We start from the raw sequence: 242,780 nt of genomic DNA, 5'->3' as shown, positions 1-242,780 counted from the left end.
ATTTTTTATGATTTCATATTTTTTTTATTTATTAATAAATAGTTACCTTTATTTTATTGTATAGAAAGAAAAATGTTTTTTTTATAACTATAAGTTTTTGTATTTTTTTTTATTTTGTTCAGATGCTTGTAAAATGGAGTATCATTTGATTACTCGCAAAAGGCCGCGAGATTACGAAGCACACCGTAAGTACTATAACTAACTGGCATGAAATTTGCAATGTGATTGAACTTCCTTTTTTTATAACAAGTTTTAATAAAAACTTAAAAATTCAGAGCTATTTAGAAACGTAATTTTTTTTATTATTTTAAGTTATTGTTTTAAATTAATTACCTATGCAGTTTTATTATTACCTAGTAGTAGTATATACATATATATTTATTTCATTTCTTTGTTAAAAATTAAATTAAGGTAATTTTGGGTATTTTATAAATATGTATGTATTCTTTTCTTCTTTTAGACGTTGCTCCTGTTGATTTTGAAATTTCAGTTTTGTCAATATCAATCGATCGACCCATACTTCTCATCATACCGTTGCGCTTTCACGACTAAACCACTTTACATCATCATATTTTGTAAATATATTTAGTTCATTTTCTGAGGTCAAACATGCCATTGTTATTATACATACATACATAAAGTCATATCTATATCTCTTGCGGGGTAGATAGAGGGTAGACTGATAGGCCACGTTCAGCTGTATGGGTTAATTGTGGAATTATAAATTAGGACTCAAATGGTGACAGGTCGCTAGCCCATACAAGAGAAATCTCAAGTTCATAAGTCTATTCCTTAGTCGACTTAACGACATCCGTGGGAAATATATGGAGTAGTTCTATTCTAAAGTTCCTGAAACCACATGGAAACATAGGCTTCTTATTTTATGTAAATATTATTATAATAAGGTAAATATTTATAACACACGTAAAAAATTAATGAAAAGGGAATACGATACTGATCATGATTTTAATCAAGTTATTTAAATCAGTTTCAGATTCAAGTATGGAAGAGTTTGAGCATCCAAACGCCAATAAGCCCTCGCCCCCTGGGCATACCGCCTCGGCTGTCAAATTTGACAGGTTTGACGGCCAAAAAGGCGGGAATTCGAAGAGAAATAACGCGGCGGTACGTTCTTGCTTATTTTTGGACCGTTCATAATGAAACGTAAAAAAATATTCAAAAGAACAGATAGCGCACTTATTTTCGGTGTTGTGATTGTTAATTCGTTCTTCGTACTAATGAAAAAATACAATTTTGTAATGATCTTTGTTCTTTCACGCAAAACTACTGAACGGATTTACGTGAGCCGTAGGTACAGCTTAGTTATAGGAATAAAAAAATATTAAAATTTATAGAGATTCAAAGTGGAAGAATTCGCGGGCAACAGCTGTAAGACAATATAATTACTTTTCTTCTTATGGAGTATAATTTAGTAGAGAACATTGATCTTTTGGTTGAAAGTATTTAAGTGTTTAATGAAGAGTCAAAGATAACAAGATTTTATTTTCATTTACAGAAATCCCAAGGAAAACGTCGTAAAATTAATATAAACGACGAAACACGAACTATTACCAAAGACAAAAGACAAACAGAAAGTGAACGGCCGATTGGCCAAATCTTTGTCTACGAAAACATGGCGTCCAAAATACCTACTAAAATTATAATAGGGAATGTAAATGCTGATGTCAAGAAAACTATTAAATTCAAATAAATTTATGACAGTGCAATTAAAAAAGTTTTTTTTTATTTCTCAACGTCCTGGTATCCCATAATATATGGAATATCCATATAAACATATGGAGCCAATATGCCAAATTTCTAATATCTGGACCTACCGATTCGGACTATGCATTGATTTGTCATCCTTTTTAAAAGTTTTAGTACATAGGTACTTAGTTCTTTTTTCTAAAACTCTCATGGAGACGGGAAAATCTATGACATTAGTATAACGCAGGCGGAGCTCTGAGAAAAGGCTAGTTTATATTTTCAACACCAAAAAAAGGAAAAAGTTCCAAACAGCGACACGTTTATTATTCAAATTCTAAGGGTTCGAAATAAAAAAAAATATATAGTATATTGCACAGGAAAAGCAATATTTATGCAAAATATTTCGTTTCCCGCGGAAATAGGGAATATCCTGGGTATTTGTGTAACGGAAACAGGCAAAATGGGTTCTAGGTGTCTCATGTAAAAGGATTTTTACGACTTCAAGATGTGAAATTGATTTAAAGAACCTTTTTTATCTTAAATAACGGGAAATAATACTAGTAAAATATGTTTTTCACAAAATTGTTAGCAGTAAGTAAGTATGTAAACTTATAAATTTTAATATTATTTATAAGACGTAGGTGTAAGTAGGTACCGCATTCATCCATAATGAAATTGTATTTAAAGTATGTAGATAAATTGACTAAAAAAACGTATTTTTTTGTATTTTTTAGACTAAATTACATTCTCCATTATTAAAAAAAATATTAAAATTTAAAAGTACTAAAACACGATTAATAAAAAAGAAATACCTAACAAAACTTCTTAATTGGATGTTCTTACAATGTCATGACCGGCGAAAAATGTAAAAGCCCTTATACTTAAATGAAGTGGGACACTGACAGGGCGTATTGATGGCTATTGTTGTAGTCTAATAAATGACCCTTTCAAGCCAATTCAGTCAATTGACCCACTTTCTGTTGTTTTGGAAGAAATCTTTTTTTTTTTTAGTCTTTGATACTTCCCTTTACGCTACATTCGAAGCTGATCTTTGATAACCAGATTTTTTTTCTTGTTTGCTAACCAGTCACCAAAATGGAATTTAACTTATATTAATGATATTTAGTTCACGAGTAGAATATTCACGTTATTTCCACGGGAACGAATACCCAGGGCGCTTTTATACTTTTTACAATATTCTGAAAAAAAAGTCAAATAACCTACTACTTATAAGAATGTGTATTACTATACACAACTGCGAATTTTTGTTACTCTGTCGTTAGGTGCTTTAGTCGCCCTCTACGATATCAACTAGCAGATTTTATACCCACTTTTAGGCTGTATACACTTTAAGTTTCATATTTGATAAGATAAAGAGTACCGAAGGGCTTGCATTAAAAGATTGATGAATGTGGATGAAGCAAAAGAAGTATGCAGGAATCGAGGCAATTGGAAAGATGAAGTCTTTGTCTAAAACTTCGGAAATGAAACGTTTTATATGTACCTACATATATATAATCTATCCGTATTTCATTTAAAAGTCAAACATCTATAACTTTGAATTTGGAACGTCAAGATCCTTTTGAAAACTTCCATATTAGTCCGCCATTTTTATTTCGATTTGCTTCTAGAGAGTTCTAAACTGCCCGGGGTAATGGAGAGCTAAAAAGTCCAGGACTGAATGGACAGACATACACCCCCTACATAGATCTTATTAGTACTAGATCTGTAGGTAATTTAACGATTAAAGTACTTTAAAAAAGCGGTTGTACCTTTCGGAGTAATGTACATTACCTACATACATTCTAAGATTTAAAAGTTATTAGAGCCTTTTAATTATTGGCTTTATCTATGCCTTTTTGAGTGCTAATCGATGCTCTTACAGTGAGGAAAAACAAAATCTCGATTATTAGCTTTCCTGCGGGAATTTCGGGAAATCCTTTTTAAGTGCATCTTTAAAACTACAAATTTCTTATCTCTAGACTCAGCGATTCATTTGGACTGGGTGTTCCCCTCTTAGTTTATATCTTCAGTGTTTTATTTTAATAGATAGATGGATCTCTTCCAATAGCTGTGTCTATCCCGTAAGGCATAAATGTATGTATGATCTCTTCCAGACTTTACTCACTCTTTGGCACGACAGTGTTACTTATACATCCAGTGATAAATGCCATATTGGCTTGCACTATTTAACCTGGCATATAGTCCTTTTGAATGCAGTCAACTTTGCATTCGAGTTGACGACAAATAGGTTGAAAAGTTTTGATTTTCCTTTGACATTTTACCGTATTGAGTGGCACTTCAGTTCTGCACAACTTCATAAAAATAAATCATGTGTTTGCAGAGTTATTTATAAAAGGGAATGGTGAGTGACTTTTTATTAAACATACATACATCAGTCGCGTTTATATCCCTTGCGGGGTAGACAGAGCCAACAATCTTGAAAAGACTGATAGGCCACGTTCAGCTGTTTGGCTTTATGATGGAATTGAGATTCAAATAGTGACAGGTTGCTAGCCCATCGCCTAAAAGAAGAATCCCAAGTTTAAAGTCTATCCCTTAGTCGCCTTTTACGACATCCATTGGAACGAGATGGAGTGGTCTTATTCTTTTTTTATTGGTGCCGGGAACCACACGGCACTTTTTATTAAACAAAAAACATATGGGCGAGGTTTCTCTGCAAAGGTTGCGGAGATCAGACGGGAGTTGGTTCATGTAAAAACCTGAATTACCCAATACATGAGCAACCCGGGCTCCTCTCCAGAGAGGTGTGATGTTACTAACGCTAGGAGGAAGAATTTGACTTACATTCTATCAACGGACGAAACCACTGAACGTATTTTGTTACAAACTAGCTATCCGAAACTGCGGACATTAACTGCAATTCCCACGAGAATGGAACCGCGGACAAAGGCTAGTTTTTAATACTTTTTCTAAAATTGTGTCCCAAGTGTGACTGTTAGCGGTTAATTCTATGACGTTGTTTATATAAGACGCTTTATTTGTTTGTATTGGACGATACAATGAGTTTTCATGAAATGGTCACTGCTCGTACTTAAACAAGTGACGCGTAAGTAGGGTTGCCATTATTTTAAAGGACGCCTGACCAAAAAATAATAATAAACCCAGTGTGTTGAGTTTTTTCCATAACACTCTACCATACACCTCACGTCTTTATCTCTTACAAGGTTGACAGTACCATTACTCGGAATAACAACGAAGTAACACAAACTAATAATAAAAACCAACAAGAAAGAAAATATTACCTAAACCGCATTTGTTGCCTTCGAAAAAATACATACATACACATAAAATCACGCCTCTTACCCACAGGGTTAGACAGAGACCACACATGTTCACTTGCCATGTTGCAACAACATTTTTCGCCTCATTTTACCACATTCATAAATCTCTTCATGGAAGCTCGGCGGTTTCTGAAAGCTTTTCACCAGCAAGTCCCCAATTTTCGGGAATTTAGACTGGCAACCCTGCACGGAAGCCATCTTGCCGAGACGTGCTGGGAATAGAACAAACTACAATAAATTAACTTCAGTTAATTAAAGAACGCTTTAAGATAATATTGTATTTACTTTTAGAATCCTAAGTATCAAAAATTTTACACAAAAAAAAACTTATTTTTAACTTTACGTCTTTACTCTGCCAAAATTTGTGAAACTCAGACCAGTAAATTTTGAATTTATTCGTTACAGTTCCAGTTTATTAAGCCTTTCCCTTTTTTATTAGTGTGGATAATTGAATGTTCCTTGCTAGTCTGGTCAAAGTAAAAACATTACGTATGGCGGCTGCTTATCTCTCCGCGCAAATTTTAAATTCAATCAATGAAAAAGTTCCCTGACTGAGGATTCTTCTAGCAACGGGCTAGCATCTCTCTATCTAAATCTAAATTCCGTCAATCTGCCATCGAATAAAAATGTCCGTTCAGTTTTTGCGAGCTTTTTTGGCTCTGCCAATCCTGTGAGAGTTGAAGATGTATGTATGCAGCACTTACGTTGTACAAGGAAATAACTTTCTTAAAAGAGAACCGCATCCAATCGATATCCTCCTTTTTTAAGTCGGTTACATTACTTAAACCTTCTCCTAAGTGGAACAAACACACTACAGAAAAACACATCAAAATCGGACCAGCGAAACGCGAAATAATCGCGTACCAACTGAAATCCCCCTTTTTTTTAAGTCGTGCGAAAATACTCTTAACTCTTTAAACATTGAACTGTTAAAAGGATTTAAATCCGACAGCGGCCATGTGTCACGGCTTACCGTGACGTCAGACGCAGCGTGACGTCACTCTCCGATGTCCAACATTCGTAATGTTCCGAGCCAATAGTTGCAGTGATGTGTTGCACGCCGCATTGCACCGAAAAACTGTATAGTCGAACTGTCAAAGTCAATGATGTCTATTTGCCAAACAGGCTATGACTGTACGTACGCATATAAGTCAGATTTCTAATATAAATGTATATATATAATCTGTGTAATTTGTCCTGTATATATATACAGGACAAATTACACAGATTGAGTTAGCCTCGAAGTAAGTTCGTGACTTGTGTTACGAGATACTAACTCAAAGATGCTATATTTTATAATAAATACTTATATAAGTGGATAAACTTCCAAGACCCAGGCCAATCAGAAAAAGTTCTTTTCTCATCATGCCCTGACCGGGATTCGAGCCCGGGACCTTCGGTGTCACAGACAAGCGTACTACCGAGGCCGTCAAAAATAATATTCTACATAATATATATGATGAGGAGCGATGATTTAGCTCGACCGCCACCAAAGGGAAGATCTTCCGCCAGGCTAGGTGTGTCACCTGAGGAACCGCGCGACAAACGATGTCGAATCGGAGGCTGTATTTATGCTGCAATCCGTGAAATCTTTGCAATCGCGATTTAGACTTTTCGCTGTTTTTTATTTTTGTTTTTGTGACTTGTGGTGTAGAGATGTCGTGTATATATTTCGGTTCCATGTTTTACCTTTCACTGCCCAAAGGTTGGCTGGAAGCGATTGCTTTGCGATAAGTTTATTTATTATCAGACGATTGCTTTCCCGGAGATTTGATTACAAACGTTATCAACAGTTCTGTAAAATCGTGATTAAATCAGCAATTAATTATCAACTACAACAAATTAAAAACGAGATCTATATAAGTCGATGTCAAAATAATTACATTTATCCTTCGTTAGACCCGGTTGCGTCCATAACTCTCTAGAGAGGAGCCCGGGGCCGTCTGCGACCAGGATTCTGGATTGGGTTAATGAGGTTATCACATGAAGCCACTCCCGTCAGACCTCCACACCCTTGACAGGGGAATCTGACCCGTATTGGATTGATGCGTGTGGTTCCCGGCACAAACACAAAACAAAAAAGGATAAGACCACTCCATCTCTTTCCCATGGATGTCGTAAAAGGCGGCTAAGGGATAGGCTTATAAAATTGCGATCCTTTTTTTAGGCGATGGGCTAGCAACTGTATGTATGATCACGATTATCTCCGAAAGTACTGAACCGATTTACTTAAAACTCTCATCAGTTGCTTTGTTATAACTCAGAAAAACATTTAAAGTTTGTTTCATCAAAATCGGTTCCCTAAAAAAAAAGTTATCGACATTTGAATGAAATCAAGGCATGAGTTTGCCTGCAAATAAGTTACGACATATATATGAGTATACGACAGCATTATAACATATAAATATAAGTGAAAGGCGACTAAGGGATAGGCTTACAAACTTGGTATTCTTTTATAGGCGATGGGCGAGCAAACTATCACTATTTGAATCTCAATTCTATCAATAAGCCAAATAGCTGAACGTAGCCATTCAGTCTTTTCAAGCCTGTTGACTCTGTCTACCCCGCAAGGGATATAGACGTGACCATATGTATGTAGTCTACTTTAATTTCGAAACCACCGCAGCGGCTTCGATGGTCCGGTGGTTAGCGCGTGAGACTGTGAAGTTGGCGGTCCAAGTTCGAGCCCCATCAAAAACAAGATATTTATTTTTATTAAAAATATTTGTTTTTGTGTTGTTTGAGTGTTTTATTTAAAAAAACTGAAAATCAAAATACTACATATAATAAAACAGTACAAAATATTTTGTCTGTACATTTAATATTTTGACTAAAACGAATTTTTTTTACATTCTTTGTCTGTCTGTCTGTATGACTGACTGTATGATTAAGATTCAACTCGAAATTTACGCGGACGAAGTCGCGGGCAACAGCTAGTATATAATAAAGTATTTATAAACAAACAAACAAACACAAAGTCACATTATCCGCTGGCTATGCATATTACAAGCGAAGCCATGGCGCCCGCTAGTTTAAAATAATCGTACCTACAACTATTATTTATTTTTACATTTATTAATAAGTTTTACATTTATTCATTTATTTTTTAATGTAGACAATGTGCATTCGTCCACGATTTAGATTTAAAAGATCTATATTTGTAAATTCACGTCCGATGGAAATGCTGCAGTGTAGTTTGTTCCACCGATTCTTCTACACATGCGCTTTAGAAGTAGTTAGATTTAAGTGATGTGACGTCAATTAGTGATACCTTGTATCCAATTTTGAAAATTAATCTATTCTACTACAAAAGGAAAGGAATGAGATACCAACATCTCTTCTGCTTAAACTGGTTTTTAATTGACATTTTCCACGACGCCACACTCATGTAACCAAATCTAAACGGTGGTATTTTTAGATACAGGTGGTGTGATGAAAATTGGCACCCTGATGCAGTAGACTGCTTCATTGGTGGTGTCATCTACCACCCTAAACTCCATGGCGAGTTGAGTACCCTGAAAGACATAAGAATAGGTCTAAAAAGGATGGCAGTAGAAGTCTAAGGACAAAATGTCATGCCGCCTCCATCGGGCGAAGATATAAGAAAAAGACCATACATATATACATACATATAATCACGTCTATATCCCTTGTGGGGTAGACAGAGCCAACAGTCTTGTAAAGACTGATAGGCCACGTTCAGCTATATGGCTTTAAGATAGAATTGAGATTCAAATAGTGACAGGTTGCTAACCCATCGCCTAAAAAAGAATCCCAAGTTTGTAAGCCCATCCCTTAGTTGCCTTTTACGACATCCATGGGAAAGATTATTTTTTTTAATTGGTGCCGGGTACCACACGGCACATGTCTGTCTGTCTTGGTTTTTAAATGTCGAAATCACTCTTTTCAATCTGCTTCAAACATTGCTCCTAAATATATACTCGTATGTATAAACTTACCTACAAAACAGTACTCTTTCTCCTTCTCTTTTTCAAAAACAAAAAGGGGAAATTAGAATGGAATATGGTCTTACCACTGGCAAAAAAGGCTCTATAAATATCTTGAGAGTGTGTTCAACAACATCTCTTTTAGAGAGGGGACAGGTGCGGGGGGTCAAAAAGTTGCAGGTATCGGCTTTATCTCCCAGCTCGTACGAGATTGGAATAGTGATTGAACCAACTGTGATGTACCCCGTAGCTTCAGTTCTCATAGATCGTATAGAATGAGCTGGAAAGAAAACAGCTTAAATATACATACATACATAAAATCAAGCCTCCTTCCCGGAGGAGTAGGCAGAGACTACCTCTTTCCACTTACTACGATCTCTGCATACCTACTTCCTTCGCCTCATCCACATTCATAACTCTCTTCATGCAAGCTCGGCGGTTTCGGGTACTTTTGATCTTAAATATACCATTCTCCTTTAATTCAATCTCTTTATATGGTCACGTCTATATCCCTTGCGGCGTAGACAGAGCCAACAGTCTTGAAAAGACTGAATGGCCACGTTCAGCTTTTTGGCTTAATGATAGAATTGAGATTCAAATAGTGACAGGTTGCTAGCCCATCGCCTAAAAAAGAATCCCAAGTTTGTAAGCCTATCCCTTAGTCGCCTTTTGCGACATCCATGGGAAAGAAATGGAGTGGTCCTATTCTTTTTTGTATTGGTGCCAGGAACCACACGGTACACGGATATTATTACGAGTATCACAATTACGATCATCGAATTATTTGTAGCATTTTACTCTACATAACAAACTCGTTTCCATTCCATTTCTATGAAGAAATCCTGACACCTGCTGATTATCAATAGATAACTAAATTAGGTATGACTCAACAAAATAAACAGGATGCGCCTAACTAATTCCCTGTACTATTAAACGAGCAATATACGTATATATATTTGTACTCGTGTTCAGCTTTAATGATTTCGTTGAAATTAGAAATATATAGGTGAGTACATGCGTAAAAAATTAATTTAGTTGGGTACTATATCTTGGAAAATTAGGATTTTTCCCATATTTTTACTCAAAATTATTTTCTCATATAATATGGTCGCTAGGGATTGATAATTTCGGCGCACGCGGGCAAAATATCTTACATTAAAAAATCAGCTTTCTACACTCAATAGTTTTGACTGTACTGTTCGTCAATTAGTCAGTTAGTAAGATAAGAGTTTAAATAATACTGTAGTTAGTATATTCCTCCCTAAACCGGACATAACATCCTGTATATTAGGTAGGTAACATATATATATTTAACACAGTTTGGCAGAAAATAGTACAGATTCAAAAATGTTGTATTTAGTGGTGTTGTTTTGTGGACTATTTGCAGTCAGCCGAGGGCAGTCTACGGAGGTATCGGCATGTAAGTCGATTTTATTTCTTTGGAAATTTCCACTTTCTTTCCACTTTCCGTGTGACTTCCGGCACCAATAGAAAAAAGAATAGGATCACTCAAAGGCGACTTTATAATAAACTTGGGATACTTCTTAAGTTTATTATAAAGTCTTAGTTAAGTTTATTATAAGAAGCGTGTAGGCCTTCTGACCGAAACAATGTTTTTTTTTTTTAAGATTTACTTAAACTTAGCTTGTTGGTAATTTATATATTACCTACAAATGTCTAGATATACCGGGCTGCACTCTTCTTGGTAAAAAAGAGAATGTTATTTAAAAAAAGTATTTTAAAGGAATTCCTATTGGGTCATCAATACAAACAAGAAATACTCAAGCAAGATAAAAGTACCTACTTGATGAAATTGTGGTATTACTACGACTGGCTTTTGGTAAACATTATTTTCAAATTAGGCATCTTTTTCCATATTATGATGGCTGACATATTTATAACATAACTTACTGAAATATATACATATTTACCGACATACATACTTACATATAATCACGTCTATATCCCTTGCGGGGTAGACAGAACCAACAATATTGAAAAGACTGATAAGCCACGTCCAGCTGTTTGGCTTAATGATAGATTTGAGATTCAAATAGAGACAGGTTGCTAGCCCATCGCCTAAAAGAAGAACCCCAAGTTAATAAGCCTATCCTTTAGTCGCCTTTTACGACATAAACGGTCCTATTCTTATTTTTTATTGGTGCCGGGAACTACCTACCTGGTTTTTGAATAAATGTTCATTCATTCATTTATTTTTGACGGCTTCTGTGGCGCAGCGGTAGTGCGCTGGTCTGTGACACCGGAGGTCCCGGGTTCGATTCTCGGCCAGGACATGATGAGAAACGAACTTTCCCTGATTGGCCTGGGTCTTGGATAAACATCTATTCTGTATAAGTATTTATTATAAAATATAGTACCGTTGAGTTAGTATCTCGTAACACAAGTCTCGAACTTACTTCGAGGCTAACTCAATCTGTGTAATTTGTCCCGTATAATATTTATTTGTCCCGTATATATTTATTTATTATTACCTGTATTTTCAGGCACTTCGAACATCGGCTCGCTTCCCTTAAATACGTACATCGAAGGCTGCATCACTCCACCCTGCAGTCTGCCGCAACTGGAGGATGCGGTCTTGCACATCGTCTTCAGAGCTCGTGAGATATCTCTACAAACATGACATTCATGTCAGAATACCATCCACATTGCGAAGTGCCGTGTGGTTCCCGGCACCAATACAAAAAAGAATGGGACCACTCCATCTCTTTCCCATGGATGTCGTAAAAGGCGACTAAGGGATAGGCTTACATACTTGGGATTCTTTTTTAGGCGATGGGCTAGCAACCTGTCACTATTTGAAACTTTACTCAAACCCACACCCATGTTCTACTCTTACTGCTCGAAGGTACTATAGAATAGAATAGATTTATGTTCAAAATTGCATACAAGGTATCACTTATTGACGTCACATCACTGAAATCTAATCATAACTACTACCGCTTCCAAAGCGCATGTGTAGAAGAAGCGGCGGAACAAACTACACTGAAACATTTTCATCGGACGTCAATTTACAAATATAGATCTCTTAAAAGTACATCCACGTGCACCAAATTAATACATTTAAGTACTTACCTTACCTTTATATAAATGATTACAGCTCGCACCATGCGTTCCATGAGAACGCTAGCCACAGCCTACCTCTTCGGGATCGTTCCCTACAACTACGACCTTGGGGAGAACGCCATCACCTGCAACTTCCTGAACAACAGCTACTGTCCAGTGCTGGAGGGAGAGGTCTTGCAGTACACGCTGAAGATGACAGTGGAGTCATTCATGCCTGTGGTAAGACATACATACATATGATCGCGTCTTTATCCCTTACGGGGTAGACAGAGCCAACAGTCTTGAAAAGACTGATAGGCCACGTTCAGCTGTTTGACTTAATGATAGAATTGAGATTCAAATAGTGACGGGTTGCTAGCCCATCGCCTAAAAGAAGAATCCCTAGTTTGTAAGCCTATACCTTAGTACCTGTGGTAAGACGGTTTTACTAATCAGCTAGATTAATTACAAACGTTTAGTAATGGTTCTTGCCTCTCACACCGGAGGTCCCGGGTTCGAATCCCGGCCAATGCATGATGAGAAACGAACTCTCTCTGATTGGCCTGTGTCTTGAATGTTTATCTATACATACATATAATGACGTCTATATTCCTTGCGGAATAGACGGAGCCAACAGTCTTGAAAAAACTGATAGGTCGGTCGGTCAGCTATTTGGCTTAATTATAAAATTGAGTTTGCTAGCCCATCGCCCACAAGAAGAATCCCAAATTTATTATCCTACCCCTTTGTCGCCTTTTACAACATCCATAAGTAAATTATATAGTGGTACTTTTCTTTATTGCCGGGAACCAGCACTTGTCATACTTATATGTATATTAATTTAATTGTTGACATGATTCCAGGGTACGGCTGCCCCCATAGAGTTCCGGGTGGTGGGGGAGACCAACAATGACGCCGTCTTCTGCATCAGGGTCCCCATTGTCGTCACAGCACCACTCAACAACTGATCACTTAGTTCTTTCTTTTTAATAAGAACTAACTCTTGTTGGTGGAGTTCAGTAGAGCGCCCTACTTACCAGCAAATAAAAGAATAATTAAATAGAAAAGAAATTTTAACTTACTTATATTAAGGAAATTGAAAATATGCATAATAATTAAGATATACCTACATAAACTTAAGTGTCATCATTTTTGTTATTTGATTATCGACTTTGATTGATAGACTCTTACAAAAACTTTCGACGTCACTAATATATATTAAGTATATAAATTATATGTAGGTATGGGAGTAACCTACAAATCAGGTTTTTACATAAAACGTGTAAACTTCGTAAGCGTACATGGGAAACTAACCCATATTAGATCATGGTTACAATATCCAGTTGTCAGGATATGCAGGTTTCCTCATAATGTTTTCAACGTAAGAGAATCGGTTAACACCTAACGTAGGTACCTAACTTAGAAACATTCTGATAAAAATCAGAACGTAAAAACCAGGTGACAGTTTAAATCACCATGCCACCTATAAAAACAAATCAAATTAAGTAAAATCAGATTACTGTAACACCTGCATATAATCTACAGATAACGATTATAAAGTCAACCAAATATCATCATAATTATACAAATTGTCAGTCAGTAGTTCATTCAGATTCAGACATGTTGCGTTTTCTGGTGTTGTTTTGTGTCCTGTTTGTGGGCATCCAGGGCCAGTCTACGCAAGTCTCGGCATGTAAGTACTTACCTGATTCTTTGGGAACCCAATCACTACTCACTGCCTATTTTTTTAAATATGTAATAGATTTGATTTGCCGTGTGGTTCCCGGCACCATTACAAAAAAGAATAGGACCACTCCATCCCTTTCCCACGGATGTCGTAAAAGGCGACTAAGGGATAGTTTATAAAACTTGGGATTCCTCTTTTAGGCGATGGGCTAGCAACCTGTCACTATTTGAATCTCAATTCTATCACTAAGCCAAACAGCTGAGCGTGGCCTATCAGTCTTTTCAAGACTAGTGGCTCTGTCTACCCCGCTAGGGATATAGACGTGATCATATGTATGTATAGATTTGAGTGCGTTTGACCTCAATCTACGTGGTGGTGGTGGAGCAAGATAGACATAAAATGACGAAGGCAAGCTCAAATAGTGCCTATCCACTCTTGCCTTGAAAATCCCCAAGTGGTATGTATCGAGAAAGAGATGTGGAAGGTAATTCCAAATCACACCTATTATGAGGTCCACCTATTTTCTCTGTCTGTACGTATGTGCTAATCTCGGAAAGTTGTGGACAGATATTGTTGCTGTTTGAAATGTTGGAAAGAGGGTTTTCTAAGGAAGGAATACATCTATAACATTAATAGAATATTTGTTCTTAAAGCTATAAATGCTACCCGTACGAAGCCGGGGCGTGTCGCTAGTTTCAATATAATTAATGGCAATTCTTTCTCTCGCATAAAGCATGTTGATAGATTCACATCACACGCCTTCTCTCTTATACAGTAGTGGCTTATCACATATAGCTTAGGATTTATTTCTAAAGAGTTCAAAACGTATCACAAGTTTTGTTCTCATATGTGTAGGTAAGTGCTTGTGCGAATTTTCATTCTGATGACTGACATGATCTTACGAACGTAAGAAAGCGGACCCCATGCCCGAAGCATAGTGACGGAGGGAGTCACAAAGGGCATGCAAAATTTAATAAAATGATAACAAACAGAAGAAAAAAGACATATTTTTTTCACATTTATATTATATCTAGATACAAACATCTCCATCTCTTTCCCATGGATATCCTATCAGTCTTTTTAAGTTTGTTGGCTCTGTATACCCCGTAAGAGATAAAGACGTGATTATATGTATGTAATAAATACTTTTTTGTCAGGCACTTCAAACATCGGCTCGCTCCCCCTGAACGCGTACATCGAAGGCTGCATCACACCCCCGTGTAACCTGCCGCAGCTGGAAGACGTGGTGATGCACATAGTATTTAGAGCACGTAAGATATTTTAATATGTAGTCATGACTTTCTGATATAAGACCCTAGATTTCATAAACAAACGAGGGAGACGATCATGTTTGGGCGGACATTCGATCAAAAGTCTATGCCCAGCTTTATCCAGACGCCTGAAAACGCTAATCATGGGACTATAGTGACACTGACGAAATAGGGTCAGTTTTACCAAAATGCAATCTTTCATCACGTCGGGGTCACCAATGTAGAAGGACTGTGATGCCTCTAATTTATGTTTTATTTCACAACCTACTAACAAAATAAAACTGAAAAAGATATATAGACCGGACTATATGTGTAGCGAAAGCGATGATAAACAGAAGCAATGATTAAGGCTCGACCGCCACCAAAGCGAAGATCTTCCGCCAGGCTCGGTGTTATGCCTGGGGAACCGCGGCTCCGACGAGGTTGTATACATGCTCCAATCCGTGAAATCTTTGCTTGCGCGATTTGCCCTTTGCTGTGATTGACTGATAGTGACGCGTGATTGGCTTTTGTGACTTGTGGCGTAGAGATGTCACCACATCTATGTTACTAATGTTATAAAGCTAAACAGTTTGTTTGTTTGTTTAAACGCGCTAATCTCAGAAACTGCTGGCTCGAATTGAAAAATTATTTTTGTGTTGAATACACCATTTATCGAGGAAGGCTTTTGGCTATATAACATCACACTGCAACTATTAGGAGCGAAGAAATAATGGAAAATATGAAATAAACGGGGAAAGTTATTCATCCTTGAGGGCTTCAATGATGCCCAAAATAACTATTCCATGCGGACGAAGTCGCGGGCACAGCTCTTAAGTTACAATTGTAAATCAATGTTTGCAGCTCGCACCATGCGAACGATGAGGACCTTGGCCACTGCCTATCTCTCGGGGGGCATCATCACCCTCCCAGTTCCCTACGACCTTGGGGAGAACGCCATCACCTGCAACTTCCTGAACAACAGCTACTGTCCAGTGCTGGAGGGAGAGGTCTTGCAGTACACGCTGAAGATGAGAGTGGAGTCATTCATGCCTGTGGTAAGACAGTTTTACTTAATCCAGTTTTATTTAGGTAGTTAGGTACTGATGATAAGGCGGCAATTTGTATTTAACGTCATTAACGGACTTTAAAAAAAAGCGTGTTCTCAATTCGATCGTATTTTAGTTAGTTTTAGTTCACTATTAATCTATTTGAAGCGTACAAACTTGCATGATGCTTATTAATGTGGACTTAGCAAAAGTATGCAAGAATCGTAGAAAGTGGAAAGATGTTGTTTCTGCTCAGCTTTTTCTCGACGTGATTTTTTGTATGTAAAAGAACGACTGCGTTCTTTTACTGAAAAAGCTGACTTGCACTTGCCAATGTATTGCCCTTCAGAAGGGTGGGTGGGAGAACTTTTTGTGTATGCCAGTTTTTAATTAGAACCAAACCTGACACATAGAAAAAGCCGCAGTCAAATCAGAGCAGTAGCTTTCGCGTGATGCGAGTTCAAACATACAGACAGATAGACGTTCTAAAATCACATTTTTGGCTTCTATTCATCTTATATAGATACCCCATTCAAATAATTTTTTTGCTAATTTCTTTCAAATAAAAACATCGGTCAGTTACTGTTTTATTATACATATGTTTGGCTTTTTTTAGGTTTTCATTTAATAATTTACGTGATTGCAGGGTACGGCTGCCCCCATAGAGTTCCGGGTGGTGGGAGAAACCAACAGCGACGCCGTCTTCTGCATCAGGGTCCCCATTGTCGTGACAGCACCACTGAACGCTTAATTTATTTTAATGTTATATGTTTCAAATATTTAAAAATGCATATCGCTTTTTTTTAATTTCTTGGTTGTGCCCAGTTTCACCATCTTATCTTAGTACAATTGATATTTTTTAATTATTTTTGCGTTTTGCATATTCTGCCATCTTAGGACTTTACATTAAAACATCATCTAATTTACATAAGTATTATAATTTTATACCACATTCAAGTAAAAACCGTTTTGATAATAAATTTAGTTTAGTTTTTGTTTACCTCAACTGTTTGTAAGTATACCAATTTTTTTTTTTCTTAGTATAAAGGTAATTAGTAGGAAATACTTTATTTTGAATCTTAAACCGAATCTCAAATTACTTGAACTGATCAAATCCACAAATCCCAATAAATATCTACATATTTGAAATTCATTTCCGAGATTGATCCCATAGTGCCAAACTTCAGGAACAGTGTATTTCACGTGCCAAACAAATTTGCGAGTTTCAGAGTGGTTAGCAAACAGAGCTCGCATGCTGGCTGCAAACAATGTATGAAGTTTCAAACGAATTCCAATTTCTAAATTAATTTCATTGCATTTTATAAACCGACGCAAAACACTGAATTACGTTTAGCGGATCCTTGAATAAGTATACTCTACAGATAGCTTGCATAATGGAATAAATAAAAAAAAACAGCTTCCATAGTAGGTAGTATCATCTGACAGTGCCGCGTCATCATAGCGTCTGCCAGGTTACTTCTCTTCTCGTGCAGATTGTAAAAGCCAATCAAGGGTCATTTGGCTTCTTTTTGACGATGAGCTATCAACTCAAGTAACGAAATCACTCAATTCCCTCATTAAGCCTTAATTATTTTACTAGGTGTTCTTATTTTACTTGAATTTGCAGTAGGAACATTGTTGTGATAATTCTTTTTAATTTCTTTGTTATCCGAATGCTTTTCTGGCAAAATTAGGTCACAAAAAAAACAAATTCTTCAACTGAGCTGAAATCAGATATTTATTCAACTTTCAATATTAATAAGAATCTTTGAAAATTTCGGAGTCTTATTCCAATATTAAAACGAAGCACATAAAATTTGACGTTCCACACTTCAGCCAATCACAACACACTATTCACTCACTTCCTGACGCCTGATTGGCTCCGAAACAGCCAAAACTTGGAACGTCAAATTTAAAATTACCCAATTGGTCGAAGAGCAAACGTAATACTTTACAAAAAAAAATAGGTACATTTATTTTAGTTTACAACAAATGTAACAACTAAAAATGGTGACATGTGGATAGCGCGCATTATTTTTTATAAACATTGTATGATGAAGAGGTATTACAAGATAAATCACATTTACACAAATATTGAATTAGGGTTTAAATTACCTTCATAGATCTAGAGGAACTGAATATTGGTTTATATGGTCTTGCACTATCAACTATCTCGATTGATTCATAGAATAATGACAAAACGCAGCAACATATATACTAACTAGAAAAATACAAATGCCTCGAGGTGAATTGATATCACTAACATAACCTAATATCAAAACTAGAAACTTATATAAGAATGTTTTGAAATCACAGATTATCACGTCCAAGTTTAATTATCATATTTCTTGTCACAGACACCTATAGGCTTTAGAAAATAAAACTCTAGGTTCAACGAAACAGGATTAAAGTAAAAAAAAATGTCTTGATCTTGAAATTGACAAAAATAATATTTCCTACGTTCAAATTATTCTCAAAATCACGTAAATAAACCGATTTCAGTAACAAAATTTCTATCTCACTTTTAAACTAAAACAATATTTTTATCGAAAAACCTATATAATAACTAGCAGACAGCTAAACTTGGACTAATTAAATACCTATTAAATTACACAAATAATTCACAGTTCTTGATCAACATTCACTGTTTAATGTCTTTCACGAGCACAACAGGATTGATTTTTAATATTTCACTCAATTTCTTAACCGTAAACGGCATCATAGTATTACAGAAGGGCATTAGTGTTGTAACATTTTCAAACGAGTCCAAGGGAGGCGGTTTGGTTCCGTAGAAAGAGTACTCCTCATCTTCAGAGATGTATAGGAGAGGTAGTTTCGTTGTAGACTTTTTGGCGACAGTCTGCATCGGCAATTTGGTCGTGGACTTCCTGGCTACCTTCTTAGGAGGAGGAGCGTCGTCGTCGTTGATATTTATAGTCTCAGACGGCAACCGCGGAATCCTCTTGAAAGTCGGTGTCGTGGTCTCGCCATTAGTCGGGTGGTAAACTATCTGGAAAACGAAGTAATTCCTTGGCTTATCCGGGTGAGCGGAGGCGTAATGCTCTTCCATCGACTCTGCATCTTTCCTGAACGTTTGACAGACTTTGCAGTTCACTACGATGTCGCCGTGTTTGACGAAGACCACAGGCGTATCGCCGTGAGAGTGAGTCGTCGCATTTTCAGCGGTGAAAGTGCTTTGGCAGAGTAAACAGAACCTCCATTCGCCCGTGTTTTTCCGTCTCACGCGAACCTTTATATCCTTGACGATCGGCCGGCCTTTCGGCAGGGGTGTGGCCTTGATCTTTTTAACCTCGTGAGGATGGACAGTTTCGAGGTGAGCGGAGACGTTCGCTCGGTAGCCCGTGTACTCGCAGTACCCGCAGACGTTAGGGTACAATCCGTAATGGCGGTACACGTGGTCTTTGACCACCTTCAGGTGTTTGGACTGGTACGGGCAGTGCGGACAAACCGACATCTTGCCGACTTTATGCGGTGCGAATGTTTCGTCTATAATCAGCTTTTCGTCATCGCTGTGGGGTTCCGGAGAGTTCCTGGGGGACGGAGGTACGGATATTGGTCTCGAGGTAGACGTTTCAGGAATGGGTACTTTTTCTTCGTAGCGGACGACGAGTAGGGAATCCTCTGGGTCACTTGGGGAATTCTTGTTCGGAGAAAAGTGTAGGTTTTCATTAACAGCCGCTTTCATGCCTAGTTTTTGGACCTGTACGACGGCCGCGACCCAGGAGGAACGCATATCTGGGTCTCGTGGGGCTTCAGTGGGGCGCGCTGACATCCCAGCGTGGATCTTGCAGTGGAACTGAGCCTCGTGGTAGGTTTGGAACTTCTCCGGGCAATGACTACAGCTCCATCTGAAAATCATTTATGGCAATTTCAGTTTTACACATATGCAGTAGCAAAAGTTCATTTACACATACAAATTCATATGACTTCCTATATTATATGTCTTATGAACTCTTTCTATGTGTAATTCTTTTGCCAACAGTGGGAGAAACAGCTAGCCAGTTATTTTGTTAATAATTAATACTGCCAGCATACATTGGGCATTATAAACCAGTTGTAATAAATACTATTTATAAAATTAGTAATAATTTAATTATAAACCTGTCAGCATTTGTAAGCTCAAGCAGTAGTAATAACCTTAAACACAGCGATAAAAACTATACAAAGCAAAAGCATATAGAAATATGATATTTCATAAGTAATTAAAATAAGATAAAAATTTTTTGGTGACAAATAATGAAAATAAAGCAATCTTTCTACATTTAAGCTATTTGAACGATAATATTATCATGCATACATATATACATTGTCTAAAAAAATTTACAACTAACCGTATTTTATTCAATTCAGTCTCCAAATGTTCTTTCACAGCGTCCTCATTTTTCGACCTGTAAATGCATTTCGGACAGCAAAACTGTTTATTATTTGCCACACCAAACTGCCCAAACGCTTGTTCTAGCACCTTCATGCTGAATTTCAATCTTGGCCCATCATCTTGCGGCGTTTCAACTTGCTTAATCGCTACTCCATCGGATCTATTTGTTAGACAATCAACATTTTTCACAGTGATGTTTTTCTTTTGCGTTTCAATAGCGGTTCTGACCCACGCGCCCCGTACTTGGGGGTCACGTAGCGCCTCTCTGGGTCTCGCCCATTGGCCCTCGTGTGTCCCCCTGCAGTGTGTGAGGGCCTCGTGGTAAGTTTGGAAGTTGTCTGAACAATGGCTGCAACACCACCTAAAAATATTAAGATTATTACGTGATTTTATGTATGTATGTATGTATTAAGATTATTACATGTGGTAAAGGAAAGTCGCTTCCCGCGTCTTTCCATATGTCTGTATGTATGTATGCTTAAATCTTTTAAAGTACATAACCGATTTTGATTCAGTTTTCGAAATATTTTATATTAAGTAGATAGTGATTTAAGAGAAAGGTTTATATGTATAAACGCTACCCGTGCGATGCCGGGGCCAATCTCTAGTTGCAACTATTTATATATTAAAATTGTATTAATAACATACAAAAAATATATTAAAAGGGGCATTCGCGTTTGGTGGCACGAAGGCCAAATATGTCACGCTGTTGCAAGAAATGCGACACCTATTTTTATAGACCTTAACTAAATAACCACTTAATAGAATACATTCCAATACCGCAAATTTCTTAGTGTTTATATTAAACATACATTGATGGCGCTAGTTTATGCAGTTTTCTAAATGTCATGCTTACGACTTTAACATGCCAGCACGCTATTTTGTCTTCAAAAATTAATAAGCCACAATTAAGTAGAAGCATAAACATATGCATATATATTGAATCTCACCGTATTTTAGTCAATTCCATTTCCAAATGTTCCCTCATCAGGTCTTCCTTTTCAGTCTTGAAAGCACATTTGGGACAGCAAAACTCCTTGCTATTACCCGCGCCGAACGTCCCAAAAGCCTCTTCCAATTCCTGACCATTAAAATTAATTTTGGGAGTTTCTACCGGCTTCTCTGGTACTTTCTGCGGCGCGTTCAATCCTGAGGGGCCTGGCGTTTGTACTTTTTGTACGAGTAAGTTGTGTTTGTTCCTCTCGATTATTGTTGTTTGGTGCCTGAGAAGCTCGGCCACCCATCTCTCAATGTTCTCGTCCACCGGCAGGTTTATTGGCAACGGCTCCTGAATCCTGCCGCGGTGCTCTGTGGCGATGTGGTCGTGGAGACCGTTCTTGTGGAACGCCTTGTATGAGCATATGCTACAGCGCCATCTAGAAATAAATTTGAACATTAACTAGTATAAAGAATACTGTCCACTTTGTTATTTCAGCTAATATTTAAAAAGCTAAAGCATATGTTCAGCTAATATCATTCCGAATTTAAGTAGCTTCAACATAAATTAGGTTAATTTATTAATTTTTATTAGTTTTTATGGAACCTCACTGACTGACAGATTAGGTCACTAATCCTGAAGAATACAATGAAATACATGTAGCACTATAGATTTATTGTTAATTTATTATTAAAATGTCATATCTTTAATATATATTTAATTTTTACCATTAAGTGCTTTGCTATTTATAGAATAATACAGGTATTAAACGGGCAGTGGTATACCAACCTTTACTTGAAAATTAATACCTGTATCATTTATAAATAGTTTAATGCAACGCGAAAGTTTAAAATAACCTCAAGTTTTTATTTCAAGTATAAGTAGCAATAATACTCAGTGCCGTGTGGTTCCCGGCACTATTACAAAAAAGAATAGGACCACTCCATCTCTTTCCCATGGATGTCGTAAAAGGCGACTAAGGGATAGGCTTATAAACTTAGGATTCCTCTTTTAGGCGATGGGCTAGCAACCTGTCACTATTTGAATCTCGGTTCTATCATTAAGCCAAATAGCTGAACGTGGCCATTCAGTCTTTTCAAGACTGTTGGCTCTGTCTACCCCGCAAGGGATATAGACGTGATCATATGTATGTATGTATGTATACTCACTTCCTGTACTGCAGTTCCTCGTACAAATGTGACTGCATAGCCTCTTTTGTGTCCTCCGTCACCACACTACACAGCGAGCACTTATATCTCAGTCCGTTAGGCTCACAAAACTCTCCAAACTTCCTACACAGATCCTCCATACTCAGTTCACCATCGGGACACCTCTCTTCAACTTCTTTCTTCACGATATTGAGATCCACAGGCATAGTTGTTGTCACAGTCAACGGAGCATCAGATTTAGCAGCCAACCCCTCAGAAGCCTCTGTTTTGACTACCGGATCTTCAGTTATGCCCATCTTTTGACGTTGCTTCATCCATTTTGGAGTGCCATCCTCATCAGGGACAGATCCTTCTCGATAATAAAAGTAGAATATCTCCTCTGGTCGCCCTGGATGGGAATTTGTCTGATGTTTTACCACATTCTCCAGAGTCGAGGTCCGGAACGGGCAATAGGCACATTTGAACTGCATTTTGGATTGGTGATTTTTGGAGCAGTGCTCGGCGACTTCCGGTCTCAACATGCTCTTGAATTGACAGAGGCCGCATTGCCAAGGCTTCAGATCCATGGTGGGGGCGCTCCCGGAAGTGGCCAGCACTACGGGCCCAGTTGCCTCCTCCCTCACGACCATAACCTGCCCATTCCCTTTATGCGCATCATTAATATGCTTCTCGACAACTTGCTTCCTAAAATAATAATAAGTGCACGAAGAACACGCGTATAATGACGTGTCGTGCATTTTCAGATGCATTATAATCCTTCCCGCTATCAAAGGTTTCGATTTGTCCAAATGCTGATACGGGGGGCAATGTACGCAGCGGTAGTCTGTCGTTCCAGAATGCAAGGTCTCCCAATGGCATCTCAGCATCGCTTCGTCGACAGAAGTGTATGAACAATCCTTCGCCCCACACGTGTACCGCTGTCTCTCAGGCACGTATTTAGGATACCTGGCCGCGGCTTCCGGAGGGATCTGCGATATCAAGGGTCCAACCTCTTTCGTCTTCTCTTTAGCTAAGGAACTGGACGCCAAGTTCACCATCTTATCGAAATGCATCTCATTGGTTTCCAAGTGCGGCACTGGATTCACAGGCGCCGTTTGTGGCACGGGCTGCTGTTCAGCGTGCAATTGCAAGTGACGCACCATGTTTAAGCGGACTTTAGTGTTGAACTCGCAAAGTGTGCAATAGACCAAGTCGTCCAGTATCGGATTGATAGGTAGTTGTTCTATATCCTGCGGGCCGTAGCGTTTCATTTGCTTCGCTTGGGGCGCCTGGACGTTACTCATGGACAGTTTTCGTTTGGGGGCCGATCGAGCAGGGCCCGCGGTAGCCGTATCTTTTTGGACGACATGCTGGTTCTTCCCAGGGCCACGTGTGACTGTAATTTTATTGACCTTGTGGGCCCATTTCATGTGGGACTTGGCGCTTTTCAGAGAATGATTTTCGCGGTTGCAATATGAGCACACGTATTTCATACAATGGTCTGCGATATAGTGTTGTACTAGCGCCTCCCTGTTTTGCGTCATCTTGTGGCAATGAGGGCAGGCCATAGCCCACTCCGGGTTGTAGCACTTCAGAATGTGTAGTTTTAGACCGGTGTCAGTCTTGTAGCACACCAAGCATTTGGGGCATTTGAAGACTTGTTCATCGTTTATTGTGTTGTCAGTTTTGGATTTGTCCTCATCACCGTCCTTTGAGATATCAATGACATTGGCAGACTCGCTTCTGTCTGATGATATTTCTTCATCACTATCGAGGCATACAACTTCATCTGATACTTTGGAGGGTGTAGCTTCAACTGGTTCAGCTTTGGGTACAGGTGTGGGTTGTTCAGTTATGTGTGGAGTGGATGTTCTGGGCGGAGTTTGGTTTGGTGTCGGCATTGGTGAATTCACTGTCATTTCATGAGTTTCTACCGGTTCTGCCGCTGGTTCGTCTGGTTTCTCGGTAGAGGCGGTTATACTTTCAAACATGAGTTTGGTCTGCCCGATCAGCTTCTGAAGATCTATGGAGCGCTCGGCCTCCTTGACGGGGTTCTCTGGCAAGGAGCTGCAGGTCACGTGCTCCACGCCGATGCTGCTGCGGTTGAACGACGCCAGCGGAAGCACTCGCATCTCAGATGATCCATCCTAAAAAGTAATTTAAATTATTAAATAAAATAAAAGTACTACAAGCATAGAGACAATTTCACGGCTAGAGTAGGTAGATAAACATCCTTTCCAGCGTCCGTGACACGCCCGACAACGTTTTCATCGCGCGTGCCTTACTACGGGGGCTACTAGAGATGTGACGGTGTAACCAGGAATTTGGAACTAACAGGTCAGGTGGAAAAGTAATTCTCTTCTGAATTAGTGCATTTAGGATGTGACAAAAGGAAAAAAATAAACAATTGAAAATAAGGTAGATGAAGCAAATAATAGAACTGCGGTTGCACGATGCCGATAGATCAGAAAAAGGAAATCTTAAGACTTTCAGCAAATGACTCTACGCTATAAAATTATGATGAAAGCATGGCTGAGAAGATGATACATACATACATACATATGATCATGTCTATATCCCTAGCGGGGTAGACAGAGCCACCAGTCTTGAAAAGACTGATAGGCCACGCTCAGCTGTTTGGCTTAGTGATAGAACTGAGATTCAAATAGCTAATTGCTAGCCCATCGCCTAAAAGAGGAATCCCAAGTTTATAAGCCTATCCCTTAGTCGCCTTTTACGACATCCGTGGGAAAGAGATGGAGTGGTCCTATTCTTTTTTTGTAATGGTGCCGGGAACCACACGGCACGAGAGAAGATGATGATGAATGTCCCGTATTCACCTTATTAGTGATGATCCTAAGATAAGCCTGCGGCTGCTGTGCCGGGTGTCTGGTGGCCGCGTGCGCCAACAGGTCAGCCTCGGAGTCGGCGCCGTGGACGCACCACGTACACTGGTACAGGTTCAAATCGTGAGACTTCATGTGCTGGATGAGATCGGCCGCGGAGGGCAGTGTTTGGGAACATATCTGGAAATAAAATTTATTTATTTTTACTTTTTGCCCTCGGGGTCGGTTCTCCTAATTTGACTGCGCCGTGACTAAGGATGTCGGGATTAATTTTATTTTTATTATATGTTTATGTAATGTATGTGACGTCAATAAGTGATACCTTGTATCCAATTTTGAAAATAAATCTATTCTATTCTATTCTGTAAAGGGTCAGGTCAAAAGTACCCGAAACCGCCGAGCTTGCATAAAGAGAGTTATGAATGTGTATGAAACGAAGGAAGTATGCAGAGATCGTGGCAAGTGGAAAGAGGTAGTCTCTGCCTACCCCTCCGGGAAAGAGGCGTGATTTTATGTATGCATGTTGAAGTATATTATGAGTGTTTAAGTTTATGTATGTTATTTATGTATGTTATGAGTGTTTATTTTGTATGCAAACAGTTACTGAGGTACTACCTTAGTTGTGCAGGCTTGTTTTGTTATGCAATAAACAAGCGATACTCAAAACTCAATCATTTATTGCAAACCATAAAGTTGACATGATGTTGTGAATTATATAAAAAAAACATATTTATGGACCCTGGCGGGCACAGCAATTTGGATAGATAAGAGGAGGTCGCACTGTCGATGATGACTTATAAACCTGTATCTAAGCTTTTAAACCTTGTGTACCTGTAGTAGTTGGCTCTGTCTACCCCGCAAGGATTTAGACGTGATTATTTGTATGTATCTATATCTATGAAATTTAGGTAAATTTGAATTAAAAATAAAGAAATACGTACGTAACATGAGTGTATAAGCCCCGCGTGGCGAGCCTGAAGATGATCGCAAAACTTGCGGGCGGTGTAAGTTTTGAACTTGCAACGAGGCCCTTGGTCGTATTCCACTGAAAAAGAAAAAAAAATCATGACACCCCGCGTTGAATACGCCTTTTTTTATCGCGCGTTACACTATCGTTGTTTCGCTTTTTATTATGACGTGAAACGAGAAACGATACTGTATGCAACGATGGCTTATAATGCAAAACACTGGATATTTTGCTTTAATCGGAATAAGTAAAAGCTAGTTTGTCCACTATCTTTTTAACCGACGAAGTTGTCTGTTTCTTCAAGAGTGTGTCATTCATAAGATCTTATGTAGGTAGTTAGGCACCTACATATATTTAACTGGATAAGTCCTTCTCATAAAAACAGGCTGAATCCAATAATAGAGGAGCAAAGAATTTGTTGTTATATTTTCACCATAGTACGTACATATATATTACCACGTCTATATCCCTTGCAGGGTAGATAGAGCCAACAACCGTATAAAGACCGAAATGTCACATTCAGCTGTATGGCTTTATTATAATGGAATTGAGATTCAAATAGTGACACAGTTGCTGGCCCATCACTTACAAGAATCCCAAGTTTTTAAGCCTATCCCTTAGTAGCGTTTTACGACGTCCATAGGAAAAAGTTGGAGTGATCCTTTACTTTAGCGCTGGGAACCACACGGCACTTTCTTTTCACCGGTGAAAATTTTTCCCAAACCTTTCAATTTCTTTCAAGAATGCATTTTATTTCCATGACTCTTGAAATCCTCCTTCAAGTCAAGCAACTATTAAATCTTTGAATTTTATCTAAGTGCTAACTGCCAAATAGCACTTATACATACAAATACATATTATACCAATAATAAAAACCAATTATTATTGGTATAATATAAAATAATAACAAAACTATAAACACACTCACCATGATTACAAACATAGTACTGCACAACAACTTCTCTAGACAACATCTTTGCTGTGTCCTTTTCCGGTATCGTGGCATTGTTAGCTATGTACACCTTCACTTGTTTCCCCACGTGAGCCGTGTTCGAATGCGCCACTACCAACTGCGCAGCCGCAGCTCGATAGAAACAATGGCCGCATGAAAACGGACAGCTCGCATGCTTAAAAACATGAACCACCAGATCTATTGCATTGCCAGAACAGTCGAAGTCACAATAAGAACAGCACAAGGCGTTCTCACCACCAATCTTCTGATGAGTCAAAGCGTGCGAAAGCGCCATGTCAGCAGAATCTGTGGCGAAAGAACAATAACTGCCGGCGCATTTGAACACCCTTACTAACTTCTCCTTCCTCAACATAGCCTCTTGCACCACTGGGTGCTTTTGTTTCATCACTTTGATTTGCGACGCCTCGTAATTGTGGAACTCATCAATTTGTAACTCTGGCTCGGGTACGGGAGGATCTGCTTGATTCGCTTCTTCCTCTGGAGGACCAGAAAATTCCGCGGCAGGCGCAGGTGTAGCACCTAGACTAACTACACTCTCTATCTTCGGTAATATTAGACCTCCTTCATCTGCGTCGATATTTGTTAACTGAGATAACGGCCGAACGTTAATGTAAGGTCTGGCTGTCGGAGGGGCTGGAGTTTCATCTGGTTTCTCAGATTCTTCCACTGAATTTTCCGGTTCAGGCTCCTTCTCTAGTTCTGGGAAGTCATCCATATGTTTATCCAAGTAATGTTGTAGACAATCTTTAAACAAGTGTAAACCTTGGGGCACCACAATAACTTTACACATAAAGCAATATCCATCCCAATTTTCCGAATGCCTTGTTTGTACGTGCCTTTTTAATGAAATCAACAAAGGTGTCTTATAATGAACACCCTTCATTTTATTAATACAACAAACAAACTCTTTGTTTCCTGTATCTGTGTAGGTAACTTTGAAATGTGAATAAGGAAAAATATCACTGGCAGCAGGATTGTCTTCTGCCTGATTACATGGGAGAGTTTCACCCTCAATTCCTGGAGTAGATTCTGGCGAATCATTTATATTATGTTCAACCATAAAGTGTGATAAACAGTCTTGAATTAAGTATTCGCCTTGTGGTTTCACGAATTCTTTGCAGTCAACACAATATCCATCCCATTTCCCTTTATGAGCACTTATTTGTAACTTCAAATTGTCCAGGGTAGGGCTCTGATAATAATCATGCCCTTCAATATAGCATATATACTGTTTTATTTCAGTTTCAGAGCAAGTCATATTGAAGCGTATATCTGAAACTATATTCTCAAATTGTCGACTGTTATCCAAATGATTTTCATGGAAATGTGTTATAAAATCTTTGAATATATATTTACCTCGAGTGGTTATAAAATCTTTGCAGTCAAAGCAATATCCATCCCATTTCTGATCTTTATGCTTAATAGTTACATGTGTTCTAAGAGCTTTTATAGAGCTGCACGTATAACGACAGTCCAGCCCGTTTATGAAGCATGTTAGTACCAGCCTTGTTCCACCGTCTGCGTATTTAACTTCAAAATGCGATCGAGTGATGCCTTCAGGAACGGCCACTTCGCCGGATTGATTTAAGATGGCAGAGTTTACTTCGATAGACCCACAGTAAGTAGCCTCTGCCCGATTTTGTTCCTCCACGTCATCTCTTTCAACTTTTACAGGCATCTGAGAAGCAAACGCTGAAGTCGCTTTATTACTACTTTCACTAGCAGTATCATCACTCTCAAATGTAATTTTTGATTGTAATTTTGATTTATTCTCAGAAGACAACTTCCTTTTTTCTTTTTTCTCGATAAAATCGTTTTCATTCTTTATTGCTTCAGGTTCAGTGACGAAACTGAGAGACTCTGTAGCATCACTGCGATCATCGCTCATTTCAGCCATACTTTGATTGGATCGCGAACTTCTTAGCACGCGAGGCTTATCAGTTCCCGGCACACTTGTACGTTTGGATAGTAAATTTATAATTTTTCTAGACATGATTGCTAAATTTATCGTGTAAACTTCAGTTTGCTCGTCATTGTGACGCACAATGACATGCGTTTTAAGATTCTCAAGAGAAATTTGAGTAAAATTACATTTACCACAGATATATCCAATGAGTTGTCCCTTAATGTCTTTGGGGGGTGGTGGGATGTCCAAATTGAATGGGCACCTAGTAATATTTACACATTCTGAACAAATTTGTTTGTATTCTCCGGTATGCATGCTAACTACATGCCAAAAGAAAGATTCTAATGCTGCTTTTCTTTTCCCAAATTCCTTGTAGCAGAACCTGCAGACATATTTATCAGTAGGTATTTTACTTATAGCCTGGAAATTGATTTCTTCACACTGTTCAATAGCTTCTTCTGCTACGTCTGGGCTCAGTCGTGATAAAGGAATTTCAGTATGAGGATGTTCTTTTTTATAATGGGCTACAATTTCTTCACCAGTATACTCACACAAACGACAAGAATACGAAAAAACATTCTTCATGTAACAATAATTTCTATCTATAAAACAATTGAAGTCAGGTATAGTGATTTGCGTAGTTTCATTAATTGGTTGGATTTTTGTGACTGTTTCTACTTTTTGATCGGTTTTTCTCTTTTTATTCTTTGGCTTTATAACACCAGATTTCCATGAACTTCTTTTACGTTTGGGCTTCTTTTTCAATTCTGATAGGGGTTTCAATTCAGACAATGCTTCGGAACTTCCGAAACTAGTTAGAGAAGTCAACGATTCACTTTCAGAGTCTGAACTTTCTTGACCACTACCTTCGCTCATCTTACTAGTAGTTGATTCATTTATGGAATCTGTCTCAAAATCATAGGGATCTATATCACCCGTTGTCTTAACAGATTTTGTCTTCGATTTAGGTCCTGGTTTATATTTTGGAATAGTTTTCTGTTTCTCTGATTTTTCATCAGCATTACCGGAATTATCAATGCGTACTTTTGATTTCGGCCCTGGTTTTTTTCTAGCTATTATTCCTGTTACTTTTTTGCCTGCTTTGGTTTCTGTAGCTTCTTCAATTGTTTCATTTTTGTTTATCTTCTCGATAACAACAACCGGTTCCGTATCGTTTTTACTAAAAGTATCTTTTTGTCGGTTTTCATCTACAAGTTTAGCTAGACGGCACATTCGAATTCCTGTAACATTGAGGACATCATCACTAATAAACATCTCCTTTATATCTTCTTGCAACTTAAGTAGTTCCCGCGACACTTTCTTTCTAGTTTGGACAGATTTTTGTACATCAGATCTAGTCACGCGTTTTTCATCACCAGACACCTTGTCTAAAGAGTTGGAATGTCGTTTTTTGGTAATTTTACCTTTTTTGGTCGGACATTTTTTCACAGTTTTATTTTTTTTCGTTACTCTAACACTGCCTGATTTTGATTCTTCAATTTCAACATTATTAATGCTTCCCGTTTCATTTATATCATTGCCTGCTCTGTTATCTTCACTTTCTATAGGAGAGTCTTTAGTCAAGTTTTGTGTACATTCCCTGGATTCCGTGTCATCATTTTTTGTGCATTCCATTTCTCTTCCATCGCAGGATTCTTGGTCTATGCCCATTGTAGAGTCTTGTGCCAAATCGTTTCTAATATCTTCCTCGTCAGATACTATTTCACTTATTTTTTCTAGTTTCTTTTTGATTTTCTCATTTTCTTGATCGCCTAACATACTAAGTAACTCTTTTAGTTTTGATTTACTCTGCAATATCGACAATATATTACCAAGTGGATCTGATATGGTTGATCCTTCTTTATGTGAACTAGATTCGGGATAATTTGATGACAAAGAGGCTGAAGTATCGCTTGATGAAACTTCGGTATGAACTTCATCAGTACTGTCAGGCAAACTACCGACACGAACAGTTTCTTTTTGAATATCATCTGTATTTGTACTATCAGGAGTTGTAGACCTAGCATTTCGCTGGTCACTATTATGTAACTCGTTGGCGCTTAATCCTTTTTCAGTAGTGGAGACTACAGTGCCAGTTTTTTCTCTAAAAATCTGGTTATTCTCGTTCGTTTTAGAAGTATTTATGGCCACATCTTGATCATCAATTAATTTATTTTTAACATTACCTGTTTTTTCATGAATAGGTACTTGAGTGTCCTTTGGTTCGGTTTCGTTGATGTCTTTGTCAATAAAACCAGATTTTTCATCAATTAAAACTTTTGAATCTATTGTAATATTTGTGAGTATTTCTTCATTTTCATTAAGCTGTTTCGTTAAGTTGACTTCTCTTGATATTTCCAGACCTATAGCGACCTGTTCTTCAGTAGTTTCATTAGTAACAGTAGCATCACTGCTAATTTTGCTATTATCATCTTTTCCAATGAACTTGTTTATTTCGTGCGAAGCAGAATCATCTGTTTCTTTAGAAACTTCAGTTGCCGTTTGAGGAGTTATATTTTCTAACATATTTACAAGAGTTATTTCATTAGAAAATTTACCAGTACTTTGACTCATATGTTTGGATGACTTTAAATCTTTGTCCAAACCTGCTATCAAAGAATTAATGTTGTCAATAACTGGATCAGATACAATATTATCGGAAAATAATTCCATATCATCAATTCCAAAACTACTGTCGAATGAATTATCCCCCTGGTCCTTTTGACTCGCCACTTTTTCTGTTGATGGAACCCCATCTTTATGAATCGACTCTTCTTTTTCTGTAAGTGATTTATGAGCCTGGTCTTTATTGCTCACAACTTTATTTTCTGATAAAAATTTACAAGGCTGATCTTTATTACTTAACACATCTTTTTCAATCGATTTTGATTGTGGTTCTTCTATTACACTTGTGTTCTGTCTGTCATTGTTCTTAACTGATTCTTCCGATTCAGAATCGGAATCTTTTATCCGCCTCCTTGATCTACGCGGTTTAGCTTTAATATCATCACTGGAAATATTCGCCTCTTCATTATTTTCAGCTCTTTTACTAGAGTTTCTTCCTTTTTTATCAGGTGCTACATCACTAGGTTTTACTTTTTCCTCCCGCATGCTTATTTTTCCACATTTCACTTCCTTATCTTTCTTCTTTATCTCATCAGTCTTTTCTCCTTTAACAAATGTTTTCTCTTGTTTACTTCGTACTGTGTCAGATTTTTCTGTTGTTTGTGTTACGTGTTTTATTTCTTCAGCTCGTTTTATTTTTGGAATCTTATAGTTCTTTACTCCATACCCAGATCCTAAAATGGTGCCACTAGCAATATTATCATTTGAATATATTATCCCATATTTTTTCTGATCACGAGCGTCATTCTTATATCTGTCTTCTTTTTGTTTTATTCTCGGATCTCGGTTAAAAACACGATTTAATCTGGGATCTCTGTTATTTTTTCTGGGCGAATATTGTGATTTGGTTTCATGAGTATTTCTTGGCCTAAAGTCTTTATTATTAGATTTTGATACGCGAGGACTACTTCTATCTGATGTCTTTCTAGACAGCAAATCTTTCTTTTTAATCTCAATATTTTCTTTGGATCTATAAGATTCAAAATCAGCTTTGATTTCACTAAAACTTTTAGATTCTCTTGTGTCTCTTACTACGCTTCGAGCTCTTCTAAACCTATCAGTATTTTTTTCTGCATTATCTAAAGAATCGGATGGATGTAACGATATCCGCCCTACACTAATTTCGCGCACGAATGTTCTACCTACGCTCGATGCTCGAGTTTTTCTATCAAATAATTGATTGAATATACTTTTTTCTTTAATATTTTTCATGAAATTTTGGAAAGTAGAGTCTATACTTGTATCAATGGTAAAAGAACGACCAGCTTGTGGTTTTACCGACAGCGTATTTGTTGTTCTGGCAGCATTGTCTCTTTGAGTTCTGTCAACATTCCGAGCAACGGAATGTGATCGACCTTGTCTATCTTCAAAAGAATTTGTTCGTCCGACACTTCTTTCACGTTGATAAGGCGATCGTGAATCAACTTCACTTAATCGGCCTTGTCTATCATTGTGATAATATTCACCCAGTTTGCGATTTCTGGTATTATATTGATCTTGGTCATTTCTTGAGCGATTATAACTTCCATCATGCCTTGCTCCTCTTTCTTCGTTATAAGGACGACTGCTTTGGTCCTTATAGTAATTATTAGATCTATCATTTCTACCAAGGCTTTGCTCTTTAATATTTCTATAATTATCCAAACTATATGGTTTTCTATTGACATCATGTTTATTAACATTATATGATGGCTGGAATGAAGACTGATCCTTGAAGTATCTATGAGTCCTATCATCGTTAAGAGTATGGCTATCGTATTCATTACTTTTTTGAAGTCTCGGATCTACTCGTCCGAACGGGTGGATAGGTGTCATGGGCATTTCTGACCGCCCAAAAGAATGAGTTGGTGTTGTTGGACATTCCGATCGACCAAAGGAATGACTAGGGGTAGTAGGACAGTCAGATCTACCAAAAGGATGACTGGGAGTCCTTGGACATTCCGACCTACTATAGGAATGACCGGAGTCTGATATTCCAAAGTGATGATTAGGCATGGGTGGACAATCCTTCCTCCCGAATGGATGGCTGGGAGTCGGAGGACATTCGGATCGAAAGTGGTGACTAGGCGTAGGTGGACAGTCGGATCTTCCAAAAGGATGACTTGGCGTAGGTGGGCAGTCAGATCGGCCAAAAGAGTGACTGGGTGTAGGTGGACAATCAGATCTACCAAACGGATGACTCGGCGTCAATGAAGCGTCGGATCTTCCAAATGTAGGAATCTGAGAATCCAATTTGTTTCCTGTGTAATCATCTCGATCGATTTTATTATAAGGATAAAGATCCCGTGAATCACTGTATCTATTATATTGTTGGCCTTCTTTATTATCTTTACACTCTCTTTCAGTAGCTGGTTCCCATCGGGAATCCCGTGAATTAACTTTTTCAAATTTTTCCCAGGGTAACCTCTGTGTATCTTCAGCGTAATCAACTGTATCGTATAATGAAGCATATACATGCTTTCTTCCTGGTTGATCGTCAATTTCAAATGATCTAGAATTTGGTGTCACAATTGGCGTCATACTAGGTGCTCGAATAGGAGTCATGTTCGGCATTGATGTGGGGGTCATTACCTGCGCCAAATTAGGAGTCATATTTGGACTGGGCGTAAGGGTTGGAATTAAACCAGGTACTATAGGCAAAGTAGAAGTGATATTAGGATAACCAAGCAAAGATGATCCAGATATAACTGACTGACTGAATGACTCGTTACGGACATTCGTGGGGGCAGAATCTTTTTTCAATCGAGGATCAGATGGTCTATTTATATCCATTTTAGTAATATTTTGTTTTGCACTGAAAAGCGTTTCCGGAGTAAGAGCATCTTTAACTGGTGGAATGGTGGATGCTACAGGAGAAACTAAAGGCAACAATGTTCTCATATCAACGTCTGCTTTTGAGCTTTCTATCGCATTTTTAATGGGTTCAATCGGTATTATTACAGGTGTGTTCATTTCTATTTTGCTAGACTCTTTGTCATCCGGAGATTTAGGAGCAAGATCAACGCCTTCATCCTCATCAGACTTATTGAGATCATCAAATATATCGTCATCATCAGAGCTTAGATCATTACTTAAAGCAAACTTAAATCTCTCGCATTCTTTTTCGGTTAATTTTAAACTTTGTTTTTTGCTCTGATCGTCTTTAGAAGATGATTGTGTAGTAAACAGCGGCTTCGTCACTGATTTTGCGGATGACTTTTGTTTGTAATTTTCAATAGATATTCTTTTTTTTGGGCCTATTTCCTGCGTATTTGCAACTTTAGTAAGTTTGGGTTGATGCAATGCGGGAGTAACCTGATCAGAGACAGGAATCGCAATACTGTCACTTAAAATTTCGTTTTTAAGAGCTTGCAATATATCAATTTCTGACACTGCACTTTCCTGGGATTTGTTTGGAACAACAGCTGGTTCGTTCAACAGAGGTATTTGTACATCATCACACGCTTGTTTGGGCAAATCTATAATATCTTTGGTTGTATTCTCAAGTAATGTTTTCTTTTCATGTAAAGATTCCCCTGATTTTTTTTCATTACTTAAACTTTTTTTATCGTCTTTACAGATTTTAACGGAAGAACATTTAACTTCTTTAGAATCAGGTTCATGTTCATTCAAAGGTTTATAGAAATTGGGTTTGAATTGCATATTATCTTTATTTTTCTTTACTTCGGTTTTATTATCTACTTCTAACATAATAGTTTCTTTTTTCTCGTTACTTTCACTGCTATTGGCCAGTACTGCTTTTTCTACCTTTTCAGATATTTGTAAGGTTTGATCATCTAGCAATTCTGAAGCTTTTGGAGCAATCTCTTCATCAAGATTAATTGCTAAGTCTTTTAATTGAATTCGTTCTGCATCATCTTCCTTTTTAGCTGTTATACTTTTAGTTTCCAACTCGTTATTACAATCAAATATTTCCAGTTCCGATACATCACTAAGATCAGAAACCAAACTTTTCTTATCTGAAATATTTGGAGTATCAGTACCAGCAGTATCATTCTCAGAATTAATTACTAGACGGATTTGTATTTTACGTGGTTTTTGTTCTTGTTTATTCGAAGCTTTTGTCTTTTCTGATGCATTATGATCTTTGTCTAAAATGACTAGGCTGCCGTAGATATTCTCAATGGCTTCACTTTCACTGTCAGACAATTCTCCTTCTTCCACTTCTTCTTTCTTTTTTTGTGATTTTTTCTTTTTCTTTTTCCTAGAGGAATTTAAGATCAAATCCGATATGTCTTCTTTGGCACCTGTATGTTTTAGTTCTCCCAAAATCTGTGATCTGAGTTCTCTTAATGTAGCTATATCTACATCATTATCACTACAATTGATAATCCTGGAAAATATATCCGACGTGTTTAATGAATCTAAACTTTCTTCAGGAACTTTAAGTGTTATATTTAGATTAGATTTAGAAGAATTTCTCTGTTTAGATTGTTTCCTATCTTTTCTATGATGTGTCGGCGATTGCCTCCTTGGAGATCTACGACTGAAAAGTGGTTTTTCTGGCGACATATCACTTTGTTTTGACCAGCGCTGAGAGCTTGGTTCAGGAGAAACTAAAACGCGTGTATAGTTTCTTTTAGGCTGAGAAATTTCTGATGATGGTATCTGCGTAGAACCTGTTATATTTGGTCTTCTCTGAAACAAAGCCGGCTCTTTAGCACCAGCCGTACTAGTTTCTTGCGCGTCATTTGCTCTAGCAATTTCTGGTAATGTATCAGGCAAATTAGCTTGCATTTTTGTAACTATCTTTAGCTTATTACGAACTACGTCCAAATCAGGCTCTTCTTTGATTGTGACCACTTGACTACTGGGCACCTTGAGATCTATACCAGGCAAAGTATCTCTCTGAAGACAAATAAAAATAAATACTTAGTACAGACAGAAAACTTCATCAGTGATTCATACAAGACTTGCATGGTTACATTCGGGTATTTACCTGTTCAACTTTGGCATATAAGTTTACTAATACTTGTTCACATTTTAATAAATTCTCCATTTTCATCCTGTAAAAAAAACAATGGTTTTAATAATGGATAGCGGATAGCTACCGTTAAAAAACGTCGCCTCAGTTTGATCGCAAAATGATCTTAGTGTTCTTTTCTATGAGGCCAGTGAGCCTGCTGTATCTTAGAGGAGTCAAAAGGTATTAATGATCTAGGTAAAACTGTATTAATGAAGTACCTAAGTGTATTTGTTTCTACACTCCAATGTTCATAAGATAAATAATTCTTTAAATAAAAGCCTTCGCGATCAAAAAATATACCTTTTCTTCTTATCAAGCAACAAGTCTCTTAGAGACCTGATCTTATCGAGTTGAGCTTGTCGAGGATTTGTAGACCCCGACGTGTTCTCCAGTCTTTTTATCATACTCTCCAAAAACGGAACATAGTTCTTCATCTCCTCGAACTTCCGATCGTATTCGGAAGCCATTTTGAAGTCTATAAAACAAAGAAAATAAGACTTGAATTTATCATAGGTATAAAGCCTAATACGATAGTTTATTTAATAAAACTTCAAATTTAGTTATTAATACATATGTACTTAAATAATCACGCCTTTTTCCCAGAGGTACCCCTCTGAGCAGCAGATACTACATCTTTCCACTTATCACGATCTCTACATCTACATACCTACTACTGCTCGAAACCGGCAAGCTTGCATGAAGTGAGTTATGGATGTGGATGGATGAAGCGATTAAACTTATTCTTTATATTCATCATTAAATTGCCTCGTGGCCTATTAATGTTCAATTTGCCTATTTGATATTTTAATTGCCTTTTTGAATTGATCAAAGAAAAATATAAATTTTATTATCATTTATCGTTATCGTTATTAAGAGCGGACTGCATTTTTTTTTTGCGCAATTTGCTACATTTATCAATAACGTGGTTTCAATGTTGCTATTTTACTAACTTTATCTCTACCACTATCGGGCGCGCACGAATGTGAAATCGTACAAATAACTTCAAAATTTCAACGAGTTCTTGCTACTTCGCTCTTATTTCTTCAATTTCATGTATATTTTGAAAAATAATAAGGTTTTATATTATTTGACTGGGTCATTAAAAAATATTTCACTGTTATGAGTACAAACTCTAACATCATTGACGAAAAACATAAACGATTTATGAAATGTTTAATTGGGGCCATTTTTCGCTAAACGCTTCGGATTTACAATAAGCATCTTCCGTCTGACTTCCGTACAGTTATCTCAATGTGAAGTTATTTTTACATTGTAATCCTTCATGGTATAAGCATCTCTTAGTATTGCAGCTAATTAACAAACTCAAATGTTTCAGTTATGTTAATTAGCTGGTCATCAGTCATTGATACATGACCGCGGTGGGATTCGAAACTTGAATAGGATACGCTATTTTAGTCCGAGAACTATTCGACCACCGAAGCTCTGAATTATTAAAATATATTTATCTTGAGAAGGCATTTACAAGTTATTACAAGTACCGGTCAATGTAATACCAGGAATAGAGTACATATACAGACTCCATGATAACACATCGTTTCACTGTAATAATTGCAGTCACTTTTACAATGATTTTTTTAAATTAATCCGGTAATAGTTTCAACTAGTTCAAGCTTTTATAGTTGCGAAAAAAAAGTGTATGCCACCTGGCTCTCTTCCCGCGCATATAGCAAAAGTCAATTGAGGGAAAAGCTTATAATCGTCAGATCCTTCTTTATACGCAACCTGTCACTTCTAAGGGCGCTTTCAATTAGGGTAATGCGTTTGTTGTCGAACGTCTGCCGCACGCTTAACGCGCCGCTGGTTACATGTCGCTGTCGGGCCACTGCGGTACGGTTGCAGTCCGACACCAAACGTCTAAATTGAAAGCGTATTTTACAGCCGTGCGTTTTTATCCTAGTGATTTGACATCAGTCTAGCCATGGACTCTGACGAAGAAACATAACTGTTAGTGCTCTTGTTGTAAATCATCAAAGATAAGCAAAAACGACGCCCACGTAAAAGAGCGGCACCGATTTCGTCCTGTACCGGCGCCGCACTGTTGCCGCACCGAGCGTTTTGTATGAAAAAAGAGAATCGTGCGTGCGACGCACCGCTTCGGCACCGTACCGGTCCGACACGAAACGCATAAATTGAAAGCGCCCTAAATCTCAATTAAGCATCCATCTATGTATATACTCATGGCTGGTGCTTGTTTTGACAAACTCTTTCCACGTGATACTTGTGCAGCTGGGTTGACTTTACTGACTAGTCAAATAGTTAGCGGTTTCTCAGTCATTTAGTTCAAAATACTCTAATTTTAAGACGAATCAAATAAAACTAAAATTGAGACTTCACGCCTGTCCACGAAATTCCAATATACACACGCGATTCGTCTTCGAATCGGTTTGATTTTTTTTTTTTTTTGACTTGAGTAAAATATCTACTCGTGTGCAATCGCGCTATATCCGCCTCCCTCAAAAACGAGTTAAAATGAAGTAAAACAGGTACGACAAGAATATCGTCGAAATATGAACATTGATATACCTATTCAGGATTGATAGAAAATTTAACGAAAAAATCTCATTATCAATGGAAAAAACCGTAATAGGTATGTACCATCAACAAAATACGGAACTCTTTTCGTTATTACTCCGGATATAATTTACTTACCTACAAAGTTATCAACCAATTAACTAGTTCGGAGTTTTATGCACGTTCAAATATTGTAAAATTTACAAGAGATGAAAATCCATTTAGTGCATAAGTCATATAAGGCCTATAACAATTACTGCAGTTTCGTTAACACGCTACTATTAACCTTTGCAAGTATTTATTAATATACACGCAAAAAAAATCTGTTGAATACCCATTGGCATAAAAAAAGATACCAAGGGCTCTCTCTCTCTCTTAGGTATGCAAAGTAGCGATCACGTCTTAGAACCTTTTCTTAACACAAATAGGTAGCTTAGTACAAACTTAAAAGTTTAACGTTTTCACATAGCACTTTTGAGATGTTCAGGCCACTGAGCAGATAGGTACATAATCTTTTTACGAACAAAATAATTATTCAGAAATGTTTAGGCCATCACCCTTTTTTACCACACTGATGATGTTGACGAAGTTTTACAATTATAAACCCTCGTAATATTCGAACACGATGTAGGTATCACACGATTGCGTAAAACTTAACGTTACAGAAAAATCTGCGTTTAGTGTTGCTCACTCGAAATTTTGAAAACTACTACTAACTACTAACAATACGCGTAGATTTAAATATAAGATAAATATGATGTTTATCTTGATGATATAATACCTAAAAACGAATATTATGTGGAAATAATGACAACTATAGATCGCGCGAGTGTTTTTGTTGAATGTTGTAACTAAAGGTCCAGTAAAGTAAAATTAAATGAATTTATTAGTTATAATAATATGGTGTTATAATATGCAATACATATCTAGCTTTGACTGTACAATAGTATTTTATTAACTTCAAAACAAATATTCCTATATTTTCATCTAATTCTGACCACAGCAGATTACGGTAGTGGCGCATATATGCGCCACAGCAGCTGAGAGGTTAAACTAAAATATTAAGACTTAAAATGTTTCTTCTTGTCCTACCAACATTGTGTATATATTTCGAAAAAAAAAAACATTTTAGCCATTACCACATTCACCTTACCTATATATAAAATATAGTACACATTTTATTTAAAAAGACCTACCTTCCACACACCGTAATAAATAGTACCGAAAAAATCAAGAATTTCACTCAAATCTCCAATCATTACCCACATGAACTAGCTAAGTAGGTAGGTAAGCAGGACATATTTCACGTTACCTATAAACTTATATTCTAAACCCTGATGCCTAAAGTACTATAATTTGATATTACAAATACTTTAATGCAAGCTAATCAATACACTCGTACTTATTATTAAACAGCAATTCTTAAAAATAATTTAATTTTTTCACATAACACCACGTCCTTGCACTCTCAACCACTCGCTTCGCATGACTACAAAACAAAATGGCGGCGACTAGCGTGGACGGATGTATTGCCGATGTATAACTTCCACGATGGCACACGAGCGCTCGGGGAAACAAAGTGGCGAGATTTGGAACTAATATCGATAATTGAATAATTTTATTTATGAAGTCAGACGTATTTTTATAGGAAAAAAGCATTACTAAGCGTTAAAAATATTGAAATTATTTTTAATAAATGTAAACCCCATAGTTTTATAAAATTATCTGTGTAAAATTAATAAAAATGCGTTAAATTGTGCATCGCGGTCATTTCAATTTCATTATTGAAAAAGAGGGGAGAAACTAGAAAGGAAGCGGTAAGGAAGACGAAGTAAGCAAAAATTAAATATGTAGAAACCTAAATACCTACTCCAAATATTGAATTAGTTACTTAGGTACAAGATTTTTTTCTACTATTTACAGGACCACTAAATTTGGTACTTATTTATCGTAATAACAATTAGATACATAATTATACTGCCTAGCTAGGTACCTACCTAACTTATTTAGATATATTATTACATATACAAGTACCTATGTACCTACTTATTATTATTTCTATTCTAGGTAATTTCTAAGTGCCTACTTAATAAATACCTATGTATTGTAAATAATAAATACCTAGTAGACTAACTAAGGTAGTCAGATTATCATAGGTACCTCGTAGGTTAATTCTTATAACATGGTTATGCAACAAAATTTAATTACGTAAGTAGGTAGGTAGGTATATTATTTTCCATACCTTATCAACTTCATTTTATATGGGTGGACATCCAAAAGTTCTTGTATTATGAATTACATTTGTATCCCCTTGAGCAGCAATGGAGTAATGAAAAATATATCATTGTTAATTTCGAAGATGATAATAACTAGGTTTATTGAAACATTTAAAGTCGATTAGGTACCCTAAGTAGGTTTTATATTTTAGGTGACTTGCATTATAGGTCCAAGCCATAATGGAAAATTCCATTCACCACTCACGAAAGATAATGCTACGTTGTTGTTTAATTGGCGACATTAGTAGGTCTCTATGTAGATAGGTACATAACCTTTCAAATACCCAGGTATATACTCGACGTCTTATAAGTACCTAAGTTGTATGGCTATACCTGTAAGTGCCTATATAGGTAGGCAAAAATGAAATTAAATAACGAATCTTTGTGGCTTTCTGCGTAGTTACAAGACCATAACAACTCCAATATTTCACCAGATTGCAGCTGTGGCTTTTTCAACCAAAGACAGACGCCATCATGCATAAACCTACGCAATGCCTCGAATTCCAATCGTCTTACATTTAGTTACGATTGATGGTCACATGTAGTTATTCAATTTCACTAACCTCACACACGAATTGAATAAAATTCTAATCACGGTCACTTTGCTTTAGGTAACGTTAGATGCAAGTACATTTTTCTTTGTATGTTAAGCGTCCCTGTTCAGTTCAATAATGGCGTGGATTCTTCACTTGTCGGGTTCTGGCGGGGGGGACCGTCGCCGTTCGCTGTACGAGCGAAATGTGCAGCTAGAATAGGATGTCGGGTGGCCAACGCCCCACCGCGCACCGGGCCTGCTCCGCCAGACCAATCCAAGAATCATTCGTCCGACAGCGGCTGCTGCCGTCGCACGGTGTATCAATTTTAATAGTAATTTCTGTGCCCAAGAAACTACGCCTCGCGTTCCACGAATCCTTTGTTCAAAGCTGACTGTTCTCGATCATTCGCGTGTTTATTTTTTTGTGACGTAGCGCCCAGTCTCTTGTTTCGGTATTCCAGCCAGTAGCATCTCGTTACGAAACAAAGAGGCTCATCAAACATGACGAAAAAATCAACTATGTAGTCTTGTCAAAAGTGTCAATTGTACATCGCATCAACATCTTATCAGTTTAGTGTATTTCGGTCGCGGTGATTTACGGTATAATACATTGTGCTAGTCCAGCAAGAAACCAGATTAATGTTCAAAATTTATAAATTTATAGGTAACAGAAACCGTAGATACGTTTTATACCATATATTGTTAATGTGTAACTTTTAGTCCCGTTCTTGCAAAAAATATATCCTTTTGGCGGCCCATCATTTCATCAACAGATAGGTACCTATTAAGTAATTTAGACCTACTTATGTAGTTAGGTCAGTCTCCAGACTAAGAATTTCTTACCTATTTTTATAAGACATTACAGTATAAAAAATGGATATGGCATTCAGGGCATTTGTTAATCACCAATTTCAATGCGATATCTCCGAAGTCCGGGGAGAAATTATATAGATTACCAGATTATACTAAGACATCAAGAGTGCATGGAACATTTTAAATCTAATGTTTATCCAAAACGCAGTAGTTAGGATAAGAACAGTTCATAAGTTGTTCTAATCTATTTTTATATATGAAAATGAGTAATTTATGACGTTTTAAAGCAGAATAGAGACTAAATCTTTGTTGAAATTTTGCATAGGCATTTAAATAAACATAGGCTATCAACTAAGGAACAAATCATTCATATAAACCATTTTTATTTGATAGTATGTTTGTACGTTTACTTTCTAATCCAACTCAAGGAAGGACAACCCGAAGAAAGATGAAAACTAAAAAACAATCACCATGCCTATATAATTCTAAAGGAATTGTTGACCTTTTCGTATTTAAAAAAGGTTAAAATTTCACTCACAAAAAATCAAATAAGGACATCCTTTAAAATTAACTACCCATATGTATACCAAACATTTCATAGAACCAAAAAATTCGAACGTTTGAAGTTGGTTAAATCAATTCTAAAATAAATTATTTTTAGCATGATAGCAGCATATTAGCATTTTAAAAACAGCATGATTTTCAATCAACCTCCGAGGATCTTTTTTCAGATCCTTTCATTTAATATTATTTAATAGGTTTCCTATATGTAACGTGTCCTAAGTTATATGTGCCTAATTCTAAAGTGCGTAAAAATACTTACAGTATTTTTTGAGAAAATCGCGAGTATATGGGTGGAATACAGAAACTCTTTCTTTAAGCCAGTTAAATATATTTTATATCTATTCCCAACCTATTACCTCATGTCTGGTACGTAAGTTTCTTTTAAACCAAATTACTTTTTATTTTAAACTGCTGAACTGAAATTGACGAAAGTGACTCACAGATACATAGCTCTAGATGTAATCACAGATAAAATGTTCACGCGGTCAAAATTTCGGACAACAGCTTATATTGTAGTTAACATATTTGTGAGTACCTAAGGTAGGTATTTTGTATTGTATTAGTTTGCAATTTTAAGTTGGCATAAAGGTGCGCTCACAATGCAATCCGACTAAGTACCAAAGAAATCGAAATAATATTATAAACTGTTACTGCGTAAGACTTAATAAAAGGCGCTTTGATAACTGAAAAAAAATAGAGACGCGAAAGTACGAGATTTAATAAAAGTAAGCAAAACCGAAGATAAAACGATATCTTTAATGGCCATAATACTAGTTTCATAAAATTGTTATTTCTTGTTTTGTAACCCACATTTAAGAAGTTATAGGTGATTTGTTTTCACTATGTTTTATTGATTTGAGACAAAAAAGAAGAAAGACAATAAGGAAAAAAAGGATCTAAGATGTTAAACATTTCTCAGCCCTCCACAAACTTTGTTAATTTTAATAATAAATGTCGTCATTCAACATAATTAACACTTACGAAAATTAAACTAATTAAAAAAAACCACATGTAACCACACCCTTAGACTGGTATGTGTGATTGACCATATTTATTAACCTACTGTCTTATTTAAAAAAATGCACACACAACATTACATACTGTGACACCTTTATATTTATATGTCTGTGTGTGACATTGAATAAACAGCTCAAAAATAAATGTTGTTTTAATAAAACCTGCTGTAGGTAAATATACTGGTGTAGTCCAATCTCAATCGACTAGACATTCCGGTAATAAGACCTAACGTTTCGTGGGGCATTTCTTTAGGTAGTTAGGTACTGAAATAAAGGTTAACAATTTTGATCCCTAACTACCCAAGGCGGTGGGCTATGAACTTGTCTCTATTTGAATCGCACCTAACAACTGAACGTAATCTGTCAGTCTTTCAAGACTGCTGGCTCTGTCTGCCCCGCAAGGGTGATTATTTTTTTTTCTTACGTATGTAACTGTTAACAAAACTTTGAAATGTATTTAACTGCATTAGTACACAACAAACCTTTGTGGTTTTAACCTAATGCATTATGTGTACCATTGTAATTGTTGTTTTTTTTTGTAATGATAATAAATAAAAAAAATATGTATGTATGTACTGCTGAAGTCATTTTGTTTAAAAATAAGTACATTTCTAAGTTATACTACGGTTTAAAAAAATAAGTAATAAATTCGTAATGTAATCTATTAATTCATTTTGCTTCCCTCAGGGGTATTTATTTTAAAATGTATTTTGCTACAAAAACACGCGTTAAGATTGTTTACTAAAGTTCTTTATTTTCAGTACGCTTACTTGAAAGGAATGGACTATATAGATTATTCGCCTAATAATGAAATAAGTATTCAAGCTGAGCTAAATCCCTTAATCAAAACAGGTCTTCAAGTAAGCAGACGCTTCATATACAATGAAAAAGTCAGCATTCATTTTCATAAAATCACGTCTACATCCCTTGCGGGGTAGACAGAGCCAGCAGTCTTGAAAAACTGACACATTCAGCTGTTAGGTTTAATAATGAAAAATAATGAAAGGTTGCTATTCCTTAATCGCCTTTAATTACATCCATGGGAAAGGCATGGAGTGGTCTTATTTCTTTTTATATTGGTGCGGGGAACCACACGGCAAGGGAAAGTCAGTCATTACATAGAATAACGCCGGATCATGGATGTCTTTGATTAGGTAAGTATGTGTGTAAAGTGCCTGGGCTTCACAAAAGGGCACAAGGGTTCTGTCATACGAGAATTTCTACCTTTACATATATAGGGAGGAAGAATAAGGTGCATAACAATACGACGCGACTGTGATGCTTATTTTTATAAAACGCAACTTGTGCCATTGAATTTGCCCTTGCGAATTTCACAAAAATAACCTACTAAATTACGAATTTCTTGGTTGAAGAATCTAAGGCAATGGTACAAAAATGCGCGATCCCAGTTTGAAGTATCTAACTGTCTTCATAAAAGCACCATTAGCATTTATGAGCAATGACCTTGTGTCCAATTATCACAGAGAGAAAATATTCTAAATGGACACCTTCGATCAACTGTATCAATAATATAAAGCTAGGTATCATAGTTATAAATAATGAGAACAAGCCCACGAAGAATCTGAAACTCAAAATATTATTTACTTTATCATCTGCTGATATCATTCTCTGCACATGATACCTAACTAAATTAAACGGTAATACACCACTGTAACACCGCGTCCATGTGTTATTTTCGTTCGAAATTATTGATCTTTGGCCGTGGCGAGCGAGACGTGGCTGCGCTAACTGCGCATGCTCGCAGCCGGACTATATAACGCGATGTCACGCTACCAGCGCCAGAAAGCAAGATAATTTGTTCGGTTCACGACGTGATCTTTGCATTCCATTTATTTAAAACAAGGCGTATGTTTAATAACGACTTTCTAGTTCAATATTACGCCTTATTAAGTTACACTTAGTGTGCTTCTTCTATGAACACGATAAATCATCATAATTTTTTGTTCTAATAGGTTTGAACTGCAAACAGCTGATGAGCTAAAACATCTATTTACAGATTCTTCTGGTGTCACGGAAAATAACAAGAAAACTATGGCAATTATATGGCAATGGCGATAATAAATCTATTTTAGGTAACTAGGTTTCTTTATTTTAACGTGTTACACAATAACTAGAGTGTTATTTATACTCGTAGTTCTATGCTTTGCCAACCAACCAAGAATATCTATTATACTAGCTGTTATCAAGTCCGCCCTTGATACGATAACCACGGGCGATAACGATAGTTGGATAATGACTTCGACTGTAATGCGACTATAAAACAAAATAATACTTATGGCAACCATCAGAATACCACAGATAAATTAAGTAGGTAGGTATGCAACTATACTTAGCCTTAAGAGGCTAGCTCTTATCAGTAAAAGGGAAGTGGAGCGTCCATCGTCTACTTCCTCCTCGCGTCAATCCCGGTCACATCCTCATCGCTTTGGAGAGATCCCTGAGCTGGAGATACGCCTTTGACCATGGATCCTGGATTTGGTAAAATCATGTTTTCACTCGAAGCGATCTCTGCATCATGGTTACACATCTCTGAATGTGCAGGTTTCCTCGCGATTTTTTATCTCACCCTAAAAGTATCGGCTGATATCCCAACTAACATACGAGTACATAAGTGGAGCGTCAACCATTATTTCTTTACACGAGAAACTTCGGTCTTTAACCTACCTTATTTACTCCTCTCACTTTCTCCCATCACTGCGTATCCCCGGCGATATTCTACTCTAGCCCGTGATCACAGAGATAATTTTACTGTGTGTGCAGTGTTACTCTAAAAATTAGCGTAAAATAAAGGAATACTTTTACATGTTTTTTTTATATTGCTTAGAAATAACTATTAATTTATTACCACTATAATGTAAGACTACATAAAACAATACAAAAGTATAATATATGCCCTTTAAAATCATCAGATCTTGGCGTGACTATTAAGGGAATAATTCGAGAGTATCCTTTCAAAAACGGAAAAGCGTAAAAATATTTAACACTTGGCTGATCACTTTATGGAAACGTACAAAAATAAAAATCACGTGGAGAAACATTCAGGAAGTGGAAATAAATATTCTAGAAAACTAAGAAAGAAATATATTGTACTTAACGTGTAATCAAAGATTACTAACTCCAGTCTGATTTGACCCAGACATTATCCTCACCTACTAACTTTATTTAAAGGGGATTCAGACAGAGGAGTTAATGGGGGTCTGGCTGGGGGGTCTGGAATCCAGACCTCCCAATATGCATGTTGTTCATCCAGACTCTGGATGAACAACTTGCATATTGCGCCTTTTAGAATCTGCATTGAAAATAATAAAATTTTAAAGTCGTAGGTACAATAATGCAAAGGTTGTGCAAAGCAAAAATGCTAGTGCAAAGAATAAAACAAAGGAGAACTTTCAAATTTTCTTTAATCAATAATTTAAAGCTTACAGGAGACACATTCTTGTCGTTTTACGAGTACGCGGCCGCGCCCTCCCGATCCGAAACGCAACGCACTCAGGAGCGGCGCCTCGCTCAGGGGCCCGAGTCTCCCAAACCACATTCTCAAATTTTTAATAAGTGACCTGCGACGTAAGAGACTTTGACCCCAAGAAGAATTCCTTACGCGGAGATCGGCTGCATCAGATGCGCCGCCGCGCCGACGTACAACCTGCGCGCCAACCCTACGCGGGCTTTCCTGTTACTTATGATCTGGTCTACTCAATTTTCGAATTAAAGGGAGCTATGACGAGTATTGCTTGCTTTGTATTGAGCCGATACAGCGATGGACGGTCGGAACCCTACGCTATTGTCCGCTGGTGATGCTACCAAATTATAATTGACTTGGCCGCAGTCCGGCTTAAAAACCCGGCCCGCACGGGGGCGATCGTAAAATCCATTAAAAAAATATATTCAGGAATCCCAAACACAAATGGATAAAGTCTGACACTTGTGCTAATTCCAAAATGGTCGTTCGAAAAAATTACGCGATTGAAAACTAAAAAGGTCAACATAAAATGTCTATATCCTAACGATGAGTGTATAGACACATGACAAAATGACAAATATCTCTCATGCTTTATTATTTTTCTTCAACGTAAATATTCCCTTCTCACGAAAATGACGTAGTAACAAAAAATGCTTACAAACACAACCAATAGACGTACACATGCATACTATTCTCTCCATTCACTCACACATGCATTCTTCTGCTATCAATATCAACCGTCCGACTTGGGAAGGCCTTAGACGTGGTTAAGTCAGGGATCGTTGTATGTTTTTTTATTTTTACAGGATTATAAAGGGGCCGCGTTTCCAGCGCTTGCCATAAGTTAACTATGTATACATATCTTATTCATCTCGGGAGAAGTTCTTTTAATTTTGATTAAACAATGTTTATTGCAAAATATCTAGGTTTTAATAAGAAACATCGAACATTAATATTTTTAACCTTATTTATTTTCATGTTGCATGGATCCCAAGATGAATATTGTCCAATCCGAAGTCAGAATAACAAAGGGAGCTGACGGAACGGGACAAATAATACAGTTACAAAATGCTTTTGGCTCTAAAACCTACTTCATCATACAAAGAAATACATCAAAAAGTGTCCAGCCATCAGCTTCTACCTTAAACGTCACTAAATTAGTGCGACCACGCAAGTTGCGTTCGTAAATTTAACATAGAAGGCGGTTTTGAAGTCTTTTTATGCTATGTGCTTTCGCCTCGGTAATATTTAATTTTAATGCTAAAATGTTTATTGACGAAAGACCTGAGTATTTCTTTTTTCATGTTGAATATTTTACGAACACAACCAGAAAAACCAAGTCGCAATTATAAATAAGTCCTCAATAGTTCACTGGATTTATATTTTAATCGGGACTTTAAGTAGCATTTCTTTAATTTTTTCCACCGTTAACAATTTAGGGTAGCCTTTCAAAAGTTATTTTGTCAAGAAATTTGGTTAGAAAAGAACAATTATTTTGGAATGAAATTATTCATTTTAAATAATAGTAAAGCATGCAAACACAACAAAATACAATATTTCATTTTATTTTTTTTTAAATTTGTCATACAAGAATTTTAAAAAATAAATTCATTTTATTCATCACTCAAGATTTTTTAAAGAAAATCGTCATACACTAAAACTATGAATTGTGTCCAAAGAAGTGCATCACAATACCACACATAACATATCAAAAAAATAAATACATTTAATAATGAAAAGTACAATTGATTTATTTGCGATTTTATTTAAAATATTGTATCTTTGTAGTGTGAGACATGCCTTATTTAACTTGAGCGGTGCGTTTGATGTTCCTTATACCAAAAAGTTTCGACAATGATGAGATGCATTCAAATCTTTTCACTATTCCCTTTCTGTTTCATTGGACATGCACAAAAAAGGTATTTCAATAAGAAATACATGAAATAATTGTCGAAAACTTAATGTGACACAGCTCAGTTAATCTCTATGACATATCCCAAATAGGATAGTATTTCATCTGATTTTAGAATTTAGTAAACAAAAGTAAAAAGGCCAATTTTATTTTGATACAAATAGGGATGATTTTTATTACTAACTTTCGATGTGAGAAAGCGGTACAGAGTCATCAGTATGTTTGGAACATTTGATGATGATTTTGTCATAAGTCTTATGCCACCGAATGTGAGAAGAATGTTACAAAGTTGAATACTTCCTTAACTTGGTTATAGAAGTCATTATAAATTTCAATACCGTTTTCATTGATCAGATATCATAAACAACACTGGTATTTAGTCCTATGGACCTTAAGTTCCACTCATGAGTGCACTCTGAAGTTTTGTGTAATCCAATAAACTCACTGTACAATTCTGTTATTTACATAATTACAAATTGGAATGACTGGGATCAAATATTTCAAGTCTTACTTCATAGTTGAACTAAAAACCTTGGACTCTGCCTGATAAAACTCTATAGACCAAATAACTAACCAAGGTGTATAACCCACTATAGTAGAATCGTTAGTCGGTATCCAGGGTTCTCTTAAAAATGGCCAATTAGTAAGCGCCTAGTACAAACACTTGGTAAGCATCCAGCCTAGTGTGAGCCTTTATAAGACAGTGTGGTCACTTACTTATGAAAACTCGCTATAAATGAGAAAAATGATAATTATCACAATAAATTTTGATTTAAATGTGCTGAGTATATTATTATTGTGAGTTTTTTAATACTCTACATGATTATCACTCAATATGGAAAACAATATTTTCAGATAGGATTGTAGCGATGGAAAGCATTCATCATATATACGAAAACAAATTAGATTTAATCTTTAAAAGCTTTTATTGTAATTATACTGTTGATGTGCCTGTTCATAATTAATAAATAAATGAGTGTGTATCTGATGGAAGATGATAAACTATCAATATAGAATGACCTTTGTTATTTACTTCAAAAATTTTATTCAACTACGTGCAGGAGGACCCAAAATATTTGATCGTTAACCGGACCAGTGTCAATTCACAATTTGTAAATCTCTCTTTCGAAAATGCTAATTGCTTGAGATCTCTTTACTATGATAAAACTGGTTCATATTTTTTTTCATACAACACTGTAAAAAGGTGACACTTGCAACAGATGATGTTTTTTTTTCTTTTTTAATCCAGGTACAATTTCTAGTGGATTGTTTATTTTTTATTCCTTTTTAAGTGTTTGATATGAGTATTATTATGCACTGCATATATTTAACATGTTTTAAATGATGAACAACAATAAATACTATGTTCACAGGTCATCACAGAAAATATACGTTCCTTTCATTGATAGTGAAGTATGTTATTATTCTCCCTGCTGCATAAGTAAATTTTCAAAATATTTTATTACCAGAAATCTTCGAAAGAGTGATGTACCCATGCAGCTTCTCAAACCAATAATTTCACATTTGCAAATGCCACCAAACACACCATATAACAATCACAGAGTAAACCATTGTCCAAGCTTCGTACAATAGCGTTAGTATTAAATTCAACAATTAAATAGTTCAAAGTAGTTTTAATTGCAGCTCAATTTTATTTTTAAACCGGAGCTTTAGCCTCGCTGACTCGATTCGATATGACATCATAAACAAAAATTTCTACTAAAACTGCAATTTATCCATTGTTTTCGCTAATCTCTCATCGCTCAACGATCGAACAAACCTATTCACTTAAAACAGTTTTATCCCATCGAATCATGAACCCGTGAACATTAACGCGATTGTACAAACTTCAAAACATCGTACTGCCGCAGAACAACACTAGTCATCCCCACCACTGCACTGCACTTCACTTGACACACAAACACACTCGGCGTTCAGTTGCGCACGGGCGGCGCCGGCGAGTGGTGGTGCCGCTCGAGGTCCTCCAGCGACAGCGCGTTGGGCACGTGCACCGAGGGCAGCTTGCCGGCGGAGGCCCGCGCCAGCAGCTCCGGGGAGAACCACCGCGCGAGTTGGTTGTCGCCGCCGCCCACGCCGGCTCCTCCGGCGCCCATTTCTACAAATTATATTTAACGTTAAGATTTATAATTATATGTTTAGTGTCTGGCCTAGCTTGTAATTAATGGAAGACTTTACACAATGTTGCCACTTTTTTTTTTATTTCATTGGAAGACATGTTTACAGCTGAACGTGGCCTTTGAGTCTATTCGTGACTGTTGGCTCTGTCTGCCCCGCAAGGAATACAGACGTGACTATGTTTGTGAATACTATTAAAATGTAAAACTCACCATTTAGGGACCTCTGATGCGACTGGACAAGGAGTTGGTGCAACGTGGTGCCTCCGGCCATGCCGCGCATGTTGTTCATGTTGTTGTACTGAAACAAATACAAATTTCAAAATTTATTGTCTTTTGGCTCTGTCTACCCCGCAAGGGATATAGACCTGATCATATGAATGAATTTGTTTTTTTTTTAATATAAAACTTACCGAATTAGGTACTTGTTGTCTCTGTTGAGGATGTGTAGGGAACGGACGAACACCACCCACCATTTGCTGTGGATTTTTTTTATTCAGATTAAAAAATTTAATATTTACAGTTAATTTAATTTATACATATACAGTTATAAATTCCGTAGTCATAAAAAGAAAAGACAATTGATGTCACCGAGGTCATATCGGAGTGACCTTTTGTCCTCTTCAGAGATTTGACTGACATATCGAGTCACGCACAGCCCATAAAAAGGCGAAATTTTACCATACAAATCATAAAAACTAAGGCATCGGTCAAGTAATATAAATAAAAATTATCTTTACAATACTGTGGAACTTTATTTATTCAAACAAAAATGTTTTTATACAATTCTAAACACACAATACGCCACTTTGAGAGAGCTTTAAAAAACGGAAACAGTGTTCCCAATACATACTTAAAATTACATTGCCTATTTAATAACTATTATCAACAGAGTGTTATTGGGAAATCCAACTAGAGCAAAACCCGCGGTAAAAAGCTATATTACATATCGCTGTAGATTTTATTGCGAGTTATACTCGATCAAAAGCGTCGAGCAAGTTAACGCGAATTTGTATAGAATTGCATTAGTGCTATCGTGTCACCACTAGGTGGCGCTGTTTAAATCACATACAAATTCGCGATCGCTTGCGCAACTAGAAATAAACTAGCACTAACGCCAAGAAATTATGATTATTATTCATCTAAGCACGCACTGCATATAGAAATTGTCTAAAAATTCCCACTGGAGTGAAACACGGGGGTGAAAGCTAGTATAGAATTGAGATTCAAATAGTGACAGGTTGCTAGCCCATCGCCTAAAAGAAGATTCCCAAGTTTATAAGCCTACCCCTTAGTCGCCGTTTACGTCATCCATGGCTAATAGATGGAGTGGTCCTATTCTTTTTCTATTGGTGCCGGGAACCATACGGCATAATAGAAGTGTTTTCTATATTAATATTGACAGTGGTATGACGCAGTAGTTACCTGCTGCTGGTTGAGATACTGCGGCTGGTAGTCCGGTGTGGAGGGGTAGCCCATCGGTGGAGCGCCGCTTTGGTTGCCCTGCGACATTCATTTTTTATTATAATTTTAAACAACAACAACAGAACGAACAACAGCTTTCAATAGGCCCAACAATCATATACCTATATTGTTTTGTTACATTGTCACAAAAATTGGTAACCAAAGAATATGTAATCACAGAATGAATTTAAAAAACTTATTATTTTTTTTATCAAATTTCGGTCCAATCGGTCAGTTTTATTTAAGTAGGTATTAGTTAAAAACAAAAATTCAAAAATACATTTTTTTTTTATAATATTCGTATGGATTGGAATATTTTTTCAATTAAATATTTTGGTGACGTAGTTTTTGAAATCATCCAACAATATGAAAATCATAATGATCATTAATAATCCAGAATCATGGGCACAGTTCAAAATCGAAAGGATGCTGATGAGTTGAAAATCACCTTGGTGAAATGAATTCAGTCCAATATCGCTGAAAATCATAGTAGAAAAAAGTTAGAATACTCGTACCATAGTTACCTTGACAAAGTTATGTACATTAGTTTGGAAACCAACTGATGTTCTTACGGTGAGGGAAAACATCGTGAGGAGACCTGCACATTCAGGCAACTGGATGTGTAACCATGATCTGCAATACGGGTTAGGATTACCTGCAAAGGTTGCGGATGGCAGATGGGAGTCGCTTCGTGTAAAAACCTGACTCATCCAATCCAGGATCCATGGTCAAAGGCCTCGGGGCTCCGCTACAGAGTGATGAGGATTCAACCGGGCCTGAAGCCAGGACAAAGAAGTTACCTTGACAATGGGCCTGCCTTGAGGCACTTTATGCGCCCATTGCTGCTGTTGCTTCGGAAGCGGCGCTTCGCATTCCTTCTCAGCCGTCATCTTACGAAGCACCTGTCATATGAATAGAATTGTCAGCAACATCAACTTAAATCATTTATTATGAACCGCCTTAAGCTAATCTTCCTAATATCCAGTTTTCTTTATATAACCAGTTCGCGTTAATACCTGGGGTATTTATTCATACATACATATAGTCACGACTATATCCCTCGCGGGTTAGACAGAGCCAACAATCTTGAAAATCCTGATAGTCCACGTTCAGCTGTTTAGCTTAACTATATGTATGTAGAATTGAGATTCAAATACTGACAGGTTGCTAGCCCATCACCTAAAAAGAATCCCTAGTTTAAAAGCCTATCCCTTAGTCACCTCTTATGAAACCATGGAAAAAAGATGGAGGTCCTACTCTTTTTTTCTATTCATGCCGGAAATCGCACGGCACTGCAGTATTTATAAATCACTACATAGTATAAAACAAAGTCGCTATTTTAGTCTGTTTGTCTGTATGCTTAAATCTTTAAAATAACGCAACGTATTTTGATGCGGTTTTTTGTAACAGGTAGAGTGATTCAAGAGGAAGGTTTTTATGTATAATAACATTTATAATTTTGCACCCGTGCGAAGCCGGGGCGGGTCGCTAGTATTAAAATAAAACTACAAAAGTCTCACCGAGGTGGGTGTGAAGGAGATGGGCGTGGGCTGCTTGCTCTGCATCTCGTGCCGCCGGCGGTAGTTCTCCTTCTGCTCCTCCAGCTTCTTTTTGATGAGCGCGCCCTGCATTATGGACTGCGTGTGCGCAACTAGCTCGCGGGGCGACGGGATCCGCCCGGGTACACCTGGCCGGGGAATGGAATAATGTGAATAATAATAATAATGGAATAAATGAAAGTGAATAGTTTATATACGGTGCTCGCTTTTAGGATTAACGCAGTTCCTAGTTGGAATATTAACCACGGATAATTTATATAACTGCATGACCACACACGGCCTTTCGCGAAACCAGTTTTAGTCGTTGATGCAAATTTTTTCGTTTACTGAAACGCGTTTAACGCACATATATGAGAATTTACATTGATAGAATAGCACTTAAAAAAAAAAACATATTAAAGAAAAGCCGTATTATCAGCAGACCTATAATCTGTGGACCATACCCATAATCTATCTATGGATCACTCAAACACAAGACGAATGAAGAAACGCAGACGGTATTAACGCCACTAAGAAAACCCAGAAAACATTTGTATGCCTTGGAAGCATATAAAACCAAGAAGATTTTACTTCATTGGTCTACAAGATCACACACATCTTATTGCAAATAAAAAACATACATATGGTCACGTCTATATCCCTTGCGGGGTAGACAGAGCCAACAGTCTGGAAAAGACTGAATTGGCCACGTTCAGCTATTTGGCTTAATGATAGAATTGAGATTGGAATAGTGGCAGGTTGCTAGCCTATCGCCTAAAAAAGAATCGCAAGTTTGTGAGTGGTTCTATTCTTTTTTTTTTGTATTGGTGCCGGGAACCACACGGCACTGCCGGGAACCACACGGCACACACACACAAATTAAAAATCTTCTAATATTACTATGTACTTTGTATGTACAGTTACCTGGATGATGTACCGCTAATGTGTTAGGACTTGTCGCCATAATGGGCGACACACAAAACGCTGCGTCCAGACAAACGAAGGCACGTTACAGATACAACATTATACCATACATAGAATCACGTCTATATCCCTTGCGGGGTAGACAGAGCCCACAGTTTGGAAAAGACTATTAGGCCACGTTCAGCTATTTGGCTTAATGATAGAATTGAGATTCGAAAAGTGACAGGTTGCCAGCCCATCGCCTAAAAAAGAATCCCAAGTTTGCAAGCCTATCCCTTAGTCGCCTTTTACGACATCCATGTAAAGTGATGGAGTGGTCTTATTCTTTTTTGTATTGGTGCCGAGAACCACACGGCACTCATCAAAAACTATCATGAAAAACTATCATCAAAGTACATTTATGACATTTAGGACCAAAATGCGAGAGCTAACAACACAAGGTAATCATTATAAGTAGAGATTGTCTAAGCTGAAGTGACGCGCCCCACCTTCGTATTTACGCACACAAGCAAATATCAAATATGGACGCAATACACCTAAACATCAATCGTTCATTTGCCGGTTAGGCACAAACTGTTTTTCTCAAATTTGTTGAATTTTGTTGCCCAACTAGTTTAGTTGAACTTAAACGTTCGAGAGGAGAGGACGTTTTGTTTCATACAATATGACGTCGCTGCTCCATAGAGCGAGCGTGGTCGGATTTATCGCCCGACAAGTCGACCGTATTGTTCACGTGCAGATCGTAGTTCACTGAACAATCGACGCTACCACACAGATGAAGTGTCGTCATTAATATTTGCACTCACACATCTAAATAAACTAATTAAGTAGTGGGGCGCGTCACTTCAGCTTAGACAATCTCTATATATATATATATATAATCACCTGGATGCGGTAAAGGCGAGAGTCGGAGCGGCTGATGATGCGGAGGCACCACCAGGTGGGGCGCCGCGCCCACGCCCGGCGGCAGCGGGGAGCTCGCCAGTTGCTGTAAACATAAACAATTATTAATTACATACATAGAATACACGTCTATATCCCTTGCGGGATAGACAGAGCCAACAGTCTCGAAAAGACTGATAGGCCACGTTTTGGCTTTAAGACAGAATTGAGTTTCAAATAGTGACGACTTGCTTGCCCATCGCCTAAAAGAAGAATCCCAGGTTTATAGTTTAGTTTAGTCGCCTTTTACGAGATCCATGTGAAAGAGATCCTATTCTTTTATCTATTGATGCCGGGAACCACACGGCACAATTATAAATTAAACAATAAATATGTAGGGATCATGGTTAGCTATCTCTCTCTCTCTCGGGCTACCTACAGCCATTCTAAAATGGAGTCAATTAGTTCTAATACCTGTCTCTGCTGCTGCTGCTGATGTATCCTGAGGATGGTCTGCAGCACCTCCCTGTGCCTGCTCTGCAGCCCCGGGTTGCCGAGCTGCTGGATCAGATGCTGAACAGTTATCTCGCCAGCTTTCAGACCTGCAAGTGAGTAATTAATTTATAATACAATCGAGTATTGGCTTATATACTTGGGATTCTTCTTTTAGGCGATGGACTAGCAACCTGTTACTATTTGAATCTCAATTCTAACATTAAGCCAAACAGCTGATAGTGGCCTGTCGGTCTTTCAAGACTGCTGGCTCTTTCTATTCTATTCTATTCTATTCTACATATAATCACGTCTATAACCCTTGCGGAGTAGACAGATACAACGGTTTTGGAAAGACTGAAACGCCATGTTCAGATGATTTTGCACAATGATGGCATGAAGATTCAAATAGTGAAAAAAAGAATTCTAAGTTTATTTGCCTTTCCCTTAGTTGTCTTTTACGACATCCATGGTAAAAACTTACAGAGTGGTCCCATTCTAAAGTGCCAAGAACCACATGGCATAGTAAGGTGCCCGGCAAAAACACAGCAAGTAATGTGTGTAATTTAAATTCCACCTCAGCCGAGTAACTAATTTCGAAATTACGTACATTAGTTTGAATACTATCCGATGCTCTTACGGCAAGCTAAAACATCTAAAATTAACCTGCAATAATAGGCAACTGGATGTGTAACCATGATCCAATATGAATTAGTTTCGTTTTTGCAAAGGTTGCAGAGGTGAGACGAGATCTAATCCAGGGTCCATGGTCACAGGCATACCCCGGGCTCCTCTCCAGTGTGGTGAGGATGCAACCATGACTTAAACCAGGAGGAACATAGAAAGGAATAATAGAAATAGCTACAACACAAACTGACCGTGAACAATGGCCTGCGCCTCGGGCCTCTGCAGCAGTTCCCTGTCAGCGCTGTGGATGCCCATGTCAACTGATTGTTGTTGTTGTTGCTGCTGCTGTTGTTGTTGTTGTTGCTGTTGTTGCTGCTGCTGTTGTTGCTGACGCTGTTGACAAAGTGAGAGTGTTAATTTTTAAAGAATCTTGCCAAAGCGTGACGACTGAAGAATCAAAATTTCTTCCATTTTTTTTTAAAATAAATACATATAATATCTGTATAGATTTTACAGATTGAGTCAGCCTCGAATATATTTTATAATATTTATAAAAATAAACTGGCCGGGATTCAAACCCGGGGCCTACTGTGTCACAGACAAGCGCACTACCGCTGCGCCAATGCATAAGCCTCCCTTTTCTCCTTCCCATTATTGTAATTTGGGGATTATTAATGGTAAAAACTGCACTAGGTAAATGTCTCTAATTCCCTAACGACAGCCATGAGAAAGGGTTTCAGTGGTACTATCTACATAGACAGCCTCTTCAACTGCACCCATACATTAGTGTTATTACCTACACGGCTCCTTACTCCTAGCTTTAATCCCGGTCGCATCCTCACGACTCTGGAGATGGGGCCGGGGTAGTATGCCTTTGACCATGGATCCTGGATTGGGTGAGTCAGGTTGATTGTTACCGACACTCCATTACCCAGAAAACATAAAAGTCTAGCAATGGGCTAGCAAACTGTCACTATTTGAATTTCATCCCCATTAATTAAGCCATACAGCTGAATGTGGCCTTTCAGTCTTTCCAAGACTCGGCATTGTCCATACATACATATGGTCACGTCTATATCCCTTGTGGGATAAACAGAGCCAACAGTTAAAAAGAATGATAGAATTGAGATTCAAACAGTGACAGGTTGCTATTGGCACTGTCCATCCCGTGTATGTGATGGAGACGTGACAACATGGTGTGAAGCCGTTCACCTGGACCTGCAGGAGCTTGTAAAGGAGCTCCGACGGGATCTGCGGCTGCTGTTGAGACTTCTGCTGTTGTTCCACACTCTTGTTCAACATCTGTAATGGTGTTATGAAAAATTAATGATTTGGGACGTTCCGTTCTGTGAAGGTTTCGATGGTCAGACGGTGTCGTATGTTTTTCAAGAACGTGACACTGCAAGGGTCTCAGTAAACACCGCGAGTTACTATCCAGAGATGACAACTCAAATGGGAATAACTTCAATTTGAAATGGCTTTCGTGTAATTACCTGATTGGGTATGAATTGATTTATTTGTGTATATATATATATTGATTTGAGTTTTATATATATATATATATATATATATATATATATATATATATATATATATATATATATATAAAACTCAAATATATATATATATATATATATATATTTATATATTTGAGTAATAAATATATATATATATTTGAGTTATATATATATATATATATATATATATATATATATATATTTGAGTTTATATATATATATATATATATATATATATATATATATATATATATATATATATATATATATATATATATATATATATATATATATAAAACTCAAATCAATATATATATATATATATATATATATAACTCAAATCAATATATATATATATATATATACACAATAATATATTTTTCCTATTGCACCCTGGAACCACACAACACGGAAAAAAGAGACCACTCCATCTCTTTTTGTTTATTATATTTATATACACAGAAAAAAGAGACCACTCCATCTCTTTTTGTTTATTATATTTATTTATTTATTAAGGTACACATACCGACAGATTACAAAATGGCATTATTATCCTTAGGAAATCTATATATATTGAACAAGTAAAATATCCAAATTCCTAATTCTCAATGTGGTAAAAAGCGATTATAGTATAAACTTGGGACCCTTCGTCTACAACCTAGCTTCACACTATGTGTGTGGACACGGGACAGATGAACAGTATACTGGCGAACAGTATACCTGCATGATGCTGAGCGGCTGCGGCGGCGGCCTGGGCTGGTCGGCGGGGACCGCGTGCCCGCCCGACACCTGCGCCAGCTGAAACAACGGGTATAAAGCTGTTCACTCTCAACTATTTATTTATTTAAAACTTTATTGAACAAAAAAAAATTGTACAAAGTGCGGACTAAATGCCGCATTGTCTACCAGAAAAACTACATATATCACTACATAGTATAAAACAAAGTCGCTATTTTAGTCTGTTTGTCTGTATGCTTAAATCTTTAAAATTACGCAACGGATTTTGATGCGGTTTTTTGTAACAGGTAGAGTGATTCAAGAGGAAGGTTTTTATGTATAATAACATTTATAATTTTGCACCCGTGCGAGGCCGGGGCGGGTCGCTAGTGGAGAATAAGAGCGGAAATGAAGACAAGAAAGAGGGAATAAATCATGAGGAAACCTGTACATTCAGTACATTATGTAAATTAATGATCTACGAGGATCCTCTGTGAAGGTTTCGGAGGTGAGATGGGAGTCGCGTCGTGTAAAAACCTGAGTCAAATGATCAGGTATACCCCGGACTCCTCTCCAGCTCCTCTTTAGAAAGGTGAGGATGCAACCGGGACTAAAATCAGGAGGAAGAAGATAGGTATATGTAAAATAACAAGAACCGGACGATTATAAAATTCCTAGGAAATTTATAAATTTTCGTAAGATTCTAAACGAGAGACGAATTGTATTATCTTACGTCTACATTTTCGCAAATTTATCAATTTGCGACCTCACGTGGTAAATTGATAATCTTACGGATAATCCATTTGTAAGGTTCTAAACGGTTCGACTAATTACAGACGAGCTTTTAATTTTTACGCTTTCAAAAATGCGGCACATAACACACAGCTCTCTGATTGATCCATGTTAACATTGGCAGTTTTTGTATCCTTCAATATGGATTTATTTATTTATTTTGACGCAATTGGCGGACTTAATGCCAGAAGCATTAGCTACCAGTCAACCAAAACTAAATAAATATATGTATTTATACCTACCACAAAATATATCTACTTTGATAAAGATAAGTAATAAAATAACACTATTTTATACAGTAGCAACATTAAAAACTTAACAAAAACACACGAGCAACCGATTTGTTTACACTCCATAGCGACCAATGGCAGAGGAGAAGAAAGGGACACGTGACTTATTCAACCAATCAGAGCGCACATGTCGTTTGGTTATCGCTTAGTGACAGCCCATAATGAAGAACCTATTATAATATTTAAATGCAAAGGTAAGGTAAAAGGGACAGGTCAAAAGTACCCGAAACCGCCGAGCTTGCATGAAGAGTTATGAATGTGGATGAAGCGAAGGAAATATGCAGAGATCGTGGCAAGTGGAAAGAGGTAGTCTCTGCCTACCTCTCCGGGAAAAAGGCTTGATTTTATGTATGTATGTATTATAATATTTAAATAAATATATAACTCACCAGTCGCTTAAAAGCAGACAGATCGTGTTCGTGTGTCGGCGGCGCGTGCTGCGGCCTCAGTCGGGCCTCGAGCTCTTCCAAGCTGTGGATTTTCCCGCCCATGGCGTTGCCACTCGCGTTAGATCCGGCAGAGGGCGCTGTGTGGAGAAAATATACAATTATGATTGAAAAAAATAATGGTCAAGTGCGTGTCGGGGCACGCGCTTTGTAGGTAGTAATGGCGAATGCCAAATTTGAGTTTATAGTCACAAATTTCTTGAAAAAAAAACAAATAAAAATTATTCATTATAATGGGACATTTCAACATAACTTGATTCTTTTGGTTTTTCGCAACATTGGTTGACGTCAAATAAATCATTTAATACTTAAGTTTACTGCCCCTTCAAAAGCGTCAGTTCAAAGGAAGCGGCAACAAACTGCACTGCATAATTTTTCTTTAACATCGTCAACTTTATCCAAACTTAGAATAGAAAAGTTAGTTTAGTAAGGAGGTTCCTGCGCCAATCTCAAGCCAGATGTTTTTATCATTCAGGTTTTTTTTCTTGATAATGCTGGTCAATCAGTCTGGCGACTAAAGCAGATTTGTTGTAAGTAAAATTATTGAAATCATTCAGATAATCCGCAGTTCTATAACATATATAACACCCCTGTACATTATCACTACATAGTATAAAACAAAGTCGCTATTTTAGTCTGTTTGTCTGTATGCTTAAATCTTTAAAATTACGCAACGGATTTTGATGCGGTTTTTTGTAACAGGTAGAGTGATTCAAGAGGAAGGTTTTTATGTATAATAACATTTATAATTTTGCACCCGTGCGAAGCCGGGGCGGGTCGCTATCGCTAGTAACATATATAACATTCTGTAGAGGGTTCAGTCCAGCAGCAGAGTTTAATATGCTGTTAAGGTATATGTATATATGTATGTGTGTATGTGCTGACCGTCGTGCTGTCGCAGCAGCTGCAGCAGCGAGGGCGGGCGCGCGGGCGAGATCGGCGCGAACGCGTGCGGCGGCGAGCGGGGCGCGCTCTCCGCCTCTGACAACCAAAATCATTATTTCCGTTAAAAAAATTCAATAATTATGTGACCAGACGAACGTGAATGAACATCAAGTGCTATTATTTCCATTCAAAAATTCAATAATTATGTGAACAGATGAAAATCAAGTGCTGAACAGATGCTCACACGGTGAAGGAAAACATCGCGATGAAACCTTCACATTCACACAACTGAATGGATCTGCGAATAATTTCCAAATGTCGGTAAATACCTGGCTAGGTATATTTGAAATTTATTTTAATAGATAAATAATTTGACGAGAATTCTTATTTTTATAATGAACTATGTCATATTACATGTAAATTTTGTTTAAATTATTGCAATAAAAATATAACAAACAAACATGATCTTCGTCTTAATCTTCCCCAAGTGAAAAACGAAAAAATCAACTTGTATTCTATCTACTTTAGTTCTTATTCAAAAGAATTCACAACCACTTTCTCCCCAAGACATATTTGGACAAATAAATTAATAGTAGGCGGCCATTCAGTCTTTCAGGCTCTGTACCTCGCAAATGATAAAGACATGATAATTATAACATAACATAAAATCACGCCTCTTTCCCAGAGCAGTAGGCAGAGACTACATCTTTCCACTTGCCACGATCTCTGCATACTTCCTGATGTATATAATATAATAATTATGATATTTGTGTATGTGCCGTGTGGTTCCCGGCACCAATACAAAAAATAATAGGACCACTCCATCTCTTTCCCATGGATGTCGTAAAAGGCGACTAAGGGATAGGCTTACCAACTTGGGATTCTTTTTTAGGCGATGGGCTAGCAACCTCACTATTTGAATCTCATTCAAAGCCAAATAGCTGACCGTGGCCGTTCAGTCTTTTCAAGACTGTTGGCTCTGTCTACCCCGCAAGGGATATAGACGTGACCATATGTATGTATGTGTATAACTCACCGTCCATAATATTATGCAACAGCCTCTCGTAATGTCTGCCCTCGTTGGTGGGGCTCTCGCGGCGGAACCAGCGGCTGAAGCGGCTGCCTCGCTCCGACTCACCGCTCCCGTTCTGAAACAATATATTTTGACATAAAAAAAAAAACCGGCCAAGAGCGAGCCGGACTCGGCTTACAATTGACAACATCTTAATCAATTTCTCAATGTTATTATAGAGAATAGGATCACTTGATTTATTTCCCATGAATGTCGTAAGCGACGATTAAGGGTAAAGGCACATTCATCTGGTACAAACTTGCATGCTAGTCTGTCAGCGAAAAGGCCGGCGACTTCTTCGGCTCAACATCTGGGGATTCTTCATTTATGGGCATTTATATGCTATGGGCATCCAACGACCTGATGATATCTAAATGTGGCTGGTAAGGCTTATCTAGCTTTCGTGGTCTTTATCATGCGCCCCCTACTGCCTCACTAGGGTCACTTCTCGATCCTGGGATGGAAACTTGGCCAGCAACTGACTGGTCACTCGTCACACCTAAACTCTTGAAATGTGACTGTGGTGAAATGCTTGCAATCCCATGATGTCCTCAAAATGACAAGAAGGGCGCATTGAGGGGTTTTAGTGGGTAGGCTGGTACATTACGTGCCAGGAGTCCCACACTCTCCTGATTGAAGACCCGGGGGGGCTACCCGTCAACTCCGATAAAAAAAAAGACTAGCTTAACGTAGCCTTACAATCTTACTGAAACTCTCAGCTCTGTCTACCCTGTGTGGGATAGAGACGACAGACTATACTCACCGTGAGCACGTCAGGAATGGTGTCGAATTTGAGGAAGTCGTCCAAATTGAAGTCTTGCTGATCACCAGTCACGCCCTCTTCCGGCTTATTCTCGACAACGGCCTCTTTCTCCTGTCAAACCGAATTACAATAGCTCAATCTATATATATAAAACTCTTCCGTTACTGAGTGACTGACTGACAGACAACGCACAGTCGAAACTACTAGTCGTAGACAGCTGAAATTTGGAATGTAGGTTCCTTAGGATATGTAGGGGAGCACTAAGAAAGGATTTTTGGAAATTCAACCCCCAAGGGGGGGAAAAGGGGTAAAAACGTTTCTATGAAAAATCTTATTCCTTGGGTTTATAAACTTGAAACTTGGCATGAACACGTACATAGGCAAGTAAATATGTTTGACATTATAAGTTTTTTCAAACTACCCTCCAATCGTGATTTAGGGGGTGCGATTGGGTGACTGATTTATTAACGCACAGCCGAAACCGCTCGGTATAGGAGTCTGAGATTTTGAACAGAGGTTCCTTTAGTAACATAAGTGAGCACTAAGAAGGGATTTTTGAAATGTCAACCCCCAAGGGGGGAAACGGGATAAACTAAGCCGGGGCTGCGGGAAAGTTCTAACGAGATACCGTGGCCCCGGAACGCAAAGGGCAACTGAAGGAACGAGGTGGGTTTTAGTCAGTAAAAGTCTGACACTCCCTTCCGTTCCACCCAGAGCGGGAGAGGTCATTTGATGATTTCCCATCCTTAAAAAAAAAGACTTTGTATGACAACTTTCAGTCGTCTCTTTAACATACATAATAACATACATAATTATGTACATACATGCATAACATTAATAACATCACGCCTTTAAATCCCTATTTTGTGTTAACACTACCCATACAAACAGCTAAAAGGAAACAAGTGAAGAGACGAAATTTGTCCGCATCCATTTTCACCTAAATTCTTAACGTTAATGAGATTTACTTTTTATTATCAGGTCAACCTAATAGCCTCACATGTACGTATAACTTCGTAAGAATTTTCTTTCAACTCCTAACCGTTGAGGAGTTGTACCTTCCATCATCAGCTCATTCACATGGGATGATGACTATCAGACTATATTTGTTTACACATGTAATCGATAAACTCCGAAGCTACTGAATCGATTTCAAACATTTACCATTAGAAAGCTACATCATCCCTGAGTAACACAGGCTATATTTAATTCCAGTTGTAACAAGATTTCAGCCTGTGGAAGAAAAAGCCCTGTCGAGATCATTAAAAAACGCTATATATAACCGAATTACACGTGGGCGAAGCCGCGGGCGGAAAGCTAGTCATACTATAATATTTTAAATGCGAAAGTGTTCATGAATTATATTAAGTTTTTTATTCTTTTAACAGGGATAACCGGGTATTATAAACGCCAATGAAAATACTTTACAACTTGACTCTTTGTTAGCCTTGTTCATTTTGGTCTAGATATTTATCTCAAGCCAAGTTATTACACAAATAGAAATTTAAATTGCCGTGTGTTGTCCGGCACTTTAGAATAGAACCGCTCCATCTTTCTTTTCCATGGATGTCGTAAAAGGTGACTCAGGAATATTATTGTACACTTGGGATTCCTCTTGCAGGCGATGGGCTAGCAACCTGTCACTATTTGAATTTGAATTCCAACATAAAGCCTTATAATAATAAAGCTGAACTTGGCATTTTATTCTTTTAAAGACTGTTGGCTCTGTCTACCCCGCAAAGTATAGGCATGACGTGTAAAATATTACTTAGCATAAAACAGGACAAATACTGACAAGACATTTTTAATAAATCATGAAGAGGCTTAAATGGCAGGTATCCGCGGCCGTAAAAGAGCAAAAAAAAAAAAACAAAAGCAACTCACGTTGTTGTCCGCCGCCGGCGCAGTGCTGCCGCTGGCGTTACTGTTGCTGGACGTCTCCGGCGACGAGGTGTCCGCCCGGGCCCGGGACCCATTCCATTTCTGTAATCAAAATATTTAATGTAATGTTCTACTCGCGGTCAGGTCGATATGGGCCTTTCACATCACACCAATGTATTAGGGTTCTTTTCCATACATATGTCCCATTACAATGAATAAAATTTTTCGACTAATATAGACCAGTCTATATCTATGTATGTATATATCGTCGGGGATAGTGCAAATCCGCGAATCTACCATACGTAAAAGGTGCGTATCTGCAATAGATCCAGTTTTACAGGGGAAGGTTAAAACTTAATAACTTTATTAATTCAATTATGTAATTTTAAGCTCATTTTTACGTAAAAAGTAATTAGTAATGTGTTCTATCTCTTGGTCGAAATGAACTCGTTTCAAGTCGGTGGCAGCCTAACAAGATTTTGCGTGAATTGCCCGCGAAAACTTAAAAAAAAAAAAGAAGAAAATGCTGCAGTGCAGTTTGTTACCGCTTCTTCTGCACTGACGCTTTGGAAGCGGCAGTAAACTTAGTTTTAAAGTAATTTATTTGACGTCAACCAATGTTGTTAAACCATACGTTTTGACAATTATTAAGCGATATATAGTATCCTATAGTAATGAATAAAAATTTTGAATTTGAATACGCGGAATTATCTAATGCTAGTTACGCGGATTTGAACTAACCCCGACGATATGTAACTTATTTTTTTAAAATATACCTCTTCTTTGGCGGGCGGCTGGCTGGCCTTCTTGGTGGGTTCGTCGAAGCCGCGCAGCTCTATCGTCTCCAGCTGAGATGTGGGCCCTCCACTAAACCTGAACATGACAATAATTACATACATACATACATACATATGGTCACGTCTATATCCCTTGCGGGGTAGACAGAGCCAACAGTCTTGAAAAGACTGAATGGCCACGTTCAGCTATTTGGCTTAATGATAGAACCGAGATTCAAATAGTGACAGGTTGCTAGCCCATCGCCTAAAAGAGGAATCCTAAGTTTATAAGCCTATCCCTTAGTCGCCTTTTACGACATCCATGGGAAAGAGATGGAGTGGTCCTATTCTTTTTTGTAATAGTGCCGGGAACCACACGGCAATAATTAACTTATTCATATAGATTTCTATTAAGGTAAGTTAATCTATATTAACACCATCATCTCATTCGCCAAAAATAAAACGTCAATGAGATTATTTATATAAAATGATTACCCATCGATAAAAACATGAAAATAATATTATCCTCCTTTTTGAAGTCGATTAAATTTCTTAAACCTTCTCCTAAGTGTAACAAACACATTCTCGACAACAGCATCAAAATCGGTTCAGCGATATGCGATACAAACGCGGACAAAGCTACACACATACAGGTCCACCTGAGAACCACCATTGTTTTTTTGAAGGCGGTTAAAAAAATACATACATACATATAGTCACGTCTATATCCCTTGCGGCGTAGACAGAGCCAACAGACTCGCAAAGACTGATACGGCAACGTTCAACTTTTTGGCTTGATGATAGAATTGAGATACAAATAGTGTGACAATAAAAAAATAGTTCAAACAATACAATCGTTAAAACTTAATTATGACTTACCATTCGGGTTCATCTTCTTTCTCAAATCGACGTTGAGAGAAGCGACCACCAGATCTGCGGTTGTCCTCTCTGTAATGAAAACCAGAATAAAATTTACATATACATACATATGGTCACGTCTATATCCCTTGTGGGGAAGACAGAGCCAACAGTCTTGAAAAGACTGATCGGCCACGTTCAGCTATTTGGCTTATCGATAGTATAAAAATTAAAATAAAATTTACACTGTTATAAATATTTCGTTCAATCAGACAGTGTATTAGAAAATTTGTGCTAAATCTTCGGATTGTGTCATTTAATTATTTTTTTTCTCACCATATGAATAGCGGTTAGCGTAATTTAGAAAAAGGACCATTACTTTATGGTCGTGTATAGATTCAAACCCGGATTCATTTCAACCACATACGAGTACGAATCTGATGACTTAACCAGTATGCCATCGATGCTCCGAGAGCATCTTAAATCATTTGTTTGTTTAAAAAAAACCTCAAAAATTACAGAACCAACACAACACACATACATAAAGTCACGTCTTTATTACTTACGGGGTAGACAGAGCTCGAAAGGTCACGTTCCAGCTGTATGGCTTAACGATAGTGACAGTTTGCAAACCCGTCGCATTTAAATGATAAATCGTAAGTTCATAAGCTGTTCCTTTCGTTGTTTTTCACGACATCCATCGGTAAGATATAGAGCGATTCAATTCTTGAATACAGAAAACCACACGGCACAAAATAAATAACATGGCTACAGTCGAATATTACCACGGGAGCTGAGCGCCCAGCAAATGTATGTCTACCATGGCTATTCTCCAAAATATCCACGTGAGGGGAATCCCTTAGTGTATGTCTACACTAACCTGTCTCGGCCCTTCTCGTTGTTGAATCTATCGTCCCTCTCCCTCTTGATGTCAGAGGAGTAGGAGTCTCGGCTGAACGAGCGGCGGTCGTATCTGGAATTTAAATAAATAAAATTATTACATATCTATATAATTATAAGACCTTGATTTCGATAATAGTCTAAATAGAAAATATTATTGCGAATCTCCTCTTTATAGATACACTAGCTTTCCGCCCGCGGCTTCGCCCACGTGTAATTCGGTTATATATAGCGTTATTTAATGATCTCGACAGGGCTTTTTCTTCCACAGGCTGAAATCTTGTTACAACTGGAATTAAATATAGCCTGTGTTACTCAGGGATGATGTAGCCTCGTGATAGTTAATAGAAAATAAAATTCGGGTGTTTTATTTATGCATACCGATTACGCCAAGATTTATGGACCGATTTACGTGATTCTTTTTTTGTTCGGTAGAGTATACTTTCAAGTTGGTCCCGTTGTTACCTAGTCAGGATCTGATGATGGTATTCCAGGGAAATCAAGGGCAAACCTCAAATTTACAGGCAATTACGTTTTTGACAATTTCATAGATCTGTTTAAGTATTTGCGTCTGATAGTCATCATCCCATGTGAATGAGCTGATGATGGAAGGTACAACTCCTCAACGGTTAGGAGTTGAAAGAAAATTCTTACGAAGTTATACGTACATGTGAGGCTATTAGGTTGACTTGATAATAAAAAGTAAATCTCATTAACGTTAAGAATTTAGGTGAAAATGGATGCGGGCAAATTTCGTCTCTTCACTTGTTTCCTTTTAGCTGTTTGTATGGGTAGTGTTAACACAAAATAGGGATTTAAAGGCGTGATGTTATTAATGTTATGCATGTATGTACATAATTATGTATGTTATTATGTATGTTAAAGAGACGACTGAAAGTTGTCATACAAAGTCTTTTTTTTAAGGATGGGAAATCATCAAATGACCTCTCCCGCTTTGGGTGGAACGGAAGGGAGTGTCAGACTTTTACTGACTAAAACCCACCTCGTTCCTTCAGTTGCCCTTTGCGTTCCGGGGCCACGGTATCTCGTTAGAACTTTCCCGCAGCCCCGGCTCAGTTTATCCCGTTTCCCCCCCTTGGGGGTTGACATTTCAAAAATCCCTTCTTAGTGCTCACTTATGTTACTAAAGGAACCTCTGTTCAAAATCTCAGACTCCTATACCGAGCGGTTTCGGCTGTGCGTTAATAAATCAGTCACCCAATCGCACCCCCTAAATCACGATTGGAGGGTAGTTTGAAAAAACTTATAATGTCAAACATATTTACTTGCCTATGTACGTGTTCATGCCAAGTTTCAAGTTTATAAACCCAAGGAATAAGATTTTTCATAGAAACGTTTTTACCCCTTTTCCCCCCCTTGGGGGTTGAATTTCCAAAAATCCTTTCTTAGTGCTCCCCTACATATCCCAAGGAACCTACATTCCAAATTTCAGCTGTCTACGACCAGTAGTTTCGACTGTGCGTTGTCTGTCAGTCAGTCACTCAGTAACGGAAGAGTTTTATATATATAGATATGCTTTATTATGTATCTATAAAGAGGAGATTCGCAATAATATTTTCTATTTAGACTATTGTCGAAATCAAGGTCTTATAAATACAGTAAGTATATTTTAACATTGTTAAGTCAGTTTGTTAGTTATTTGTTTATAAATATTTATTATTGAGTGTTCAAAGATTGATAATCATTTTTTTTTCTGTATAATTGTTTTGTATCTATTATTTGGATCTGTATTTGTAATGGTATGTCTATGATCTCTCTAAATTAAGTACCAGTCTCACTCACTGACATGAATAATTGAGTATGCTGGCCTTAGGACAAAATTTCACATATTCTATGTAAAATTACATAAAATATTTGAAGCGCTCGCACCGAGTATTCTCGGCACTAAAATTTATATCTTATGCAAATATGCAATACAAGCTGTGTCCGCGACTTCGTCCGCGTGGAAAAGTTATTTTGGGCATCATTGAAGCCCTCAAGGATGAATAATTTACCCCGTATTTTTTTCACATTTTCCATTCCTCCTAATACTTGCACCGTGATGTTATATAGCCTAAAGCCTTACTCGATAAATGGTCTATTCAATACAAAAAAAAATTTCAATTCGAACCATTAGTTCCTGAGATGAGCGCTTTCAAACAAACAAACAAACTCTTCAGCTTTATAACATTAGTATAGATGCCACCGTGCTAACTTGTATAAAAAAATGGGCACATTTCTTTTTGTTGTAGAGCCAAAAGCACTCTTGTGCTTTTGGGATGGTGATCTTCATCGTGCCGTGTGGTTCCCGGCACCAATAGAAAAAAAGAATAGGACCACTCCATCTCTATCCCATGGATGTCGCAAAAGGCGACTAAGGGCTAGGCTTACAAACTTGGGATTCATCTTTTAGGCGATGGGCTAGCAACCTGTCACTATTTGAATCTCAATTCTATCTTAAAGCCAAATAGCTGAACGTGGCCTATCAGTCTTTACAAGACTGTTGGCTCTGTCTACCCCACAAGGGATATAGACGTGATAATATGTATGTACGTATGTATCTTCAACGTGTCGCGTCAGTGAGTCAGTCGAATCTAGCGGCGTCACCTGTCGTTGGCGGGGCGGGCGTCGCCGCCGCGGCTGTGCGGCGGGCGGTAGGGCTCCGCGCGGTAGTCGCGCTCGTCGCCCCACGAGTCGGCCGGCACGTCGCGCACCATGATGCGGCCGGAGCCGATGCGGCGGCCGGCGCCCGCTGACAATATTTATTTATTTATTAAACATAACAGAATACAACTAAGTGCTTAGAATAAGATAAACACATGTATATATAAAATCTTAAATCTTTTTCATAGTAAACATGTTAAGAATACAGTTTGTGTGTGCTTTCCCGCAGTCTATGTCTTACCCATTGGCTCGTAAAAGGTGACTAATGGATAGGCTTATAAACATGGGATTCCTCGTGTGCGCAATGGGCTAGCATAATTTGGATCTCAATTCAATCATTTCGCCATAAGGTGAACGTGACCTTTGGGTGTTTTTAAGACTGTTGGTTCTGTTCAACCCGCAAGGAATATAGACGTGGTAATATGTATGTACGTATGAAATTAATTCCTTTCACAAATTAATATGTAACTTAAAGAAATAAATAAAATTTATTAACAAACAAATAAGAATGGATTTTTCTTTTACAATTTTAATAACAAAAATGTCAGCAGACTATACAACGTTCCGTTAAAATCTTCACACGAACATCACCTTTGATCTGCATTTTTTAGTACAAACAATTTTATTTTTGATCTAGGCTTTAGGGTGTAATGAATCTGCATTAATACAGAACAGTTAGAGCCAAAAGCCATTAAAATGTCCGCCTGGGCGGGCTGAAGATATTTCGGTAAAATTACCATTGATACATACATAAACACAATCACGTCTATATCCCTTGCGGGGTAGACAGATTCAATAGTTTTGAAAGACTGACAGGCCACGTTTAGCTTAAAGATAAAATTGAGATTCAAATAGTGACAGGTTGCAAGCCCATCGCCTAAAAGAAAAATCCTAAGTTTATAAGCCTATCCCTTAGTCGCCTTTTACGACATCCATGGGAACGAGATGGAGTGGTGGTACTATATTTTTCTTTTTTAATCGTGCCGGGAACCACACGGCAAAGCCAGTCAGCCAGAGACGAAGCTCTTTCTGTGCAGGTTTAAAGAAAAAAAAAAAGAGTAAAAATTGACATTACCCTGGTCGGTCTTGGCGGCGGGCGCGGCGGCGGCGGGCGCGGCGGCCAGCGGGGACTCGGGCCGCGTGCGCGCCACGTGCGGGGGCGCGGGGGGCGCCGCCGCCGTCGGCGCGCCGCAGCCCGACGTGAACGACCTGCGATATGTCAAATTTATTGGACGCCATTAATTTTCTCAACTATTTTGTTAAAGTATTTTTCACTTTTTATCTCTCTAAAATTACAACTTTGGGTCTCTTATCTCGATCGCACCCTAAGCCGTACATACCATCGCGCCTGTTTTCCAATGGGGTAGGCAGAGACTGTGGATTCTCGCTTGCTACGATCCTTTCTCGCTTAATCCACGCTCATTACTCTTTTCATGCATATTTGACGATTACGGGTATTCCTAACATCTCCCCTTTTTCAAGACATTCGAAATTTGGTCCTAGGAAGTTCGACCTTAAGCAATACCTACTCTCTTTAACACCCGTATCATCATTACACGTGTATAATGTTTATAAATAGACTGACTGTGATAAAATAAATGATAAATAATATTGAACTGAAGAACGTAAAGGGATGGTCTGATCTGACACCGAAGAAAAAACATAATGAGTGCATTTCTTGTCTACGCATTTTGTAAAAGAAAATGTAAAGCTATATATTATAGCTTAACTTATCACTATCTTTGAACCTCATCTCTTTAAGACACCCAGTTAAATAATAGCCTTCAAGTACATACTGTGACCATTAGTCCCATCTCCCTCATAAGAGATACTGTAGGTACATACCTGCGTTGCGGAGACAGCACGATGCCGACGCCGCCCGCGCCGGTCTCGCTCTCCTTGCGCACGCGCTCCCGCGGGTCCGCCGACCGCCGCTCGCGGTCGCGCCCGTACACGCCCTGGCCAAACAAGTTTCACGTTCAGAAAACTACATTATTACATTTTGTATAAATAAATACTTAATACTTCTATCAACTACTACTACAGTGTTAACAAAATTAACGAATTTCGAACAAGGTAAATATTGTATTTATGTCAATTTGTTAGCCTTTTTAGAACTCTTACATGTTTTAAATCGTGGAACTTCAGAACAGAAAATTTCATGAAACATTATTTTAAGACTTTTCCGTTGAAATAATCAACTAAATATGTTTTCGAATAAAGCCGATCAATAATATACAATCTCACCTTATGGTTTTCGTTAGGGGCGTCCCCTCTCGCACCTCGGTCGTCTTCGTTCGGCGAATCGGAACGTCTCTTCAGCACGCTGAAACAAATTCACATAGATTATATTTCATTTAAAAAGCTTAATAGTGTTCGTAAATAATATTACAAATGAAGTAATTAACAAAAATTAAGAAAAAAGTTAACGCATTTTGAAACGATGGAAATTAAACTAAATGAAGTAGTATGCATCCAATGGATTCAATGCCACTGTACCAAGGTTGTTAGGGGAGGTAAATCGTGTAAGTGGCAATTTATTGGGCCAATAACGTCTGAAATAAAAGCGCCTTGAATCATCCTCCCTTTATTGGATATCAAACTCACAAGGCCAAGTCTTCGCAGGCCACTAACCCGTTCTTGAACCCTTCTTGGCGCGAGATAAGTTGCGCAGGGGCATCAGCTGGTACCGAGTAAAGGTGAGAGGTCTGCTAGTAGGACTCACTTATAGAAGGCTCCTACCTAAAGTTACTAAGAGCTATTGATGTACTCACAGGGCCAAAGCTTCGCAGCCGACGAACGCGTTCTCGAGCCCCTTCTTGACGAGCGGCGAGTTGCGCAGGCGCATCAGCTCGTCCCGCGTGTAGGTGAGCGGTCGGCGGGCGGGGCCCATCGCGAGCACAGCCGGGTCGCCGCCCCCGCTCGCCGATATGGACTCATCGTGACCTGGAGACGAAGGAAATGTATTGTGAAATTGCTGTCTAAATGAAATTTGTACTAGTTACGCTCTTCCTGAGAAGAAAACCCCCGTATGGTAAGTGAGGGTGTAACCGACGAGTGACAGCCGTCTGAGCAACGTGATTCTGATGATCGCTTTCCGAACCCAGATTGTGTTAGTGGCTGTTTGACCACCATATCCAGAAGTAAGCAACAAAGGCAAAGTTCAGGAGTTTGATCATTTCTTTTATTGGGTCTGCTTAATGTTTTCTACACGACTTTTTAGTTCTAACGAAAAAGATGAATAATACATAAAGTCCTGAATTTAGAGATATACATTGTTTTGTGTTATGGGTCGCACCCTACGGTTGAAGAGAGAAACCAATATCTACACTCACAGAATACAGAAATCTCGAAATAATCTCTGTCTCCTGTGATACACACTTGTATGTTTCGAAACTAATAAACCTGGCCAATAATAATAAATATAAATAAAACAAAGTTCAATACACCTGCAAAGTTCAAGCAACGTGTTAAAAACCACAGATAATCTTGTCAGTCAACGGTTTTTAATGCTCCGGTCACAAACTCTCAACATAATACGGTTCGTGGCATCATTTGCAATTAAGATTGATGTTTTTTAAACATTTCACTTCTTACCGCCCCGGTAAAATAATTGGGAGTTGGCTGTAAATTATGAGTTGGTAAATTATAACTAGATATATACCTATAATAAACAATATCCATAAAACCATCTTAATTTCGTGGTGTTATTTCCTCAACATAGTTTCGTTTAGGTTTTGTTTTAAAAATTTTATGTATTTTAACAACTGGCGACCCGCCTCGGCTTCACACGGGTGCATTGCTGATGTTATATACCTACCGACATATAAACCTTAAATTACTCGTACGTTTTAAAAGAGCCCGCAACAAAATACGTTAGGTAGTTATAAAGATTCAAGCATAAATAGATATAGGTAGATTCATCCTCCTATCGATATTTACCAAAAGTTCCGATACATCTATCTCATATGATGTCCCCAGCTGTGAACTTTTAGTTCAGCCTTTAGCTCATCCCAAAGATGGCAACTTGACATAACAATTGTATGCACCAACGTGCAATTATCGAGTAAACACGAGCGATAGCATCGTGTAGCAGGAGCCGCGACGAAAATAGACATTCTTTGCATAACCAAGGCCGTGCCGAGCTTCAAACGACACTTACTATCAAAACAATGTTGACAAAATTTTATGACTGTTTCGTTTGTAATTTTTCACCTCGATATATTTGCAAAAACATGAAGATTCAAAGTTTTTGATTGTATAGGTACTCAAAAATAACACAAGTCATGTTGATATTAAAAGGGCCGCGATAAAGACCGGTAGATATTTTTACTATAAAATAAAAAGTTGATATAAAGTCAAACATAGTTCGATTGATTATTTAAAAGATAATTCGTCTTCTCATGCCTGATTATAACAGAAGATATTAGAAGCCTTTCAGGTCACTCAAAAACAATTTATAAATACAGATTTTTTTAGCTACAAATTTTTTTAAAAAAATCCAAAGATAAAGAATGACGTCACTCACGCCACGAAACACGCTTGACCCTTTTCGAGGGCGGGCCCGCGTGGACCCTCGGCGGCAGCTGCGCCGGCACCTTCCTCAGAGCACTCTGATACCGCATCAGAAACGCATGCACAGCGCACTTCACCGGCGAAGAAATTCCCACAACTTTTTCCAAAGAAGCAAGCTTCGCGCTCCTCCTGGCACGTCTCAAGGCAGATCCCTTCCCTGATCTACGTCTCCTTCTCTTCTTTTTCGTTACGTCAACTACAGGCGCAACCTCCTTGCTGACCATAATGCAAAAATCAACGACACGACAAAATGGCGGCGAAATATTAACCTAACTTAAAACTAACCTATATTTAAATACAATTAAAATTTAAAATTGGAATATAAATAACGATTATTAAAAACTAGGGGTGTCAGAGAGACAATCGTACACAGTTTTTACGTAATACGGCAGACCAGCCCTGAGCTACGTAGAAACGGATGCAAGCTAATTAGAGTTAATTAACGCGATCGCGAGGAAGTGCAGCGTACGGATCAATCTCAAAGACTGAAGGTCGCCGTAGCGTGTTTGTCGTTTGAACGTACAACTACCCTCAAGTATTCCAATTTTATTAATATGCGGTTTGCAAACCTACCCTCGTTATGGAAAATTGCGAATCGCCGTTGATTTAACATTGCGAATGTAATAATAATAATTTAATGAATAAAAAACTGAAATTTGTTAATCACATGTTTGTTATTTACAGTATCGACTTAATGCTACCTTTAATATTATAAATCAATATCCATACATACATACGCACAAACTTTCGTAAAGTTTCGCACTAGATAACGATGAACTTTAGTTGTAGCTGAAGAACCAAATAAACATACTTAGGGTACCTCTATTCCGAAGTACCCGCGGGATTGATTGTTACGTTATGATATCCACGCGGACAAAGTCGCGGGCGGCCTCTATCTAAATAATAATGTCAATCATTTGTTTGTATTTGACATTCAATTTCCAATTTCGAATGTGGGTTACAGTTTTTAGTCCTAAACTCACAAACACATCCACAAAAGAACGTGAATGCGAGGCATTATAATCATTTTAAACTTGGTAATTTGCTACGTAACACGGCCAAGTGCAGAGACGAACGGCCAGACGGCTAGGCGTCAGGTGCATTGTGCATGTGCAATATATATTGCATAGATATCTACCTACTATTGGAATCAATACGCACGTACACACACACAATATCTATACTAATATCTAGTACATACCTAGTCAAGGGAAAGGCTAATAAACTAAGTATTATTTTCGGCAATAGGCTTTATTTCGTCATCGTCACATATTATAAAGCTGAAGAGTTTGTTTGAACGCGCTAATCTCAGGAAATACTGGTTCGAATTTAAAAATTCTTTTTGCGTTTATCGTTTAAATTTTAAATAGACCATTTATCGAGGAAGGCTTTTAGGCTATATAACATCACGCTGCAACTATAAGGAGCAAAGAAATAATGGAATATGTAAAAAAAGAGATTATTTTTTTGAAATTAACGTACATACAATCTCGTCTTTATCTCTTACGGGGTAGTCAAAGCCAACAGTCTCGCTAAGACCTAAAGGCAACGTTTAGCTGTATACCTAGATGTTATTAAGATTCAAATAGTGACAGGTTGCTTACCCATCGCCTAAAAGAAGAATGCCTAGTTTATTAGCCTATTCCCTAGTCGCCTCTTACGATAGGAAAGATGCGGAAAGGGCACGGAATATAGGCAAACTATTAGAATTGATACTAAAATGAAAATGTTGATGATTCCCGGCACCTATAGAAAAAAGAATAGGACATCTCTTTTTCGTGGACTTCACGTAAAAGGCGACTAAGGGATAGGCTTATAAACTTGGGATCCCTATTCTATCATTAAGCCAAACAGCTAAACGTGGCCTATCAGTATTTTCAAGACAGTTGACTCTGTCTACCCGGTAAGGGATACAGACCTAAACTATACATAATGTTTAATCTCTGAAAATAAAACGTGTTAAAGTTTACCTTCGCTCGTTCAACGTTACTCAACAGCCATTTGCGATACAAGAATACATTATGAATGAATAGTATACCTATAGTACTCGTGAATTAAATCAACGGACGCATTACAACCCCAGTTCCGACAATACAATGGCCACAAGGGCGGGTGACCCTTGACCTTCATTCCCCCGCGGCGCTGCACCCGAGCGCGCTTGCACAGGGCCCAAGGGCTGGGCTGCGAGGGTAAGTTAAGACTCATATGGACCAGTTACATTATTTAAAGGTTATAATTATGACGCAATCAATTTCGGTGTGCCGTGTGGTTCCCGGCACCAATACAAATAAGAATAGGACCACTACTCCATCTGTTTCCCTTGGATGTCGTAAAAGGCGACTAAGGGATAGGCTTTACAAACTTGCCAAGGCCCAAGAGCTGGGCTGCGAGGGTAAGTTAAGACTCATATGGACCAGTTACATTATTTAAAGGTTATAATTATGACGCAATCAATTTCGGTGTGCCGTGTGGTTCCCGGCACCAATACAAAAAAAATTGGACCACTCCATCCATCTCCATCTTTCCCGTGGATGTCGTAAAAGGCGACTAAGGGATAGGCTAGGATAGGCTTTGCAAACTTGGGATTCTTTTTTTAGGCGACGGGTTAGCAACCTGTCACTATTTGAATCTCAATTCTATCATTAAGCCAAATAGCTGAACGTGGCCATTCAGTCTTTTCAAGACTGTTGTTGGCTCTGTCTACCCCGCAAGGGATATAGACGTGAACATATGTATGTATCAATTTTGGCAATGAAATTAATGAGAGCGACGGTGGTGGTAGAAACAGTAAGGTGCCCGGATAAAATGTGTGATGCGCATAAAGGCACAGCTTCAAATCCCACCTCAGTATTGAACAATGACTATTTTCGAAGTTATGTACATTAGCTCGAGTACTAACTGATAATCTTAAGGTGAGGGAAATCATCGTGACGGGAACCTGTTTACATTCAGGCAACTGGATGTGTAACCACGATCCAAGTGGTTGCCGGCCCTTTAAAAAGGACCACTCCATCTCTTTCGCATGCATATCGTTAAAGGAAACAGGCTGCATATTAATTTTTTACAGCTTTATACCATGGCGGAGTTCAGACAGACGGGAGTCGTTTCGTGTAAAAACCTGACTTACTCAATCATTATCAAAAGGTGCTCCTCTCCAGAGGTAAGAATGTAAACGGAATTTTCGGCAGGAGGTAGAAGTAAACCTTACTTTATTGACTCACATGTGAAAAATATGAACATGGTCATTTATGTTTCTGAATCACTTCATAGTATAAAACAAAGTCGCTATTTTAGTCTGTTTGTCTGTATGCTTAAATCTTTAAAATTACGCAACGGATTTTGATACGGTTTTTTGTAACAGGTACAGTTATTCAAGAGGAAGGTTTTTATGTATAATAACAATTATAATTTTGCACCCGTGCGAAGCCGGGGCGGGTCGCTAGTAAAGTATATAGAAGTGGTAACCACAATCATACAGAACTCATGCAAAGTTGCAGGGTTTCTTACGCTTTCGACGCGAATAATCCGTAATGTGGATCGCCTTATAAGAGGGTAAGTACTCCTATTATTACGTCATATTCATACATAAACATACATTACATAATCTGTGACGATATTCCTTGATTATAAGGATAAACAATAAAATCTAAGTGTTTATGTTTACAGGTGAAGATAAGTGAGGCCGATATTGGAATTTTTAATGATATGTAGACTCATAGTTGTTTGACAGATTTGAAAGAGTCTGAAAGTGGATTAAGGATGAATGAATTACTCGTCAAATGTCTGCTCTATGCCGACGATCAGGTTATACTGGCGTCATCAGCGGAGGAGTTACAGGAGATGGTAAACTGTATGCATGAAGCTTTAAAAGAGAAAGGAATGAAAGTGAACGTAAGTAAAACTAAAACACTGGTTTTTGAAATGGAGAAAGAAATGACAGCATGTAATATTTTGATTGGAGGAGAAAAAGTTGAGCAAGTGAAAGAGTTTGTATATCTAGGATCAAAGTTTACATCAGATGGCAAGTGTGACAGTGATATTGAAAGGAGAGTGAACGCGGGGAACATGGTGAATGGAGCTTTGCATGCTTTTATGAGCAGTCAGAAACTATCCAAAAAGGCTCGACTGGCTGTGCACAGGGGCGTGTTGGTCCCGACATTAATGTATGGGAGTGAAAGTTGGGTATGGCAAAAGAAGCACGAAAGCAGAATAAATGCAGTGGAAATGAGAGCGTTAAGGAGTATGTTGGGTGTGAAATTGAGTGACCGGATAAGGAACAGCGTGATAAGGGAATGTTGTGATGTGAAAGAAGATGTAGTTACAGGAATAGAAAAGGGTATGTTGAGATGGTTCGGTCATGTGGAGAGGATGAATGAAAACAGGTTGACTAAGCAGATATACAAGGAGAGTGTGGAGGGAAAGGTCGGGGTGGGAAGACCTAGACGAACATATCTTGATCAAATTAAGGACGTCCTGGTGAAGGGTCAGGTCAAAAGTGCCCGAAACCGCCGAGCTTGCATGAAGAGAGTTATGAATGTGGATGAAGCAAAGGAAGTATGCAGGGATCGTGGCAAGTGGAAAGAGGTAGTCTCTGCCTACCCCTCCGGGAAAGAGGCGTGAGTTTATGTATGTATGTATGTAGACTCATATGTTAATGATGATGATGATGATTCAGAATGTATCTGCTTTTCTTGCCACTGTGTTAACTTGACGTGTTTAAACAATTTTTTGCAAAAAAAAAAACATTTAACTGTAATATTACAAAACTAGCGACCCACCCCGGCTTCGCACGGGTGCAAAATTCGGAAAAAATTATACATAAAAACCTTCCTGTTGAATCACTCTACCTGTTACAAAAAACCGCATCAAAATCCGTTGCGTAATTTTAAATATTTAAGCATACAGACAAACAGACTAAAATAGCGACTTTGTTTTATACTATATAGTGACATAACACTAGCTTCACAGAAACTGTTTCTTCACCTTTTTCAAAATATGCAAATATTGTAATACTAATAAAAAAAGACATTCTCAAAGTAGTCCTCAAAAATTATTACTTAATACATACTAAGGTACTTAAAGATTGAGTTTCTTTTATTATTTCTTACTTTGGAATGAGAAACTAAATTTGGGCTGTGTTTTTTTTATTTAATACTATATAATTTATAGGTACCTATTCATACATATTTACAATACACAGACAGGGACAAACAGGCACAAACAGGCACACATAAATACATGTCTTTTTTGCATTGGGGCTTAAGCTAAGACGACTCTCCTTCAAATCATCAATATTCTCTATCAGTGCGCTTTCATTTGAGTACATTCGCCAACATTCAGTCTTCCTTCACCACATTCAACTCCCACAACTTTTAAATGGCTCAACCAATTATGATCAAACATGTCTAAGAACACTTGAATGTAAATCACCTTCACTTCAATACAAAAAAAAACTAAATTGAAATAGCTTCATCCGTTTGTGAGCTATGATGACACAGCCAGACAGACACATTAAACTAATAACAGACCTCTTTTTCCTTTGTGGGTTAAAAACAAAATAAACATGGACAAGGTTTACTACACAATATTGTCATTTAATTTAACATGACAATTTTAAAAATCTAAATGGGAAGACTGTCTCTGTTTATTATATATTTATGTATGTTTATGATTTATAATTGTTTTAATTGAGTAAGTACCTATATCTGTTCTGATATTTTTTTTAACATTTGACACCTGCATGACTCAATGGTTCACTAGTAGATTATACTAATTTTGCTATACAAAATTTTTTATTGTGTACTGTGTTTGTGCAATAAAAATTCACAATACATAAAATCACATCTATATCCTTGCCGGGTAGACAGATCCAACAATCTTGAAAATACTGAAAGTCCACATTCAACTGTACAGCTTAATTATGGAATTGACATTCAAATAGAGAACTATTGCTAGCCCGTCACTCACAAGAAAAATCCAAAGTCTTTTTGCCTTTGCCTTAGTCGCTTTTTACGACATCCACGGGAAAGATATATTGTCAAAGAAAATAGGGATGAGCGACACCTGTCTGACCTCAGGGAAACCAATGTGGAATTAGTTTATGGTTATACATTAAGTTGCTTGCATGAGAGCTTTGTGGCCTTCAAAATTATTAAAATATTAAAAGACACCTCAAAAGTCAACAAATAAACAGTAATATAGCACTGGTTAAATAGTTAACCTATATTGTAACCATATTCAAGGAATAAATGATTATGATTTATGAACTACCTTTTGCCTCATCATGACTGCTTAGCTTCTCATTACCTACCCCTTTAGCATGGTACACGTGACGCTGTTATTATCCCACGAAAATCTATCACTGTTTCGCTTCTTAGAATGTTGTGAAACAGAACAGAGATAACTTTTGGTGCTACAAAAATGTTGTTGCGTGCTATGCTACAGTGGTTGGAGAATCTAAAGAACTAGCTGTTGTCTGTGACTTCATATGCTATAAAAGATCAATCTTTCATCCTGTTTTTTAACCCCTGTTTTAATTTTGTTAAGTCTATGTTCTTTTTTTGAGGCCAATTCCAATTTTCATCAAAATTGTTTCACTGTTTTAGGCATGAAAGCATAACAGACAGACAGGCAAGAGCTACTTTCACATTTATAATTTTGTAGGCAAGTAGGGATAATAGAGGTTTTGGTTAGCTGAAAATGTATATAACATACAAAGGGTCTATTTACACACTGAACTTTAAAGCTTACAGCTAATAAAGCTGCTTTATTTAGAAAGAGAAAGATAATTGATATCTCTTTTTCTAATAAGATTTATTTTTCAGTTAGACATGAAAGATCTTCATGTGCAATTGAAAATATATACCTTTAAGTAAAAAGCAGATTTTTTAAGTAGTAAGAAGCAGTTTGAACCGAGGATTTTGTATCTTCTCTTCTTGTCATTCTAATGATATCCAAAAAAAATTTATGTAAGTCTTTTATAGTTTTATACATACATACATTCACGCCTATACCCCTCGCGACATAGACAGGGCCAACAGTCTTGAAAAAACTGAAAGGCCACATTCAGCTGTATGGCTTTGATGCAATTGAGATAATGGAATATGAAAATTGAAAATGATACTATTTTAGATTTTAATTTCATAGTATTTGTTTTTACCAAAGAATTTGATAGGCTTATGAAACGTAAACATAAGTGTGTAGAAGAATATCAGACCAAAACAGTTAGGTAGGTTGGTAATGATTACACTGCAACACTTGTGACCTACATATTGAACTTATGCTATGCAGGTTTTTACTACACGTTAAAAGACAGACGTATTGTAAATAGCTAATTTCAAGCTATGGATTACAATAAGATAAAGATAATTGTAAACAAGACATGATTACAAAAAGCATTGAAATATGACGTTTACTGGTGAGGCTCTTACAAGAATTAATTTCGATCAAGAACAGTTGAAGTAGAAGAAAATGCACTTACCTTCAATAATAGAGCCATCCTTCAGGCTATCGTCGCTAGGTTTCTCTTTCAAAGACGATAATAAGTTCACAGCTGACATAGCTAGCAAAACTCGCAGATCAAGCACACAATTTTTTCAGTCTTCTCTCAATATATTAACTTTGTTAAAACTCTAAAATATCTTTACAATATTTACAAATGTGTTCAGGAAATTATTCTATCACCTAAGTATTGTTTATATCACAGACTTTTCGTTTTTCAATACGGATCAAAACGTCCACGCACGAAAATACAATAATTACAGGACTCAAGGTATAATAAACTTATTTACACATTAAAAACTATCGTTTATCATCTAAATTTAACAAATACGCTCTAGCGGTCACAAGATACTCATAACTAAAAGAATTTATCAGTTTTCGATGCAAAAATATATAAAACGTCCGCCATATGCTTTTGAGCGTATATGATACGACCAAGATCAATACACACTACGATGGGAAAAGTTGCATGGAAAATAACGAGAACGTGATGGTCTACTTAAACGAGTGGGATAATAATCAGTTGCCATTTTTAGTTTTTTTTTTTCTATTGGAAATAGGCGTTCTTTGTGCTAAATTGATAGCTGTACAAAATAAAAACGATCAAAAAAGTTTTGGGAAAGGTTCGTAAATGTTGTATTTAAAATTTCAGAATTTATTAATTAACAATGAGTATTCATTAATTTATTCATTTATTTTAAAATTGCTTTTAAATAATAGTCAAACAATGTTATGGAAATAAGAAAGTAAACTAAACGCATATCGCAAACAAGAAGAATACGTACAAAATTAGGCACCATTCACACTACCAGCATTTTGCTTTCGCTCCAACTGGAAGCTGTCGACGAAACAAATTACAGATATCGGCGCAGCAGACTACGGCTGCAACCCATCGAGCAAAGCTGCTTAATACAATGATGCATATTGAGGACGGAACATTGCAAGCACAGGTTGTTATCTAAAGGTTGTTGCGTCGACAGCTTCTAGTTGGCTGATCGACAGATAATTAATTATTGTACGTGTAAATAGTGCCTTATTAGAAAATGTTGGATCGCCGCCGCCCATCTGCAGCCACACTGCCACACGGGCCTTATGCTCTGTACATGTTTGTAGTAGGTTATATGTTAAAATCTTTCCTTAAAAAACGCTCAAAATGCCTTCAAGAGGTTTTGGGAAAATACAATGTTTTTCTGTTTCTCAAAGAATTACGAAAACTACTAATTAAGAATACCTTAGTCTGAGATAATTAAAAAACAAATGCTGTCAATGTCAAAGTCAAAAAATAGAAATAGCATGCGATAGGGATGTCGATTTTTTCGAATTATATCGATTTGAATCGTATACCAATGTATCGATTTACAAAAATGTCGACGTTTACAAGATCAATTTCTAAAAAATATTTTTGCATTATTAAATTTGAATTTTGATTTGCATTTATAAAGTTAATATAAATCTGAGAAATAAGGTAGATTACATAATAACTGATCGCTTTCTAGTAAAATCAGTTTTTCAATTTAGGTAATTAATTCGTTAATAATAATCTATTTTTATAAGAATATTACAATTTCTGAACTGTACTAATAATAAATATACCTAACTAGTTAAATAATAAAAACTAATATTAATTATTTAATAACGTATCTTGATCAAATTAAGGACGTCCTGGTAAAGGGTTATGAATGTGGATGAAGCGAAGGAAGTATGCAGAGATCGTGGCAAGTGGAAAGAGGTAGTCTCTGCCTACCCCTCCGGGAAAAAGGCGTGATTTTATGTATGTATGTATTAATTATTCAATAATAAAAAAAGATATTCTAAACTACAATCAAAAAAAAAAAATTTTTTTAATTTTGGCCCCTAGGAAGGGTTCCCATCGCGCAGGCAGCATTCCCGCGCTGTATTGCAATAGCAATATGCTGCGCAAGAAAGCTACCCGCGCGAGGGTCACCTGTTGAAGGTATCATTTTATTCATTCATTTATAAAATCACGTTTATATCCCTTGCGAGGTAGACAGAGCCAGCAGTCTTGAAGACAGACAGGCCACGTTCAGCTATTAGGCATAATGAAAGAATTGAGATTAAAATAGAGACAGATTGCTAGTCTATCGCTTGTAAGAAGAATCCCAAGTTTATAAGCCTTTTAAGACATCCATTGGAACAAGATGGAGTGGTCTTATTCTTTTTTAATATTGGTGCCGGCAACCACATGGCATCGAATGACAATTTAAAATATTGATTTATTTGAGCTTGAAAATCGATTCTTTGATTAATCGATATCAGTTCGCCATCCTTAGCCTACAGCAGACGACAGACAGATGGAGATACAGATGCTTTGCTAGATATTGTTGAATTAAAATATTATTAATTTTTTCATCATTGCAAACAACTTAACTAGCTAAAATGTCGTTGAAGTGGACTGGTAGTCACAGTGAATCTGGTATATTGCGCAAAAGTGAATTTAAAGAGAAGAAAGAAGACCTTTTCGTGTTCGGCTACTCCTGCAAATTGTTTCGGGACGACGAAAAAGCGCTGCACATTGACCAAGGAAAGCACCTCATTCCGTGGATGGGGGATGAAACGTTGAAAATCGACAGGTTCGAACTGTTTTTTACTATAAGATTGCTACTTGTGGCGCTAAAAGTTATAAACCTTATGTAAATGGTCAGAAAATACTAAATTTTGGAAGATATTAAGATTTTCGCAGAGGAATGTTTATGGAGTGGCTGACTGGAGGATCCACGGCTGAGGACGGCTTGAACACCGGTTATTGATACGGTGATAATCTTCGGTGGTATGTATTACTTGGAACGGTAATCTTGAATATTGAGTATACTCAGTGATCATACTAACAATCACGATTCTATTTCAATTTCAAGGTTGAATACCCGAAAAATCATAGAAATATTGAAAATATTTTATTCAAATCAATAAATGCTTTTAGATGCAAAGAACCTTGACATTAAAATAGCAATGGAGTTAAATGTGATTGTTAATTAAAGACATATTTAAATTTTTATGTTTTTAAACTTATCTAATCTTTGAATAAATTATGTTTTTTAGCCAGACAACTCTGGCAAATGTTAATGAAATTGTAATATACATTTCATAATAAACAAGTAACTTTTATAAACAGTTTCCAACAAATAGTGGATCTATAAATTAACGGTGATGAGGCTATTAGCTTGTCTCTTACATACTCTTTAAGTGTCCTTTGAATATTGAAATGAATATAAGTGAAATTATAAAATAGATTTTTAAGGAATAATTTTATTGATGAAACTGCCAATATAGTTGTGTTAAAAGACTTATTATCTAAACAGGTATGACGCACGGGGTGCCCTTCACGACCTGTCGGCACTGGAGGCGCCCTCAGGTGGCTATGACTGGCGCATCGAGCTCACACGAGCAGAGCTCGATGTGGAACAGCTGTGTGACGAGGAGAGGTACAGGGCTTTACATACAGATGAAGATGAAGAGGAAATGTACAAAGGTTAATCATAATGCCATCTTGTTATAAATTTAGTTTATTATAAATTTTTCATTTGTATGAAGGCAGAATAAATATGATTTTATCTCTCCATTTCTATTGCAATCTATGAGTACGGACATTTTGCAAAATTTGTTACTTATGCGGATTTTCTGTGAGCCCATGACAGTGACATCTCTTCCTCTAAAGGTCAGAGAAGATTTGTTGGTACTCTCCTTTTAAACCTGCGAATGGGAATATGTTGTTGTCCATAAAATGAGTTGCAAGTATATATGGGCGAAGCTGAAGTCGATCCTTGTATATTTCAACATATCATGGTGCATCCACTATCATTCTTAACATTTTGGATTGCAATATTTCCATGTTTGAATTGGCTACTAGGTGTCAGGAGTCCCACACTCCCAGTGAAGACCAGACTGGGAGTTGTCCGTATAAGAATTGTCCGATTTTGTGTTGGAGTTTGTATATAATATGCTCCAATCCATGAAATCTTTGCTAGCGCGATTAAGACTCTTCGCTGTTTTTGACTGATAGCGTCGCGTGATTTTGTTTTTGTGTTTCGTGGAGTATAAATGCTGCCACAAGAGTAGGCAAAGCTCTCTAAATTCTCTTATTCCATCCTGCAGAAGAGGAGCTGAAGCGTCTACACGCGGCGGGCTACGGACAGGTGGGCTTCAACTACGACACGCCACAGGCGCCGCAGCAGCCGCCGCCGGTGGAGCCCGACGAGCCGTTTGTTCCAACACCAACGTATAAAGCTCTCTTTTCTACGGACATTGTTATGGTGAGTTGTCTTCGGTTTGTCTGTCATGTCATCTCTTTGGGCAAGTTTTACCATAAAAGATTTTACAAGATAAGATTATAATTTTTTAACTATAAATAAAGGTTAGACCTAGATGTCAGGTCAGAAGAAACTGATTAACTATGGATTAACTATATGCTTTTAATTATCAACTAATTACGTTTAACTCACTCCACAGCCAACATCAGAAAAACAGAACGCCATAATAGAGAAGACGGCCAAGTTCATCGCGTCCCAGGGCGCTCAGATGGAGATCCTCATCAAGACCAAACAGACGGACAACCCGCAGTTCAAGTTCCTGAACCGGGACTCCGTTCTACATCCGTATTATACCGCGCTGACAGCGCTGGTGAAAGCTGGCAAGTGGCCAGAGAAGATACCTGAACAAGTGGAGGGTAAGAACTCTTTTAACTACCATATTTTTAGATCTGTAATACATACATACATACATAAAATCACGCCTCTTTCCCGGAGGGGTAGGCAGAGACTACCTCTTTCCACTTGCCACGATCTCTGCATACTTCCTTCGCTTCATCCACATTCATAACTCTCTTCATACAAGCTCGGCGGTTTCGGGTACTTTTGACCTGACCCTTTACCAGGACGTCCTTAATTTGATCAAGATCTGTAATTTCGTTATTTAATTCGATGTGACGTCGTGCCGCTTCGGTCTCCCCTCCCTCTTCACAGCCCGGGAGCCCTATAAACAAGCGCGCTCGCACCTCGGCTCTTCACCTTTTGACTGTCAGCGTTCACTTAGTTAAGTAGCTGACTGTCCTTTGGCGGCTACTTGCTGGATATCGTGTCTTTAACTAAACCCACAACCTCTTTTAACTTGTAAATCTAGTTAAAGTTAATCTTTATATAATGGGACAAAATTACACTGATTGTGTTAGCCTCGAAGTAAGTTCGAAATTTGTGTTACGAGATACTAACTCAACGATACTATATTTTATAATGAATACTTATATAGATAAACATCCAAGACCCAGGCCAATCAGAAAAAGTTCTTTTCTCATCATGTTCTCATCATCATCAAACCCGGGACCTCCGGTGTCACAGACAAGCGTACTACCGCTGAGCCACAGAGGCCGTCAAACTCTTTTGACAGATGGTGTGCGGTGATAAATTATAATTAAAATAACTGTATATGGTGCCTTGGTTGGAAAAGCTAATAGTATAAATATTATTTGTTACAGAAAAACCGCCTGAGCCCGACGAGTATTTACATCCCAGCTTGGCGTCCACTATTATCGAATCCGTAAGTGTTTTAACAACTGTATCTGACTTTTTCATAACAGTGACGTTTCATGAGAGTAACAATTTTTTCATAATTAGCTGTGGACTGACGAGAGATATAAAATTATACTTTATACATGTTGTCAGCGTGATGTTATATAGCCCAAAGCCTTCCTCGATAAATGGTCTACATATTCGACGCAAAAAAAATTTTTCAATTCTAACCAGTAGTTCCTGAGATTAGCGCGTTCAAACAAACAAACAGGCTCTTCAGCTTTATACATAATATTAGTATAGATAATGTATATAAATAAACACATTTCAGGCGCCATCAATCCCCAGCATCCACTACAAGCCGTCCGCGGACTGCGACTACACGATGCTGATCTCCAAGATGCGCGGCGAGGGCGGCCTGGACTCGGTGTACAGCCCCGAGCGGGCGCCGGGCGAGGAGGCGCCGCCGGGCACGCAGCCGCTGCCGCCGCGCCGCGCCGCCATGATCGCCCGCCCGCCCGTCATGTACGCCAGGGCGGATAGCGGTCAGTTGCTGATCTTATGAGATTTCGGTTTCGGTTTCGGTTTCGGTTTCGGTTTCGGTTTCGGTTCCGGTTTCGGTTTCGGTTCCGGTTTCTGTTTTGGTTTCGGTTCCGGTTTCGGTTCCGGTTCCGGTTTCTGTTTTGGTTTCGGTTTCGGTTCCGGTTTCGGTTTCGAGTTCGATTTCGATTTCAATTTCAATACCTAATATACAAAAAGTCACGCGTCTGTAGCGGGAGCGATGATTTGGCTCGACCAAAGGGAAGATCTTCCACCAGGTTAGGTGTGATGCCTGCCTTCTTATTATGCTGTGTTATTCCCAGCACCAATACAAAGATGAGTAGGACCACTCCATCACTTTCCCATGGATGTTGTAAAAGGCGATTAAGGGATAGGCTTATAAACTTGGCACTCTTTTTTTAGGCAATAGACAAGCAAACCTGTCACTATTTGTATCTCAAAATCTATCACAAAACCACTCAGTCTTTTCCAGACTCTTGGCTCTGTCTACCCCACAAGGGATACAGACGTGACTATATAACCCTAACTTATTCACAATATCATGTTTCAGTGCCTCAGACGGAGCCCCCACCGGCCGTTCCGTCTCAACAGGAACAATACGCCGCTTACCTCGCTCAATGTAAAGCGTTGCAGGTTTTAAGACAAGAGAACAATATCAAACCACCAACAAAGGTGGAGTCAACCGGTTTGAGTCTCATGAAGAATTATAATACGGACTCTGAAACTGATGATTCTGGTGAGTGTAATATATATATAATATTGTTAATATTGTTATTAATAATGGGATTATTATAGTTATAATTTAATCCAATTTGTAAAGCTTTCAATTTCTACGATGGAAGAACAATGTCAGACTAACTTCTGAGACTAAAATCTGAGATACGCACTTGAAACTGATGATTTTGATTACTTAGATTATTTAGATTAGACTTATTTAGATTATTTTCCAAACTAATTTTTACTTGTAAACTCTTTATTGCACATAAAAATTAAATCAAACAATTCTTGGAATGAAAAAAAAATGTGTACAATGGCGGATATATTCCAATTGGTATTTCTTCCAGTCAACCAAACTAGAAGAGGATTATCCCAAATAAAAAAGGATGCCATTGAATCACAAATATAATTTATAATTAATTAAATTATATTAGTAATTCATTTAATATAATTTATAATTTAATTAAGGGCGTCCTGGTAAAGGGTCAGGTCAAGAGTACCCGAAACCGCCGAGCTTGCATGAGTTATGAATGTGGATGTAGCGAAGGAAGTATGCAGAGATCGTGGCAAGTGGAGGCGTCTCTGCTTACCCCTCCGGGAATGAGGCGTGATTTTATGTAATGTTATGTTATAATTTACTTTTGCCGTGCCGTGTGGTTCCCGGCATCAATACAAAAAAGCATAGGACCACTCCATCTCTTTCCCATGGATGTCGTAAAAGGCGACTAAGGGATAGGCTTACAAACTTGGCATTCTTTTTTAGGCCATGGGCCAGCAACCTGTCACTAGTTGAATCTCAATTCTATCATTAAGCCAAATAGCTGAACGTGGCCATTCAGTCTTTCAAGACTGTTTGCTCTGTCTACCCCGCAAGGGATATAGACGTGACCATATGTATGTATGTATGTATGTATGTATGAATGTAATTTACTTTTCATAGATACCGACGAAACATCTTCAACGGACAGCAAAGAGCAAGTCGCGATACCGCCGGAAGAGATCAAAGTGGTCATAGAAAAAATGGCCGCGTACGTAGCGAGGAACGGGGATGAGTTCGCGGAGATAGTGCGGGCAAAAAACGACCCTAGGTTCACGTTCTTAGAGCTCGATAACGTGTACCACCCGTATTATAAACGGTTGATGCAGGAGAAGAGGGGAGTGACCGCTAATGGGAGGGAGAAGTCGAAGAGGTCTGGTGGTGAGTATTTTTGTTTTAATATATTTTTAAATATATTAGTTTAAATATATTTTTGTGTGCCGTGTGGTTCCTGGCACCAATGTAAAATAAGAATAGGACCACTCCATCTTTTTCCTATGGATGTCGTAAAAAGTGACTAAGGGATAGGCTTATAAACTTAGGATACTTCTTTTAGGCGATGGCCGAGCAACCTGTCATTATTTGATTCTGAATTCAATAATTTAGCCTAACAGGTGAACATGGCCTATAGTCTTTCAGTAGTGCTTACTTTTCAGAGTTTCAGGAATATAGACGTGATAATATTAATGAATGAATGAATATATATTTTTAATATCATTGGGTACGCTTGTTAAAAGGTCATAAATTAATTTTCCACACACATCACATTCCAAAATTTATCTTCATATTTCAGCACTGCTATCTTTCTCCATAAAAAAGATGAAAGGGCCAGACCCGATACTGCCCAAACCAGCTTTGCCCTACGAATCCAGCTCAGACGAGGATCCGGACAAGCAGACAGACAAACAGGAAGACAAGGAACCGGCTAAAAGTACCGCGCCCCCCACTTTCCCTGTACAAAACATGCCCCCAGTCGTCGTTTACAAAATGGAAGGGGCTGTTAATAACGATCTGCCTATCGTGAAAACGATTGACGCAAAAGTTGTACACCCAGCGCCTGTAGTAAAAGAAGTGGAGAAAAAAGGAGATAGAGTAGAAGAAACACCTAAAATTGAGAATCATGTGCCTATTGTTGAAGTCAAATTACAGCAGACTGAAGAAAAGGAGAAAGTGGTTGAGGTAGAGAAGGTGGTACTAGAAGAGAAGAAAGAAGTGGAGATTAAGAATAAAGAGAGGTGTCCAAAGAAGGAGAAGAGGAAACATAAAGACAGAAAGAGGGAGTATAGATCTAAATCTGAGAGTAGAGAAGTTAGGAAGGAAAGGCGGAGTGCGGAAAGAGAAGAGAGGAGAGAAAGGAAAAGGGAGAAAGGGGAGAGAGAAAAAAGACATAATAAAAATAACAGAGATGACTTGGAAAATGAGATAATATCTTTGGATGACAATTCTGATGATCTGGTCGACTTGACTGGTGATTTGTCAGATTCTAAAGGTGAGCAAATCTTTTTAATTTTAAAGTAAATTGTTATTGCGTTCAATATACAGGCTGATAACTTAAATCCACGTTACCTATACAAATAAAAACACATGTGTAAAAGCTGTTCTTTAGTGCCGTGTGATTCCCGACACCATAGAATAAGACCACTCCATCATCCCATAAATGTCGTAAAATGCGTCAAAGGGATAGGCTAATAAACTGGGATTCTTTTTGTAGGTGATGGGCTAGCAATTTATCATTGTTTGAATCTCAATTCTATTATAAAGCTATACAGATAAACGTGGCCATCCGGTTTTTTCAAGATTGTTAGCTTTGTTTACCTCGCAAGAGATATAGACGTAGTAATATGTCTATATATACATACATATAATCACGCTTATATCTTACTTACGGCCTCTGTGGCTCAGCGGTAGTACGCTTGTCTGTGACACCGGAGGTCCCGGGTTCGAATCCCGGCCAGGGCATGATGAGAAAAGAACTTTTTCTGATTGGCGTGGGTCTTGGATGTTTATCTATCTAAGTATTTATTATAAAATATAGTATCGTTGAGTTAGTATCTCTTAACACAAGTCTCGAACTTACTTCGAGGCTAACTCAATCAGTGTAATTTGTCCCGTATATATTTATTTATAGGGATAGGCTTGTAAACTTGGGATTCCTCTTTTAGGCGATGGGCTAGCAACCTGTTACTATTTGAATCTCAATTCTATCATTAAGCCAAATAACTGAACGTGGCCATTCAGTCTTTTCAAGACTGTTGGCTCTGTCTACCCCGCTAGGGATATAGACGTGACCATATGTATGTATGTATGTATATTTATTTATTATTATTTATTTCCATATATGTATATGTGTTAAAAAATGCTAAATTAGTATACCTATTCGTACATAGCGAACTCGTATTAATAAATATTTTTGCATGAATGCTAAAGATGATACCGGTTCCAGGCGACACGGAGAGCGACCGCGCCAAGCAGCAGCAGCGGCGGCGGCGGGCGGCGGAGTTCCTCAGGAGGGTGGGGGTGGAGCCCGGCGCCGCGCTCGCCATCCCAGCCAACTCGCTCGCCAGCGCCATGGTGAGATCATTTATACGGCACGAGTCAACATACATACATACGGTCACGTCTATATCCCTTGCGGGGTGGACAGAGCTGAACAGTGTTGAAAAGACTGAATGGCCACGTTCAGCTGTTTGGCTTAACGATAGAATTGAGATTCAACTAGTGACAGGTTGCTAGCCCATCGCCTAAAAAAATGCCAAGTTTATAAGCCTATCCCTTAGTCGCCTTTTACGACATCCATGGGAAAGAGATGGAGTGGTCCTATTCTTTTATCTATTGGTGCCGGGAACCACACGTATTTATTTAAAAAAAATTAAATCAAACAATTCTTTATTCCAATTGGTATTTCCTCCAGTCAACCAAACTGAAAGACGAATATCCCAAATAAAAAAGGCAGCGTAGGTAAAAAGCATTGAGGATGCCATTAAATCACAAATATAATTTCCCGCCAACTCCCTCGCCAGCGCCATGGTGAGATCATATGTATTTATATGGCACTGTGGGCAACCTTCTTCGTATATTATACGCCATAGCAACGGTTGCCATAGTTTTGTTAGTTTGAAAATAATGAGATTGTATTTATTGTAAAATGTTTGTACATTGTTTGAAAATACTATACTTAATACATACATACATACATACGGTCACGTCTGTATCCCTTGCGGGGTAGACAGAGCTGAACAGTGTTGAAAAGACTGAATGGCCATGTTCAGCTGTTTGGCTTAATGATAGCTTTGAGATTCATATAAAGTGACAGGTGTTGAAAAGACTGAATGGCCACGTTCAGCTGCTTGGCTTAATGATACAATCTGGGTTATGTTTCGTGTGTTTTCCCGGCACCAATAGAAAAAAAAAGAATACGACCACTCCATCTCTTTCCCATGGATGTCGTAAAAAGCGACTGTCTGTCGTCTGTCTGTATGTAAAAGCTAATCTTAAAAATGTGTGGACGGATTTAGGTCCTGTTTGAAATTTTGAAAAGAGGGTTTCCCGAGGAAGGTTTATATGTAAGTACCTATAAACGATGCCCATGCGCATCCATGGCGGGTCGCTTGTAAATTAATAATTTAATTTATTTCACACAGGTGGACACATTAGAATCTATTCGTAAGAAAAAAGCCGACGAAGAGGAGAAGAGACGGCGCCGCGACAAGAGACGACGTCGGGAGAGATACGGTGAGAACAGTGTTAAAAAAAATTCTATAAAGATACTGGAAAACTATATTGTGTCGTGTGGTTCCTGGCACCAATAAAAAAGATTAGGACCACTCCGTCTCGTTCCCATGGATGTCGTACAAGGCGGCTAAGGGATAGACTTATAAACCCGGGATTCTTTTAGGCCATAGGCTAGCAACCTGTCACTATTTGAATCTCATTTCTATCAATAAGCCAAACATCTGGCCACATTCATGTGTTTGGCTTAATGATAGAATTGAAATTCAAATAGTGACAAGTTGTTAGCGCATCGCCTAAAAGAAGAATTCCAAGCATTCAAAAGCCTATCCCTTAATCGCCTTTTACGACATCTATGGGAAAGAGCTAGAATGGTCCTATTGTCTTTTCTATTCGTCCCGATAACCACACTTTTTCACGTAATTTAAATTTAAATAAAATAAATAAACTTGTATCTAATATGTTTGTCAAAAAGCTATAAACATAAACTACCTAAGCACATAACACCCTTGAGACTAGCGTCCCTTACAAAGAACCCAGAATCCCTTTCCAAAAAAGCAGAACGAAACGCTCTTCAATACGGACACTCTCACCAAAAGGCTGCCGGCACTTCGCCCAAACAAATCGACCACTGATATAAGAGAAGATGAAAAAACTCTTGAAGTATTAGTCGCTTACTCTAGCTAGTCTTTTGATTTTACTCTCTAAGTGTACAACTAAAATGAATTAGTATTTGAATATTTCAAAACAACGACATTTTTCCTTTTTTTTTTTTCAGATTACGAAGAAGGTGCAGATAAGTCTCACAGAAAAAGCAAACGGAGAAAGTACAAGTAGGTTTTATTTTATACATAGCTTTTTTTGCGTGTCCTATAAAATTAGACGGCACTATTATATATACAAACATATAGTCACGTCTATATCCCTTGCGGGGTATACAGAGCCAACAGTCTTGCAGAGACTGAAAACCACTTTTTATTTATTTATTTAAACTTCATTGCACTAAATACAAATGTATAGCACAATCTACCAGTCAACCATTGGGTCTGACAGATAACTTTATGTGGGGTCAATGATTAATCATAAAAATTTAATAATCAATGATCGTTAAGGATGTAATCTTTAAAACTTTATCTAATTAACATTTATTTTTTTTCTTTTCAGTACGTCCGAGGAAGAAGAATCTGACATTGATGGGTAAATATTTTTTTAATTATTCATGTTGATAGTTTGTGATCGACATAACGGATATGTCGATCACAAACTATATGATGTTCAATATCACCCAGCTTATTTATATATTATTATATTATGTTATATTTTAATGAATATTATCTACAGTGTCTTGAAACTTCCATCAAGAGTCCTCCAAACTGCCCAAAAAGCAGTTTGAAGAGACTTTATTCTGACAATAATATTGATTCAACAGTAAAAAGAAGAGAAAGAAGAAGGACAAAAAGCACAAGACGAAGAAGAGGAGACGTCGCGACGTCGAACAGGAGGAAGAGGACCACCCCCTGAACATTGACCTCACCACCACGCTGAAGGAGCTGCGAACAGCCTCGCCCACCAAGCAACTTGAGCTGGTAGGTGGTTTTGAAACACTAGGTCTTTAGGACCATTCAGGACTTAGAATGGCCGTGACTGACTGAGGATACAAGAGTCGTGACAAGGAAAGAGCTTTTGTAAGTTACGAGTTAATCACGACATTAGAACCTATTTTTGAAGTCCGCAGCTTTAGACTCAAGTCACCAGTTTAGAGACCGTTGACTGATTGACTCAACAAGAGTACGAGGATCTTGGTGCAGGTTGGTTATTTTGGAAGGATACGACTTTTGAATCCATCTTACTAGCTTAAAGAGGCCGTTGACTGACTGACTCATCAAGGGGAAGAAGACTACCCCTGAACATAGACCTCACCACCACGCTGAAGGAACTTCGTACCACCTCGCTGACCAAGCAACTTGAACTGGTACCTATGTTATTTTGGGAGACTTCTTGAGACTTTGGACCCGCGACCCTTGGTAATAGCTTATAAGACTACGGCTTGCTTAGAGCCTACTTTAAAGACATTGACCCACGAAATTAGCTTAGCTTGACTGACTTAGCTTGAATGACTGACACAAAAGGAAGAAGACCACCTATTGAACATAGACATCACCACCACACTGAAGGAACTGGGAACAGCCTCGCCCAGCAAGTAGCTTGAAGTGGTACGTTATTTTGTTTAAAGCTTATTATTATTACTACAGCTTTGAAGACACGATTCCTCCCACCGTAGCTTTGTACGCGCGAAGCTGTTTTTACATACATACAAACATATGGTCACGTCTATATCCCTTGTGGGGTAGACAGAGCCAACAGTCTTGAAAATACTGATAGGCCACGCTCAGCTATTTGGCTTAATGATAGAATTGAGATTCAAATAGTGACAGGTTGCTAGCCCATCGCCCAAAAAGGAATCCCAAGTTTGTAAGCCTATCCCTTAGTCCCCCTTACGACATCCATGGGAAAGAGATGGAGTGGTCCTATTCTTTTTTGTACTGGTGCCGGGAACCACACGGCTGTTTTTATCGCGCGAATAACTATGGCTCTCCCGTTACACGTCATAATTAAAAGCGTGTAGTGTACCTGACTCACCCAATCCAGGCGCACCCTGGGCTCGTCTTCAGAGTGGTGAGGATCTAACCGAGACTAACGCCTGCTACAAGCAGATGTTCTACCTACTGATTTTATATAATTCCACCAGGACACTGAGGAGACCCAGTTCAGCATGAAGCAAGACTCCTCATCGTCTGATGAAGAAGAGAAGCCGAAGAAGAAGGAGAGGGAGTACAGCGAGGGGGAGTGGTCGAGCGACAGCGAACAGGACTCTGAGTCTGAGCAGAGCAAGGTTGATTAGGTTAGTTGAGAGATGTGATATTTATGTACGAACAACCTTTAACCCGCAGCTTCGAATGCGCGAATTTAGCGCCAATATCTAGTTTTAAATTACTAATAGCTAGTTTTAAATTACTTCAAATATTAGGACATTTCACTCTCATTTTTTCTTATATGTCCAAATTATATTGATATAAGATTTATCTATTCGTCTCATAGCTTCTTCGTTCCGTCAGGATTAATTCCCCTTAGCCGCCTTTACGACATCTATCGAGACTTATAAAAAGGCCGTTAACAATCCTGAATTTTGTTCCAGCGTCCGTTGGTACCAGACGAGCAAAACAAAAAACATAACCGTGGATGTCTCGACAGATTTTCCGTGCTCCTATTTTATTCTGTGGTATTTATTATATAATATAGATAAAAAAAAAATACCGAATAAAAAAAAATGTATTTCTCCTTTATGGAGAAGACAGAGCCAGCGGTCTCGGAAAGACTCGAAGGCCACGTTCCTCTGAATAAATAAATTGTGATTTAAACCAATAAAGATTATTTTATTTATTACAAGTGTAATGAAATGTAGAAAAGACATGAAACGTGTAATTTTTTTGTGGCAATTCTGAAACAATGTAGGTACAATTAGAACTCAATAATATTCTGTGACAACAGTGCAACAATGTTACGTTCTGATAAGAAAATACATAAAGTATTGAAAAGTCTTTTTTTATTGTTAATAACTAAATAAAATATTTCTTTTATATAAGATAATATTTCTGCTGTAACATTTGGCAAAAGGAAGACAGATTTTGAAATGAAAGGAAATGTTTAACACTTAAATGTTTCTTTACTTCAAATAAAGAATTTATTATTTAAATAGTAATAATGGATAAGCGTTTATTTTCTAAGATTAGTGTTTATGTTGGCTTTCTATCAAAGCTGTAAGGGTTTATTTGTTATAGCGTAACGTGAAAAAAAAATAGAGAGATTAACAGTACTACCAACTAGTACTAATACTTATGTTTATGAACAATGACATTGTAACGTCACCTTTTCCGCTGAATAAAGATTTTTCGTTCTTTCTTTCTTACCACTTATGAAAGTCGCCTCGGCATTATTCGACGGCGCAGAATAGCGCATCCTATCGCCGAATCAAATCGAATAATAAATCAATAAAACAACAACCTTATTGTAAGTGCATTAAGCTTAAAATCCAAAAACAAAATGTCTCCTGCTATCTCGCTCTTATAATAGTAGTACAACGGTTCAAATAGCGCGCTCTGATTGGCTCAACAGTTCAAATAATTTCATTTCAAAATGCAATTTTTTTTATTTTTTAATATCGTTTTTTATATGAATTGGCAAAATAAAATTAAGCGTTTGTAATCATAAATTCACATTAGCAAAAAAATGACTCGCTTAGTACCTATACATAACGTGTCAGCTGGGTCTATGTCCGTGTACGGAACCCTCCCTTTTACTCGGCCCATGATAGAAAGCCGCCATTAACGTTGTTGATTAGAACCAATTTATATGATAAACTTACTTGTATATATTTGTAATTAAATATTGTGAAATTTTATACAGTTTGTTTTTATTTTATAATGTTTTACCTCAGTTTTAACTAACTTCATATTTTCTTAATAAGTATGATCCAATATAAATTAGGTTGACTGACTAAAAACTTGACTAACCCAACCCATGATCATGGTCAGAGCCAGACTCGAGACTCGTCTCCAAAAAGGAGTTGGAATTAACACCAGAAGGATGTGACCTAAGTTAATGAAGTTATTATTTTAACTTAATATTGTTACTACAAATTTCATTTAGCAAACATCTTATCATTGACAGTCCCCCAAGATGCATCTAACATCAGCAATATAAGACGTAATAAAGATAAGATAAGACGACTTTACTAGCTTAAGTCGGATTTACCAACGCCGAGATGAAATAGCAGCGGTTCTTTTGACTGATCCACAAGTATGGAATATTTCATCTTGTCCTCCCAACAAATGAGTATTAGATATTGATAAATTATCGAATTGATAAATATGTCATCACAATAAGCCAAATGGTAATCCGATGTTGAGGTATTTCCATATATTTTTTCCGTTTTAGGACTCCCTTGTACGCTCATGGTTTTATACAACGTTCTTACTAGTCCACTTTTTATTTTCGTTAATACATCGAAATCTAATGTTTGAATTGGAAAAATATAAGTGAAAATATAACGGTGGTAAAGCGTCGAGAAAATGGATGTAACTTTAAAATATTACTTAATAATTAAATAGTCCTAATTTAAATGATCTTTAACTAGCTGTGCCCGCGACTTCGTCCGCGTGGAATAGTTATTTTGGGCATCATTGAAGCCCTCAAGGATAAATAAATTTCCTCGTTTTTTTCACATATTCCATTATTTCTTTGCTCCTTATAGTTGCAGCCTGATGTTGGAGCCTTCCTCGATTAATGGTCTATTCAACACAAAAATAATTTTTCAATTCGAACTAGTAGTTCCTGAGATTAGCGCGTTAAAACAAACAAACTCTTCAGCTTTATAATAGTAGTATAGATTTGCTTATTAACCTTCAAGGTTCCTCTGTGGATTTGATGTTTAGTGACGATTTTCAGAATCGCCACAAAGAGTCATTCATTTCATATCAAATTCGAAAGTCCAACTGTAATCTTTAATCGGAGGACCCACTTAATGACTAAGGGTGGTCTATCAAATCTTTGTTAGACAAGACCTCTCACTTCCGATGTCGGATAATCACTGCCATAGAGTAATAAAAATTACAGAATGGACGTTGAACAAACGCCGTTCTTAGATTTTGGGATAAAAAGTGCAAAACAGTGTTGGGAAATCTGCAAATTCATGATGTGTAATTATTATCTAATCAGGTTAAATTTTCCTCATACTAATAAGGTCAAATATATCAGACGACCTACGAACGTGCAACAAATTGTGCACTATACGTTGTATTGTATTGAAACCAGTTTATTTAGTTAAATTATGTGACCTTTTCTTCCCATTCTTAGGTTAGGTCATAAGTTGATCCGGTATTATAGATAGATAGATCAAACTCTTTATTGCACCATAAGAGTAAAACATACAAAACAACACAAAACAGATAGAGATGGTACAAAGGCGGACTTATCGCTAATGCAATCTCTTTCAGTCAACCTTTGGTATATACCCAGGGAGTGTGCTACTATCGTGACAAACTTCCGGCTTATGAGAACAGTGCAAAAGAAGCTTAGCATATTATCTAATGAGCTCACCAAAAACGCATAACTAAGTCATTTTATGCAAGAGGCATTTATGGAGTAGAGGCATCAAAGCTGAATAGCGGGCTCAACAGCTACCAAAGGGAAGATCTTCCGCAAGGCTAAGGTCCGAGGGAAAGCGGAGATGCGAGGAGACGAGATGACATGAGTTTTGAATAACCAATCACATTTCGTTATTTCTACAAGTAGAAGAAAATGTTGCAGTGCAGTGTGTTACCGCTTCTTCTGCACTGACGCTTTGGAAGCGGCAGTAAATTTAGTTTTAAGTAATTTATTTGACGTAAACCAATGTTGTGAGACCTAAAGATATGACAATTATTAAGTGATGTTGAAATGTCCCATGATAATGAATAAAAAAAAAATGATATTTACATATCTTCGGTTGGGGTCTAAGCGTGATACCGGGGAACTGCAACAGGAATGTTATGTCGAAGGTTGGATGTCGCTACATGGGTACCGAAATTATTGACTTGTACAAATCATTCCGAATCTGTGATGGTTTCATCTCAGATAAAAACAAACTTAATCGCTAAGTAGGTACTCATCATATCGTTATCTGAATTAAGGCATTATATCCGAGATGGCAGCTTTATATAAATTAGCATAGCACTACTTGCAATGTTGTTGTCGGTTCAGAGAGGATTGCGAAATGGCTACTGAAGTGGTGAGTATTGTTTATTGTATTATAAGTTTTAATCTTCTTTTATTTTTTAATTGTGAAACTTCGTTGCTAAAACGATTTGTAAGTACAAAAGGCAGACTTAATGCTGAAAAGGTAATACCTACTAATTAAGCAATGGATCACAAAACTGAAAAAATAAATGTATTCATTTTTACTTTTCGACTACTAATAACAAAAGTGAGATTTTACGAATAGTTTACTTACCTACTTAAAAATATTTGTGTTTTGTTAGGGATACATTTTAAAACTACGGTTGGCACAGAGATATATTTTAATGTTCGGGAAAACCCCGACAGCAAAGCAATTTTACAAATGTATTCTATACAGTTAACATAAGACATATTATCACGTCTTTATCCCTTTGCGGGGTAGACCTAACCAAAAATCTTGAAAAGACTGAATTGATGATGAAATTGAGATACAAATAGTGACAGTTTTCTAGCCCATCGCCTACATTAGGAATCCCAAATGTATTATCCTAACTCTAGTTAATTTACTAAATAAAACAAAATATAATAACTAAATCTGCTCAAACAGAAAAACCCCGTCTCCATGATAGACCCCTCGCAGCTTCTGCGTCCAGAGCCGACGTTCAACGACAAACCAATTGATGCCTTCAGGGACTACTCCGTGGACGATAGCGACCCCATCAAGGAGCGTGTGCGCAGGACTTACTACCTCATGCATACCAATGTCACTGTGGATCTTGTCAACCGTGAGTTAAACCAGTTATTTGATTTTATTTTACTAGTTATTCATTGGTCTTCTGAATTTTAATGGTGTAATTTCAAGACTGCATAAAGTGTTTTGGTATAGTAATCGTTTCGTATTAAATATTTATGTTTGTAGTTTGTTAAACAACGATTAGTTTTTAGGGAGGCTAAAACGTTTTGCGAACTTAAATGTATCTACCTATGTCCAAAATGTACATACATACAGAAAATCACGCCTTTTTCCCGGAGAGGTAGGCATAGACTACATCTTTCCACTTGCGGATCGACTTTTCACTTTCGATTAAAATGTACCGTATGTATGTAAATTTTTTTAAAATGTACCATGCTTTATTTAAAAATATATATTTTATTTTATTTAAAACTTAAAAATTTACCGTTTCCTTATTCTGGATAACATTATTCATGGTCTTCCCTATCAATTTCTCTTCAGATTTAGGGTAATTTTAAAAACAACCAACAAGTGCCGTGTGATTCCCGATACCGATATAAAAAATAACAAGACACTCCATCTCTTTCCCACGGATGTCCTTTCACTCCTATTCACTTCATGGTGAGATAACCTCGACTGCCAATACGTTCTTTGAATACCGACCAAGATGACGACAATTTTTACGTAGATGCCTAAAGAAAATCTTTTGTATCAGAAATAAAGCCAAAGAACCACTTCAAACAAATTCTAGCCAATTGGCACTTCCAGTGGTTTGCTAAAAATAACCACCATTCAATTTGTTTCCACGTGGATGCACCAATGAAGAAATTGAAGTCACGAGACCGTGCTCATAAACACTATAGACCTTGATTTGAAAACTTCCGAATACGAAGCGAGACGACGAAGACACAAAAAAAAAGTAAACTTAGTTATAAAGTCTTAGTTGTATTTTTTTTGCATTTGGTTGGAATATCAGCCGATGCTTAATTATAAAAAAATATCGTAAGAAAGTCGCACATTCTACAGCTAAATGGGAGATATGGATCTAATATGGCTTAGGGTTAATATGGCTGCAGAAGTTCCGAAGGTCAGACTGGAGTCGCCTGACTTACCCAATCCAAGATCATGGTCATAGCGTCAATCCAGAGACGAGATGGTGCCAAAGGGACTGATGTCAGGAGGAAAATGTGCTTATACGCCATAGTCCAGCTAGAGTCTTTCTATTATAGAGGTAATCTGACGACAGACTCTGACTAAAATCAAACGGCTAAGAGTTCATTCGGGGATTCCCAGCTCTGTGAAGTGAGGTCCCACTAGATAAATAAACAGTTTTAATTTTCCCAGCATTGCATTTCTTAGATAATTATAATTTCCCAAGGGCACGTGACCACCACCACGAGGTTTGGACATTAATTTAATCAATTCACAACAGGTTCTTTGATGAAAACAGATGCCTACTGTTTAATTGATTTATTTTGACTCCAATTATATACCTACCATACCTACCTATTTCGAGAACAGATGAGTATTGTAACATTGTATTTTAGTGAGATTGGCTGCTGTTTGGTACAGCACGTGCAGGCGACGTTATCTTTTTCACTGAAGGTCCATTCATTCGCGTTTAGGCGACCTTCACTGGTAATAGTAAGGTATAATTATTACTACTAGTGTTGTCACGAATATCCTCTTGAACATTCGCGAATACCAATGCGGAAATCTACAACCGACATTGGCGAATTCGAATATACATTTCATCACTAATTACTACATCTGACTCATTATCATCTCAAATTTAAGAGCTAACTCTTGTCGGTCACTACATCTGTCTAAGATAACGAAATTCGCCCCTTAGCAATACGCAGGTATATCTGCCCATTGGGCTCAGATAACAAAGTTTATAGCCAATAAATAAATGCAAAACCTAATGAAAGTCAGTACTGCACCTTATAACAAGGCAGCAGTTTGGTTTCACTACCACCCAGCACGTCACCGTCCAATCCATTTGCATTATTTGCTCGCTTTTCCCATGGGCGCATAATGGTAACAAAACGAAAAAGGTAAAAAAGTACGACAAATGAGACTTAAGTACATTCTAAATTCAATTAAATCCCAACAGAGAAGCGAGAGAAATGGTTAAAATTCAACCATTTCAAATCAACGATCAAAGACGCCCTGATCAAGCTGAACGACCTGGTGGACGAGTCAGACCCCGACACCGACCTGCCCAACATCGTGCACGCCTTCCAGACCGCCGAGAGGATCCGCCAGGACCACCCCGACGACGACTGGTTCCATCTCACTGGACTTATTCATGACTTGGGGAAGGTACGCTTATGTATTTAAGGTTACTTAGTTTCTAGAACAATGATGGCTTATGATTTATGTGCTATTCCGCACCCATAAGAAATTACTAACTCACCTTCTTGTTGGCCTAATTGGCCTCCTGATGTGGTTGTTATACCTTTGTTGAGTCACAAACTCCGAGACGCCCCTTTGTTAGAGTTCTTGATTTTCTTTGTGTCCTATTAGCGGGAAATCAATTCTTAGTGTTGGATAAATATATTTGTCATTATGATAAGAGCTGGTTTGAAATATTATCTATGGTGGAAACAGTCAATAAGAAGTCCCTTCAAATAACCAGAATACGGAGAAATTGTCATGACATATTAAGGTCCCTTCTTGCAACACAAAGTATTGCTTTTTATTAAGGTCAAACAAGTTGAAAATAGCAAATTATCGCAAGTTTATGTAGCCACATGGAAAATCACCATAATAACACTTATCTAAAAACCGCAAACAATTGCCCCTTCTGATAACCCTGCCTGACCATCTTGCCATAGGTTTGATACCTCCCATTCGCAAATAAAAATTTGTAAATGTCTTTTTGCCATGCGATTCCTGCTCGGCTATTTAGGATTAAGGTTATTATCTATACGCATCTTGAGATAAAAAAATCAACATCTGATTATACATACAGTCAGGACAATAAGGATTCAGCCATTTTGAAAAAATAACTACCGTGACCCAAACACTCACACAAAAATTAAAACCATTCACATGTGGTAATTATAATACTTATTACAAACAGACACATGTATTGAATTTATTCGTAAGTAGCTAAATATTACGCATTTAACTACTGTTTATAAAAACAGCTCCACTGTTTTATTGTAACAATCTTTAAACTGGCCAAGCTAGAATCGCATCTGGATATTCTGGTTCCGTCAAAAGATATTCTGCTGCATTAAAAAAAAATAAGGTCTGTTTCAAACTGAAATGATTTGATACTGTTTTGAAGACTGGTGTAAATCTTTACTACGCTATGTATAACTATGAAAGAATAAAATATAATGTACACATTAATTTACAAATTGTACAGTCTGTGCATATAGTGCGGATCGCAGAATCGTTTTTTTTTGTATTTCGGAACCCCTAAAATGATGATTACAAATTACGCCATTAATGTCGGTTTTTATCTTTATTAAATAGTAAACATTGCATAAAATAATTCAACAATTACATAAACGTAGGAATATGGAAAGGTTACCTACCTTACGTTTGTTATTGCTCTTCAAAGCTCTGTATTGATTGTATTTTTTGCCGGTAACCAGAATACTATCAATCCTTAGATCCTTATTTCACCTAAAAAGTTCACCAAGGCGGCGGTATTAGCATAAAATTTTCAGAAAAAAATAACAAAAAAATTTTTCCTGTGTAACCCACACTTTTTTCTTTCTTTGGTACGAGTTACGTTCGCAGGGCGTTTGACAAACCGTTGACAGTTGGTAGGCCGCATTTAAAAACTTTATCAAAATTTTTAAAATACACATACCTATTACATGCGTGCTTCTTCACCAGAAAGAAGAGTAGGCAGCGTCTATGTCTTTCAAATAGCCATGATCTCTGCTAACTTGTGTTTCATCCACATTCAATCATCTTTTCACGTACTCTCGCCGGTTTAGAGTGGGTAATCTTGACACAAACTTTGACCACAACGTCCCTGATTTGATCAAGATACTTTCTTCTAGGAGTTTGCATTCGACGATTTAATTTTATATAGCTTTGTTACATACGTCCATATAATAACGTCTTTACATCTTTATAGACAGAGCCAACAGTCTTAAAAAGACTGTAAGGCTACCTTCAGTTGTATAGCTTGATAATGAAATTGAGAATGAAATATGAGAGGTTGCTAACCCATCGCCTTAAAGAAGAATCACAAGGTTATATTAACTTTAATCGATTGACTTTTACAATCCTTACGGGATTGATTTATTTGATGTCCACCAATGTTGTGATACCAAAAGATATTGTGATATTGAATTGTCCCATAATAATTAATAAAAGTTTTGAAAATTTGAATTTGGGAGAGAAGTTTTGTTATTATATCCTGCTTCCATTCAGGTGATGGCCTTTTACGATGAGCCGCAGTGGTGCGTGGTGGGAGACACCTTCCCCGTGGGCTGCAAGTGGGCTGACTCCATCGTGTACGGCCCTGACAGCTTCAAAGACAACCCTGATACTTACAACCCTAAATACAAGTAAGAATTTGCATCATTGGTCACAGTAAAATATCTCATTCTGATTCCTGTGGTTGAGAATACAGCATCCGGCGTAACAGTTGATCCTAGAATTTGACATTTCTTGGCTGCACAGTATAAATTTACGCAATGTCCATAGAGTAGAATTTGGTGCAACTTACGTGGTGGACACTTTACCTTATATGTATGTTTAATGGTCTGTTTCTCTTATAGCTAGGTATGTTTGCAATTAAACAAGTAAAAAGAAATGCAGTTTTACACTTTCTGTCTTATATGCGTGTTTTCAATTTTACCCTCAGGAATAGTCCGTCACTTCACATTAACTATGAATAAAATAAACCCAAATGGTTTTGTTTATGTTAATTATGGTAATTTCACCATACAGCTGAAAGTGGCCGTGACCGAACGTTTAAGATTATTGACTCTGCCTACCCCGCAAGGGACATAGACCGGTCAAGATGGAAATAAAGATAAATGTAAGAAAGCGGACCGGGAAGCAGTATGGTGGGGTCTTCGATGAACTAACCACATGATTGAAGGTCGAAGGGTGCACTTAGTTGAGAGCATTGATAAGAGAGTGAAAGAGAGAGAACAAATTCCGCTAACTTAATCAATCCCCAATAAAATGAAGCTAAAATAGTAACATTTCCTAATTTAGACTATCATTCTAATGTGATTCTTATAAAATTCTTATTCACCATCATTTTCATTTGATGCATGCTTTTCCACAGCACAAAATACGGCATGTACTCTCCCCGGTGCGGCCTGGATAATCTGCTGATGTCGTGGAGTCACGACGAGTATCTCTACCAGTTTCTCAAGCACAACAACTCCAAGATCCCGGAGAAGGGCCTCTACATGATCAGGTTATCCATCTGTCGCCCTTGGCTTAGCGTCGCGATTTATTCTTTTATTCTAACATACATATGGTCACGTCTATGTCCCTTGCGGGGTAGACAGAGCCAACAGTCTTGAGAAGACTGAATGGCCACGTTCAGCTATTTGGCTTAATGATTGAATTGAGATTCAAATAGTGACAGGTTGCTAGCCCATCGCCTTAAAAAGAATCCCAAGTTTGTAAGCCTATCCCTTAGTCGCCTTTTACGAGATCCATGGGAAAGAGATGGAGTGGTCCTATTATTTTTTTGTATTGGTGCCGGGAACCACACGACGCTTATTTTATTCTAAGTTTTTTGTTATACAATAAGTTATTTATTAATATTAATTTCCATGCTGGTCTGGTAGCACAGAAAAACATACATACATAATATTGAAGTTGTAGTAGAAATAATTTTATTTTGTAACTGATTTTTCCTCAGATTCCACTCGTTCTACCCGTGGCACGCGGGGGGTGACTACCGGCACCTCACCAATGATAAGGACAAGCAGATCCTGGACTGGGTGCTGGAATTCAAGTATGTATTTGTTGAAAATAGAAAAATAAAAGTCGCTGTGGCGTAAAGAAAACTGTAACCTTTTTTTAGCACCTTCTGCAGTATAATAAAATAATTACGGAGTTGTCGCGTACATTTTTTTTACATTGTACATCGTTATTACAAAATGTCAATTCTAACTTAAAGCCAAATAGCTGAGCGTGGCCTATCAGTCTTTTCAAGACTGTTGGCTCTGTCTACCCCGCAAGGGATATAAACGTGATTATATGTATGTATGCACAAAATGTTGAATGTTTTCATTTTTTTTATTTTATCTTATTCAATAAATATGGCATTTTTCTACATAGATAGCATTATTTCTAAAAACAACACATTTCTAGAAGTATCTATCTTCGGGTGTTACCAGTTGCGCCTTCCTTTTTCCGCATACTTTGACCGGTTTTCTGCATCCTCGGTTTAAAGAGATTCTTCAGTGTTCAACCAAGATCCTTTTTGTTCTCAGCAAATACGATTTGTACACGAAGAGCGAGCAGGTCCCTGACATCGAAGCCCTGTGGCCCTACTACGAAGGACTTATAGAAAAGTATATACCTGGCGTCTGCGAGTTTTGAAATACGTACATATTATGCGAAAATATACGACCTATAAGTTTAGTTTTATATTGTTTTATGTGAATATATATTCAAAATATATGATACTCTTGCTGCAATTATTTTTTTTGCCCCAACTTGATTGATGGACTCGCTATACTCGGTTAACTAAGTCGTTCGCATCGAACTAGCGAAAACTTATACAAAATTGTGAATATCTCAAAAACTACATGACCGATTTTGATGCCCTACGATCTTAAAAATTCTATTGACAGAACCTACATAAATTTTAGATTTCATCAAAATCAGGCCAACGGTTCGAAAGTTTTCGGTTTACAAACATACCTACATACAAAAAATGCATTTTCGCGCCAAGTTCTTTCGGTCATTAAATACGAAATACGTATAAGACAATCCTGCATTGTTCTTAAAATGCTCTAGTTTCCCATTATTATATGTCTTATTGCTGATTTATATTTTTAATGATAATTTTTTAATAAAGAAGTCAAGTATGAGAAAATGGTACTTATTTCAATACTTAAAATATGCACATGAATTTTGGATGGAGAAATATTCCCAGATGAGACGAAAGAAAGAACCGAATATGTACACCAAATAAAAAAATAAACAAATTAGGTTTTAATCTAAACGATCGTCATGTTTGCTATTTGTCAGCGATAACCTCTGTACTGCGAACTTTATCAGTGGTCAGTATACATTTAAGATCTGGCGTCTGCGCGCGATTGCTAGTTTACATCTAAATTGTAAGGGGGACCAACGAATACAAGACAACATGAAGATTTTAGTAGTGAGTATTTTGTTTTGTACGTTGTAAAAAAAACTTTTATATTTATCAACTCTACAAAAAAATTGCGGAAACAGAAATTTTCTTTTTACCATCCCATAAAAATACAGATGCTACTTCGTATATTAAAAAAAAAAAACTCTCCCTTTTCAGCGCCAAAGTCTGATATATCAGACGTTTAAGTTTCGTGCCCTCGCCGCCAAAGTCTGATATATCAGTCAAATAAATCTTACCAATTTAGCTGTATTTTTTCTTATCTTTATAGTACCTGACGACATATGCATAACATTTTTAGACAGTTCATACTTTAGTTAATCAAAAATAACAATTTCACGATTTATTATAATGTTATTTGAATAATAAATTATCAAAAACAAAACCATGTTTATCAGAGATTCTGACTTTTTTTTTTATTTGAACCCTCAGCGCCAATGTCTTATATATCAGACATTAGTGATGTTACATTACAATGTTACTACTTAAACCAGAAATCTGGAACTCTCAAAAGAAACGTCTAAGAAATTAAAAATATTACAGGTTTTTGTTTTGGCCATAAAACTTTTTAGTGTGTCGTAATTTTACCAAGTTTTAGCACAGAAAATGCATTTATTTTCAAATGATGTTTTGCATCGAACTCAGTAAATTGCATGGTATGTCACAACACTATAGCGACACGATCATGCATCTGTCTCGTACGCCAACGACTGATATATAAGACGCGGAAGTGACGTCAGAGGCGTTAGATGTTTCTAGAACTATTTATTTCGTGCTGTACAATGAGGGTAGGAGGTATCGATAAATTATGGAAGTACCCTGTCATGTTATTTTCTGGGTTATCATCTCTGCGTTGCTGTGTAGATTTATTATAATTGCAAATTAATATTTATTGAAATATGACCACTGCAAAGGAGTTGATTAGGATTTACCTTTAGCCATGGCAATTGTAAGTAAAACAAAATTGAGACGACGAAACGAAAAATTACACTTTCAGATGATTCAAGTTAGTCATGTAGGGTAGGTAAAATTTTTACAACATTCAATCGGTTTTTGTCTTTAAAATAAAAATAACCTGATTGAAGGATTTTTAAATAATAATAATACGATCATCAATATTAGTAAAATAATAATTGTCTCCATCATTTAATTAATTAAATCAATAAGTTAAAAGTATATCTTTCGTAAGGTATCGAAGTTTATGACCGGAAGTTGACACATCACTAACACTCGTTAAAAATTCATATTAAGCGTACGCCACTGTCTGATTTATCAGACACGTAGTGATGCAATTAATTATCATGATTACTTGTGCGTTTTTTCGCTGTATTAATACGCCACTGAGATTTCAATACATTTTAAAATGTTTCAAGGAGTAACAATAATAAAATAAAACCCATGAACTTAAAATATAACTGTTTTATAATGATTTATTTAATACAAATTAATAATATCGATACTCAATATTGTCAACACTAGTAAATCAACCACGTTTATTGCCGTGGCGTGTGGTGAACGTTTTTGACGAAAACTCTTGGCGTGGAAAGGGTTGACAGGTTCAACTATTTGAATCTCAATTCCATCACTAAGTCATACAGCGGAGCTGAAAGTGGCCTTTCAATCTTTTCAAAACTAAATTATAGAGATGTGATTATGTATGAATAATAAAACAATTCTGTTTATTTAGAAAACTAATAATCTTTTTTAAGTTTTTTTTTATTAACTTCTATACTAATCTCTTTTCTCAAGTGCGCAAAAATTCAAATCAAGCTGACTATGGTAGATTTGAATACAACACTGAATCGGTCTTAATCAAATTTTGGATAAATACAATATCTAGTGTGGACTACATACGGAAAGAGACAGTTGTTTTCTACAATCACGAACAATAATCATCTAAAATAAGTTCATATAATTCTTTACTTGTTTATCTACGTCAAAAGATTTATCAATAGGTATAAAGATTTTTATGTAACAACAATTAAATAATACACGTTATCCTACATTGTTATGTAATGTAATAAATTTTGTTGTAACAACTCCGAGCTGACCTCGAACTTCATTTGAGATACATGAATGTCGTTAAGTCATTAAATAGTATAATTAAGTAATAGTAATAGTGTAATTAAGTAAATTACACTTGTACATATTCAAAACGCACTGTTATTATTTGAACCAATGCGGTTATAATACCGTTGAAAATTAACTAGGTATTTCTATTTTTTTATTGCTAAAAACTTGGGATTCTTCTTTTAGACGATGGGCTAGCAACCTGTCGCTATTTAAATTTCAATTCTATTATTGGGCCCAAATAGCTAAACGTGGTCTATCAGTCTTTTCAAGAACGTTGGCTTTGTCTACCCCGCAAGACATATATACATGATTTGATTATGTGTAGGTATGTATGTATTTACGCACAAAAACACAATACTTTAAAGGCATTGAGTTTTTGTATGGTGAAGTTTTATTTGTATTCCTATGGGCGCTGAATTTATCATCGTGAACCATTCTATCTATAGCAATTTTTATGCAAATGGCTGCATTCTATAACCAAAAATTTAATTAAATCTTCGCGTTCTGGCTTAAAACATTACGCATACCTACTATAAAACAGAGAAACGATACTGTCATCCCTAGTGTAACTAGGTAACTTTTTTTAAGTAAGTAGTCTAATAAAACTCATTCCCTACACAATATTTCTGCAGGAATCCCCCGTGTCTATGCTGGACCCCTCTCTGCTCCTCCGGCCAGAGAAGTCCTTCAACGGGAAGCCTATAGATGCCTTCAGGGATTACTCCGTTGATGACACCGACCCCATCAAGGAGAGGGTCAAGAGGACCTACTATGACATGCACACCAATATGACCGTGGATTTCGTTAAAGGTAAATAAAATAGCCGTGTGGTTCCCGGCACCAATACATAAAAGAATAGGACCACTCCATCTCTTTCTTATGGATGTCGTAAAAGGCGACTTAGGGATAGGCTTACAAACTTGGGATTCTTTTTAAGGCGATGGGCTAGCAACCTGTCACTATTTGAATCTCAATTCTATCATTAAGCCAAATAGCTGAACGTGGCCATTCAGTCTTTTCAAGATTGTTGGCTCTGTCTACCCCGCAAGGGAAATAGACGTGACGATATGTATATATGTATGTATGTAAATAAAATTATGAGTTAAAATGATTTTAAAAATTTTAATGATATTATCTAAATCGTTGGTGGTCGAATCGGTAGGTGCTCTGTTAAAATGCACGATGCGCATAACGATAACGTTACGATATCGTTTTATCAAATGACACATACATACTACCCCAGTCTATATCCCTTGTGGGGTAGACAGAGCCAACAGTCTTGAAAAGACTGATCGGTCACGTTCAGCTATTTGGCTTATTGATAGTATTGAGATCTTTCTCCAAATAGTGACAGGTTGCTAGCCCATCGCCTAAAAAAAGAATCCCAAGTTTGTAAGCCTATTCCTTAGTCGCCTTTTACGACATCCATGGGAAACAGATGGAGAGGTCCTATTCTTTTTTGTATTGGTGCCGGGAACCACACGGCATATCAAATGACGTTAAAGTGTTACTAACAGTAATGTGGTGTGTGTTCACTCTTTTTCAGGCAAAATGGAAAAGTGGTTAAAATTCAACCATTTCAAATCAACGATCAAAGACGCCCTGATCAAGCTGAACGACCTGGTGGACGAGTCAGACCCCGACACCGACCTGCCCAACATCGTGCACGCCTTCCAGACCGCCGAGAGGATCCGCCAGGACCACCCCGACGAGGACTGGTTCCATCTCACTGGACTTATACACGACTTAGGAAAGGTATGAGTATCTTACACGAAAGCCAAAAATTAAAGGATAGGCTTACATACTTGAGATTCTTTTTAGGCGATGGGCTAGCAACCTGTCATTATTTGAATCTCAATTCTATCCTAAAGCCAAATAGCTGAACGTGGCCTATCAGTCTTTACAAGACTGTTGGCTCTGTCTACCCCGCAAGGGATATAGACGTGATTGTATGTATGTATGTATGTAAGCCAAAAATTGTTGGATAGGGCTACCATCCACTGGGCGGTCTTACGATCTTATAAGGTGTCGAAAAGATACAGGATATTACAACTTTTTTATACCGTCAACTTTGGTGGAGGACTGTGTAGTGTACTCTGCATAGTTCTCATGCGGGTTCATACTTCGGGGTCAGTTGGGAGTCTTTACACGCAAGCTTCTCAGGAGGCCGAGATGAAGGTCTGACAAACGGGAAAGGGTCATTCTAAAAAAATAATCAATCATGCATGACATGGAAGCGATCGAAATAATTTATTTACCTCAAATCGTTACAATGTGACGTCTTCCTATGAAGTTGTTTGATGAAAAACTTTTGTTCAGTACAGTGCTCGTTGACTTGGGAATCATTCATATTTTTGTCCAAGGTGATGGCCTTCTACAACGAGCCGCAGTGGTGCGTGGTGGGAGACACCTTCCCCGTGGGCTGCAAGTGGGGGGAATCCATCGTCTACGGACCAGCCAGCTTTGTAGACAACCCTGATACTTACAACCCTAAATACAAGTAAGAAGACATTAAGAACATTACTTTTCCTGTTATAAGTTCGTTTTGAAGAAAAAGAGACAAATTGGTAAAATTTATGGTCGGGGGAACTGTACCTACCAATTAGGACCATCTTAATTAAGAGCTCTTATAACTGCGTCGTTCCTGGTCGAATAGTCATTTATCTCTTTGTACAGATGTCGAACTTAACTGCTGAATTTTGGTCAAGAAGTGACCACACTTCTTGACCAAAATTCAGCTAAGTTATCATTTAACTTTGAATAACTGACAATAGCTGAGAGGTTTTTGTTTTGTTTGTTTGGTTGCAGCACCGACTGCGGAATGTACGAGCCTAAATGTGGATTGGAAAACCTGATGATGTCCTGGGGCCATGACGAGTACCTCTACAGGTTCCTGCTCCACAACAAGGCGAAGATACCACAGAGAGGCCTTTACATGATCAGGTGAGAATCATTTATGACACTAATTGAAGACAGTTAAGAGGATTTCGTTAAAATCTGTAAATACTATTACTGCCGGATTAATAATTGATTTAATGGCCGTAATATTTGGTTGACGAAACAAATAATTATTAGGCAAATACATACAAAACTTCACGCCTCTTTCACGAAGTTTTCGGCAGAGCGGAATAACATCTATCCGCTTGTGCATAATTCGACCCAAATAGTTTCTCATGTGTAAAATGGACTAGTTATTGATGTTCTACTAAGAGCTCACACATACCGGACCACCCAGGTACTGGGAGACTGCGTTTCTCACCTTCCTTTTCAATAAATGTTTTTTTTTGCGTGTGAGAACACGCATTCAGGAAAGAGATTTCCTCAACTTTGTGCTATTTTCTTTTTCCTCCTAGCTTTCCGTGTCACAAATGGTAATAATTTGCTTATATTGCAGATATCATTCCTTCTACCCGTGGCACGCCGGCGGCGATTACAACCACTTGCTCAAAGATAGTGACGAGGAAATCAAGAAAGACGTCTTAGAATTTAAGTAAGTCTTTCATAATGAAGTAATTTTTAAGACACCATAGCCAGTCTTGTTGGTCAGATGTAAAACATCATCTTGGCTACTAATTTCGATAAATCAAAATTAGTCTGTAACTACAAATCTTCCACCACTTCATATTTTTTGTATTCATATTGTAGGGGGCGATTAAAAAAAATTGTTTGTTTCAAAATTTTAAACAAAAAACAATGCTCATGAAAAATATATTTTTAGATAAATTAATCGGGAGTTCGCTATAATAAAAATGAAAAAACTTATAGAGTAGGAAAAACTAAAAGCTTGAAATTTTCAAAGCAACCTAGAAATTATTACATTTAATTTTTCAGCAAATACGATCTTTACACGAAGAGCGCCGGCATCCCCGACGTGGAGGCTCTGTGGCCCTACTACGAGGCCCTGATCGACAAGTACATCCCGGGAGAACTCGAATTCTAAACATTATGAAACTACGAAAAATTTGACCGAACATGGGTTATTCTTCACTATCGTCGTAAAGTTTGTTCATCATGAGATTTAATAAAACTTGCATCTAGATAAAGATCTATAAAATAGTAATAAATAACTGTTGCACAAAAATATATATATGTATATATATATATATATTATTTCTTATTTTATATTTCTTAAAATATAATTTTGTTGGTTAAATTGTCTAAAAACCACAGAATTTATAAGTAGATATGTTAAGATTGATTATTCACATAATTACAAATAAATTTCTCGTTGGTTTATTTAATTATTTATATTTAAATGAAGATAAATGCACCGAGCAAGTCGGTTACAAAATGTGATAAGATTTATTTATAATGTAACTAATAATTTGATAAGTCGTAGCAATATAAAATGAAGATGGTTTTTTCACCTACTACATGTGTACCAAAGAAATGAATTATTCTTAGGATATGATACATGTAAATATAAGACTAAGCTATTGATATTTTTATTACTATATTTTTTACTGTTATAGGTATATTTTGTAAAATAAAAATATTTATAATAATAAGTTCTGTTTTGAAATATGATTTCATTTTCGTAAGTTTCAAACCTGCTAGTTTTTTCAGAGGATATACAATAAAACACAATTAATATTATAATAATTCAGGAACTTTATTTAAGCTATATTTACAAAAAATACAATCTCTCAAAATAGACAATAATTAATCTACAAAGACAGCATAACAACTGAGTCAAAAATATAACGAATGGCCCAAAACATCTATTAGGTATCAAGTCCCATGTACAAATATCATATATCACCGTTACAAACACATCAACGCCATGCCACATACAACCTTTCGAGTAAAAAAATAAAAACTAATTTTAAAGAATGTTTGAAAATCAGAATCAACAAAGAATAAAATGAATACGGAGGGAAATAGCTACCTACCCTCTAGTGTTATAAAATTAATTCCGCAATATTCATTCATATATTAGGAGTAAAACTCCTAAAACTAATACTTCAAGCGACTTATATAAGTTATACCAAAATACTTATGTACTGAAAAAAAAAAACACTGTCTCTGCAAGTTGATCTAAAACATGTAGACTGCAATTTTTTATGTGACATGGCTTATTTTGGGCTTACAAGAATAACTCATTTGAAAACCAATCAAATTTTTCTAAACGCAATGTTTTAGCAAAATATTTTGCGTAACAAAATATTGCCGTAAATTGAAATCATTCAATCACATTGTCGTTCAGTCATTCATTCATTTCAGTCATTCAGTAGTGTTATAATGGAATAAATATTCTTGTTAAGGTGACGTCTTACATCTAAGGAATAAATTGTTACAAGATGGATGTTGAAATATTTATTAATAGTGGGTCTTTAAAATATACTTACCCAAGTTCTGAATTTAATGAGAAGGTCAATAACCTTAATAACCTCGTATCAATGGAAGATCAAACAGACTAGCATATCATAATATTTATATTTAGTTTTAAATTTAAACAGGTCCGATTGTCTATATCCACTCTACTGCCACCTAATCCTCAATTTGGGTGTAAACTTTAATTTGAAATGAACGAGTTCAATTTCCACATATTCTAAACGTTCACCACACCAACAAACTTATAGTAGGAGCAACACAACACATATTGGACGTCTTTAGCGTAAGTCACATCATAAAAACCAGTTCGTTTTGACACTAGTACCATTGTACAGTTCCATAAACTCTGTTAACTAAACACCTTACTGGAATGATTTTGATGAATTTCGAGCCACTTTCTCTATCTCTTTCATGTTTTTTTCGGTAAATGCTGTATAATTTGACGCTATATAGGAAAGATTATTTTGCTGGTAATGAAGTCTGAAGGTATTTTGAAAATTGTTTAACCATAGTAATAGAAATAGAATTTTTCTTCAAGAATGGTGATGACTATTAAAGTAAACATTTTTCAGATAGCTTAGCGATGAACACTTTTAAACTTTGAACAAATTAGAACACACCATTAGTTCAAAAGTTTAAAGTAGCGACTAGACTAATCAACTTTAAAAGTACTTTTTTTTAAACTTCCATTAGGTATATAAAAATAGATAGATACTTATTAATGCGTCAAGTTTTCTGGAGATTATATGAGCAGCTACACTCGCAGACAAAATTCGACTTTACAGTACTGTCAATAAGGTTTACATTGCTTAGCAGTAGATACACAAAGTACAAGTACAATACATATATAAGTAATACGAGTAACATAAGCTATATGTCGCAAGGCCTGGACATTTAAGGCATATTCATTTTTTATCTAACCAAACGTCGATCAGCATTACCTACCTTAAATATTTTAATTATATAAAAAAAAAAAAATTTTTTGGACTTATTTAATTGTCTTTTTATGTTTTACTTCCCGAAAAATCAATATTTTGAAATTTTTTTAGAAGTTTCAGGAAGATATAGTTTAACAAAAGAATTTTTTTAAATATTCGGGTAGGCAACACCAAACGACGCTCATCCCGCTACTTATCTACAATATCAGTCTTTTATATGGAAAGACAGTATATTTTAAGGAGATTTCACAATATATGGTAAAGATTTAATTATTATATTATATTTATGTTTGCAATAATATAATTTTTATTATAAATCAGTTTTCAAGATCCTGCCCCCGTAACATGGCCCGCGCGACGCCGTATTTATCGCGCGAATAACTATTGCTGTCCCGTTGTATTTCATAATAAAAAGCGAAACAGCGATAGTTTTTCGCGCGATAAACGCATGTACCTAACTACAAGGGCAGGCTTTGTAAACAAAAAATTCGACACCAGATTTCGAAAAAAATCATAAATTATGCAATGTTGTTTATTTCTCTTATATTTTTTTTTTTAAGTTAACACCGAAATTGCATTGATTCATAAATGTTTACCATAATATTGGGAATAACCCATCAATTCCTTACCGCCCTAACTGACACTACAAGGCCGAACAAAGGCAATCATTTCATCCCAAGTCTACAAATATCACTTGCCTACAGCATTTAGGAATGTTATACATTTTAGTAGGTAGGTATGCATTGTATATTGCAAAGTTTACACATTTTCCAAAATAGTTCCCATTAGTATCTATGGGAAAAATATTCAAAAATATAGAGTATATTACATGGTAGAGTTCATCGTGATTCAATTCACTTAATCACAACTGTTTATTTTCGTCTCCATTTCCCGAATAATATGGAGGTGGACGGGCCTTTCTGCGATGAGATATTAAGTTAGAAATATTACCTAAAATATAGGTTGTACATTTTTTTTTATGTAACACCATTTGCTTTTTCTTAGTGGCGCATTTTTAATATCACATAATAGAAAAATTACCTTCAAATCATTGCTCCAGTCATAAAAAATGTACAGAGCCGGATTTTGGAGGCATTATTAGTATTTTCAAGAATAAAATAGAAAATAAATTAAGATATCAATATGATGGAATCGTCACTTCGTTTCCCTGGACCTAAAATCGTGACCCCATTTCATTTTCAAAATCTTAACGGAAAATTGATCTTTTGTCTAAGATGATAATTGTTTGATCCCTCCATATTTCCAAATCCGGCCCTGCCTAACTGGATGCGTTCTGTTATATTTTGTGTTTTAGAACTTAGAATCGAGTATAACCGAGTTAGAACTCGGAATCGAATAATATGTTCCGAGTTAATTCTCAAAATCGCCTCATAAAATCGAGTTTAGGTCTCACAGCCTCGACTAAGATACAATCAAGATCGGTCTCAGAATCGAGTTAAGTCTCGAAGTGCTTGTAGATGCTGGTGACGTATGCCATGACTTGCTGCCAGTCGGGCCGCTCCTGCTGGATCATGTCTTGGATGTTCTGAAATAATACATTTATGTTTTCAACAACTGTAAGTTAAAACTGAAGAAGTTAAAACTGAAGAGATTTTGTGGAAAATCAAGAAAGGGTGCGCTATTAAAGAAAGCGAACGCTCTAGCAGCACACTCTGAACATGATTCGGCGACGATAATCGGAAGGTTGGTATAGTCCTGGAAGGTGGTGATATAAGGTGGGAGCTTAGTAGATAATACCTTGGAATACTGACCAGCGTGGTGGGGATGCCCACGGACTCTGCCGCGACGAAGGCTACAGAGAAGTCAGTTTGTCGGAGAAGTTGATTCACGCGTCGCGGAAGTACGAGTGAAAGAGAGCGCATAGTGCCATTCCATCGTCCTATCATGAGCTGGGTGTAATACAATTATACCTACTGACCAGTTTAGTAGAATTAATCGGACATCTGCAAGATATGATTCGGGCGACCATTCGGCGATGGCATGCCCACGCGCAACGCAGAACTTGTATCGTCAGCTCCCCCTTGAATAGGTTGTGAGCAATACAAAACTAAAGTTATTTCATAGGGGTTTTGAACTTTCGCGTTGCATTACACTATTTATAAATAATACAGGTATTAAACGCGAACGTAAGGTACTTTTATTTCACCGAGCGACTAACCACAGATCATTGTAAAATGATACAAAACGTCCGAGATAAAATAAAGGTGCGTCACGTGCGCGTTAAAACTTGCATTATTTATAAATCTTATTTTGTAGCGAGGCAAGAAAACAGTGCAGTCTGTGAAGGCACTCTCGTGATGAGCAAGGCTAACTAAAAGACGGCCTCTGGCGCAGCGGTAGTGCGCTTGTCTGTTACACCAGAGGTCCCGGGTTCGAATCCCGGCCAAGGGCATGATGAGAAACGAACATACGAACTTTCTTTGATTGGACTGCGTCTTGGATGTTTATCTATATAAGTATTTATTATAAAATATAGTATCGTTGAGTAAGTATCTCGTTACACAAGTTTCGAACTTACTACGAGGCTAACTCAATCTGTGTAATTTGTCCCGTATAAAAAAAAAAGATTGGCAGAGCTATGTGTGTGGTGGTGGTGGTGATGGTGGGTTAGCTAGGAATACTGACCAGCGTGGTGGGGATGCCCACGGACTCTGCCGCGGCGAAGGCTACGGAGAAGTTAGTGCGCTTGTCGTGTGGCGACAGCGAGCCGTAGCTGATGCGCGCCTCGCCGAGATAGGAATGCAGGAGAGCGCACAGTGCCATGCCGTCGTTCCACGATGAACTGGAAATTATTTGAGATGCATTGAATCATGTCTATATCCCTTGCGGGGTAGACAGAGTCAATAGCTGTTTGGCTTGATGATAGAATTGAGATTTAAATAGTGACTTTGATAGCCCATCGCCGAATAGATGAAGCCCAAGTTTATTAGTCTCTCCCTTTGTCGCCTTTTACGACATTCATAATAACGAAGTAGAGAGGTCCAATACTAAAGTGTCGGAGACAACCTAGCACTTTCATATAAATTCACACCTTTGTATCACCCACAACGAGCCACTTTGCAAGATTCATGTTTGGCAAGTGTAAATTTTTATTAAGGAAGAAGGATAGTCACTATAATTCCAATTGTATATATACCTAGGTATATATAGATAGGTAGGTAGATAGGTATCTTAACTAAGTTGGTCACATAAATACCTTTAAAAACTCACCTAAAATTGGTAATGTCTATGTTGTTGTACCCCAGGGTCTTCTGTTGGCACCACTTCAGTAACGCGTTACGTTTGGACCCGCCGTTTTTCTGCAGCGCGTTCAGGGGATCCTTTCTTTCACCTGTCATAAAATAAACAAGTTTTCGTAATAAATTTTCAAACGTTTAACAAACATTTTACATAATTAACAAATCAATGATGATATAATTAACAGATTAACAAAAGAATTAATAATTTTTATATAATTTTTGGTTACTACATTTTGCATGCAGTAAGTTTGGAGCTTCAAAGCCAAAGATGTTCTTAAGTGCGAATAATTAAATGTGCAATATGAATTGGCTGTCTCATATAATGATAACGTTATTCTTGATGTCCTACCGCTCTGAATGCATTAGAAATGATAAAATACTCGTACGCACATTCTGCAACAAAATTGTGGGGAATTAATCACTTCATTGCTTTGGGTCACTCACTTTTATCACCATAGTTGTTCCTCCTCACGAAAAAGTGCATGACCCTTGCTGGAGCGTAGTCGCGGCCCTATACCACTATTTTATGGCAAATATCACTCACATATATATCTCCATAGCTTTTCAGTCATGCAAAGACTCGATGGCCTTCTCAGCAGCTTCGCTAAATTCCTATACTTGGTAGTTTTGAAACACTGTAACTAAATTTTGGGGCAAAAATCACTCACATATATCCCCATAGCTGTTCCTTCGCACGATAGACTCGATGGTCTTCTGCTGCAGCGTCGCTAAAGTCCTATACTCGGTAGTTTCAAAACACTGTAACTAAATTTTGGGGCAGCAATCACTAATTTTTGGGGCAAAATTCACTCACATATATCCCCATAGCTGTTCCTTCGCACGAAAGACTCGATGGCCTTCTGCTGCAGCGTCGCCAAGGCCCGCTGCTCGTCGGGAATGTTGGAGCCCGAGGTCGGCGGCGGCGACTCTGCCCCAGCGTTAGACACGTCAACGCAAGCAAATGACGGCTTTGTGCCAGATGGGGTTACACCTTTACCATGGGTTAGTCACCGGAATAGCGTTTATAATGTGTTTTAAGCACTTGTTTTTAGTAAGATAATCGAGCAACCATCTTGATGTAGTCTCGTTTTTATCAAGATGGTGGTTTGTCAGAACTAGTTAAATACTTTTGAATTCAATTTATTAAGTGAAAAGTACATGAATTGTGGCACACACGCTAGCATTCAACTTGATTTTATTTGGTGTCAATGGATAAATATTTAAGAGGATGATTATATTTTTCATACTTATACATACAACTAAACGCAATGTTTTTTTTTAAATATATCAGTTTGAAGAAACGTGACCTGGCACAAAACCGTCTGAAATGGCAACATATAGCAGATAAATCTTATATATTGTTGTATCTGTAGTAAATATTTCTATATAACATTTTAACTTCAAAAACATGGCAATTTTTTGGCAACTATTCACCGCAAGCAATCTCGAAATTAAATACACATGAAGTTATATTGTTCCCAATAAATTTTTTTACGACTGCTTTTTAAATTGATTATATTGATTGACTCATTAGTACTAATATAAAAAATTGATACTAAAATCAGACACATTAAAGTTTATAACAACTTTATTACAGTACATGGTGAATACAAAGCTATTGCCTTTTTGACCAGAGGAGGCTATTGTTTTTTTTTCTACATTAAATAAGTTACCTACACATGTAAAATTGGAAGTCAGTTAATCTTAGGTTCCAGAGATTTTCTCGAGCCTCTAAATAGTTTTATATGACGTGTAACATCTTAATATCAAAAGTAACATGCCAACGGGCGTTTTAAATACACTTCAGTTATTTTAAGTGAAATTACTAAAACAGATTAAAGAGGGTAGATAGATGTTACACATTTTATACCACTGACGTGATAATGCAAGTGCGCTGGACAGAATATTCAAATTTAAAATGACAGTTAAATTTTGGCCCTCATTTGAAGCACCATGTTTGGTATAACTTGTGGTAAAAATAACACTTACTCTATGCATTTTTCAGTTCGTTTTCTGATAATATTCAATGGAGTATGCACCTATATGTTTCAAAATTTTCTATAAAGAGACGAAGCGAAATGACATGGACATTCACAACAATATCGGATCAATATAGCGAAAATAAATTTTACATCGCCAATATAAAGTCCAGAGTACTTACATTATAAAGGTCAGTGTCATAAAAGAATAGTGCACACATGATGTTTAGAGCAAAACGAACACAGGTTAGACAATCAACATGAACAAATTTAGGCAATTTTAGGAGCCAGGGTCATGCCGCGATGCTGGAAGAGAAAGCACTGGCATGCGGTCAATCAGCCATTTTATTATAGGTTAGTTTGGGGTTGCCATCAGTCCAGTACAGTGATTACATAAACAGTAGTACCACTTTAATAAGTTACACCGATGTACCTGCGCAGAAACCAATTTTTGTCATGGCGCGTTAATATCTGCGCCAATCATAGTGCGTCATTTGAACGCGGGATCAAAACCGTTCGCTATTGGCTAATTGCGTACGCGCCTCGCAGGAGCGCCACGCCGTCGCGGCGCGGCGTCACGGTAGTCGGTAATGAGCAAGATACACGACTCCTGTTGTTTTGGGATTTAAAATCCTATGTAGTAGCAATAAGTTCGTTATTTCACTAATGTTTTCATTCGGCCAGATTCGGCGGTCGGTTGTACTATTCTGCGCCGTCGAACAATTCCGATGTAACTTGTAAAAGTGGTAGACCTGTACCTACGTATTTTTTATAGAATCTTTCAATCGATCGCAAAATTTTTGACACATCAAGATACAAGAATACGTTCTTGTATCTTGATCTCTCAAAAATTTTACCTGCCTACGTAGAGCGTACGGGCTCTCTACGCTCCAACCGAGCGTACAATTATTGTAAATTTTGCTGAACCGATTTCGATCGCATCTATCACTGCATTTAATTACTTCCTCCACACTCAACTGTTACGTTATCTACGAGTAATTAGCGCGGCAAATGCTACATACTGTTTTCAAACATGTCACAGGCGATACCAATTGGATTTTTTTTAAAATTTATTTGTTCTAAGTAATCACCGTGCTGATTTCCCAATATTTAATACATTCAAGAGGAGTTAAGATAGTGTTTGGGTTAAAAAAAAAAACATTTCCTCATTCTATTTATTTGCAAAGCATTCCGGCTTTCCAGCTTCATTTATTTTTTGCGGATGGCAACCTCGTGTTAGTTCAGTTATACCTAAATCATTTTAAATTTAAATTTTGGCAGTAAATTATAACTAACATATTGATGAATTTGCGATTTCGATTGCGATTTGAGATTCAAATAGCGACAGGTTGCTAGCCTATCGCCTAAAAGAAGAACCCCAAGTTTATTAGCCATACCTTTAATCGCCTTTTACGACACGGGAAGTCCTTTTCTAAAGTGGCGGGAACCACATTACTATAACTACACTTTCTTGATAAAAGGATTTTCGGGAAATAACCATGGGTGTATTTTATATGGATCTCAATAAAATGTGTAGTAACTCACCATTAGTAATAGGGGTTGTTCTGGCGTTCCTGGCCGCTGGGGGTTTGGTCGCGAAGGTGGCGGTGATGCCGTTGGTGGCCGCGGGAGGCTCTGTCAGGCCGTTCTTCAGCGTGTTGTTGGTTGCCGACACCACTGTTGTTTGCTGATGGGTAAGGATTTATTAATGAGTTGGAATAAGTTTAGTAGAAAATTTATGATAGACGCTCGTGGGAATCATTATCGTTATTTTTCTGGAAACTTGATTCAGTTATCACCTATCTGGAAAGAAGCCCGGTGTCTAATTGTGACCACGATTTTTGATCAGACCACTGGGTAGGGCAAGACAGGTTTTTACACGAAGCCGCTAATAACAGGTCATGGTTACGTATCCAGTTGCCTGAATGTGCAGGTTTCTTCAGGAGATGCCATTAACGCAAACAATCAAAATTATAGAAATATGAAAAAAAAATTTAAAGGTCAGGGCCGTGTGGTTTACAGCACAAATTTAAAAAGAATAGGATCACTCCATTTCTTTCCTATAAAATCGTAAAAGGCGCTAAGGGATAGGCTTATACACTTGAGATTATTGATTCCTTGAGATGGCTAGCAACCTTTGAATAATCAATCTTTGAATATCAATTCTATCATTAAGCCTCCCTTAGTCGTCTTTAACGACAACCGTGAGAAAGAGATAGAGTGGTCCTATTCTTTTTTTATTTTGGTGCCGGGAACCACACGGCACCATGTATTAGTATGAAAATTTATATAAATCTCACTTGAGGCCATTCTCCGACTGGTGTGGTGGCTGGAGACTGCTGCTTGGCCGCCTTGGCTGCGTTCTCAATGCTTTCGATCAGGGACTTGACTGACAGACGAGAGTCTTGACGGCTTACGCCTGAAAATTTACCATCTTGATCATTTTGAAGGGAAAAAAAGGCTGGAAAATGGAAAGATGTGTGGCTACCATCATACTTAACAAAACCATACCTACATTTTACTTTATCGACAAACCAATATGTACCTTTAACCAAATCTAAATGATATCTGCGAAAATTCACCACTTTGAATATCCTACCTTTTAGTGGCGGTCGAGACCAATTCATCGCTACTGCTACGTGATTTGAATACGCTACCTTCTGACATTTTAAAATACATTCCAAGCAAAGGAATGGTATTGGTAATTATGATGGGAGCTCCACAGCTCAAATGACACGCCTGCACTCCAACTCATAACCAGATAATACGGAGCAGTTCACGGGGAAAGAAATAAAGAAAATAACACTGTATAGTTTCAAAATGGATAAAAATAAGGAACCAATCTAAAGATCATATGAAATTAATAGATAGATAGATAGATAAAACTCTTTATTGCACCATAAGAGTAAAACATACAAAAAATTGACTGTGAAAGAATATGAAAACGGTACATTTACCTTTATTCCGCCTGTGCGAGGCCGCCGTGGCCATGATGTCCTGTAGCGAGGCGCTGGTCAGCAACGGAGGAGGGGGGGTCTCTTCTGTTCGAGGGGGGATGGCTGTAACATTGCCAGCCAGCCGTATAACTTATGTCAAATTATATTATCAAAGCATCTAAAAAATATCTTTCCGCAATGTTAATGTGTCATGGGGTTTTTATACTAATGTTGATAATGTAATGATATCAAATGTGATGGATAACTTCTCAAATTAATTAAGTTAGGTCATGCTATATAGCCTTTGCAAATCTTAAAGTTTATAGTTTTGAAGATTTTTCCATTAATTCTTTAATTGAGTTAGGACAAATTTGAGAAGTATTTTTTTTCCAATTGCATATCCGATTGCTTTAATAAAAAGTAACAATGTCTAATTTACCTACCACTCTCTTATTTTAACATACTTCTTTCGTTCTTTGTCAACGAAAGTAACCGTCACCAAATTAAGTTTCTAAGCTTACTCAAAACATGCACTTACTAACAAGCAAATATAATGTAAACTACCAATAGGTACGTTTATTTGTTCATTTTATAACTGGATTGACTATATAATATCCTAATTGAAAAAGGACTTATTAACTATTTTCTGACGTCTAAATGAATGTATTAGAAGACGCGAAATGTTATAATTACTGATGAAATGGTATAAAGAAATGAAATAAAAGATAAGATGCCAGATTCTAAACCATCTTACGGCTTTTGGCGTGGTTTATATTATGAACACCATTCACATTCATAACATTTCGCTTCTTGTTTTCAAAGTAAATGATCGTTCTATGATCATATTGCAATGTCTATGATTACAAAAGCACATAACACCGCCACCGCGTATATTCTGCTAAGCAAAACCGCCTCACGATTCTAAAATATAGTTTTAGACAGGAGGCATTGCAGCTACGACCCCATCACCGAATGAGACACAGAACACGACACACGTTATATCGACACGTAGTTATTCACGGTTCACACGACGGACAGTTTTCTTCAAAAGCCTAACTTACGTAACGGTCTCGGAGGCGGCGGGTCGTTCAGAGATCTTATTGGGTGCGATAGACGCTTATGTTCTAGGGTTTTCCAATAAGGTTTAGGTTCCCGAGTTTTAGGTTCCCGGGGCCAAGACCCCGTGTTAGTATCTATTGTGGGCGCTTTCTGCCCTTGGAGAGACAATTTTCTGGTTGCTACCTCCGCTTTCCTGGGCTCAGGGCACGGTGGTTTTCGTTCCAGAGTTTGCACAATTTCTCCAATCGCATTGTTGGTCTTCTTTGGAACTTCTTTAGCACTGGGCGTACGTGACAGTGAAATCACAGATTTTGTCATATAAGCCATTTCTTTGACTATACTAGTGGGATCTTCACTTTTGGAGAATTCTTTTTTAGGTTTCTTTACCCTTCTTGGCACTTTCAATATTGCCTCGCGTGTTACTGCAGCAAAGTCTTCGAATGATTTTGTTTGAGCCTTTTTTGATAATTTGTCGTCGTCAGCGGCGTTCTTATTTTCTACTGGTATCACTGGTTCGCCGATTTCTTCATAATAATTCTCTTGTTCCGATGGTCTTCTAGATTCGACAATGGGTAAGAAAGGATTTGTAACCTTTAACAATTGTTTCTTTTCTACTGGTAAGTTTGAAGTGAATGACTGTGTAGTGTTAATTACGAATGGAACATTATCAATAGGTTGATAGTACCGATTATCTATTAACCACTCCGGCGTTTTACTCAACTTTACGACTTTGGGAGGTGATGGTTTAATTTTAGGAGATATTGCACTTGTTTGGTCTGAATTTTCATTATTTCCCAAATTTTTCCATGAAAGGAAAGGTAAGTTCTTTGCTTTTGTACTTTTTTCAAATATGCCCTTTTTGTTGCTTACATTACTAACTTTTGTATGTGAGTTTTCTTTTGTTATAACTTGATCGATATCATCATAATACACGGTAGCTCTTTTGTCATCTGGTTTTTGCTCAATAGCTTGCTGTTGTTGCTTAAAAAATACGGGTTGAATTAAAACTGGGCTGAGTATAATTGGAGACGTGCTTCCTATAGCACCATTCACAATTTTGATTGGTGTCAGAAATGCTTTTAATCTGCCTCCTTTGTTAGTACCGTCATTTTGCAAAATGGCTGAATTATAATTAATTAATGCTGCTTGATTGTCGAGACATGACTCATTACTAGTGGGTATGTCATTTACCGTATTAATTTTTAGATGATAACTAACATCATCAACCAAATTAGCAGGAGTATTGACCTGGTCGTTTGGAATATTTTTTGTTTCAATAAAAGGATTATTACAGTTCAGGTTTTGCGGTGAGGTTTTTTCTTCGTTCACTGCTTCTATTTTACTTAATATTCCATCCTTATTTGGAGCAAAATCAATATTAATCTCTTTATCCACTTTGTCAACACTCCCTGAAGCTGAATTAATGCAATCTTCAGAGTAAAAAGATTTTTCGACGTCTGGGATATTAATTGTATTCAGATGATCCTGATTTGATTCATTCAAGTCAAATATTTGTAAAGGTGGAGAGTCTACTCTTGTTGCTCTGAAATGATCTTCAACTGGTTTTGAAGCTGCAGATTTCTTAACGATTTCAGGCACTTCGTTAGAAATTGATTCATTTTGTTTACTTTCAATAGAAATAGGATCACATTCGTCAGATTTTTCAGATTCTCTTTTGACAAATTCAGGTGATGGAGATGCACTCTTTGATTTATGACTTGAATTGGAATCCCTTTTATGCAATTTTTGGGTTGAAGATTTCTTTTCTTTATTCGTACCAATAATTCTTTCTATTGCAGACCTAAAAGTGTATTTTAAATCTTCATTTGCCTTTTTAATATCTTTCTCAAAAGTATCTTCGAAATGAAATTGATTTTCTTGAACTGGCGGTATAAATGGTGCCAATTTTGGCACTCGATTTATGTCATCAGGATATGGAAAAGGTAATATGGATTCTGCTTTTACTATCGGTATCTCGTTGTTTTCCTTACTTTTATTGTTTATACCAAAGTCAGATTGAGCTTCAACATTATTTTGGCCATTGATTTTTTTGGCTGAATCTGTTAGAGTATTCGTAGAACTAAAGCTCATCAAAGGAGTTTTAAAAGACTGAGTTGACGAAGTTCTAACTTTGTTTATATTTCTATCAATAGGCGAAGAAAATACACTATCAGAACCCAATGTATACAATGACATATCGCTATAATTAATATTACTACTTAAAAAGTCTACGCTAGTAGCTTCTTTCAAGGCATTGTCGAAGTCATCATGTTTATTCAAATTATCCATACTATATGACTTAGGTTTACCGTTGAACATTCCAGACAAATTTCTGCTGAAAATAGTTCTTGTTCTGGGTTTGGGTTTAGGCGGTAAACAAGATTCTGATTTTGTTATTAAGTTGTTATCGTGAGTGTTTATTTTGAGGAACAACGTATCCTCAGATGTTTCTCGAGATAGAGTTGATAAATCTAAAGCTTGTTGTCTGCTGATTTTAGAATTAGCTTCATCTAGAGCGTCCTGCCTCTTAAGCTCTTTGGTATCAAAGGAAGAGAGGACTGTCTCAGCAGAAACATCACTTTGTTTATTCGAGCGAACACTCTCTGAAGAATTATCTTTAACACTTATATCATCTGTTTCGTCTATTGTAACATTATTAATTTGAATTTTGACATCTCCCAATGGATTTTCTGTTGGATGATGATTATAAGGTTCGGGTACATTATTAGATTTAAAAAATGCTTGTTCCACAATACTGTCTTTAAGCGCTGGATCAGAAACGCTATGTACTCTACTGAGATACCTCGTTCTGATATTCTTAAAGATATCCTTAGACGCATTATCACTAAGATAATCTAACGTATCTGAATCTCTTGACCATCGTTTCTCATCATCTGAATAATTGTGTATGTTATCCACAGATCCTGACTTGTTAGCACCTGTTTCGGTATTAAACAATAATTAGACATTTTATATAGACATATGTACATTGAGCTAAGTTAGTTCATGACCTTACGCTTATATTACGGCAAGCTACACAGAATTAGTGCATGGGAATGCCCGTTAATTCTGTAGAGACAATCTTATGTCTATTCACATGCAAGTTCTTACTATGCTGTTGCACAGAAATGTACTTAAGTATAATTCAGTAGCATAGTAAGCACAACTTAAAATATGTCCAGTTTTAATATAAAAAAATACAATTTTGAATCTCATGCATTTCATAGCTCTAAAATTTAAAGATTTATTTTTTATTTTTGTACCAGTTAACTGCAATACGTATCGGCATTCCAAGTTTCCATAAATTCCACCAAATTCATTCCCGTCTAACTACTCCCATGGCTGCCACCTTTTAAGGAAAAATACTTTATAAATACTTCGTGAACTCGTTTGGTATAAGTGAACTCAGAAAAAATGATTTACAAGCAAATTCTGCTGTTTTCTCACTACAAAAAAAAACTGTTAAATTTGTATGAGCACTTAAAAATGTGATGTAATAAAATTAAATGCAAAGTACTAAAAAATTGTCAGAGGTGGCAGCCCTACTCATATGTCATCATTTCTCAGGGTTTCTCATAGGCGGAGACGCGCGGAGAGAATCACCAAAAAGGAAATATCATTCCTGTTTTATAGATATTAAGATTAATTCCCGATAACTAATAAAATGTTGGCAACATTATGCCCTACAGCTAAACGTGGCCCTTAAGTCTTTGTGAAATTGTTGGCTCTGTCTACCCCGTAAGGGATAAAGACGTGATTATATATATGTATGTTTTCATTTGTACCATTTCTGTTGAATCGCTCTTAAAGTTGGTGATTTAAAACATAATAATAATGATTACTCCGCGCGACGCCGATTCTACAAGAACGCTCGCCAAATTCATCTACCTACATGCATTTTATTAATCTAAAATCTTGTCGCCTGCACGGCAAATTTTTCACATAACGCAGTCTCAGTTAGTTTTTTCAATAAAATACGTCATAAGATAAAGGTTTATTTCATTATCATGGTCATACGTCACCAAAGTCTCTAACCTAAAAAAATATTTTCGTAACTTCAAAAGTGTTAAAGATAGTTGCCATGTTTTTTATCAAAAGAAAAAATGCTTATATTACAGGAAGAGTAATGAAAACGAAAATACGTTATACGACATTTAGCCTTGCAGGCGACCCTTCATCACAATTTTATCGACGTACTTAGAAGTCGCTACGAGTCTATCCTAAAATAATTTAATTATAATAAGTAATTAGTCTAAGTTCCACTGACCTTTCATAGAGTGGATCTGGTCTTCCAGCAGACGGATTCTGTCTCTGGCTATTTTGTTTTCTGACACAAGCCTCTCGAGTTCCCTCTGGGCTTCGGTTTTGAAGTCGTTGGCTACTCGCACGGTCATGAGAAGGTCGCTTTGGAACTGCTTCCATTCCGCTTCCTGGTGGTGATAAATTATATTGTATATTTAGATGATCAATGGACTTAATGCGACATTGATATAACTTTTTAAAATATATATTATTAATTCAAATTACTCGTAAATATATAGCCTTATCATCATGAAGAAACCTGCATGTTTAGGCAACTATAATAAATGTGTAACCGTGAGGTTCCCGGCACTAGTGGAAAAAGAATGGGACCACTCCATCTCTGTCCCATGGTTGTCGTAAAAGTCGACTAAGTGATAGGCTTATAAACTTGGAATTCTTTTAGGCAATTGGCTAGCAACCTGTCACTATTTAAATCACAATTCAATGATTGAGCCTAACGGCCCGTCAGTCGTTTCAAGACAGCTCTATCTAACCCGCAAGATTATATGAATGAATAATTGATTGTATTGTCTCGTCCACATTCTATTCTAAGTTTGGATAATTGTAAAGTGGACGTTGTTGAAGAAAATGCTGCAGTGCAGTTTGTCACCGCTTCTTCTGCACTGACGCCTCGGAAGCGGCAGTGAACTTAGTTTTAAGTTATTTATTTGACGTCAACCAATGTTGTGAAACCAAACGTTTTGACAATTATTAAGCGATATGAAGTAACCTATACTAATGAATAAAAAAGTTTGAATTTTTTTTTGAGATGTGTGTGTGTGTGTTTATGTGAATGTGTGTGTGAGTGTGTGTGTGCGAGTGTGTGTGTGTGTGAGTGTGTGTGTGTGTATGTGTGTGTGTGTGCGTGTGTGTGTGTGCGTGTACGCACGTCGCGGTCGCGGTCGCGCGCCAGCTGCGCCAGGCGCGCGCGCGCGTCCTGCAGCTGGCGCTCCGCCTCGCCCGCGCGGGATAGGGCTTCGCCCGCGCGCGACATCAGCGACAGCTTCTCCTCCGACGTCACTTGCACCTGGATGTTGACAAATAGGTATATGTATATCCTACTAATGTTATGCTAAATGCGAAAGTTTCTGAGTATGCCAATACGGATGTTTGTTACTCTTTGATGCAATAACTACTGATCCGATTACGATTATATTTGGTATGTAGGTAGTTGAAGACTCAGAATAACGTATAGGCTACTTTTTATCCCGGAGTTTCCGCGGGATTGATTCCACGCGGACGAAGTCGCGGGCGGCCTCTAGTATGTAAAAAATTGATAACCTTTAATAACTAGATACTTAAAGTCGATGAAACAACGGAGGTTTTGAAAATTGGTTGCATATTGTTTTCAGTACCTGGGTGACCGAGCTGTGCTCGGTGGATGACAGAGAATATTAATAGGTATTAAAATAAAAAAATAAGACTATCCGCTGCTGGGGATCTAACCTGGATTTGTGAACTATTTCAAAGTTAGATTACCCCCACTTACTTATTAATTATTCACGTCAATGATTTATTTGTCTGTGTGTCTGTGAATTTCTCATTGATATACCTAAGTGCATTTAGTATATAAAATATTGAAGTCTATTCAATGGTAGTTTCATGTAACATACCTGTATCTGCAGCTCGGACACAGAGTCCTGCAGCGTCTTGATCTCCGCTTGCAGCGCCGCCTTCTCCTGCCGCAGCTGCTCCAGCTGGAACTCCAGCTCCGATATCGTGGACTTGGCGTTGTTGCGGGACACCTGGAGGAGAATATATTGTTTAATATATGTAGTATGCTAGTTGTGTTCTCTGTCAGGTGATTTCCAGCACTTAAGAATGAGTCCGGTCTCTTTGCTTTAAAGTGATGTAACCAAGATTTTTGCCAGGAAGAAGAATTGTTGTTGAAATGTTTATTGAAGTAATTAATTATTATTATAGCGCATCCTCTATGCCTTTCATTTGCACTGCCTTTTTGCTTTTTGTGTTGACTGGGAGAATTCCCAATTGGGATAGGTCTGCAATTGTACATATTTTGTAATTCTACTAACTGTATTATATCATCTCAATTCTATCATTAAGCCAAATAGCTGAACGTGGCATATCAGTCATTTTAAGACTATTGGCTCTGTCTACCCCACAAGGGATATAGACGTGACCACATGTATGTATGTATGTATTATATCATGTCACATGCACTAAAGAGTTTATAAACAAACGAAGTTATCAAATAGTGACCCTGGCGTCGTCGTGCAGCTTCCTGGCGTCGGAGTGCGCGCGGTCGAGCTGTCGCTGCGCGTGCGCCAGGCGCTCGGCCAGCGCGTGCGCGCGCGCCGCCGCGCTGTCCGCGTCGCGCCGCGCCGCCGCCGCCGCCGCCTCCGCCTCCGCCGCGCCCTCCGCCGCGCCCGCGCGCTCCGCTAGCTGCTCAATAGCATAATCATACGAACTAATTAACTACACGTGTTAGCAGAATCTTTACACTTGTTGGTCAAATTGAGGACGTCCTGGCAAAATGTCAGGTCAAGAGTATCTAAAAACCGCCGAGCTTGCATAAAGAGAGTTATGAATGAAGCAAAAGAGGTTTGCAGATGGTCAGATGTAGTCTCTGCTTACCTCTCCGGGAAAAAGGCGTAATTTATCTATGTATTTTATTAGAATCATAGAAGCATGGACCCACATTCCCACAGATATAATGTCCAAACCTAAACAAATAGGTACATACGTTTCTTCAAAAATGGATATTAATATAATAGCACACACACAGTCCTTAAATACAAAACTATGTTCATTGCATGAATAAGATTTTTAGCATTCTAAAAGATAAACTAAAAGTCTAGCAACCTGTCACTAATTAAAACTCAATTCCATCATTAAGCCAAACAGTTCAGCTGTTTGGCCTAATGATGGAATAGCCTATCAGTCTTTTCAAGACTGTAAACACGGGAAATAGGCTGCTATTAGTTGAGTGCTGTTCTGTTATTCTCACTGCGACTGATGGCATGTGAAGTTAAATACATGTCAAGTAAAAACGTCAACCATTTCTAGACGGACTTCGTGTTAACTGCTAGAGTATGCTACATGCTTACCTTGGCTTTAGCAGCCTCCAGCAGATCAGACATGGAGTCGAGCTGATGCTGCTTCGCCGCAGCGCTTTCCAATGCCGCGCCGGCCTCGTGTTCCCATTGTAAGCGCTCAGCCTCTGTTCGTTCTAAACTACCTTCCAGTACCCTGAAAACAAAATTAATACATACATATTATCACATATTATTAGCAAAGGAAGTATGCAGGGATCGTGGCAAGTGGATAGAGGTAGTCTCTGCCTACCCCTCCGGGAAAGAGGCGTGAGTTTATGTATGTATGTATGTATGTATTATCACATCTATAGCGGGGTAGACAGAGCCAACAGTCTTGAAAAGACAGAAAGGCCACGTTCAGCTGTATGGCTTTATGATGGAATTGAGATTCAAATAGTGAGAGGTTGCTAGGCCATCGCCTAAAAAAAATTACAAGTTTATAAGCCTATCCCTTAGTCGCCTTACCACATCCATTGGAAAGAGACGGAGTGGTCCTATTCATTATTGTATTAGTGCCGGGAACCAAACGGTCTACTAAAGACATATTAAAGAGGAGGAAATTTATGACTCATAGTTGGCAAATAAACGTTTGAATTTTGAATTTAAAATTTGGAGTCAGTGCCGTGTGTTTCCCGGCACCAATACAAAAAAGAATAAGACCACGCCGTCTCTATCCCATGGATGTCGTAAAAGGCGACTAAGGGATAGGCTTACAAACTTGGAATTCTTTTTTAAGCGTTGGGTTAGCAACCTGTCACTATTTGAATCTCGATTCTATCATTAAGCCAAACAGCTGAACGTGGCCATTCAGTCTTCTCAAGTCTGTTGGCTCTGTCTACCCCGCAAGGGATATAGACGTGACCATATGTGTGTATGTATGTATGTAAATTTGGAGTCAGCTACGTACCTGACTCTCTCCTGTAGCGCGTTATTCTCTTTGGTTTTCTCCTCCACAGCCGCTTTGGTCTCCTTCAGCTCCGCTTCCAGCTGCTCCTGCTTGCTTTGTAAAAGGCGACGTTCTTCTTGCGACACCTGTTATATATACATATTTTGTGGTTTTATCCTTTACGGGGTGGACAGGGCCAGGCCAGTCTCGCAAATAATGAAAGGCCTCAGTTATAATATAGATAGGTACCTAATTCTTGTGCAATTTTGATGAAAAATAATGTTGTGCTTGTGAATAATTTTTAGTTTTTATTTTCTATTTTTAAAACAAGTTTCTATTATTTTTTGACGAACTGTGTTGCTAATAATCAGCTATGGATTTTTTTAAAAGCGAACCATGTTTTTTAATTTATAAAAAAAAAATACTTTTTAAATAAATTCCAAAATAATTAGTAAAAATATTTTTGATTATTTTACTTAACTTCTGTCCTAAACTTCGCTTCCTTTAGAGCTCTTATTTTATTATTATTTCGATAAAATAGTACAAAATTGTTTTTGAGTCTAGTAACAAAATAATCACAATATTACTATGTCAATGTAGTAATTTACCTTCAAGACGGCGAACAGCTGTTGGTCGGTGTCGGGCACTACTACGGTTTCCGGCTCAGCGCCCTCCCTCAACAACAACTGTAATGTGTCCACCTGCAACACAGAACAACATTAATTATTATATTTTTGAAAGCGGTAGTAGTAATTATAAGATTTAAATGATGTGACGTCAATTAGTGATACCTTGTATCCAATTTTGAAAATTATTCTATTCTATATATTTATTGCATCTTGTTCCGTCTCGATTTTTATACATACATACATATGGTCACGTCTATTCTATATCCCTTGCTAAATGGCCACGTTCAGCTATTTGGCTAAATGATAGAATTGAGATTCAAATAGTGACAGGTTGCTAGCCCATCGCCTAAAAAAGAATCCCAAGTTTGTAAGCCTATTCCTTAGTCACATACATATGATCACGTCTATATCCCTAGCGGGGTAGACAGAGCCACCAGTCTTGAAAAGACTGATAGGCCACGCTCAGCTCTTTGGCTTAGTCAACTTTTAAGACATCCATGGGAAAGAGATGGAGTGGTCCTATTCTTTTTTGTATTTGTGCCGGGAACCACACTCGCTTTTTATTATGACGTGAAACGAGACAGCGATAGTTTTTCGAGCGATTAAAATGGCGTCGCGGGTTCTTTGTTACGAGTACGGAGGCTGGTGTTGGTCCCGGCGGCATCCTCACCCTCCTTGGCGAGAAGCCAAGGGTAGGCTTCCAACTATCCTGGATTTGGTGAGTCTGGTTTTTATACGAAGCTACTCTCGTCTCAACTCCGCAACCACTGCTGGAGACTTAAATTACTTGCAGATTTCCTCACCATATTTTCCAGTGCATTAATCACTACATATTATAAAGTCGTTATATTTTGTCTGTGTGTATGTATGCGCTAATCTCGGAAAGTTGTGAACGGATTTTGTTCCTATTTTGAAATGTTGGAAAGATATATGAGGAAGGTTAAAATATATAATTTATTATGGTACTCTGACAAAACCGGGGCAAGAAAAAATGTATGATGAACATTGTTATGATGCCAAGGGCATTGTTTTGCCAAAGTTACAGCAGCGAATCAATCAATACAGTTTTATTTGTGATAACTGGTAACAATGGTGCTACATTTTCTTTTACTCAGCGCTCTACCTGCGAACAGGCTAAAATGCTTAAAGCTTGCTGTAGCGGCCGTTAAGCCTCCATGGACAAACGGACTCTTTGACTTAACATTTTAGATGACTAAAACCGACTGACAGACTGTGAAAAAAAGGACAATCGACATCGACACCAAGACGAGAAGACGACAAGACGTATCTTGAACGGGAAAAAATCTGTTTTTATTTAGACAAAGACCCAGACAGACAACAGACCCTCGGCCCGTTCACTTGCAGCTCTTCATATATCTGACCTTAGTCCTGCTGTCCTCCAGCTTCTCAGTCTGCTGGCACAGCGACTCCAGCAGCACCTGCTTCTCCTCAGCCAAGCGCTCGTTGTCGGCGTGGGCGTCCGCCAGCTGCGTCTGAAGGTCGGCCAGCTCCGCCAACGTGGCCTGCAGCTCTTCGCTTGTGCTGTGAAACGAAAGTATTGATTGAGGTGGGTGGTAAGTTTAAACAGCGCCATCTAGCTTGAAGCTTGTGCTGTCGAAGGTAGCATTAGAATATTTGTCATTGATGACAACAAGATGGCGCTATCTCGCCGTAAAGAATTATAGTTTTTCTTCTTCCTCCTGAGTCTAGTCCCGGTAGCATCCTCACCACTCTGGAGAGGAGCCCGGGGTATGCCTTTGACCATGGATCCTGGATTGGGTACGATGGTCCTAAAAATTAATCACTACATAGTATAAAACAAAGTCGCTATTTTAGTCTGTTTGTCTGTATGCTTAAATCTTTAAAATTACGCAACGGATTTTTGTAACAGGTAGAGTGATTCAAGAGGAAGGTTTTTATGTATAATAACATTTATAATTTTGCACCCGTGCGAAGCTGGGGCGGGTCGCTAGTATTTTTATAGAGTCTACTTCAATTACGAAGTGCTCAGACCGTGATGTTACTTTTATTTATCCTGGGTAATAGTTAACGGTGTCACGGAGACCAGACGGGATCTGACTAACCCACTTATCACATCGTGGTCAAAGGCAGACTTGGCTTCTCCAAAAAAAAAAAACGCAACTGGAACTAAGTACAAGAGGATGTTAATGTATAATCCACCTGTAATGATGTTCTTCCATCTGCTGTATCCGGTCCTGCAAGCACGCAACTGACACCTCGCTGAGAGATGACGAGGAATGCTTGTCCCATTCCGGTGTACTGGCTTCACCGCTGTCACCTTCGCCCTGGAAAAGATGGTCGAAATAATAATCGAGAGTTAATATTTTATTAAAAAAAAATATTTGTGTACTGGTAGAATAACCGATTGTTCAATTAATTGCTGTTTAAGTATGACTCATATAATACCATCATTCATCAGCATCAGTTGGCAGCATCAGCATCGCCTGGAGTAGAAATGAGAATATTCTTCTATCTGTTATTTTTTATATTCTTTTATTTTTTGTGAGTTCTACAAGTTAAATATATATTTCTTCTATGAGTTAAATAAAACATTCTGTATTAAAAAAAATCCCAACAAATTCGCACGTGTAGATTTTAGATTATCTACTTAATTATAAATTAATGGTGTAGGCGTTAATAAATCATCTAAATTCCCGTCTGTAGATGGCGCTAATTACACGCGGGCGAAGCTGCAGGTAAAAGCTAGTTTATAATAAAGTACGGATATAACAATCTAGAAAGAAGAAACTTTCTAGCTATTTGGTCTTCATACAAAGGATATTCTGTTATTGATTCAGTCTAGACCAATGCAACATGCCAACTGTTCAAATATTAGGCATTTCATATGCGCAGGAGTTATGACTAAGTGTGTGCGTTCTTGTTGGAACTTGTCTTATAATGATCACCACTGTGAATCAGCTGAACAGAGCACAGCGGGCCAATTTAGGAACGTTCATAAGGCGTTTGATATATCTTCCCTCACTTTTTATCACTTTGTTTAAAGCCAGAATCAAAGAGAAACGGAAGAGTAGATATGAACTTGCAATGTTCGTGAAAAGCCAGTAGGGCGACGGTCACCAAAAACCTGACTTTTTGGTCTGTAATCATGAACAAAATATTGTTTATTATACATGATCGAAACAGAGATCCTAATCCAGAGCAATTACTTTGTATCCAATGGTAAAAAGAAGTAGATGGCCTAAAGTAAAAATGCGAACGATATTTTATGGTAGAACAAATAAAAAATGAAAAAAAAATAATAGTTTAAAAAAACTAAAAAACTACGCTTTTATTGCTAATCAAACTAAAAAATAGAAAATAAAAATTAATGACAAAGGAATTATAAAGCAGTAGTAGCAAGTCGAACAATCAGTTATAGTCAATTACCTCTGATTAAAATTATAACAAAATTAAATTTATAAACAAAACAATTTAAATCGGAGTAAAAAGCGTGGGGTGCTTGATGTAGTAAATATTAAAATCATTCTATTAGCATATATTTATGACAAGAGAGATATGAAAATGAAGTAAAATGCACCCCACGCTTTTTACTCCGATTTAAATTGTTTTGTTTATAAATTTAATTTTGTTATAATTTTAATCAGAGGTAATTGACTATAACTGATTGTTCGACTTGCTACTACTGTTTTATAATTCCTTTGTCATTAATTTTTATTTTCTATTTTTTAGTTTGATTAGCAATAAAAGCGTAGTTTTTTAGTTTTTTTAAACTATTATTTATTTTCTATTTTTTAGTTCAATTTGCAATAAAACGCATAGTTTTTTAGTTTTTTTATACAATTATTTTTTGGAAGTTAATACTTCTAGTATAACTATCATACTAGAAAAGACTTTTGCAACCATGCGCCCATCGCCGGAGGTTTTCACAAGTAACTTTCTTAAAGTTATATGTGGCCTGATTGGATTAAATCTCATAATATTCTCATAATGATGATTCTTTTTTAGGCGATGGGCTTGCAACCTGTCACTATTTGAATCTCAATTCTATCTTAAAGCCAAATAGCTGAACGTGGCCTATCAGTCTTTACAAGACTGTTGGCTCTGTCTACCCCGCAAGGGATATAGACGTGATTATATGTATGTATGATGACTGTTAAACCCAGTTGAAAAGAATTTTATAGTGATAAATCACTGTTAATAATATTTTTGACTATCCAGCAAACATAATAATTTTCGATTGTGGCCTTGCCAGGAATCAAACCACAAGATTAAGAGGCAGATTGATACAGGAACAAAAATATTTCAAACATACCTCCACTGCCTTTACAACCAGGAACGCAACAATGTTTATCTGAAGACATCGTGGCACTTTCGTTGTAAAACTGTCTTTCACAAAAACAAACACAAACTTGGGACTCCTATCTCAAATAATCAGGTACTTTTTACAGGAGTCCTATCTAAAAAATATCTGCACAACACAGTGAACACAGTCAGAGTCCAATCTCAGATGATAAAATCACACGAATATCCGGAAGAACAAAGCTCGACTCAACGGAAGATTCCAAACTACAAATAACGACAAGTTATCAGCACAAAACAAAGTGCAAATAGGTAAATACACAGGCACCGGTATAAAAAAAACAGAAAGAAAGTTTACAGGTTTTCTAATCGAATTCAAAACAAAACTTACTGCAAAACTTATTTGACATAAAAAACTGTCACTCATGTCTTAAACGAGTATTACAGTGTTGCTATTATAAATAGGCAAAAGATACCTAATGTTAATTCAAGAATTGCATTAATATGTTAAATACGTATTAAATATCGCAAAGTTCTGTAGGTAGTAACTTTATTCTTGTATTGTTGTAAATTTAGTTGTTCAATTTTCATTTATTACTTTTGTTTTATTACTTATATATTTTTTATTGTTTTAAAATATCCTACTAATTCTACTATTGTTTCTAATGGTAATTCTAAATGGAGCGATGCGATGAAATAAAAAAGCCTCAGGTTAATAGTAACATTATATGGAAATATATTACATCTCTTTTTGGACTCCTTATACGTCAGAACTTTTTGTATGGAGATTACTGGCACTGGTGCTATCTCTGTCTCTCTTACTCTCATACGAAGGATCTAAAAATGAATTTATTAATCCTGGCAGTTTTAATAAGGATAATGAGAAACTCTTATCAAAATATTGCATTGTCATCGGTCCTTGATACGTGTGCAAAGTTTCAAGTTGATCAGACGTTTAGAAATCAGTGAAAATTAAGCTCAAAGATTCCGTTACATACATACATACATACATACATACATACAACCCAAGCTAATAAAAGCGTAGTAATAAAAACAGACCATGTTTTTGTTAAAGATACAGCCTTCATTCTGAGCGTGCACACTTTGGCTATTCTAAAGTCGAGTGCACACCGGGTTAACGAAGTCTGGTATAAGATTTGTAATTTTTAACAATGTCACCATCTTTTTCCTCCTCCTGGAATTAATCCTGTGTACATCCACACCTCACCTCTGGAGAGGCACCATGTTACTTACATTATGAGCCAGTGCGATGGACGCCGGCGCAGACGAGTGCATCCGCCTCGGCGCCGGCGCAAGCAACAGTTGCCGCTTCTCGCTGTCGGAGAGCGGCGAGTGCGCGACGCCGCGGAGGCGCGCGCGCAACGCTCCGTTCTCGTCCGCTAGACGCTCCAATGCCGCTTCGTGTTCCGCTTCTATGCTCTGGAAGTGTTGAATGATAATTTTTATTATTGCAATTTTCAGGAAATCTTACACACATACGGTTTATAAAAAAAAATGGACTTCACTTTCAATCTTTTGAGCAGTTGAGAGCAATTTCAAGGGTTCAATGGCCAGCAATTTTAACTAATAAATTTCACTCGATTCTAGTTCTACAATACTTCTTGACCTTCAGCCAAATAGATGTTCGTCAACGCTACTCTGCTTTAATGAGTATAATCATCAGGTTACCTCACCTTCAACCTATCAAGCTCACTCCTCAGCCGGTCAGCCTCGGCAGCCCTGTCCAGCAGCTCGTCAACCCTGGCCTGCAGCTGTGATCGCTCCATAGCAGTGGCTTCCAGCTCTCGTCTAAGGGTTTCGATCTCGCGAGCACCCGATGCCAAAGATCCCTGTGTAAAAGTACATAAAAATGTGTTATAACCTTGTGGTTTTTCAGCCCGATTCTACAGAAAGATGGAAGTATATGGTATAGGTGAGGAAAGTAATGGGGGAGACGTGGGACAAAAAATCTAAGAAAATTATCAATTGTGATATGAAGAACCAAAATGATTTCAAAAGAACAGACATTTGGCCTAAATATCCTATTGTTGTAAGTTGTAAAGAGATATTGGTCGCGCTTCATTCCTCGTACCCGAATGTATAAGATGCGCCAGACCACCCAGACGTAAGTATAATAATACAGACATTTGTGCGTCTAATGCTCTTTTTCTGTATGTATGTATATTAAAAAAGTCAATGGAGACTGACATATATCAATGTAAAGTCGAAACAGGGTTGCTGAAATTTGCCATAATTACAGAGCTCCTGTGCGGTAAAAAACTCGACAAAATGTTGTATTGTAAAGTAGAAGAAACGTTGTCGTGAAAAACTTACCTCGGATGGCAATCTGGGCCGGAGGTCCAGCTCCACCTCCTGGAAACCCGGCATGTGTTCAGCGTTCAGGGTCACCGGCAGACTCACGCACTCCTGAGACCCTCGCTCGCCTATCGACCCCAGCTCCTCAGCGCTCCCGTAATCATTGACCCTAGCCTGCGCATCTTCATACGTATCCAGCCCTTCCCTCAACTCAGGATCTTCCAACACCGCATTGTTATTTCCCAAATCTTTCTTCTTCGGCTTATGTAATTTCTCTTTTGAGCCAAATATCTTCAAAGACTTATCTCTGGCAGGCGCTACTTTGTGGTGCTTGGAATCTAGGCTGGATACTGAGGGGGCTCCTTTCAGGGTAGACTCCTGCTTCCCTTGGCTCGGGCCTCTACGGAACAACGACTTGAACTTCATCATCTTGAAGTCTTTAGCATTTAGCACTGGTCGATTGAGTTCGTTAGCTTAGTTTGTGGTCACTTTGTACGCGATCGGAATTAAGTAGCCGCATTATTGTACTGTCTGCTATGGAAATACGATATTATTCAGTAACGATCTTATCATAACGGTGACGTCAAAGTGGGCGAGCGAGACATCGGTAGAATGTTTGAAGGATAATTTTTCGGCCAAATGTTTACAAAGCACACGTGTAATTAAGTGTACTATCACATTTGGAATGTATAATTTTAAAGGTTCATGATAATTGCTGTGATAATACGAAAACAATTAAGATAGCGGACGATTATGTCATTTATAGTAAAGTAACACAATATGTGGACATTCATTAAAATTTCTTTTTAACTAGGTACATATATGTGTATTTTTAAACGAGCGTAAAATCCTGCGAAAAGTATTGTAACTTTTTAAGTTTCAAGGGCTACTCAACAAAAGTTAAACACAACTGCAACCCATATAAATATGATCCTGAATTTTTTGACATGTCTAGTGAAAATATTAAAAAAAAATCAAGAATCTCTGAAAGAAGAAAGCTCTGAAAACTCTCTTTAACGCTTTGCTTCTTGCCACTGCATTTAGAATCTTAAGAAAAGGCATAACTTATTTACGAAATAAGTGTAACTTATTTATTAGGTATCTAATTAAAGCAGTGCAATATCTCTGTAATCAGTAGGTAATTACGAGCCGTCTGTATGGATGTTTGTGTGGCTGAGTCAACCTGCTATAATTGCATGGCACGTAGACGACTATTCCATTAGTCTCTACACTGCTTGTTTAGAACTCAATTTAAAAATGCAAATAGGTACCTATGTGGATTCCGGCGTACGCAGCTAAGGGGTTGAAAATGGGGTGACACAAGATTCAAGATTAGAGAAAGACAGAAAGATGAGACAAAATCTTCCTGGGCTGTGCGTTTATGTCAGTCAGGCAGTTTCCTTTAAATTAATTTTTTCATTGACAGATCAGCTGATCAACCAATTGATACGGGAGAATAAACATTTTTTTCGCTTTTTGTTGTATTGTTTTTTTTTGGAATCCCACTCAGTTTCATCGTCCAAACATGCCGTGTGAATTACCTACCTAACGAATAAAAATTAACTTATAGATTGAAAATTCTTTGGAAGGTATGTTCTTACTACCTATGTTACCTGTGCAAATATTAAACATTTTTAACAAATGCAATTAATTTTACTGCTAACGTACTTACTATCTATCTATTTAATTTCATTTTGCATACAACAGATCGTGACCACTGCGACGAACAGTGGATTAGACTCAGAAAAGAGGAATTAGCCTAGCTATAGCTAGCGATGATGGGATTTCAACAAACTTGGGGCGTTTCTGTACCTATACTATATTTTTCTATACGTGTTACGTTAAAGGTCTATGAGGGTGGCTGATTGAATAAACTTTAAAAGAAAGAACACGATACTACGATGTGCTTGAATCAGCTCTTTAGCATAATATTATTTAAAAGATAAATAAAATACCTAGGTATTTTAGCTTTATTTCGCTTCTTCATAATATCAACAGATATTCCAGTTGTTTTGCCGATAAACGAATTCTCGAGCTCTTCTTAAACTGACTATATCATGGGATTATATGTAAATCAATCGCAAAGATCACAGGCTTCAAGTCTTTAAGACTCGAATTCTGCATTTGTATATAATTCCTTAGTTGACAATTCCAATCTGATACAACTTAGGTCAAAAATCAATTACCTTTTTAAAAATAAAAGGCTCCTAAAATAATTAAAAAAAAAAACGTTTTATTGATTAGCCGCCACGCCACACATCACTCATCATAGATATGCGTCCAGTGCCTACAGCTATAGCAACTATAGACTTGGCCACCCTAATGCAAATGGCTCCCCTTATTTAACATTTTTACCTAGCCGGCCATACTGTCTCGAACAAAGGAGTTTTATTCTATTAGCACACCTTCGTGGGGTTGGCTTTTTTGTATGATTTTTATTGCACTGGGTTTTCCACGCGGTTTTGTTCATGATGGGTCAAAGTGGTAGCAAATAATAACGAAACGACACACAAAATATAGGGGCAATGAATTAACGATCTCGCTTTTAATTTTAAAACTAGCACGGGTTTTGCTCCTGTGAGAATTTTCATAAAAAAGTATTATAAAAATCGTCCCAGCGTCTCATCCTCAAAAACATCACAGACGATAGGTAAAATAAAAGAGATTTCATCCAGTAAGGATAGGACTCCACGTAAAGTGAGATAAGGAGCGGAAGATAGATTTAATTTAATGAGTAAAATTGACAACTATCAACCAATTTAAATAATTTCACATAATTTCAACGCAAGAGTGATTCAATTGAGTAACGTAATTAAAAAAGAAACTTTACCCACTCGATGTACAAATAGAACAGATTGAACACAGCCCTCCGAAGCAAAACTTCATTTTTTTTTAAATTCAATCGACTGCCGCTGTCACACCCAACCAACTAGTGAATCAATTACTGTTTAGTGGGGCCCCGTTAGTGAACACAATCACGCACATATCCTCACATGCTAATGTGCTCATTTATATGGCAGAAGCCCGGCGGAAAGACTAGTTTTGACGGACGGACAGTAGTAGCTTAATATGGAAACCATCAGAATAGGCTATTTGACAAAGTTCTAAAAACTATTTTATGGTATTTATTTATTTATAAGGAGCCCTACAAAAATACTTTTCTGCCTTTATTACAGCTATTTTATTAAAAAATCGAAAAAGAAAATGAAATATTCAAATATGCCGCCAAAACGCGACTTTTAGCAATATGGCGGCCATGGCATGCAGTGACGTAAATCTCGTGTAAATATCATACAAAGCTTGTTGGTGTTTCGAAAAGTTTTGATTTTCTCTTGTTTTATTTAACTTGTGCCACGTCATATGTGTGAAAATTATTAAAATGAGTTCCTATAAATATTGTGCAGTGCCTGAATGCACTAATACAACAATAAAATCTCCTACGAAACTGTTTTTTTCTATGCCGATGGATTTGAATATTCGCAAGAAGTGGTTTCAGATCATGATCTAAGATCAGTGGTTACCAAGATATACTTACATTGATGTTTTCACATTCCTCAGTTCGGCAGCATAGAAATCTGGATTGTCTTTGAAGAAGACAATCCAGATTACTTCTTCCAACCATTATTGCGTCCACTTTTGGTAGGTTTCGACTGTCAGCTTTCGCGGAATTGGTTACCATTATTAAATACCTATGTTATCTGAGTAATCCTGAGCGATCAAACACTTATAAAATCTTGAAAAATAATAGCGAACACTAAGGAACGGTACGATCCACAGTCTGTTTATGGATAATTGACGTCATAATAGAAATAGCCATCGTTTTTAGTCACGTGACAGCTGCATATAAAAACCTAATTTTCTGAGACGGATTTTGTTTAAATAATGCAATATTTTTATCTCGCGTTATTACAAATCGCTCCAAAAAAATAATATTATGACTGATGACATAAAAGAAATGTATATTTTTAATACAGTCAAATAGCCTATTTTTCGTAACTTATCGAATTAACTTTCTTTGATGAAGTACATTTCACGGCGCAAAAGTGGCTCCATTGGGGATTTAGTTGTGCAGGCAAAAATTTAAAGGTATCCCCGATGATATGAACGGACCAAATTAAGGCTGCACCAAGCAGGACAGGGTGTCCACGTAAACTCGGGAGGAATGTGATTCGAAAAGAATAGCGACTTATTACTAAATTTACTTCAACCAGAAGAGAGAAAAGAGTAATAAAAATCGGGATTTTAAGCTGTTGAATTATTTTAACGTTCGACGTTCTTAATTTCTTACTAACTTCTAACGGATTAAAGGTAAAATCTTGTAATAAACTATTTTTATTTAATTTAATTCGTGGATGATAATTTTTTTTAAAGCATCATGTCTCACATTCTTCACTACTGATATAGCTTTATCAGAGGCTATGATTTTTTCATTTTTGTTGTGAGATAGAAATGTGTGGTAGGTAACTACATAATGCCGATGCCTATCTGAGAAAAATAATGTGTAAATCCAAAAATATATAAATCTTTTCAATGCAGTGAGATACATACATAACATAGGTATCATGTTATCTGCTGCAAGATATGACATCAGCGACTTTTTACAGATTTGATAATGACGATCGATAAAAATAAATGTATGCGCAAAACAAAAATTGGTTGTCACTGGCCAACTGCTTTTTTTACAATCAACTTAAAAAAAAGGTTTAATTCCGATTTCATAGCCTTAATGGCTTTGTAGGTTATTTTATTGGACAAAGATGACGTAGCGTGGGATCTTCTTCGAATTCTTGCTCCACCGTTCCGCTAATTAATTAGGTCGCCTGAAAGATATGTTTAAATGAATTCGATAGGGCAGTTATTTTGAACCAGCTGAACCAATTTAGCAATCTTTGATGTAATCTCTTATTAATTTCTCTAGATAAGGTCTTCCTACCTGACCTTTCTACTTTTCGATCACAGAATAAAGAAATTACAACTATACTTTGTATTCTATGCTCAAATCATCACGGTCATATGCGAATCCTCCTCCTCCTGCCAAATCTCTCCCGGAGAGGTCTCAAGCGAGACAAATTGGCTTGGTATGATTGGTCTTTCCTCAATAGCCAAAACAGGAAAAGTGAGTTGCGTATTCTAGGAATGTAAATATAGGTATAATCTGTGCAACATCGGCGACCTCCGTGGGCCGCGGCCACGGCTGGCCGTTCACCCCGCGGCAGCCGATCGTCCGGAATCGGCACTTAGCCGATCTATCGGACCGAATCAATCAAAAGACCAATGCTACTGTATTTTTTATGGCGGCAAGCCTGCAAGATGGCGACGTAAGTAGGTATGGAAAGTGCCCATTTAGATATTAAGATGGCTGTATTAGGTCATATGGCTTTAACAAGACTGTAAAAATCAGATAGACATCGCAAGGACACCAAACTTGCACTCCTTAGAATAATTGATGATAAAATATTAATTTATTTAAAGTTTATACGATTATAGGAAAGTGACATCTTATGCTTAGGGCTACCCTAAATTTCTTAATTTTGAGGACATTTCTATGGATTTTTTGCGCCCATGTTTAATATGGGTAATGGACAGAATATGACAACTTTTTTTTCATAAGTTATTTTAATTTCAGTGTTCATAGTTTAATTATCTTTCCTTGGTTTTTTTTTTACATAAAATATGCTTGTTGCGTGGCTATCTATCATTCATACTTATTCAAGCTTTTAACAAACCAAAGGCTCTCCTATAAATAGCGCTGTGTCAATGACAATAAACAAATACCTATATTGACAAATGCCTCGCTAAATGTTAGTATGTCATGTGGAACATATGCTGGCGTATTTGAATAGGCTATGTCGATGCATTTACTTTCTCTCTTTGACAGTTCTAAAACTTAGAAATAACACTCAATATATAACACAGGTCTAAGAATTAAAAGCATGGATTATTCCGTCAGGATATCAGTTTTTTTAGAACGACTTGATGTTAAATTTAAAAATAACGGTTTGTCTTATCTTCGTTACTATTTTTAATTTGAACAGACAGATTCGTAATTAAGTTATAACATTGTAACCTACTTTGATATAATCTTGTGTTCTAATTGTATGGTAAAGTTTACGTAAAAACAATTTTATCACTACTAAACCGCGACTGTTTAAAAACAATCTAAATTATATGAACTTTAAGACTCATCAGAAACAGTGGAAAAACGGGTCACGTGGATTTGTTGTGTTATGATTACAATGAAATGAATGAAGTTAAGCATATAAGCTTTATCTGATATTATGCAAGTTGAGTAAGACTATGTGCTAATGGTGCATGCAATATTACAATCTCATATTGCATATTTCATTACATGATTTGAATGCACCCGTATTATATGTAAATCATGTGCATTAATTTCGATTATGGAATATCTAAATTTGGATTGCTTTTGGATTTCCCAAAATCTAAATATATTGTTTTGTTCTATTGGATTTACTCAATCGAGAAGCGTAGTCGTAGGTGTGCCCCAGGCTCTTTTCCGGGAGGAGACGACGTTGACGAGACTCTATGTTATACAACGGGGTATATCGGTTTATACATTATGTTTTTCTTTCAATTAAAGTAGGTTTTGGCTGTATATTTTTCTAATCTCGTATCTCGTAAAAAGGATATTCTATTTAAATTATTAAAAACATTTTTCGCGCCCGAAGCTGAAATTCATTCTGAAGTCCAGTAGGGAATTGCAATTAAATTTAATTTTAAATAGTTCCATAAGATAGGAAAATTATAAGCAGACATACCAACGCACAGAGAGAAGGGAGAAATAAGACTAAGGTGCAAGTGCAAGCGTTTAGAGTAACAATTTCTGAAGCTGGCTGAATACATTTTCATAATAAAATATAATTTTACACACTCAATTTCCATGATTTATTTCTGTACATGTACTAGAAATATTAAAAACTTTAGTAAAGTTAATTATAAGAAAATGTAAAGTTGTTTCATAAAGTTACAACAAAAAGTAATTGAATGGATTTAAGACTCTCAAGTCTACAAATTATTGCACATTTTTATAAATTATCATTACTGTTGATCGATTTGTTATTTAAATTATTCATAAACCCAATTGATTAATCACATGTGTGACTGCATGAATAACACCAGTCTGCGTCAACCAAGTTTGTAAATAAGAAAAGCTTTGGCGCCAAATTCAGGGTTGTCAGTTACATTTGTGAAAATATTTTTACTTAAACCAATAAACCAATTTACCCAACCGAATAAGCTGCACAACCTAATGAACGTTTTTTTTTTAAATCTAATGGAGGAAACACCAAGATTTATTTTTCATTACTATTGTATAAACTATTAGGTAGGTACTATGCAACCCCACGACGTGGGTAATATTTTTGTGTTGTTTGCATTCACTAGCCCTCGCATGACGAATAAGCGATATTTGATAACATATATTTACACAAGTGCCACCCAAGGCAAGTGGTTATTTTACAATAACAAGGTTAACCGGTCGTTTTCATTTCACAACTCAAAGAAGATACAATTAATAGTGTTTCTGTCGAGATCCTGTACTCTTTTTTCTCTTGGTCATATTGCATTCTATTCTCGTAGTATTTTTAGAACTGCTCCCCTTTTTATTCCTAAGGGGCGACTTTTCATGGCATTTTAACACAGTGTATCCAAGCGTTCAAATAAGACAATTATTTTTAGGGAAGTAAGTAGAATTTTCGAACAGGCACCTTTATTACAATTATTAAAAAAAATATTTCTACGACTACAAAAATACTAAACACTATGACATTCGCATTAATGTTTCACATAACAACATATATTAAACAGATTTTTAAAAGTCATAAATCAAATGTCGACATTGTGTGACCAACTCAATTCATTTCTAACGAAATGGTGTAACTACCAGACTTCCTTTTTCATTGAGATTTACCAAATCTATATTTTTGTTGTCTTGTAGGTCTATATTATTATACTTTTGTAAGAAGTTACGCTTTTGTGAAATTCAAGGCTCAGTCTTTAGTAACAAATCGATCTCAAGGGATTTTTTGTTTCATTGTGATAAAAGAACCTTGTTATTATGCTTTTGTTTACTTAAATTCACTTTCATTACTTCTCTACAAGTTTTGTTTATTCATACCAGAATGTTACTGACATCTTGAATATTCACCAATTATTTCTTAATTGTTTTCTACAGTCATAGTTTCTTAGATATATTATATCACAAGGGCTTTACCATAATTTCAATAAAACCATCTTAATGTTTACAGCAACACCGCTTTAGGCACCATCACAAAACATCTTATTTTATTTCCGTATAAATACAATAGGTTAATTTCCATGAAAATTCTCACAGTAATATCATTATCATGATAAGCATCAAAGGTTTTTTAATCTGTTCATTACTGCGAAGAGTCCTTAAACACATTTTATTGAGCATGCAAAATATGGTCACTGATGCGAAAGCCGTGAAAGGTCAGCTTCATCAATCAAAGATGATTAGATAAAACTGTTTTAGAAATTCACTGTCAAAGTTCTGTATCATGATAAGATATTTTTTAATGTAAAGATTTTTCCAAACGTGATGCACTAAGATATCTTTCAAATTGGATGGAATTAATTTTAATTCTTTCCATTTTATGGCAATACTTAAAATGTTTTCACATTTTCTTCTGTCCGCGTTTGAACTGGTTATAGCTCTCTAAATAGGTATATCATCATTTAATAGCACATAAATTCAAGTAGGTAGGTACTTAAAATTTGCACATTCAATAAATCTTAATTCGACTTGACGTTATCGGTCAATGTTGACATTTTTAGAGATAATAAAAATGCATAATTTTCCTCCGTTCGTTTTATAAACGTTTAATTTAATGTAGGTGTGAGACACTAATCCTAGTGTCACTTCATGAATCTGCATTTATATTTCCGACCTATGTTCATAAATATTAGCTTAATCATGTAGCAATCATTATGATTGATTTTCTATTAATATAACGAGATAAATCTTTGCAAATGTTACTTAGAGTCGCTTACTTTCAAAATTTCATACGTCATACAAACATGCGAGTCAAAAGGCATAGTAGGTAACACTAAGCTGTAATCAAAATAATTGTTTTTAAATTGAACATTGTATGTAGCTGTGGGCGAGTGGGTAGTAACAAGGATCGAAAACGGTTGCACAACACTTTTACGGTTATGTTATGGGGGTAAATAATGGCATGGTCAATGACAAATTTAATGTCGCTTGAATTTGTTGCATGTGTCATTATTTATTATATTTATTGAGGTAACCTTCGTTTGATGTCAATAAGTTGTGGTCACTTTGACGAAATCTATTGTATTATGAGGTTGTTCTTTGATTCACTTAATTCTTTGTGAGATTGGGTAATTTGAAAGGTCCTACTTAACATAGTCACTTGCGTTATTACGTATCTAAATCCTAAAAATATACCTACTCACTAGTAGATATATTTTTAGGAAGGTAGGAAATATCTACTATCTTTGCCCGCACAGACGGATTAATTTAGATAACAATATTGACAACAAAATTTTTGGTCACCCTAGTCAAAGAGTAAAATGCAAATTCTAACATATCTGAATATCCTCCATCAATAAGGTTTGGCGTAGTTAGGTAAGAAGGTACCTACGTACTTTGGTCACTTCGTGAAACAACCAAGTTAATAAGTTTAGAAATTAAGGTAATGAAGCGGTAAAGTAGGTAAATGACAGTCACATTACGACAAGAACACGCAGGTACGCTTAGTCCCTTTTTTGTGAAAAACTTCATGTAGTTGTACAGCCGTGCAGTGTGTCTGTCAAAATAGAAAGCGCATAGGTATTAACCCGTTCAAAATGTTTAGCCCGAAATTAAATATTCTCTGAACAATACGTGTAATTTTAACACTTTCACATCTCGTGTTTCAAGTCGTTCATAGGTCGATGTCTCGCCCTCACTTCGTAAATAAGAACAATAATTGTCTTAGGTTAACACATCTGGCATAGCGGGAGCTATGTAAATGCACGTATTACTAATCACAAGTACCTAATTCCGATCAACAGAATAATACACGTCACAAAAATGCACAAATTAATATTACACCACTATCAAAATCTTGACAAATTTCGTTTCGTTACAAAAAGTTCGAAAAAAAAGAAAGTGATGCCCAATCGCCGGCCGACAGGACGTTCGCGGCCAAAGGTACCAAACAAACTTGCTTTGCTTGCGTTGCCGTATTGCCATTCTCAAACTTGATGGAGCGAGATGGAATGTCACCTTTTCCGCTCCATTTTAATACGATATCAAATAAAAGAGATATAACGTTGCCCAAAGCAGTCAATTCAAAACCAGTCACGTTATTTAGACGGATAATACCACGATAAAAATCCCACGTGAGCGAATAGAACAGCAACATGAACCTTGTTGGGAATGATAGTGTGATAAAAGGAGATAGATATGTGAACAAAAAGTGTTCATCACGTGTGGCAATGGTGTGTATTGAAAAATAAACTTTAAATGCATGTGTTAAAAAAGTCATTTTCATTTTAATGAAAACGAATTAACATTTTTAAATTATGATCTTATTTGGCGCGGAACTTTAAAAACATATCGACCAGTGCATCATCAAGTTTAAATATGAAAAATAAAACTAGAATTTACGACTCACCTCAACGGCGTCGGTGGTGCTGGTCTCCTGAAGGTTTTGATATCATTTGCATTTGTCCAAACGTCATTATTGTTGATATTCTTCGTCAATTTCACGTTTTTTTCGGCTACTTTCGGTTTTAAAGATGGCGGCAGCAGGCTATCCGATGGATTGAGAATGTGGGACTTTTTCACAATTTGTATGACTGAGCTCTGTGTTTTCAGTTCATGTCTGGGAGTTCCTGGAGTTATGGATCCCCCTGGGTCTGGTGCTGATGACTTGACCCTCTCAGGACGTTTAGGGTCAAGTGCAAGTTTCGTAGGTCGCTTGACAGGTGGCTTCGCAAGATCTGCCCGTTTTAGCTTTACTTTTGTAGACGATTCTTGTGGAGCTAGTAGGAAACAAATATAAAATATTTAGTTTTATTACCAGATACATATGTAGGTAATATAGGTAGGTAATATCAGGTAGGCTGGTACTTTCATTTAGTACCTAAGTAGGTACTACCTAACAGCACTTAAGCCGTATGGTTACAAGTATAATTACCAATAAATAAAATTAAGTACCTATAATCATTATTTACATAGATTTATATTTATTTTTATTTATTTTATTTACACACAGATCCTCAGTAAGTGTGGACCTTGGGGTAGTAGAGATAGTTAAATTTTATATAAGTAATTTTAGCCATTTTCTATTTTATACGAGTAAAAAAATGTGTAAATAGGTAGGTACCTGTCCGTGGTCTATTTCTAGTAATAGGCTTAGTCTCTGCGCTGCCTATCTTGGTAGTTTCCTCGACGTAGTCAACAGATGAGGCGGTGGGTACCGCTTTGCTTCGGGAACTAAATGTAGCTTTAAAAAAATTCGCAGAGAAACCTTTGCTTCGAACTGTTGGGGTAGTTGGTAGAGAAAGTTGCCTGAAAAAAAAAGGAGAAATAAAAATTAAAATTAGTTCCAGGGGACACCCGGGTTTGAACCGGGGACCTCTCGATCTGCAGTCGAATGCTCTACCACTGAGCTATATCCCCGTTGACGAGTACAGCGAAAATAGCATTCAATTACTAACACAAAGCGCCCTCTACAAGAATTGAAAGTACTTTAGTTTATTCTCATAGATGGCGCAAAGTGTCTGTTTTAGAATAATTATTACTCACATGTATGTACCAAATTTTTTGTATGCATAGTTTTACTTTCAATACTTTTTATGCTATATTTTTGATGCATACTTACTGGTATTTATTATTGGAAGGCACCACTGGTGCCTTCTGCTGCATAACCTCCTCGATCTGTAACAAAGAAAAAAACGTATGTAACAAATTTTTTGTATCATTTTTTATATTCGCACTAAACGTTATAAAAGTAGCCTAAATTTTTGATATATCTACCTACCCCTCCGGGAAAGAGGCGTGATATGTGACGTATATGTATGTATGTAAATATTTGAATTTCGAATAAGTATGAAGCCACTTTAAAAAGCTGTTTTGCAACCTCTGAAAATAATGTTTCAGTCATTATGGGCAGATCGTACCTATCAATCGTCCTACCATTACAAATCAGAGGATGTTAGGGCTCAAGAACATCTGGTTGCTTTGTTTTGAATACACTACCTAATTAAATGAGTAGAAAACCGTTTATTAAAAAGTGGCTTTTCTACTAGTTAACTAACGGATTATGTAAAGCAGCACAAAATTTACAGAAAGACTTGAATGCAAACAAAAATTAACAAGCTACATACCTACCTAGTTTATAAATGATTTGGCAATAGTACATTCATACCTACATATTATATCAACTATATCCCTTGCGGGGTAGACAGAACCAGCAGATTTCAAAAGGCTGATAAGCCACGTTCAACTGTTTGGCATACGATGTAAGTATTTATGTATATTCAAAGCAATCACAATACTAAATTAGGTATTTGGTGTTTTTAAATAAGACGTAGGTAATCTCACTTGGTCAATAGCTTACAATGATAAAAAATCAACACAAAGAACAATCCCATTCAATATTAGTAAGCTGTTGTATTTCAAACAATTTCTATGCCAATAAAAAATATATCTTTCTAGATGCTCTATGCTATGTTAGTACTTACAATACCAATCATTTTCCAAAATCTACAAGATCACAATCACTACACTCTTTCGATTAATATCTGACGCCGTGAGGATTGATTCTGAATGCACTTCTATTCCTTATCACTAATAAACCTTTATTATCTTAATTGATTAGCACGATAAAGTAACAAGCTGTTTTATAAGTCATTTTTTCATACTAACGCATTTAGAAAGTGACATTATTACCAGAGCTAACTGATCAAAAGGAGTATCTCTAATACAAGTAGGTATATTCAAAATTATCTTTCAGAGTGTCCTATATTTATAAAGTGTTATATATTTTTTTAAATAAAACCATACCATTTTTACCATAGATGCCGCACATACTTATACACGTCACGTAGTAATCTTTACGGGGAAGACAGAGCCAACGCTGATTGTATGAAATGATGATATTGAGATTCAAATAGTGATCGGTTGCTAGTTCATAGTCTAAAAGAAAAATCTCAAATTTTTGACGGGTTGCTAGTGCATTCCCAAAAGAAGAATCTCAATTTTTTTCTCGTTTCCCTTGATTGACCTGTACAGTCTGCACGGGAACAAGTGACAGAATAGCTTGTTCGAACTATGTTTTTTTTTTCGCTAACAGACCAGCATGGAAGCTGTCTCTTGCACTAGATGACTATCATCTGCACAGAATTATTAATGGTAAGAACTTATGAAATTAGTAGGTGTACTCATAGTACATTCTAATTCCATACATAGGTATATATGGTCACGTCTTCATCCCTTGTGGGGTAGACAGAGCCAACAGTCTTGAAAAGACTGATAGGCCACGTTGAGCTATTTGGCTTAATGATAGAATTATGATTCAAATAATGACAGGTTGCTAGCCCATCGCCTAAAAAAAGAATCCCAAGTTTGTAAGGCTATCCCTTAGTCGCCTTTTACGGCATCCTTGGGAAAGAGATGAAGTGGTTCTATTCTTTTTTGTATTGGTGCCGGGAACCACACGGCATACATTCTAAATCCATGAGCGATGATTCGACTCGACCGCCACCAAAGGGAAGATCTTCCGCCAGGCTAGGTGTTATCAATCCTCGCTCCCGCTACAGCACCATTCTTGGGTAAGTAGCACTTTAATATGCATTTATACTACACGTATTATTCTTATGAATAAAATTGTATTCACCACAACAAATTGATATTCTCTCCGCCTTCGCACTCCCGTCCACATTGTAAATGATTAACGTGGGAGTTAACTATGTTATTTTTAAAACATATACCTTCTCGTAGGCAAAAGGCGAAAATAGTAAACTTATGTCATAAACACATTGGACACCTTGCAGTCAAAAACATCAGATTAGTGAAAAAAAAATGTAGTGAATAAATTGACCAAAAAGTCTCAATCTTGCTTTTTTAAACTATAGGTACTTATAAAAATGAATTCTCTTACTTATTGAATACTTATAAATTTATTAAAAAATCAATTTCAACCAAGGAACAGGTTTATAAACTTGGGATTTTTATCTTTTAGGTGATGGGCTAGCAAGACCAACCTGGTCACTATTTGAATTTCAATTCCATCAATGACCATTCAGCTATTCAGCTGAACTAGAGCCTTGCAGTGTTTTCAAGACTGTTGATTCTGTTTTAGGGATGAAGACGTGATTGTATGTGTATTTATGTATGGATTTCATCAAATCGTAGGTATCTCTTCTACCTTTGTCACGCGTAACTAGGTATTATGATAGGTCCATTTCTTCTACCATTACATCCATTCATCCATATAATCACATCTATATCAATTGCGGGACAGTCTTGAAAGACTGGCAGGCCACGTTGAGCTGTTAGGCTTAATGAATAAAATTCAGAATCAAAAAGTGACAAAATAGTAATAGCATTTCTTCCTCACTTATTAATTGGAAAATTGACTGACCTTATGGCACCTGCGACACCGTAAACCGGCCATTGCATACCGAGATTAGTACATACTTATATCAATCGCGTCTACTCTCAAACAAATAATACAGCATTATGATATCTTTCGGAGGTGTGCTTTTTGCAACAGTTCGCTTATAACTCTCGCAAGGCATAGGAATCAGCGTTTTTATAAAAGGTATTGTGCCTAGCTGGGCCACGGGGCTTCGTTCCTGTCGGATTTCGGGATGAAAAGTATCTTATGTTTATTTTAGGTAATGTGCTAAATTTTCGCAAAATTTGTTCAGTATTTTTTGTGCGAAAGAGTGACAAACACACGCATCCTAACAAAGTTTCACATATTGAATTAATTAAGTAAATAAATTAATAAATAATAAAATTAATTAATTTAATTAATAATATTGTTAATTGCCATTGGCACGCATCGTCAAGGGTCCCAAAGTTACTGTTTAACTAATTTAAGTAACAAATATTTGTTCGCTTTAGTTTATAAATTGGCCCACGGCCGCCTACACTGCACCCTTTGTCAAAAATAGCAACAAAAACATTTATTATTCAGTCATTGATCCCTTATGAAATCATTTCATCATTAATATTCAAATTTAACAAAACAGAGCAAAGTGTCATTTGTAGCAGCAATTTATTACTCTGTGCATGAGTGACGTACACTTCGCCTTTATATTGTAAATACCTAATGAATGAAATGCCCTATCTACGCGATAAAAAAGGTTTATGCCACCATGAGATCGAAATCCACAAGATAAGGATAGACGTATAAGAAAAGTATTTAAATAAGACATACAGAGATATACAAAGCGTATCCATGTAAAAATTATCACGGAAAAGACTTATAAACTTAACTATTTGAATCTCAATTCCATCATTAAGCTTTAAGCTTACAGCTGAACGGGACCTTTCAGTCTTTTCAAGACTGTCCCGTATCCCGTAGGAGCTGTAGACGTTATTTTAAGTATTTAGTAGTTTTAAGGACTTTCTTAAAAAAATATCTGCATTTATAACCAATTCAAAGATGTTACGTCAGTAATTGATAAGGATTCTCATTCGGGCCTCTCGTCCATGGGATGTTTTCAATGTCGTCAAATGTTATCATTACGAGATAAGATACAATTTAGAGCAAGGTTGTCCCGTTTTCATTTGTCTACGAAATGAGGTGTCGATGTGTGTGTGTAAGTTACGCATTTAAACCCATATTCAACTTGATTATCATTTCAGCCGTCACTGCTGAACATAGGACTCCCACCTCGCTCTGCTGGAGGCGACCTGCATCCGACGGAATTCACCAATTCTATCAAATTATCTAAATCTAATGTAGCAAATTTCCATTGCATTTTTTTTATTGCTGAAGTACTTATACAAAATGTAACGGAAATGTTGTATCTTTCCGAACAAGATCGGATAAACTAGAGTCATATTTTCTCCTTAATTCCTTGTAGAAATTATTCAGCGTTTGGGCTGGTTCGATTCTATGCATATTGTTACCACCTTTCCCTGTATTGCGTACCTTATACTCTTGGCCCGTTAGACCCGTTTTCCCTCACCTCTCTGCAGAGGAGTTCGGTTGGCGCGTATCACCAGGATCCTGGATTGGGTAGGTCAGCTTCAAAGCTGGTCGGTCGAAGAGAACATAACATAGTGTGTGCCACCTGCTTCTCTTCCCATGCAAGTTGTAAAGGCAATCAATCTTTTAGGCGATGGGCTTGCTAGCTAGCAATGAAACTAATGTTCAAAACTCTGAAAAGAGTCATTACTTAGTACGTGGTCGCAAGGAAGCCGCGGTAGGCTTTGAATATATGCATAACACATTTTTATTCTTGCATTTTATTCCGCTGGCAGAAATGATAACAAATAATTTAAGTATTTTATTTTAGTAAATGGCGTAGTTATTAAAAAAAATAATAAGATTTGTAAGATTAATTTCTAAGTAGTAAATAAATATATAAAGATTTTAAGTTATAGTTAATCTTTTTTAAGTTATATATAAACCATTTTCGATTAAGTACCTACTAATTGTTAGTTACTCTCTTTGGGAATTGATACTTATTTATATTGTTACATATTACCTATAAGGAAAATAATTTTCACGGCCGAATTATTTGCAAAAGCGAATCGCAGGCTTATCCGGTAAAACATGGAATATTTGTAAATGACGCAAGTGCTATTGCCGTGAACAGATTAAATTATACAAGTTACTATTATAGCCAATAATGTTCTGCCAAAACGGGATAAGTTAATGAAGCAATTGGATATAAATCTTTTATTTTATTTCCATCTGATCGGTGTCTAAGGCCTACGCGGGAATAATGTCGTTAAAAGAAAGAAACTTAACGTACAGGCGCCAGCAAATAAACATGACCCCTTGTTTAAACGACAAGACGTCAACTTGTTTGTTGATTAAATTTATAAAAAAAAATTTGGTTCTTGGGGGTCATTCACGAATGTTGATAAGTCTTACCTTGCAAGAGGCAGAGAGCTTTTTTAATCAGCGGTTAATCTAAAAAAATAGGAAACTTAGACATAAAAAGTATAAAAGTTTGATAAGGGGATGGGAGTCGATTCACGAACGTTTATGAAACATGTACCTACCTTTGTCTTACTAGCTTTTAGCCGCAGCTTTGCCCTCGCGAATTTTGCGCACCATACAAAAGAATGCAGATTCCACGGACACTTTAGTTTTTACCGGGATGAAAAGTGAAAAGTTTCTTCAGGCTCTTAATTAAAATTTCAAGAAGAAAAGAAGAAATATTGTTTACCGGCTGCTTCTCTTATTGCGCCCATTATCCTTTTATCTGAATCTGAACGCCATCATTAAGCCATCCAGTTCAAAATAGATTTATGGGCTTGTAAAAATTGGCTCCGACTACCCCGTTAAGACTATTGAAAAGGAAAATCTAAAGGACGAGATACGGGTATGTGAGATAAAACATATTCATATTCTTAAGATTTTGTTGGCAACTAAGTAAAGGACCATAGTTACTTTATGCTCTTACCGCAATACTAAAATACCTACTTTTATTTTTGATACATCATAAATAGGCGATGAGTTAGCAACCTGGCATTATTTACATCTCAATTCCATCATAGCCATACAGCTTAACGTAGTCTTTTACGAAATTGTTGACACTGTTTACCCCGTAACGAATAAGGACGTGGTAATGTGCATCATAAATAGGACTTCGACCTTTAAAAGTTCTGCTAAGTCTGCTCCCAAACAGTTGCAAAATGTATAAATAGCGGAGAAACCGGGCCCACGGGATATTTCACCTGTCCACCGGAGATTAATGGCCGCCATATGGCACCATATTTACATATTTTGAATTGGTTGCACTAACGTATAGTTCATTTCTTTAGGTAGGTACTTAAATAAAGGTGATCTTCTGTCCTTAAATAAATCAGGTGATAACTACGCTTTTTAGTTAAAAAATACATTTCAAAACTAGCCGTTGCCCGCGATTGCTTTTGCCGTATAAATTCACTGACAGTATCAATACAACAAATCTTACCCCCTGTATTGCCCCCTCCTGTAGGCGGGGGGGAAAAATTGTATACACCTGAGAAAACCGCATTCAATTTTAAACATCACATTTTTGGCTTCTTATGCATTTTTGCTAATATCTTTAAGTACAGACATCGGTCACATACTAAGTACCTAACTGATTTTAAACTTTGGCGTTGTATCGTACCTTCTATTTATAAATCACAGTTTAATTACAAATACAATGATTCGAAACGTCCGAAATAAAATAAAGGTACGTTACATGTGCGCTTTTAATAGATACATGTATTATTTATAAATAGAACTTATAGGTTAATTTTATTATATCTAAATATATGGATTAGTAGCACTGAGGTAGTAAGTACCTAGTAGTTGATAGGCAGTAAGATAGTCATTGTTTTCTCGAAGAAAAAGGAGTTTACATTCAAAGCTAAAAATGGAGCGACTCCAAACCATAATCCAATATGAATTAGATTCCCGGCAAAGATTGTGTAGATTAAACGGGAGTCGTTACGTGTAAAACCAGACTTAACTCTATCCGAGGGTGGTCACAGAAACCTGGGCTCCTCCAGGAGAACGAAACCGGGACTAAGGCCAGGAGGATGAAGACTTGTAATGAGAACCGGATTTCTCGTCAAAATTTAATTTTGAAAAACGCAAATCAAATATTGCAATGTAAAAAAATATAGATATCAATTAGCATTAAGGAAACTTCTGCATTTAAAATAAAACAATTTTTACACGAGGTCATGGATGTTTTAAATTGCAACATTGTATTGTTAACAATTTTAAATTTCTAATTAGTAGCGAAAACAAACTGCAAGAATTTTTGTTTTTACTTTGGAAGTGTGTAGAAGGTCAGTAACATAATTTTTACGATAATGATGACATAAAATTACATACATTTTATTATTATATTTACTTGATATTCCTGTACATTTGAACCTTTTGGTGTAGAAACTTTTTATGATGTAGGATCGAGCTTCGTTTTTAAAGGCATACCATCATGAAGATATTCCTGCCACCGAATTGACCTTCTTAAATAAAAAAATAATAATAGACGAGTACTTTGCTCTTTAAGGTATAGTAAACGAGCAGTCAACGAAGAATACGCTAGTTCCAGTTGTACTTATCTACGTAAGAGTATGTACCGTTGTAATCATCATATCTTTAAAAATATCTTGAATGATTCTTACGTAAATAGGTACATTAAAACTAATAAAAGTCAAGGCTTTATGTAAAGAATACACATTACAATATCAAAAAACAAGCATTGGAGATGTATCAGAAAACACAAACCTCTCCGGATCGCCGGTGAAAGATCTTGAAAATCGCAATTTTGAATCACTTCACTTAAAAATTACACAAACACAAAAACTGCTATTTCGATTTAATTTTTAAATTAAACTTCAAAATAACCGTTACAGTTACGAGACGGCTGAACGTTATCAGAATTAGTCACGAACTGAAATCATTTGATACTGACAACGCATACTTAAATTCTGTAAACTTGGTATTTTTCAGATAACGCACCGGAATGTAAACAAGAAAACACTCGACACTAGAGCAATGTTTTCGCGCGAAATCTTCACCGTTTTTTTTTTTCTTGAAATAGTGGCCAGTATGTTTTAAAGTACTCGAATTTTTTTGACGCTTTTTTTTTTCTTTTTATCTTATTTTCGGTGTAAGTGCACCTGGCCGTTTCACGTATTGCCTGCCACTAAACTGCCGTGCCTTACATTGCGTCAGAGAAGAGCGGTGGGTGTGTAAGCCTGTACTCGCTAGATTTCAATGGTATCAATCGGCCTAGACAAGGCCTTTTCACAAAAGCAACAAGTAGGTCGGATCACGTTGGATTCCCCAAGTATTTCATTGATATGTGTTGTTTTCAACCTTCGTTTTTCCAGTAGGTAATTTCAATTTGGTTAATAACAATGTAGATAATTGTTCCTATTATGAGAAGAAAAAGAAGGTAAACAATGAAATGTCATCAGAAAATCATCAAATGGATCAGTGACAAAATTTTTATTATAAAATCATATAACTGAATTGTATCATGTTGATTTTGCCTTGCATTCATACCAAATAAAAGTACAAATTATCCTTTTATATAAAAATCTCGTGTCAAACTCTCGTGATAAACTCAGAAACAACAGAGCCGATTTCAACAAATAAAAAATATCTCTATTTTAATTGCTTAGACACAGCACCGCGTGTCTAGATTTCAGCCAAAGAGTTCACATAGTAAACGAAATAATAAAGGTAAGTATATCCTATTCCGATTTTTATGACTAAACGCAACTGGGTAGCGGTAACGGTAATCCCAAAAAATGGCTTGTAATTAAGTCTTCATTCACTAAACCTAAAATGAAATTTACGACCATCGCCGTACACCTACGACAGTTTGCGAAACCGAAACCGATACAGTACAACAATGAATGTCGCAACTCGCCGCAACGTACCGCCCACTAGTGTTGCCGAACTCGAAAATCTTATCGACACTATCGACAATCTCACTCTCATCTTTGCGTGTTCCCGGTCGCACTCCACAGCATATACCCGGGGCCGCAGTCTGCTTAAATAATATTTGCCCTGCAATCTTCTAAATAAAAGAAAAAAAATTACTGACATATCATCAACGCACAGCGAAAATCGCTGACTTCCATATGCAGGTTCCTTATAGGGTCTAAGAGAGAATCTTTCGAAATTTTTACGGGAATGGAAAATAACGCACTCTTGAATAAGAGTAGGTATTGATTTATACTGTCGATGGTATTGATTTCCAATTTAAGATATACCATAAATAGTTTTGCATAATCGATAATTACTGGTTTCGATAGTACCTACTGATAATGTCGATCCTTTTGTTTTTCCTACCAATAGACTATCGATAGTGGACTATCAGCATCACTACCGCCCACCCCGGGCCACGGACCGGGGCGGGACGAATGCTGAATCGGCGAAGGATTACCGATTACGATATTGACGATTACCAAAATAGGGAAGGTAATTTCGCAGGAAAGTAAATAAGTAATCAATAAAATTTTCAAAATGGGCAACCGTGTCTTCAATATAAATATCTAGCTCGCCTTCTTAAGGCATAAAGTTATTTAAAGTTTCTTATACGGTACTAATCCAAAATTCGCTCTTGGCCAGATTAATTAACGCACAGTCAAATCCTAAATTAATTTCACTCAAGGATTTTTTTAAATACCCACGGGAAAAGCTAGTTTATCGTTTAAATTTGAAGAAAACAATAAAAACTTTTTAAGAACAGTCTTCTCATTTTATAATATACTTTTTAAAGGTATTTTTTAGTAATCTTTTTATTACTACTACGAGAACTGGCTGGTTATAGCTTGAGAAATTAAAAACAGTTTCCTCAAATATTGTAAACGCTTAAAAAATTGCATTTGCATCGTATCGAGAACTTTCTTCTCATTTGAAGTCAGTTGGAAGAAAAAAAAAATAATATAACTAACTACTTGCATGTCTTCAATGCCTACTAATAAATATTTTGTTTCAAACAAACCCAGGATAAAAACTGGGTCAATGTCGAACTTTTGACACTTCATTGATAAATCAACAACTTTTACAGTTAAGAGGAACAAAAGGCATCTCTTAATAGACCTTATCTCAACGTAGTAATAGCTAAAAACAAGAAATAAATACAGATTTATATGCTGTAATATATACAAACGAAAGGTAAAATGGGCTTTATGCTTGGAGCTCAAAGTTGAAAGTATGTACGATGTAGGTATATCGATCATATCATTTATATCATTAGTGTGGCGACATCTCTACGCCACTCGTCACAACATACAATCAGCACATAACCAGATAAGGCACACTATAAGATAAAGTTTAGAGATTAAGTTAGATAGCAAAACGCACGTCCTTTATTAGTATATAAGCAACCGATATATGTAAAATAGACACACTTAAAATACACTTAAAACCATTACGTGTTTCACTACATCTCCTTGCCGGACCATCGGCAAATTGGTGACCCCGACGAACAGCAAGCAACTGACCAAGAAGAAAATTCGTCTAAACAAAATGTACACCTCGGCACAATCACCCTGCAAATCAAGCAACAACGCACAAGAAACCTTCACACCTTCTACGTAAGATGCGAGTGCTGAGTAAGGAAAAAATCGGCGACGACACCATAAAACTCCTATGGTTGAGGCTTTTACCGCCATCCGTAACCACGGTCCTGGCTGTCACAGAAAACATGGACGTCAACAAAATGAGCGAGATCGCCGACAAAATATTAGCAAACTCACAGATTACAGAAGTATCAGCCGTGAATCAAAACAAAACAAATGACGACACAATGACGTGCATATTAGCGCAATTAGCAAATATGCGAGTAGAACTGAATGCAATTCAGCAAGGTCATCGACGCAGTGGTCAAGATTATTACAATCGTCAGCATTATCCATTAAGGTCAAGACCAAGAACAAACAGTCGAGAAAGAAGACACCTTTGACCGACGTGATTGGAAGCAACCTTCTCCATCATCATCAACTCCAATCCTCAGCATCACTCCTCACTCTGCAAGCAGTCTCACAGCAAGCCAGCAACTGGGTATCGCAGCAGGTCCATCGCAGCCGACTCACCGAGCTTCCTGGTCCTGTCTCCACCCGCACTCACTCTCATTGACTTCAGCGACCGACGCATCTACCGCAGCCCACGCCTGGATCTCTTCGACGGCCGCTCTTCTCTCCAGCGTGGCAGCTCTGCACGATAACTCCCGGCGCCAACAAGTCGACTTCGCTCTCTACTGTCTCGACTCACCGCAGACTACGAGCAACGCAACGGCTCACTCCTGACTCACTAGGACTTCGAGCAACTTCCGACTCACTGGAAGACAACTGGCACTTGCAAGCTACAACTGAAGCACAGATTGCACAGCAAGATCAAGACTTCAGACCTCCGGTCTTGGGGGGGAGTACTGTGGCGACATCTCTACGCCACTCGTCACAACATACAATCAGCACATAACCAGATAAGGCACACTATAAGATAAAGTTTAGAGATTAAGTTAGATAGCAAAACGCACGTCCTTTATTAGTATATAAGCAACCGATATATGTAAAATAGACACACTTAAAATACACTTAAAACCATTACGTGTTTCACTACATCTCCTTGCCGGACCATCGGCAAAATTAGCAAATTGAATTGTATCACATGTGCGTGGGATGTATTTTTGTTGTTGACATATTGATTTAAATATACGGACAAGTTATACATTAAAATGATTTATCGAGTGTTCTGTGCTTTAATAGCTTTAGAAACAATATATAGCATCGGTCAGCACTCAAACTAATATACGTAAGTCAGTAAAGAGTCGCTGCATAAATGGCAGAGGTAGGATTTGAACCAGTGTCTATGCGCATTACACATTTTACCCTCGCACCTCATCGATTCCACCACCTCTTCACCTCTTCCTTTTTTGAAGTCTGGTGAAAAATAAATAATTGGGAATCAAACCCTCTATTTTAACCACTCTGCCACTAGGTAAAAGATAAGTTATGATATAATATGTATTGATAACTATCACCTCTGAAAGGCGTCGGCGCATTCAGGTCAGAACACGTGGGATTCATTCCGGTATGGGAGACTATTCTGACTAGCAATTTTATAAACATACATAAAAATATCGCCTCTTTTCCGGAGGGATAGGCAGAGACTACCTCTTACCAAGATCTCTGCATACATATTTTGCTTCATATTCATAACTATCTACATATTATTAGCTTTGCTACGGGGTAGACAGAGCCAGCAGTCTTTAAATTACTTTTAAAAATACGCGGGAAGAGAACACTGTTTTTCTTTGCCACCAGATCAGCATGGAAGCTTACACTAGATGAATGTCCTCCTTTTCCCTTAGTCGCCTTTTACGACATCTATTAGAAATATGGTGTGATCCTATTCTAAAGTGCCGAGAAGACAACCACACGGCACAATTCTCTTAAGTATATGTTATTTTGGGTCTTGAAGACACAAAATAACATAAATCAACAAACCCAGTTACAGAATAAGCCCTCTTTAATATTTAGTATCGGAGTCAGGTTTTGAGGTCCTATTGACAGTGACTCAACGATGTCCTTGCGAACCCACACGATGTGACTGTCGCACTGTACTACTGTGGGAATTGGGACCCAAAGGACCCCTTTTGCTCCGTCAGGTACCAATTCCCACAACCATGGGCCTACTATATCATATTCTCTTATCTTTCCGCCTCTGTAACTTATACCTTGTGGTCCTAAGGTCACTTTTTGATCGTTCTCTTCCCGTTTTGTCTGGTCTATAGTATGAAGGTATTTTCAGTTTTTAAATCTTCAGATTCCCTCTTAGTCCATGGCTCTTGCAAAATCATCTCAGAAAAAAAAACATAATCACACATGTCTATATGTTTTTTTTTATTGAAGGCAAAAATTTCCTATAACCATAAGGTATTTCTGGGCTGCAGTGCCCGCGCACTTAATAAGGTATATCACGCTATACCTACATTTACTTATAGCCACGAGTCAAACTTAGGGTAGATAATGGTATAAGTTCCTATGCCTAACCTAATCTGAATCAGTTCAGCAGTTAGGTAACAGTAATTTTATAAAAAAAAAATAAGCATTGGTTGACTAAAATTAATACTTACCCATATTTATAGTCATCTTTAAATTCTTCTTAACAAACTTTTATCTTCTGTTATTCACTTCATAAAGCACTCAAAAAGTCACTTTTATTAATCCAAGATCACTATTAAAATACTGAGACTTAAAAAAATTAAATTTAAATATCTATCGTATAGAATTTATTTAAATTCGAGAAATCCATAAAGCAGCGCGGTAACTTTATTAAAAATCTTTTTATTTTACAATTAAAAATACATATACTTATTAAGCGCACTCCTAGATCGTAATTACGACAGAAAACCTATAAAATGTAATTTTTTAGGTTAAGAACAGACTCGAACATAACAATACAAATCCAATCGTGTAAATCGATCGAACAAACGATTTACAGAAACCGCGAAGCTCTAATGTTACTGTACAAGTTTTCTAACGATAGGGCGACCATAATTTGCTATACCTACCAATAAAAAAAAAAGTTTTATTTGGGATATATGTAATACTAGAGGCCGCCCGCGACTTCGTCCGCATGGAAACCCTATCAATCCCGCGGGAACTCTGGGATAAAAAGTAGCCTATGTGTTATTCTGGGTCTTCAGCTACCTACATACCAAATTTCATGGTAATCGGTTCAGTAGTTTTTGCGTGAAAGAGTAACAAACATCCATACATCCATACAAACTTTCGCCTTTATAATAGTAGTAGGATTTCAGTTATATTGCACCTTTGTTACATATAAATAAGTTATACATTTTAAACAAACTGATCAACATTTGTTTTCCTTATTTTTAAAAAGTAAAAAAGAAGTTAATATATCTATAATCCAATATGGAATAGATTCCTTTGAAAGGTTGCGGAGTCATCCGTGCAACAACCAAATTAGAGTTGGTAGCTCGTAGGTTGTATATCTACCTTCTTAATAATATTATCATGTCCGGATAAAGGAAGCCTGCGCGAATTTAGATTCGTCCCTATTATTGGCATGAAAATTTAGAATTACTTATTATCTTTCAACTTACGTTTACGTTAAGATTCACGTGAACAGAACCCTTCTTCTGGCGCAAACAGGTAAAGTACTCAACCTATATTACCGCAATTTCTGAGACAAAACAGCTTATTTAAGAACCTCCCATAATTAACAATGAGGACCAGTCATGCTTGTTTCCATATTCTGTTTTTTGTGTGGACCTCCAACGATGTATTTCGAGCCAAGGACTATGGGGAAAATAACCTCATTATGTTGCTACTATATCTAGTTTGGTAAATCATCAACCTTTCCTGTCCTAATTGATATTATACATACATACATACATATGATCACGTCTATATTCCTAGCGGGGTAGACAGAGCCACCAGTCTTGAAAAGGCCACGCTCAGCTGTTTGGCTTAGTGATAGAATTGAGATTCAAATAGTGACAGGTTGCTAGCCCATCGCCTAAAAGAGGAATCCCAAGTTTATAAGCCTATCCCTTAGTCGCCTTTTACGACATCCGTGGGATAGAGATGGAGTGGTCCTATTCTTTTTTGTAATGGTGCCAGGAACCACACGGCACTAATTTATAGTTTATTTTAATAAGATGATTGGGTTACAAAAAAGAAATACGAGCCAGAACTTTATAAAAAAAAGATATTTCCACAAAGTTCTGCAACTCATGGCCACTTTCTCTCATAATGAGCGTCAACAAAAGAAATCGAGCAGTTAGGTTGTGTCTAGCCAACAAACGACGGCGACGCGACGCGGTGACACTTTCGCGTAATCTGCCCGTGACCGCAACTTGATGGTAGTACAGTCTACCGCATATCAAATACCCTATATGGAACTCTACAATTCGGTCTTCTTTCTTCTAGCGTTAGTCCCGCATCCTCGCCACTCTGGAGAGGGAGCCCAAGTGAGTCAGGTTTTTACACGAAGTGACTCTACGACTCGGTAATACAGGCGAATTCGCTATGAATTTGGGGAGATTGATATGCCGTTGAAAGTACTCTTTATTATAACTGTGGCTAACTTAGGTGGCTAAGGCTAACGCTTCTTGGGTTACGCTACGAACTACTGAGTATAACTCGCCTATAAATACTTCTGTGGCTTCGGCTTACTGTTTGTAGGATGTGCAAATCGAAGAAATATATACCTAGGCAAGTACGAGTATATGAGTATTAAAACATTGGCCTTATACAGTAATTAAGTCCCATCACTAAACAATAAAGTGACACTGTCTTAATAATTGATCTCAATATTTTGATCGGCTTGAGTCTTCAACAGGCTTTACTTTAGCAGATAATCTAATTAACCTTTGCACTATTTCCTATACTAGGCAAGGTATAGGCAGGGAGTCCATCCATACTCGAATAAGATATTTTTTTCTGTTTTTTTTTCTTATGATGCAATAAAGAGTATCTATCTATCTTGATCGATATCCATACTCGTTTCAACACTAATTTCAACAACTCTTATATACGAACTGCACCTAAGCATGACCTTTTCCTTTATTTTTCTAATACAAAATTTATTATTTAAGTTTTCGTTTACCAAGTTAGTCCAATCTTTGCTAGGTACTCATCAGGCGGTTAGATGATGAAGCCATAAGAAATTAACAACACGGACACAAAGCCTCGTAATAACATGGCTGTGATATGCAGATGAACAAGGTGGAACTATTAGTACCTTTTCGCCATATGGCTTCTTCTTCCTACCGCTTGTCGGCGTACTCTATTTATTTATTTTCCATTTGCCTGCAGATCTTAAAAACAATACGCATTATACAACTGTCTTCGTTATACTTTTTATGAAAATAAAAAAAAGACTTTCCTTTTAGATCACGTCGTTCATGCTCTGTGACGTTTTTTACCGCAAACCCAAATACGCTTCGTTTGACGGACGTGATTCTCTTTAACACTGGGTGACTTTCAGCGTTTCCTATTCTTCGACGAATGAAAATTTTAAACGCCTTAAACCTAAATAACTTTTTAAAATATTTAAACCCCTGCATGTGCTTAGAATTCTCTTTTGTACTTTCAAACCTCCGCAAAATTTTCAGGGAAGCTTAATACCTACATATTTAGGTACCTTAATTGTATCAAGGTAAACATTCAGCTGAATGAATATGTAAGTTTTCTTTACCGTCAACGTGAGAGCATATCGTATTATTTGTCTATGAATATAAATAATGAATGAATGGACAAAATAAATGATTTAAAATCTATTTCAGCGGTAGAAGTGTTATCATCCGCGCTTGTTTGAATTAATTAAATGTCGAGCTTTCCAAATATCTGATATCATAGTCTCTTATTAAAGAAGATAGCAAAATATACTGCGCAATGTTAGCAGGTCCATCTTTTGTGTGGACCTAACAGTGCGTGGCCTTGCGTCAGAGGCCTTGGGCCCTGGACCGTGTCAAGACAGGGCGGGTCTGCTGTCAAACCTGTCGGGAATGACATCAAAAGGAACCGTTCTCTTATTTTGATCAAAAATACTTTACAGCCTGTTCGTTGAAGTAGTAATGTTTCTGTTTCTGAACCAGGTATTAGGTATAGTAGACCTGGTCTACTATAAGGGTCTACTATCATGATAAATTTGCTTTTGATGTTCCGTATAGGTACATGTTTCAACGATGAAATTGAGCATGTTTCATACAAATCCTCAATCCTCCCGTCCTGCATACAAATCAGCTGATCGGTCTTAGAATGGGAAAGTAAATTTTGTTTTTCTTAACACTACTGCTGCAGGAATACTTCTCGCAAAATATTTTTTAATGTTGACGATGTCAGTTATGTCTTTATGAAACTTTTCTGTTATAGCGTATTACACACATTTACCGGGGAAGGCAGAGCCAATAATCACACAACTTATGTAAGGTCAAATTTACGTAGGTAGCTGTAAAAGCTCTATTACTCGTAAGTAGGTATATATAGCATTTACTTAATAAATATGCTACCAGGGTTTGCTAATATAATTGTTATTCAATGTTTGTTCAAAAAATACGTGTGGCGCCCGTTCAATGTCTGGTCATTTACCATGACACTAAGCATAATTTTATAAACACGAAGAGAAAACTTCTTTAAATTATTTTTCTCTTAACAAAACGTAAATAAAGCTAATACTTTCCGTTATAAAAAATTAAAGTTAGTTATAAGTACCTACTTAACATAAGTGAAAATACTTTACGGTAAGTGTTTACAGTCGGCTGCATGGCACTAGTCTTAGAGAATTTTGAATACACTGTAATAGTGTGCGCGCTTTCTTCCTTTATTCACCTCCTACGACGACTGGAAGAGATGAAGTGCTCTAATTTTAGTAAAACAAACTGTTAAAGTTAGGTTCATGATAAAAATTTACGATTAAATTAGAAAGTTAAGCAACCGCATAGGGAAAAGTGGCGTTTTATCTCGAAAACGGTGGCAACGAGCAAATTGCCAAATAATGATATAGAGAGGTAAAAAAACTCGTCTAACTAGTTTAACACATGGAAGAATGCGAATTATTGATCTCTGGATATTAACAGTCTATGTCCGGTTTAAGTATTAAATTACTGATCTTATAAAATTTGCTACCATCACTGATAAAATAACAGAGGGGTTATTTGCAATGTCACTTTAATCGATACGTAACTATCGGCTTTCTTTATCGACCGTCTATTTATAACTGTGATCCCATACAAGTACATAAACTATAATTTACATATAGATAGAACTATCTGGGTGAAGTAAACAACCGAATAATGACATTATCTCCAATGCGCCAATGCGATGCAACTGCATTTGGCGATCGATATACAAAACGCACTGCACTATGGATTCCCGCGTTTTTTCGCGTCACAGCCGCGCTTTTTCAAGTCATAATTTAAAAAATTGCCACTCACTTCTATATTTTTCACTACCAACTCAATTGTCAATAATTTTTACGTAAAATTAACACGTTATTGTCACTGATAATATAAATAAACATTGATGCTACACTTACTACGATCGTGGCGTAACTGAGCCGACTAGCTACCACCGGCTGGAGCGCGCAGGACGCCTGCTAGATCGCGCGTAATTATAACCTAGCTGAGTTGAAATAGTACACGTTCACTGTACACAACAGTAGAAAGCAGGGTGCTGATAGAATTGGTCGGTTTGGGGGCCCATTCATGTCGGGGGGCTGCGCATCGCGATAGCTTCCGCATTCAATGACTGGCCGCGTGTTAAAAAAAGTTTACCTGTGTTCAAACAATGGGGGTCGAAGGGACGCGCAGTGAAGGGTTAAGGTGTTTCGTTTTCGTAATTTTGAATAAAAAATACTAATGTTAAATTAAAGGTACTAAAATGCTTATGTTATTAAAACAATATTCACTGCCTACCTACATACTAAATAGATTCGTAGACTGGACCGTCTTCCATTTTTTTTGCTTTTTCCGAGTGGCACTCATACACACGCACATCGTTCAGACCACAGGGAAACGCTGCGTCCTGGGCACATTGCTTCCATGCGATGCATCGGTGCATTTATTTTTCATATCCATTGCGGGGTAGACAGGGTACAGACAAGGCCTTTCAGGGTTTTCGAGACCAACAGTCCAATTGTTTGGCTTCATGTTGGAATTAAATTCAAATAGTAACAGGTTGCTAGCCAATCGCCCACAAGCGGAATCCCAAGTTCATAAGCCCTTAACGACATCCATGGGAAAATGGAGTACCTACTTATTACTATTTTTTTTTTACTTTGTAATTTATTTAACCCTTTGAACGCCATGGTCATATTCTGCGTCTACATATAGAAAAATTGACCAAGATGCCAATGGCACTTTTTGGTGTTAAAATAAGTTTCTTTTAAAACACAAAAATCGTTAGAGCAGTTCTCTTTATCAAACGGCGCACCAAGGCTTCACCCATGATACATACATACATATATAACTTCTATCAGCGAAAATTTACTTTTTAAATGGTGAAAGAATTTTCATGAACAGTTCAGTATTTTAGAAGGTTAGTCCTAACAAACAAAATCAGCACCCCTACTAGTATTGCTAGTATAGAAATATAGATGTATCAGTATCAACATCAGACCTACAGGTCGATCCCGAGGTGGTTCGTGAGTAAAAACATCATTATATTTCATACAAACTTTATTTAAATCAAAAAATAAAATCTACAATAATCCTTTACTTTAAAATTAATATGTATAGTTATAAATTTGTTTAGCATCTCGTCTTCGCCGCGTCCCTTACGCGATCTCAAGGCAACATTACCCTCTTGATATTATAAACATCCCACTCAAAAAATACCTACCACTTATATCTGGTTACCAGTAATTAGATAAAAATTAACGCACCATAACACTGAACACAATTATTTTACCCGTTAGATGCATAAATTCATCTTTTTATCATTTTGAGCATAAAATTGATCTTTCCTAATGCTTGATAATGCATTTATATAGCAAAGAAACGAATTATTTGTCATCTGCTGGGATATAATAATTATGAAGTGTATGTCAATATCACGCCATCGCTTAGCGATTGTAATACTTCTCCAAAATAAAACCATGGCAAAAAATTCCGTTTTTTTAGTCAACATTTAACGAACTTCAAACGAGACTTAATGCAACAATAAACTTATGCGTATTCACTGTCATTCTGAGTTCCATTTTTAGGAAAATACAAAAAAAAAAACAAATAAGTATATTATTATTCCCATGGTCGTTCTAAAAAAAACAAACGACAAAAAGCCCGCGCCAATCAATATTACTCCAGATATAAATGACAGAATTTTCAATTTTATAATTAACAATTTATATTAACTCTTTTACAGCTTAATTACAATGCGATAAATTTTATTTTATTTTTTGATAAAAAATACATTTCTCATTTATCAAAGAACACTACCTATGTTTTCGGTAACAAACGAGGCACATTATTATATATTTATGTCCTGTTAGGACATGTACATTATGTACATCGGACTGATAACGCTATCATTACTATATCTTCAGTCCATTCTTAGGTACTTATATGTGAATATTTGTTTATTCACGTGTTTCACTTTTTAAACTTTACAGATAATGGGATGGACCTCACTTGGATTTTATAATATACTAGCAACCCGCCCCGTCTTCGCACGGGTAACATTTATAGATTTATATCTATATAGGTTAAATTTTACCTTCCTCCGAAAACGGTCTTTCTGAAAGGAACAAAATCCGTCCACAACTTTTCGAGATTAGGGCATATATACAAAAAATAGAGTTGCTTTATAATATGTAGTGGCACGTGATGATTATTTAGTTGAAAGTTAAGTAAATTAAAACTCTAATATGGGGTACAATTTAAAAACAATAACTTCTTATTTTACAATCAACTTTAAATTGATAATCAGCAGAAAACCCCAGGCCCTATAGTATAGTGGCGGAAGGTGCTACTGAGAACACGCAAAAATGAGACTAAGGTATTAAAAGATGCAGGTATTGATGATGCTTAAAAAAGTGTATAAAAACAACACAACCAAGTGGGTCCAGTCCCTATTTATTTAACAATTGCAACTGGGCTAACCTTTCATTTGGTTTTTTAAATCAATGGTTTCATAATCACATTAATAAAACATAATTCAAGGCGTCATTTATCGCTACGAATAGCGAAATAGGAAGAAAATACAAAACATAACATTGTCTAAGTTACAAAAAGTTACAGGTCCTCTGCTTCGAGACATGAAAATATACAAACTGATAGATATGCCAACAGTTTTTGTGCCATAAACTAAATATGTATTTCGGTCAATATTTATATTTTACACAATATCCAATAAAGCTTTGAGGAAGTATAAATAATTCTTTTCCAAAAAGAATAACTCTTTATTTCTATTTCTAATAAATTTTGCACAACTTTTAAAGACAGTTTTGGTGAATCCTATTCAAAATGTTTCTGTACAGTATATTCATAATATAAAACTATATTTAGCACTCTTAATTTAAGGTTTTTGAGAAAAGCACTCTTGGTAAAAGTATCCGCAATTAATCCCTAATAAAGATTGTTGTAACAAGATCTCAATTCTTACAAGTCACTATAAACTGTAAAATTTGTATTTTATATCATAAGAAAAATATATATGAAAGTCGCTATCTGTAGCCTCTGGATTCCATATTAGTGAAAATTACATTTTCATATCTGTCTAAAGTTAAATGCAATAAGATAATAGCTATAAGTATAGTTAAATAAATATCTATAGGGCTTATTTAATCTGCCTGGTCCACATGTTAAACTTACTCGTTAAATATACAATATACCATTTGTACTATTGTTTATATCGGACCGCGGCCCGGAACGGACGCGTAAAGATATACATATTCTATATCAGATATAAAAACATTATTAAAGGAGGTCTACATGCAGTCAGAAAACTAAAGGGAATCTACTTAACTCTATGTCGGGGTCGGAGCGGGCGACACAAACAAAAAATCAACAATAGAATTTAACCGTACACAACGCGGTCATCTTTGGATCTCGCGCACGACTCGGACCGATAAAATATGAAACGTCAAACAGTACTTTGGCAGTACTAGAAGGCACCGTTGTCCCCGCACGCTCACAGGTAACCACAATTACACTACTTAACTAGAGGCCGCTACTTGGCGAGGCGGCGGCGCAGGCGGTTGCGCAGCGCCAGCGCCGGCGCCCACGGGCCCGACGCGCGCTTGCCCAGCGCGCGCGACAGGCGCTCGGGCGGCGGCTTGCTGGGCGACGAGCTGCGCGCGCGCTTGGCGGCCGGCGGGCGGGGCGGGGAGGCGGCGCCGTTGCGCGAGCGCAGCGCGCGCGGCCGCTCCGGGGGCGCCGCGCACGCCTCCGCCGTCGTCGAGTGCACCTCGTGCTCGTCGCGCCGAGCGCGCGCCCGCGCCAGGTTCTCCTTGCAGCGCTCAGCGCGGGCGGGGCGCGCCGCCGGGGAGCCCCGCGCCGGCCCCGGGGCGCGCGCCGAGTTTCCCGCGCGCGGCCGCTCGTCCCGGGCGCTGAAGCCGCGCGTCACCTTCTGCGCGAGCGCGGCGGCGGGCGCGGGCGGGGGCGCGGGGAACACCCGCCGCCGCGCGCCGCGCCCCCGCCGCCCGTCGTCGAGGCTGGGCGCGGGCGGCGGCTCGGCGTGCGGCGCGCGGCGCGGCGCGGGGCGGGGCTCGGCGCCCGCGGCGGACGGCGACAGCGATGGCGCGCGGCGGCTGAGGATAACGACGCGGTCGAGCGCGGGCGCGGCGGGCCGGCCGCGGGTCGCCTGCCGCGTGTGCGGCCGCTGCTGGGTCTCCTCGTGATGGGAGCGCAGCACGCGGTCGTTGGTCGCGGCGACGTCTTTCCGCACGTCCCCGCGAGGACGCCGCCCCCGGGGCCGCGGCGGCGCGTCGGTCGGCGAGCTGGAGGACACCTCGTTGATCTGAATGCCGCCGTCGTCGGGCCCGGCCGCCGCGTCGTCGCCAGCACCGGCGGCCGCGTCTCCGCCGGCCCCGGGCCCGGCGGCGATGTCGGACGTGTGGGTGAGCTCAGCCGCGGAGTCCCCGGCGACGTCCGGCACGACGGTGACCGGCGGAGGTGAGGACTCGTGCGCTGTTTCGGGATTGCTAGCTATTTCCTCGTAGACGTCGGCGAGCGTGTTCACGACGCGCGTGCGATTAAGAAGACGCGCCATGAAGTAAGACTCGGCGGGATTGCCATAGGTTGTTATTGTGTCACTATCGGCAGATTCCTCCGTTCCCTTCGTAGTCTCCTCTTGAGGGGCGACAGATAATCTGCCATCGAGCGTCGCACAAGGCGGGAGCGGCGCCCGTTCTGGTGTATCGGCTGAAGGTGTGGGTCTATCGACATCAGAGTAGCGAGTCATGATAGTCAAGCCGTTTTGCGGGACTTTTTGACTTTCTGCTTCAGTAGTCTCCTGCTTTGTTTCCTCAATCTTGGGGGCGGCCGGTAGTGGGGCGGGGCTGACAGAGGACTGAGGCTTGTGGGATGCAGTTCTGGAGCGCAATACTGTAGCCCGAGGAGGTCCGGGAGGGTCCAGCATGAGAGTCACTACTGAAGTGTTGTCTGCACGCATTCGCGTATTTGACCACCTAAGGAAAGAAAACAGTAAATTTAAAACATTTTCAACTAAGCTTAAAGCCACAATTTTTACACCATGCTAATATTCACACACAAATTCCCAGATGCCCATTCCTGTAGGCATTTCAAGAAATCCTGTCTTAGTACAGGTAAAACATGTATAGAATGCTTGTCAACCTATTTATCATACATTATTTTATGTGCTCACTTTATTATTGCACATAAAATAAATAATAATAAGGTAATAAAAAAAACATTTAATACAAACCTCTCCAATGCATGATCAACCAAACTCTTTGAAGGGTTCAGCCAGTCCCTGGGCTGACTGCTGTTGCCCCCTACTAATGCAGCTTCATTATGACGCTCAGTTGCTTGCACAAGACTCACTGCACCTTCCGGAGATATCATGTTCCATAGGCCATCTGTCCCGAATATTAGACACCTGGAAATTAGATTTTATACAATAGAATACAGATTAAACAGCAGAGGCAGTGCCGAAAATAATTTACCAATCTAAAATTAGTCACATTTTTTCTTTAGATTATCATATATAACAGAGTGAAAAGCTATGAAATATTTTTAAAATGACTTTTGGATGCAAAAACCCATTTGTGGGTTATTATTCTGACTGAAAACAAAAATTTATTTCCCCAATATAGTTATTGTCTTTGATTTAAATATTGAACAAGAATGGAATAAGAATGAGGCCAAGGCCTATCTGCAGTTCGTATTTTTATAAGATTATAGGTTAAGTGAAACAATATACCTAGGTTCAAAGTTTACAGCAGATGGAAAGTGTGATAGTGATATTGAAAGAAGAGTTTATGCCGGGAACATGGTGAATGGAGCATTGCATGCCTTTATGAGCAGTCAGAAGTTGTCCAAAAAGGCTCACTTGGCGGTGCATAGATAGGTGTAAAATTGAGTGACAGGAGAAGAAACAGCATGATAAAGGATACAAAGGAAGTGTGAATGGTCCTGTTGGAATGGGAAGACCTAGACGAACGTACCTTGATCAAATCTGAAACATTTTAGCAAAAGGTATGGTCAGAGTACCCAAAACCAACAAGCTTTTGAAATTCAATGTAATCTCACCTAAATTTCGTCGGGTCAATTGTCAGAACACCAACATCTGGATCTGGGCTGACAATAAACTCGTCATTATTTGGGTTGTAGCTCCAAAGATCACCCAACGACCTGGCCACAGCCAAGAAAGGTATCTCATCCATTGGCGTGTTCTTCTTTATAGGCCCCTTGTGGCCTATCCGCGGTCTGTTCCATACAACCCGAGGCACACCCGCCTTTGATATGACTTTACCCCCACATCGTTGAATTCTTTCTATTTCTGCTGTAGATTCTGGTTTGTGGTCTGATGTTAGAGGCTTAGCGGCCCATTCTTCAGAGCCTGGAAGAAAATAAATGATAAAATTCAAGGAATTTTAAATTTTTAATACCCATACTTGTGAAATTTACTTAGGTATACTAAAGTCTGATTTTTAATTTTTTGTCACACAAATTATTTTACAAACCTTCATACATATCTTTTTCAATTTGCTTTACATAAATTTTTCTTATACAAATTTATCGCTAATCATGATTTGGACTATGTTGAGTAGCATACTAAAAAAGCTGTACTATATTCGTCATTTAAATGATGGATATAAATAGGGTAATTGCGTCGGTTTGGCGTCCAGTTCTACTTTTCTTCCATTTAACTTCTAAACGCATATAAAAGGAATATAAACACACCTATGCGCGCATGTTGCATCTTGTCACGATCCTTCATACTTAAGCAACAGTTCTAACAACCACAAAGTCCAATTTGTCAAGTGAAAACTTCGAAAAAATTAAACTCAGTGACCGGCATGTGTTCGTGTTTTGTAGACGTCATTGCCGATACAAAAAAAATAGCTGGTGCAGGAACACTCCGTGGTGGGTTTTGTGACTATTTCACATAGATTGAGTAGTATTTTGGCATGTAAGGATATTTAAGAATATACCTAACATTATGTTTAGGTTATTTTACAATGTTTTTGTAGTAATCTTAGTAAAAGTTTGCGGACGAATACTGACATGCCTATTTTACCAATTATTTGGTATCCGTCCACGTGGACGGAAACTAAAACAGCAAGCTAAATATTTGGAATGTTCATTTTACTTTTTCAGACCTATAAAAAAATATGTGTTTTCTTAAGATATGAACTTTATTGGCTATTTGACAAGATATTTAGTTAACGTCCAATAATTTCTCGGTATTGCTTGTTTAAAAAAATGTTTAAATGGCATGGACGAAAACTAAACAGCAATTTTTTTTGTATTAGTTTTCGTCCATAATAGTGTGGAATCTACTTCTAACACATTTTCTTGTTAATTCGTACAGGTTTTTCTAGTAGGTACTAAACTATGAAATTAATTGTTATAGATGGATTCGGGTAAATAAAAAAAACAGGAAATCTACTGCTGAAAAATTAATATTTTTGTTGATTAAATAAAAGATTAAGAAAACAGTTTTTATTTAACATTGCACTTTTACTCTTTTTTACATACTGGACGGAAACTAGATCACACCAGGGCGAAAACCAAACTTTTTTGGACGAAAACTAGTGAAATCTGCCATTTAACATTTAATTAATATTAATATTGTGAAGTTGACGTCGTTGAAGAAAATGCTGCAGTGCAGTTTGTTACCGCTTCTTCTGCACTGACGCCTTGGAAGCGGCAGTAAACTTAGTTTTTAAGTAATTTATTTGACGTCAACCAAGTTGTTAAACCATACGACAATTATTAAGCGATATAATAGTATCCTATAATAATGAATAAAAAATTTTGAATTTGAAAATTATTTATATAAAAAACAATGTAGTTATAATGAAAAGTTTCTTAATTTTTATCAAAAATAGACTATATGAGGTATATAAACAAATATGAGCTATTTTAATTAGGATACTTTATCATATTATTTTTACGTCTGAAAGCTAGCAACTCCGCTAATTGGACGAAAACCAGCGCAATCACCCTATATCCTTTCTGGAGGGGGCTGGGGTAATGCTAACTGACCCAAAATGATGCAAATAAACTGTAAGTTACATACATTATTATATCATGCCTCTTTCCTAGAAGAGTAGGCAGAGACTACATCTTTCCACTTGCCATGATCACTGGCATACTTTTTTTATTTAATTTCATAACTCTCTTCATGCTTTTATAAATAGTAAATTTAATTATTTTTTTTAAATAAAAAAATAATAATAATTGGTCTAGGTCTTATTACCCTTTTAGTGTTTCTAAGTTACATTACTTACTGATATAAAATGAAATACTAACCATCCTTTTGGTAACCAAGTACAATGGCAGAGTCCCCGACATGCCCAACATATATCTTGCCTCTGCGTATGAATGCTACACTCGCCGTAGTGCCAGCGGTACTGGGCAAACCAGTCACTGTCTTTGGCCATTTTTCTAAAAGGAAATGTAGGTTTGAAATACTGGTTTCTATTTAAAGAATACAGATTTTTCACAGATCCCATGGAATCTATAGTTTATACCAAAAAAAAAGGTACCCTATGACCTTCTCTAGACTATCATTATCCAATACAAAAATTACAAGATTTGTGCAGAAGATAACTCTGAAGAGGTAACAAACAGACCTACTTTCACATTTACAATATTATTAGCACAGTATATTTTTTCTGCAAATAACATGGGTCACAATTTCCTAGATTTAATCACCCTGATTTCATAAAAATAAATACATGAGATTGATGAATATATAGCAAAAAAAAGTCAACATACAAAACAAATTTAAAATTAGAATCGCGAAATTGTGATGGAATTGACTGATTTGTTTTATAACAAAGATTTTTCAGTGCTTAAGAGAGCTCCAAACATTTATGCAGACAGACCAGTAGGTTAGTAGATGTTAAAAGAGCATGATAAGAATATTGTATGTCTTGGTAATCTAAATGTCAGGGGAGGCTAAGGCTTCATGACAGTCCAATACAAAATATTCCTATTTAGAAGATACCTACAGGTAAATGGAATAATTTTTAATAAAACAGAAAAGGAATAAATACTTAGTGCTCTTCATTATAGTCAATTTACCCTGAATTACAACTTAGTTTTTCAAATAATATTTTCCTCAAACTGTGTTAATTTGAGGTATATATACATATAGTGAGCTTATTGCGTTCAGAACATCTGTTGATCAAAAATTGACCACAAGGCCCATATTAAAGAAGCGGCTGTATGTAGTTAGGTAAGAGGAAACTTGAACTTATAACCTGAAACCAGCAGAACTGCTTTCACTTTGCCAAAAGCCAAAGGGGTTCGTGCAAAATTATGCTTATGCTGTCAATTTGCCACCTACCAAGAACAAAAACTAATTTGGGCGTCTAGAAAAACTTATATTGCCTCAATGTCAAATCACTCAAGAAAAAAATAACGAACGACTAACAAGGTCGTGTGAAACATTTACAATCACTTGCAAGTTTCCTTGGGAAACCAACATATATGTTGATATTTACGATCCATTTCGGAAATTGTAAAGCACAAAAATACAGACTATTTACCTAGTTCTTTCCACATGTTCAAATGGGTCAACATGTAACCATTCCGAATAGCTTTCAGCACGTCCTCGTCATTATCAGACCAAAACTGTCTTTGCTTCACTATTGAATCCATCAAGTGCTCCTTAGCAAATGCTGCTGCTTCGCTTCCACCGTGTCCATCATAAATCCCAAAGAAAGCGTACTCCAAGTCCCTCTCATCTTCCGTTTGTTGATAAGCAACAGAAAACAAGTCTTCCATATACTTTCTCCCGCCTTGGCTACAATGGCCAGTTACACGTAAATTAACACCAATTGATGCAGGCATTTCAAAACTATAAATCTACACATTAAACAACAAAATATTATGATTTCATAGTAACACAAACGTTTCCGTCCTCGACATTTTGCATTTGCAATTACGTGAGTCGACTGACGACAGACAGATCACGTGGACATATTGATCACTACGCGTGCCTAGGTTTAATGGAGTATGCAATAAGAGAAAAAGAGACCAATATATGTTTCTTTGTATGATACAGAAAAAAAAATGGACGCCATCATCTTTCCGCCATTTTCGTTGTGCCATCAATTTAGAAACTACTTCATTATATAAAATTTGTTATCATTTTTAACAATGCCTCAAAGCCCTTAAAATAATTCTAAATATTTTATGCTTACAGCCTATTTGAGCTAGTACGTTTTATGAGAAATATTTTTTTTAGTACACTAACATCGGAAGTACATATTGAAATTTTTCTTTTTTCAAACTTATTACGGTCGTGGATATCAGTTATACATTCGAACATTAGCCTCAAGTTGCCCTCAAGCAAGGGCTTCAGAGGTATATTCATTCCAACGACGTTTTTTTACTACCTTTCTACCTTTGTAAAATATTCAAAGTTATTATCTATTGAACCGCGAATAGCTTGTGGGGTCTCGCTTCGTTAGAAGTGCCCGCCCTTGGCACAGCAACTCTCATTCACTTTGCACAGGCTCTGCTCGCCCTTTTGCGACGGACCTAATCTCTTTTTTTCACCTGACTGTTCATTACATTTATTTTTGAGTATTTTTGACATGATCTTGACATAATTTGTACAGTATGTACATATTTTATTTTATATTTATTTTATTTGACGAAATATTCGTATTGACATAATCAGTTCTACATTCATACATGTTTTTTAATGTAGACAATGTGCATTCGTCCACGATTTAGATTTAAGAGATCTATATTTGTAAATTGACGTCCTATGAAAATGCTGCAGTGTAGTTTGTTCCGCCGCTTCTTCTACACATGCGCTTTGGAAGCGGTAGTAGTTATAATTAGATTTAAGTTATGTGACGTCAATAAGTGATACCTTGTATCCAATTTTGAAAATAAATCTATTCTATTCTATTGGATTTTATGACCGGCTGCCGCCTGGCGTCAATCGTCTTTAAGAGTACTCCATTTGCACAAGGTATAAGTGCTTACCCCTTAGTTGCATCGTACTATTTCCAGGGGAAAGAGATGGAGTGGTTCTAAAGTACCGGGAACCACACACTTTCATTTCGAAACGGCGTTTGCATCTATGCTGTTGTGCGGTGGCGTAACTATACCATTCGTGGCCCGTGGCAAATTCATCGGATAGGTACGTTCTAAAACTGGGTTACAACCCTTTTTTTACAAAAGCTTGAATTTTTAATATGTGTAGGAAATTGAGTAGGTAACAAAAATAAATCAAAGACTAAAACTTTTTTTTACTAAACGTGTATGATAAATAAGAAATGTTGGGAGTTGGGATTCTCCTCCGACCGGGGGCCCCTTCCGGCTGGGGGCCCGTGGCATTTTGCCGACTTGCCACCCTGTAGTTACGCCACTGCTGTTGTGCATCCTCTGTTTATAAGAGGCTGCTCAGGGAGAAAGAGTGCATTTCTACCTGTGCTAAGTGGCACAATGGGAGGATAAGGTTTTTTAGGAATGAGAAATAATTCTGTCCTACAGAGCCAGACAGAATACAACACTTGACAAATAATAGAACTGGTTACAATCCTTTTATAGCCTTGGTCAATAGATTATTATTGTTATTTTTCCTAAGATATAATAATCAATGCACCATTGAATAAGTGGTTTAAGGAATAGGAAGGACATTATTGGATTTCCAAACCATGTTGGGAATTCTAAATTTATTAATTAACAATACAAATAAATACTACTATTCTTCAGTGACCTCCCAAGGTTTTTCAGGCCTATTCCAGTCCCATGGATTAGATTTTTTATAAACTTCACATTCTTCTAATTTTATTCCGCCTTCAACAACTTCCTTTAGAAATTTTTCTGTCTTTCCACCTTTCACAGGCTTGATATCACAATACATTTCACTGATGCCAAATTCTAGGCACCGTTGTGCGAAAACTCGACCCAAGTTAATGTAGGCACTTGTGTCATTGATACTGTATAATTGTTTGCGTAGAGCCCATTCTGATGTTTTAGCCTCAATGACTGGCCCATTCAGATAGTGTACTACTTGTGCTGTGACAGTCCTTTTGGTCGGTGTGAGCACCAATCTGAAATAAAAAATAAGTAAGAACACCAGAAGATAGTCAGGTGTGTCCTTGATTTATTGTACTTCATTTTCCCAAACATTTCTTGATTAATTACAGCGGATTCAGGGTTGAGATGATTGTGGTGGGTAACCTTTGTGATAAGGTCTATGTAAATCTTTTCACCTAAAAGTTAAACAGCAACGCTTTCCACAACGGCTAGAGTCCCAGAATGAAACTTAAACAGCTTACTTATGCCAAAACTTTCTTCCAGGTTTATCCAGGTGGTATCCATCGGGTTTACGAGCTATCCTGATTTTCTCTAAATTCCTTGGATTCCTGTTTACAAATTCAGTTGCAAAACTTGAATTTAATCTACATAATAGTGGACCAGAAAATATTTTTTTAACAACATTCATCTTTATTTATCTTCGAAACTAAAACAATAGATAATAATTAATAACTTTACTTGTAACCTCAAAATCCTCAAAATCAAAATTTGCTTTGATTTTGATTTGATCAGAAATCTTTGCAAACTGACAAATGACAGTGACAATGACAACATTGACAACTGACACATGACAGTTTTGTAATGGCAACACTTCAATTACATACTTAATCGATTCCTTAGTACACAAATCGATTAACGTTAAATCGAGATATTCACTTACAGTTAACTTGACATTAGGTGCTTCGTGCTTTGTTTAGTTTTGTGGACATCACTAAAAAAATGACGTATGTTGTTCTCTGTCGCCCACCCACACGTTTGGGTTGATTTTTCATGAAGAGTTTTTATCGTATATTTTATTATTCTTCGCACAATTCAATACCTGGTTTATAATTTGTTACTATGTGTCGATTTTTGTATAATGCGGCGTAACCCACAACTGAGCGTGCCTATCATGTAAGAGTGTTATTTTCGCGGACGGGCGTGAACGTATGGAACAGTTACATGTTTTGTAATTAATTTGTACGCCCACTAACCTGGCTTCTATCTTAAGGAGTGCGGTATGTTACATAGAAAAAAGTAATCGCGGTGGTTGAATTTGTAAATAATGTCGCTACAAAAGAGTGTCAAAAGTGGTGGTGGTGATAGGAGTGAGTTGGCCGATACGACTTCGATATGTTCATCAGTGACCACCCAGCCGGATCGCCACGGTTTCTTCGGAGGTGCTCAGTACAGTCCAGAACCGTAAGTTTATCTTTACATGCTAAGTATCTACCAGATTGTGTAATAACACTTGCCGTAATAAGATTATGCTGGTTACAATACCTTCATGCTAAGGTGTGACACAATCAACATGATGTTTTGATAATTGGATACCTATCTAATTACCTTGGAATTTTGTAACTTTGTTAAGGCTTGATTATTATTATTGTCAGATGTGAACATATTACACCAGGTATGGAATTAATCAAAAATTACATACAAAGAGATAAACAAAAATAGTGTTTTTAAAAATTAACATTCATGTAATAATAATTTGAATGTTGAAGTAGAGAAGCATAGTCAAATATACCTTGATCAAATAAACGATGTCCTGTCTTGGCAGAAGGTCAGAGTATCTGAATCTGGCAAGCTTGCAAGAAAAAAGTTATGATTGTGAATGAAGCGAAAAAATATGCAGGCATTGTGGCAAATGGAAAGATGTAGTCTCTGCCTAACCCTCACATCACTGCCTAACATTTATACATACATATAATCATGTCTATATTCCTTATGGGGTTGACAGAGCTAACAGTCTTAAAAAGACTGAAAGACCACATCCAGCTGTTCATCTTAATGATAGAATTGAGATTCAAATAGTGTCAGGTTGCTAGGCTATCCCCTACAAGAGGAATCCTAAATTTACAAGCCTATCCCATAGTTGCCTTAAATTGAAATCCATGGGAAAGAGATTTAGTAGTCCTATTCCTTTTTCTATTGGTGCAGGGAACCACATGGCACATGTATGTGCGTGTTGATGTGTATGTATATGTATTCATGCTGACAAAGCATTTCTAGACAATCATACAGAGTCATAGATGTTGTAAATTGGATGTAAACATTCAATAAATGTTATACTATAAAGAAATTTTTATAGAGTTAATTTATCGAACAAGTTCCATTTGAATTTGTATTCATTATATACATACATTAACAAATTCGCATTCACTGCTGGTAATATTTACTTTCATACATAAAGCCATGTCATTTGCAAGTCCGTGACCACAGTGAAAGTCTAATTAATTTAACTTTCTTTGTTCATTAACTGAGTTTTATGATGATGATTTAAAAATATGTATTATTCAAATTTGTATTTCATTACTAAGCCATACAGCTGATGGCCTTTAAGTCTTTTTAAGACTGATGGCTTTGTCTACCCTGCAAGGGAAATAGATCTATAGATATATATATGTAGATATTTATTTAACAATTCATCTACATTTTTTTTATTAAGTTTAATGTAAGTATGTTATATTTTTGTTAATGTTTAAAAAATAATAAATTGACTGCCTCACATTGGCATTTTAGTAATAAAATTAAAAAAATATACCAATAAATTAGGAAGAAAATTAAGATTAATAAGTTTACCACATAACTTTTATTATGTGCATCTTCTATTCTGGATAATATTCTCTTATCTTTATAAATCAGTGCACTGTTTACATCAGTAACAACACTTCATTCAACTCTTCCTTTATGTGTGACTTCAAATAAATAATATAATGCCTTTCTTTAGTTGGGCTCACTTTTACTTTTTTTTGTGCGGAAACAGTCTTACATAAAAAGAAGAAGTTCCTAAATATATATTTTTATTAAAACTATAAAGTAAATTTTGACTCACCTTATGCCGGTTTATCTATTGGCAAACATTATCATAATCAGTAGTATGTAGTACACTCCTTTTTGATTATCAAAACTCTTTCATATTATTGGATTATGATTACCTATAAGGTTGGAATGTAAATAATCTCAATTCTATAATTAAGCCAAACAGTTAAACATGACCTATCAGTCTTTTCAAGTTGTCTCTGTCTACCCCGCAAGGGAAATAGACGTGTTTATATGTAGGTATGTATGTAAATATATGTTTTAGTTACTACTAAGCATTATTGCTGTTATTTTAGTAATATTAAGATGTAATTAGAATTATCTATCAATAAAGCCATACATTTTGACTGTAATTATACAATGTGGGCTTTTGTAATGTAAAATTTACATAAAGAATAAAAGCTTATTCAATAAATGTGAGTAATTAAGTATAATCATTAAGCCATACAAAACAGAACTTGGCCTTTCAATCTTTTCAATGGTATTGGCTCTATCTTCCCACCAAGGAATAAAGACGTAATTGTATGTATGGATATAAGTATACAAGCCGGAATATAAATTGAACCAAAATGGCGTCAACCATTGCGAGGCTTACATGCCACAGCAGTCGAATATAAAGATATACAAATAATAACACAGTGTAACCTGTTGCTATTGTTCTTTCCAAATATTCTCACACCTTCTATTGTAATTTTGTAAACAATTGTAATGTAATTATAATTTGTTATTGTGAAAATAAATTTGGCTAAAACAATAAAAAGTTATAAAGGTATAAGTAGTTTCCAAATTACGATGCTATTTTTTGACACTTAATATGCTCATGGATGTTCATGGACTTCTAAGCAATAAGCATTTTATAAACACATACATGCCACCACATTATCGCCAATATTTTCTGCCCACGTTGGTATATTTCCCAGCCCCTTGGTGGTTTACGTAATACCCTCTCTTAGTTTGCCCCTATAATTCCTAAAGAATGTAATTTGCAAACTTTAGCTAACTGCTTAGTCTGTTAGTCGGATCATTTAAATAGAAAAATCCAGTTTATTTTTCTTCCCGTAGGAATATTTTTTTATCACACATACATAACAGAATACAATGCAGTATATATAATAAGATAAAAAGAAATATGGGTGCTATTCCACATTGGGTTTACACAAAAAACAAACAGGGAAAGAGTTTACATTAGTTAAAATATGTTACATTTTAATTAGGTAAATCAAATTTAACAAGCCTTTTATAAAATTAGTTTAACATAAAACAACTTAATACTATCGAAAAAATATTTATATTGTTTAATTTTAGGGAATCCTCAAGTAGATCCAGCGTTCAGTCATCAATCAGTCATGTTGAAGATTTATTAGTAGTAAAATGTATATGATAACTATATTTAGACTTAGAATTCTGTGGATGTTGTAGTTAGTAGGTTGCTATAAAGTTATCGATGAATATTAGACTTAATGCCTCAACAAATAATTATAATATCTTTGTGTATAAATTAACAGTTTTATTGGCAACACCAACATTGTTATGTTCGAGGTCTGGGAGATTTTAGTAAATAAGTACTTAACTTTGTTTTTGATGCTTATTATCACGTCCATATTACTTGCAGGGTAGACAGAGCCAACAGTGATCAAAAGACTGAAAGGCCACGTTCAGCTAACTACAACACTCACAGAATTCTAAGACTAAATAGCCCCGAAAGGGATATAGACGGGATTATACATATGTATGTATGACATCCATGGCAAAGAGATGGAGTGGTCATATTCTTTTTCTATTGGTTCCGGTAACCACACGGCCCATAATTTAAAATATATATTTTTAAAATAATAGTTGGTATTATTATAGTCTTAGTCATTGAAATACATTTACATGCATTAAGTGTTTAACGTGTTTCCCCTTAGCTGTTTTGTCAACGGTACTTTCGTTCCCGCGGGATCTAAGTCATGCTGTCACGTTGTTAACGGGATTGTATATTTCAGTGTCAAGTAGAGTCCCATTGGATATTGGGGTGTGTTTATTTTTTAAACACCTCCAAAATACGGTGTTAGAGGTTTGACTTGTACATGTTTCTAAAATTTTAATTGTATCCAATGGATAATTGATAACTTTTATTTCCCTTTTTTGGATTTTGTAAGAATTTCTTAAAACCTTACACTAAGTGTAACAAACACTTTACTGAAAACCGCATCAAAATCGGTTCAGCGAAACGCGAGATAATCGCCGACAATCATACATACGTAATATTACGTATACAGGTCGAACTGACAATCACAAATTTGTTTGAAGGTGGTTAGAAAATAAAATTCTTTGCGTCGTCAGTTGGTTTGGTACAGTATCAGGTTTTCTCTACCAATGGTCATTCATCATACTAACTCTACACGTATTTGATAAATTACACCTTAAACCTTCCTAAAACAGGTGTTCGATAAAAATAATAGTCGTGAGTTTGATTATACCTAACGAAAAATAAAATACCAATAGCTATACTCGGGAGCATTAAATCATGAATCCAGTGGTGAGCACACTAAGCAATATATTCCGGAATCCGGAATTCCCTTTCCACAGCGTTACGTTACGTGGCAGTTCTATAAAAAGCATTTCCTATAAAACAGTTTTTGTTGCGTTGCAAAAGGAATGAGGTTTCCCCCATTTCTTACTGGAGACGATTTCCGCATTTTCACTGTAGGTTGCATTCTTTTGTGCATTGGAAATCTATTGACAATTTCTGGTTTTTTATTCTATTTTATCTTTCTCACATTACGTCTTTGTCCCTTACGATGTAGAAGACTAGGAACGTTCATATTTATTGCTTAATGATGAATTTAGATTTTAATAGTGATAAGTTGTTAGTCCATTGTCTTAAAGAAGAATCCCTAGTTTACAAGACTTATACAATTTTGGCGAAAAAAAAAAAAATGAATTTAAAGAGTAGCAACATTAAACAAAATAAACGAAACACAAAAAAACTTTTTTTAATAATTACTTTTTACCGTTACATTTTCAGCTTATTTTTACATAATAACATACATAAACATAAGCCGTATGTGGTTTGCGGAACAATGCATACTCTTTAAAAAAGTATCCCGTAATAAATTAGATGTAATTTATAAAATTATTGTGTGTGAGACACAGCAACTTGAAAAGTACTACTACTTTTTGTACATTTTCTAACATTTCCCCAAAGAAGAATAACCACATAAAAAGGTACCACATAGCTTTTTTTCAGGAATAAATTTTCTTCGTTGTTTCGAATGTATACCGAACCTACAAGCCTATTTAATAATTCAAGCAGATATTTCAGCCACCATACAGCGATTTTTAACAAAAGTTTTTAACTTAGTATTTGAAATTTCTTATGTGTATTTGCCCAGCTGTTCCGTTTGTGTGTCTGTCTGCCCCATGCGGCGATTATTTCAGTAAGTAATGTAAAAAGTACAGTCAGGCGCATCAAAATTGGACTCCGGCCTGGAAATTAGTCCCGTTTATCACAGAAATTCCATACAATCATAGAATACCCATTATTTTTTTCCAAAAGTTCAAAATTTTACCAAAATGAAGAAATCAGATGTATATCTATCTATACATGCATATGTCTATATTCCCTTGTGCGGTAGACAGAGCCAACAGTCATGAAAAGAATGAAAAGCCACGTTCAGCTGTGTGGCTTACCGATGGAATTGAGATTCAAATAATGGCAGGTTGCTAACCTTAGCCCATCGCCTAAAAGTATCCCAAGTTTATAAGACTTATAGCATTTTGGCGAAAAAAACAAAAGGAATTTAAAGAGTAGCATCATTAAACAAAATAAACGAAACCTTAGAAAGGATAATAAACTTGATTGACTTAATTACAACCTGCACGGGAAGAGAAAGAGATTTCATATGCGCACAACGCTTTTCTTAACCTAAGGGCAACATCACTGAAGCTCTTACGTGACGAACATTTGCCGCTGACTGTACATATAAAAATATAACGTAATGACATTGTATATCCTGTTGATTCATATCATTATCATTGATATTGCGACATTTGGGGTTAGATTGCGAGGTAAATCGATAGGTGTAGGTGTTATAATTCCAAAAAATACTTGTTTGATTTCGATATTACGATTAATAACTGTTACCCGCGACTTGTAGCTCGCGTAAAATGGTATACCTGTGTTTGATCTTCCGTCTGGAATTTCGTCAATTCCAAATACTTATATAAACGTGCAAGAGTACTGAATTATGAAAATGGGAATGGTTCTGGATCTCTTATATTATTTTTTTTACATACATAGAATGAACACTTGTTGTCAGTCTTAGCTGGTACATGTCCGTATCAAATTGTAGTATCTTTTGTTTAGCAATATCAAAAGTATAGCAACTATTGCGGAATGGAAAAAGGTATTCATAATTCGCTGCATATTTCACGCGGTAAAAATTACACGAATCGAATCGTGGTTTATTACTTTTCATGACGTGCAAAATTTATAACTCTATGAACGTATTTATGGTCATAAATACAACAATCTATACAGAATGGACTACTTCCAATATAATATAAACACACAACCGCCAACCATCATGATTTTTACCAAAAAATTGGATATTGTGGACAGTTTATACTAAAGTCCTTACTCTGTAAACCTATTCAGCTGTTTAGAAGACTACGCTTCGCCTTTTACGATTTTTATGTTTGTCTAAACGTTTGTCAGAAGATATGGACCATATGGTACCCTATTGAGGACTCCAAATATAGTATCCGGATATCCTGTATCACGCGCCGTACAGTACGCACGTGTTCATACATCATAAACATACGATCAATACAGTATATTTGTATATAAAGGCGATAGAGAGGGTAGCATATGTCATAGCCATAGAAATGAGAATATATAAGTTATTCCCAACTAGCTTTCGACCGCGGTTTCATGAAAAGTACTTCATAATATGCTTTCCGTACCTACTCACACTATATGTATACAGATTTTCGAGATCGTTTCAGAGGATTATTTGAGAAGATACAACAAACAAACTTACTTTCCCTGTTATGATCTTATTTATATTAAAATTGCGATCTATATGATAATCTAATATAATACATACATCCTCACAAATTTCTGCCTAGCACTGACGGCTGAAACTTTACCTATTTAACTGCCCTATTTCATGAAAATCGATTCAGCAGTTTCTGAGTGAAAGATTAATGTTACACTTTTACATATTAAATATAACATATAGGGTAATTTTTATCCCAAAATTTTACGGGTGGGACGCAGCTAGATTACATAAAGAATGAATTCTATGGTAACCTATACATTAGTGGGATAATGGGGGCCAGTGTTACAGGTTTCCTACGAAACCTATTTCAGGCGCCCGACTTTTACAGGAATAGATTTTAGGGGAACCTATAACTTTTATAAAATGCTCAATTTCTTTTATAATTATGTGTTCTACGGTATAGGTAATCTTAGTAAAGTATAAATAAAACAAATTTATTTATAAAAAAATTCCTTTTTAAATTAGTTGCGTTTTTCTTCTGAACTTTTGGAGGAGACGCGGGAATCCACCTCTGACCCCACGATCCAGGACTGGTCAAAAAATTCCTACTCTCGCTTGAACTTCGTGACCCACTTTAGGGGAGCCTAGCCCAGCTATCATGGATGTTGCATTAACTGGGTGAAAGTGCTTATTTCCTTTGTAGCATGTTCAGGATACATTTGAACTTATTTTTGGTATACTGGTGACCCGCCCCGGTTAACAGTCACAGGATTGCAGAGTTCACAATTGGTGTGTTGTGGTTATGTGGTGTTAGGTCAACTGATATGCACTTTAATAAATAAATTTCATAATCGTTATCCGAATAATACAATAATAACTACAAAAATTAAAGGCATGGTTAAAATATAAAATGTTTTATAAAATTGATTCGTTGCGAACTAACGAGTTGATTATGAAGTTAAACATGGCCTCCACGCGTTCACGCGCACTGTTCACAAATCTTACCCGGTCACCTTAACCATGCGACTCCCGATGCTCATTTAGGATCATATAGCACCATCTTCTTCCTCCTGGCTTTAGGTCCCGTTCCCATCCTTACCATTCTAGAGAGAACCCGGGGTATGCCTTTGACCATGGATCCTGGATTGGGTGAGTCAGGCTTTTACACGAAGCGACTCCCATCTGACCTCAACCTTTGCAGATAAACCTAAACCATATTGGATCGATAATGGTCACACCATCCAATAGTCGTGAATGTGCAGGCTTCCTGCAACTATAAGGAGTAAAGAAATAATGGAAAATGTGAAAAAGAAAACGGGCAAAATCATTCATTCTTGAGGGCCATAATAACTATTCCACGCGGACGAAGTTGCGGGCACAGCTAGTCAAATATATCCCATAAGGTAGGTACTCAATTATTGAAATAAATATTATTATCATTATAAACCACCACATGGCCAATGACATGTTAAATATCACACAATAGTTCTAATGGGCGGTACGGCATCCTTGAACCAATGCAGCATGCTTTTACTACCAAATAGTTGAGTTCCGGCGCTGTATGTCTGTCTTTAAATCTGTCTGTTAAATGATGAGGAATGAGATACATGTATGTATATACTATAAACAGCATGGTTCCCAACATTAAATTAATACTTCTTTCATTATTTGCCTCCACAATAGTTATGAAAGAATCTACGGCCAAATTTCATTGTCATACTAAAAATATTATATTAGGTTGAATATTAAGTTTGTTATTCTTCTTATATTTGTTGTCGTTACTTTGGTAACCCCGGGCTCCTCTCCAGAGAGTTGAGGCCGCAACCGGGTCTAATGCCAGGAGGATGCGCTAGTTTTCATGACCCAAGGAAAATGTACGGAGAATCCATTAAACTTCTTGCGTTGGTCTTTGTTGCTTCTGCTACTCGTATCTAAGGAGACACCTGTCCCCGTAGCATGGCACGAGCGACGCCGTTTTTATCGCGTGAAAAACTATCGCTGTTTCGCTTTATATTATGACAGGGAACGGGATAGCGATAGTGTTCTGCGCGATAAAATCGCGCGCATAAGTATATGGTCACGCGTACCATGCTGCGCGGACAGACTTATTATCGCGGTTCAGAAAACATACACACGATCGTAACCAGAAAATGCGATTATCCTATTTCTTTTAAATCCCAATTCTTATTGATAACATCCTGTTACTGTAAAGTCAGAACCGATTATAATGAAACTTCGAACCAAATATTTAATTCAGCTAATATATTTAGTTTAGACCTTGGAAATTCACATGGGCTGGGCTCCTTTTTAGTTATTCCTACTGGGAATCCAGCAATAGTTAGCATAGCTCATGGCGAAAGCTGGTTATTCATAACCTACGTTACGCATCGAGTGTTGAAGAGCAGAAGTGCAAATTGAATCTAGATAGTTCTAATGAGCGGTATCCTCGGCCGGTGACCTAACACGCCCGCAGCGCTGCCACCAAATGGTAAAGTTCCGGTGTTTGTGTAGGTACTGTTTTCTATTTTGAATGAACGAGTCTTGGATTCAATTTTGACATACATACATGCAAATAATGACGTCTATATTCCATGCCGGGTAGGCAGAGCCAACAGTCTCGCAAAGACTGCAAAGGCATCAGTGTCTATCACACTTTTTGATTCGGCCACACTTACCTGTTCGATTACCGATTAGCTGGAGAGGAGATCAGGTTGCCTATTCCCTGATCCTATTCTTAAATGACGGGAACCACACGATACAACTATATAATTACGTCTTTATACTCAAGGGGTTTAAACAGAGTCTGGCAAAGACTGTGAGACCACGTTCAGCTGAATTGCGTATCAAATAAAGACAGTATATATTTTATTTTCAGAAAGAGGACTGTATCGCCGAGCACGATACTGAAGCGGGAACAGAAGTGGATACGGATGCTGAACAACTGGGAGGGGTTCATGAGTAAAAACTACAAGAAAGTGCGCGAGAGATGCCGGAAGGGTAACATTATTTTTTTTCTGTTTTTCTTTTTCTTATGGTGCAATAAAGAGTTTATCTATCTATTATTATATTAATATTTAGAATTATATTAGACATACATACATATAGTCACGTCTTTGCACCTCGCGTTGTAGAAAGAGCCAAACAGTCTTGGAAAGACTGAAAGGCACGGTCAGCTGGATGGCTTTATTCAAATTCAAATTCAAAATATTCATTATTATAGTATACTTCATATCGCTTAATAATTGGCATATCTTTTGGTTTCACAACATTGGTTGACGTCATCAAATTAATTACTTAAAACTTAGTTTACTGCCGCTACCAAAGCGTCAGTGCAGAAGAAGCGGTAACAAACTGCACTGCAGCATTTTCTTCAACAACGTCAACTTCACATCTATCCAAACTTAGAACAGAAATGTGGACGAGAGAATACATTGTTCAGATTAATTTATGAATTTAATAATAAATAAAAAAATATATTATTTATAATGGCATTGAGATTCAAATAGTGACAGGTTACTAGCTTTCATGTATTACCATGGCTTACACGTCCTGTAGCCCTGAACCCGAAAAAAATGTGATTAGCTGAGAGTTAGTGGAGGGTTTGTATAGTTTAGTGGAGAGGTTAATATAGTTTAAGGAAGGGTTAGTATAGCTGTAATTCCAAAGGTGAACCATCACACATTTCCCCAGGCATACCGGCGTCGGTACGACCTAAAGCGTGGCTGTACCTCTGCGGGGGTCAGTTGCTGCTTCAGAACCATCCGAACGAATACGAGGAGCTGCTGCAGGCCCAGGGAGACCCCAAATGTATGGACGACATCAGAAAAGACCTGCACAGGCAGTTCCCGTATCACGAAATGTTTATCAGGGAAGAGGGATTGGGGTGAGTGCTGTGAGGTGATGAAAGCGCTTTGTAGATCTTATTCTGGGTTTACCTAGGTGTGCTAAAGCTGACGGCCTCTGCGGCGCAGCGGTAGTGCACTTGACTGTGGCACAATAGGTCCCGGGTTCAAAGCACGGCTAAAACATGATGAGTAACGAACTTTTTCTGATTGGTCTGAGTCTTGGATGATTATCTAAGTATATGTATAAATATTTTATAAATTATATGTATACTACATATAATTTATAAAAAATATTTCGTTGAGAAGTATCTCGTAACACAAGTTTCGAACTTACTTCGGGGCTAACTTAATCTGTGTATGCAATTTGTCCCGTTTATTGTTAGTGTTATTATAATTGTATGTTTCCCAAATAAATAAAAATAAACATCTTTGAATACACTGACAAAAATATATTTCTCAACTTTACCTTCTTACACTCTAGGCAACAAGAACTCTTCTCAGTACTGAAGGCGTATTCAGTGCTGAACCCGAAGGTGGGTTACTTCCAGGCGCAGGCGCCGGTGGCCGCCTTCCTATTGATGCATATGCCCGCCGTCCAGGCGTTCTGGTGCCTCGTCAGCATCAGCGATAAGTACCTGAAGGGGTACTATAACCCTGGGCTTGAGGTGAGCAAGGTTTTATCCATACAGTCTTTTTCTTCCTCTTGCGCTGATATCTTAAATTTTGAAGGTCGGCAACCATCAATACATAGGAAATTATATCTGTATTTTGGTGTTCGAAAAAGAATCTCAAAATGTGCTCATTGTGTAAGTACCATTGACGAAGATTCTTCAACCAGAAGATTACTCTTCGTCCTGATTAAAACAATATACATTTAGTCATGTATATTGTTTGTACATACATACATTTAGTCACGTCTATTTCCTTTGCGGGGTAGACAGAGCCAGCAGTATCGGAAAGAAGGAAAGAAGCCACGTTCAGCTGTTTGGCTTTATGATACTACGTTTTACTACGGCAATTCTACGTATAGACAAATATCTAAGTCCCAGGCCAATTAGAATAGTTTCATTATAGCCTAACCAGGGTTCAAACCCTCGACTTTGTGACTCAAACGCACATTACCAATAAACCACAGCGGCCGACAAAAGTATCACCATATCGATTATAGCACACCAAAGACATTACCCCGAGCTCCATATAGACCATATGCGTACACACATACAGACCGACACACTTTCACTTCCGTACAATAATTGTAGGAGAATTAACGTCGGTTCCTCTTGAGTTTTCAATTGAATATTAATGTTAATGGCAGGGGGTCGATTTGGTTAATATTTGATGAGTGAAGGTCAAATTGTTGGAATGGCGTACCTACCTGTGTTATTAATTACGTAACATACACGTACGTGACGTACTGTATATCACGTCTTAATGTCTTTGGGTGTAGACAGAGTAAATAATGTCGAAAATACTGAAAGGCCACGTTCATTTGTGTACCTTAATGATGGAATTGACATTCAAATAGTGACAGGTTACAAGCCTATCGTATAAAAGAAAAATTCTTAGTGTATTATGTGGAGGCATACATACAAATACATACGGACATTCATATTCTCGAAAAATTTGCATAAAAAAAAGAGCGGCGGTGGGCGAACCGTTAGTTACCCAAAAAAGTGTGATTCGCCCCTGTGAAAGGACACAGGTTCAAATCCTACTTTGAGCATGTACCAATGATACTTTTTTGATTTTTGATAAACTAGTTTGAGTGCTAACCGATGCTCTTGCGATGAGGAAGAATATTTATGTGTAACCATGAATCATAATTAATATTGGTTAAGTTTCCCTGCGAACCTAAATTTAGTCTACCCCAAAGTTGAAAATCATAGATACAATTTTACAAATAGGTTACAGTACTACCACTTTAATAAGTTACACCGATGTACCTGCGCAGAAATCAATTTTTGTCATGGCGCGAAAATATCTGCGCCAATCATAGTGCGCCATTTGAACGCGGGATTAAAACCGTTCGCTATTGGCTAATTGCGTACGCGCCACGTCTGGAGTTCGCAGGAGCGCCACGCCGTCGCGGCCTCGCGGTAGTCGGTATTTGTCTTATAACGAGCGAGATACACGACTCCTGTTGTTTTGGGATTTAAAATCCTATGTAGTAGCAATAAGTTCGTTATTTCACTAATGTTTTCATTCGGCCAGATTCGGCGGTCGGTTGTACTATTCTGCGCCGTCGAACAATGCCGATGTAACTTATAAAAGTGGTAGACCTGTACTTGCTTATAGTGAAAAGCATTTTAGTTGGAAAGTTTAAGTACGGAACGGAATAAACGGTATATAATTTTTTTCATTCATTCATTATCTTATCTATTCGCCCTTTTTACAATCTCTCTCTTCTGCCGTTATGTATGTTTGAGCCTTATGGTGTAATGAAGTATATATCTACCTATCCTCCTTCCAGGTTCTCCAGCGCGACGGTGACATCCTCCATGCCCTCCTCCGCCGTACCGCCCCCTCCGTACACCGCCACCTGGTGAAGCACAAAGTGGAGCCGGTATTGTACGCCACGGAGTGGTTCCTCTGCGCGCTGACGAGAACTCTCCCGTGGGACAGTCTGCTGCGGGTGTGGGACTGCTTCCTGTGCGAAGGTGTCAAGGTGAGAGACTAGGTTTAATTATTAGCCTTGACATTAGGGTTGAGAATGTTTTTATGTGTAGCGCCATCTAGTAGAGTTGAAAGGTACCTTTGTGCTCTTACCATAATCTTTCGGTTGGTGGTGACATATATATAAACATAGGTTACTGAACAAAAATTTCAACAAATATCAGAGTTAAAATTGTTAATTAGTTGGAAACATTCATAAAAAATTACATTAAAAGTTATCAAATCAGTATAGATAGAAACTATTTTATTTTCAGGTACTATTCAAAGCGGCCTTAGTAATCCTAGCGGGGGCCCTAGGCCCGGCCAAGGTTCGCAAACGCGCGGCCGGTCTCTGCGAGACCTTGGAGGTGCTGAGGCATCCCCCGGATGCGGTGCTGCAGGAGGACTACCTGATGTACCATATGCAGAGACTAAACTTGACTGAGGAAGACTTTGAATTTGAACACCAGAGACAGACGGCTAGGCGGCGCGCTATGGCCAATAGAAGGTAAGTTTGGAGTATATGCCGTGTAGTGGCCCGCCACAGATTCGCCCGTAGTATATAGACATTAAATGAGGACCAATCTTCGGTAATAATGAACATATGATGAAAATTTTTTCACCATTAAAAAGGTGAATTATTTGCGGGTGTTATAGGCTGTGTATAAATTACGGGCGAAGCGGTGGCGGGCTGGCTACGCCTCACCGCCTTAAAATCACGCCTCTTTCCAGGAAGAGTAAGCAATGACTACAACTTTTCATTTGGAATAATCCAGGCATATTACTTTCGATTTATCCACATTATGTCATCTCATCCGTTTAGGGTCTTAACCTTACCTTTCGCACGGGCAACTAATTACATTGCGAAGGTTGCGGAGGCCAGACCCGAGTCAATTTGTGTAAAACAAGGTGACCTTACCCGCGTGCCAAAGTTAAGACTCGCGAGTCTTTAACTTGGCATAATATACTTTAGGACTGTGATTTTTCGACGTCTGTCCTGCAATACGTTTCACGTCCTCTTTCTTTTCATTTCAGTGGCAGCTGATTCAGCGACTGTTCCTACAGGCGTTACTCAAAGAATAACGCCCGGGACATTTTCAACACGCTATGAGCGCGAGTGCGACACTGACCAAGTTAAAATATACCTTAAGTGCAATGTGATACGGTCGATAGTGCTGGACGACTTTGGAAGTAATAGTGTAGTGCGAAGTAAATTTTTTACTAGCGGAATCACGATCCAAGGAATAAGAAAAAGAATAGGCTCGTTTTTTTACATATAGACCAATTGGTAAACTAGATGTGTCATCTCAGGATATGTGTTACAATAACACAACAATGGAGTTAAATAAGTCTAGAAGTAGTAAGTTCCTGATGAATGTAATTTTTCATATATAGCATCTTAATTCTGAGATTTATTTGACAGCTTTACAGCTGCGCTGAAAAATGCGTACGATGCAAGATGATGACACATCCAATAGATTCTTACAATAGCACTTATACTTTTCAGATTATTTAATGTTCCATAAATACAACTATTTATAAAATTAATTGTGTCAATCCATATGTGATTCTGAAAAGTTACTATTATATGATACCTGAATTACCCCACTTTTGGATCGTGGGACCCTGGGCTCCTCTCTAGGGTAAAAAATGCTAGTATGATGACTCTTGTGAAGTGTTAGTGATAAAGCAAGCCAATATGGACTGTGTTATATTAGTGTTGAAGTCGATTATTGCACAATTCGGAATGCTAGCGGTAAGTTACCTGTGCGGTGCCTCTTTATGTCGTGTTCACATCAGTTAATTGAAAAATCTATAATAATCTTATGTACTGAAGATAGCTTACCAAGCAAAATTTGTATAAATTATATTAGTTTGATTCTAATAAAAAAAAAACTATATTTTTTCTTGTTTGTCTTTGGTAGTCCTCTGTATGTAAACTTTTTGTGGACACGGCTTTATGTATAAATAAATAATAATTATCGTTTGTCCTGATAAAGTGCAGTATTGTTAGCTGATTAGTCTTCAAGTATCTGTTTTTTTTTCCAATTTTATATTAATTATTTGCGTTTTTAGTAAAGAATTGGATACAAAATTTGCAAACAGCTTTCTTAATATTGTAAGCTGTGTTTATATGAATGGCAGAAAGTAACATATCTATCAACGCAAAGCTAAAACTATTTGAATGAATCAATTTATCAACTTATTTGTATAAATTTTCTTGCATAATAAGTGTCTCACTTTTGTTAATCTTGTAAGACCGTATGTAATATTATAAAAAGGGATGAAAACTAAAGTTTATAACTGATTTTAAACTCTCGCATTGAGTTTTACTATTTATAAATAATACAGGTATTAAACGCGCACATAACATAACTTTATTTTAACGTAACATGATCAAATCATATAATCACGTCCGAGGTAAAATAAAGGTATGTTACGTGGGCGTTTAATAACTGTTTTTTATAAATAATTAATTAAAGTTAGTCTTATATGCTAGTTTGGAAATAGCAAAAAGTATAAATGTAGTATGACGACTGACCAAATGGAGGATATAATATGAAGCAATTCAAAATGCAGATATGAAATGCTGAAATTTGCTAATGTTATGATTGAATAGTAAACTCATTTTAATTATTTTTAAAGAATAATACTTAAAGTAAATTTCCTGATAAATTTAGGCCATATAAAGCTCTCACTTTAATTTTTTAGATCGACATTTATTTTCATATATGCGGAGAACCATAGTCTTTATTATAGACTTAGTTTTTAATTTTTATGTAATTCACATTCTTCTCGAATCATGATTTCTTCAAAGATTCCAAAAATAATTCGTACTATCACTTCCAATTTTGTATTAAGCATACTTGGAACTGAAAATATTTTTTAATTGTATTATTGAAAGAGGAATTCCAAGTAGTCTCACAAACATATTCCACTATCCCATCGAACATTAGAGGATTTATTTAACGTTAAATCTATATCTGTCTCTTCTAAGTTTGTTTTTTCATATCATAATATAAAATAAAATAAAAATTTAGCAAGGAGACAGAGGCAAATCATCCTATTTTATCTATCTTAAATGTTTTGTGTAGTGACCGTTACGATCTGCAAATTTTTATCTTTTGTAGAGTTTGAGTTTAAGGCTATGTTTTATTTTATCTTGTTCCCAATTTTTTTTGCTTATTTTATATTTTAGAAAGAGTAAGCTATGATTAATTGTATTATGTGCAAAATATTTCATAATAACATGTGATAAGGTTTGTTATGTAACGTTACATATCGGAAGTGTAAATAAAGGCTGGCGAACATGTTGCTGCAATGTGAAAATAAAAACAATTTCAGTGGAAAAAAATATGCCTCACTGAAAATAGTTGTTGATGAAGTTGATAGGGCTGCATAGGCGGACCACACACAGCGAGTAACTGCACGAGGCAATAACGCGCGAAGCAGCTCGGTTAGAGTGGTAGTACCTCGCTCGCCAAGACAATAGATGTGGACTTAAGTTGAAACAATATAAGTTACATGTGATTAAATATAGTATTTTAGCGTTTATAAACGTTTTGTTTCCATTTAAATTATGTAGTCCATTTTTTAATTCAAATTGATTTTAATAACGGTAAAAAAAAATGCTTGAACAGCTTTTATAGCAAAATATATTGTATCCATGACATAGCTGCCAAACAAATACAGTTCATGATACTAACCAAAAACATAGCATTAGTTTACTCTTATTTCGCGCGCCCTTTCACAGACAGTCTACTCGTTTTGTGTGGATCCACCTTTATATCTTTCATCATAGCGATGTAAATAATAATAAAACAAATGTTAGTCTGGCTAGATACGCGATTCATGTAAAATATGTTGGTACAAATTGAAATCATAATGTCCAGATATTAATAACGATATAGAAATATAAATACATTTTTAATTTTATTTTAGGCTGTATTGACACAGAATTCTTATAATTTTGAACATGATTCTGTATTCATGTTGCCTTAACACACAAATGATGGGTTCCGTATAATTTATTCATATTAAGTCTTCCCATTCGAAGTACAAGATCCATTATAAAAGATCTGTATTTTCATACACAAAATAAATCTATATATATCTCGTGAAGCAATAATAGGATTATTTTGGGACAAAAATTAAGATTATTAATAATAATGAGTGCAATATAATATGTGTTATATATTCAATTTCTTGTAATATTGATGGATTTAGGAAAAATAAATTGATATATATCAATAGATTAATTTTTGCTACGTATGCCGCCATATTCCCGGTTGCAATTTTAGATCTGAAGACAGCATGTAAAGTATGACTTTAAAATATTTTAATAATATTTTACATGCTCTTTGCTTTGCCTGGGGTCTTCCAACTGTAAAGAAAGGTATTTTTTTACAATAATTTGACCTCATGTCACTCACATGATATAAAATGATATTTTTTTAAAATCTATTGCACATTTGCTTTGCTTTGCTTTAGTCAGCAGTTTAAAAAAATGAAATGATAATATTTCTAGTATATCTATAAAATTACATTATCTCAAAAGTAATTCTTTATTTCTAGTTTGGCAAAAATGAGTCTAGAATGGCGACAGAGCGTGAACTTAAATTTAAAAATAGACCTAAAAAATAAAGCGCTTGTAAATTCATGTCACATGGAATTTACAAGCGCTTTATTTTTTTTGCCTTTGGACTTAAAAAACAATATAGTAGACATGGCATTATATAACTGCATCTAAATATATTTATTTAGGCTATGTTTTGCCAAGCTATCAAGCCTTATAGGTTAAGAAATCTAACATGAATATCATAATATTTTCTTCGCAATACGTTTGCGGTTAGAACTGCCAAAACTAACTTGGGTATGATTTTATTATGGCCCGTCCTAGGCTATGATTTTATTTAAGATGAGTTTTATCTCTGGTGCATAATGTTTAAGTTATAATTGCTGATTATATTCTAATTTGAATGGTTGTGATTATAATCAGTTTGCCTGTAATGTGAGAATGAAATATAATCAAATTCCTTACGACAGTTTTGGAAAGTTGTAATAAGAAATTTTTTGTTTGTATAAAAAAGACGACTGGCCAATCAGCGGAAATTAAAATAGAATGCATTATAAATTGCAATACAGATAATAACAATATGGACAACGCATTAAAAAAATAAGTATTTGAAATTCTTACGTCAGTGGAACCCGGGGCAAAAGCTAGTTTTTAATAAGACTTTAGAGAAGCCTGCAATCTTATAACTTTGTTTAGTCATTCGTATACTATATCGTAAGCAAAGTTTTGATTTTAAGTTCAATTGAGTGTTGTAATGTGTGTGATTTTTGTTGGTGAATATTTTTAATCCAATGTTATTCTTAATATTATTTTTGTTGTTATTTTCTTCTGCTTAGTTCGATAAGTTCCGTATTCATTTTAATTCCACTCAAATTTTCCACATTCCACAAGCAGACTGTACAGACATGTTTAGATAATTCAAACTGATATTTTTGTAAAATGGCCAAGAACCATGATGCTGCAGTATTCGTGTTGTAAATAAATATAAAAGTTAATAAAATATACATGCATTTTATTTTTACTTTGTTGCAAAAAGTTTAATTTCAACCCACCGAAATAATCGTAGTAATGGGTCATTCCCGTATTCAAGGATATTTTATACGATTTCCGTTCGTCCCACTAATACGAAAATTGAGGTAGGTATCTACAGACGTTAATGTTATTATAAATTGAAACTTAAATTAAGTCTAGTGATAGGTAAAATAAAAAACATCAAATGTAAATCATTTTTCTATTTGACTATTTTTTTATAGTCAAAATTATAGGAAGAGAAATAGATGCTCGAAGAATCTACTGCGTTAAATTGTAGGATCCAATTTAGGTCGTATTTGAAAGATAATGATTGTTTATTTAAAAATGCAAGTTTGGTGTTTATATACATATATATATGACTGAAGTACCAGGGTAGCAGAAATTGAAAGGTAGGTAGTATATGAGATGGTTTTAGGGTAGATTTTGGAAAGAGGGTATCTTGAAATAATTTCGAATTTACCTAGCACTTTATGTTAGCCTGGTACTTTTGACTACGAAGAATCCAACCCAAATAAGTAATCAGTTGGGTTGGACGACACTAAAAAAAAATCCCAAAACCATCTCATACATATTCGAATACTCCTCACCTCAAAACTATCCCATAGCATCTCATATACTTCCTTTCAATTTCTGCTACCCTGGTACTTCAGTCTTGATATGCGCGTTTAAGCCTCTATTCCCTTACAAGTCCACCGTTTGGTTTACTAAATACTCGTGTTGTGATTTTATGTTGGCAACCTAAAACATAGTACCTACCCAAATAATCTGATTGAACATGGCACAGAATTACTTACTACCCATCCCAAAATTATGGGTTAATCCCGTTCGTCCCACCAAGCTTTGTCGCACCAATGTATATTTTATTTTTATTCCCGTTCGTCCCACCAAGAATGATGGTAGGACGAACGGGAATAAAAATTAAATTATAAGGCTCGTCCCACTGGTGGGACGAAGCTTGGTGGGACGAACGGGAATGACCCGTAGAAATCTGTGCTCTCACGCCTACCGGGGCCAGTTCCCATTAAATCTACTAATGAACCTTATTATAGTCAAGTCACTATTGGCTATTATCGGTATATAGGAGTTTAATTTTTTTTTATTTCGAAGGCAGATTTTTTTCCTCGTTTGGTGCTCTGCGGAGACGAAAGATGATGGGCTGCAACGGGGTTTAGTGGAATAACCCCTTTGAGGAGGGTCCACCACACATTGGAATCTCCTTCCTAGCGTCACGTATCAAAACGCACACACAAGTTTTGCTTTTTTCATTAGTGGCTAAATGAAACAAATCGAATAAATATAAATTATAATTATAAATGCAAAATTGCAATAACAATCCATTCGGCTAAAGCCTCGAAACATTCTTAACAAGTTCTCTCATGCACTGAAAATGAAATATTCTTAATTCTGTCTCTAGATTAATAGCATATTTGTTCTGCATATTGCATACAATGCAAACCATGGAAGCAAATATCTACCCTGGTACAATTTCTGACTCTAGCGAGAGTAATTAAAAACAAAAATTGCAAATAAACAAATAATTTATTATATTCACATATTAGTAGGAAGTATCTACGCGTCTCATAAGGAGTATTTACAAGATATGTTTTTAATATTAATACTAAATATATGTGCGATTCGTACGTCATACTGCGAAGCGAAATATGTGACATTATATAAAACATATATCTACAGGTACTTATTTGATTGAAGTTTATTTTTTGTAAATAAAATCTTAGATGGACACAGCTGATGAAAGAAGAGAATGAGCAACAAACTTCGCTACCTAATTTCGAGCAACAAGAGGAACTTAATGCGGAACGGCCTTTCCTACCAGTAAACCTTCAGAAACAGGCAGCCAGTTAAGAAATCTACTTAGCCGGGTTTACTCATGGCATAGAAAGGCCCGTCTGGCGTGTTGATCCCAACACTAATGTATGGGAAAGTTTAGCGAAACTGGTTTGAGAGTAGAATATAACGCGGTAGAAGTGAACGACTAGATCGGTGTAAAATTGAGTGACAGGAAAGGAAGAGTGTGATAAGGGAATGTTGTGATGTGAAAGTGTGTTAGGAATAGAAAAAAGAAATGCTTAGATGCTTCGGTGGCTTTTGACATTTAGTACTTGGAAGTTTGTACTTATCCATCTTTTCTTTGACTCAATATGAACCATTTTACATTCTCAATATTCTTTTAATGCCGCTAAATAAACCAAACGGAAAAAAGTTGACTAGTATCACAAAACCGCAGTATGACGTACGCCGCCGAACAAGGCCACTCATTGTATAAGACTTTTCAAGTATTTCGTTTTGTTTTTGAGAATTTTCTTTACGTCATCTATCATGTCTCGGCGTCCATTTTTTAATTTTTGCTCAACCGATGTTGTTGCTTTATTATTTAATTTTAATTTTTCTAATTCCTCTTCAAGCGTCGTTTTGCATTCATATTGGGGCCAGTTATCGAAGACGTTTTCGAGATAAGCGATCGTGTTTTGGACGGCTCCGTTCAGTTTGTTGAGATTTTCTACTGTTTTGAGTTCGTCCGGCGATTGGTTGGTCTTCTTCTTGGACTTCTTGGCGTTCGTGGGTGCTACCAGCTCATTGCAGACGCCCAGTAGAAACGTTATGATGCCTATGAACTGGAGACAAAAGATATTGTACGTTAGGATTCAGAATCTAAATTGAAAAAGTGCAAAGAAAGTAGCAGTGTAAGATAGGCCTTTATGTAATAAGGGTATCAAGAGAGTAATTATTCTCTCTATTTTTCTCATCACAGTGTGATTCATCGAAATCAAGGCTTACATAAATAATCCCTTGAAGTCTTTTCAAGACTGTTAGCTCTGCCTACCCTTCAAAGAAAAACCTCGTTCAGCTGTATGACTTAAGTGAGATATAAACAGTGCCAAGTTGCTGGCCCATGGCCTACAAGAAGAATCCTAAACTTATAAGTCTATCCTTTAGACGCCTTTTACGACATATGGAGTGGTCCAATTTTAAAGGGCTGGGAACCACACGGCGAAGCTTAGCTCTTAGCTTACACTTTGTAAAATACAATTTGATTAGAATAACAGCAGGACAGACATACTATCATAGAGCGACAAAGATGGAACATAAGCATTAATTCTAATCATACTATTTTTAATAAATTGTAAGTTTCAAAACTAGTCGAACATATAACTCATGAAAAGCCCTACTGCTTTTTTTCCACAAAAACTCAGCCAACCCATACATATATAAAACCACGCCTCTTTCCCAGACGGCTAGGCAGAGACACCTTTCCACTCAGGAACTCACCTCTAAATAGTTAGAAATATTCTCCAAAACTTCCCGCATAATCCACGCCGGATCCTCCGCTGTGCTGATCGCCGTTACATCCACCTGCAGCGCCTGCTCTGCCTGCCCTAGCATTCCCAGCACTTCGCCGCACAGCTGCTGCGCCTGCGCACGGCGGGCCACGGCCAACTCGCCCACCATGCGGAGAGTGGACGAGTACATCTCCCGATATGGCACTTCGGAATTTACGAATGCTGTGAAGGAAGATTAAAGAGAGTAATCATATCGGAGTTTATACCAATTTCGTCCTATCTGATGAGGAACCTATCGGATCCGGGAATAGTTAAGTTAAAATTACCAGAAGCGTCTTCTGTTCAACTCGTTACTTTAATAAACTGGGCAATGTGAACCATTTTTTAACATGGCTGTACACTTGATAAATCTGCATTCGTAGTCTAGAAATAAAACGGAACGATTCAACATTTCTTACTCAGGTGAATAATGTAAAAATTGTAAAATATTTATGTATGTTTATTTATATATTCATACTTATATAAATATATTCAAACTTATATATCTACAAATATAACATTTTTTTATTTTTCTCCCGTATTTACTCCGGATTAATTTTATTTGCTATTTTGTAAAAGTTGACTGGTACAGAATGATTTTAACGCCAAGTTCACCTATTATACTTATTAAAGGCCCAATAAAAAAAAAATTATAAATAAAATAAATACTCACCGATGATCCTAGAGGGGAACGGTCCATCTATACTGATCTTCTCCTTGGCGCTGTATTTCTCCTTGCAAAGCGTCATGGCCGTACTGAACGCGTCTATACACGTCACTAGTTCTTCGTATTGCGGCTTTTTCTCTTCCACCTGCGAATGTACAATCGATTAATCGACTAATATACATACATAGATATATAATCACTATTCCTTCCGGGGTAGACAGAGCCAACAGTCTAGAAAAGACTGATAATAAGCGCCGTCTAGCTGTTTGGCTTAATTGAGATTCAAAGATAGTCACATCGCCCAAAAAAAAAAAGAATGCTAAGTTTATTAGCCTATACCTAAGTCGCCTTATACGACATCCATGGGAAAGAGATGGAGTGGTCCTATTCTAAACTGCTGGCAACCACACGACATATAATACCATGGTGTTCTAACTTACTAACTAACTAACGCAGACTCTATAAAAAAACTCGCTGGTCGACACTAAGGCGCCCCTGAGTCTCAGATACGCTATTTCTAAATCAAAGGTGCCATGCTGACCAGCTTGTGGGGACTCCATAATTTACATACATACATACATATGATCACGTCTATATCCCTTGCGGGGTAGACAGAGCCAACAGTCTTGAAAAGACTGAATGTCGACATTCAGCTATTTGGCTTAATGATAGAATTGAGATTCAAATAGTGACAGGTTGCTAGCCCATCGCCTAAAAAAAGAATCTCAAGTCTGTAAGCCTATCCCTCAGTCGCCTCCAACGACATCCATGGGAAAGAGATGGAGTGGTCCCATTCTTTTCTGTATTGGTGCCGGGAACCACACGGCAACCACTGCATAATTTACCTAACAGATTTTCTGCATTTCCTTCACTACTAAACTAACCCTTCAGCTCGACGTCTCTCATTAGATTTCACAAACAAACACCCTGCAAATACAAATTCAAAATGTTTATTCATTATTATAGGATACTACATATCGCTTAGTAATTATCAAAACGTTTGGTTTCACAACATTGGTTGCCATCAAATAAATTACTTAAAACCAAGTTCACTGCCGCATCCAAGGCGTCAGGGCAGAAGAAGCGGTAACTAACTGCACTGCAGCATTTTCAACAACGTCAACTTCACAAACACACTGCAACTTAAGAAACTCACCGTTCTGGTATCAGCTGATTCTATACAAAGCGCGATGGCTGACACCAGGGCGTCTTTGAGCCTCAGATACGCCACGTCCTGGTCAAAGGTGCGACTCTTCAGCTCAGGGTCGTGGTACTGCGGCGGACGCCACGTCACTATCACGTTCAGATCTCGGTTGTCACTGTTGACGGGGAAATAGCAAATTAATATTGATATGTATTACAAGAGCCATCAATTAATGACGTCACCAAAACTTATGTAACATACGTACATATAGTCACGTCTATATCCCATGCGGAGTAGACAGAGCCAACAGTCTTGAAAAGATGACGGGCCACGTTCAGCTTTTTGGCTCGATGATTGAATTGAGAATCAAATAGCGACAGGTTGCTAGCCCATCGCCTAAAAGAAGAATCCCAAGTTTATAAGCCTAGCCCTTAGTCGACTTTTACAACATCCATGGGAACGAGATGGAGTGGTCCTATTCTTTTTTTATATTGGCGCCGGGAACCACACGCCATTAACACACACTAATGTAACAAACCCCTTTACTTAAACTAAACACTAAATTGTATTGTCTCAATTGTAATTAACTTTTACACATAAAGAACAATGAGGTTTTTTTGGAATAAAACTTGTGCCTTAAGGAATTAAACGCAACAAGAATCACCTTAGGCATGTTCACTAATGGCTATTTTTAAGTTACCTACATTAGTTTGAAAACCAACCGATGATCTTACGGTGAGGGAAAAAATCGTGAGGAAAAGTACACATTCAGGCTACTGGATAGTAGTATCTTAAGAAAGCGTTAAGTGTATGTTTATGTGCACAAAGTTTAAAAAAAAAAGAGTATAATAACAGTCCTCTTCAATAAGGAGTTATTGACGGCCTCTGTGGCGCAGCGATAGTACGCTTGTCTGTGACACCGGAGGTCCCGAGTTAGAATCCCGGCCAGGGCATGATGAGAAAAGAACTTTTTGTGATTGGCCTGGGTCTTGGATGTTTATCTATATAAGTATTTATTATAAAATATAGTATTGTTGAGTTATGATGTGCTTCATATCTCGTAACACAAGTCTCGAATTTGCTTCGAGGCTAACTCAATCTGTGAAATTTGTCCCGTATATATATATTCATAGTGAATCCATAGACTGCCGTTTCTTATAACTTTATATTATGTATTGTATAGTATAGTAACAAGTGACGTACGTGGGCGCGCGCGGCGCGGGCGGCGGCGCGTGCAGCGGCGCGGGCGGGCCGGCCAGCAGCGCCAGCAGCGCGCTCTCGCGCGGCGCCAGCGCCGCCCACTGGCACGCCTCCAGGCGGCTGTTCCACGATATCAGCTCCACTAGTTTCTCGAATGTTCCATACTTGTACGCGTACGTTAAGTGTTCCATGCTCTGTGGGATGAGAATTAATCATTAATGACATACATACATACATATAATCACGTCCATATCCCTTGCGGGGTGGACAGAGTCAAGAATTTCAAAGACTGATAGACCATGTTTAGCTGTTTGGCTAAATTGAGATTCAAATAGTGACTAGTAGTTGCTAGTCTGTTGCCTAAAAGAAGAATACCAAGTTTATAAGCCTATCCCCTACTCGCCTTTTACGACATCCATGGAAAAGAGATGAAAAGAGAGGAATGGTCCTATGCTTTCTTTTCTAATGATGCCGGAAACCACACGGCACATCATTAATGACATTTCCAATAATATGACATACGACATTTCACTCACCATTTTAGTGGCTGATTTTAAAATAAGAGTATCTTATGTAAGAACGCGGGTTTTTTTAACTTTTAAACTATAACTTTATTGTGCATACCAAATTTCATTTCAATCGGTGCGGTGGTTTAGCTGTGAAAGCGAAACAGAGGGACAGACTTTTTGGCATTTATAATATTAGTAAGGGATCTTATCTTTCTTTCTACCACACCATTTAACGCCAAAGATAGAAAGAGACACATTGCCTTTATGCGTTTGTGTATAAACCCTCACATTAAGCTTGCTGTATACACTTTATAGTGACTCCATAAAGACTGAGAGTATAAAGCACACCAACGGCACACTTATCGTTTCATCCTGCTCACACAGACATCAAGTGACATTCAAAGGACTATAGTCAGTCTTTAGTCTATGGGTCACTCACGTCCTTGCTGTGGTGAGTGTGGAAGGCCCTGGTGTCAGCCAGCCCAGCGACATCAGCTGGATGTGCTTCACTTCCAGCGAGCGGTATACACTGTATGGTGACTCACGTCCTTGCTGTGGTGAGTGTGGAAGGCCCTGGTGTCAGCCAGCCCAGCGACATCAGCTGGATGTGCTTCACTTCCAGCGTGCGGTATACACTGTATGATGACTCACGTCCTTGCTGTGGTGAGTGTGGAAGGCCCTGGTGTCAGCCAGCAGCTGCAGCGCCCTGGAGGCGGCCACGGGAGTGAGGCGCGCCGCGTGCAGCCAGCCCAGCGACATCAGCTGGATGTGCTTCACTTCCAGCGTGCGGTATACACTGTATGATGACTCACGTCCTTGCTGTGGTGAGTGTGGAAGGCCCTGGTGTCAGCCAGCAGCTGCAGCGCCCTGGAGGCGGCCACGGGAGTGAGGCGCGCCGCGTGCAGCCAGCCCAGCGACATCAGCTGGATGTGCTTCACTTCCAGCGTGCGGTATACACTATCCGCGGCAAGGGCGTTACCTGTACAAATTGAATATTCCTAAGCTCAAATAATAGATTATATCTCTTGTGAGCGCGAATAAAAAGATAAGAGATTTCTTTTGAAATAAGCAGAACCTTTGTAATTTTGTTTCTTGTGTTTATCAATCTCGATGTTTTCTGTGTACATAAATTAGTAAATAAAAAGATAAGTGCGAAGTATGGGTTAATAAATGGAAGATTTCTATTTTAACATAGATAAGTGTATGACATGTCCCTCGCTCTTCTAAGTGTAACAACGTAGAAGAGCGATGGCCTAGCAACCTGTCACTATTTGAATCTCAATTCTATCATTAGGCTAAACAGCTAAACGTGACCTATCAGTCTTTCAAGACTGTTGGCTCTGTCTATCCCGCAAGTGACATAAATGTGACTATCACGTATATATCTGCCTCGTCCTGGCTTCAGTCCCGGTTGCATCCTCACCACTCTGGAGAGGAGCCTACGACGATTACTAGATTGGATGTCAGGTTTTTACACGACGCGACTTTATGTATCATATCCAGTAGCCCCAATGTGCAGGTTCCCTCACGATTTCTTCCCTCACCGTTAGAGCATCGGTTAGTATCAAAACTAATGTACCTAACTTTGAAAATAGTCTTTAGTACATGGTCGAGGTGGGATTCAAACCCGCCGGTTTAAGCGATACTGCGTTTTAACAATGCACCATATCGATTCGACCGCCAACGCTCTACTATATGTATGTATGTCTGTATGAAATTCAATAAATATACTATGATATTTTGAATAAATGACAGGGTATGGTACTCACCAAGAATATGATACATCGTGATGAGCAGTAGCTTCGCGTGGAAATTGGCGGGAGAATTCTGTAGCACCAACTCTAACAAATGGAGAGCTTCCACCAAAGGAGCAGAGCTTTGTAGATCCATAGCTGAAATAAATTATATTATAGTTGTTCAATTATAGAATATTGCCTCATTGCCTCACTGATTAGGTTTATAGACTTAATGATAGAATCTCAATTCTATCATAAAGCTAAACAGCCGAACGTGGCCTATCAGTCTTTTCAAGACTGTTGGCTCTGTCTACCCCGCAAGGGATATAGACGAGATGATACAGGGTGACATTTAAAACAACTGCATCCTTTTAAACATTGACTATACCCATGCTTCTGAGCCGTTTGAGCCTATTTTTATTTAAATTAAACGTCATCATTTTCACATTTAAAAAACCCTCAAAAACTACGTCACACGCTTTATTAAAGACCAATACTACAAAAAGAAATTAAAACTAAACATGTAAATAAATGTCTGAAAAAAATTTTTTTTTTCTAGTATCAAGATCAAGTAAAGTACAGAGTTGTCGAGATCGCTCAGCTAAATGATTTGTGTCCTTGACCTCCGAATCTTACGCGTCGCTTTTTCACCGACCGGGGTGATATTACGTATTTAGGTACGTGGATTTTAATACATTTATTTTTTTTCGGACTTTCTGAAATATGAACCGATATTTTTATTTCAACGTTTTTAAATATCCTTTAGATGAGTACACTTAACAGTTAAATTTATGCAGTTGAATTAAAAGTCACCCTGTATGTTTGTATATATGGATTTTTCAGACACACACTTTTAGGTCATAAAGTGTCTGACTTGTACATATGTTTATATTTAGCACGAGATTTCATTTATATGTATATATGTATATATATATATACATATAAATGAAATATATATATATATATATACTCATTCAATAATCGTGCTAAGCTTTGCTTCTTATAGATTATTCTTTTACAAATTGTTTATGGGTGCTTTTAATTTAAGCCAGAATATTAATATAAAAAAAATATCTAATACCAGTAACTTTAAAATATAAACATTGTGCAATCGAATAAAAAAACGAATACATACCAGCATAGAAATAATGATGCGCGGCGAATATTCCGTACACGTCTACAGCACAGAGCTCAGTAACTGTGGCCGTCAAGAGTTTCCTCTCCACAGAGCGCAGGTAATGCCTCCTCAGAAGTTCAGCCAGCGCGAGGTTCTCCTCAGCATTGAGGGGCTTCGCCGTCAGCCGCCACGCTATCAAGCACGAAATGTGACGTTGGACGTCTTCCGTCTGAAAAATATTCAAACTTGGAAGTAACTATTATTTTTCTGTTTAAAAATAGTTGTTGTAGGCACTATGTGACACAACATAACAGTATGTTAATAGTTGTAGTACATAATAATCTATACTAATATTATAAAGCTGAAGAGTTTTTCTGAACGCGCTAATCTCAGGAACTACTGTTTTGATTTTTTTTTTGTATTGCATAGACCCTTTATCGAGGAAGGCTTTATAACATCACACTGCAACTTTTAGGAGCGAAGAAATAATGGAAAATGTGAAAAAATCTGGGAAAATTATTCATCCTTGAAGGCTTCAATGATGCCCAAAACAACTAATCCACGCAGACGAAGTCGCGGGCACAGCTTGTTTTAAACAATGAAGAGGAAGATGAGTTTGGAGTTTGTGGAGTAATTCAGAGAATTCTCATATACAAGTGGAATTCCATAGTATCTGTCTACCCTTATGGAAAGGCGTGATAGAATGTATGTATTCTCTGAGTCTTGAAGGAATGCCTTCTTTTGTATATTATAGATTAAAGTTTCACTTACAGTTTCAGGTTCACTGTTCTCATCGAAGCCCAAACACGTCAAGAAATCCCTACAGTGCTCCTCCCTCTCCTGTTGCGGGATCATGGTTAAAAACGGCCTCATATCCGGCACAGCACAGGGCTTCTTTGCAAACACTCTCAAATACTGCACACACAGCGCAACCCCGCTGCCGAGCAACTCCGTCGGATCACCATCCACCGATAACCGCTTCCATAACTCTAACCTTGCTAAATAAGGCCCCCGTAACTGCTTCCCTGAGGAATCACTCTCGAGCAATTGACATATAAATTCATGACATTTCTCTGCTGTATTGTCCACTGGACTTTCTTTATCCCCATCTGTTTCTTTCATTAATTCAAACACTGAGTCAAAATATGGTAAATAATAGTCCCATCTGTCGTGGTTATCCCATAACAGCTCTTTACAGAGAAGGTTAAGCTTCCTCCATTGTCCGAGTTTCTTCAAATACGGAATGCATGCTTGTGCCGTGTAACACGGGTTTAATTTACTGTAAAGAGGACCTTGAACAAACTTCAAAATGTCTTCCCACTTCTCTTGAAGTTCTAAAATCATTATGTACAGCCTAGCCTCTTGTTCAACATCTATTTTGTTTTCTGCTATGAAGTTGTCAACCATGCGTTGAGCAAGAGTGAGCAAAAGACCTCTTTTCTTGCTGTCCTCTGATGATTTTGCCTAAAAAATAAGATTACAAGTCCATTATAACTGATTGAGGTTTTTTTTTTTGTAGAAAGTCTTTGATTAATCAAAATTGTAATCACCATACTTTGTACAAAATTTATTGAAGGAAACTAGGTACTCAGTTGAATAGTAAATTAATTTCTGAAATATTTGCACTTTGAAATGTTTTCAATGTGTAAATATTTGATTTTACATATGCATGTATAAAATGGTCTTCAAAAATATTTATTTTGCCCAGAATTTTATGTGTAAGAGACCGACATACCTGTAAAACAATGCTCATCACTGCCCAGAAATAGTAAGGATTTTTGGGTGCGAACTTATATAGAGTCATCGCGGCCCTTTGCTGGGACAGATGGTCACCAATCCGGACATAGGACATGAACAGATGGGAGTGCAGCTCCTCATTAGTCGGATCCACTTTCACTGCTGCTTCGTACAGTGCACATGCTTTAGGTACTACAATAAAAAATACTTTTAATTTTACATAGCCTAATATTTTTTTCATCAGGGAATGTATGCAGGCCACTAATGGAAAGGCTATAGAGCTTAGAATTCTTCTTGTATGTGATGACCTAGCAACCTGTCACTATTTGAATCAAAATTCCATCATTAAGCATAAATTCTTATTACAATATGAGCTTAGTCAGTACTGGCAAGACAACACTCCCAACAAAATAGCATTAGGAGTCTAATTAGATAACCATTGTATAAATGTAAGTATAAAAGTATAATTATTGGATATAATTAAAATGATGTCTAATTGCATGAAGAGAGTTATGAATGTGGATGAAGCAAAGGAAGTATGCAGAGATCGTGGCAAGTGGAAAGAGGTAGTCTCTGAATACACCTCTGGGAAAGAGGCGTGATTTTATGTATGTATGTCTAATGAGAATTATTCGAGATTTTGAGACTTTTAATGCTATTGTGTTAGCAGCGTCGTCTTTCCAGTACTCACTAAGCTCATACTGAAATAATCTGTGCCAAATGTAGATCATTTAACTTACATTGTTGAGACTCTCTATATGTTATTGTCATCGCTTGAAGAGTGGTATCATCACTCGGTTTCTCCTCAGCAAGAGCATCTAATAATTGGTGCGCCTCTGATGCTTTACCTAACCTAAAAAGCGCCAGGGCTTTCAAAGCTCTAGCCGCTTGCAAAGCCGGACTCTTTTTCAACACTTTCTCTGCTTCTTGCAGGGCTTTTTTATTGTTTCCATTATCCAACCAGTCTGAAAAATAAATAAATAGTCTTAATATAGAAGCTGCAATGCTAAACTCCGGGAAAGGTAGGTTCGGAAAATAGAACATTGAGATCCTTACCGTAAATTGGCCGTAGTCGACGCTCTACAATACCACCGTCATTTATGTTTTGAGGCCGCACAGCCATTTTTCATTTAGAAAATGCTTTTTCTCAAAAATAAACGCGCTCTCCGGACTCTTTCAGCCTTTTTTCAGCACGTTTGTTTTGCGATTTTGTCTCTGGATAGATCGCCTGACAGTGATATTTGCAAAAGTGTTGCCAGGATAAAAATCTGTATTTCGGTCGGAGGTAACAATTTAAGGTAACCACAGAGGTAACAACATTTCCAACCCTCAGTTTCAATGAAACAAGTGCTTCAGAAATTGTATTTTTCAAAATTATAATTTTTAGCGGTTTATTGAATTCACTTATAAAATTCAACCTTAGCAAAGCCTAAATAAAAAGCAAAAAGCCGAATAAATAGCGGTTTCGTTTTCGCGATTCGACAATATAATATTGTGTACGTATACGGTCCAGGAGATACCTGAATCACCCATCATTTATAATTAAGTGGATATTATACAGGGGCCACCTCATAATCAAGTGGAGGTGGTGGTGTGCTAGCACAGCCAGATGGCTGTGCTAGCTTGATCTCAACCTACGTAGTGCCGTATGGTTATCGAGTGTCACTTTAAAATAGGACCACTAGATCACATACGTATCTACCTCGTGGATATGAGGGAATAGTCACATTCATCTAGTGCAAGCTTCTATGCTGAATAAGGTAGCGAAGAAAAAATATAATGTGTGCCAGCTGCTTTTCTCCCCTTCCAGATTGTAAAAGTCAGTCAAGGGGAAGTTTATATTATATTTGGGATTTTACTTTTAGGCAATGATGGGCTGGCAATTTGTTTCACATAGAAATTATTATGCTATTTCAGCTGAACGTAGACATTTACTCTTTTAGACAATATAGGCCTTCCGTTGACTCTGTCTAACCTGTAATCCGTGATATATGTATGTAAGGATACAACAAAAAATAAAGAACAACCAGGTGTCCATATTTTACTTACATTTAATAACATAAATAAAATTTACAATAGTAAATCATAGTCAAATACTAGGTAAACCTCTTTATCAATCAACAATACACTGATAAATCAATCGCAGTTCTCACCATTCAAACATTCAACCTTCACGCTATTATCACTTAGGGCAGTGGTACGTTGCTACAGTCAACTTAATATTAAAATAGCATCTTATTTAGTTCTTAGATCTACAGTTTCGAATCCCGAATCGGGAATTGTCGCTACTTTAGTTGGTCTCAATTCTGGTGGCTGTTCTCTTGAAAGGGAGGATCTCTTATGTCTAGGAGGTGGCACTGGCGCTGGCGCAGGGACTTTCGACTTCAACAAATTCTTTATTCTCATTCCGCCTCTATAGTAATACAGGTATAAGCCGGACAGTGTTGCCAGCGTGACGAACAAGGCCACGACAGCAACGACAACACCGTACCAGCCCTTTCCAGAAGTTTCTTCTGGTGTCGGCACAGTTGGTGGTTTCCTGTTAGGTGGCACATACGAAGGTCTCGGTCTTCTCGTAGTTGTGGCGAAGCGATCACCAATAGCTATATCAGCGCAAGCCCTGAACTCCTCTTGCGGTCCACAGCCGACTGCTTCTGTTCCATTCTCACATTTTCCCCAATTGTTCCCTGCGATGTATCGCCATTGCATTACGCAATGCGCGCACTCAAAATCATCAGGTAATCTGTACTTCATTTCATAAATTCTATTGCCATCTCTAGGATAGAATTTAGTTCCGTCTCTGCCGTCTATTTTCAAGACGTTCTTGTCTAAACAATCTTGAGTTGTTCCTATATGTTCGTCGCATACTCTAAATTCGAAATAGCCATTATGATTGGCTGTGAGTTCCACCTTGATCGTGATAGCGTCTTTTGGGGCATATTTTCGGACAATAACACCTTTGTAAAATCTACCTCCGTATTCGTGTGCCCTAGGTTGTTGAGCGTCCCAAGCGTCACCGCATACTCCGCACTTTCCATTGTTCTTGTTCCATTGTCTGGAGAACCCACCGCAGTAGAGTTCGTGGTCATTGTAGTTATGTGGGGTGTCGAAGCCATACCTCCAGGCAGATGCTCTGGAAGGGGGCTCAATCAACCGCCCGTGACTCCACACGCACGTCCACAAGACTGATTGTATTGTGAGGCCGCACCATAGTATCTGGAAAGATAGAAAATAATGTAAATAATTTTTTTTAGTTATTATTAAAGAAAAGACAACGGAAAGAGAATTTTGATTTGAAAATAAAATTCACAATGTAATTAGGTATATGCTCTGCCAAAACTTTTCGTCGCAGAAAGCGGAAACTTGGCATAAAGGTAGATTAATATGAGTGGAAAACTTGTCCTGACTTTCCCCATGGAAATTCAGGACATAATAAATACCTACATAATGAATGTATATGTTATATGATCGATCCAAAAAAACAATTAACTACCTAAATTAAATGAAGCATGTTAAACTTTAAAAATTAAGGAATACAATAGAAATCAACAAAGTGTGGCGCCCCCATTTTTACGGTCAGACCAAAGTATCTAATTTAACTAGTTTCATTTGTAAATAATGCATTCTGAAATTGATTGGAGCATAAATAATTATTAGTTAACTAGTCGGCAAGTACAACAATTTCACGGGATTACGTATTATTGCGTCGATGAATCAAACTGATTCATTTCACCATCTTTTGTTCTGCTTGGTAGTAAATCTTCGAAATTAAACGGGTAAAGCCGAGGGTAGAACTAGGCTAGTTTTAAGTGAAGAACAGACATTAATGATCCATAAACAAATCGCGTGTAAGTAATCATTTATTAGTGGGTACTGAAATTTCTACGTTTAAATTGGAGGCCACAGATGATGAATCAAAACGGAAGGCAAAGAACTGTTATAATGCTTTAGAGGAATGTAAAACAACTACTATTGACAGTTTTGAAGATGTTTAAAACGCAATTTTTTATACTCAAATCTAAATCTTATCTGGCAAACAGCATAATAAAATATATAAATAATACGGGCATCGTGGTGGATGGCCTTGCGATGTTATTATGTCCTGAAGATAGCAAAAAGAGCGTAGCTTTGGAGTTTTAGTGGTAAAGCTGATACACTAAGTGCCATGAGATAAGTTCGTTAAATAGATTTCTCCTTCGAAAGCAAAAAGGGCAGTATACAGCAAAAGTTAACTTTTTGATGCTTTGTGAGACCGGGTAATGAAGACAATGAAATGAACAAGTTGCGTGTGATTTCCGCTTAAGGTGGTATATTTACGATATGATATGATATTTCCGATGGTATACGAAGTGGGAAGATTATGAAAATTTGGGCATAATCTTTTAGTTTTTTTATAATTATGCGCTTACTTATAGGTACTAGGAATGCACTTGGAAATTCCTGTGATGAAAGAGATAGAGATTTTCATTCTGAAGATACAGTTATAGGTTAATGACACCGGAACCGTGGGAGGTACAAATGGAATGCGTTATATCACCACCAAGCTCACGATTAGACAATTTTCCATGATAATGACATTTGCCAAGTTGTAAATGCAAATCTGTTTATGGCGCTAGAACATTGCGGATTTGGCATGATCGTGGCATATATTACGAGTGATGTGTGCCATGATTAAGTCAAAACATAGAATTACTGTTTGATTATGTTACGGTAAGTTTTAACGAAAACTTGAATTCTCATTTTGCATACAATGTGCATGATAGTGAGCAAGATATGGTCTACGATGGTACACGCAAGCTCAAATAATGCCTATTCACTTTTGCCTTGAAAGTCCCTAAATTATAGGATGGATAAAAAAGAGACGCCGGTAGGGAAGTAACGTTAGGTACGTAGGTATATACTTGTCTATGGGGAGGGAATCCCAAATTCACGTTATTCCCCTTACTTAGAGACGGTACCCGAAGATCTCGTAAGAGAAAAATCCCAAGTTAACAAAATTTTATTTAGGTAAGATCCATAACTAATAAAAAAGCTCTCGTTGATAGATCGTTGACCAATTAATCTCCCACAGTGCTGTGTCGATCGCAACCGTGACCCAAAAGCATTTTATTGAACAAAATACGTGATTTTCTCACCAGCAACATTTATACTCTGTTGGTGATGATGCAATTTCTAACCGTTCGCTCCCATCAGTGTGAATGAAGTTGAGAAGTACTTTCTTGAAGTTGAACGAGAGTTTAAAAGTTATACATTCAGTCAGAAAAGTATCGGGAATGGATTATTTATTTATGGTTCCAAATTCAAATTTTTGTTTTTTTTGTTGTTGTTAGATTGACACAACTGTTTTCCATTTTGGCGCGGAGTTTGAGTTGCATCTGTTGTTTACATTAAATACAGTGCTATTTTTAGTTATATCATATCTAGTGTGTATTGCTAATTTCATAATGGATAAAAACATCGAACAAAGAGTTTGTCTTAAATTTTGCATTGCCAATGGAATATCGTGTTCGGAGTCACTGAAAATGTTACAGAAGGCTTACGGTGAATCGACTTTATCAAAAACTCGTGCTTATGAGTGGTACAAAGCGTTCAAAAGCGGTCGAGATGTGATGGAAGATTTGACTCGCTCTGGTAGGCCATCAACGTCTGCAACTGAAGTTAACATCGCAAAAGTGAAGGAAATAGTGACTGAAAATCCTCATTCAACTTTGAGAGAGATAGCCACCGAACTTTCTGTATCTCACGAGTCGATCCGTACCATTTTAACTAATAATTTGGGTATGAAACATGTTGTCGCTCGGCTAGTCCCAAAAGACCTGAATTTTTTTCAAAAACTCAATCGCATGAGAGTCGCTGAAGACATGCTAGAACGAGTCAATTCCGACCCAACATTCATGAAACGCATTGTTACTGGTGACGAGACGTGGGTTTACGAGTTTGACATGCAAACTAGTCAACAAGCTTCGGAGTGGCGCCTTCCAACTGAACCGAAACCGAAAAAACCACGCCAAAGTCGTTCAAAAGTCAAAGTCATGTTGACTGTTTTCTTTGACTATCGCGGTGTTGTGCACTCGGAATTCTTGCCGGAAGGTCAAACGGTAAATAAGGAATATTATTTGAGTGTTATGCGGCGTTTAAGAGAGCAAATCCGACGAAAAAGGCCAGATTTGTGGAAAGAAAATTCTTGGATTTTGCACCATGATAATGCACCTTCGCACAAGGCCATCATTGTGAACGAATTTTTAACCAAACACTCAACAAATACCATCGAGCAACCACCATATTCACCAGATATGGCTCCAGCCGACTTTTTTCTTTTTCCTAAACTCAAATTACCACTTCGTGGCACCCGTTTTCAATCGGTAGAAGACATAAAAGAGAATTCGCGGCGAGAACTGACCTCAATTCCGGAAACAGCGTTTAAAAAATGTTTTGATGATTGGATTATTCGTTGGCGTAAGTGTATCGTTTCTAAAGGAGCATATTTTGAAGGTGATAAAATAAATTTGGATGAATAACAAACAGTTTGTGTATTATTGATCTTTTCCCGCTACTTTCTTGACAGAGTAGTAAGCGACGAGCGAACCGTAATCTTAATAAAGTCAAATGCTAGTAATTGTGGCGAAGGATTAAAATATGGAAAAGAATTAAGTCATTTTCTGTTAGACATTTCAGAGTTGGAGAAAGATCGTACGACAAAAAGTGATGAAGAGAGGTGGTCGACGTAAGCTGGGTTCGGTCTTTCTCAGAGAAGGTCTACTGTCTATATGAACAAGATCAAATAGTAGTAAGCCACAAGAAGCGAGCCCGTCAGAACTCCACAATTCAACCTGTGGCCCAACTTGGATAATGGTTGCACTTCCAGTTGTCCGAATGCTAAGGTTTCCTTCCTGACTGAATTAATCTCAAGCAGTTTTAGTTAAATAATATATAAAACCGCTACATGTAACATTTTTGCCACCCGATTATCTCCGTGGGAATTGTTTACCAAGATCGGTATTGTAAGTTTTGTTTGCTTGTTGCACTTTTTCGACGATTTCATTACTTCACGTGTTAAGTAGGTAGGTAGTATTTTAGAAATGCAACAAAGTCTTACATTTAATAAAAGAAGCTTCAATATTCCTCTTCTTTTTAAAAAAAGTAACTAAATGAATCTAATTTTAAACCAATGCTTACTGGCAGTTTTCGTATGGCTTCTCTTGTAGCCGCGTGTAGTTACTTATTTACTTAATATCATCTCGATTATTATATATATCAAATTTTTATGATAGGTATGTTTAATCACAACTACAAATGCAATAATGCATGTCTACTGGGTATGTATATAAAGTATGTACTAAGATATAAAAAGAAATATCTATTAAAACAATAGGCTAGTCGCGGCTACACTACTGCAATGTTTATCGTCGCTTTTATTTACATGTACTTAATTGGAATCAATTCAGCGGGCTGTCCACGTGCAATTTTATGTGCCTCACGTTTTCCCGAGACTTGCGTTGCCAAATGCCAAATAATTATTTTCATATGTGGCAATACCATATTGGATTGGATTTGGATTTGGATTTGATTGGATTGTATAGCAAGTAGGTTTATGTAACGCTTTGTTTCGTAGAAGGCAACTGATGGGTCATTGTGGCATTGGTAGCATAAATTTAATAAAAAAAATTTATATTGAAGGTATTATTATTTATTATATACATCCCATCGTTATTAACATTTTTAAACTTATGAAGTGATTAACTTCGTAACTTATCAAATCATTTCACAAACTTACTTTCTAAATGATAAAATCTGCCGTCGTAGATATATAGCACCTTAAAACTGTTTTAATTTCACAACAATTGATTTCTGATCTAAAACTTCTTACTTAAGCCTTCAACGGGATAGCTTTAGCACTACCAAAACAAGTTTAATGACTACTATTCTGTCGCTTAGTAGCCCAACTCACTTGCCCACTTACTTGTTTGACCAAGTAAATTATACCTACTGTAATGAATATATAAAATGTTTCGATAGTCTTCTGACACGCCGCTTCATATTTTTTTATAATCATGCCCACCTAAATAGGATATTTACCCGATGGAGCTGAACTTAGAGGCCAAATCGAGTACAGCGAGACACGTAGGTATTCGTAGTTAATAAAGCCGAGAGAGGTCAAGAATTTTCTTGACAATAGCTACATAAATTTTTTAAAGACTTGACGTTGTATAGGTACACACGGCTTAGGAGATATCTATACACCATTCCCATAAACTAATGAAGGCGAGGTAGCACAGCTGTCTTTTTAGATTTACCGTTTTTATACTTACCTCGGCTGTTCTACAGGGAAGCAGCCCACTGACCAACAGCCAACTGACATTAGTATGCTGCGGGCGACCACTTTCCTTAGTCGAAAGTGAAACTGGGTCCGTGGTGTATTACCTATATTATTATTGAACAGTTTTGTTTCGTCTGTCGGCGTGTCTGTGACTGATAAGATTATATGTATTGTTATATGTGTGACTTGCATTACATTTCTGTTGTAAAGAACAGTGAATGACAATCACTCGTTAGGTCATACTCTTTATCGATGGTAAAAATATTTCAAAATTAAAAATAAAGTTTTTTTTTTTATTTTGAAGTCGGTACGCTGGATTGATTACAAAAATAAACGTATACAATAAGGTTTTTCTTTCCAGGCTGACTGTATTAAGACGGTCGAACGAATAGGAAAAATATTACAGGATCATTACGATACGCGATGCATATAGCAATATTAAGCCACTATTTCAATTTCATTTTCACCTAATGGGCATTAATACGCCCACAGGTGTTATTGTGTATGCTCATGTTATAAATTTTAACTATAGTGGACAAACTTTCCTATAATTTTCCTAGCCTGACGTCGCCAGAGATGACAATGTTAGTCAATGATTCCAATCATCATCATCAATACTTAAGATGTCGAAGGCAGAGGCAGAGGGGTGCAACTGTGTACACGCTAAGAGTGCGGGGACAATATTAATTTTATTAGCTACACTAATGATACAATGAATGAATATATTTATTTACTGAACTAAAAACGACTATTGGTACTAATTTGTGGCTATAAGAGGGATCGGTAAATACAATAGTTTCCCTCGTTTAACATTGCGAAAGTACCGCCGTCCTTTTAATCGAGTCAATTTCTCAAAGCTGACTTTCACTGTCGTAATATACATGTACTTACTTCAGATAATAGTCGGTGTAAACAGATTGACAAACTTTTTCGTATGGTGTCGACATTGGCTCATTTAACAATCTTCCTTTCTTCTCGCGAGCTGTGTCGTGAGATCAGAAAAAGATGGGTCCGGCTGAGCATTGAATATAACCCTATGTAATAAGGTATAAATATTATTGTAAGACCGAACAAAGTAAGTAAGTAAAATATAAGACAGGACAAAAGTACCTAACTACTAAGCAAGTTTGTTGGTTGGTCGCCATTTTGCGATAGGATAATAGATATAAATTAAATTTTGATTTAATTTAACCTAATCAGTAACTTGATGGTCATCAATCTTCGCCCAGAAGCGGCACTACTTATAAGAAAAGTAACTTGATTTTACATAAAACCCGAGTAAACAAATAAACAAAAACATACTATAAAATGAAAGTAAAAATAGTATGTTTATAATAATATCACGTTTTTAATATGATACGAGTAATGTATTAAGATTGGCAGGTAGGTACCTACCTATTTATAAATTGTAATTAAAAGGTTATATCCTACTATTATAAAGGCGAAAGTTTGTATGGATGTTTGTTACTCTTTCACGCAAAAACTACTGAACCGATTACCATGAAATTTGGTATGTAGGTAGCTGAAGACCCAGAATAACACATAGGCTACTTTTTATCCCAGAGTTCCGGCGGGATTGATAGGGTTTCCATGCGGACGAAGTCGCGGGCGGCCTCTAGTATTCTATATTACAGTGCAGGTGTTCTATTGATTGAAGAAAAAAGAGAAAGCATATGTCGATAATGTTTTAATGAAGATGAATGTAAAATATTTCATAAAACTCTTATTCAAAATACTAGTTTAACTGGTAATGTACAGCGCTTAGAAAGCAACAGAATTTTTAATAGAACTACCATAGTTAAGTGTTAAACTAATAGTCACCTGAGTGGATACAAATTATAGAGATTTTCACCCATAATGCAAGGTTACTACTATTCAGTCTTGTCAGTTTCTACTTTCAACATAAGTACAGATCTCATGGATATAGGCACTTAGTGGAATACGTAGTGCTTGGAGAGAAATGCTGAGATAACTACATAATCTGCATGTTGGTATCCTGTGGTATACCAAGGACCGGATAAATTTTCTAAGCCGATAAATCTTAAATCTTATCAATGTTGAAATCTGAAGCAAAAAAATATTATTTTTATGGCCATAAAAAATTGAGCGATCAACTGTTGCCACTTTATTGTAATTTAAAAAGTTTCCACCCCAAAAGGCTTAAAAATGTAGTAATATATTATTTTATACCAAAATTAAAACTGATTCTTTTTTTTTAAAGAGATTATTTATATATGTAATTGTAACTTTTTAATTTATTGGAAGTTGTGCGACTTGTGCTTTACTTATTTTGAAACTAATATATTGCTCTAAAGTCATAGCACATTAGATAAGGCTTATTAATGTTCATAAGCCAAGGCTTGTGTATAAGAAGCCAATATATAAATTTTATCCATTTCGGATGAAATATACCATATTAAACGTAGCTATAACTATGTGTGTGTACCCGTTATCAATCGGTTTGTTACCCAGGTAGTTTATGACTTAGCTAGACTTTTGGTAATAAGGAAGGCCTACCTAAGGAAGCCTAGGAATGCTGATTACCTAACTCATAAGTATTGATTTGTTTATTTATCTATCTTTATGGTAACAACAGTTACATGTATTATTTTATAATATGAATAATATAACTATGAATATAATGAGTGGATAAGTATAACGCATTAACATTATACTATGAAAGTCATCTGATATTTGAATCAGCTAACCTATAGCCATTGTTTGACACCAAAAGCGCAGCTATGCCCCTTAATATTATCTAACTACTCGTAATATTATAAAGCTGAAGAGTTTGTTTGTTTGTTTGAACGCGCTAATCCCAGGATCTACTGGTTCGAATTGAAAAATTATTTTTGCTTTGAATATACCATTTATTATTAAAAAGGCTTTAAGCTATATTACATCACGCTGCAGATATTAGGAGTGAAGAAATAATAGAAAATGTGAAAAAAACGGGGAAAATTATTCACCCTTGAGGGCTTCAATGATGCCCAAAATCACTATTCTACGCGGACGGAGTCACGGGCACAGCTAGTCACTAATACATATTACATCATTGTATAATTAGCAACACGCAAAAGTCCGTACATCCGCAAATTTATATAAAGAAAGCAGTTACGTTGTAATTGTGAGACCAAACAAGTTGTAATTCCTTCCCATGATGACCAGATATGCAAGCTGCAGGGTAAACAATGGAGAAATGTAGTTTGAAGTCATGTTATTTGCAGGACAGGTAACTGCCTCAATTTGGTGGAAAGTTCACGAGGTTTAGATTACCGAAATTGTTATAACTATCAAAATAAAATTGTAATACGCATACGTAGATAGTAGAAGTTACAATTGTAATTACGCAGAAATCGTACGGTTTTATTCTATTATCTGTTTTCTTTTGATAGAGTTAATTTGCTATAAGTTTTTATTATTTTAAATATACAAATTTTTTTATTAAGCTTTAAACGTTTGGATTGCGGATCCTAATATAGTATGTACTTATAGTTTACGAGTATTAGGATCATCACTATTAGGATAATTAGGATTATTTTGTTTACCTGTTTGCTGGTAAAACATATAAATGAAGTTAGCTTTTTTACTATAGTTATAAATAAAAGCACAACGGTTTTGCTAACATAAAATAACATATAATCACGTCCATATCCCCTGCGGGCAGACAGAGCCGACAGTCATCAAAGGACTGAAAGGCCACGCTCAGCTGCTCGGTTTTATGAAATGAGATTCAAATACGAGTAGTGACAGCTTGCTAGCCCATCGCCTAAAAGAGGAAGTATATAAGCCTATCCCTTAGATGCTTTTTACGAGATACATTGGAAAAAGATGGAGTGGTCCTATACTTTTTTCTATTGGTGCTGGGAACCACACGGCAACGGTTTGCTATTAATACTTTTACTTTCGCGTTTTAATGATTGATGATTAAGTATTACTCAAGAATGATACGCGAGGCGATTGAAATAAAAAAGCATCCGGAAAATTTCAATCGGAAGAACGGCTTTAAATTTGAAGTTATTGAAGAAACTGTTACAGTGCTAGTAATTTATTTGACGTTAATCAATGTTGTGAATCCATAAGATATAACAATTATTACATACACATACATACATACATAAAATCACGCCTCTTTCCCGGAGGGGTAGGCAGAGACTACCTCTTTCCACTTGCCACGATCTCTGCATACTTCTTTCGCTTCGTCCACATTCATAACTCTCTTCATACAAGCTCGGCGGTTTCGGGTACTTTTGACCTGACCCTTTACCAGGACGTCCTTAATTTGATCAAGATACGTTCGTCTAGGTCTTCCCACTCCGACCTTTCCCTCCACACTCTCCTTGTATATCTGCTTAGTCAACCTGCTTTCATTCATCCTCTCCACATGACCGAACCATCTTAACATACCCTTTTCTATTCCTGTAACTACATCTTCTTTCACATCACAACATTCCCTTATCACGCTGTTCCTTATCCTGTCACTCAATTTCACACCCATCATACTCCTTAACGCTCTCATTTCCACTGCATTTATTCTGCTTTCATGCTTCTTTTGCCATACCCAACTTTCACTCCCATACATTAATGTCGGGACCAACACGCCCCTGTGCACAGCCAGTCGAGCCTTTTTGGATAGTTTCTGACTGCTCATTATCAATCAATTATTAATTGTTAGAAATTTCAATTTTTTATTTTGAATTGGATTCCAGTGGTTGCGATAATAAAAACAACAATTTATTCGCGGTCGGTTGTTGTGTGTGACGGTACTGACGAAGAATTAAATATGATGCCGATGCTGGTGTTTGAAGAGTCCACCGCGCCGACGAAGCCATGACACCGGTACACCAGTCATCCTGGGACCACGGTCGGCGCAACCCGGTCGAAACCTCATTAAAATATGGTATGTTTTCCCCTTTACATACGTTAATAAAAGCACACACACATCAATCATATAGTCACAAACCTAAACTTAAAGCATATCAATGGCACCTGATACTAAAACATATCTCTAGATAAAAAGCGACGATGGGTATCTGTATCAAAAAGCAGAGACCCATCAACGCTACACTTATCACACAATAATTCAGTATACCCGTTTACTAAATAATTTATTGCCAACTAAACAATTTAGCGTATCAAAAAAATAAAAAAATAAATAAAAGCACAACGGCTGAAGGTGCGACCTGGGAGCATGCGGAGTTGAGAGAGAAGCGAGCCTTAAAAGCTTCCCTTTATTTTGCATTCTCTGTTTGACCCAAAGGTTGACTGTTAGATAATGCACTTAGCATTAAGTCCACCCATTGTGCTTTTACAATTGTATTTTGTACAATAAAGGTTAAATAAATAAATAAAATGGAAGACTTACCTAAGTTGCGATCTAAATATGATGTAACATTTTAACGGTTTCTTTTGACCATCGTTTAAACTTCATTAGTTACAGCTGTTATGTCGCATGCTGTTATTACAGATTTATGTATGTGTACGTGCGTGGTTATGGCAGAAAGTAGGTCACCGTTAGGAAAATTGTTTGCGGCATTAGAATGGAAATGGACGTTTTCAAATGGCGCGGTAAGATAATCGAAAATAAGTAGGATTGACTTGAGTATGGCCGGATTAGACGTGAAATAAAAAGAAAAGAGGAACAGAAGTTAAGGTGGGGTCCTCGGCAAAAGTTTGTGACTTCCTTCCAGGGAAGTGCCCCAGAATCACTTCTGAGGAAGGTGCAACAGGGAACACGCAGAGATGAGAGATAGAAATAACATAATGCATACATACATACACCATACATATGGTCACGTCTAGGGGTAGACAGAACCAACAGTCTTGAAAAGACTAAATGGCCACGTTCAGCTATTTAGCTTAATGAGAGAATTGAGATTCAAATAGTGACAGGTTGCTAACCCATCGCTTAAAAAAGAATCCCTAGTTTGTAAACTATCCCTTAGTCGCCTTCTACGGCATCCATGGGGAAGAGATGGAGTGGTCCTATTCTTTTTTGTATTGGTGCTGGGAACCACACAGCACTGCAGGGAACCACACGGCAAAACAATGCAGTGGGACAAAATAAATGAAAAATAAGGGATAAATATTTTCTCTCAAACAAGCAGGTAAAATACTTAGATTTCTGTTGTTAAATGACTTACGTATACACTGTAATTTTTTAAATATTCAAGCCGCGTCACCTTGACAGAAAGTGTTGCCATAACGTTATTGACACTAATTGCAAAATATTTGTCTAGCTCTGAAATATAAGTATTTGTGCATTTTGTTTGAAAAATACGGATATAAAGAGGCATATTCATATTCGTGTTTGTAGAATTGGAGAAAAATCGACCCACTGAAAACTTGTCCCAGGAATTGGCGAAACCGCGGCTGAATTTATCTTTAATCCTTAGAAACTTTGCGAAATTTTGCCTTATTATTTATTGCGGCATACTCAGTTTGACGTGGCCAGTATATATTTTCTGTCATCTATAACAAAATATACGGTGTATCGCTATGTTCCTACCACATCGCAATGTCCTGTCACAGTCCCAGCAATTTCCACTGTATGTCTCATATAATTGGGTTGAAAATTGTGCAATGTGTAAGACGCACTGAGGGGTAACGAAACGACGATGCATTTTTGCTTCCTTGTGCACTCTCACTTGTCAAGAAATGCAATTGTTAATTTGAACTAAGTACTTAGGTACCTAGGTGGTGGGCTGACGATTTAAACTAGTACAATCTTAACTTCAGTACCAAGTGCTTTATTTTTAAGAAAGCTTGCTATGTAAGCAAGCCTTTATGACGATCGGTGAACATATCTATACTAATATTATAAAGCTGAAGAGTTTGTTTGTTTGTTTGTTTGAACGCGCTAATCTCAGCAACTACTGGTTCGAATTGAAAAAATCCTTTTGTGTTTAATAGACCATTTATCGAGGAAGGTTTTAGGCTATTTATCATCACACTGCAACTATTAGGAGCGAAGACAATAATGGAAAATGTGAAAAAAAAAACGGGGAAAATTATTCCTCCTTGAGAGCTTCAATGATGCCTAAAATAACTATTCCACGCGGACGAAGTCGCGGCCACAGTTAGTTACGAATATTAGGAATCGATTTTTTTTCTTAGTTGTGCCATTATGGACAGTCATCTGGGATGGCACGACCATTTGCAGGTTGGTCCACGAGGGAAACGTGACTTCGTTTAGCAAATTTAACTTTTACAAATTGTATCTAATATAGGATGTAAAGTTGTAGTTTACAGCAGTCCAACTTTCTGTGAAGGGATGCGCCGTAATTCCCGAGGTTGGTCCATTTCAACCTGGTAGCGTACTGTTCAAACTTTGCTAAGTAGATTACATCTTGTACTGAAAGCGACTAGCGTTATTTGACGAAATATTTAGATTTAAATAAAAAAGCGCCTGGCGTTATTTGACGAAATATTCGTATTGAAATAATTATGTAGATTTACATTAATTCATGTTTTTTAATGTAGACAATGTGCATTAGTCCACGATTTAAATTTCAGAGATCTATATTTGTAAATAGACGTCCGGTGAAAATGCTGCAGTATAGTTTGTTCCGCTGCTTCTTCTACACATGCGCTTTGAAAGCGGTAGTAGTAATAATTAGATTAAAGTGATGTGACGTAAGTGATACCTTGCATCCAATTTTGAAAATAAATCTATTCTATTCTTATACCTGATGTAAGAAGGTACCCTTTCCTAGTATCTATACTAATATTATAAAGCTGAAGAGTTTGTTTGTTTGTTTGTTTGATCGCGCTAATCTCAGGAACTACGGGGAAAATTATTCATCCTTGAAGGCTTCCATGATACCAAAAATAACTATTCCACGCGGACGAAGTCGCGGGCACAGCTAGTATATAATATATATAATACTATGATAAGACATTTCGACGCGTGCGAAGACGTGGGCAACAACTAGTATAACAATAAAAAACAATTAACCACCACCCATTGAGCATTTCGTTCGAAGTAATTGTAAAAACAATGAAGTGCGATTGATGAATAATAATTCTCCAGGATGTGATAGGCAGGAGGACAATGGTTCGGACACTCGGCCGTAGGATGCTGGTCACGGTGGAAGTGCCGGAAGACTTTGCCATTTGACTCGTCTTGACTAGATATCTATACATTTGTAGCGTGAGCGATGATTCGGCTCGACCGCCACCAAAGGGAAGATCTTCCGCCGGGCTAGATGTTAGGTATGCCTGGGGAACCGCGGCTCCGACGGTGTTGTGTCGGAGGTTGTATTTATGCTCCAATCCATGAAATCTTTGAAATCGCGATTCAGATTCTTCGCTGCTATTGGTTGAGCGCGTCAATTTCTTCGCGATGATTGACAGTAGTTGTTTGATTGGATGTTGTGACGAGTGGCGTAGATATCTCGCCACACATTCATAAAATCACGCTTATTTCCCAGAAGGGTAGGCAGAAACTACGTCCTCTGTCGATCCCTGTAGGTATACTTCTTTCTTTGTTGGTATACTTGATAAAATAAATTGTTTTATATATGTTGCAGTCAAAACTCTTAACCAGTCAAAAGTACTATTGACTAGCAAAATCAGTCAAAAGTACTTTTGACCGTATGCTTTAGTCAACAATACTTTTAACTAAAATAACAGTTAAAACTACTTTTGCCCAATAGAGCTGGTTAAAAGTACTTTTGACTAAGTGATTCCGTCAAAAGTAGTTTTGACTGGTTGTATCAGTCAAAACTCTTAAAAAGTTAAGGTGGTCGATAAAAATAACGACAAACGCTCGTAAATAAACTTTTATATTACTCATCATTTGTGGATAACGTGCTGATATTAGAATCAAAATGAGTGAGTATGAAAAGAAAGAACGCTTTTTGCAAAGAATTTTAGCGTTAGAAGATATGAAAGATAGTCATTTTAATGTTATGACAAAAGAAAAATTTGAAAAGTTTGCAATGGATGTGGAAGACGCGAAATTTGATGAAAAGAAAACACCATTACAGTACAGTAGACTAAAACGCTTCAACATCATTGAAGTTTGTGGTATAAAAAAATTAGTTACGAACACAGAACCTGTCAAATATTTTTTGCCGGCTGAGGAAATCTACGACATTATTGATGCTGCTCATATTTCTATAGGGCATGGTGGTCGCGATAGACTTAAGAACGAAACGGCAAAAAAGTACGCTAATGTAACAAAAGAAATGATTAATATATATTTGTCAATGTGCGAAGTATGCCAAAGGAAGAAAAGCAAGAAAAGGAGGGGTTTGGTTTCGAAACCGATCCTGCACTCTGAAATGAACAGCCGCTGCCAAGTCGACCTTATTGACATGCAGTCGCAAGAAGATCGCGGGCATAAATTTATTATGGTTTATCAGGATCATTTAACTAAATTTGTAATTTTGCGACCACTGACATCAAAAAGGGCTACTGAAGTTGCATATCAATTAATGGATATTTTTTTGACCTTTGGAGCACCATGTATTTTGCACTCAGATAATGGCAGAGAGTTTGTTAACTCAGTTATAAAAGAATTAACATCATATTGGCCGGAGCTAAAACTAGTAACTGGGAAACCACGTCATAGCCAAAGTCAAGGTTCCGTGGAAAGGGCTAATCAAGATGTCGAAAAAATGCTCGCATCTTGGATGGAAGACAATAAAACCACTAACTGGTCGAATGGACTAAAATTTGTTCAATTTATGAAGAACAGAGCATTTCACTCAGGGATAAAGCAGTCTCCGTATAAAGCAATGTTTGGAATGGAACCTAAAGTGGGGCTTACAACATCTAATCTACCTATGGAAATTATAAGTGGATTGCACAATGAAGAAGACTTACAAGTTGCAATCACAGAAATGGATCAAAACTTCGATGATAATGAAGAGAACCTAGATAAACAAGAAAAAATTGAAACAAAAAAGACAGGTAAAGAACAAGAAGAAAATAAGGAACAAGAAGAAAACAAAGAACAAGAAGAAATATTTGAACACAACAGTAACGAATCAATGATATTGGAAGCAAGAGAAAAAGCGCATTTGAATTTAGTAAAACAAGCAAAGAGAATGAAAACAGCAAGCGATCAATCTCATCCACCACTCAACGTCGAAGACAATGTGACCATACCAATCCCAGACGTAGACAAAGGAAAGGCAGACCTTCGTAATTTAATTGGAGTTGTATTAGAAGTTACTTGTGAGCAGTTATACAGAATTGGGACAAAGAGTGGGATTTTAGAGAAATTGTACTGCAGGTACGTACCTACTTATTAAAATTTAATGTGAGTCTACTAAGTGAATTTGTTAATATAAATGAATTTGTTTGTGTGTGTGCGTATGTGAGCGTGTGTGTATTTGTTAGTTAAAATTTGTGTGTGTGCGTGTGTGTGTGCGCATGTGTGTGCGTGTGTGTGTGCATGTGGGTGCGTGTGTATGCATGTGTGAGCATGTGTGTGCGTGTGAGCGTGTGTGTATTTGTTAGTAAAAAATTGTGTGTGTGTGCGTGTATGCGTGTGAGCGTGTGTGTATTTGTTAGTTAAATTAAAACCTACAGTAACCTGTTTTTATCATTTTATTTTCCAGATCCGAATTTGATGGCTGCAAAGAAAAATTTATCCGCCCGGATGAGGTGCCCAACAAAACAGTTACATTACGAACAGCTGCAAAGAACGCTGCTATCGGAACAGGACAAGGTTATGCTCGATGTGTATGTTCTACGGGCTGTAAAAACAACAAATGTTTATGCAAGAAGAAAGGATTGCTGTGTAATTCAAAGTGCCATAATAGTCTGAGTTGCATGAATAAATAATTCGTCACTATAGACTGATAGCCTAGTAAAGTTTAAAAAAAACACGTATGTTGCTTACGATGCACAAATAATTTGCAATAAGTAAAACATATATAATTTACAAGGTTTCATTATACAATCACGAATTATGTTTTGATTTTTAAATTTCAATTATAGTTAAAAATTATTTAAGAAAAGCGATAAACTGTAAATTAATGTGTTTTTTAACTTGTATAATTTTTGATTACCTACTTTAGTTTGAATTTTTAAGTGTATCTTTTCTTTGTATTGTTTACAATGTCAATTTTTTCGTAATAAACGATTTTACATTTAATAAATATCTTTTTCATTCACATCTAACGAATTAATGCTTTTGACTGATGCTTTATTCCAGTTAAAACTACTTTTGACGAAGAGCGTCAGTCAAAAGTACTTTTACCCGTAAATTTGCAGTCAAAAGTACTAATAACCAATAATTTTCAGTCAAAAGTACTATTGACCAACCTGTTCAGTCAAAAGTACTTTTGACTGAATTTGTTAGTCAATAGTACTTTTGACTGGTTAAGAGTTTTGACTGCAACATATATAAAACTGAATTTGTGGTATAACATCCCTTTATCATCAATATGCTTCTTGCAATTGTTACAGAAGTTTTGTAGCAATAAACAGAATACTTCGCCAATTTTATGCAGAAATTTTCGGCAAAAATTTTTTCGTTGTTCTATAAAAAGAGAAACGTTATGGGATACATCTCTATGCGATGGGCTAGCAACCGCTATAACTAAGATGTACCTACGTGGCCTTTAAGTTTTTTCAAGGTTGTTGGCTCTGTCTATCTCGTATGGGATAAAAATGTGTTTATATGTAAGTATGTATGAAGTAAGTACATTATTATGTAGTTGGTAGTTAATAAATGGCTAAAGTATGTTAATCGTGTTGAAAATAACAATTAATAAAAATACAAAACAATCAGTATTATGTTGTTAATTCTGGGAAAATCTGTGATTGTGAATCTTTATGGTCTAAAACTTGACGACATTATTGTATTATGCAATTGTAAAATGCATTGTAATGTGTCTGCATGTGCATCTCATTTAGATAAATTGATAAAATTTGCATGTTATGATCGTGATAAGATTTCATTGTTAATTAGTAATTACTTTTTTTATCTGGTGTTTTTGTTGTAGGTACAGCATACACTCCAAAACTACCGAACTATTTTCTTCATGATATTTGGCATAAAAAAGACAAAACGTATAGAAGACGCTAGTAGACAATTTTTTCGCTACAAAGATTATAACAAAATTATTTATCTTCAATTGTAAAGACATAATTTGAAGCATTGTCTACTTTTGAAGTTAAGGACAAAGTAAACTTATGAGACAATACGAAAATTAAAAGGATATATACATACTTATGTTTTTATTTATTTGTTTGCCTTTATTAAGTACTTACACGCCATTTTTGGACGTAAGTATACATATTACGTTTGTCAAAGTAAATAATCCAATTTCACGTAGTACTTAGCATTATTTCTTACCAATTGAAACTTAAATGTCTTGTCACGAAATCACGAGGCAGTGGAGGCAGTATTGCAAGTTCTTTGTGTAAGTTTTAGCGACCATAGAGTATCTCGTTCTTGTCTACATAATAGAGCGCGCACGACATGGCTCTTAGACTTACAAAGTGGAGAAAAAACTACATACATAATATGAAAATTAATTAATTAATTAATCTAAGTTAACAATATTATTGTTAACTGAGATTGTTTATGATCTCTTTATAAAATCCTGATGATTGTTTAAATATGAATCTACTAATGACCAAAATTACTACTAACTTCAAGGGGGCAATGCGGTCAGCGCTTTCAGCACGTTATCAGATTTTTTTAAAATCGTTTGACCTATCCATCGACATTCAAATATTTAAGAACATATGTGGAACGATCGTTGCTAGTTATAGATTAATAAAATTTTATTGTTCCTTTTTTATGATTGTACTAAACTCAAAGAACAAAACAAAACCGCATGTATACATCTTTGCCATATACAAAAGTGACACGTATCACGATTTTAAGTCTTAAAGTTACGCATACAATACGGACGATCGCTAAATTATTTTGACTTATAACTTCGACCTTGAGTTGTAGGAACGCTAAGTTGCTACAAAAACTACGTGACTATTTAATTTTGTTAACGATTACTTATTGCCTTCAATAATAGGCTAAAAATAACTGTTTACAGCGACAAACTTCTCATGGAGAAGATTGCAACTAAAGTCAGTCAATGCCCTGGATGGATGCCCTTAAAATAACAAAAATTCTTTGCCAATCGAAAGCACATAGAATAATTATGGAAATATGATGAGTATAACATCGGATTATAATTTATATGCACTATCAAAATGCCAAAATTTGCACTAAGAACGGATATATATAAATATGCACAGTAAAATATAAGTTATTATATTTTTTCCTTAAATCTAAACAGTAATTTCTTACCCAAGTAATTTATCTAACAAATGAAGGAAATTTCTAAAGCTTTGGTTTGACGTAAATTTTCTATCTAAACATGATACAGGATTTAATCAGATTTTTTATGAGATATATAGAAAGATGGAATGGTTCTATTCTAAAGTGCGGAGTACACTTGGCGGTGGTACTTTTATTAGGTACTATTTTAATAAATATTATTTAATTTAAGTAAAATTTATTAAGTAAATAAAAAACAATTGAATAAAAGAAGCTATTTAGGTAAATTTTTGCTAACGAGTAAACTGGGTCAAAATGCAATTACATTTCAGAATGAGTTACGAAATAAATTGCAAGAAAATATTTGTCATGTACAACACGCGTTAAAGCTTACTTACACACCAAATTATTTGAGTAATTTATTTTTATGATTGTAATTAGTACATTTTTGCATTATTTGACATTATGAAACAACAATCTCACGCGCAGAAACTTGGTACCTATGTACTTATGTACTTAGTTTCTGGATAAATTTATTGTTATAATTTTGTGTACAAAAAAGGGTATTCAAATAAAAATAGTAAATTTAAGTACATAAAAAAAATAATTAAGTATATAAGTAGTGTAGACCAAATTTATCGAAATATTTAAGTTAAGAGATGTGAAGTGAAACAGGACTGAAATGCCAGAGCTAGAGTCAGAATAAAGTCATTCACTGGTTGGTTTTATGTAGAGCGTGCTTTGATAATTTTATGGTAGATTTAATAAGTCGCGCGATATACTACTGCTGTCCCGTTTCACTTTAAGATGAAAAGCGAAACAGCAATAGTTTATTCCGCGATAAAAACGCGCGTGCTTTAAATAAAGAACCCGCTGATCATCTGATCTCTAATTTTTTTTTACTTGCTATCGGTTCAATAGGTATTGTTCAGACTACGTGGTATTTTTTTTTATCGACTCAGGAAAACTTTCAAGAGAAAAAAATTGTAAGCATATTCTGTGCAATAAAGCCTAACAAAGCAATGTACCCCGCGTATTGCGCTCTACACCTTAAGTCACATACCTCTTACAGGTCCTGTTCCTGTCTGACCAGTATGAAATGACAAGCCGTTGCCAGTCTAGTATACTTTAAAATGTGGGATGTGGTCAATCCACAACTTGGTAAATCGTGAGAGAACCTAAAATGTGTAATAATATTGATCCATTATATTTGGAGTGGAGGTAGGCAATTCGAGATCCGATTTTTCGTAAAGATGTATTTCACGGACGAAGTCGCAGACAAACAGCCAGTCTTCCTATATTTAGATAAATATTATTCGAATCAAGTAAATAAAAACAATGGACCTTGATATCTACAAGCATTCACAAAATTTACGAGTATACAGGAAGTAAACGAATGGTCAGAATGGGGAAGTTCCTTATTAATATCGTGAAAAATAAATTATAAAGCCCTAAAGACCCATGAAGTCATTTAAACCCTCGAGGTTTAACCACCATTACACACCCTTTATTCAAAAACAAGTCAGATACCCAAGTAGGTACTTACTTTAGGAGTACCTACCTAGATAAGCATAAAGCTTTCTCGTTTGATGTTCTCAATCTTAATAAAATGAAGGAAAAATCGATAAATATTCCGAAATCTAACCACAATTTCTAATAATACATATCTGAATAATTTAAACATAAAATCAGGTAGACCGGACCGGACCTAAAATATTAGCTATGTTCGCAAATGCATTCGATTTCCCATACAATTTTCTCCCAACCTTTGCCGAAGGAAAAGGCAATTTAAAAATAAAACTTACGTTCATTTTCACCAGCCAGTATTCCAAATCCAAAAAGGGTCACAAGTCACAAAAAGAATTTGTTTATTGAACGTATTTTAGAAAGGTTTCACCGTTTGGCGGCGACGCGTAACTCCACCTTGGGAGTGCATTGGCGACTGCCGTCGTCGAAAAATAAACTTTCTCAAACGCGTTTTGCTGGTTTATTGGTTGATGGAGACAGTGGAGTGAACTAGTTAACCCTCTTTAGGCTACAGTTTTTAGATATATAGGTGGTTTGCATAATTTATCTAGTTAAAAGTTTAATTTCTATATTCTTATTGCTGAAGTTCTAAGTTATGATAAGAATAGACTTGGTAGGTACCTAACTGATTGGTATGTTACTGCTATTGATTTAAGCAAAACTAAAAATACCATACGTTTGTACTGTTATTACTTATTTACGTAGGGTCAGGGTTCAAGGCGCGGTTATTTTTATCCACAACGCAAAATTATGGCGAAGAGAAAGTCAAAACAATGGAACGCTTAATCTCTATTTTTATGGAGAAAAACTGAAGTATCTAAGTAGGTTATCGAGTAGTTAGTTTGTTGTTTTATCGCGCTTATAAGTAATATTAAACTTGGCATTTGAATTTTTTGGACATCTAAGAGTCACTGCTGTTCAGATGTATTAAAACTGTACATACATACTTACATTAAAATCACACCTTGTTCCCAGAGGGGTAGACAGAGACTACATCTTTCCACTTGCCACGATCTCTGCATACTCCCTTCGCTTCATCCACTTTCATAACTCTCTTCATGCAAGCTCGGCGGTTTCAGGTACTCTTGACCTAACCCTTTGCCAGGACGCCCTTAATTTTTTAAAACTGTAACTTGGTCTAATAGCAGGCACACATACATACTTAATATAAAATTAATATTTGGGCCTGGATTACGCGGTTTCTAATAAAAAGTCTCGATTAAAAACAGGCAATGGATGATTCATACGCAAGAACTTGTCGTTCGCATTGAATCATGGTCTACAAATTCAGTTGCTTCAAAATGCATGGTTCCTCACGATTTTATCCCTCCCCGTTTGAAGGTCGGTTCGCGTAAAACTGATGAACATAACTAATAAAAAGCCGTCATGAGATTCAAATCTGAGTTCCCCTTGCCATGAACACCACTTATGCATTTAAAAAAATACATTAGGTAATAGTTGCCTCCATTTCTCAAAGTTTACATTTTCTGATCTAAGCCATGAGAACACTTCGCTAGTGTGTAAGTAACCATAACCTTTCAATACGAAAATAATAATACAACCAAAATACAATTGAGTTGGGAAGTCATGTTTTTGAAGTCGGTTAAAAAAGGTAAGTAAGTTAGTAAATGCTTTATTGTTCACTAAAGGAGTAGGTACATTACAAATAAAAACAGTACAGTGCAAAGGCGGGCTTATCCCTAAATGGGATCTCTTCTAGCCAACCTGACAATAAGAGGATCATATACAAAATTGAGGCGTTTAGGTTAGGACTCTTAAATTTATTTTAATACCTCAGAACAATTTATTGCAGAGTTGAATGACACTGTCAAGATTTCTCGCGTGAACCCGACTCATGCCCTGTAGTGGACACTACATCGTTTAATTACTAAAGCATTATCAAAGAGTACGTAATCACTACGATTATTTAATAACTAATTGTGTTTTACCTATTTATGTGACTTGTGTATGATATACAGTGATGTCTTGAATTTCGTTAGTGTTCGATTAGTCAGTCTAGTCAAAATTGGCACACATATCGATAACTTATTTATAATAAATGTAAATGTGTTTGTTTGTCCGGCTTTCACGTTAAAACTATGGAATCGATCTCCATGAAATTTCGCATACATCGGTATAGTGTGGATTGCGGAGAAGGAAGTAGTGTACCAATCTTACTTACGGGATAAACAAAGCCTCAAATACTCTCGAAAAGACTAAAGGCTCAACTGTAAGGCTTTATGGTAGAACTGAGAGCTATGACAACGATCCAAGAAATTGTGACAAAAGCTTGTTGGACATCTATACTAATATTATAAAGCTGAAGAGTTTGTTTTGTTTGTTTGTTTGTTTGTTTAAACGCGCTAATCTCAGAAACTACTGAACCGATTTGAATAATTCTTTCACTGTTAGATAGTCTATTTATCGAGGAAGGCTATAGGCTACATTTTATCCCGGATTTCCTACGGGAAACGTCAACAATGACGGTGAAAGTTGAATGAGTCGGCCTTCTGCGAGCTTTCCACGCGAACGCTGCGCAAACCAACAAAGATATAGTAAAACAATGTACTAAAGATGTGAAGTACACATTTTTTGCCACAAAAAAGTCCGCGAGAGCATATATCTATCTCTTAAGGTTTACTTACAATAACCACTTTTATGTTCATTTTTTAAGATTATTTTTTCATTATAAACATAAGTTATTTTGAAACCAATTTTCTTTAATTCAGTATTAATCCTTATCCAAATAAATATGTTTATTACTTTCGGCTTTTCATGTAGATTTGATAATTAGATAATCGATTGCCATTTATAGTATATAAATCAGACGAATAGGTTTTGAGATATAGTCGATATAAGCAATTTGCAGCGAAACATTTAATACGGCGAACCAGCGTTCTTTCTAATACGCGTGACCGCCTGACCGCCCCCCTCACCCCGCATCTTTCGATTGCCCTTATTACTATTTTAAAGTAAAGTAAAGTATCAGCCTGTAAGATCCCACTACTGGGCAAAGGCCTCTCATCTCACTATACGGTCTCCGTTCCGTCACGGGTAATGATGTGGGCCAAGTCGTCGCCAAGTCGCATAACAATTAGCAGCTATAATTGATAAAGCCTAGGAGGATGTTTGCAAAAATAAATATGATGCCCAAAATAACTATTCCACGCGGACGAAGTCGCGGGCACAGCTAGTTTTAAATATGCGCTATTACTGCATTAAATACAGCATTTTTAAAGAAAACGCGCAGTTTCTCATTATTCAGCGGATGTTTTCATTGACAAGTTTATTCCAAGAAAGAATGCTGCACATGATGTTGTTTGAACGCAATGGCATTACGAGAAGTACTTTTCCTTGCTTGATAATTGAGCGGTGCCAATTGCCAATCAATCGATTCTACACATCCTGGCAGACTTTCCAATCCAAACAAGATTACACCATAACGCCATGACGAGATTGCGCATTTCAAATGTAGCCTTTTTTATTTTATTTGGAAAAAACAAACAGATTAAAAAAGAGGTGACCATTAAAAGCCTTCATTTCGAAGCTACCTAGTCACTATTCATCTGGCGCAAAGAAGGCTTTAGGCTATATAACATCACATTACAA

At 37.0% G+C, this 242,780-nt stretch overlaps 14 protein-coding genes, 2 long non-coding RNA genes and 1 other non-coding gene across 31 annotated transcripts; 8 read left to right on the top strand and 9 right to left on the bottom strand.

The window, feature by feature from the left end:
- The first annotated feature begins 10,272 nt into the window (after positions 1-10,272).
- LOC106129951 (uncharacterized) lies at positions 10,273-13,156 on the top strand. The gene is made up of 4 exons (XM_013328665.2): positions 10,273-10,379; positions 11,464-11,577; positions 12,078-12,262; positions 12,886-13,156. Exons 1-4 carry the CDS (start codon positions 10,307-10,309, stop codon positions 12,988-12,990), a joined length of 477 nt encoding a protein of 158 aa, XP_013184119.1. The 5' UTR covers positions 10,273-10,306; the 3' UTR covers positions 12,991-13,156.
- A 400-nt stretch (positions 13,157-13,556) lies between these two features.
- On the top strand, positions 13,557-16,988 carry LOC106129949 (uncharacterized). The gene is made up of 4 exons (XM_013328664.2): positions 13,557-13,715; positions 14,867-14,980; positions 15,824-16,017; positions 16,655-16,988. Exons 1-4 carry the CDS (start codon positions 13,643-13,645, stop codon positions 16,757-16,759), a joined length of 486 nt encoding a protein of 161 aa, XP_013184118.1. The 5' UTR covers positions 13,557-13,642; the 3' UTR covers positions 16,760-16,988.
- Positions 16,989-17,089: 101 nt separating this feature from the next.
- On the bottom strand, positions 17,090-42,704 carry LOC106129948 (uncharacterized). The gene is made up of 10 exons (XM_013328663.2): positions 42,144-42,704; positions 37,073-37,247; positions 36,746-36,812; positions 27,231-36,654; positions 26,277-26,380; positions 25,330-25,515; positions 22,511-24,636; positions 21,355-21,780; positions 20,361-20,765; positions 17,090-19,877 (listed from the first exon to the last, which is right to left on the bottom strand). The coding sequence occupies exons 2-10, from the start codon at positions 37,237-37,239 to the stop codon at positions 18,650-18,652; spliced, it is 14,133 nt and encodes a 4,710-aa protein (XP_013184117.1). The 5' UTR covers positions 37,240-37,247; positions 42,144-42,704; the 3' UTR covers positions 17,090-18,649.
- Positions 42,705-47,913: 5,209 nt separating this feature from the next.
- LOC106130005 (eukaryotic translation initiation factor 4E transporter) lies at positions 47,914-84,043 on the bottom strand. Of its 2 annotated transcripts, none has more exons than XM_060950567.1 (25): positions 83,580-84,043; positions 74,299-74,470; positions 73,772-73,850; positions 73,370-73,482; positions 72,600-72,733; positions 71,468-71,612; positions 68,841-68,933; positions 67,982-68,050; positions 67,103-67,199; positions 66,330-66,428; positions 64,446-64,556; positions 63,647-63,758; positions 62,611-62,706; positions 61,669-61,805; positions 60,201-60,278; positions 59,176-59,265; positions 58,215-58,356; positions 57,319-57,446; positions 56,848-56,950; positions 55,021-55,187; positions 54,301-54,402; positions 53,462-53,539; positions 52,450-52,515; positions 52,250-52,337; positions 47,914-52,017 (listed from the first exon to the last, which is right to left on the bottom strand). In XM_060950567.1, the coding sequence occupies exons 1-25, from the start codon at positions 83,656-83,658 to the stop codon at positions 51,836-51,838; spliced, it is 2,760 nt and encodes a 919-aa protein (XP_060806550.1). In that variant the 5' UTR covers positions 83,659-84,043; the 3' UTR covers positions 47,914-51,835. The 2 variants fall into 2 exon arrangements, with proteins under 2 accessions (XP_060806550.1, XP_060806551.1); XM_060950568.1 differs by lacking the exon at positions 83,580-84,043 and adding an exon at positions 76,053-76,356.
- A 1,847-nt stretch (positions 84,044-85,890) lies between these two features.
- LOC106130016 (protein suppressor of white apricot) lies at positions 85,891-99,401 on the top strand. Of its 2 annotated transcripts, none has more exons than XM_060950548.1 (16): positions 85,891-86,190; positions 86,917-87,086; positions 87,710-87,867; positions 88,064-88,280; positions 89,085-89,146; positions 89,450-89,663; positions 90,230-90,415; positions 91,337-91,594; positions 92,007-92,702; positions 93,657-93,784; positions 94,855-94,945; positions 95,721-95,775; positions 96,107-96,139; positions 96,372-96,528; positions 97,692-97,844; positions 98,139-99,401. In XM_060950548.1, exons 1-15 carry the CDS (start codon positions 85,997-85,999, stop codon positions 97,842-97,844), a joined length of 2,772 nt encoding a protein of 923 aa, XP_060806531.1. In that variant the 5' UTR covers positions 85,891-85,996; the 3' UTR covers positions 98,139-99,401. The 2 variants fall into 2 exon arrangements, with proteins under 2 accessions (XP_060806531.1, XP_060806532.1); XM_060950549.1 differs by having other exon boundaries at positions 86,048-86,387.
- Positions 87,172-105,573, bottom strand: LOC132903162 (uncharacterized). Its single transcript, XR_009657323.1, has 3 exons — positions 105,425-105,573; positions 104,869-104,971; positions 87,172-87,307 (listed from the first exon to the last, which is right to left on the bottom strand). It is a non-coding gene; the product is annotated as an uncharacterized LOC132903162 (long non-coding RNA).
- Positions 101,623-109,093, top strand: LOC106130012 (inositol oxygenase). The gene is made up of 7 exons (XM_060950550.1): positions 101,623-101,768; positions 102,324-102,501; positions 104,566-104,774; positions 106,854-106,990; positions 107,722-107,856; positions 108,310-108,405; positions 108,887-109,093. Exons 1-7 carry the CDS (start codon positions 101,754-101,756, stop codon positions 108,993-108,995), a joined length of 879 nt encoding a protein of 292 aa, XP_060806533.1. The 5' UTR covers positions 101,623-101,753; the 3' UTR covers positions 108,996-109,093.
- A 579-nt stretch (positions 109,094-109,672) lies between these two features.
- Positions 109,673-116,301, top strand: LOC106130013 (inositol oxygenase). Its single transcript, XM_013328758.2, has 7 exons — positions 109,673-109,782; positions 112,479-112,656; positions 113,393-113,601; positions 114,210-114,346; positions 114,655-114,789; positions 115,241-115,336; positions 115,678-116,301. The coding sequence occupies exons 1-7, from the start codon at positions 109,768-109,770 to the stop codon at positions 115,784-115,786; spliced, it is 879 nt and encodes a 292-aa protein (XP_013184212.2). The 5' UTR covers positions 109,673-109,767; the 3' UTR covers positions 115,787-116,301.
- A 136-nt stretch (positions 116,302-116,437) lies between these two features.
- On the bottom strand, positions 116,438-162,449 carry LOC106129960 (uncharacterized). Of its 13 annotated transcripts, none has more exons than XR_009657335.1 (25): positions 162,277-162,449; positions 154,699-154,754; positions 154,201-154,385; positions 153,487-153,856; positions 142,841-143,222; positions 142,201-142,356; positions 141,761-141,946; positions 138,407-138,531; positions 137,608-137,767; positions 136,205-136,297; positions 135,618-135,742; positions 134,723-134,864; positions 133,875-134,060; positions 133,268-133,399; positions 132,544-132,681; positions 131,620-131,782; positions 127,355-130,291; positions 126,315-126,416; positions 125,658-125,776; positions 124,903-125,044; positions 122,193-122,306; positions 121,350-121,470; positions 120,765-120,921; positions 119,891-120,584; positions 116,438-119,664 (listed from the first exon to the last, which is right to left on the bottom strand). XR_009657335.1 is itself a non-coding variant. In XM_060950721.1 (24 exons), exons 1-24 carry the CDS (start codon positions 155,570-155,572, stop codon positions 119,575-119,577), a joined length of 6,393 nt encoding a protein of 2,130 aa, XP_060806704.1. In that variant the 5' UTR covers positions 155,573-155,660; the 3' UTR covers positions 116,438-119,574. The 13 variants fall into 13 exon arrangements, 4 of the variants coding, with proteins under 4 accessions (XP_060806704.1, XP_060806707.1, XP_060806705.1 ...); XR_009657333.1 differs by lacking the exon at positions 162,277-162,449 and adding an exon at positions 155,561-155,660; XR_009657334.1 differs by lacking the exon at positions 162,277-162,449 and adding an exon at positions 155,561-155,660 and having other exon boundaries at positions 133,875-134,057.
- On the bottom strand, positions 154,425-154,496 carry Trnac-gca (transfer RNA cysteine (anticodon GCA)). Its single transcript has one exon. It is a non-coding gene; the product is annotated as a tRNA-Cys (tRNA).
- LOC132903181 (uncharacterized) lies at positions 155,683-158,762 on the top strand. The gene is made up of 3 exons (XR_009657342.1): positions 155,683-155,805; positions 156,172-156,230; positions 158,697-158,762. It is a non-coding gene; the product is annotated as an uncharacterized LOC132903181 (long non-coding RNA).
- Positions 162,450-173,698: 11,249 nt separating the features above from the next.
- On the bottom strand, positions 173,699-182,677 carry LOC106129852 (serine/arginine repetitive matrix protein 1). Its single transcript, XM_060950610.1, has 5 exons — positions 182,224-182,677; positions 180,980-181,114; positions 178,751-179,060; positions 177,924-178,097; positions 173,699-177,666 (listed from the first exon to the last, which is right to left on the bottom strand). The coding sequence occupies exons 1-5, from the start codon at positions 182,525-182,527 to the stop codon at positions 176,208-176,210; spliced, it is 2,382 nt and encodes a 793-aa protein (XP_060806593.1). The 5' UTR covers positions 182,528-182,677; the 3' UTR covers positions 173,699-176,207.
- Positions 182,678-184,353: 1,676 nt separating this feature from the next.
- Positions 184,354-185,244, bottom strand: LOC106129990 (large ribosomal subunit protein uL18m). The gene is made up of 2 exons (XM_013328727.2): positions 184,978-185,244; positions 184,354-184,749 (listed from the first exon to the last, which is right to left on the bottom strand). Exons 1-2 carry the CDS (start codon positions 185,142-185,144, stop codon positions 184,398-184,400), a joined length of 519 nt encoding a protein of 172 aa, XP_013184181.1. The 5' UTR covers positions 185,145-185,244; the 3' UTR covers positions 184,354-184,397.
- Positions 185,245-185,433: 189 nt separating this feature from the next.
- Positions 185,434-204,603, top strand: LOC106129989 (TBC1 domain family member whacked). Its single transcript, XM_013328725.2, has 7 exons — positions 185,434-185,917; positions 195,404-195,525; positions 196,219-196,411; positions 196,855-197,038; positions 198,844-199,038; positions 199,301-199,533; positions 200,061-204,603. The coding sequence occupies exons 1-7, from the start codon at positions 185,781-185,783 to the stop codon at positions 200,068-200,070; spliced, it is 1,074 nt and encodes a 357-aa protein (XP_013184179.1). The 5' UTR covers positions 185,434-185,780; the 3' UTR covers positions 200,071-204,603.
- Positions 204,604-205,924: 1,321 nt separating this feature from the next.
- On the bottom strand, positions 205,925-217,304 carry LOC106130035 (phagocyte signaling-impaired protein). Its single transcript, XM_060950719.1, has 12 exons — positions 217,138-217,304; positions 216,822-217,046; positions 216,080-216,273; positions 215,116-215,808; positions 214,363-214,573; positions 213,261-213,383; positions 212,304-212,470; positions 210,986-211,176; positions 209,795-209,957; positions 208,645-208,783; positions 207,922-208,154; positions 205,925-207,266 (listed from the first exon to the last, which is right to left on the bottom strand). Exons 1-12 carry the CDS (start codon positions 217,202-217,204, stop codon positions 206,907-206,909), a joined length of 2,766 nt encoding a protein of 921 aa, XP_060806702.1. The 5' UTR covers positions 217,205-217,304; the 3' UTR covers positions 205,925-206,906.
- Positions 217,305-218,097: 793 nt separating this feature from the next.
- On the bottom strand, positions 218,098-239,604 carry LOC106129984 (uncharacterized). The gene is made up of 2 exons (XM_013328719.2): positions 239,450-239,604; positions 218,098-219,297 (listed from the first exon to the last, which is right to left on the bottom strand). The coding sequence occupies exons 1-2, from the start codon at positions 239,453-239,455 to the stop codon at positions 218,317-218,319; spliced, it is 987 nt and encodes a 328-aa protein (XP_013184173.2). The 5' UTR covers positions 239,456-239,604; the 3' UTR covers positions 218,098-218,316.
- On the top strand, positions 233,010-235,366 carry LOC132903159 (KRAB-A domain-containing protein 2-like). Its single transcript, XM_060950520.1, has 2 exons — positions 233,010-234,641; positions 234,970-235,366. The coding sequence occupies exons 1-2, from the start codon at positions 233,230-233,232 to the stop codon at positions 235,193-235,195; spliced, it is 1,638 nt and encodes a 545-aa protein (XP_060806503.1). The 5' UTR covers positions 233,010-233,229; the 3' UTR covers positions 235,196-235,366.
- Positions 239,605-242,780: the final 3,176 nt, after the last annotated feature.

Source organism: Amyelois transitella, chromosome 22 (genome assembly GCF_032362555.1).
Source record: "Amyelois transitella isolate CPQ chromosome 22, ilAmyTran1.1, whole genome shotgun sequence".
Classification (NCBI taxonomy): Eukaryota; Metazoa; Arthropoda; class Insecta; order Lepidoptera; family Pyralidae; genus Amyelois; species Amyelois transitella.
This window is presented reverse-complemented; position numbering and strand designations above follow the sequence as displayed.

What these genes read in the sequence shown, in the direction of transcription:
- LOC106129989 (XM_013328725.2), top strand. Translation starts at nt 185,781, where the DNA reads ATGTCGCTACAAAAGAGTGTCAAAAGTGGTGGTGGTGATAGGAGTGAG. An exon ending in GCTCAGTACAGTCCAGAACC is followed by an intron (nt 185,918 to 195,403) that starts GTAAGTTTATCT and finishes TTTTATTTTCAG; the next exon opens with AAAGAGGACTGTATCGCCGA. An exon ending in ACTATAACCCTGGGCTTGAG is followed by an intron (nt 197,039 to 198,843) that starts GTGAGCAAGGTT and finishes TCCTCCTTCCAG; the next exon opens with GTTCTCCAGCGCGACGGTGA.
- LOC106130012 (XM_060950550.1), top strand. An exon ending in ACTTACAACCCTAAATACAA is followed by an intron (nt 106,991 to 107,721) that starts GTAAGAATTTGC and finishes GCTTTTCCACAG; the next exon opens with CACAAAATACGGCATGTACT. An exon ending in GACTGGGTGCTGGAATTCAA is followed by an intron (nt 108,406 to 108,886) that starts GTATGTATTTGT and finishes TTTTGTTCTCAG; the next exon opens with CAAATACGATTTGTACACGA.
- LOC106130016 (XM_060950548.1), top strand. Translation starts at nt 85,997, where the DNA reads ATGTCGTTGAAGTGGACTGGTAGTCACAGTGAATCTGGTATATTGCGC. An exon ending in CTCTGAAACTGATGATTCTG is followed by an intron (nt 90,416 to 91,336) that starts GTGAGTGTAATA and finishes TACTTTTCATAG; the next exon opens with ATACCGACGAAACATCTTCA. An exon ending in TGATTTGTCAGATTCTAAAG is followed by an intron (nt 92,703 to 93,656) that starts GTGAGCAAATCT and finishes TACCGGTTCCAG; the next exon opens with GCGACACGGAGAGCGACCGC.
- LOC106129990 (XM_013328727.2), bottom strand. Translation starts at nt 185,144, where the DNA reads ATGAATGTTGTTAAAAAAATATTTTCTGGTCCACTATTATGTAGATTA. An exon ending in GGAAGAAAGTTTTGGCATAA is followed by an intron (nt 184,750 to 184,977) that starts GTAAGCTGTTTA and finishes TTTTTATTTCAG; the next exon opens with ATTGGTGCTCACACCGACCA.
- LOC106129948 (XM_013328663.2), bottom strand. Translation starts at nt 37,239, where the DNA reads ATGGCTTCCGAATACGATCGGAAGTTCGAGGAGATGAAGAACTATGTT. An exon ending in TATATGCCAAAGTTGAACAG is followed by an intron (nt 36,655 to 36,745) that starts GTAAATACCCGA and finishes ATTTGTCTTCAG; the next exon opens with AGAGATACTTTGCCTGGTAT. An exon ending in GAGGAACTGCAGTACAGGAA is followed by an intron (nt 21,781 to 22,510) that starts GTGAGTATACAT and finishes ATTTATTTCTAG; the next exon opens with ATGGCGCTGTAGCATATGCT.
- LOC106129949 (XM_013328664.2), top strand. Translation starts at nt 13,643, where the DNA reads ATGTTGCGTTTTCTGGTGTTGTTTTGTGTCCTGTTTGTGGGCATCCAG. An exon ending in GTCTACGCAAGTCTCGGCAT is followed by an intron (nt 13,716 to 14,866) that starts GTAAGTACTTAC and finishes CTTTTTTGTCAG; the next exon opens with GCACTTCAAACATCGGCTCG. An exon ending in TGGAGTCATTCATGCCTGTG is followed by an intron (nt 16,018 to 16,654) that starts GTAAGACAGTTT and finishes ACGTGATTGCAG; the next exon opens with GGTACGGCTGCCCCCATAGA.
- LOC106129852 (XM_060950610.1), bottom strand. Translation starts at nt 182,527, where the DNA reads ATGCCTGCATCAATTGGTGTTAATTTACGTGTAACTGGCCATTGTAGC. An exon ending in ATTGACCCGACGAAATTTAG is followed by an intron (nt 178,098 to 178,750) that starts GTGAGATTACAT and finishes TCTAATTTCCAG; the next exon opens with GTGTCTAATATTCGGGACAG. An exon ending in GTTGATCATGCATTGGAGAG is followed by an intron (nt 177,667 to 177,923) that starts GTTTGTATTAAA and finishes TTCTTTCCTTAG; the next exon opens with GTGGTCAAATACGCGAATGC.
- LOC106129951 (XM_013328665.2), top strand. Translation starts at nt 10,307, where the DNA reads ATGTTGTATTTAGTGGTGTTGTTTTGTGGACTATTTGCAGTCAGCCGA. An exon ending in GTCTACGGAGGTATCGGCAT is followed by an intron (nt 10,380 to 11,463) that starts GTAAGTCGATTT and finishes CTGTATTTTCAG; the next exon opens with GCACTTCGAACATCGGCTCG. An exon ending in GCACATCGTCTTCAGAGCTC is followed by an intron (nt 11,578 to 12,077) that starts GTGAGATATCTC and finishes AAATGATTACAG; the next exon opens with CTCGCACCATGCGTTCCATG.
- LOC106130035 (XM_060950719.1), bottom strand. Translation starts at nt 217,204, where the DNA reads ATGGCTGTGCGGCCTCAAAACATAAATGACGGTGGTATTGTAGAGCGT. An exon ending in AATCAGCTGATACCAGAACG is followed by an intron (nt 208,784 to 209,794) that starts GTGAGTTTCTTA and finishes GTACATTCGCAG; the next exon opens with GTGGAAGAGAAAAAGCCGCA. An exon ending in ATATTTCTAACTATTTAGAG is followed by an intron (nt 207,267 to 207,921) that starts GTGAGTTCCTGA and finishes TTTTGTCTCCAG; the next exon opens with TTCATAGGCATCATAACGTT.
- LOC106129960 (XM_060950721.1), bottom strand. An exon ending in AGCTGCACGACGACGCCAGG is followed by an intron (nt 133,400 to 133,874) that starts GTCACTATTTGA and finishes ATTCTCCTCCAG; the next exon opens with GTGTCCCGCAACAACGCCAA. An exon ending in ATAGACATTACCAATTTTAG is followed by an intron (nt 120,922 to 121,349) that starts GTGAGTTTTTAA and finishes AATAATTTCCAG; the next exon opens with TTCATCGTGGAACGACGGCA.
- LOC106130005 (XM_060950568.1), bottom strand. Translation starts at nt 76,323, where the DNA reads ATGGTCAGCAAGGAGGTTGCGCCTGTAGTTGACGTAACGAAAAAGAAG. An exon ending in AGCCGCTCAGCATCATGCAG is followed by an intron (nt 59,266 to 60,200) that starts GTATACTGTTCG and finishes ACACCATTACAG; the next exon opens with ATGTTGAACAAGAGTGTGGA. An exon ending in TCTCCTTCACACCCACCTCG is followed by an intron (nt 54,403 to 55,020) that starts GTGAGACTTTTG and finishes TTCATATGACAG; the next exon opens with GTGCTTCGTAAGATGACGGC.
- LOC132903159 (XM_060950520.1), top strand. Translation starts at nt 233,230, where the DNA reads ATGAGTGAGTATGAAAAGAAAGAACGCTTTTTGCAAAGAATTTTAGCG. An exon ending in TTAGAGAAATTGTACTGCAG is followed by an intron (nt 234,642 to 234,969) that starts GTACGTACCTAC and finishes TTTATTTTCCAG; the next exon opens with ATCCGAATTTGATGGCTGCA.
- LOC106130013 (XM_013328758.2), top strand. An exon ending in TTATACACGACTTAGGAAAG is followed by an intron (nt 113,602 to 114,209) that starts GTATGAGTATCT and finishes TTTTTGTCCAAG; the next exon opens with GTGATGGCCTTCTACAACGA. An exon ending in ACTTACAACCCTAAATACAA is followed by an intron (nt 114,347 to 114,654) that starts GTAAGAAGACAT and finishes GTTTGGTTGCAG; the next exon opens with CACCGACTGCGGAATGTACG.